Below are 222362 nucleotides of genomic sequence, written 5' to 3' on the forward strand. Positions count from 1 at the left end.
CAAGGGAGGTTTAGATGAGATATGTGGAAAAATATCTTAGCCAAAAGGTTTGACCAGCCCTATGATGGAGTCCCCATCCCCAGAGGGATTAAAAAGCTGTGTGGATGTGGCACTTGGGTACAACAGTTAGGGTGGCCTTGGCAGTGCTGGGGGAATCATTGGACTCAATGGTCCCAGAGGGCTTTAATAAACTGATTCCATACCTCTATGATAATCTGAAACAATCGAGACACACCAAGGTTTAGACAGACACATGGAAATGATAGGTGTTGTCATATGAAAGACAAAATACTACATGGAGCCAAGGTCCTCCAATAGTTGTAAGGAGCCAAAGTCCTCTAATAGCTATATAATGCCTATATCCATAAGACATTTCAGCTTTATAACTAATAATTGGTTAGGTTCAAATACAATCCTGACAATAAATTAGAATAAACACATCTATCTAAAGTACACAAACCCAGACTAACACCGCCTGTTACTTACACACATGGTAATTTCTACGTCTGCATAAGTAATCACTGTGCTCATGGATTTTCTTTGGTTCCTTTTATAAAGCTGTGATTATGCAAAGCATTAAGATGATTTTTAGCTGCAAGATCTTACTAAGCATGGACCTTATTGAATTTAACCTGACTGCAAACCCCATCAGCCTCCAATATTTCATTTCTGCCCTTCAAACACACGAATGAAACAAAAGCCTTAAACAGAAAGATGACTGCTAGCCAGCTAGCTGGGAAGCAGAATGGCATGGTGGGTGTTTGGAGAGCATCACTGTAAGGTCCTCCTTCCATGCTCTGCTCCACACTCACTGGTACAGCTCCTGCCATGCCAGGCTCTCAGCTGGGCACAGAAACTCTGCCACAGAAAGCAGAGGAGCCCTTGGGAGAGCTGCAGTCCTCTGTGTTTGAAGACAGCCTCCCTCTCCCCTTCACCCAAGGAAGAAAGGTTGGCTGGGATGCTGCTGGTACTGCATGTGCTGCCCCATGTGACAGAGATCAGCTCTGAACAAAACACGTGCCAGGAGGTACCAGCACCTGAAGATGCAGAGACTTAATAGCTCCAAGCTGTGCCGCAGCATTCATTGGCTTCTCTGATCACGATGACTGAGATCTAAGGTTGAAACCAATTCTTTTTCATTTTTACTATCCTCTGACTCTCCAGGCAAAAATTTTTATGCTACTGTTCAGCAAGAGGAAAATATTAAGCCATTACACAGTTATTTTTTTTAATTGAACACTTTCCAACTTTTGCTTAAAATTAAAGATATCACTGCATCTCTTCCCTTTCTTTACTTTTTAGCTGATTTACAATCCACAGATTACTTGTTTCTAATAGGTCTTTACTGCTTTACTACTTTAACAATAGTTATTTTCTTTTTTCTAACCACTTTTATTTTTTTAACTAGCACATGGACTAATGTTATAAAAATCCCAGGACTAATGTTATAAAAATGGACAACTTTTTTAGCCAAATTATTTAACAGCGACATACTTCAAATACTTGTGAGGGAAGTCTGATAACCATCATTTGCACAAATATGGTTAGAGTCCCCAGTGACAGATTTCCTCCTCATAGCACAGAGTATGCAAGAGAGGAGAAAAATATCTCTAAAAGTTAATCAGCTGAGAGCACCCCTTAGCATCAGATGTTTTTCTAGGTACCTTGTCTGTCAGCACAGACTGAGTGAAGTGAAGCTGAGTCCCACAGCCTCAGCACCTGAAAACAGCATCAGCAAAGCTACAATTGCAATAGATTTACACATTTACATGTTACACATTGCGACATGGCCCATGTTACTGCACTGCCATGTAAAGAGCAGTAAAAAGCACTGTGTATCCAGGCATTATTCACGTAGCTCAAGGTACTAATTTCATCATATTGCTCACAGCATTGTGCAGTAGTTAGCAATGAGAAATTCTGAAAAGATATAAAGTTCTTTATAAAAATTGGTTAAATCATAATGGAAATTTTCTTCAAAATTTATTTTGTAGCTTGCAAAACATAATATTTTCAACAGAATTCAAAATGGTCTCATACTAAGAACATCTCTCCAATAAAATCATACTTCGATTAGAAGTAGAAAACTGGAGACTTGCCTTTTACCTGTGTCAAGGAATATGTCTTGAACTGCAAGTGGCTGAAAATTTTTATGGATTCATTCCTCTGTGTCTGAATCACACTTTCAGAGTTGATCAGACTTGAAAAACAAATACATGCCTCTGAAATTTCTTACTGGATATAAAAGACATACCTTTAACATTAGAACTCTTCAAAATGTTTCGAGTCAAAGCTATGATTCTTTCTCTATTTGGAGGAATTTCCCAAACATTCACATGCTGCGGGGAGGAAAAAAAGCTTTTTCTTCCTGCTTTAAACAAAACCAAAAAAAAAGTGTTATTAGAAATTTGTATTAAAACCAGCAGAGTGAATGTATTCCTTCATAATACAAACTCCCAAAAGCAAGGTAGTCTTTCCCCACTTCTCTAAATCAATCTTTTAGAATAAGATACAAGTATTATGAATTAGCACAGTGTTCTGCAATAGCAACCCAATTTGCCCAATCCAATGTAAGAAAGTTCTAATGCTGTCATTATTGCTACATGAGGGGAAATCTTGTTCATTCACACAGAATAGATTTCACTTGCAGATGAGTTACAGAGGGCTGATTTTCATAATGCACTTGAAATTTGCTTATATGTAACAGTCAAAACAGTTTATAAGAAATATGTAAAGTTATGAAAAACCCTTTTTTTACCTTCAGCATATGATCTCTAAACAAAATAAAAAGCCTGGAGTGCCAGTCTGCTTGCTCACAAGAGGACATCAGTGGAAGCAAGGTGCCCTGTAAATCCTGCCAAATATACTCACACCTGAACCTCTACTTTTTGGGGAAAACTGTTCCTGTAGTCCTGAGCTGCGGGACACAGCTCCCTGGGCTGCTGCTGCTCTGCTGTACTGGGCGCCTCTCAAAACCTTTTTCTTCTTGAGATGGCACACAAGAAGGCAGCACAGCCGGCACGACCTGCCTACCGATAAGGCGTTTGACAAAAAGATGTGGTCTAGTAAGCCCTCAGGCTGAGGAAGGCCTGTGACTTTCCTCATGTTGAGGAGGTTTTTTAATGATCTATTGTCAAGAAGTGGGCATCCCAACTTTTCCTACATCTGTACTCTAAAAGTAGTGATGTTGACTCCACTTTTAAAATGTGCCTCTGCACACACTGATTTGCTCCAACCTCCAAAATCTACCTCTTTTCCTTGACAGGATCAAGGCATGACTCACTCCTCCTAGCCAACAACAAACTCAAGTAGCCAGCTAAATCCATCCCAATGGAAGGAATTCCCTCTACCTGTGCAAGGCTCTGATACAGTTATCCCCATACCTGCTGGGCATTAGTGTCAGTTCTGAGGTGCCTTTGCAGGTGTCACTACAAACCATGTCATGACAGATCAAGCACTTCCATTCCTCTTCCAGCATACATCATCCTGACCTCAAGCTAACCCAAATTATCTTGCTAAGTCTACAAAAATCTTGTGAAGTTTTATGTCTGCTTTCCAAGATGCTATGTGCCTGGATGTTTTGGTTTTAGTACTGCTCAGCACACAAATGTTCCCTCTTTGAAAATAGTTGATTCACTTGCCCAACAGGCAGCCCATTATGTTGCTCAACAGGGACACAACTATCATGGATGGAATTAAAAAGTTTCCTCAAGTAAAGGCTACAAGCATGGGTGTGGATGTAGCCAGGTATTTCAAAATAGTCTCTGTGAGCCATGTTGTGGGCTTCTGCTTCTTTCTAAAAATACCTCTTAATAGGCAATGTGTGCCACTGAATGAATGACTAAGAACTTTTTCCTATGAGCCCTGGATTAGAGGGAATGTTTGCCCTTGGTGTTACAGGGTACTGCGTCTAAGAGGCAGGTCTGCAGATCATGCTGACCTGCCTACTGAGAAAATGCAGCTCATAACTTCTAATAAAAGCCTTCCCTTTTCCTACACATTTTGCAACCCAACTATCATTATATAGCCTCACTATAAAACAGAAATGCACAAGTTTTCAGAAGTATGAGGAATATTAGGAAGAAAGAGTAGGCAAAACCAAAATATCTAATAAGAAATAAATATCTAATATATAAAATTTAAAAATGCAACTCTGCTTTTCGAAGTATAGTACTTAAAAGGCATACCTAGACATTCAATCACCTACACCTTTTGGGTAAAAGTATTCCAACTGAAAAATAACTTGGGAAGAAACTCTCTGTGTATCAAATGCCCTAGAATATGATATAGAACTAAACATATTGGTCTCTTTTTTTGGTGTTTTTTTCCCTAAATTTCTGTAACACCCACTATGCATTTAGCAGAAATGCCTGTTATCAGGGATAATGATTGTGACAGTAAAGAAAACAGAGATCACTTTTTTAAAAGCCTTTGTCTTAAAATTCCCATATTTGTTACTTTTTAAAGACTAACAGAAGTTCTGAAAACACCTGTTTCCACATCATTACAGATATGACCTTCCTTCACTAAGGAAGTATCACTTCTACTGTCTACCAGCATTATTCAGAAGATTTCCTGTTTTCAAGTGGAACGGGGGAAAATACCCACTCAGTACACACCATCAAGTTCAGTGGCAGATTTCTCACCATTTAAATCTGAAAAGCACAGTGCATTCTTAGTGACTGCTTCCAGCATAACACGGCTGAACAGGCAAGGGAATTCCTTGGCGATTTCCACAGGCTTCACAAGGGAGAAGGCAGGGCAGATACGTCTGCTGTCTATCAAGTCAAAGATAGACAGATAGAAAGCTTCAGATAGAAAATCAGCACCTGAGCTTGTCCCAGAGAGGATCAGGCAAAAAGGGCATTGTTTTCAGGGAGGAAATGGAATGTTCTTGTGTGAGCAGCACAGCATAGGACTGCACAGAAACAGTGAAGGAACACAGAGCCAGGCTAAACACCAAATTACTAACACCACTAACTGCAGAGGAAGATCTCTGCACGAGGACAACGTGTGTTTCCTGGAAAGGCATACAACTTGTACATTGCTGCTGAATTGTTGTTCATGCTGGAAATTGGTTGCTGTTTACACACCAAATCCCAAGGGGATTTCAACATCTTCAAATTCAGGTCACTTACTCTGTTGCCTAAATAGAAATCAGAAATAGAACAGCCCATGTCCCTCAGTGACTTTCATTTAAAGACAGACGAAAACTAAGAAAAGCCAGGAGTTTTGGCAAAATCGAAGTGCATATCTGCTGTGTTTGCAAGAAACTGGTTCTACCTGTGAGCGTAAACATGGCTCTGAAACAGCTGTTCAGCTAGAGCTTCTTCTGCTCTTCAATGCTAGAGAAACGGCAATTTCATCCCATGAAAAAGAACACATAAAAGGGCTTAGCACTTTCAAAGCTGTTGTCAGATTCAGAGGATGAGCTCTACATTGTAATTAAAGAGACTAATAAGTCAGTAAAAACAGCAAAATACAAAGATGAAGATGAGAATAAAGACCTCATTGTATTAAGATGACAACTCATGTAGAAAGTCAGGTACTTTTGAGCTAGTATTGATATGTATATTTCAAGAGTATACAATAGCTTTGCTCAAAAAAGGCTAGGGTGTGACAAGAGCTGAAGCCCTTGCACAAGATCATGCAGCAACAACCATCAGAGGAGCCAAGGCGAATCCTGACAGGCCACTTAAGTGCAACCTGGAGTAGGTGCTATGACACATAGTGGTGATGATCTAAAACAACCTATTTTGCTACAACTGGGCTGTAAAGGTATGTTAAGATTTTGAAACATATTCACCAGCTAAAAAATAATTTTAGTCCCCATTCTAGAAAGGTAGTGTTATTCCCAGCCCCTCTAAATGGTGTGACAATTGGCTACCAAGAAGTTGACAAACATATAGAAATATCCTACACATTGAACTTGAAAAGAAATGTTATAAAAACAGACCCTTAGTACCACACACGTAAGTTCATTCTGGAGTCTTAAAATCACTCCAGACCACTAGAAGTCCAAGAGGAACAACTGAAACACAGAGACACCTCAAAAAGAGTTTAATAAAACTATTTGCACTTAATCTAACCAGGGACTTCTCTTGTCAATTAAAGCTGGATGCAACCCAGCCCACCAGTGCAGCCCCCAACAGTAAAATCCCTGGATTCTTCTGAGATCCTGTTCACACTCATTTCCTGATATTTGTCCTAGCATTCCTGTGGTCTTACTTGGACTGGATCAGAGAACTAATGAGGATCAAAACCAGTCCAGTGGTGGAAATTACAAATTACAAATTTTCAAACCTCGTGTGTTCAGCCCATCTGCAAAGGGCAGCGGCAAATGCCAGCTCCTCTGGGTGCTGGTGGAAGCTCAGGTGGGCACTGCTGTGCCCCCAGCCACAGGCAGGCCAGCTCTGCTGCCTGGGCCACGGACAGGAGCCCTGCAGTCTGGAGCAGCCAAGGCACTCCTCGCTACCAAAAATGTGCTTTCTGTCCTCTTGGCGAAGCACCAAAGGCGCAAAAAAGGGAGCAGGGGAAGAAATTGGAGAGTCTTAACAAAGTGCCAGAGAGGATGAGTCTGTATATTGTCGTGGTGTCTTTTCAGATCCCTGTTTCTGTAGAACAGAGACACCTGCTGCAGTATTCTTTGCATCAGTGTCCCACTTGCAGAGGTGATGGTGCTGTGCATGGGGATGTGGGGGACGACCAGGAGACAGCTGAGGAGGCAGAGCCATGGCCAGGGGAAATGGCAGCAAAGGCAGCACATCTCAGGGGTGCAGCTGATCTCTGGCCTTGGCGACAGGAGGAGATGGTAGAAAAGACAGCTTAAGGGACAGACAGGAAAACAGAAATGTGAACTCTAAGGTCTGCCACTGTCCCTCGACCTCAGGCCAGCTTCAAATGCTCAGCATACTTTTCACAATGAAACACAGATAACTAACTAGAATGATCTCAAAAAAAAAATTATTTCTAATTTCTTGCTAATCATGTAAGAGCAGGATTAGGCTCTTGGAATCTGAATGTTTGCACTGTTAGGATCCATGGCAGTCCTTACATAAACACAGCAGAAACACTGCACCTTTGAGATCATACAGCACACTTCATCCCAGATCCCTGGTAAAAATGCAGGAGATCCATTATCTGTCAGAACAATATGGGAGTGTTATGAAAGGAACAGGGTACAGCCTGGTACCGTACCATTAAATATTAACACAAGTGATAACTAATCTACTCAAGGTGAGTCAACTCTGACCACAGTTTTAACCATTTACCGAAAAAAAAAAAAAAAGTTTAATAAATCAAGACTAAGCACATAAATTGTCATAAAACATGCTACATTATAGTTTTGTGGGAAAACATATATGTGAAAAAGATCCAAATTTTATTTTGCTGTTTGAAAAAAAGTGAAAAGAAAAAAACTCTTGTAACCAACCCTGAGCTTGCAGTTCTAACAATTTCACAAAATCCAGTGTTTTGCATTCAAACCGGATTACTTCCATGCCTTTAGAAAACAAAATAAACCACTAATCCCTACATGATAAATCTCAAAAATAAGCTGCATTCTGGTAAATGTCTTTGTGGGTTTTCCAACTACTTGGTAGCCAACATCTAATTTGATGCAGAAGCATCAAACTGAAACAGAAGCAAGAGGTTATTTTTCCGAATAGACTAATAGTTACCTGGTTCTATCACATTCCTAAACAAAACAAAAATTCAAGAGAAAAAAAGAGAGAGAGAGAGAGATCACTGCATTATGTTTCCGGCAGCTGAGATCCTGTATGAGCTTTTAGCCTGGATGGACCTGCATTATCAACAGGCTCATTCTCGATTGCCTGTTTATTTTTTGCTGACATTTGGTTTTCAGCAATCTGTAACTGTACATTTCCTACACAACAATCTGTTCGTGATATGGAAATTTATTGTAGTTGCCCACTTACAGCTGCACAGAAAGGCCTGTCTTCCTCTCTGTTCAGCCTTACTGACACAAAGGTGCCCATGAAGCAGAAAGAGTTGCCATGGAAATAAAACCAATTTAACAAAAGCTGCTGAAAGACCCCCATTAATTAACCTATTATGGTACAGCAGTTTTTCCTCTCAATAAATGTAGCTGGTATTATTTCAGTGATGCAACAAGAAAAACCTGTTGTTCTCTTCTGTAGATTTCCTGCTTAAGGGAGAAAGGTAGACAGTCTTGCACCACTTTTTTATAGTTCATGGTAGAGTTTAAACTGAAGAGGTGAAAAGGAATTCATTATTTGTGTAAACTTTGAGAACCCAAGTGAAAGTCACTGAATATAACTTGTTCCTGACAATAAAGGTTTTTACTTGTTTTGAAACAAAAAGATCTGATTTAAAATACAGGTTTAAAGTTTGTTTTCACTTTTGAAATCAAGACTGTCAAATTCTTTTGGAAACACATATCATGCCTGTCTTCACTGTGTTGACAAAATGAAACGGTCCATGTAAATCTCAGAAAATAAAAGCAACTTCAAACTATAGAGTAAAATAAAAGATATCTGAGAAGTAGTTAACACATTCCAACTCTGTGTATGACATACTACACCTAAAAACCATATGAGGGAGTAACAGCTAATTTGGTTTCAAGCTGGGACAAACTTGGTCTGCAAAAAAAATAGGAAGGTGTAATCAAATGAAGGGAGAGCTAGAATGCCCTTTTGTTTACTGACAGTAACAGAACCCGAAAGAGATACTGCATAGTGACAATGACAAGAATTATACTGCAAGAAGGGACAGGGCATGCCCAGAGGCAAGATTTCCATTGCTAAGGTTCATTTGAAGCTTAATGTGGATACTGTAACTAGCAGTATAATTCTACTCCTAGCCTAGCAAATTTAATAGCAACTAATCCATAATCACCAGGCACAAGCGGTGTCTAATACAAAACAGTTGCCTTGGACCATCTGGATATCTATTTACAGAGCAAGCACTTTGTTGCTGTACCTAATGTAGATTTCATGATTGCAAAGGGGTGTAGTGGAGGGTGAGGGAGCAGCACGGAACATGCACCCCCACTCGTGTGAATTCTCCAGACACAGGGTCAGGACAAGCTGCTCAAAGCTGCAACAGCACAGAAAGAACTGAAAAGATGCTGGGAGAAGGTGTAGAGGTTGTTCCATCTTCCCTCTGAAACTCTGACTAAGAAATACAAGCAAAAAAAGCACTAATGGTCTGATAAGAGGAATAGCATGGCGTGTCTTTGCTCTGTGGGCTTTTCTTTGGAGAGTTGTCTTTGGGGCTGTCAGTAGACAGCATACAATTCACAAAACCCCCAAGTTTTCACATATTTTCAACCAGTTCATAAAAAGAACACAAACTTCCACAAAATTTGCTGGAAATTAGACTTAACATTGCATGGTCTGTCCCAGTTTTAAAATTTATTTGTTAACTGAGAAATCAATGAATTACTACAATGGTGCAAAAGCAGGTGCTCAGCCTCAGATCTCCACTACTGCAGTGACTAGTGAACAAATCCACTGCAGGCAAGGCCACAAACATGAAGTCTCACATTGCCCTGTGGAGCCTGTTGCTGACAATAGGAATACCAGAACTCCAAGGTCAAGCCACCAGCAACTTGAGCATTTTGGGTAAATTAATAACATTTAAGTTGTGGATGAAGAAGGATTTGGGTAAGACGATTCCTCATTTCTTCTACAGCAAGGCTTCCCACAGAACTTTGAGAGAGCCATGGATACATCCAAGGTATGCAACTAGGTTCTTAATGTATTAACTAAAAACTAAATGTTTTATTTATTTTGGAAAAATGAAGAAAAAAAATCACAGCTGTGAGTTCTAGGCATTCCACAAATAAAAACCCAACCAGCTGCTTCCTTTAGAATTTCTTGATTCTTGCTGTCAGAGGAGAGCAGCATAGAAAAATATACTGTTCAGTCTTGAAAATCTTTCTGTAATACAATTACAGCATGAGGATAACAAAGAAAACAACTGAAGAGGAAATAAGTTGTAAACCTGGACTATGACCCCACTCTTAGCAAATGTCCGGGTGAAATCAGCACAGGAGGTGGACTAGCCAGCTGGAGGCATGTTTGTAGTTATGAGTAAGATAAATATGAGGCATTATGCATCCCAGTCTCTCATCAGATGGATTAAAGGGAATGGTGTATATAACATTCTTACTGTCAATCAAAATCTGTACAGAATTGCATCTAAGTACATGAGACATACAGCTTGGAATGACCCACAGCCATCCTTAAATTCAAACACACTCAAAACTGTAACAGTCTTTCAGGTTTGACCCAAAATGGAAACAGTTCTACTTCCAAAAGATAGCCTTCCTTCCTTTAGTTCTTCATTCTGCCTCCTGCACAAGCCTTAAGGCAGACATATCCTTACAGAATTCTGGAGAAGCAAGAGAGCAAAGAGCCAATTAGCCACAATCATGTCATTTTCATGGAGCACATGAACAGCTCAGCTGGACAACACAAGTGGAGAATATGAAACAGAGCAGCAGGGATGAAACTGGGCAGAGAGACTGGGTTTGATGGATGTGGAACTCTCATCTCCTCATTAGCACAGGAACCAGCATATGGGGAAAGCTGTTCATCAGCAACACAAACAAGCTGTAGAAAGAAAGAGCTGGATCTCTTCTACTCCCATCTCCTCCAAGACTAGAAAGAAAGATGAGAGGTAAGTATTCTCTTCCAGGGTGAAAGCAATGCAACCCCATGAAAGTTTGCAGCATTATTCCTGTTTTGCATTTGGGGCCACGTAAGGTTCCTAGCTATGGTGAGTTAATGAATTCACAAAAGGATTTTCATCTCAATTATACTGGTATCTAACAAGGGGTAAGAAAGCACAGGCTTTATCTCTGGCACCTACCTTCCCTTAAGGCTATGTGTACCCTTGATATTTGCACCCCAGGACAGACAGAAGCAGTCTCCACCTGCACCAGCACTAATGGTTTGGAAACAGGGAAGGCAGCAACCACAGCCACAGCAGCCACTGCAGCACCCCTGGCATTCCATCAGGTATTTGCACCAGAAAGGCTGGTAAAACCTGGGCTGTCTGTAAGAGTCCTTGAAAGGAGAGTGGGAGAGAAAAAAGCCAGCTGAATGGCCTGACACACACTATAAGAATCTGAGTACTTACAAAAGCAAAGAAGGAAATTCCATGTCCAGGATGTGATGTGAAAACAAAGATGTTTGTTGTTGCAAAAGACACAGAGATAGGATAATTTCAAAATACAGATATAAAAAGCCTGTCAAAACCAACAATACAAGAATTAAAACCTGCCCTCCCTGAACATGATGGGAACTATGTATTTCAAGTTGTAGCCAAGATTTCATCAAGCAACAGTAATTTCAATTTATCATATTTTCAAAGATTTAGAGTCCTTGTACAAATATTACTTACAACTGAAATTTTCTTGTGAAAAAACAGGTATGCTGACTGTTATAAAATGAAACCAAAAGCAGACCAAAGCATGAAAAGCACTGTGCTTTTGTGAGGATAATACACATGGAGACACACTGAATATTGCTGCACTCTTCAGAAACACACTGAACCAGATGAACACTGGGCTCTCAAGACATGTAAGTAACTAATGGTCACATTGAGAAAGAAGTTACAGGAAACCAAGCCCAGTCATAGCATCCTGTGACACTTCCCTGCAAAGCAGGGAAAGAATAAATGCATCTGGTAAAAATAGGAGGCAGATTCATCTGTTTCTAAAATCTGAAGCAACTGGTCTAGTTTCCCAGGTATCTCCTGCTTGTTTGCTTGCTTTTGTAAAGTCAAGAGGAAGAAGAAAAACTAAATTACAGCAAGAGGATATGGTACCCAATGGACAGTTGTGCACTTCAGCATGCATAGTGACAAGAAGAATATAGAATTGCAAATGCTGTATAACCACTGTAAATAATAATTTGTGTGACTTGGCAAAAACTTGTAACAAGACAATAAAGAGCACACAGCCCCACAGAGAAATAAATAACACGTAACCCTAAAGGAAACAATTCCTTTGTTCTCTCATTTTTGAAAATACCTTAGGTGCAATTTTTGTCCTCATTATTAAAAGTACTTCAGTGGTGCTTAGATGGTCCACTGCAATCCTGAAGTTCTTTGTTTTCTCTTACAGACATTGTGGATTACAAAAAAGGCAATTTCATTAATACATAACAACACACTTTTCATACAAATGAACAAAAATAAATATCACAAGATTCAAGAAATATAACAGCAGAAAAAGAGAGATATTACGTACTTATAGGTATGTAATTTTTGCTTACTTTAAAGTAATATAAATTAGAGAAGCATCAGAGATTTCTTAGAGCCCTCATGCCCATTTGCTACTGGTTGACAGTTACTTCTGGACTGTTCAGAGTACGCCTTCAGGAGAATGAAGGAATGGAATTTTATTAAAACCCTTACAAACCACACTCTGTGTTGAAAAGGGCATTTGTGGGAAAATTGGCAAATGGGCAGCGGGGACATGTAAAACAGAGACATGTAAAACAGAACATGGCTGCAGAACAGCAAAATATAAAGCTGAGTTACAGTACAGCTGAATACAGTAGTTGTAATGTGCCTTCCAGCCCACTTCTCCTAGTCACTCACCATCAGGATACTTGGCTTTTCTGTATTCATGGTGATGTGATGCCCATGTGTCACTGAGGACACCACCCAGTCCAAGCTACATTTGGCATAGGCTCTTATCTGAGCTTTGACAAAGGTCAAAAAGATATGAGGGAAATACTGTGTACATCAACAGTCTGTCCTCAGAGCTTGGGAGAGTCCAGCAGCTGGGGCTGGGACAGGAAAACCTGTCGTGAGGAAACCCATGAGACCTAGCTTTTCCTCAGGCGCCTTCCCCTCTGCTCTCAGGTGTCTCACATGCAGCCAGCCCCCACGTCTGACAGAGGAGCCTGGGAACAGGAAAGGGAATGGATTTCTCTCATGCCAAAGCTGTGGGTATGGACGCAATGACGGCTTTTACTCTTGTACATACACAGCCCCAGTCTCAGTTTCTCACTGACATGCATTCACATCCATGCATTTCACGGGGAAGAAGTGGCTGACTTTCCAGCAAGAGGAGCAGGGTCTGCCCCCGCAGTACACCCCACTGGAGGTACCCCTTTACTACACAGCTGTCAGAGCTGGAGGGCTTTTTGGAGCCCTCCAAAGAAGAGCTTGTGCTAATGTGATCCTTCACTGCAATGAAGATTTGGGTCACATGAAGGGACACATTTTTCAGCTCATTCTCCTTTGCACTCTCTTGAAAGAAACTTGGTGCACAGTTTACCAGCCTCTCTCCAGCCCTGAATGGAACTGCACAACACCAAGCGTGCATTGTGTTAGATGCTGAGGGCAATTTGTGTTAAGAGCAATTTGATGCAGGAATATCCTTCAGTATTTCTTGCTTGACATCAATGTGTTATCGTATACATTTTATAAATTATTATATAGGCATATATGTAAATGCATACACACAAGTTTACTATAAACAGCAGAGGCTTGAGCAGACCTGTTTTCTACTAGGCTAGTGTAATTCACATCCTACCTATAAATTTGTACATCCCACTCCTTCCTGGCTCAATTTGAGGGAGGGTCAGTACTTGTCACAAGCTTATCAAGCTCCAGGCATCCAAACTACATTTAGACTATGGAAGCAGCCACACAAATCACAAGAGCAAGGACTCATGACCTCAGGTCATAACTGTCTAATGAGTTCAGTAATTGACACAAAAAAACGGATCAAGACAAACCTATCTACAATTCCAAATTACTAGATACATCAAAATACAACATTTGAAAGGTATCAGCACTGCTTACATCCTCCTGAAACTACTAAAACTGAGTGGCCTGATATTCCTGTAATTTTCCACAGGAGAATACGTCATTTCACCTTTCTGCACAGCATGGACTTTGTATGACTCAGGAGATGAGGAGTGAAGGAAACACCTTCCCAAAGTACGCCAAAAGGAGTGCCTTCCATTATGATACTACAGTTTCTAGAAACATGCTGCTCAAGAGTACAGGATGACACAACATTCAAAGACTGGTTCCACCCCAGTTACCAGAGTCTTCAAGATGAAGCACTTATTTCAGGACTAGAATTGTAGCTAATGTCTGACAATGGGTCTGGCCATCTATTTGGGAGAGACCCTCCCAAATAGATGGCGAGAGCTGGAAAACATGGGTAGGAATGGAAGGGAAGAACCTCTTTCAGAGCAGCTGAGTGTGCAAGCCACTCCATTTTTCCCTGGGGAAAATACTTGACTCAGTCTGAATGCTGCTTTCCAGCTCAGGTTGGATGCCACTTCCCTGCTGAAAATGACCTGTAGCTTAACCCCTCACATAAAAGCTGGCAATAGTTTAAAAGCTCCATGCATAAACGAGTATAGTTGAACAGAGGGGTCTGGCTAGACTTCAATGGCACTGGCAATTTTAGTGAGTGGAGGAAGGGAAAGTGCAGGAGTGCTGTGAACACCTGGCAACAACCTGATGGAAGCATCTGTCTTTGAACCACTTGCTGTGAATCAGGATGGCAGGGTGCTGGATGCAAAGTAACTTAAAACTTTTCCTCTTTACTGCAAGCCGCAATTCACAACTGCAAAAAAAAAAAAAAAAAAAGCCACATTGTAGTCAGAGAAGATGAAGAAAGCCAACTAAGACTTATATTCCAGCTACAGCAAGCATTTTCCCTGTGCCTGTTACCAAGCCACTGTAAGGAGGAACCTAATTACAGATGTTCTCTACCAAATGGGAATGTCACGAAAACCTATTTAATTTATCAGGTGACATATGGAGAGTTTTCAGGTTCTGAATCTCTTACACAGAATCAATAAATGGCTGTTGAAAGCCACGAAAACTGCTCACACTGGCCCAATCCTATTCAATACCACACGTAGGCTGTGCTCTCAGGACTTTTTTTCTTGGCTTACTCTTTGATTGCATAATAGCTTACTTCTTGAGATGAAAAGTTGAATTTATGAGCATGTGCCTTTCAAAATGCTATCCTCAGGGGCCATGTGTATGCTGCTGTTACACAGACAGGACCAGAGGCTCCTCTCTCCTTCAGGGAGCAACCAACAACAGTGGCAACACTTTGGGCACTGTCTGCTCTGTGCAGAGGAACAGCAGGGTCAGACGCGCCAACACCCCGACACGGCTGGCAACACTGGCAGCTGCCAGGGCCTGGCAGAGACCGCTGCTCTGGCTGAGCAGCGTGGCTGCAAAGGGCCGTGCTCTCCAAACCGTACCAAGCGGCATCTGTTGCTCTAGCAAAAACACCCTTCTAGCAAAAACTTTAAGGGGAATCACGATGACACATGAAAAATGAAAATAGCACAACCTCCAGAAACTGTTTGGTAAATCATCAGCTGCAGGCTCCTGTGCCAACAGCATGGAATGCGCTGTGATTCATGGGGATCTTCCAGTCCACCAGGAACAACCACTGTCACTGCCCAGGCTGTCCTGCTAGGTCTGCGCTTCATACCAAGGACCTGTTACTTAATCCGTGTTGCATTACGTGCCAGCTTGAGAAGCCACTCAAAAATTTGTCTTAATAAATATCTGAATAAAACCTTTTACAAAGCAAACTAGTGTCATTTCCTCAGAAATCATGAGTCTGCGCAGCACTACAGTCACTTCAATTCCTAGGACTGGTCTTCACAAAAAAATCATCCTCTGGTCTTCCTAATATAATAACAAATGCATATGATTGGCAGGAGAGACAATAACTTTTTGCCATCCTGAATAAGCTTAAATTTATGCGATATGAAATATTCTCCTATGAAAGTAAAAAAAATGTGTGAGTTATCGTAAAACATGGCATATGCCATAATTTCAAAATATAATCTATGGAAAATACTGTCAGGTTTTGATTCATCTTAATCATATAACTTAATATTTGGTGAAGAGGGCTATTAAATATTAGAGTATTTCTAATTTAGTCTTTCTTGCAGTCTTCCATCATGTAGAGCAAGAAATTACAAAATAAATATAAAATCAACCTTTTAATCCCAAAGAAAGAGAAGAAACACATGGCCTGAGGCACAGTCCAACTACCTAACACTAATAAATGTTTCTCATCTTGCTACAAGCCAAGAACTTTCTCGGGTTTGTGGATGTGTATCTTTCTTGGTCTAAAATGGGTCATCTTTGTATCAGCTAGTTTCTCAACTATTTCAGTTACAGAACTGTCTCACGACATGTAAAAACTTGGACTATTAATATGTTATTCATATCAGCTGATTTTTATGCATTTTTATGTCAGTCCTTACAAAAGAAGGGTTTTCTAGTATGAAGAAAGATCATGTGTTGTAAAACTGATGATCCAGAGCTGAGACAGGTATCAACCCATGACCTGAGCCCAGATTATGAAGTGTGTCCGCCACCTTAGTAAAATATTAACAGATTTTGTGGGTTGTCATAGTAAAATGAGAGGCTGCCCTGAACGTAACTTCATTTACGGACGTTCAGAAAATTGACATCACGGTTTCAAGGACATATAAAAAAAACAGCACAGTGCATTTTCGATTGACTGCAGGAACACTGACAGGAGCATTCCACAGGCTCAACTCCTCTAACAGCACAACAGAAACTGGATTTTGCAAAGCACACTGAGAAGCTTCTTTTTATGAATCAGTTCTGAGAACATCTGAAAGATTTTATTTTATCTTCAATTGTGTTTGCAATTCCTTTAAAGAAGCATGTGCACGGGAGGCTGTGCCAAGTGCCTGGGAGGTACTCTCATCCCCCTGGCTGTGCTCTGCACCCTTGCTAACATTTTGTTGTTTTTCCCTGGAGGAAAAGTGGCTGAGTACAGTACACACATTACAGATGAAGTCTGGTACTTTGGAGGGATCTTGGGATCGGGTGTATTGGTAAGTGTCTAAATTCAGACATTTCTACCTTCCCCCCACCCGCAGCCATGATTTGCATTGTTGAATTTTCTCAGGACTGCAAATTCCTCTTTGATAAACAAATAAGTTATAAACCATCCAAAGGTTTGGCAATAAGTAACTTAAACTAATGATAAGAATAGAACCCCCCACAGAATTATTATATTTAAAAGAAGATGTAATTTGAATTCATCCCAATTCAAACTATATTTCTATTATTTGTAGATGATCTTCCCTGCCTTGGTATTCTTGGGCCTTCAGAATAATGATTGCTGTGGATGCTGTGGGAATCGGAGCTGTGGAAAGAGGTTTGCGGTAAGTGAAAGGAAACATGGCAAAAAAAGTAAAAGCTAAATTGTTACTGATATATGTATTTTCCTCTCACAGTCATTGTGAGTCTAGACAGAGGCTGTCTTGAGTGTGGGACAAAGAGCCCTGCCATTTGTTTGAGTGCTGGGAAGTAGAAACAGCAGGCTGTAAAAAGTGTATTATGCCTCTGATGTTTTACCACAGGTACCACAGCAGTATAGCCTCACTGGTTTTTGCTATCAGGATAGCAGAAGGATATCAAGATACTTATAGCTACTATCACAATTAAAATCTATTGCTGAAAGATCTACATTTTGTTTTGCAGAGTACAACAGTCCTCTCCTTAGCCATTTTTTGTTGGCAGTTTTTTAGACACTACATTCCCAACCCACTGCAGGCCCACAAAATGAGCTGTAGCTCATTAGATTCACAGGAAGATTTTCAGGAAGGTATAGACCTTGAGAGATCACCTAATCCAGCCTCCTACTTTAAAGCAGACCAGCCTGCCTTCTCTGCTGCAGCGTGTTGGAGTGCAGCTGGCTGGGAGTGTCAGTACACTCAAGAGTACCAAGTACACTGTACTACAAGGGTCCTATGGGCCTTATCACCACCAGCATGTCTGAGGAACAAATTTGGTATTTTAGCTGAAATCCATTGTTAGGGTGTCTACTACAAAAGCATAGTTTTTAATTTAGCTCTGATAGATATATTAACATAAAAATGCATGCCAGGACTCAAGACAAGAGTCTTGTAATGAGGTCTGAACAAAAAAAAAAAAATCACATCGGACTTGATAATATTAGAGGTCATTTCCAACCCAAATAATTATATGACATGAAAGTATTGGGTTTTTTTCTTCACCTGTATCACTTTATTCCAATAAAGGACATAACCTTAACCTACAAACTGTTATGGCTACAAATATTTCAGAATTCAAGCAGAGCATTAGTTCTTGCATTATTTACTTACGTATTAGTATATATGGAAAATTCTGTAACAGAAAACCAGAAAAATAAAGACATAATTTCCCATCCATTCCAATTGTACTACTAGAGCTCACACTGACAACTACTTGTGAACAGATAAAGTATACTAATATGAAACCTAAAGGGAGACTTGGGAAGGAAAAATATAATTATTTAGTCCAAATATAACCAAGATACCAAAGCTAACTTGTAAAGGATACTGTAGATTTTTTTTTAATGCCTTAAGTGGTCCAAGACTTCAGTCTTCCTTGCAGTCTCCTGAGAAGAACGTCTGGCCACAGGGGAGCAGGAGGCCCCAGAGGAGAGCAGTGCCATCTGCTGCCAGCCCCTGCCTTCTCCTCCTCAGGAACACAGGGTCAGTGCAGCCACAGCTTTAAAATACCAATACAAGTATGCATTACACATTTACTATGCAATGAAAACTAATAGACTTCAGCTGTTCAGGTGTTGATTATTTGACTACCAACAGCTGAATTTAGGGACCATTTCAGGGAACAGCTGAATTCAGGGAACACAAATAACATTATTTTTTTCTTCATCAGATGTTTTCTTCTATAATATTTGCTGCCATTGGAGTCCTGGGAGCTGGATACTGCTTTATTTTGTCAGCAGTAGCCCTAAACAAGGGCCCTAAATGTCAAAGTGGAGGAGACTGGACCTACCCTTTCCAGGCTGGGTAAGACAAGGCAATCAGAAAAAATAACAAAACATGTTTTAAGTTTGTGAGATGATTCAAATTCCAAATCCATTGTATAAAAATGGGAATGATACTGCTTGTCTAAATTAGACAAGCTCTTAGAAGTGCTTGCAGCACACAGCAAGACTTCATAAGGTTCAAGAGCATGGATATAACAAATAGCAAGTAAAAACTACTGAGTTTCAAAGGGGCCAATAAAGAGAAATGCACAGCATCTTCCTAGGTTATTCTTGGGATGATAAGCAACATACAGGCATAAATTCCACTTCAATGAATAGAAATGACACATTGAGACACCTCTCAGAGTCTTGAAGGAATTGGCTGATGTAATTGCTAAGCCACTCTCCATATCTGAAAAGTCCTGGCAGTCAGGTGGAGTCCCAGGTGTCTGGAAAAGAGGAAACAATACACCCATCCTTAAAAAGGGTTGAAAGGAGGACCCTGGGAGCTATCAACCTGTCAGTCTCACCTCTGTGCCTGGGAAGATCATGGAGCATTCCTCCTAGAAGGTCTGATGATGCACATGGAGGACAGGGAAGTGATTTGTGCCAACCAGAATGTGTTCACCAAGGGAAAGCCCTGCCTGATCAACCCAGGGGCCTTCTGTGATGGGGTGACTCCATCAGTGGACAATGGAAGGACTACAGAAGTCATTTATCTGGACACAATCCCCCACAATATCCTGCTATCTAAATTAGAGAGAGATGGATTTGATGGGTGAACTGTTAAATGGAGAAGAAAGTGTTTGGATGGTTGCATCCAGAGGGTGGTGGTCACTGGCTCAAGATCCTTGAACATCAGTGACAAGAGGTGTTCCTAAGGGATCCCTGCTGGGACTGGTGTTATTTCATATTTTCATTAATGACTCAGATGGAGGAGGCTACCAAGATGATCAGAGGGATGGAACACCTCATCTACGAAGAAAGGCTGTGAGAATTGGGATTTTTCATCCTGGGGAAGAGAAGCTTCAGGGTGACCTGACTGTGGCTTTCCAGTACCTGATGAAAGCCTACAAGAAAGAAGGAGAGGGACTTTTTATAAGAGCATGTAATGACAGGACAAGATAATGGCTTTAAACTAAGAGTAGGTTTAGATCAATTGTTAGGAAAAAAAGTCTTCCATGTGGGAATGGTGAGGCACTGGCACAGGCTGCCCAGAGAAGTTGTGAATGGCCCATCCCTGGAAGTGTTCAAGGCCAGGTCAGACAGGGTGTGGAACAACCTAGGACAGAGGAATGGGTCCCTGACCATGGCAGGGGGATTGGAATGAGATGATCTTTCAGGCCCCTTCCAACCCAAACCATTCTGTGATTCTATGATTATATTGAAATTTAATGGTATTCAAAGAATTACTACCAATAATATAATATATATAATATTAATAAATATAATCTATGTATAATTTTATTTTGGCTATGGCATTTGCAAGCTGCTTTTTCCTCATGCTCTGCAACTCAAACATGTTCACTGTCATGTATATTTATCACTTAACCCCACCTATCCCACTGCTCAGACTAAAGTCAATTTCAACAAACAACAGGGCACAACGTGCTACTGAGGAGAGCAGATGTGATCAGAACAGAATGGCAAGGGCTGCAGTAAACTCTTCATTACCTCAGAACCTTTAATGCAGTCTGACTCAGTCAAGAGTTACCTGGCAGCATTTCTTACATAATATACAAAAATATTTTACTTCAGGTTGAAAAGAAAAAAAAAAAAAAAAAAAAAAAGAGAAAGAAAACAAGAAGTGTACAGGTAGAGGATTATTTGCTCATGGGCCAGTGAGGGCCAGAAATTCCCTTAGTCTCATTCTGAGTCTTTGGAAATATGCTGTTTCAAACATAGTTTTGATTGCAGTCCAGAAATCACTTGACAAGAACACAAACAAGTCAGCACTAAGAATATGCAGATGAAATATAGCCAGTGGTTAAGCAGTTTACAATTAAATCAAAATGTAAAGGTAAAAATTATGGAGGTTATTACCTTTAGTTTAGATGAGGCATCTAGAACAGCAAAAGGTGTTATTTTCAGCTTAGTGGGCAAGAGGTGACATGCATAATTTCATTATTTGTTTTGATAATTCAGTTGTTTTGATTACAATGTACTCCCTTGTTCTCAACTGTACTCTGAGATACTGGATTACATGCCCTGATCACAGTCCCCCACCCACCCCCACACACAAAAAATGGTGTAATCAAGTGAAAGCAGGAAAAATGCCTCTAACTAAACACTGGAACAGATAAAACCCATTTGGCACCTGCTTGGCTAAGATCTTTTCTTCCCAAAACACTAAAAACGGTTCAATTGTATCAAACACACACTCCTCCAATTGCTCCGTTCTGATGTCTTGTTTTTCCCAATCACTTGCTTCACCTTATCTAGAAGCTGAAGTCAATTTCTAGCCAAGCAGCGCTGGTGTGGCAGCGGAAGTCACCGAAGGGAACGGGAGCTCGGCCGTGTGGCAGCAGTGACAACCTCTGAGCAGCGAGACTCCTCTGTGAGCTAACACGCTTTTCCTAACTGCTGTGTTCTCGTGCAGGGATTACCTTGCTGACCACACGTTGTGGGAACGCTGCACATCACCTGACAACATTGTCCCCTGGCACCTGACCCTCTTCTCCTTGCTGCTGGTCATGAGTGGGATCCAGGCAGTGCTGTGCGGCATCCAGGTGGTGAACGGCCTCTTCGGGACCATCTGCGGGGACTGCAAATGCTGCGGATGCTGTGGGGTGAGCAACTGCTGCCCCTCCTCTGTTATGCTGTGTACTGGTGGGCTACATACAACCTCTAGCTGACAATCAGAAAAACTAAACTGGCCTTCCCCCAGCTCCACGGTCATGTTTTCTAACACACTGCCAAAACCACGCACTGTTGCCATTAGGAAATAATACAAGCCTTTGAAGGTCACAGCAAGAGCAGCCAGGAAATTACCTCCATGTTTTTGTTCTTCCAGGGAGACGGAACTGTCTAACAAATAGGAATATTGCAGACAACGCTCCTCATCCTGGGAGAATCCCTTCTGCAGCTGCTCCACAAAGCAGCCCTCAGATGCACTGGCTCTGGCTAAGAAGATGAGACTGAAGGGCTCCTCCTCCCACCAGTGTTATGAAGCCCTGACTCCTTTTTCAGCCTTCCTGAAATCCCTCATCATGGAATAAAATAAGTGAAACACAACTCTCACATTCATGTTTATTTTTGTAAAACAGCTTCCATTTAAAAAGAGGGTATTCTCAGGCAAGATACAAATTTGGGTTCCAATTTTTATTCAGGTCAGTTAAGTAGCTTGTAAATCCTCAAAGCTTCCAATCTATACATAAGCACAAATACTGTTTATTCATCTTTTTGTAGAAGTTCAATTTAGCTGTATTTGGCACAGTACTATGAAAGAGAGAGGAAAGACAATAGAGAGCTAGCTCAAAGGCAAAAGTACCTTTTGGAAAGACCTTTTAAAACTTTAAAAGAAAAAGCTACTTCCCAGAGAAATCAAGGAGAAAATAGGAGGGATTGGAGACATTTGAGGGATTCAAATAAACTATTTTGCTTCTTTAAAAAAAATCTGAAACAAATTTTCACATACCAGCTTGCCAGGCTGGATGTCTCAACGCTTCTCAATATTGGCCACATCTATTCCCTAAAATTTTGCTGCTGAAAAAATGATTCTGTGGCCTGTGCTTTCAGAAAATGCATGTCATGTATTGTGTATTTACACTAGGAGATATCTGAAGAATCTAGAAGTACTTGAAAGCACTGGAAGCTCTTGAGCAATATGCAGAAATGTTAAACAGTTCGATATAGGTACTGAGAATTATGTTGTACAAGATGATAAATTACACAAAAAACATTTTCGGAAACAGCTGTCTGTCCCACCTGTTCTACTGCACTGCCCAGGAAACTTGAGAGCACCCCTTATTTCAACACACACTGTGCAACCATCTCACATCTATTCTTTCATCTGTGGTGACAGCTGTCCTGCACCTCATCTCACATTTGTCCTGTTTGATTTTTATCAGGCCTCTGGGAACAAGGAATGTTTCCCATCAGCATTCAACAAAGGGATGGGTAGCTGCATAGCATACAGCTTTGATATATTTATCAATAAACAGAGTACATAAATCTTTGTGGGAGATGGGATAGAAATATCAGGCAGCAAGCTATGATACCTAAAACCATAATCAATGAGCTACTGCTTCTAAGAGACACCCAGCTACATGATGGTTTTCTAAAGGAGCTAATATATAACTGATACTGACACAAGGCCCACACATTTCATCTTGTGATCCAGACTGCATTCACACCTTGGCCTTCAGGTGTACTGAAAAGGGTAAATGAGCCACAACCAGCAGCCCAGCTGAACTCACACTTTGGAGTGCCAACAATGCTGTTCCAAAAATCTATTCAGTTAACCTAACAACTGAGGCTCTCCGCTAGCACTTAAATTCAAGCAAATCACACATCTGTAGTGTCAATTCTGCAGTAACTGGAGATTGTTCTGTGTTTTTACTCAGCAGATCATCCAGTAAAATGAAGGAGAGGGATTAATCCTAGAACCTCATAACAGAGAATGATGTAAAAAGCCAGTGTTAATTCTTGAAAAGAAGGCACAGATAAAGAGAGTGCAGTGCTAGGAAGGGACAGAAAGATGATGGTAAGAAAGAAGCCACAAGCAAAGATAACTGAAAGTGTTAACAGACCACAGGAACCCTGACCAACTTAAAGACCACACTGTGCTACACTGTGTAGAAATATGAACATACACTAAGACAGAAGTAAAAATAGTAGCCTACAGAAAGAATATTAGCATTCTTTGTAAAATCTCAGAAATACCCATGCTGGCTGAAGCTTCATTTTTCACCCATTAAAAGTGCCTGCTGGGTGAGCAGGGTGCTGAGAGCACAGCAACTTCAACACTGCATGGCACTGTTTTAGCTGAGAGCTATCACCAAAGAATACACATTGGTTATCTCACAACTCAGATTACAACATGTGGAGCATGGCATGTGATTTTGAGCCCATGCACTTCAGTGGGACAAAACTGATTAAGCCCCTGCACAAGTGAACTACATACAGTTAGCTCTCTTTTCGGGTTGTCTTCAATAAATAGACTGCAGACATATGATACATTGGCCACAGGACAGTGTCACCTTTGGGGAATGATGCATTAACCGGAGACTCTGCAAAAGGTTCAGCTCTAAAGGAGGGAAGTAACATACACAATGCTGAAAAATTATTTGCTCAGCCCAGAACACAGGATGTTTCCTCACATCATTCCAGTCTTGAATGTCCATCACCTGTCTCCAACTTCAGCTCCCTCTTCATGGACTGCTTCTTCCATTACCCTGACATGGGTGGGGTCTTTGGCCCCATATTTTAATTCAAATGTATATTGAATATACATATTGAATATGTATATACATATATGAATAATTGACTATACAATATAAAATTGAATATTCTAATTCAAAATGCATGCCTTTTCCACAGAATAGTATGTCTGCACTGTTATTCTAAGCAGTGTTTTACTGTTCCCTGGGAAGCCCATATTAAAACCCTCAAACCCACCCCCTCCCCTAAACAAATTATTTTAAATAACCAATATGCATCCAAAATCTTTTAAGTTCATTTGTATTTTTTCATGTAAAAGATCAAAGAAATAATTAAATAAAGAAAAAAACAAAACAGAATCAAACCCAGGATACAACAGTTTGATCTGATTGCCTCTAGTACAATGTATTGCAAGGTACTAAAAATTAAAAATAAATGCTCACACAAGTCATATAAAAATGAAAAAAGTAAATAAAATAGTTAAAGAACTAGCATGTACATGGATGTATGTATTAGGAAACAATTTTATTTGGACAATCACCCACATTTTCCTGTAACTAAAATAGAGATTTAAATCCTTCCCTTCCCCCAAACAGCATTTGTTGACAAAAAGTCAAACCCAATCCCTCCCCAAGTTACAATCTAACAGTATTACCAGAATACAAACTGTAATTAACCATGTCACATTACTTCTGTATCACCAAGACTTACATATTCCCCCTCAGGGATGGTCACAGCAAAATTGTCCAGCTGGCACATTGGTTGTATTTATACTACAAGTAGACAGTGTACAATTTATTACAGTAAATGCTCAAAACCTGAAATAGTACAGTAAAATATTGTCAACAATAAATTTATTTTCATATTACATATGCTTTGAATACTGAAAAATTCTGTCATGAGCCTGTTTAAAGCCAGAAACTCTTTTAAAAGATAACTTTGAGAAATAGATTTTATTGTCATTGCACTTCATCAGATACATTATCTCCGTAACAAAAATTAAAAGCTGACAGTGTGAAGAACCACTTTTAATTTAACCAAGATTTGTTTCATGACTGAGTAAAGATCTAACCTAAGATTCTGGCAGTTGTTTCAGCCTGAAGTGCTGCTCCACACAGTACCTGCCTGTTTCAGATCTGGCTGACTATGGAAGTAACACAGAAACACAGTTTATGATTGCTTTATCCTTTTAAGGTCTTTGCACCAAGACACTCAAGCACCAGAAATACAAATAGAAAAGGAATCAGCCTTGCAGCTCCACAATTCTGGTAAATACCTGATGTGATTTCACTAGAAAGTGGCATTAGTTTTTGCCATACAAAGAAGAGCCTCTGGCTGACAACAATGCACGTGGCTGGGCAGGAATCAGCAGCAGCTATCTCACAGAGCTGCCAGCCAACCTGCTCAGAGCATCTTCTGTTACGGCAAACTTGGGTGTTCGCTGGTGCAGAGCTGCTAGCAAATGGACAAACTGCATTCCCCAGACATCAGCTGCTGGCAGGCTCTGCCAGCTGGCCCAGAGCAGCACGCAGGCCCACGGCTGCTGTGGGTCACCCAGCACCAGTGCCTTATGCCCAACCAGTACTGCTGGTGACATGGCCCTGAAAGTTGGCCACAAAATCTCCAGTTCTTTACCAACATCAGTCATGGTACTAAACAACAAAGCCTCAGGACCATCTGTTTTTCATTTAGGCTGACAACCTGAAGAAATCCTTAAAAGAGAGTTTAAAACTAATTACAGTAATATTGGTCAGCCCTGCCCGGTCCCCTGTTTATTGAAAAGAAGTTTATGCTATCTCAACAGTTAGCAAAACTAGCAAGAATATAAAAACCCCCCACCTAATAACCCCCCCCAAAAGAATAAAAGAAACACAATGCCCATTCAGCAATTAAATTCTGTGCAGACATGACTCTGCTGTTACATCTCTTTTTCTATTAAAAAAAAAAAAAAACAAAAACCAAAAACATTTTAAAAAGCTACTTTTTACTATGTCATAAAATGTCACAACTGTAGGTCTTTGCCTAATATCTCTTTTTTCAACATTTCAGTGTGTGTGCTTTTTATTTTCCATCCTGTAACATCATGTACACTTAGAAGTTCATCACAGATATGGTCATTTACTTTATTGAGTGCTTCTCTTAAGTTCTTCACTGAACACTGGAGATTCATTTGCTATGTACCCCTGTCTGTAGCCATTCTTCCCAGCACGGATCTACATTTATTACCTCATCATTCGTCTTCCAAATCTGCTCTGTATTCCCACCACTTCATCGCTGACCTTTTCACCTACCTTCACCCAACCAGATGGAAAAAAGTCTTTAAGGGTCAATATTCTGATGCATCAGTAAGATCTTGCTAAGTGTAATCCGACCTGGCAAACGCACATTTACACTTAGTGCTACATCTCTTCTTCTCTTTACATAGCCTGGATTAAGCTTAGAGAAAAATTATAATGCCTTTCATAAAATTACCTATTCTTCAATACAAAATGCTTATATCCATTAATTATAAATAAGATAATTTCAAAACACTTAAGAATATTCAGGACTTCATCTGCATTTCAGGGGAACTGCAGGTTTAATGTTCTTGATGTCTTCTCAGTCCCAAACCTCTGATGGGGAAGTTTTGTAGGATATATAACAGGCAAAACCACACAGCACATGCCTCATGTCCTGTGCACCAGTTATGGTAAGTGAAAGACATGAAAACTAAGCAGCCTTACCAGGTGAGTCCCAGTGCTGCTTTAGCAGTGCCCTGATGAAGTTCCTGGTTCTTTTTCATGTATAGAACTACATGTATTTTTACACTGTCAGTTAAAAACATCACTGAAAACAGTATGAGGAAGGTTTTCCTCCCCCTATGTATGACATCAAAAAGTTGTGCCACATTTTCCAGAACTGATTTTAAAAGAATATTTTTGCACTTAAGATACTTGCCACAGATTTTATATATATAAAAAATTGCTTGTTCATGTGTTAAGTTACAAAACTGTAGTGTTTAATATAATAAACTAAAAAAATCTAAGAATTTTTAAAAAATGCTTGTTTATAATACATTTCTTTGTTTTTAAAAGGCAACAGTCAGTACCAGCCTGGTTTATTTTGTAACAATACTGTAGTGTAAAAATGTTGCTAAACAATTCTGGTACTTTGAGACTAGAAGTAATCATTTTCTGAAAACTATACAGTAATTTACTGAAAAAAAGAAACTACTATAGTATTGTTTGTGCCTTCACAAATTATTATGTTTGATATGGAACATATTTGAACTGCATGCTATACAGAACAGTTAGTCACTAAGAAATAAAAAAGCTTTTTAAGGCTTAAGTAAGTTGATTTAAAAAAAGCTTCTGATAATATTGTCATAAACAGAATAATAAAACTCTCTCTCTCCTGAGAGTTTTATTATTAAAACTCAGGCTCTCATGCCCTGATGATTTGCACTTTTTTGAACCAAGTGACCGAGGAGTTAGCTTTTCTGATTCACAAAGGGTCTGTGATGTCAACCAGTACCCAGGAGATGAGTCAGGGATATGCACAAACATTAGCCCCTTTCTGTCCTAAAAGTGACAAGTTTCTGCCTGGTTTGAGAAGGTCAAAAAGTACACAGATGTGTAAAGTGGTATGGGTTTTTTTTAAGAAATATATATCCATGTATGTATTATATATATATATGTATTTCATACTTAAATTAGTATCAATCAAATTCAGACAGATATGAAACTGACCATAAAGATGATGTAAAAAAAGCCAATAAGGCAGTATGTTGCATCTCCTGAGGATATTCAGATATTCTATGCCTACCTCAAGAGGAAAAAGAAATCTGAATTGCACTGCAGGCCCAACAAGCATTGCTTGGTTACAGCCAGGTAAGGAAGGGCTCGTTTTTGTTAAGCACTGACTCCACGTCGTTGAGAATAGGGATCAAGTCTTCTGACTCCAGAGTCCCAAGGTCAACGTTTGTCCCGGGGAGACAGTCGAGGAAATCAGGGAAACGTGTTTGTTGTGGATTTATGTTCATTGCTGTCTGCGCTACAGTTTCTCCTGGGAAAAGTAAAGAAGAACTTTTGAAGTACCAAAGTCTTACTATGAGTAATTTAAAACAACAGAATTGACATAAAAATGTATTCCCCCTTTCCCACGGGCACTTGAGAGCATTCCTACCCAACACAAATGTCATGTCAAAACTGCATTTAGGTATAAAGCACATATTCTCCTAAGAATGCATTTCACATTCTTGCTTTGACCTCAAAAGCACAAAAGGTCCAAAGGCCCTTTCCAGCAGTGCTCAAAGCATCCAGCTCTGGTCTTCCACTTGGGAAGCATGACAGTTTCAGGTTCGTTTCCTGGTCTGCCCAGGAAGCAGCAAAGGACCCTCATGTACACTTCCATCCTGATCCCTGCACCAGGGGCAATGCTGTCTGGAGGAAAGAACTGAAAAAAGTGCTTTGCAGCAATTCAGGTCTGTAATATTACTCTTTTTTTTTTCATAAATTAATAAGAACAAGCATGAAAAACATTAATAGATAAATCTTCCAACCTCTGCATAATACTGAATTTCTAATGACTTCAAAAGGAAGTTTAGGTGAGGAAGTGCTGAGAATTTCACTCTCAGATAAAACCCTTGATTTCCTAGTAAATTATTTCAGTATTTTAAACACCATGAGGACACTAACATCAAATAAATATGTATCAAAATGTAAGCTAGCTAAATACATTCAGTTTGAAGGCAAATGCAACTTTGCCAATGTAAGAGACTTACAAGCAAGACTTATTTCCCAGTCAGAAAATGTACTGATTTGTACATGAAACCCATAACAAGCTTTTTAGTCCCCCTACCATGGACAATAGTATGAAAACAGAAATTAAGGCTTGCATTTTCCAGGTTTTATTTATTCTGTTTAATATCAGTCTGAGGTAAAAGGGCAGAATCTGGATCTAAGTTAAAGCTGAGAACCTCCTGGGCACTAAGCACCTTCCAGGCATTTTCTCCCACAGCGCTGGTCTGTTCTCTTGATTAGGAAAGCTGGAGATTACTGTTCAGCGATGCAATTATAAAACATTACTACTCATAACACATGGATTATACTTTAAGATAAATCTGAGTATTCTACCTGTATCCATCTCATCTACGTTGCTGAGGAAATCTTCAGGTGTTGTTGGTATGCTGTAGCATCCCAATCCCAAGCCACTGTCTGTGCTCTGTTCCCTGGAGTGGTACGGCCCACTACAAATTGAAACAGGAGAACACTCAGTAAAGATGCTCTGCTAGACACAGCTCCTGAGCACAGCCTTAGAAGAGAGCACAGGAGGTTACATATCAGAAACAGACACTGAGTCATTAAGCCTCATCCTGTAACTGTGGGCCACTGATCAGCCAACAAAATATTTGGGTCACATCAGCCCAAACAACAGAGAGATTTAAGCGAGGTCACTCTTAAATTTTGAAATACACACATGCATAAATAATTCTGTAGCTGAAATCAGTTCTGACAGCCTAAAAAGTTGTGTGTATTTACACTTAAGTAACATACCTATTCTACCTAGTCTTCTACATACACTAACAATAGAATTAAAACCACCTGTTACAATTTATTGCTTTTTTTTAAAGATTCCTTCTTGAAGCATAAACTGAAAGATTTCAGGCCAGCCACTCAGCCATACCCTCTGTTTACAGTAAATAAAAAAGGAAGATGATATAGGGACTATTTTAGAGAGACACCTGTAATAGCCTAGAGAAGGCAACAGAAGCAATTGCCTAATGAAGAATGAACTTGCCTGTTCAAGAAAGGATCAGATCCATTATTTGTAATAGGCCTCATGTCCTGTGTCATGGCAGGGGTGTTCACAGCTGTCTGAACTGGGACCATGCTTTCTGAGTCCATAGGAAGTTGTCTGCAAAGAGCAGCCTCCTGAAAAGACAAATAAACATAAGTGAAACACCATGGTAATGTAACAAGCGAACACATAAATAGACACTGAAGGAAAGTAATCCTGAGTGATGTCACTGACGAGTATTTGTTTACACTGATATGAAGAAAAACATGATATAGACAGTGTCTTTCATGCCCACCTGTGCTGCTTAAAGCAGCACAGAATCCAGCTATCAGTCCTACCGTGTCTGGAAGGCAGTCCTGTAATTCAGCTACCAAAAAGTACTTAACATGCTACAAGAAAACCACTGGAACCAAGACTGTGATTCAATAATCTTTAGAATGAAAACTCTGCCTAATAATAAGCATTTGCTTAATGACCTGTCTCATATCTACTATCTGCAGGATGACAAACAAGCAATCAGAGCCAAAGGAAACTTATTTTGCAACTCTTCCTGAAAGATAAATTCTTCCAGCATAATCTCTGTGAAACACATGACATCTAGTGGTACAGAGCTCTACATAGAAGTTGTCTGACTCCAACTGGGTGTTCCACACAAAAATCCTAAGACCTTAAAATAATAAAGCTGTACTTATTTTTACCATAATTAACTCAAGTTACTTTTTTAATGAAACAAGCAAAGTAAATATTTAATTTAAATCCTAGTAGAAAATTTCTCTTCTCTGACTCAATCATTTGGTCTCCCCAGCACAGAAAGGATTAACAGGGCTTCAAAGCTAGCATATGATGTTATACTATGTTTTCAATTATTTGTTTCATTGAGGAGGAATGGTCTGGTCTCTTTGTGAATAATGTAACACATATTGGTGCCCATAAAAGCAATGTTTCCTTTATAACAAAATTATCAATATATTCATTAATAAATTACAGTTTACATTAGATGGTGTCAGTATTTAGCAAGTGTTAAGAACAAACATTCTTAAGATTCTTAAAAACTTATGTATGATAGGTTTATGATTAAATTTGTGAAGTGACAATTTTAATGGTGACATTTCTACTTAGAATTTAATCAGCTGGAGTCTGTGAAAATGTACAAACCTCAGAGAAGGGGAAGGTGTTTTTTTTATTTGTCTAAAAGCAGATATTTTCAGTACTTTTTTTAAAATATAAGAATGACATCTACAGCCACACGAGATTTAGACAGCCCATCCAAAGCAAAACATCTGTAAGCTCAAAAGCCTGCAGCACCATAAAGAAAAACTCCCACTATCAGTTACATAATCTAACTTCCTGTCTCTTCTTTGTTGCAAAACCCACCACATTTATTATAAAGTTACTTGACTGATTCTCCCTTGGGGAATGGCTCACCTCCCATGTCTTTATTTCAACATATTGCCTGTTGCTTGTAGTATTAACTGCAAGTGTACTTTAAAATGTGGAACAACAGACTCCTGCACACTGGAGTCAGATTTGGCTGGGGAAGCAGACAGAGCACTGGCTCCACCATATGTGACATATGTTCTTCTGCTGTAGGTCATTTGTTCAGAAGTCACATTGCAATTTTAGTACTGCTACAGATGTCAGATTCCTTTGCTCCTTTGACATTATTACAGCAGTGGTAATGGAGAAACTACATAATACCCAGAGCTTTATGATACCTTATTATGATACCTGTTCTCTATTCTGACTACAAGCTTTTTGAGAAGAGTATTTGTAAATATCCTATCCTAGTCTGGCAAAAAACGACAGAGATGTCCCACAGCCCTGTGAGCAGCAATATCAGCCTCAGCCATGCCAGTGAGCTCTCAGTCTTTGAGTGCAGGAGGGTGCCTCCACTTTGGCCAGAAGAGACCATCTGGCATTCAGCTAAGAAAGGACCAAGTGCCTTTAATTATCTGCTTGATACTATGATACACATAAGCCCAAAGAAGACTTTGGAAATAAATAACAACAAAATAAAATAAAATAAAATAAAATAAATAAAATAAAATAAAATAAAATAAAATAAAATAAAATAAAATAAAATAAAATAAAATAAAATACCCCACAGTATTCTGATATCAAAAAGTCATGTCAAAAACTTCATGAGTGGTTATCTTCAAAACACTTTTAAAGCTTCACAGCATTACAGTGAGTTGAATGATTCACTGCCTCAGAACACAGTTCTGATGGAAACCTTTTTAGCTGTATGCCAGACAAGCACAGAAATTTCTTGTCAAATTTCCTGGAACTCCTCTCAGCAGAACTGACCTGAGCTCCATCCTTAGTTGCCAAACCCCCATTTCCAGCTGAGGGAGATGAGTGAGAGCATTTTTATAGTGCATTTACTGGTAGGTGCAATTCCTCTTCTGCCAGTCTTCATACTTAGGGTGGAAAGCAAGAGATGCAGACATTGCCTGTGCCACCAGTAAATCACACCCTTGGCCAGTCTGTGCAGTGGAAGGAGCACAGCAGGTCATTTTTCTCTTCAGGTTGCAGCAGGCCAGTAAAGGTCTACTCTGCGAGGACAAACAGTAATAAATGTTCCTCTGCGTGTTCCTCCACTGCTTCTTCAGCCTCTTCTAAGCCCCTGTAACCTTCTGTGGACAATTTATGCAATAGGAGCCCTGGACCAGAAAGAAGCCTCTGAGAAGTGTTGCCTTTTTGGGACTATTTGTACACTTCAAATGTATGCACAAATACAGTTCATAACGGCCCTGGAGCACACAGAGAAGTGCTGGGGCACCTTCTCTGCAGGACCTTTCAGAGATTTCTGACTGACATTGCCTCTACCAACTTCCATTTCCAAGAAGCTCTTAAGTAGCAAGCAGATTCTCTCTTTTCCTTTGGAAAGCTGGCAAAAGCAAATTAGTATAAAAGAACATTAACTCCTTATAGAATAATAAAACTGAGTAAGGAAACCTTTAAATAGATGCTATCATACTGGTTTTCTGAAATGCTGCCCTTCTGGCATGTACTGAATCTAGAGTTCTAGGGTTTTAGCAACTACATGAAGAGGTGGACAAAGAAGGAAAGAAATTCCCTAAGCCAAGAGTTTCAGAGCTGTGACCTCTTCCTGGCTGGGCATGCTGCTCCACCCCAGCAGCTGCTGCCAGGAATGGCTGTGGGGAGCCAGCAGCTGCTACTGGGCTGGAAGGTTTGTGACTGTCCAAAGAATCCTTCCCCTCTCACTGAAATGCTCTGCTCCTCCTTGCAGCTGCTAGCAGCAGCATACACCCTTACTCAGCATTCTTCCCTTAGATAGGTTACACCAGAAAAGCAAAAACAGCAAGGGAGGGTCAGGACAGGAGTAACTGCACTTGGACAGTGATGACCCAAGAGCATAATTGCACCCTCAGCTGCCAGGGTTCAGGATTCTGAGGTTACTGGAAGGAAGTTCACAACATTCTGTGAGGAAGAAGAGATTTTGCATCCTGCTTCCCTCTCTAAGAGTCACACCAGTTGCAAAACTTCAGTAATGCAAAGTGACGCTGTACTGCCTCATGCAAGGTGGAGCTCCAACAAACACAGCAAGGGCAGGGTGGTTCTGGGCAAGTGAGTGGAAGTCTTGACTGAGCATGGCACAGCTGCTGAGTGCTGTGAATGTACTGGTTTCAAAGTCAGCAAAGCAGCAAAACCCTCCCTTGTGTCAATGGCACAACTGTTTTGAAGCCTAATTTGCTTCATCTTGAATCAAGAAAAGAGCCAAAGAAAGTAAAAATAACTAAGCATGTTGTTAGCATGAAGACAATCATCAGTAAGCTCCTGCCAAATACCCTCACTCTCTTCTCACGTCCATCTCTGTCATGAGCTCCTCATGGGAAAGGAGAAGCCACACAAAAGACTTGAGACACTGCCCATGTCAGAGACTGCCACCTTAATCTTGTGAAAGTTGATGGTTTTAAAGGTACTTAGAACTGGTAATTGCAGCATTTACAAGGCTACAAATAATGATGTGTTTCTTGATAAAGTGTACTTCTTTCATGCTGTTTCTGAGAGAAACAGATTATTTTTCTTTTCCACTAAGGAATCCAATTAATACTCCATACAAAGACAACACCACTAGTGGACTTGTCTGTAACAGATGAAAGACAATTCTTAAAACTTTGTTTTCTTAAGGCAGTATAAAGGTAATTACATATGTAATTTCCTTTGTAATATGTACAGTATGAGTCATTATATAGAACTGAAACTTAAGAAATAGAACTATAAGCAAAACATCCACAAATAACCAAATCTGAAAAGTCTTCAGATCAGAAGTATTCATGTCAGATGTGAATGTGATTTTATTTTAACTAAAAGGCAAAGGGTGCAAATTAAGAGAGTACAGAGTGGAGTCAAGAACAATTCCATATGCTCTTCCTTTATCTTGAGTGAAGTATGAACATGATCTCCTATGCAAACCAAGTTAAACTGCACATGAATCAGTGTCAGTTGCCCTAGTTGCTTACACAGACACAGAACAGAATTTGGCCCTTACATGACTATTGAGAAAGACTGGTAAGAAAGATGCCAGGTCAGTTAACTTCTGACTGATGGCCATCCCATGCTCTGTTCAGTTTTGAGAAAAAAAAAAAAAATTATCTGTTTATATTAGCTTTTTGGTTACCCTTCTGTAAAACCGTAGTGTCGCCCTGATTTTTTAAGACTTTGTTAAGTTTTTTGATGTTTGTATTTTTTCAACAAACTTTTTCATACACAATTCTGTAAATAACCTATGTTTTGCATTCTTTCATGGAGGTGGAGAGAATTGATGGACTTTTAGTCTGTCCAGTGGCGTTGGAGAGGTGGCACTGTCACCCTCCAATCCACTGTCACCTTTGGAAAACTATAAATGTTGGAGTCAGAAAATAAAGCTCTTCTTCTTCTTCCTTTTTGTTCCCCTCGAGAGCAGCAGTGTCTGTGTCATCATTTCGTGCCGTATCACAACAACCGTAGTTAGTCTTGACATAAAGTAACAGAACTACTAAGCATACTTGTTAAAAATTTGAATGCATTGAACTAAAAGCTCTTAACAAACAGAGAGTATCTTTGGTGTTACCTGTCGCAGTAACTCCTCCTGACGCATCCGAATTCGCTCCCTCTCCATCTGGATTCTCTGGAGCCTCAGCTTCTGCTGCTGCGTGGCCAGCAGGGTCGGGGGCTGCGGGGGGCGGCTCTGCTGCGGCAGGGCTGCGCTGGGGGGCTGCGGCTGCATCACTGCGGGAACACAACAACGCAGGGCACCTCGCGCGCTGCGCTCCCACAGGAACGATCGCTGGAATCGCCGCGCTTCAAACGACCGCGAGAGCTACTGCGCCCGGCAAGGCCTGCGCCAGCAACTGCTTAATAAACGACCTTTAATGCTCTGAGTGTAGCAAACAGGAGCGCCTGCAATACGACAAGTATTTGTATTTGTCCTGGTATGTTCAAATATTTACCTAATGAACCAGTAAATAACATTTTTTTAATTGAAAATTCCTAAAAATGTGTGCCTATAATAGGCAGTAAGCTAGTGAAAATATTTCAACTTAACGTTTTCTTTACTGACGAATTTAAATCTATTATTATTACCAGAAGTAATGTCCAATTAACAACTGAAACCTTTTCTGTCAGGATATGACCCATCAGTCCCCCACCTTTGGTAGGATATTCTCAAGGCTGACAGGGGAAGAACATCTCAGATGGCAGGGTTAGAAACAGAGCCTTGACTAAGCAAACCTGAGTTATACCCCGGTAAACCACATCATTTGCTGACAGAAGGCTGCTGCTGAGCAAGTTAATGCTGCTTAGATTGTTAATGTTTTTAAAATCAGCATCATCTTTTCTGATCAAATTCAGAAACTATAAATCAGAGCAGAATTCTCTGTGAGATGGACATTTTTATTCACAGAACTGCTATGAAAGAAACTTTGAGTTTGTGTAGCTCTCTGTGTGCCTGTCACCTCAGACAGCAGGTATCACTCCTGATTCACCAAGACAAATTTCTTCCCATTTATGGTGCTAAGAATAGCATCCAGCATTGAAATCCTCCAGACAAGCCAGGAGTGAAACACAGTGAATTTTCATCATTTTAACTCTATGGTTTGTTCAGGACCCAGGTTAGATTTATTACTGATGCAGATCAGGCCTAGCTGCATGGACCAAGTGAGAATTAGTCCTGGGCTACCTCCAGGGCCAGTGTGGATCTAAGGGCAGCTTTACTACCTGTAGGTGGTGCAAAGCCCACACTAATAAATCCTTCTGGACCTTGTGGAAAGCATGCAAGCAGACCCAAACCATCTTTGCAACTTGCTTCCAGAAGCAGGTGTTCTGGAGAGTACAGCAGAGATTGGTGCCAGTGTCTCATCCCATGGCAGGTTTAGATTGGAGATTAGGAAAAATTTCTTTGCCAAAAGGTTTGTCCAGCTCTGGCACAGGCTGATCAGGACAGTGACCCATCCCTTGAGGACTTTAAAAGCTGTGTGGTTGTAGCACTTGAGGACTTGGGTCAGTGGTGGCCTCAGTGGTGCTGGGTTAATGGTTAGACTTGATCATCTTTGAGGGCTTTTCCAACCCAAATGATTCACTGACTCCAATTCTATCAGATCTGGACTAGATCTTAACACAATTTCATATGCAACACTATAGGTAATGTCAGGTGGGTTTTCTCCTGCAACCCCACCTACCTGGGCAAACCCAGCACCCAGGCAGAACACCAGCCTCTTCAAAAGCAGTGTGGCAAAGTGTGATGATACAGTTATTACAGGGCTAAGACTTTTTACTGCTTTACCAATTTTCACTGTGTCAGTTTCTCAAACAACAAGGAAAAAAATTGAATAAACTAAGTTGCTTTTCTTAATGGCAGAGTTGTAATGATATGCATTGGGGAAATGGAAAAATATTGTATCTGGAATACTTTAAAGCATGCTTGATAGGTCTGATACCATCTAGACTTCAAACTAATAGTGAATCTTTAAATATACTGGTTGAATAAAAAGAATCCCAACACTGGACGAATTACCCTTGTGGTATATACTTGAGCTTGGTTTGTGAAAAATATTTTACCTAGGTGCTTTTCCTGGGACTGCTCAACTGAAGCAGAACTGAATGCAGGCAGTAAAAGTGGGTTGGTATACAGCTGGTAACTTCTTGTCACTAACTAATGGTCTGAACATGCCCAGTGAAAGGAAAGTCTTGTGTCAGCTCCAGTGAGCAACTTGACAAACAATGACATTCTACAAATCTCCGTTCCTTGTGATATAATCACATGGCACATCTGTTGTGCTATTTATGAGGTTTTAGTAACTCCTGCTTTAATTTTTCAATATTTCAGCTCTGAACTTGTATTTGAATGGTAAGAGGAACATAATGGAGTTTGGATTAAAAAAGAAAAACCTGCAGTTCACATTCCAACTAGACTGCCCCACACAGACCCCACTCTGACAGCACCAGACACACCAGGGACCGTGACAGCTCCTCTCAGCCAGAGCTCCGCGCAGCCTTTGGACCATCAGGCTGGTTTTGAGAGGTTAAAGAGTTACTAAAGCAAAAAACAATTGGTCTTCCGTAAGCTTCAATTCACTAGGCAGGCTCTGTGACTCCAGTGTAACATTTCTAAAGTTCTGCAACGAAAAAAAAATATTCAAAAGCTCAAATCTACCACTCTGTGGTAAAGGAGACTGGGTCTGACATAAGAGGAGAAAAGTATCATCATTACAGCAGACAGATTCAGGGTGGCCTTAAATTCAGTTCTCTTGGGGAAAATCTAATTTATTTGCAAAATGAAGTAAGTCTTTCAATAAACAGCCATTATGCAATTATCCAGTCCAAATGAAAGCAAGTAAAAACATGGAGCTAAGTTCTAAACCTGAACTATGTCCCATTGCAGACTGAACACAGTCCCATTGCAGTCCATGAAATTGCAATTATTTAGTTTACATCAAGTTAGACCTATGTGGTTTTCTTTTTCCAGTTAGAAGAAAAATAAAAGAATTATTTTATTGCTTTTGTTTGCCTTTAAATAAATAATAATATCCTAGTGAATTAGGTTTTCTGACACTCTAGGAGACCTTTCTGTTGATGACTTTGCTGGATATATACTAGGCAAGGATTATTTTGTGGACAAGAGACATGCAAGTTGCAGAAGCCAAAACATGCAAGTGTCAATCATTTTTGACATATGCATTGAACTGATTGCACCTACTTTTATTATTTAAGCGTCAGAAGCGCAACTGTGGGTCTTTCTGCTCTGTTTATAGGCAGCCCAGACCCAAATTCAGATGAACTAGCCAAAGCCAGGTCTCATGCAACACAGTCTGATGAAAAACAAATGTCTACAAAGGCTAAAAAAACCCCCAAAAACTGAAAAACCAGCCATACTAAAGTTCTGCCTTAGTCATGACACTGTAAAGAAAAAAAAAAGACTGGGCTCCCCTCCTTTTCTCACTCCACTCCAGCCAACAAAGAACTGCTTGTTTCATTTACTTCCCAGAAAGAAGCATTAGCCTTCTAACAAGGTCAGCAAAAAATGTTGCTTTTCAGTTCTGGTGCATTTTGTTCCAAAAATCTGTAAAGTATTAAAGCAAAAAGTTGCACTATCCCAGTGCACAGAGACTCCTTTATTCAGATTTCTGAACTGAAATTAGCTATACAGAAGTTTCTCAACCTTTTCAACTATTAAGCCTGTGATATCCACATTTAACTAATCTTTCCTGTATTTAATGATTTAAGACTAAAAAAACCAATACAAACAACGTGCAGGTGCAACATCAAAGCTACGATTTAGCAGGAAGTTATTTAGAAGATTGTAGATTTACTCTGCAAGCACTTTATTTATTTAACAATAAATAAATACATTTATTTATTTAACAATAAATCAGTAACAAAAAGTGATGATGGGAGCTGCTTGAGTAGACAGACAGCTTTAATGCTAATGATTGATTACTGATGACTGTTAGATTTAAAATATTTAATAAATTATTTTTACTTTTGCTTCATGCAGTCTTCAGCTTTTACATTTCCTTCACTTTGAAACTATGGAAATGACCCTCCACACTTGCACTGGCACATGTCTGGATTACTAACCTTGAAGGGAAATGCTTACACCAACAGGAACTTCTTTGTGTCAAAATTAAAAATTACTAGAGTTTGAAAAAATGCCAGCATCTCTCTTGAACACCTCAGCCTTTAGCATTTCAGATTTACTAGATGGTCAGTTGCTGATTTAAAGGTGTATGTCCTTTGATTTAATTTACCTGATACTGAAGTTACTTCCTATTAGACTCTGGACCTATTAACCACTGTCCTTAAATATAAATAAATTACTCTATTTGAAATCTGACTGATAAATCACTTGTTAGAGGTTTTAATTGCAAACTACCAAAATCCCCTCATTCTTTTGAGAGCTGCATCACAAAAGACTCATTCCCACAAATGAACATGCAAGTCCTCTACAATGCTTTCAGGTCTCAGAAAGTAATCATCAGAAGCAGGTGCCAAGATTATTCACATTGACCACAAATGAATTGTGTTTGCTTCTTTCAGGATATCCAGTAATTAAAAATGATCTGGAACAGGAAGCCTTTCCACCACGCAGGTGGAATGAGGGTACAGACTACAGAGAGGGAAAAACATACTCCTCTCAGTGTCACACATTTCTACCCAGGCCAACCAAGACTTGAAAAATCCTGGACATTAGTGAACACTCTTCATGGACATCAGTGAACACTAAAATACACATCATCTGGTTTTGAACACTTTGGGAGTTTCTGTGTTCTTATCTCCAGAGACTGCTTTGACATAGTTACCAAAACTGCCTTTTATCATCCTTAAACAATAGTAGCTACACCTCTTTTATCATGGCAGGATATGGAAACTTTGGTTCATGTGTTTATTGTTCCTAGACAGGATTTTGGCATTGTTTTATTGATTGGATTTCCTGGCTGGTTAAAAAAACTGAAAGCAGAGATAAAGTGCTATAACTCCCAGTTGTCCAGACCCATTTGAAATACCACTACCAATACAGTTGAAAGCTAAACTTCTTAGACTCATGGATGATTTTCTAATAAACAACAAGCATCAGAGGCTCTTCACAATAAAAAATTCTAATCTGTAATACGCAATGTCCTACATCTTAGAGAACCAGTGAATTAGTAGTGAAAGTCATCCTGCTTGTATCACTTGGGTCATGCCAGCTTCTGGGTCTTGACAGAATAACTTCTGAGCTAAGGTTCTCTTCTTCAGAAGGGAAAACCAAAAATTAAATATTTCTTCACCTGGAGTTTGACACAAGAAGTAAATGTGGTTGAGTTCTCAGGATCAGTGCATACAGTGATCCTAAACAAATTAACATCAGGTTTTCCACTGTCTTCTGCCTGAACTGGTTGATTTATAAAATGAAGATAGATATTACCAGCTTCTGCCAGAGATGAGCCATGTTATTTTTCTTACAGTCAGTATTTACACATAATCTGATCAAGTGAAAAGTGGAGATGTCAAGAACAAACTAATGTACATGTGGCACCCTTTTCCCTCTGACAGAAATTCTTCTCCATTCTTAAGTGTTTGCTTGTGTGCATGGATGTGGATGTGGGACATGTTCTGAAACTGCTCCACTCAGTGCTGATGACAGAACATCCATTTTCTTCATGGTGCCAGTCTCCTTCCTGATGAACACATGGGAACTGCACCAGGACCTTCTCCTCTGTCACAAAGGATTGCTACACCTGCGTGCACAAAGCTTCTGCTCTGGTCCCACCACTGACCCTGCTTTCAGCAGAGGCTGGGTTGGAGCCCTTGCAAGGGGCACTTAAGCTATTCTGTGATGGACACAGCCATAACCTGTGCAAGCCTTCAGCTGTGTGTGGAAACTTATCCAGGGAAGAAGTCCTTACCTCAGAACAGGCATCTCCACCTCTGAGAGCTCACAACATCAATACTGATCTCCCAGCAACTGTCCCTCCATGCAGTACACCTGAATGAGTCCACTAATGAGCTTCTTATCAAACTTTCTTGAGGATGTGACTAGCAGACAGCTGATAAACCAGTAGCACAGAGATAAAGTACCACAATCTGCTCCAGATATAGAGAGAGTACAGGAACACTGAAAATCTCAGGAACTGTAACACTTATTTTGATTTTTTTTTCCCTACAAATGTGCGTATTAATGAATTCATTTTGGCAGAACCTAAGAGACTATATATTTACAAGTTACTACATCAGTGTACAGAATTTAAAGTGATCCAGATACATTTTCTAAAGGCAGCCTTATCTGGGCCAACACATACTATATATCAACCATCATTGCAGAACAGCCCCAGTCAGCAGAGACCTTGAAAGACCATCTTGTACAAACTTACCTGGAAAATAACACATTGCAAGGGAGAACACAGAGAGGGTAATAGAAGATGGCTCAGCTCTAAGTAGAAGATCCACATGAACAGAGTTGCTCCTGAGCTCCAGACCTTGTCACTCCCTGCCTGACAGCCAGGTCATAAGCAACTACAGCATTTAAAACCCTCTCTGCCCATCAATCCCATCTCTGTGCACAGTCTGATGAATCACACAAGTTCTCTTTTGTAGCAGGAGGAGTAAAACCAGGCACACCTTGCTGTAATTGCTGCTGCTGGAATGTCCACTGTGGAGAAAGGCAAAGGGGACAGTGGTGGCTGGGCAGCAGGGAGCATCAGGGACACCACATCTGGCTGGGCTTTGGCAGCTTGAGTTAGACCAAACACCAATTTTAACCACAGGTAGATAAATTGAAAGCCCCTATCCACACTCAAACAGACTCAGAGGCCTTTCACAGAGTGGCAATGTCCAAAACTCTCAAACCAGCAAACCCTGGGCACTGCTTAACACACATTTCTGTCACTCACACGGGACGTAGAGTAACTGTGCCTTGCAGCCTGCAACTGCCATTTGCTCCAAGGCCCAAATCCCACATCCAGCTGCGCCGCAGGGTGGGCAAGAAGTCTTCTGAGTTTTTTTGCAGATAGTATGTTCTTTTTGCATGAGCTTTTTAAGGAACTCACATATAAATTCAAGCTAACTTATACAGAAAACATAAATGCTGTTAGAGGGGTTCATTATTTTATGGCAAAGTAAGTTGCAAATTATTAAATTTGGAAAATATTTAAATGAAGACCAGATTGTGTTTACCCACTGGATGAAGAGTACAATCACAAAAGAAATCTGTTTAAAACACTTTGAAGGGACAAGGATGGAAACAACAATGGTTTTGAATGTTGCTTAATGTAAAATAGAGAAAGACTACAAAACAAGAAGCATTTAATTTAAAAAATCTTGCAAAAGAAACTCCGGTAAGGAGCTAGATTTTCCCCTAAATCTTGCTCCATGCAGTCCAGAATCGCCCCCCACCACCTTCTGTCAGCAGGGAATGCCACGGGGGCAGCTCGGGCTGAGGCAGCAGTGTGGCCCTCATCCCGGGGCACAGCATCCCTGCGGATCGCTCTCCTGGCTCGGGGACCTCGGCCTCACAGCTCAACAGGGGCTTGAGAAACCCCTCCTTCCACAAACGGCCCTCATTCCACTGCAATACCCGACTGGCAGGAGGGAGGCAATACCTTATCCATCAGCTGGAAAAGACTGTTTCAGAATGGGCGGGAAGTGAGGATCGCTGCAGAATCAGCACCACGGTAAAGGAAGTGTCTGAATGTGCAAGAAATACACTGTTTCTGCTTGTCTCTAGTCTGATGCTGACCACCTTCCCTTTGCTTCCAACATCAAAATATACATGAAACATTCCTATTAATGCTGGGCTTTCCTTAGTGTATACATCTACAAACCATCTTAGAAGAACAATAATGGTAAAATGTTAAGAAAAAAACAAATTGAACAAGTCTAAATATATGCTAACCTGCAAGAACATGTTTCCTTTTCATTCATGAAATGTCACTGAATTTAGTTGTGGTGTATAAAGCACAAAGAACCCTGCTTAGCATATATTACTTTCCTGCAAATTCAACAAGATGCATCAAAGGAAAAAACACCTGATGCCTTTGTTCTAACATTTAAAAGGCACTGCTTTAAATGTTAGTGTGAAAACTAACAATAATAAAGTGTTCACTTATAGCTCATAAATAGGCAACATAATACCATAGTAAGAGAAGAGCTAGAAAAATACAGCAGATTTTTTTCCAGTATGACTACTAACTTCAACCAACTTTCACTATATGCTTTTGTATGCCTCCAACACAAGCATACTATGATTTGGTATCACTTAGTGCCACTCTGTGCTTTGATAAAATGTTTTTCAGTGCCTTTGTAGAATTCCCAGAAAATATTGCCGAAAGAAGTTTATAAAACAAGCTGTACAAAACATATTTTCCTCCTCTTCTTAAGAAATACAAGAAAAACACATGTGTTAGTAATTGGAAGTGCAGACCAGTGCGCAGACCTGAAATACTTCAATCCTTTTAAGTGGCACATCTTCAAAAGAAAAACTTCTTTTAGTTCCTACAGTAGAAAAAAACCCCAAAAGTACTAAGGCAAAAGACAGATGCACAGACTTCATTTGCAGCAAGGTCACAAAATGAGGGCCAGAAGAGGGGTACGGATGCAGCTCCCACTGCTCCTGCCACGTCTGTGAGCTGTGCCCTGGCTGGGGCAGCAGAGCCAGACCTGGGGCTGAGCAGCTGCTCTGCTGCCAGCACAGGGCAGCACAAAGGCCCTTCCTTTGGCCAGGCCATTTAAAAATAGAGGCATTCTGCTTCAGCACTGGAAACGACAGGCACATGCATTTTAAACTGCCACGTGAAGTACTCAGAGGCTGCAGCGCTCTCTGCAGATTACTGCAACCTTTCTGTGTAATTCCTCTGTGTGCATTTGCAGGCATATACACACAGTTTCTAGATTAAATCTTACAAGATATATTTTTTAATAAAATAATGTCACATTTAGTGTGCCTTTGAAAGCCATCAAAATGAGAAAAAGCTCACCAAGACATATTGATGGAATGTTTTCTGGATTAAATAAATATGGACACTTTGCAGGTTTTTACATACTATTTCTAGTGGGAAATTCAATCACACATCTGAACCACTATGCCAAAAACTGCATAGAAACCTACACAAAAAGTAGAACCTCATATTATATGTATATGTATAAGTATAAGTATAAGTATAAGTATAAGTATATGTATATGTATATGTATATGTATATGTATGGTACTGAATGAAATACAGGCTGTATTTCATGGGACAGATTTTGAAGTCTGTGGAAATACCCTTATTGGGCACATGAAATACCTTCAAGAACAGACTTTTCATTAGGTATAGACTTTTATTTCTAATCCTTTGAATCTCAAGAAGGACCCTCCTCTAAAATTCAGTATACGTGTGTTTTAGTCCAGGATTTGGCTTTCATTCACTTCCACTAATAAACTGAGGGGGAAAATGTTCTGTACACTGTCCTGATTTATGGCCCTGCTGTTTTTTAACTAGGGACAATGCAACAGATGTTAACATAAGTGGAGGAGTTGGTATGAACAAAAACCCTGCTGTCCTATTCTTACCTCTCAGCCATTCCAGCACTGCTATAAACAGACTGACCCACACGCAGCTGTGGTTTGAAGCCACAGCAGAGCAATTGTTAGTTTCACCATGTGCTATGACACTCTGCAGATACCCTAACCTTTCAGATTTTATTCAGGTTTCTTCTGCAGATATCCACTCTCACGTTATGGTTTGCTACTGCCCACTAGATCTTATCTTACATCTTACTAAAGTAACCAACACTCTTACTGCATATATGCAAGCAAAGCAGTTGATGAGGCAAAGGTAGAAAAAAGAACTGAAGCTAATTACCTCAGAGGTCCTAGGTGTTTCTTATAAATTAAAGACCAAAGTAAATATTGCACTACTTCTATTGGTGATCATTAGCAGACATATGTTCAGCGTTTTCTTGGCATGTGAAGAGACAGCACTCATGAACCACACTGCAAGTGGACAATCAAGAAATCATGAGATCAACTTACCAAAAATTAACCAGAACAAGAAACTGCTATGTGTTTTAAAGTCTCCCTTTCTGGATCTTGAAGCTCATCTTCTTGAGTAGTAGAAAAGTTAAAGCTCCAGAAGTGAAATATTAGGGATTATTTGTAATTCTCAATTATACGTGAAAATGTTTTCTTCCAGTTACAATTTTTCTTTAAAATGTTCTAGTTTTAATGGCTTTACTTTCACTAAGGCTTAAGTCTGGCAATATCAGATTTATGTAAATTGACGATTGAATTTACACTTGAAGTGCTAAACAAAAACAGCAAGGGAACCACACCAGTTATAAGAATTTTGTGGGTAATTCATACTGCAAAGACTTTTAAGTGGTTTGCAAATTGCTTCCAGTGCAGAACCTCACTATGCAAAAGCCCCATGACCATAAACAAACTAACAAGCAAACCAGCTACACCTTCTGACCTGAAGAAACATAGGACTAACTGTGGACAAGTTATCCAACATGATATGGGGTTTTATACACCTCAGAACAGAAAAGCACAGACAGAATTTATTCTTCTATGTCTAACACTATGCCAAAAAGTCATGGAGGCTCTAAAATAGATCACAAGGTGTTAGAACTTCACCTCAAATAGTACAAATTCACTTGCTGCCAAGTCTACAGAGGTGAAAACTAAGTAAGTGAAGGGGAGAACGCACTGATACTGTTAGGTCTGATAGCAGAACCAGAGCTACCTTCTTGAACCAAAAATTACTTTGACAAACAAATCAGGAGGTGTATCTCCTATCTCTTCTGTGTTTTCACCAGAGAGATGGCATCCACTACTCACTGAGATTTGGCTGAGACATTGCCATGGTCCTCTGTGGTGCTGGTGTGGACGTGGCTGCAGGATGGTGGCTAACGTGATTCAGCAGCTGGTTCATTGGTTTTCGAGGATCTTGCCATGTTGTAATTTTTTCTATATGACTGAGAAAAAAAAATAGATGCAAGCTTAAAAAAGAAGATACAAGCTTAACATACAATACCTGGTATATTATATAGACAGTTAAGCATAATGTCATGAAAGTCCTATTTGGTTTTCTTATTCCATATCTGCCCTTGTCATATCACCCTCACCCACCTGAAATTATCTATCATCTGGTTACTCACTTTTTCTTCTGATCTTCTGCCCCTGCTGTTCTAATTTCTTTTTGCTCTACTGCTGAATAATTACTTTTCCTTGAGCAATTGGAAAATTCTATTGTCGTACTGAAAATCTGTAATACACACTCATCTTCAGATTATTTAATTGTCTGAAAGTTGTTTACTTTTGTCCTACCAGTCTTTTTCTACATACTCAATATATGGCCACTCCTCACTCACCAATGGTAATTTTCCTGAGTATTGAAAAGACAAGTATTTGTCCTGCCAAATCCAACCACTTTCTTGCTTTCCACATGATGAAAACTAGCCTTTCTATATGTCTCCAAGAACACCAGCATATGTTCCCACTACCAAACCAGGCAGATTACAGCTTTATGACTCATGTGTAATCACCAATTTCTCTGTAAAGGCACCAAGAGTTTTTATTGCAATGCAGTTAACAATATACCTGCCATTTCAGTATGCAAACTCTCACATACATGTATTCTCCTGAAAACAGTGGAGTCATGCACAAACCCACATAAATTTTACAGTAAAGTAACAATAACAACGATCACTGTAAAATATTTTTGGCCACAGAATTCAGCAGTGAAAGAACTATGGTTTTGTTGCAACTGAAAACTTACATGGAAATGTATCTGTTTTGTAAGAAATTTAACAGGAGAAGCATTTTAAGGATGAGCATGTAATTCTATTTGAAACAAGGAAAGAAAAAGGAAGTATGTTGAAGCAATCAATAGTCTAGTGTCTATCAAGGGATTGCCTGGCTCCAAGCCCAACCAGCTAACCAGGTTACTGTCTGTACTTGAGTCGGTTCTCATTTTTTAGCTTTTTTGTCACAAAGAGGTAAGTCTTTAAGAAGAACAGTCAAGGGGCATAAAAATTTAAACATTCTCTGTCTGCAAAACCATTTTGATCCAACTTTCATAAAAGAATAGCCTAAAATTTTTACTGAGCTCCATCTTAAACTTGCCATGGCTTTTGCAGACCCCAGTGGCACAGCCACCACTGCTGTCACCACTCCACACACAGCTGATCACCAGACCAATTTCACAACCAAGTTTCAGCCTATATTGTGATGTACATCTCAGGTATTACCAAAAATAGTGTGAATTACAAGAAGAGAAAAAAGAAAATAACCTAGACCATTTTTTAAAGAACAGGAAAATGTGACATCTTTATGCAGTCTGCAGCCATTTTCTTCTCCTAATATTTTGCATTTCATGTGCAGTTCTCAAACGGAAGATCACACTTTTACATGATTGTTATTCAGCCTCAGACTGCTGAGTCACTTCCTTTCTTCACAGCTTCTAGAGTATTTGTTGTTATTCACAATGAAACCACTCACCACTGCTTCTCTCTAGGACTGAAACACTTTTTTCTGCTGCCACTGTAATTACATTTTAGCTTTTATTCTCTTTACTCTTACATTTCAAGTATAAGAATTCTTGCATACGGTGCATGAAGTCACAGAGCCTCAAACTTTAACATCTTGCCTCATCTATTACATTGAAATAGAACTACATAGATAAGTAAAGAACTTCTATGACTTACTTCTATAACTTTTATAAGATTATTTGAGGTATATTCAAACATATGACAAGGCTGCCCCAAAATCCATACTAGAATTCTCACTTTCAAGTTTTTCATAAGCAATTTTTGCATCTCTTATTATTATAAATCCTAATATGAGAGCTGGCCATTTTTCAACAAGGTCTTCATTCATAAACAAGCAGAACAGAAAAGCAGAGATGTCCATTTTAGCTTCTGTTTCTGCATCACGAGTGAGACTGATGGGGTTCTCCATATGCAAACAAGAATTTTACATGTTCCAAAAAAATCAGGGAAAGTTAAATACTTACAAACTCAACGATAAAAAAATTCAAATGAGACACACAAGAATCTCACAAATGGGACAGAGAACATGCTCCCATAACTGCTTCTGCAACCTGCTCAGATCATGGCACTCCCACCCATGAACTCCTGCAGTGCTCCAATTCAGCAAGCGGCAAATTGTATCCCAACAGCGGACCCTCATTAAAGAAAACTTAAACCAAAGCTCAGATATAAACAGCTGAGTATTTCACTCAGACTTCAGGATTCTGTTCCACCTGTGGCACCTTAGGCTTCTGTTAAATGCCTCCTGTTTGGGTGTCAGCCTCCTCCTGAATGTGTGCTGCTGCATTTTGTAACTGCAAGGCTCCAATCCCTGACTTCCACTGCAGCCTTGCCAAGACATCTCAGTCAGTTTAAATCAGCAAGCAGCAGCGTGAGGGACACCAATTCTCCTTCTGCCTGCATGCACTCCAACAACCCATGTATCTCAGTGGGATCTATTTTCAGACCTTTTTTTCTCGTAGTTTTTTGTTTTGTTTTTTTTTCTGGTATTAGGAAATTCAGCAACTAATTCAGCAACTAATCTAAAAAGGTTGTAGGGGAACTGAGAAAGACAAATTGATTATTCTGTAAGTGTACTATCACCTGAAATAACACAAACATGGAATTTGACCAACAGCGTCGAGCTTTTTTGGGGTATTTTATCAGGGCTTAAACAGAGGGACTGAGTGTGGGTTTTGTGACTGAGCCACATCACAGTGGAGCTGCTGCTGAGTGGGAAGCTGGTGACTCACCCTCCGCTCTGACTCAGAGCCCTCCGAGGGAGCCACACTCACACTGCCTTGGAGCACCTCCAGCCAAAGCCAAACATTGGGAAATCTGTTTGCATCTCCTGGAGCAGAGCCAAGGCATTGCCCAACCTCCTCTTTGTCCCTCTGCTCCCTGTAAACAAAAACAGCACAGAAAGAAAGTGTACTGGAAGTCAGAGGCCATTCACGCTGCTCTGACACTGTGTGATGTGGCAGATACGCCTTTGTCCAGATGGGAAGTTTTTTAGCTTTAAGAAAATTACCTCAGGGACACAACATTTGAGTCTGTTGTCTGAACTTGCTCAGGGTACTGCAGTGCAATTTCTGGTAAAACTACAACCAGAGCCAGGCCCCACACTATTCCAGCAACCACCACCATGCAGGATGCAGCAGCAAAAGGGGAACTGTGTACAAACTCACAGAATATTGGGCATCTGCAAAAGTCTAGTGTCATATACTTCTTTAAAACCTTACCTCTAGTATTCTTTTTTACGTGATCCTTTATTTCTTACAGTCACAGGTGAGGAAAGTGCAAGATGTGAATGAGAATGATTTTTAGCTTTAGAAACAATTACCCTATGTGCACACATCCAGTTCTCCCAGAAACTAATGGAATTTGTGTGTATATATGACACTGCACTATGACACTGGCCTAAATGCTTGCCAGAAGTTGTTACACTTATTGTGACATTTAGAAACCTCCAAGCCCACTCCTCCCCATGGAACCACCTCCTCCCAAGGATGGCAGCAGCAGTGGTGCCACTGTCCATGGCACCTCCATGAGTGCCTTGCCTTTAGGTGGTGAGTTTGGCCAAGGGTAGGGCCAGGAATCTCTGACATGGATCAAGAGGATCAAGAAAATGCTATAATTAGGTGGTACTTCACAGCAGCTTATGGCAGCTGTTGGAACTGGTGGGAGGACTGGCTGGGGGTGCCACAACAACTGCTGCCAGAGTGAACACAGCCTGTCACCCTCAGCACTGCCCTGCCTGTCCCACCAAGGTCACCTTGTGCCAGCACCTGCTGCCTCTGCAGACCGGGGGATGCACTTCTGTTACTGACATCCTTCTAACCCAAAAGCAGAAGGAATTTATTGTTCACTAGAAATCAGTAGGTGAGAAACATTTTAGATTACCTCTTATAAAACACCTGCACATATGCTGTGTGTTTTCCTGGGTATTGAAAGAGAATTTGTGAATGCCTCGTGCTGGGAAAGGCAGGACATGGTCTAACATCTGCATGATTCTGTCCTTAGATGCAGCTGGATGTCTTCCTTTGCCATGCTGCTTTTCCCCTTCTCTCACCATAGGCTGGAAAATTTAAAGAGCCAAGTTCTGTTCTGCTCTCATTACAACATGAAAAGACTTCACAGCAAGTACAGCACCATGTCCTAATGTTACACATTCACCTGTACATTTGATAACTCTAAGCAGACTGCAGCAGTCCCTGCGGTGTAGGAGCTACCTTCAAACACATTAGAGACAGTCACTTCTACAAAATCCTGCCATTTCAGTAGGTCAGCCCAATTTTTATGGCTTGTAACTTGTTTACAGCTCTGTTAAGTTCAAACTTAAGTGGAAATGGGACTGAGTTAAATTATGATCTGAATCACGTCCTGCTAAAGACAATGAGCTTCACGCTGGCATGAACCCACACAGAAAATGTTTGGAGAAAATTCTTGATTGGCATCAACAGTTTACATGCCAGACTGTGCAGACAAAGCACCAATGCCATTAGGCTGGCAGTTGTCTCAGACTTTTTTTCAGTTTATATTCATGTTACCCCCAAAAAAAGTAACATGGAAAGTTTAACACAATGAACACAGCTAACTCAGTGCTAGCTTCTCCTCATTCCCCTGAGGTCATGCACTGTAATACCACAGTTAATTATCTATCACACACTTTTTCCAGAGAGTATCTGTCTTACTCACTAAGTGCATTTCACTATTCAAAGGCTCTGTTTCTGATGTGCTAAGAAGTATTTTCTTAAACTAACATGCAGCTTCATCCCATACCTACTGCAAAATTTTCAAACTCCATTCCAGTGACAAGTGTCATAAACTATCTTTAAAAGATAATGAGAAAATCATCACAGTGAAACTACAGACATCTCCATTTGGTTTTGCAAGGCTATCCCCATTCTACAGATCGGGAAAAGGAAGAATTTTGTCTATTCTTCAGGCACTTCCAAAGCACTTGCTGGCACTTCAGAGTAACCTGGGGCAGCCACTGGAGTCCACAGCTGTTGCAAAGCACACAAGTTGCCCCCACAGACACCTCAAAACAACCAGCAGCTCAGCCCAAACAGCTGCCTCAGCAATTTAATTATATGCCAATATTACTCACTATTCATAAGGAATGGACAAAATTTTGCCTTATTCAAAGCAAAAATGTTAATAATATTTTGCAAAACTCATGTGCCCAGTATATACACTTGAAACTAAGATAGCTATTAGGTGGAAGAGCTTAGAGATGCATGCTCCTGATTCCATTTCTGCTGTTCAACAGTTGGAAAGAATGAGAATATATCATTCCTTACATCACTAAAAGCACACAAATATAAAATCCAGTATTTCTCAATCACTTTCCTTTAGAGTGTAGAAATTAATAACACTCAGTAGTTCAGCCACTTGTTGCTGTGGGAGTTCAAGTGATGCTCTGCAGTACTCCAGCTCACAAGTTTGAGCTAATCAAATTCATGGCACTTGCTTTTTAGACACCAATAATGTTTCATGAAAATTACATGAAGCTTTAACAAGAAGCCACAATGTAATTATTAAACTGGCTGAACCATGGACTTTGTTCTCCTGCTGCGTATTCATCATCATCTCTGATCTTGAAGCTGGAACATTACATCTGTATTTGAATATTTATTACACTGTGCTAAGTAACTCCTTCAGTGAAGAGAGTTGCTCTTTTCCTGAATTAGTTTCAGCATAATTTGCTGTGAAGAGAACTTTGAGAATGTCCTGCTAAGCTCCCCTGTAACTGACTGATTCCATTGTTGGTGTACATGGAGGCCTTAAAAAACATTAAACTAGTTATACAAATGGAAACAAAACACCCTTTGAGTTCTATTGACAACTTAACCTTTAGAATTTGGATGAAATCCCAGTTCTTGAGAGAAAGAAAAAAAATGAATTAAGCTATTATATAGAACATTCTTAGGGTTTTTTAAAGTATACAGTATATAATAGCATTAATGAATTTGTTTTCTTGAGTGCCTGTAGCACTCATATTTAAAGAGACATATAGTGATTTTATTAAAACCATGTTTGTTTTGTTTAGGGGAATATGTAGCAATTTGAAGACAAAGCATTCTTGTGTGAGCAATACATGACATTTTCAGATGTGTGCAGTTTCTGGAATTGTTGAACAGGTTATAGAATGAAAGGTTCTCTCTGTCCTCTGCTTGAGCAAGGGGCTATCACCAGGTCTTGCTGTGAATGTCTCCCTTTACCAGTATAAAAGCCATGGCAAAAGGGACCGTATTTATGAACAATCAGGGTCTGCATACATAAAATATAAATTGGTGCTGTCTTGTCACAAGAATGGGAGAAGTGGCCCAACCTAATAAACACTCTTTGACTACCAAGGTGGCATTTCTAGACAAGCTGTTATTACTGTAACATGTTCTGCATTCTAGTAGAAATGAATGCATAAACAAGAACTCCCCCCTCAACTACGCAGAGTGCCCTTAGAAGGACACGTTGAAAATCTTCCCCAGGCAAGCACAGATGGTAGGATAGAAAAACAGAGCAAAACAGGGCACAAAATACCTCGGAAGTTATAGAAAAAATACCTAATATATTCTACTGCACTGCCCAGAGGCAGAGAAATGTATGACTCCACAGAATTTAGTCTCAGAATTCTCCTCTGTAATCAAAATTTTTGTTTCATGTTTTGGTTTCTGAGTCTGTCAGAAAACGACTGTTAATGTTTCCAGGGCATTGTGCATTTTGGCATGTTCATTAACATCAAAAAATTAAATTCACTAAAAAATAAAGAAAAAATTTAAAGAGGTTTTTTTTTTCTAGCACTGGTGCCTTTTTAATCAGAGAATTTACAGGGTTGAATTAATTGTCATAATACCAAGAACACTCTATTTTGCTACTTAACTAACAATTATGCACTGTTTTTCCTTTGTAATTTGAAGAATTACTTGTCAAGAGCTTCAGATCATTGCAATATATTCAAGCACACATCTGTAAAAGGAATAAAGCTATTTTCTACTCCATAAGCAGGCCCATCTGCAATCCTGCCTACCTTCTGATTTTGAAATCATACAGAGAACAGCATTTCTTCAAAAGACGACAAAATATTGTTACCACAGTCTCTAGAATTTCTTTCCACAAATGCACAGCAGTTGTTCTTACTTTTTTCTATGACAAGCTTTTGAACTGCTTGGTCAGGATTTCCAAACAATACCACAGATTGGTTTGAGGAATACCTTTCCCAAACAGACAATCCTCCATCACCAGAAACTGAGCACTGGCTCAAAACACACACATTTGTGCAAAGCAGTTCCTGGTACTGCAGCTCTCAGTCAGAGAGCATTCTCACAACCTCAGCTTTCAGGTCAGTACATTGATTAAGCTCCAAAAAGGCCAAAATAACTTCTGTTCACTGAACTTCACAGACAGCAATATTTATATTTTAATATGAATGCCAGTAGCCACAGCACAACAGACATGCAGAGCCAAACTAGATACTAATTTTTTTTTCCCATCCATGACCCAAATCCCTAATTCTTCAAACCAAGATTTACATCTTGTAAATAAGACTTTGGTCTGCCAAAGAGCAAATGCAAAAGAACTTTCTCCTGTGATTTAGTTACAACATAACCAACTAAAAATATTGTTTAGGCAACAAATTTAGTTCATATATCACTGACATAACTATTTAGATTAATAAAATTATTTTGGCTCTATTTTTATCTACCTCAATAATGGTTATGAGGTAGATAGAATTATTTAAAATATCAAGCCACTCAATCTCAGTATTATAAAAAATAATTTGTTATTGAAATATCATCAGGAACAACTTTGTGACTGGTACCTGTAAGCACTGAAGTTTTATTCACTTGCTCATGATTCATAACACTTCTATTTTTATCCAACCACAAATTCTGGTTCTTGGTCCCTGCTATCCTTTCAAGTGTTATATAATGCAGATTAATCACAGAATTGTAAGAACCATTGCTTCAAACCTATGTGTTTAAAGTCAAATAAACACTACAAATTTCTTTTCCATGTGCAGTATGTACATAAGGACATGAACATATAATTACTTGATGTAGTTGTTCTGCCCAAGCACTTCTGCAAGGTCTGAAGAACCTTGCACTCGGGTCTCTACTGACCCACCCATGAGCCAGTGGCTCTGGTGACAATTCCTGCAGGCACCAGAGGGGGTGAGCATCACACCTATGTAAATAAAAAACAACCAACACAGCTGCTTGTTGTTCCCCTCCAAATCCAAAACTTTCAGGTCTCATTCTTACAGCAGAAAAAAGGCTCCAGACACCAGGGGCAGAGAAAGCAGCTATCAGGATGCCTTTGGCATTTCCTCTGCAAAATAAATTCAATAGGAAAAAATCTGCTTCACTTAAATGAATGCTGAGACAACCATGACCTTGAATGCATCAGGACTTATCTTACTTCCTCCATTTGGGCCATTTAATCACTACTGAGAACACAGTAAGGAAAACAGACAACTCAGGAGATACATAATTCTTAAACACACAAAAGGTAGAAAGGAATGTTGCCCTCTTTGTAAGTCCTCAGAAGGTGAGGAAAAGGAAAGCAATAAACCAAACTCAACTGCTGGAGCTGAGGGATGTGGAGCATGGCTCTTTCCTCTTTCCTATAAGATTAAGAAATCCATTAGGACTTCTGATACTCAAACACACCCCTCACTTTCAGGGCCTGAAGAAATGTCTGATGGCTTCTATGCAAATAATGACAAAACCCTGTCTTTTATCAACATCAGCATCTTTTCTACTATTCCCTACTGCCCATTCAGAGGGTTCCCCCACAACATGGAAAAATTTCCATGGTTTCAATCTCTTACATAGCATGTGCACATAAGAAAAATCCCATCACTTCTTTCAGTGGAGTCACAAGAAACAAATTAAAACTGGTCACATTTCTATAAACATCTGTTGGTTTACCTGTTTTTATTACCCTCTTAATTTTGAAGATCAGCTTAGAATATAAAAAGAAGATCTTGAAGACATGTCTCTTTTCACAGTCAGCACTAGTTATCCACTTCCCTCTGTTCACACAACTTAGAGTTATGTGCTGCAAGGGCCTCAGTACCCCACTCCAAGAGACAAAAATGGGATCAGGTTATGAATAACTTTTTCAGAATAAACTCTTGACTCCAAACATATTGGTTCCAGCTGTTCAGAAAGTTTTAGTATACGAAGGTCAGGAGATGTCCTACTTGGATTATCTTTTTCATTATGATTCATGGTGGAGGTGATTAGCTAGCAGATGAATTTTTCTTGGACACTATTTCTACCTTCCATATGAGCTGATTAGTTCCCATGGAAGAAAAGGCAGGACAAATAACCACACTAATCACCAGAGTTCAGAAAGTTGACCTTTTACTCAAATCTCAAAACTAATGTGTATCCAGGAAATCCTGCCAGACAGTCACTGTTTGCAAATGGTTGGGAAATGTGATCATTTGCCATGAAAAACAGATGAAAAGCAGGAGCTGCTTAAAAGACCAAGTCTTTTCTCAAACAAAACATTTCCAAAATAAAGAAATGATGTCTCAAAACTGATGGTTGACCTGAGTTTAGGAAGGGTGACAGTTCTGCACTGATGTCCTCTGTACATGAGAATTTAAAAGTAAGACCAGAATTTCAAATAAGATTTATCTGAACATAAGGAATTTCGGTCATTTCTGACACTGCAGTAATATTCAAATCAAACACAGTCTATTGGAAAAGAAATATTTTTAAGGCTTAAGTACAAATGTTGACAAGCAAGGCTTCCCTTAAGCTCAGAATAATGTACAAACATATCAGAAGTTTACCAGTGTAGGTGCATCTTACTGATTTCTGACGGGGTGCAAGGAACAGGTGCCTGAGGATTACTGGGATGAGGAGATGGGCACATGTCACAGGAATGCACCGTGCTGTATTCAAAAGCAATAATGCTGTGAAATGGAGGCAGCACAAACCATACACGTTACTAGCTAGGCAGATACAATCCCTAAATCCATTTATTTAGGAATGCAAGGGAATGCCTGATCAGGCAATGTTTAGCCCAGACATTTAACTGGGCTAACAAATACAATTTGGACTGGGGGTAGTGTAGGGGTGTGTGTGTATATGGAGTGGTTGGAGAAAAACATTAGCTACCCTCAGAAAAGGTGTGATTTATTTTTAATACTAAAATGTTGTATCATAGCTACAAAAAAATGCTGACACTGACTGAAAAATATAATTTAAAAGGCAGTGTCCTAAGTGCTGTAAAATTTCCTAATAGACCATTTAAAATCTGGTACCTGACATCTGGTTTTTAAAATCTAGTAGGAATGAAATATTTCAGGCCAGCTTCTTATCTGAAAAGGTCTCCCTGTATTTCAACTGGACTTCTTATTAAATAAATGTATAATTATTTAATAGAAACATATAATATCCTGAGCTGGAAAGAACCCATGAGTATTTTATTATTATTCCAAGACTTAAAATCCTTTACGGTTTTTCAAAAGAGGCCAAAGACTTGGTAATATCCAAAGTCAAACAGCAAGTGAAAATGAACCTCTGACCAAAAATAAACAGCTAGGAGGCAAAAGAAACTTCATGAGAATGCAAATTAAGATATGACCTGCAGGGTGTTCTCTCATCTTAATGAAAGATGTTTTATCATCTTAAATGAGAGATGTTTGGTATTTAGTATCTCAATGAGAGATGTTTGGTATTATTATAATCTGTGATGTTTTATTGGTATACTGAATTCAGGGGAGAGTAATAAAACAATCCTATTTAAAAATTTAGCTTGTAAAATTTAACTACATGTCGACAGTTTCATAATTCACAGTAATGAAAATAATCACCTGAGTAGTAAGTAGTATTTTAATTTTCAGTTCAGCTTACATCAGCCAGAACAAAATCACAGAGTCTTTTTTCTTGGACACAGCTGAAGTGGGACTGAAGCTGCCCATCAGACTCAGGGCCCCAAAGGCACAGCCCCAGCCCAGCCGAGGCCAGAGGCTCCTGCCCGGCGCTGGGCCAGGGCTGCTGCAGCTGCCTGCTCTGGCACAGGAATGGAGCCAGCACAGGGGAGCCAGCACAGGAATGGAGCCAGCACAGGGGAGGCAGCACAGGAATGGAGCCAGCACAGGGGAGCCAGCACAGGAATGGAGCCAGCACAGGGGAGGCAGCACAGGGGAGGAGAAGCAGGCATGGAGATCAGGCAGGGCCAGCCCTGCTCCTCCCGAGGCCCAGCTCAGCAAGAGCCAAGCGAGAGCCAGAGCATCAGGAGCCCGAGCGCAGCCTGTGGGCCCTGCCTCGTGACCCCCAAGAGGAGGGGGAAATTATCTTCCACATCTCCCTTAAAATCTGCTCTCGTCTTACTCATCCCCTGGGTTCAACCACCATACCTGGTTTGGTATTATTTATTTCCAATGTCACTGTGTTTCCCCATACCTGAGATATTGTTTACCTGTTATTTTCATGGAAGTCTCTGTCTGTCAGTGCTTACACTGAGTCCTGTCAAAATAGGGGTCAAAATAAAGATTGCACAGGGAACTAAAAACTGCACCAAAAGAAGCAGCAGGAGATATATCATTATCAGCCCTGGATTTAAATTTGTAGCCCTTTTCACAGGGCTCATCAGTTAACCCAGATATCTGAGGTTTGACCTCGTACAGAAAAGCCATGTGAACTGAAGGACAATTATGTATGCCTCATCTATGTTTAAAGTGATCATTCTCTTGCTTTAGATTACTTTAAATAATAAGCATGAAGTGAAAGTACAATTCAATATTTTCAAGATTTATTTAGGCTCAGCAGAGATGATCTGGCAGGTCAAGACTCTTGCATATGCCATTTAGAATTACACTACCAAAGGAATAGTTATTCAAATGTCTCAAAGAAATAATTCAATTGCAAACCGCAAACTCTCAGGAGCCGACATTAAATAAATTTTTTTAAAAGCTGTGGTTTATGTAAAATGTCACATATAAATTAAATTTTAAAAACTGACATAGCTTTGTCTCAAAGACCCTATGGTGAAACACCTTTGCAACTTTTCTTTTTGATAAAAAAAAAATGGAAACTGAATGACTACAAAACATTTCCCTTCTGCCAGTACCTAAAACACAAGCCACAACAAGGGCCTGACCCACAGAGTGAGGAAAAATCCAGGTCTGTATCAGATGGAATTCTTGCAGTGATATGTTTTTTCCATATGGCCCCAAGAGGAATTTTAGTTCAGAGTTTTCTTCTTCTCTGCTGTTCCTAGTACAGTCATCAAGAAAAAAAACACCACTTCTAATAAGACAGACGTATTGCTGATGGTTCTGCACTTTGCAGGTGCTTTATAAATAAAAGATAATCTTTCCACACAGTATTTTACTTATCTGCAGAAGCCAAAACTGAACTTCACATATTTTCAACAGAGCTGTTTCATTACAGTTCTGAGGAAGTTAATCTCCTATCTGTCAGTGTACAAAAGTGTGAGAAAAACAGAAGTCTTTTAGCTTGACTTTTCCTTAGGATGCATCCCTCTGTCAAAGGAATTAAACCATGAAGGACAAATATTTAAATTTTCACAATGCTTGTGCTAAGAGAATGATTTTTCAATAATTTCTAGTTTTTGTATTTATAGCAACAGTAAAGACTACAGCCCCCAGAGAGGAAAGAACAGTAACAAAGGTACAGGGATGGAGGACCAGATTATTCACAGCAAGGTCAAGACTAGAAGCAGCGATACAGCACAGCATCAACACCTCATCACTGAGTTAATACTCGGGATTGCAGGTACTTAGAACCATAATCCTACTGCAGAGATTACTGTGGTATGGGATTTGTAATGCTCCACTTCCCTTTCAACACCTAGTCATTTTGCTTTTTACAGGTGCAAAATGTCTGTGGATATTTCCAGCACCCAAGAAGGTCACAATAACAGATCTGCATGCAAATCTGAGAATAATCTGCCTCTAGGGTCAATCATTTCTATAGGGAAAAAAAAAAAAAGAGCCATGCTTAGTAATCTGATTATGAATATGCAGGACTTTTCAGACTATTAAAATTAATTGGTGCATTTTATCCATTAATCGTGTCATTCCATTAAGAAAAGATCTCAACCTCATAAAGAACTCCCCACTTCAATCTCCCCATTTGGTCTTTTCTCTTACTTTGAAAAGTAGTTAGTTGTGGTAAAAATCTGTCAGACCCAGTGCAGCAATACTGAACAAGGGCACAGAAAACATCTCTCACAAAAGTGCAGAGGCTGCATGCTTTCAAAATACATGCTGCTGTGCTGAAACTGCTTTCATCTGAAGTTTTCATAGGAGTAGGTGTTTTTTGGGGTTTGGGGTTTATTTTTTTAACAAGATCATCTGAAATTGTTGTTCACGTGAGGTTCAGATAATAGGAGAAAAAACAGTGAAGCTGTAATATCCCCTTAGAATCTAACAAAGAGTTACTTCCAGTTTGCCTTATACCTTTAGAAATTACATTTTAGGTAACAGCAAGCATTTCTTTTCCAGTCTGCCTACTTCACAGCTTCCTGTTTTTTCTAGAAAAATGAATCAGACATTTGTTTCTCTAAGATAAAAAAAGACCACTGAAAACATTGTTCTAGTAGAAACCATCCTGACAGAAAAAGGAAATGTTCATGAGACAATATCCTCAGCAGAAGGCATGCTTTTAGTAAAGCAAACCAGGCAGCACCACAAAATGACTCAAATAAATGCAAACATATGTCTGTATCTGCAGGAAAAGTAGCACAAAATGGAAACTGACAGTGCTCCTGTGTCTAAACTGTATCCCAGTTTATTTCGTCTGCAAACTTATGCTCTTTCGCCCTTTATTGTCCAACTTTTTGTTACAAGCAAGATCTGTTATGACTGTTAAAAACACCATGTAAAACCCTCAACATTTAATGAATGTTTTGAGCAGTATTTGACCATAAATACACAGCATAAACAGCAGGATCATTCCAGTGCCTAAGTTTTGGCAATTATTTGACAAGAGAATCAGCACAGGAGCTGCTTTCTGGGATGTGAAACCACTTGTGTTGCACCAGACTGCTCACTCATTCCACACTGCAACACAAAACAGGGACCTGCCCTGGCAGCACGACACTTCATGGCAAATCTGCCAAATAATTCACCAGATATATATGTATATCTAAACAGTTTATGGAATCAAACTTAGATCTTCCCTCTGTCCTCAAAGAAAGACTACCACAGAAAGGAAATAAACGTAATAATGTGAGTTGTCCAGTCACTGCAGATGACTGCTTAAAATAATATTCTTCACAGATTTGGGTGAGCATTAGCATGGTTAACACCAAGAGCTACTTTTTTATTTACGACTTATGGACTAAAATTGCTAAGGTCTTTATAAAGTTACAAATCTCAAACCAGGACCTCTCCTAGCTTTGAAAAAGTATGTTTTACAAATACATACCTTTACTGACTAGTCTCACTGCTGAATCTTTAACAAAACCTTAATTTCTTTTATATATCAGTGATTCACTATTGCACTTTCAGTAAGTTGTATATAGTCTCACTAGAAATCTCATTTAGTTATTAAGTTTTACAGTGTCTGCTCTTTTGCAGTAGCATAATTTCATTGATTTTCCATTTCCACAAAGTCTTCCAGTAACAGATAAAAATCAAAATGCTAACTATAGAACACGAACAAAGAAGTAGAGCCCCTCACCACTTCTAATAAAAATTAAGCTTTATCTAATATCATAACCTACTCTTGGTAATTTCAGGGCTGAGACAGTGATGGCAGCACATGTGAAAATACCATCCCATGGCTGGAAAAGTCCTCATCAGAGGAACGGCTGCCAAAGCAGGACAGCAGGTACAGCCTCTGCAGTGTGGAGCGACAGCCAGGATCACTGGCACCCCTGCACCCCTGCTGGCCAGGCTGCCATCTCAGTTAGAGCTGCAGGGTGCAGAGACACACATTTATTCAAAATGAAAACGCGATCCACGATTTTCACATTAACGTCACTCACATCAAACCCTCAGTTTTGAGGTGCTGATACAATTCAGCCTACTTTATACCTTTGGAAATTACATTTTAGGTAACAGTAGGCATTTCTTTTCATCATTCATTTTGCTTCATTTGCAAAAAATATTTTTTCCCAATCTCTGAAGGAAAAGCACTTATATTTCTGTTTAAACATCTACAATAGCATGAGCAAAACCTGAAATGGGAAATGCACTATCAAAACCAAATGTGGAAAAAAAAAAAAAAAAACCAAACCTTCTGCAATGAATTCCCACACAAAATTCTGGTTTTCAGCTCCAAAAGGCTGACCTTTTCTACATTCCCCAGAGAGCTGCAGATGATGCCCACACAGCACAGGCTGCACTGATTTACTGATGCAAAGCCTGCTTGGTTTGAGCCCAGAGACACCTAATGCAGGTGAGGGCACTGGCAGGAGGCTGCAAAGATGGGCAGCCACACCACGGAACTGCCTGTGAGAAACCATATGGAGCACATGTCACAATTAGAAAAGCTGCTTTTGTCCAAACAGTCTGACAAAGCAGACAATCCAAAGCCTTTCTCATATGGCAGTCACTTCTATTCCTGAAGCATTTAAAAATACAGGATTTTAAGAAACTTCTGAAAACCACTTTGGTATTTCTACCATAAGATTACACAAGGCTGCCTAGGCAAACAACAACACCCAACAATTCCATTTTGTTCTTTTTTCTTTCATTATTTTTAAAAAAAGGTGACTTACAACCCACATTGTTCAGATGATTTTATCACTTGAAGAGACCTTTGGAAACATGTCTGCAAATCTATCAAACTCCAGCTGGGTAAGGTGCCTTCCATGTGCACACCTCTGTGTGTTCTACCTCCAAAAGCCTTTGGGGAGTTGCTGTAGTTTGTACAAACTATAGCTAGCTTTTGTACAGCAGAAGTGTGTTCAAAGAGCAATCTGTATTCTTTTCAGGGATTTTGAACTCCTGTTGCTGGCAGCAATCAATCAGGAATCACCTGCAACTGCCTGTGATATTTTGGTGATAAAGTCTGAGCTGATCCATGAGAACGGAACAGAGAAGGCTCTTGCAGAGTAAGAAACAACTTCCATGAAGCAATATTAAAGTTTTCTTGCTGTACACTGCCTGTTTCAATACACAGGAGTCCTTCATGGACAAGAACAGAGCTGAAATGAAGCCCAGAGAAGGCGGCGCAGAGAAGCGAGGTGATTTCCGAAGGGACGCGCTCGGCAGCGCAGCAGGAACCGCGCTGCCGCTTCCTTCAGCCGGGTCAGCTTCCCGACCGCTCCTGCTTCCTCCTGCTCGCAGGCTGCTGTACCAGGCCGTCACAGTGACAGTGCAGAATAAGAAAATACATCAGTCAAGAAGTCCTGAAAACTTCTTTAAAAGCCCACACAAAATTTAAGGCTCACAGCTCAAACACTACCTTTGGTTTCGGAAACAAGGTGCCTTAGTACAACTTCAATAATTGTTTGATCGAGGACTGTTTACTGCTTTTTGTAATGCCTACACCTTTGCTCACCAATCCATCATCGAAAAACAGGAATGTAGAACATTTAATTTAAAAAACAGTAGACAGACAAGGCAAATTGATCACAGGTAGGAAAAAATTATTACTTGTGGTACAAGAAAAAACTCAAAAGTACCATGGAGGCATCCTGCTATTCTCAAACTTGGAAGACTGTCAGAATAATACATCGAAAAATTATCAGGGACAGATCAATACCTAATAAACAAAAAGGAACACTTTGATCATACGGAGAGGGGTCAGCAGACATGATGAGAGAAACAAGTCACTGCAGGAAAAGCTGTGTCTGAACTCGCAGCTCTGCTGCTGCTGTGCTTGTGCTGTGACTGCTGATGCACATGCTGAGAACTACGAGGACAGGCGAGCAGCCAGCTCCTCTTTCACATCTCCCTTTATACTGCATTATTTTCTGGTGACACTCTAAGCAATTATTTCAGTTTTAACACAATACATTCGGTTCAATCCTCTTAGCAAGCCTGTGTCTGTCTCTGCAGTGCAGCTTCCATCACATTTGCCCTTAAAATAGTCATAGGCAGGGGAAACTGCAGGTCAGTGCAGTGTTCCCAAGTTTTCCATTCTTGAAGAATTCTCTAGGTCTGGACTTTGAGTTAAAGAAAACAAAAATATTCACAAAAAAAAACAAACAAAGAAACAACCCCCAAATACCTCCACCCTCCATCATGCTGACCTCTCTCTCCCTAAATGAAGGGGGAAAATGCCACGAGTCTCTGTGTTGAAATTCAGCCCATATAACATTTCCTTTGGATTTAATTGCTTTGATACAATTTGTATCTGCCAGTCAAGCAAAGCCCTGAGCACCAAACACTCTTACAAAGAAGCTCTTGTCCTGTAACAGGCCCCGACATCAAAAATACAGAATTTTCAACTTCAGCCAAGGCATCCAAAAAGAAACAAGCCAAAGCCCAACCACTGACTCTTCCAACACTATTTGAAGAATGAACAGCAAAAAGCTTGAAAGTAAGACTTTACAGATTCTATATTGTCAAACCTGTTCAAAATTGGACACATCCATAACCTTCAGAAGCAGACAGCTCTCCACACTGTCACTTTCTAATTATGGAGTAAAGGTGGTCAGGCAGACCAGCTTTTAGATGTCGACTACAGCAGCTCACAAACATGACAGAAATAAACCTACTATTCATTTTCTTTCTTTGCGCAACCCAAACCATTTGTAAAGACAAAACCCTTTTAGATGGTTCAGATAAAACATCTAGTTTTCATGGCAGCATTCTTAATTAACCCCTGTATCAATTCTATAGATATCTTTCTAAGAATATGCTGTTACTATTTCCTAATCATTAATACATAAAGCATTGTATTTCCACCTCATCTAATGAGATGAATGCACGACAGTTATTATCCATTAATGCACAAGTACTCCAGGACTTGGGTTTAACACTATAACTTAAGGACTAACTTAAGACAAATTTCATTAAACCATAATTCCATGCCCACATTATTAATTTATTATCTTAAAATTGTACATAAGTCCAATATATCAAATTCTACATTAACACAGTAGTTTGTACAGGAAACTACCACTGATTCCTTAAATAATTTAGAAATGCATACAGCAAAGTTCAAATTCTGCTTCTAGATAGCCCTTTACAAAAAGTTTCTTAAATATTTCCTCAAAGGAAACCCTTCTTGTAAATACTTCTCGGGCCAGTGCAGTCTTGCTTAAAGCTTTCTTCACTGATACTTTAGGATTCAAAACGTAGCTTGTATCCTAACTCAGAAAACCCAATAGGAGAGGGAACTGGATCAAATCAAATGTGTCCCTGAAGCAATTTTATTCCATATCTGCTTAAGCGCCACATTAACCACCAAATCCTTTAAAGCAGCATTGATGACATTTTTAGATTCTGAAAAAACCAGTCTGTTCATCATGGAAAGACACCATCTTGGACCAGAAAATGAATAAATACCAGCCTTCATCAGAAACTCTGTAGCTGGTTCCACTGCCAAATTCAGAGAAGAGCAGGTCATGGGCCCTTGGAAGATTTAAGTGGAACTCCAACACCATCATCATTAAATCAGCACTTGAGGAGCAATCAGACAGATCCCGAATGCTGTCAATTACAGGTTGAAAATTTAGTTTTGATGTGTGCATTCCAATCTCAGAACTTCCTAAGTATCTCTAAAATGAGTTATAAATGTGAGCTACAGTTGAATTTTTGACAATTAAACTTCAGTGGTGCATCACAGTTTTCTTGCCTGGTAAGAACTCTTTAATGCACTCAACAATTCTGGATAAAAGCTATTGGCAGTAACACATCCTGGTACTGTCCAGCACATTACAATTTATTTTTAATAAAGGGATGCTGGCAGGGGGAACAGTTCAGGTTCTAAGCCCCTCAGGAATAACCACTGGAAACAGCGTTTAAAAAAAATCACTTAAGGTGTGGAATAAATGCTCCAAAAGCCGCATGAATCTGCGAAATGCCTCTCTCTACTGCCCAACACCAAAGCCAGCAGGGACGCGTGGCCCCGTGCCTTGCAGCACCTCACAAGGACCAGGAAAGCCGAAGCCATCCGAGCCCCCCATCGCAGCCTCGTGTGACTGAGGGCACTCCTGAGGCACAGCAGTAATACATAAAATAAACATAAAATAAAAAACACAGCAGAGGGTTAGGGCCTTCCACATTGTCACCAGAACTGAGCTACAGGGACAAGGACCAGGAAAGCCGAAGCCATCCGAGCCCCCTGGCAGGACAGCCACCCCAGCCTCGTGTGACTGAGGCCGCTCCTGAGGCAGTGCAGTAATACATACAATAGTAAAACACAGCAGGGGGGCTAGTGCCTTCCACATTGTCACCAGAACTGAGCTACAGGGACAAGGACCAGGAAAGCCGAAGCCATCCGAGCCCCCTGGCAGGACAGCCACCCCAGCCTCGTGTGACTGAGGCCGCTCCTGAGGCAGTGCAGTAATACATACAATAGTAAAACACAGCAGGGGGGCTAGTGCCTTCCACATTGTCACCAGAACTGAGCTACAGGGACAAGGACCAGGAAAGCCGAAGCCATCCGAGCCCCCTGGCAGGACAGCCACCCCAGCCTCGTGTGACTGAGGCCGCTCCTGAGGCAGTGCAGTAATATATAAAATAGTAAAACACAGCAGAGGGTTAGTGCCTTCCACATTGTCACCAGAACTGAGCCACCTCCTCACGCACTGCCCACCTCCTCCCACTGCCAGCTGTGTAACGACATTCCCAAGATGGGAAACCTTCTCTGTGATGAGTGCAGTACAAGACCAAGCACAATGTAAATACTGATGTAAAATAACAACAGGCTCTACAGAATTAACACACATGCTTTTCAAGGAAAGACTGCATTAGAAAACACTTCAGCAGTTCAGCAATCTTAGTACTATTTGTTTTGTCATTCTCAGGAAAAAAGTTTTTCATTGTATTAGTATTACTTTTTATAGTATTTATATTATTTATATTACTCTTCTGCTGTCCTGCTGAACTTAGTTATATAAAACTGATCACGTGTTAAATCAAGCTCTATTCCAACAGAAACCAGTAAGAAAAAATCTGAACATTTTGAGTAAATTAAATATTGTAAATAATTAGCCTCCTTATCCCTGAGCAGAACTTACTGGCAAATATGTCCTGGTATGGCAAATGTTTACTGTAGCATTTTAAAAATAACAGTGATAAAGATAACAGTGGCAAAAGTTTCACAAATCTGTTTATGAGAGCTTGACCAAGAAAATCTCTACACACACTGAGAAAATATTAAACCCTCAGTCTTCATTTGAAATATGAGGCTGTACCACCTAAACCCAAACTAGTATAAAGTAATACTTGAAACATTCTTTTTACAGAATATGTATCCATAGCCCAGCATGTATTTCAATGCAACTGACATTCCCTGCTCACAGCACAAGAGCAGGCAGTAGGCCTGTCTCTACAGAAATGCTTTTTATCAGAAATAAATCACACTTACATTTTTTTCCACACATGCTCACACAGAAAAATGCTTTAGATAACATTGCTGCAAGTGTGTGTTCATTAGCCTGCTTTCCAGCCCCCACTTTTGCGGTTTGGTATTTAATTACAGGGTGGAGTGGTCCCCAGGCTACTTATGTTTCTTCCAGTCATAGCCAGAAAATTTCTGCAGGAACTGACATGCAGGACTGCAACTGCTTCAAGTTGTAGCTGGTTCCCCATCAGCAAGGTTAGCTCACTGTTCATTGAAACTCACACTAGTACTTCTGTTAAATAATTATTTAAAATATGTTTTAATACAACAAATTGCATTCTAAACTTCAATAGATGATAAAGGGTTTAATATTACCTAATTTGGCTATCTACTTTTAATTGGTTTCTCTTATTTTTTTTTTTTTTTTTGCTAATGTCAAGAAACAAATCTTTATCATTATTCTGGAAAGCACTGGCTTTTTTTTCCCCTTGAGTATAGGGAAAAACAATCTTGTATGCCTAGTTTAATCAAATATGATTTTTAGCACATCACCTGACTCAAATCCTCTATTATTTGGGTTTAATATTACCTAATTTGGCTATTTACTTTTAATTGGTTTCTCTTTTTTTTTTTTTTTTTTGCTAATTTCAAGAAACAAATCTTTATCATTATTCTGGAAAGCACTGGCTTTTTTTTCCCCTTGAGTATAGGGAAAAACAATCTTGTATGCCTAGTTTAATCAAATATGATTTTTAGCACATCACCTGACTCAAATCCTCTATTATTCTATTGCACACAGCTTTATATGCTGCTTTCCATAATCAATCTTAAATTGTATTTTCACCTGTTTGTAAAATACTGTAATTCACATGTGAGCATTTTATAGCTAAATATTACTCCCCAAAGCCTTGGGGTATAACAAAATGCATTACATGTATAAAGAATGCATGATTCCAATTAATTTTTATATAAACAAGAGAAGTTCTATTGGACAGATAAAACTGGGGAAACAAAACAAATATTAACTTCGGTAACAAATTACATGCACAATGCATATTGTATTTTATATCTAAAAGGATGCTGTTAATCAGAGTATTACTGTTGAAAGGATTTGGAAAAAAAATTAAAACCACTTGGAGCTTTTACCTATGCTTTTCATTTACTAAAGGCCTTTTATTTTTGGCCTAAGCAACAAGAATCCACTGACTTTGAAAACTCTGTCTCTAGAACAGAAATGCATGACAGGAAGGTGAAACCACATAAACTCATTTTGATATTAGTCAAAAAAGAGAGAGCATACAAAGATTATATGATGCAGTTTTTAGCCAGAGGTATCTGAAAACACTCCCTAGCCAAACCCTAGCAAGAATTTATATTGAATAACTATTTATGAATGGTCTCACAGTGTTCCTGTCAGCTACTTCTCTGTAGCTTGTTCTATTGAGAAAAATACATGCCAAGTGCAGAGACACAAGATCTTCTCATTTAGGTGATGAACCAGATTAATAACAAACTTCTACGTTTGGACCCTGGGGCATATGCACACAGTATCATAAACAACATACAGAAAGGTATTTACATGCTTTCCTGGTAGCTCAGAGTGTGACAAAAGTCAAAAAATCTAAACTCTGCAAAGTTATTCAGAGACTGGGCTCTTGAGTAATCCATTAGAGATTCCAAACCCACAAGGCAAAGAAATCATTATACAATCAAGTAATTTTTTTTCACTTTTCTAAACAGTTTTGTCTCTTTTTTTTCCCTCACACATTATTTATATGGCATTTATGATGGCTGAATACCCACACATGGGTGAACGTATGTGAACTCAGGATTTTACTCTCCTGACCAAGAAGGCTGTAGTGAGCCTACAAGTAAATGGCGTTCTGGAGCCCTGGCAGTTTAACTCCCTCAATATCCTCAGCAGATGCTTCATCAGTAAATGTCTTATTTCGTCAGCACACATTTTATCTTACTTACCAAGTTAATGCAGTACAACTTAGCTTGCAATGAATCTGTAGCTGACTTACAGAATCTGCCAAAATGAGGCACTGTTGCCTTACCACTTATTACAGCTATTACGTATTTTCAGGCCTATTAAACGGCTTTGAATCAAATGTATCAAATGTCAATTGTCATAAATAAAATACTGTGGCGAAGATGACTGGCCAGAAGAGACACCGGCAGTTGTGTCACCACACTTCTCAAAACCTGTCTCTGGAGCAAGGCGGCCGGGGATGCTGCAGACCCCGCGGCCGGAGCCGGCCGGGCAGCTCCCAGCCACAGCCCCTTCCACCTCCGCCAGGTCACGCACAGGCGGAGCTCTGCTCCCGCCTTCCAGAAACTCCCTGGAATAACTGGTTGTGAACTTTTTCTCAAAAATACATTAAGTTTCAGAATCTCGGACGTGTGGCCAAGCAGGAAAGAAATTCGTTGTCAATAAACACGGCAGGACTTCTCCCTCGCCTCTCTCCTCCCGCCGGGAAGGGATTTTCCCCCGGAATGTGGCATACCCCACGGACCCGGAGCCACCCCGCCGCCCCACGGGCAGCTCCTCCCGGCGAGCGCCGCAAACCCCCGCGGGGCCCCGGCCGCTCCCCCGCCGCACTCACTTGAGGAAGTAGCGCTGCCCGGTCTGTGTGAGCGCCATCTCCCAGCCCGGCGGCAGCGGCCGCTCGTCCGTGACATCGCAGGAGCGCTGCCGGAGGTGCCCGTGCTGCGGCGCCGCGCCCGCGCCGGGCAGCGAGGCGGGCGAGGAGTGCGAGCGGACGTGCACGGGCGGCAGGCGCGGCGGGGGCCCGCCCGAGTCCGTGCTCGACTGCCGCGAGTGCGAGCCCGAGTCGGGCTCCCTGAAGAAGGACTCGGGCAGGATCTTCTTCCGCCAGGAGCTGGGCCTGGGGTTCATCACCGCGTTGAAAAGCGCCTCCAGCTCCGTGTCCAGGTCCTGCGTGACATGGATTACCTGCTGCCCCGGCGGCGGGGCCGCGGCCGCGGGGTTCATTGTCCGCCCCTCTGGCCCGGCGGCGGGCGCAGCCGTCCCGGGACGGGCGGTGGCCGGGGCCAGCCCCGGGACGGGCAGCGCCGGGACGGGGCAGTGCCGGCGGCTCCAGCCCGGCCCCCGCGCCGCCCCGCCCGCAGTTATGCAACTGCCGCGGAAACTTTGGGCACGGGCCGGCCCTGGAGGCCGCGGAGCCCGCCCCGCCCTCGCCCCCTCTCGCGTCGCGCTCGCCGCGCCGCTCCCGGCCTCGCCGCCTGGGAGCCCGGGCCGAGCGGCTGCTCCCGTCCAGCCCCAGCTCCTGCCCCCGGGAACCTCCGCAGCGCTCTGCCAAGCTAAAGGAGCTTTGCTCCAAAACCGTTGTTCGCAAAGTTAATGGGCGATGCTGATTTCTGGAAGCAAAATCATGCTTAAATTAGTTCACGTACAAGTTTTATGGCGTGATTTAGTGGTGCTATGGCGATGGGGAGGAACGAAGCGGTCGTGGTGACATGGACAGCCACCACTTGGCTGTGATTTGGAGAAGGTTTGGCCTTTTGCTGGCAAGCAGGAGTCCCGTGCAGAGCTGCATGTTAAGTCCTTCCAGCTCACTGTCCATAGGGGTAGTTTCAAATGCAGGTGTGATGCTCTGTGGATCTCTGCTGACTGCCCATTCACTTGCCTTTGATTTAGCCTAGAAACAAGAGCTGTCATCAAAATGCATACCTAAGGTTTTCTATAATTAATAAATGCAATTGTTGTTTTAATCTTGTCTCATTTTTTGGTGCACTTGGAATAACTTTTGAGTAGCGATGTGACCAAAAATTGTTTAAATTCAGAAGCTGTGTCTATAAAGAATAATATTGTTCACTTTCCAACTTAAATGTTGTTTTTTACAGTGGGAAGCATCCCAGGTTTTTATGACTGTACACATAAAGATATCACACAGTGGCTAAACAAACATGACTTTATTTTAGTAATGTATTTTGTTATTTTATTTCTGGTTTTTGGACAGACTCCAGGCTATGCTGATTGATAAGACTATCCTCCTAAGTAATCAGAATCAGAATAAGATTACCCTGCTCAGTAATCAGAACCTACGCTAGAAAAGTCGTAGTAATTTTTTTTTTTCTGAACTTTATTCCTTATTTCCTTAAAAGAAGCATGAACTTCTCTAAACTGCATTTGGCTTCTCTAGTGGAAGCCGTGGGCCTGACTGAACCATCCTTGTCCCTCAAATCAGTGTTACATGTAATGTTGGTTGTGTAGATTATCAGAGTTGGGAGTTCAAACCTGTACACAAACTACAGCTAGCTCTGTGAAACAGATCCTGTGCATTTCCTGATGGCTTTGCTACAATAAATATTCCTTGTCAGTTATGTTTCATCACATTTCCTGTTCGTATTTCCATTGGCTTGGCAGATCTCCTCGAGACTTGTTTTATTGTTGTTTTTGTGAGGGTCTGAGGGGTTTTGTTTTTGGGGTTTTGTTTTTTCAGTTTTTTTTTTTTTAATTTTTCCTGACATCTGCTGTTTCTGGTCAGGAAAACCAGTACTCCTGAGACTTGTTTATGTTTCCCTTCCCAAAGAATTTTTATACCATTCTTCTACTACTTCATACTGGGCTCCTTGCTGCAACAAGCTCACAGAGCAGTGCTAATCACAGTACCTGCTCCAGGGCTATGCAGACATCACATATCTTTTTTTCTTTCCTGCAATATCCTTACTTAAATCCTTTGCAAATGAGATTCTGGGTACGTGTGCATGTGGTTATTGCACAGATAATGATCTGAACATGAGTGATTTTTCATACACCCTTTAAAAGGGCTTTTTTTTTGCTTCCAGGGCTCTATCTTTGACAAACCACACATTTCCACACTGTTCCATTCCTTTCCAGGTGATATGTCCATTCAAGAGAAGGCTTTGACAGTCTCATGCATGAGGCCATCTCAGCTATGTCAATTAGACCACTTTCATAAGCATGGCATCTTATGGGTAAGTACACACACATCTGTCCTAAACCTAAGCCACATTTATTACAGTTAGAACTGTCTTCTTCAACAATATGTATTTCAGCTGCACTTTTTACTGAATAATACAATTATCTGCTATTGTACCACTTGGTATAGGCTAAAGGATTTTTCTCCAGTAATTTGGAAGTGATTAGAACTGTAAGAATAAATTTTCATAGTATTGTTGTCATTAGTATTTAGTATTTAAAAATACTAACTTCCTTCTTTGGACAAAAAAAAATATGACCACCAGCTTGACGGGCAAGTGACTCAACCTGCTCAAGTCTGTGGAAGACAAGGACACTTCCATCACAATGGGGCTGGATTAAGTGATAAAGGAACCAAATCACAAGTCTGACATAGAGAGCTCCTTATTATTTCTTTGTTCTCATTGCAAGATTTTACATTGTAAAAAAATAAGTCAATAACATCATTTTATCTCGATTTCACATGGTGTTCAAATGTTTTTGAACAGTACAGAGATTTTGTGTTCATACGAAGGATTTATAAAACCCAGTACTATGAATATACCCTATTTGTTGTGGATTTTCTAGCTGCAAGTTCAATCTCTTCAACGAAAACCCAAGCAAACAGCTTACAACTAAGTGCACTTTTTAAAGTACCCCTATATGATGAGCATCTAATGAGTTAAACAAATATCACATGTAGTTTTTAATCTAGGTCTATTGCTGCTCTACATCAAAGCTCTTCATAGATTAACATTTTTCTGAGAAAACCTCATAGGTGAAGCAAGACCTGTGATGTCTGTCATAAAATAGAACATTCAGGGTGGGTCCCTGGGCATGCCTTGTCCTTTCTCAGTAGCCAAGTGACCAGCACACAGCGCAGCCTGGCACGGTTCTGCCTCTGCTTTGGGTTTGCTCTGTGCAAGGAGACTCATGCAGGCAGTAACTACAGCTGGGTGCCCATCTGTCAGCAGCCACACAGGAACAGAAAACTTGTGTTCCTCTGAACTAAATGGCAATGGACAACAATGAACACAATGGAACAGTAGTAAATTTTAAAAACCCTCTTAAAAATAAAATGGGTTAAAAGTACCATCATAACTTTTTTTTTAGTAGCTTGTGAAAAATGCTTTGTAGTCTTGTTATGTTCAAGGGTTTCTACAAAGCAAGTGCAAATTAATTAGAGAAGATGCATTAAATGTAGCCTTATATGGCACCTTTAATTTGGGAGCTTAGAAGAAGTCCAAGTCGGTAGTATCTAAGGCTGAATTCCTATTTTACCAGTATCTCTGGGTTACTGACACACGTGCCTTTTCACTCCCAGCTGCACAGAGGCATGGGCAGCCAGTGCTGCTTGCCATGCAGCCACACTCACCAGCGGGCTGCAAGTGCCAAGCCCTCAGCAGCCACCCTGGATGCTGTGAAGACAGAGAAGCAAGAACTTGCAGAGGTGTAGACCAGTTCCAACCTCGCCTAAAGGCAAATCTGCTTTTCCAATAATTAAGCCCAAATCCTGCTGCCAAGCAGCTGCTTTTCCAGACTTAGTACCTCCCCCAGAACAAACTGAAAGGAACAATTTAAAAGTAAGATGCTTGGGGTAAAGGATCTTTCTCCTCCTCTCTCTCCTTGAGTCTATTTGTGGATCACTGCTAGAGTTTGAGCTTCTTTCAGTATCACCCAGCTTCAAAGTTTATCTTTGACCATTCTTAGTTGAGGTAATTTTTTGTAAAAGGAAACAAAACCATTCAGTGTTGCAGCTTTTCCTTCTTCAATATTGCAACACACTGCACAAAGGAACATGCAGGCTCTCCAGTGACATTCTGCATTCTCAACATCTGCTTTCAACTGACCATTTTACTCAGAATCCCCAAGCAAAACCCTCCCTCTTCTCAGTTAGCACATGCTTCAGGATATGACCCATGTGTAGACTGCCAGCACTTACTGTGATACCAATCAGCTCTACAGCAGCTGGATTTTTTAAAATGTTTACTAGAGAAAAAGACAAATATGTTCAGATTCATCAGGCAGGAGTGAGATGACACAGAAAGTTTCTAAGATCTCTATCTAAAATTTCTGCTTTGCTGCCCTGAGTTCCAAACTATGGCTGTAGTGAAGAGAGGTGGAATGAGAGAAACCACTCACCTATGTATCAGCTAATCTGGTGTTCCAGCTGAAAACAGAGATCAATTATATAAAAAATACCAGTGGAAAATCCCAAGTAGTAATATTTGATCACATTTAATTACCATGTACTATATATGAAGATGATTGTGTGAAAAAGGTCACCACAGATAGATGTGCAAAGCTGGCAGCCAAGGATATCTGGCCAAGTATATAGTGGCTCAAGATCCTGGCACAGGGAAACAGTTCATCTGATCCAGATGTTTGTTTTTCCCCAAAATGTATTTGTGAGCAGTGTTTTGAGTTGTTTAACAAACTGCTTAGTAAGAGAGCAGAGGAGAACCAAGGTTATTTCATGTTGCGCACTATTCTTCTGCAGTGGTTCATCTTCATCTCCCCCAGCGCCTGCTCCAGCTGCTGGATAAGGTGGAGAAGGGTAGCAGGGTCAGTTTGCAACACCTGGGCAGTTTGATCTTCATTTTGATTAAGATGTAGCTTCATAGTCACAGCAGGCTTGATCTGTTGTCTCAAACTTCTGCTTGCAAGCTGCAGGAGAGGTTCAGTGGAACAGGAAAATGATCATTGGTTATCAATGCTCTTTACAGTTCTCAACAGCTTTGTAGAACCTGTTCAGATGACAGAAACCTGACAGATGTTCAGAAACCCTTTTCATCCGCATTAAAGATACACACAAACTACTGCTGTGTTTTATAATTAAGTAATACTAACCCACTTTAATCAATGCTTTCATAATATCTCTGAAAATAAGGTGATAATCAGAACCAAATATGTTTAGTGTATGTTAATATTTTGAAAACATCAATAGAACCATGAGTTCAAGTTTCATCAGGCAACAAGTGCTTTGCATCATTGCATATCCTGTTCATTTCACAATTGGCTGTCTGTGGGACACTAACAAAGTCAGGTCACTTTTAAATACATGAAGTACTGCTGCCTCAATTGTTTTTACATTGTTTAGCAGGTTTTTATTATGCAAAAGAAAAAGTGAAGGAAAGGATGGAATACTAAAAACATAAGGGAAGTCACCTGTACATCCAGTCTCCACTCCAGACTGTGGTAGCTGGGAAGCCTTGGTGCCAGCTCGCCAAGAATGCTCCTGATCTCTTTCCTGTTGTCAAGGTACAGCTGGAGCAAGGATTTGTTCAATTCATCTGAGAATCCCAAAACATGAATGGAATCTTGGAAGTCAACCTCAGAAATCTAGAAATAGCAATTTAGGCCAGGTAATCATAATTATTTCCTGAAAACCAAGTAAAACTTAACTAAACATCACATATGCTACGTTGCAGTTATTTCCCTGCAGGAATGTCAAAGTACAATTCTACACCTCGGACAAAACAAACATCCAGGTTTTAAAGGATCTACAGATGTTGATGTATTACTGCAGATTTGTATGAGATTCAGGAAAGTTTTTTTAAAGAACATTCTACCCCCTCACATGTAAGCCTTCACAGCAAAGACCAAAACAGCATGAGGGAGCACCTCAGTTGTGCCACGACATGCTGTGTGCCTGCATTTGCCAGGTGCTACTGTGGCACTGATAAGCAGACTACAAACAGCCAGCAGGGATCTGCACGTGAGCAGCACACAGCACAGTGCTCAGGCTGCTGCTCCAGGGGCAGGAGAAGCTTCACAGGCCTTTGTGCTTACTGCAGCAGCCTGGCTGGCCCAGCACTGGGGAAGCTGTTAGTGACTCCACAGAAAATACCACTGTACCTCTCCAATGCACCACCCTGCAATAACAGTCTGTAACCAACCACATTCTACCACTGTACACTGTAACCTGTCAGTCAAGACCCCTTGTTTCAACAAAAGGCTCTGCACCATTTCCATCCCCTCCCCACCTACTCTTGGGAGCAACACTTGCCCGAGTTTAATCTGGCATTCCTTGTCTCTGTATCCCTTCTCCATGTACTCATTGCTCAAATATTCTACTATATCAACAGTAGAATACTATCACTAGTTTTTCTGATGGAAACAGTAATTGTCCAACTATTAATCTTTTAGTATCTCCTTATACCACTCAGACTTTTGATGCCAAAAGCTGAAAAAGCTCTCCAACCCACCACACTGGACAAAGACAAGGAATGCTGAACAGGGGGCTAGTCCAGCCCACATCCTGTGCAGTAGCTAAACAACAGACTCTTCATTTGAGTTTTATTATTTAGAGTTCATCCTGAAGCAAGCTTCTCTATATGTAATAAACTACACTATTAAAACATTGTCAAGTTTTCATTCAAATTCTAGAGTCACACGTGTAGACACAATGTTTCAATAAGACAACACCATGAGACACCTTTTTCTGAAACCAAAATAATACACATCATTAAATTTTGAGCAATGTTTTCCCCATTCACCAGTATTTTTAGAGGTCTAAGTGTCCAGAAGACGTCTCTTGAGTATCCCCAAATTGCTCATGAAAAAGTATACTTACCATAAGCTTGGAACTCTCAGTAAGAAGATACGCTAGTCCTTCTACCCCGTGCTGGATGATGTCAACGCTAATGTTCAGCTTTCCTTTAAAGAAAGCACAAAGTGCTTTTTACTTGTTAATTGCCACAGCAGTGAGACTCAAAGCTGCAAATTTATCCAATGCTTAATGTTCAAAATATGCTTAGGAAAAAAAAAAAAAGAGGGTTTAACACCCTTCAGATAATAATGTACAGCATATTAGCACAAAAAACTAAGAAAAACATTTCTTATGGCATGGTACAGAGAAGGGTTTGTGTCGGAAAAGGGATGTCTGTAGCGCGGGCACGAAGCACCGACCCCCGCGGTGCTGGAGCTCCATGCCGCCAGCCCGTTCCCTCGGTGCCCCGGGGACTTGGGGGTCCCTCGTGGCCGGCGCAGAGCCCACCGCGTTCCCGCCCTCCCGCCGCGAAACCACCACGGCCCGGCCGATCCCCACGGCCCGGCCGATCCCCACGGCCCGGCCGATCCCCCCGATCCCCACGGCCCGGCCGATCCCCCCGCTCCCCACGGCCCGGCCCGCTGCCCTCGCTCCCCAGCCCGCTCCCCCGGCCCGGCCCGCTCCCCCGCTCTCCCCGGCCCGGCCCAGCCCGATCCTCCCGCTCCCCGGCCCGGTCCCCCCGCTCCCCCGGCTGCCCCCGGCCCGGTCCCCCCGCTCCCCCGGCTGCCCCCGGCCCGGCTCTCACTGGCGGCGGACTCGCAGGCCCGCGGTGCCGCTCCCCGCCGCAGCTGCTCCAGCGCCAGGCGCCCCAGCTCGCCCACGGCTGCAAGGACAGAGAGAGAGCAGACCCCGCTGCAGCCCCGGCCCGGCTCGGCTCGGTTCCCCCCGCCCGCGGACCCGTCGCGGCCCTGACCTGCGCCGCCGGCCCGCGGCAAACAGCCCAGGTGAGCCCGGTGCTCCGCCGACAGCACCAGCAGCATCGCCGCGCCTCCGACACAACTACCGGGAAGGGGCGGCGCCCGCCGGCGCCTGCGCGGGGCCGGGGCCGCGGGGACAGCCCGGGACAGGCGGGGACAGCCCGGGACACGCTGGGATACCCCGGGACAGGCGGGGACACCCCGGGACACCCCGGGACAGACTGGGACAGAGTGGGACAGACTGGGACACCCCGGGACACCCCGGGACAGACTGGGACAGAGTGGGACAGACTGGGACACCCCGGGACACCCCGGGACAGACTGGGACAGAGTGGGACAGACTGGGACACCCCGGGACACCCCGGGACAGACTGGGACAGAGTGGGACAGACTGGGACACCCCGGGACACCCCGGGACAGACTGGGACAGAGTGGGACAGACTGGGACACCCCGGGACACCCCGGGACAGGCGGGGACAGCCCGGAACAGGCTGGGACAGCCCGGGACAGGCAGGGACACCCTGGGATACCCCGGGACAGACTGGGACATCCTGGCTCAGGCTGGGACACGCTGGGACACCCCGGGACAGACTGGGACAGAGTGGGACAGACTGGGACACGCTGGGACAGGTTGGGACACGATGGGACACCCTAAGACAGGCTAGGACAGGCAGGGACACCCTGGGATACCCTGGGACAGACTGGGACACCCCGGGACAGGGTGGGACAGGCAGGGACACCCTGGGACACCCTGGGGTGCGGCAGCTCCCAACGGGTGTCCCGGGGCAGCGGGGCTGGGACCCGCCGGGCAGCTGCGGGACGGGGCCCGAGGGGCTGCACCGGGGACGGACGCAGTGCCGGGTGTCCCCGGGTGCGAGTCGCTGCCACGAAACCATTCTGTCTTGCAGACCTGTGCTGGAGTGAGGCAACAGATTAACTCTGTGTTTCCTTTCCTTCCTGATGATTCTGTTGTTCCACCTTCAAGCAGCAGTTCAAGCCCGTTTCCACGTGGTAACGTGGAGATCTCGCCGTGCTGTGGCACCCAGGCGCTGATGCTGCTGCCCCGCACAGAAAAATGTGTGTTCCTTGTTAGATAAAGTCAATAACAAACAAACAAACAAAACCCCCCATGGTTCTGAGTTATTTAAATTATGTATAACAACTTCTCATAACTGTTTTTCCTTTAAGAGATCGTTCCTTTTGTTAAACACAAAGGCTGGATAATCTTGAAGGTTTTTTTTAGTAACAGAATGTCTGGAAACTGTGTGTGGAAAAAAACATTACTGCATTTTGTCACCACCTGGAAGCACTAGCTTTTGCTCAGACCATGCTGCACTTCTCTGCAAGACTGGCAGTCACAGACACAGGCCATCCCCGTGACTGAAGTAAGCTTCATTATATGGAGCAAATTTAAATGATGTCAAGTTGAAGCTTCAGACTCTGAATACAAATTCCAGAATCGCACATGCAGATGAAGTGTTTCAATAAGATTCCCAGGTGAAATGCTCTGCATTTCAGCATAATTTTTTTTTCAATTTATAAATTGTCATAGATATATTTACATGGAAATATTTGCAGTGTTATGGCTGGGAAACATGCACAAGTTCCTGTGAAGCCGTGGGAGTCCTTACCCTCAGGTTAATCCGAGAGTTTGGCTTTGCTGTTTAAGACAAGACATCCTCCAGCCACAGGATCTCCACATACACATCCATACATCTGTGGAATTACAGACACGCACTGCCTCTGGCCCTGAAGGACCTGTGCCCCAGCTCTACCCCAGCTGTGCCCCAGCTGTGCCCCAGATGTGCCCCAGCTCTGCCCCAGCTCTACCCCAGCCTGTGCCCCAGCCGTGCCCCAGCTGTGCCCCAGCCGTGCCCCAGCTGTGCCCCAGCCCATGCCCCAGATATGCCCCAGCCGTGCCCCAGATGTGCCCCAGTGTGCCCCAGATATGCCCCAGCTGTGCCCCAGATATGCCCCAGCTGTGCCCCAGCCCGTGCCCCAGCTGTGCCCCAGCCGTGCCCCAGCTGTGCCCCAGCTGTGCCCCAGATGTGCGAGGCCCTCCCGCAGGCTCCGCTTTGGTCCCGAAGGCGCCGCGCGCCCCCTGGCGGCGGGGCGGGAGCCGCTGCGGACCCGCCCCGCCGCAGCTGAGTGACAGCCCGTGTGGCCAATGGGCTATCCCGGGCCACCGCCCGCGACCGCGCGGCGGCAGGCGGGACTTCCGGCGCGGGCGCCGATCGCACGGAACGCGCCATGGCGTCGGCCTAGGCCGCCCGGGGACCGCGGGCCGCAGGTGAGCGCGGGGCGGGTCCCCCGGGCCGCAGGTGAGCATTGGGGCGCGGCCGCTGGGCTCCCTGGGCGCTGCGACCGTGCGGCGGCTGAGCGCTGACGGGTCTGGTGCTCCGTTGCGCAGTGCTTATTCGCCTCCCCTTCGGAGTGGCGAGGCGGGGCCCGGTTCCGTGGCGGCGTAGGCCCAGCCGGGGCTGAGCCCGGCTGCAGCGGCCGCGGTGCCGGGACTGCTGGGAGCCGCGGGGGGCGATGAGCAAAGCGGAGCGGAGGCCTCGGGAGCGCTCCCCGAGCGTGGCTCTTGGCGCGGTGGAAGCTCGACCCCTGGTCGCGCATTCCGGCTCTGCCGGCTGTTCGGTTCTTGGGGCGGGCTGGAGCTGCTGGGTGGGCTTGCGGCATGATGGGGAGCGTGGGGTCTGACTGGCTCAAAGACACGTTCTTGGTAAAAACATTGAAATTGGGAGGAGTTGTTCTTGCATCTTAACAGGTGTGCTTGCTGCTCTTACTTGGCGTGCGTCAGTGTCCAGTTTTGTGATAGGTCTGAGATGGAAATGTGTGTCAGTAACGATACGATGGCATCAAAATGCAAGAATTCAGACATGGGTAGATTAGGGAACGTGAGTGAGAATTACTGTTATTAGCTGCCTAGTTTTTGTTAATCCTCTGCTTATGAAATTTTGGAAGGTGCAGCCCAATCTACCAAAATATTTGGAATTTGTCACAAAGTTTCTGTATGTTAGTATGTTTTTTTTCAGAGTGCTGTAAGATTTCCAATCACATTTGGCTTTAAAAGAATAGAATTTAAGTTTGTTTCATACAGATTATTTACAAGTTATTTTTGCTTCAGAAGTGGGAGGGAAAAGCTGTTTTGTCGAGCGAGTTAAAATGTAAACATAACCATGTGAACATGGAATTGCTTTGTGTTGTATGATGCTCTGAAACGCGTTTTGAGTTGAGATACAAATATCTGAAAATGTCATTTCTAGGTATAGTTTGTGAAGCCTGACCTGTGAATATCTGCCAAAAGCTATGAAAGCTCTTGTCTGTGTGTGGAGTTGTGTAATGCCTCTGTGGCCTCTGCCTTACATGTGCTCAGTGTGTTTGCTCCAGGGCTGTGTTGCTGCTCGTAGCTGTGCTGGTCCAGCACACCCCACATTTTTCCCTCCTCATTTCAGACCCATGGCAGGGGGATGCAGCACCTCAGGCACAGTTCGGTTTTTTAGCATGGAGAGTGGAAAGAAATACTCCAAGCTGTTTAAGGACAACTTTGTCCATACACACTGGTAGATCAGGTGTGAAGTGTGGAAGGTTACTGCAGAGTCAGGTTTAACTTGTTTTGTTTGGTTTACAGTACAGCCCTTTTCCCCACACCTGCATTTCTGTGTGCTGTGAGCTGCCTCCCTCAGCTGAGAGGGGCATGCTTTCCAAAGAGCCATGGGATTTCAGGAGTTGTAAGGCTTTCTGGCTTGCATCTGAGGCGACTGATCCTGAGCACAGAAGAATTTGTGTGCATGTAACTTTGACAGGGAAGAGTGCACTGCATATGCATTTTGTGTGCAAGGACCACTTTAATTCTTGTGTTTTCTAACCTTGGTTAATACTCTTTTAGTGCTTTTCTCTGTGCTGGATTTACTGTGTTGGTTAAAGTGCTCTAGTAGCTTCAAGTGTATTGTTGTTTCTGTCATAGTAAAAATAGCTGTATTTTTGAAACAATGGTTCTTTTATCCTTCCAGTTTCACTGATGTCCTCTTTTTTAGGGCAGGCTGATGAGAGAAGGTGATGAATCTTAATTTAGTAATTAAAGTTCATTAGTTTTGTAACTCACTGCTATTTCTTTCCTGTGAGCGTAACTTAATTTCTGTGAACCAGTTGAAAATTTCACAAAGCTTTATATGTCTGATTCTGACCAAGTTGGAATCATGTTGTTTAATTAACAACATTAACAATTGTTAATGTCATATCAGTTTTGGAGAACAGAGTGACAAAACTTTCAATACTACAATTGAAAGTATCAGTATCAGCTGTTTCCTCCAAATACTACTAATAAATTCTAATTATCTTCATGTTAGCTTAAGTCTATCTCTCTGGTATTTGCTTTAATTAATGTTGAGAGCCTCACGTCATGGGACAGTGCTTTTTGCTTGAAAAACCCAAGAAGGGTAGGTCAGAATGACAGGAATTCTTAGTTTTTTCTTGATTCTGAAAAAGAAAGTAGTGATGTTGGCTGTAATTTCTCAGTTAAGTCAACAGACAGTTTTGAGAAGAAGTATCTACAGTCAAATGAAAACAAATTCACATGAAACCATTTGTATGACAAGCCACAGTCTGGAGGGTTTTGACAAAAAATTGTTTCAACTAGCATTATGGATGACCTAATTGAGTTTTTTGTGAAGTACTTTATTAATTACTCCAGTAAAAGAAGTTAGAGGAGATCCAGATGTTCGAATAATTACATTAAGTGCATACTGTCCACTTTTGGAACTTGTCTGTTAATTATTTTAATTGTTATAGCTATGTTGGACCCAGAAATGGACCCATTGTTTTGTGTTGTGACTATTTTATTTCCAGCAGTTTTTTATGTTGAGACAGGAAGAATCTCTAGAGAGATTTAGTCATCTGTGGACCCTGCAATTCTCTCACATTCAGGAGTGAAAGTGGTTACATTTCCTGCTGAATGTAGCACTTCGTTGGTGCTTGTTTTGAGTATGAGGTGTACTGGATCATGTATATATAAATTCTGAATGTTGGGTTTTCTGACTTGGTCATGTTCAGGTGTGAGCTTTTATAAAGGGAATAAGATATTTTGCTTTTTTAGCTTTTTGTTTAGCTTTTATAAAAGGAATAAGCTTTGTGCTTTCTGCATTCTTAAGAGGTTGCTTGCCCACAGTGATGTTGTAGCTAAGCCTGAGAGAAATCTCAAGTTCCTTCAAGTTGGTATCGCATTGCTTTTGCAAGTGTGTTTTTGGAATCTGTACTTTTAGTGGAATTATTTGAGATACATCAGGAATTTTGCTGATTTGGGTTTGTGCTAGAAGAAGGGAAGTCTAAAATGAAGTGTCTAATGATGATTAATGTAATGTGAATGATCATCCCTTTGTACCCCTTGCGTTGCTTTGTGGTGCCTAAAGGCTTTTGAAGTCTTGCTCTTACCATTTTTGTTGTTTATGCATGCTGTCACTCCCATGGAGGGACATACTTCTAGCAAAAGGAGCTTCTAAAATCATCATATAACTTCTAAAATAATCCTGTAACTTTAAGATTACTTGTTTCTCAAAGGTATACATTGAAGAACATTTTGCATACTTCCTTAGCAGAATAGTTTTAAGTGACCAAGAGTTCTGTGAAATGACACAGGAAAGTATTTGCTATGTGCCTTGACTCTGATTCTTTTCTTGCAGGTATTGAATAAAATATGCTGTTATCAATAGGAATGCTGATGTTGTCTGCCACTCAGATATACACTATTGTGACTGTGCAGTTGTTTGCCTTCCTGAATCTTTTACCTGTGGAGGCAGATATTTTAGCAGTAAGTATAATATTTTTCTACATGGATGAAATGTATATGAAATTGAATAATCTGTTCAACTATTCTGTTAATAAATAAGTTAATACTATAAATACTATAGCAGATTGCTTGGAATAGAACTGCCTTAACAGTTTACTTCAATAAACAATACATTTTACATTTTCAAATGATTTTACAGATGGTAGGTGCTCAGGTACCATGACAGTGACAACACCTAATTCCGTTGGTCATTTACAAAGTTCCACTCTGACCAGATGTCCTGGAGCATGTTATAACCCTATTAATTCCATTCTTCAGTTTAAACAGTAGTTTAAATTTTGGTGATGGGTGCCATTTTGTAGGGCTACTGGATTTAAATAATATTCTATGGCTAGTATAATGTATTTGTGTGGGTTGGGGGCCTTGTCAGTAAGGGGTTTTGTGTATCTTACACCAGATAAAATTTCTAAATAGCTGAAAATGTCTGCTGTCATTAAGGAAAATAATAAACAGTATAATGAACATAGATCAGTGGTAAAAGCTGTTGCTCTGCTGTTTATTATCACTTTGATATATTGTGGCATTTTAAGGAGGAAATTATAAATGTCTTTGTAGGATCGAGCTTAAGCAAGTGAAATAATGAAACCTAATTACTGTAGCCTCTTGCTTGTTCCAGTGATATGGAGAAGAGTTGTTAATGTCATATCAGTTTTGAAGAACAGAGTGACGAACTCTTGGAGACCAGTTTTAAAATAATACTTTAAAGTTTGTGATAAAGTGGGGTTGATGAATACTAAATATGGTATTTGGATTTTCAGGTTGTTACTATTCTATAAACACTTTTTGAAAAAAAAATAAAGAAACAATGCAGATACATAATTGCTTTATTATGACACTGACATCACCATTTTATTGTGAAATTTTAAACTTTTTACTGTAAACACAATTTCCATTTCCCCTCTTTTCTGTGTCACCAAGCCTGAGCTTCCTCTTTTCATAAAAACCTAACTCATTCTCGCTTCTTCCTCTCTTAGAAAAGTTAATTAAAAGGAAACAAACAACCCACCCCAATCTCAAAAAAAAAATAAAAATAGGGCACTTTGGGAATTTAGTTGTTTTTTTTTCCTGTTTAAGCTTTGTGTGTAGTATTCTAAAACAATACCGTATAAAAATGAAGTGTCTTTTATTCTTGGATATTTGGAAGTTGCAGATTTATTCTGAGAATATCTTGAAGTAAGAAATGAGATGAGCTAGATACCAAAGTGCTATACAAAGGAGCCAGTGGAATGCTTAAAAGATGCTCAGAAGAGGAATGTTTGCATTGTGTCACGTGGGATTGCTGGTATACTGATCACTTACAGTCTTGAGAGATTTCACCATTTAATGATTAACCATTTGTTAGCAAAACTCTGGCCAAAGTTTTGGGTTCCTGCCAAGGAAAGAAGTTCTTCTTTTCCCTTTAATTTTAGCGGTGGTTTAGGTCTGTGTTCTCATACAGTTGTAGCCTCAAAGGATCATTTCTGTGTAAAGTGCTGTTATGTGCATGTCAGACAGGATTGGTTATTTTTTTAAAAAGGGGTAAAAAGAAATAGGCTTGTGTCAAACTCCTGGCTTAAGCTGGGGCTTGTCAAGTGATTCAAGGGCAAACTGACATTAGCCCAAGCTCAGGCTGTTTTGAAGAAGGTGAATGGAAGGTGGTGCACTGGTGCTCTCTGTGATGGAAGGTCAGGAGGAGAGATTGTGTGGCTCACGTTGGTTACATAGAATAAAGAAGCTTCCTTGAAATTTGGCTCCATTCCTACCTCTTTCCCCTCAAAGTCTATGGGAAGAAAGCTCTTTCCAAATGTTGCCCCTTTGGAAGACTTCAGATAAATCATGGCTGTGCTTTTCTCTGAACTGTAGTTTAAGCTGCCCTGTCCAAGGCTGGCAGGTAGGAAATATTCCTCTGAAGCAAACACGATCCTTACTTGGCTGTTCTATGTGACAGTTGGATGATATGATGAATAGACAAATATTTCTGACTCACTAAACCATTTAATAAAACAACTGATGCATGTTCAAGTCTGTTAATTGTGGAGTTCACAACTTTTGCAGGAAACTTTTTTAAGTTAAAAAATATGACATATATATACAGCACTTTTTTCTGTTTGAATTCTGTGTTGGTCAGGCATGTTATGCAGCCAGAGATGAACTAAGAAAGGGGAAACAAGGCTTGCACATATTTAGGGTCTTTTACAGTATTCCTCTATCTTAAAATTAAAACTCATAGTTATTATAAAACAAAACTGTAGAGATACTTTTCAGCTACTAATCTGAATGTATAGCAGGGAATTGGGAAGGGATGGCATACGGAGGCTATTCTTTGTCTACAGTAAAGAAACTCTTAAAAGCTTTCTTTCCCTGTACACAGATGAATGCAGGGCAAAACACCCACCACTACCATCCAAAGAAAACTCCACATCCAAATGTCCCAACTCCAGATTTTTGCTTGCTTGGTTTGTTTGTAGTTTCTGTTGTGCACATATGATAGTATTTGAATTTAAAGATTTACCATATAAGTAGTTCAACAAAATATCTATTACTTGCTTTCTTGTTTTGACAGCTAGATAAGAAAAGAATAATGGTAACATGTGAGTAGAAGACAGGTGGAATAAGCAGTTTTGTGATTTCATTGACATGGTCACAAGATGTCCTATCTCTGATAAATATTATAATCTAAAAAAATAGACAGTGATGTTTGGTTTTGTTTATACTTGTTAACTATTTGTCTTGTTGCAAACCTAATTTTTTTAAAACATTATTTTTCTTAGTATAACCTTGAAAATGGAACCCAGACATTTGATGATCTACCTGCTAGATTTGGCTACAGACTGCCAGCAGAAGGCTTGAAGGTAAAAAAATAATATGTATAGATCATGATGGTTTAAGCTGGGCTAGTGTTTCTTTTCCTCCAGTGTCTGTACGGAGCTGTGTTTTGGATTTGTGCTGAACACAGGGCTGGTTATACAGAGGTCATTTTGGTATTGCTGGGCAGTGCCAGCATAGCCAAGGCCTTTTTGCTTCCTCCTGCTGCCACGCTGGTGAGAAGCTGGGAGTGCATGGCAGGCTGGGAGAAGACACAGCCAGGACAAGGGCCCAGAATGATCCAAGGGGCACTCCAGACGTGTCACACCATGCTCAGTGTATGAAGTGGGGGCAAGGAAGAGAAAAGACTTTTGAGTGTGGTGTTTGTCTTCCCAAGGCACTGCTGTGTGTGTTGGGGCCCTGCAACTCCTGCCTGCCTCTGGAGGAAGTGAATTCATTCTTTATTTCCCTTGGCTTGTGTATGTGTGGCTTTTGCTTTTCTTGTTACACTGTCTATCTCAACCCACAAGTTCTTTAGGTCCTACCCTTCCAATTCCTCCCTGATCCTGCGGGTGGGGCAGAGAGGGAGCAGCTGGGAGGGGCTTGAGGGCTGGGAGGGGTAAAACCCCCACAATCCTTTTTGGCACTCAATGTGAGGCACAAAGGATTCGAGATAATGGCAGATTTGATTGGGAAGTGCTAGATTGAATTTGAATGTTGAGTATATTTAAAGAGAACTGTATCTGCTGGGCATTTCCTCTGTAAGCTGAAAAAGATAAAAATTAAAGGAATGTAGTGCCAAGGAAAAATAAAGACAGAAATTATTAATCAACTGCTCAAACAAAACAAATGTGCAAAGGATCTGATGTTGCCTGTGAAAAGGCAGATTCTTTTGCAGAGAAGAGAATTTTTGTAATGTTTGTCTACTTAAGGAGATTTTGCTGGAATTTTTATCAAATATATTAAAAATAGGTAAAGAATGGAAATCTAAGACGTTAGATAGATCACTGTTTTCTGTGTTTTGATGGCAATACTGATACATGATGTCAGTTACCTTGCACTGGAATCAGCAGAAGACAGACTTAATTTTGTGCTGCTACAATTTTTTGGAAAACCTATTTGGAAGAGTCCTTGTCTCCCTACAGTCCTCCGTTGGGAAGCCCCTTGGCACTGTGAAGGTTCCTTGCATGTGGCCCAGATTAATTACGCTGTATAAGGCAACTGTAGCTGGGTTTTTTGGGAGGGTGCAGCTGCTCTCTGTTTGCTGCTCTTGTTGCGTCGCTCAACCCGAAGGGGCTCAGGGCCTGCAGCTCTGCTGTGGTGCCTGTGTGCTGTGCCCAGGGCAGGGATGTGACTGATCCTGCACCCTCTCCTTCCATGCTTCCATTTCAATTGCAATCCACACCCCGTTGCAGGTGAGAAGGTCCCCCCATTCTTCCAGTGCCCCTTAAGGCATAGGTTAGGCTCATGCTCTTTTATTTTACTTTGTATCAATAATTGGGAAAAATGAAGATACACATATACATTTTTGTTACTTATCTGTTAGAGTGTCTTACTTCTTGAAATAGCGTCCTGTTGGGTAGGGATGCTGGGCCATGACTTGAAAACTGGTCATAATAATATCAAGAGAAGGCAAATCTATTGAATTAGCAGAAAATATGCAGGTGGCTTTTAATTTTTTTTAAATTTTCTTAATCCCATTTTCATTGACATGGAAAAACATATAACTATTACTCCATATGGAATTGTAAAAGTCACCTAGTATTACACAAGACAGAAATAAGATGTGAAGGTTTGCAATTGTTAGTGGAGCAGGAAAGGGAAAAACTGTATTGATTTAATGCAAAATGATTAATATGCAAAAACTGTCCAAGATGGGTATGGTCATGGGAGTACTGGTTAGGCTTTATCATTATTTTGTGCTGGATTAGAAATTCTGAAGATCCAATGTCTTCTGAAATACAGCAGCAAGAATGTTTTGTACAGCAGGATAATTACTTTTCATGTCTTTCATGTGGTCAGTACACTCACTTGGAGCACAGGAAGATGTGTAGGTGAAATTAACAGAAGAGAGATGAAGTTGAAAGTAAAATGTGAAGGAATTGTGAGAGGTTAAATAAGTACATCTTTCTTAGACAGCAGTGATAAGGCACATTCTGCTCTTTCTGGCTTCTGCTGTGATAGTAGCTGTCCAGACATACTGGTGACAGTAGTAAGTGGTGTGAAGGCTTTCATTCATAACCTTTATCTCTGTAATATGAGATAGAGGAGGTAGAAACAAAATTATTTTAAAATAAATTTTCTATGGTGATGTTAATGCTGTGAACTGGTGTCATAGTCCTGTTGCTTAGAAAAGTACTTAAAAGGCAGATGAATATCCAGTTCAGTTCTAGTGTTCACATTCTCTCAGTAGTTTGTTGCTGAGATTATGCATTTTGGTGTGCTGTATTGAGTTCGGCGTCAAGGGGCAGCTCCCTCTCTCTGGCTGCCTGACCTGAGGTGCTCTGCAGTGACAGGAACCATTTGTTTCCTTTAGAGTCATGTTTGTACAAGTCAGTGTCAGTAAGTTTGTTCATTTTGGAGAAAATGTATTTTCTGAGGGGTTGTGCCTGGCCATCCAGGCAGTTTAGGGCTTGTGGGAAGCTCAGGCTTCCTTACTTTTTTTTTGCTGTGGAAGCGGCTACATGGAATCAGTCATGTGGCAGTGATTTGTCTTGCTGTCCCCTTTGAACAATGTATGAGGGTTTATGACTGAGATGTGTATGCTTTTACAGCTTAGAATTCTTAAACAAAAATTTAGGCAGACCGCCTTCCAAATTCTGGAGAAGGGGAGTTTGCATGATGTACACCGCATGGAGACCGTGAATAGTCCATGTGGGCAGGGAGTTGTTTTTGTTTCTTCTGTCTGTAAGCCTGTATGACCCCAAAAACCAGCTCTGCAGCATTGTTAATGTTGCAGAGCTGAGAGTAACCCCTATGCAAAAAAAAAAAAAAGAAAAAAAAAAGCTGGTGATAAGGTGAAAGGGTAGATCACTCTTTAGTTCCGTGTTGCCCTTTTACCAAAGGGTAATAATGAAGTATTGCAAGAATTCCTGTAACTCAGGAATTTCTCTGCAATTTCCCTCAAGCAGGCTTCATTTCCATGTCCAGTGAGTGTTATCATGGGGAGAAGGTATGTTAAAGCTGTGTCGTTGTTTACTGACTATATTGGGAGTCAGAGGGTGATTAAGTAACCCAAGTAGTGAGCCAATTTAATACACCAGAAATAGATATAAGGAGCTTTGATTCTGACCTTTTTAACTGTTAGACAGCTCTGTGTCTTAATTAAGGTAGATGTCATCACACGTGTAGAAATGATGGAGTTTTAGAACTGAACATTATACTAAAACTTTCTCTTTGCATTAAGATTTTAATTACTTTTTTAAAATGCTATGCTATTTGTTACAATAGGATGAAAATGGTATACTCTTTCAGAGCTTGTGATTAAGATATATTAGTAATGCAAGTTGTAAAAAACTATCAGATTCTATAGTAAGTAAGGCTATAGACAGCTGACAGAAGGCCACCATCTCAGCCACATAAAAACAATCAAAGATTGCTTCAATAAAGTTGATATTACCAGAGTTTCCTACTTGAAGCTTTCAGCTGTAGCTTATTGAGCGATCATTGCTTACCATAGCACACCACCTGTTTTGTATGCTAGGTCAGTGCTGGGGTCATGTAGATGGAACTTTGCTTATGTTCTTGTTAGTTGCTGAGTGCTGAGTTTGTGTTGGTGCTTCTTGGGCTGTTGTGTTTGTGGTTTCCTGGTTAGTCTTCTTTTTTCTTGAATTACACTGCAGAGTCTGAGTATGATGGGACTAGAAAAACTGCATTTTCTTCTAAACTTTCTGATTCTATCCAGTCATAAAAATTCTGACGAATCAAAATATGTAGTCAGGGCATATATATGTATAATATGTAGCAGAAATCTTACTATGATATAGGACTGAGCTGATAATAAGAATTTTTTTTTAGCTATTGTATGAAAATGTGCCGTTTGCTTTCCATATACTTCACTACTGACCCTTTTCTTAAAAAGAAATTAAACTTCTTTTTCTGCTGCTGTTTTCTAGGGATTTCTAATAAATTCCAAACCGGAGAATGCATGTGAGCCTATAGCCCCCCCTCCACTGAGGGACAACTCCTCTGGTGCTTTTATTGTGTTAATCCGAAGGCTGGAGTGCAACTTTGATGTCAAGGTAAGATTTTATTTCCCCCCGCCCTCTGTTTCAAAGAGTTTATTGGTGCTTCAGGAAAATTTCTATAGGTAACATGGAATAGATATGGATATGAAGGGGAGAGAGAATTTTATTGTCTCCAGACAGATAAACCAGAGCTCACCAATGTGAGTCCAACCAATGACTTACCTGTGACTAAACACCATTATGTCAACTACCCCACAGCACTGAGTGCCATGCCCAGTCTTTTGTTAAACTCCTCCAGGGATGGAGACTCCACCACCAATGTTTTATTACCTTTCTGTGAAGAAATTCTTCCTGATGTCCAACCTGAACTTCCCTGGCACAGCTGTAGACTATGTGCCTTTGTCTTGCTGATGGTTGCCTGGGACAAGAGCCCTACCCCCACCTGGCTGACCTCTCCTGTCGGAGTTACAGAGAGTGAGAAGGTCAGCTGTGAACCTCCTTTTCTCCAGGCTGAGCCCCCAAGCTCCCTCTGCCACTCCTTGTGCTTTAGACCCTTCCCCAGCTCTATTCTCTTTTCTGGACATGCTCCAGCCACTTGATTTTTCAGGTCCCTTCCAACCCTTAATGTTCTATGATTTTAAAAATGCAAAATTAGAATGATTTGTGTTTGACTATGGTTTTCTTGAAAATTAATCTGATACAGTGAGGCAGCTAAGGATGTCTTAAGGGAAACAGGGCTCTTCAGTTTGTTGTTGAGTTTTGTAAACTGAAAGGAGATTGAGCTGTGTTTGTTTTTGCTGCTGCGTGGTAGGTTCATTTATGTGGTGATTGAACCATATAAATTCTGCCTATACTGTGGATTCCACCTGCAGAGGCAGGTTCACTGCATATAACCTGCCTTCACTTCAGACTTGGGAATGGCAGGTAGTCTGTCCTGGGAATCCTGCCACTGTGCATATGGCTCAGTGGGAAAAGAAAGTGGGGCAAATGGCTACTGGCCTTTTTTTTCGTGTCCGCTTTGTCATCTAATGGTTGTCCATACACTGACAGGACAGTATTGCTTCTGGAGACCTGGTTAAAGGAACGGGTCTGAATTTGAGAGATTCCTGCATTGCCATTGAGGAATTTCCATAGTCAGTCCTTTAAGCTTTATGTTGCGTTAGGTCTGTATGTAAGAATTTTTGGTTACGTTTTGTATTTCGTGTAATATTAATAGAAAAGGAGGTTTCCACTCATTTCTTGTTAGACAAAGAGCAAAGTAACAAGTGAACCAGCATTTCCAAGGTGAGCAGAGGTATCTGCATAGCCTGCGCCCAGCAAATCCACGTCTTTAGTATGTTGTCAATACCCTTGCAATATTGCATTATATATTGGATGTGTAGTGCAGCATTTTGTCTTAAAGTTTCTGCTAGAAAGTGGCATGTGTGCTGAGATGTGAGTTAGATTACCCATCAGCTGCTTGACTGACAGAATGCATATTTTAACAAAAATTAAAAGTCCCCTCTCTACTTTTGATTACCAAAGTAAGCATTTTGTGTGGCTTACAGGTCTTAAATGCCCAGAGAGCTGGATACAAGGCAGCTATAGTTCACAATGTTGATTCTGATGACCTCATAAGCATGGGATCCAACGACAGTAAGTACAGGTATCACTTCTTCTCTCTTGTTTGAATATCATTTCACCCACTGGAAACAGCACCACCACCAAAAACACCACAAAAACATCAACAACAAAACCACCACCACAAACAAGCAAAAATCAAAACCTAACTAAACAAAAAACCCAGATAAATCCTCCTGCTTTTAAGATATAATAACAGGAGATTTTTGCGTAAGAACTAATACATTGACTTGTGCCTTCTCTGAATGTTTCTTTTGGTTTTCCTTCAAATTTTAGTTCAAGTGTTCTGGGCTAGATTTATGTTGCCTGTGTGGAAAATAGCTGGTGAGTTGTTAGTTAAGTGGAAAAGTAGAAACCGCACCTTTGGAAGGAAATCAAATTTTATAATAGGACATTTTAGTATTTAGAATCATTTAGTTGGAAAGGACTTCAGATCATGAACTTCATCTGTGACAGTCGTTCCAGTTTGTTGTTGCACTGTTGGGTGCATCTTCCTGTTCCTCTGGGCAAATGGATTCTAGCATATCACATGCACTAATTTTCAGTTGGAAAGAGTGTTTAGAGACCAGTGAACCATTTACTATTTGTTTCTTGTGTTAGCTGTTCCATTTTTAACCTTCATGAAGTGGATATGTTTAGATCATCTTGAAACCTAGTCAGAATGCTAGGTTTGTTCTGTGGTATGTGCTTTGTGTTTCTAGTGCTGTTACTGCTTTCTTTGTGGCATTTCTTTATTTTGTTTAGTTTTCAACCTGTTCAATATGGAACAAGAAAAGAAATAAGAGGAAAATGTATTCTTTTCCAGTGGAAATGCCATTGAGTAAACTAGGAGTGAACTTTGACAAGCTACATGGGAGCTGAGTAGCCTGGGCAGTTATGTGAAAGTGGGTTTAATGAATTCTCAACCCATGTGAATCTTATTTTTAGGTTTCACTGAATAACCAAAATGTAGAACAAGTCCACAACAAACACAGACCTCATAGAGTGAGCTGACATTCAGCCACATGTGCTTTTGCCTTGGGGAACCTGACTGCTTTGAGATGGTCTAAACTCAGGTTACTTTGAGCCTTAAATGTGAAGTATTAGGGGGAAAATCAATATAATGTGAAGCTGAGGAGAAGGTTTTCTAGAATATGTGATTTATCTTTCAATGAGTTTTCATTTATTACTGCCTTCACTGGTAGACAGAGAAGACAACAGTTCACCCAGTTTCTTGAGACTGAAATACTTGTTAATTTTCTTCTTTCTTCTTTTTGACCTTATCTAGCCACAGTTGTTTCCAGTAAGTTTATTTATGTTTGGGGTGAAAAGGAGGGAAGACAGATTAATTAAAACTTATAGAACCTGTTCACAAAATCATGTAAGTTGCCAGAAATTGTGGAAATCAATGGAGCTATGTGACTTGCTTGAATCACTGAGTGAAGAATGGTATTCTAGTTAAAATTATGATCCTGTTTTGTCAACATATTTTGGTTTTAGGCTCCCCTTATTCTATTAGGAATTTCAATTTCTCTACCTGCAATAAATTCCCTAGAAATTGTGTAGGAAAAGTAACAGTGCTTATATGAAGTAAAGCTGTAACATGCATGTGGGTTGCTCTGGATGTCACTGTGTTAAAATGTCTTCCTGTTGTGATAGTCTCATAATGTCCAGGTCTTGTGTCTTGAGTACCCATAGATTGTCCACGTAATAATAGTTTTATTTTCCACCTTTTTTTCATACAGTTGAGGTTTTAAAGAAGATTGACATTCCTTCTGTCTTTATTGGTGAGACATCAGCTAATTCTCTTAAAGAGGAGTTCACTTACGAAAAAGGGTAGGTTAACTCACGTGCGGCCGTGTTAGTCCTTGCATTAGATCGTTGTCTCTTTTGAGTATTTATGGCTTTAAAGTAGGATGCTGTGATGACAGAGGTTATAGGTGTTTCAGGTGAAGTCTTGTGGCTGAGAGCAACCTGTAATGTTTCAGTAAATAAGAATAATTTCACTGTATCTTTTGATAGTCATGTTGTATTTTTTTTCATTCTGCTGTCAAAACAGCTATGAGGTGGTTTTCCTGGTTTCTCTAGGTTTGGTCGAGGTCAGTTAATAGTTTTAACGCAAAAAATGTTCTAAGAAACAGTGTTTTATCATTTTATTTAGTTATCTTTACATTGTGTATGGACTGAATTTTCTATGTTTTTGTGCACAGGTAGAGTTCCTGTAGTGTGTCTTGTGTGACAATATTTTGTTTTATTTTTTTTTATTGTATTTGTTCCTCAACTTGTTCATTAAGTTCTCATTAATTTAGACGGTGTTATCTCTTCCTCCCTACAGTGGCCATGTTGTGTTAATCCCAGAGTTCAGTCTTCCTTTGGAGTACTACTTAATCCCTTTCCTAATAATAGTAGGGATCTGTCTTATTCTCATCGTCATATTTATGGTAAGTATGGGATGGTAAGGAAGGTATACAGTAAAGGAAGAGTGAAGCTGTGTGTACTGCACATATCTGTACCATGCTTACATGTAATTGTTTAGTTTATCAATAAAACGGACAGGTGCAGGATTTTGCCAAAGGGATATCAGGATCCTTTTGGATCTTCTCCCTAGTGTGTAACTGCTTGTAGGAATTGTCCTCACTGCCACTCTTAACTCCACAGGCACTTGTGTTTTGGCCCCATACAGCCTGTCCTTGTGCTCTTGTACACTCAGAGCATATCCTGCCTTACCAAACTTAATAATCATTAGTCTCACTGCTCCAGGGTGCAGGGCTCACTGTTTTGTACTGCACTTAGGTGTAGCTGTGAGTGTGTGAGCACAGAGCACTGATCTCAGCACATCCATTGCCTGTAGGGGTTCTCAGCTGGGACATCTCTCCTTGAAGTGGGAAAGTAGCATAGCTACATATTTTGGGATACTCAACATCCCATTTTTTGTAATTGTGCCAAATTTATTATTTTACCTTCTAATAAAAAGTAATGCATCAACTGTTGTATAAACACTTAAAATATTTTTCTGCATTAGTATTTTTTGCACTGGAAGTTACATATTTCATTGACAGTCCTGGGCATGTTCGGCACAATTGCAATTGCAGCAGCTCTCTGAAAACAAAGCAGAATGATCACCTAAAGATGAATTTTTTTTTAGCAGAGTTTTTGCTGCTGTCTTTTACAGTGTCCTTCTGTACAAAAGCACCCCATGAAAGCTAAGTGTGTACACAGGACAGTGAGTGAGCTGTGGGAAGGGTCAGGCTCGGGGAGCTGCAGCGAAGGGGTGACACCGGGCTGGTGGCTGGGCTGCAGTGGCGCTCGTCAGGGCTCAGCTTCATGGCCACTTCTCTGCTGTGTTGCTGTCAGCAGCCCGGACACAGGAGTTGAATACACAGTGAGTCAATTTGCCAAGGATTCTAAAGTAGGAGATACTGATTTCCTTGCATATAGAGAGGTCTTCACAGAGACAGCTCAACAGACTAGAGCGCTAGACAATTAATTGGTGCGGTAAAATTGATCCCAGGCAGGTTCCAGGTTGGATTTGATCCTCTTTCATTTCTGATTCTGTCCCTGCTTCTTTGAGACAATCTTGTTTTCAGCTAGAAGATTTACATGAGACTCTGATTGTCACTAAGGTTCTGGATTACAGAAGAAAAACTGCAGTTTGTGCATAAAGCTTATTGTTTAGCTGTGGTGAAAAAGCCGGAATGAACAGTTTAGATTCAAATATCCTTTGTTCATTATTTTGCTTGTCATCATATTTGAAAAAATGCCATATCACAGGTGCTAAATTTAGAAATTGAACAGAAATAGCTTGCAGGACTACTAAGAAAATGGAAACAGAATATTTATTATAGTTATTTGGGGAGCTTTGTATTACTAGTTATTTAGTTATTTTTTTTTACTGCGTTATCTTAGTATGGCATAGTATAACATGTAACAATCATTCAAAGTAAACCCTTTACTCCTCAACCTACTCTTTTAGCTAATATGGAAACAGTTCTGATGAAAGTGGGAATAATCCTATAGAAGAGCTGTAGTAATCTGAATCTTTAAGGAAAACTGTTCAAACTTACTGAATTGTTTTGCTCTGCAGTATGCTTCCTGCTTTTCACAGGCCTCAGTAGAGGATTGCAGCAATGGCCATTATTTTATGTAGGGTACATACCTTTTTGTTTCTCTTTGCTCTCAAAAAAACCCTTGTGTACTCTCAGTTCCAGGTGCCATGTTCATGGAGAACATCCTTTAGGCTTGTTTGGCTTCATCCTTGTGTTCAGGCAAGGGAAGAAGTTATTCTCTGTTAGCTGGGATTCCCTTTCGATCAACTCACTGCAAAGCTTTATAAATCAAAACTTTTATTGTTCTGTTATTGGTGTAACTTACTGTTCATGTTATCTTGTCTGTTTCCAGATAACAAAATTTGTTCAGGACAGACACAGAGCAAGAAGGAATCGGCTTAGGAAGGATCAGCTTAAGAAACTTCCTGTACATAAGTTTAAGAAAGGCAAGTGGATCATTCTTTGTCTAACTCATTGGACCGTATTGTTTTTACTTCCAAAAACCTTGTAAATCAGAGGGGTATTAAGTTTCAGAGACAATTTTGAGTACATTTGAAATAGATAGAGTTTTGAGTAAAAGCATAAAAAAATGTTTGGCTGGACCCTGTTCTCACTGAAATTGAGGAGTTCTAACACTTCTTTAATGGGAGCAGAGCAGGCTGTGGCTGAGCATTAAAACATTGCTTAAAAAAAATCGGTGCAGAAGTTGCATGAAAGTTCCCAAGCCATGTGTGTGTCAGGAGGGTCTGCTGCAAGTCCTTTAAAGTCAAACTGATTCTCAGTTACGTGTTGTAGGAGATGAATATGATGTGTGTGCCATCTGTCTGGACGAATACGAGGATGGAGACAAGCTCAGGATTCTTCCGTGCTCTCATGGTGAGCAACTGTATTTTAGGTTTGAATTTAGATTGAAACAGCTTTCCAAAACACTGCCCAAAACCTACAGCGCATGTGTTTAGTAAGTGATTTATAAAATTCCATTTTGCTAATATGCAAGAATGAATGTACAAAGTGGCAGAAGTGAAAGCTCGCTTTCTCGTTTTAAAAGCTAAAAAGCTAGCATTCCCACTTTGCATTTTCCTTGGATATACACAGGAAAGAAAATCGGGGCTTGATGCTGTCCCCTGAATACCCATATTTATTGTAATACTTTTACATTTAAATAAATAGGCTTTCACTTTCCCCAGGTCAAATAAACCACAAAACTTAATTGAGCTCTTGGTGCCTTAGAGGTGCAGCTGAAGGGATGGGTTTGTCCTGAGTCTGCAGCCAGGCACTCCACTGCCTGACTGCACTTGGAAGTCAGTTAGACTGTCACAGGGAAAATATTTTGCTTTCTCGAGTCCAGCCCACTGCAGACATGTTACAGCTTTCTATACACAGCCAGCACAGCAGGTGACAGGCTGAGCTTTTTAGAACCTCAGTCATAAAACTGAGGTTTCAAACTAGACTGATACGAGGTCCAAGGCATCTGTCCAAGTGGGGGACTGCAGAGGTGACTTAACTTGAACACCACCAACCCCCACCATCAGTTCATCTGTAGAATGTGTTTCCAGTGTGCTTGACCAGGTACTAAACATGGCATTGCTGGCTCATTTAAATACAAGCTCTTTGCCAAGTAGAAGTCTCTCTTACCAAGAGGAGCTGAATTTTTAATACTAAGACAAATACTTTTTTTTTTTTAAACACGGCCAGCCTAGTTGCAGTGCCAATTGCAGACCTAATTTAAGATCCACAATTTAATGTCATGTAATAATGAGGTGCTTTGATACATATTGATGTGGGGGTGAGGGGATGATGTGGGGATGATGATGGTGGACATGCCTGCTGCAAAGTGGATGGAATTGCTCAAAAGGCTTTAAGGTTTGTCATCAGATGTGGCCTGTTGTACTACTGCTCTCATTCACTCAGTAGAAAACACAGGTATTCATTGCATATACCCATGTGACTCAGATCCTAAGCCATCAGGTGTTTTGTACAGACTATATGCCAGCAAATTTGGCACTAAAATTCTCTGAGTTACATTGTAAAATTCTCCTGTGTCGCTGAACAGAAATGGTTTACCAGGTTTCCCTGTCCTTTTCACTATTATAACGATGTCCTTGTACTTTGTTTTCTAACAGCATATCACTGCAAGTGTGTGGACCCGTGGCTGACAAAAACAAAAAAAACCTGTCCTGTGTGTAAGCAGAAAGTGGTCCCTTCCCAGGGGGACTCTGACTCGGAGACAGACAGCAGCCAGGAGGAGAATGAAGTGTCTGAGAACACTCCTCTGCTCAGGCCTCTGGCCTCGGTCAGCACGCAGTCCTTCGGGGCTCTGTCCGAGTCCCACTCCCATCAGAACATGACCGAGTCCTCGGAGTACGAGGAGGATGACAATGACAATGGTGATAGCAGTGATGGGGAAAATGGCATGAATGAAGAAAGTGTAGTGGTTCAGCTGCAGCCCAGTGAGGACAGGGAGTACAGAGTGGCAAACACTGTCTGAGACTACTAATGACCCGTAGGTGTATGAACAAAAGGGTTCTTAAGGCTATTTACAAACCTTTGCATAGGGAATCTCTTTTAATCTGTAATCCATTTGGTTTCTTTGATAGGAGCAGCAGTTCATGTAGTAGTACTCTGGTTAAATCATTACAGGTAGATTTACTTTTGATTCAGGTATTCAGTCACACATTCTGTCTTCTCAAAACCAACAGTTAAACTGGACTTCACAATGCTAATGAATAATGTTAATAGTTTATATCAATTGAAATATCACAAAGACTCTAAATGTCTCCTGTTGAAATGGGATTTCTCTGGAAGTACTTTTATTTCCATTTTGTAGCTACAACTGGGTCATCCTGAGAGCAATATTTATTATATGTAGATATGTGTTACCCCTTAGGCCCAACAAAAACTGTATTTGCATGTTTGTATAGTTTCCCTAAAAACTGTCACCACTGCTGAAAGGAAGAAGTAGAACAGATCAATATTCTATGTGCTGGTATGTTAAAACAAAGCAGAAGAAATTCCACTTTTATCTCAACGCAGTGATTCCAAATAGTCCTTTGGAGTTTGCCATGGTAGCTGAGTTTAAGCAGTTCCATTGAGCAATTCCCAGGATGAGGAAACTTAGAATATATGTTTAGTTTTGAGCAATTCACAAGGTCAGGTCTACCATAAGCACATTATTATCCCTCCTTGCTACTACTTCGTTGTCTGGTTTCCAGTGAGGAGGTGGGAGTTGGGAGATAACAGAGACAGAGGTTTTGTTCCACATAGAAAAAGAAATTTAGGGTAAGTATTATATTGATCCTTGGCTCATATACCTCTTACTAAGAGCATTTTATGCTGCATTAGTCTGCTAAACTGTATATAAAAAATTGTTCTTTTCAAATACCTGATTTGAAAACAAGTGCTTACACCAGTCTCACAGAACTCAGTACTTACCAGTGTATCACAAAAAAGGTAGATTCTATATAATACCTCTGTAACTATGTAGAAAGTAAAACCATGCATATACTCAAATGGAGATTTTTTTATATGGCCTTGACTAAGGAAAGCTTGAAAGAATGTTAATAAACATGTTTTCCACTTTAAATATCAAAAGGACTTTATTGAACTTCTGCATCACTTGAGATCTTGAGTACTCGCCTCCATTACTGAGGGTGAAGTGCTTTTGAAGATGTGTAATGTGGAACTGTGGGGAGCCCGAGCAGATGTTCCCTGCATCACACCGTGAGTCACAGAACCAGGGCTTGCACTGACCAGTGCTGTGTGCAAGGGTCTGAGCAGAAAACCTTCATTTTTGTTCACTTGTAGCTTGAGGAGGAGTTTGGGCTGGCCCCAGAGTCTGTCGTTTTCCTGGGGGAGTGTGGAGGAGGACCAGGGTGCTCTGAGCAATTCCTCCCCAGCTGGCAGTGGCTGCAGAACCACAGCCCAGTGCTAGAACCCTGGACAGGTGATGGCAGGTGAGGTGGGCCCAGGTGTGGTTTCTGGCCTTGCACTCTATGCAGCCACATACCCTGCAGTGCAGATCTGTTTTCTGGGCCTGGCTGAGAGCAGGGAAAGTTTATTTTGCACAATGAGGCACAGCAAAAGGATAACAAAGAAAGGATGATTCATCTCCAAACCACTGCTGCCACAGCCATGGGCTAATGACAGTCAGTGTAATGGTATATTTTCACAAGGCAAAATTCCCCTTCAGCATGCATATGTCTAGGTGAGTCCAAATGGGAAAATGGTTTCTGAAAATGCAATTACTACACTGAAAGGTTTTTCTTAAAATAGGTCCCTGCTGTTGCTGTGACTGCATGTGAATATTCATTATTGTATTCCAGGAGCGGTCCCCAAAAGCTGAAGTTCCAGAACCACGAACTGACCTAAACTTTGTAATATGCTCTTATGTAATTCTAGTGCCTGCAGTCAGTTGCAGACAGTTATGCTAGGAAAATTCACCAACAAATGCATTTGAAAAAGGAAAATGCACACCTGATTCTTAACCAAGCAGAAGTATACAGGTAACGTACACCTCAAGAGAGGAGAACTGATCAGAAAGGAGCAAGGTCACACTAAGGCATGTGATGAAAAGTACCTGGTGTGTGCTGCCAGCAGCTGCTCTGCCTTGAGGGTGCTGCTGTAGTCAGTTCCATCCGCTCTGGCCTTCCCAGCAGGTCTGGGAATATCCTCATTCCTCCTAACTAGGGAGAAACAAGGTGAGTACAACTTTGTGTTCAGAAACTGAGCACAGCTTCACACGTGTTGTATGAGGAAAGCAGATTGGCATCCTCTGTACCAGTTGCTACTGAACGGGAATTTGCTCTGTGTATGTTGGTCTGCCCTGGGAGATCCAGTTCAGACACAGAGCCACTTGGCAGTGGAGAATATCAACACTATATATAGGAAGGTTGTAGTTAGACCCAGGTCTAGTGCCAGGCAGAGGAGCAGGTGCAGCTGACACCGGTGATGAAGGCGTGGGGGAAGGAGGGGAGAACAAAGGTGTTTCCAGGTCCTGTCCAGAAGCACCTGACTAGTCTGAGTGCCCAGAAAGGCAGATTCACCTCCCACGATCTGGATTCAGCCATCCTCCTGTGCCACAAGCTCCAGGGTTCACCATCACAGCCCCGTGGGCCTGTGTTCTTAGGAGTTCTCAGTAGAAGTAACAAATGCAGGTGCAATCCTTTAAGGTAATGGAGACCTTAAATCTGCCCCTTCTCTGGCTGAGGGGAGCACGTTCCCACCCTGGCTGCACTGACCTGGGCAGGCCACCACAGACTCCTCTGCCAGGCCGATGCAAAGCTGCCTTCAGCTTGTTTAGGAATGGTGAACTGGGCATTCAGAGGGCAGGGGAGCCCCACACCAGAGAGCTGGATAAATGTGGAGTTAAGAGATGAGAAATCATCTCCTAATTTAAGATCTGCCCCAAACACTGCCTGGTTTTTGACTGAAATCATATTATCACACTACTTATTATCATATCACATTACTTATATTATCATACTACTGCTGTCCTGCCAAACCTAAAACTGTACTTAGACCTCCTGCTAGTGTGGGCAGCCATGCACTGAAGGGCCTCAGAGGATTTCCTGGGTGTGAGGCAGAAAAATTACCAACAGTCTGATTTTGTTTGGTTGGAATAAATTTATTTCATCTGTCTGTAAACAAGGTGTTTTTAATAGTTATGGCATTTTTTGAAATGCATATTAAATCAGATGAGTTAGACTGTATCCCAGATGTAACAAAAGTGCAGGGAAAGAAATGGACAAATCAGCAACAAGAATTTGTTTAAATCTGTACATTATCCACAAGGCCCAACAATAGAAGCAAATACTAGAATGTCCCTAAGGTAGTGCCAGTCAAAAGAAACCCTCAGAGTCAGTTAAAATCCATCTCACAATAGCAACAGTTCAATTTTTTTTTTTTTTTAACAATAGTATGGCACAGAATACATATTAAAAAATTCATCACAAGACAGCCAAGTCAGTTATTCCAACCACTACCATCTCCCATTTATTCTTTAGTATACAGAGTTCTGCAGTTCTTGCAATGGACATACAGGTCAGAACCATGCCTGAACTGAGTTTGGTTACAGACATTTTCAGATGACTCGTGCACAAGGCAGCTCACTCCATCATTTCTGCAGCAAGGGTGTGACAGGCCAGATGAAGATTTTTAAATTTGAAATGGTATTTTGACAGTTTAGCTTACAAACTACCGACCTTCATCCAAACAGTGGCTTCAGGGCAGCCAAACTCTGCACCACTGAGTGACCTGGCAGAAAGACTGAAGTCAGTCAGAGCTCCCAGGGTAGGTGAAGGTGGCAGTTTTCCACAATGACATTGCAGTTTCATATTAAAAAACAAAAACACCACCCCCCACCCCCTGACCCCCAAGCTGCAAATTAAAATTGGTCCTATGAGAAACTGAAACCAGACACACTCCAGCTGGTTATACCAGGCTAGCTAATGGCCACAGTGGCAGCCTTGCACAAGTCAACTACAGAACAGGAGCTGGCAAAAAAAAAAAAAAAAAAAAAAAGGCCTGGGGTGCCTGAGCTATTGTAGTGATGGAATGTCTGGGGAGTCCTTAGGATGGTGGTTTAAGGTCATGGGGTCATGGGAGGAAGTACATCTTTTTTCTTTCATAGTTTTGTGATTGCACTTGTTAAGCAGTACAACCTTCAGACAACATCAAGAAAAAGCAAGAGACTTAAGCCTACAGTGAAGTGCAATGACAAAACTAATGTGACATTAATAGCTTTTGAGTGGCAAATTGGTTAAACAAACCAGGCACTATAAAAACGGGTGTAAGCAAACACATGGGTTTAAAAAACAGAAACAAAGAGAGGGACAGAAATGAAGATATGCACACACTTTTTTCCTCCCAACCGTGCTCTGTGAAAGGAAGACTAGTGAGCTGTGACTTGCTCAAAGTGCTGAAGAGGCATTGATCAAATTAGATTGTACAATCGGCACCTTGTTTAGTATCTCAGTTGGTTTAGCTGTCAATATCAACTAATTGCTAAGACGAAGCAGAGCCTACACTTGGCATGTTCCCCTCCCAAGTTATCATGCATATCTCATCATGGTGGTGCCAGATGGGCTCGGTTACCTACAGTGGTTACGGAGATGAACAAGGGGGAACTGGAGCTATGACAGTAGGAAATGGGTAAATAAAAAACACAAACTACCATCTACGGTCTGGCAGCACTGAGCACAAGCGGGTGGTGGCGCAGGCAGCTGCTAGGTGGATGGGGAGAGGCTGCTCAGACATCAGACCTCCTCAGGTATAGAGCCAGTTCATATGCTTTCTTGTTGAGTGTCCCTCCATGGACACCTTCCTTTCCCATGACTATAACCAATGCTGGAGTACACAAGGAAACAAAACAGAAATGAAAAGAATTAAAGGGAAAAAAAAAAAAATAACACCTTTCCCCACCAACAAAGGGATACAAAGGAGACACAGGTTCATACCCCATCACCCTGCATTGCTAGTAAAGTTTCCAGAATGTAAGGTTTAAAGCTCACCGCCAGGAAAGTTTAATAGCAATCTTCCCCTAATACTTAACAGTCTGCCTAACAACTAGAACCCAGAGTCTCTCAAGTATTTTGCCATTGAGTATGCCTTCTTATTCAATCCGCCTCCATGGACCCCTTCTTTGCCCATTACAAAGACCAAGACTGAAAGAGAAAAGAAAAAACAGTTTTAAAAAGTGTGTTAGACATGGAAATAATGCAAGTTTTAGGCAGTGCAATAAACACCCTCAAATTCAAGATTTACTATTTGGGTATTAAGCTAATTTAACAGTTTTGTTAAAACAGAGATGTAGACAGGGCTGGGAGAAAGTACAACCTATCCTCAGGGTTTTTTATCTAACTGTGGAAGTTTCAAGAGTTCACTGCTAAGAAAAATGCCACCAGCTATCAAAAAAGCACTACAGTGCCTCTCACCATCAGTCATTACCCAGCAAGGAAATCCTGGCGGCTGCCTGTGGGACCAGGGGTGCAGTGTGTGCAAGCATGACTGGAGAGTGGCAAAAGAAAATTCCCATGATCTGGAACCAGAGTAACTACCCTGATGCCAGTAAAAAACCCCAAAGGGTGAGTTGGGCTGAGACTTTCCATGCAATAACAACTACAAACTACACTTTTTACATAAGACAAAACACAGGGACAATTGTCATACTGAGGCTCTCCCCACTCCCCCAGTTCCAGCAAGGTGTCCCAGATGATGGTGAAAGGAACACTGGAGGCTCACTAGCAACAGCCACTGTGAGCTGCCATGAGACATCCCCCAACAGGGAGGGGACACAGAGAGCACGGGGCTGCCACAGGCCAGGGACTGCTCACCAAGCTGGGAACGCTGCTGCCAGGCTGCCCACAGGGGATCATACACTGGGGCCTCAGCTTGCACCGTGGAAGGTTTAGCTTGGATATCAGGAGAACTTCTTCACCAAAAGGGTTGTGCAGCCCTGGCACAGCTGCCTGGGCAGTGGCTGAGTCCTCGCCCCAGGAGGGATTTAAAAGCCATGTGGTTGTGGCACTTGAGGACATGGCTCAGTGCTGGCCTTGGCAGCACCGGGAGAAGGGTTGGACTCTATGATCTTGGAGGGCTTTTCCAACCTTAAAGACTCTATGATTCTATCTCCATAGCCATTTGCTCATAAAAGCTTAAGACAGTTCTCACTGTCATTTCACAAGTCAGAACTCTGCTTGTTTCACTTCAGTGCTGCCAACCCTCCTCCTGCATGCCTGCCCTGGGCTTTAGCCTACAGACATCTGCTCTGCCTTTGGTTCTACACCTATTAGTGAAAGTCTTGTCACTCATGGACCTTTCCACAGCCAGACCAAAAATGCTAGCCCAGGTGTTCCCAACAGAAGGCACACCACTCCCAGACAGTATTTCATATCCCAGATGAGTGGCTGCCCCATAACAGATTTTACTGGAAGTGAAATGAAGAGCACAAGGAGCGGGTGTCTGAGAATGAAGTACATTTCTCAGTGGTACCAAACTGGACAGGCTTTTTCTGCTTGGACAGACTTTAGCAGGCTCAATAGGAAGTGCAAGAGGAGTTAATGTAGAACTTTTTAAGCAGGAGCAGCTCATACATGAGATTCACAACTTTGCAGAATAAACTTTCCATCAAGCAATTTACAATGAGAAAGGTTGCAGTCACTGCCTGTTATTAACAGACACCTCCTGAGCTTCAGGTAAGAAGTGATGGAACACCAGCTAAGCCTGCTTGGGGCTGCAGCCTGCTTTTTCCTGCTTGTCACTGACCTGTTAACTACTGCACAGTCTGGGGCTGGGCTGGGATGCAGGTGGGAACGGGGATGAGTGTAATTCTCAGTCAGAACTCAGCTAGAGCACTGCCATCCACTCCCTTGCATCACTTCCCAAAATTAGCCATTAAATACAGGAGTTTGGTTTTCCCAATAGCCGGAGTCTATGCTTAGGGTCACATTCCTAATTTAACTATCTGAAGGTAGAGAGAAGAGCGCTTACCTCGTCCAGCTCTGCCTACAGCAACATTATATGTTGGCTCACCACCTTGACTCTTTGTCCTGATGTCCATTGTGCAGTCACCATCGACATACAGGCTATCTCTGATCACAGAGCACTTCTTTGCACCAAGGGTCAGACCATTGGTGAAGAAACCCTCTCGGTCTTTTCCTACAATCATATCTATTTCTCCTGGCTGTCAAAGGAAAGAGTTCAGAGTTAGCACGGAAGGGTACATTGCTGTAATTTCTATTTAGAACCGCTCCTGTCTGGTGTGGAGAGGCCGAGGCCGTGATTTCCCCTCGCTACCCGCAGGAAGTGCTCCAGAACACAGGGCTTTGTTAGGCGCAGTCCGCGCTGCTCCGCGGTGGCTGCGCGCGGGGGAGCCTCTGCCTCGGCGATTCCGGGCCCGAGCCCGTTAAACGGCGCCGGGCGTCTGCCGGAGCCTGACCCCGGGCTGGCGCGGACTCTGTCCGCACCTGTCCCGGGAGATCAGCCCGGGGCCTGCCCGCACCCGCGGCATCAGCCCGGCTCTGGCCCGCCCGCGGGGCCCGGGCTGCTCCCGCCGCCGCGGCCGCTCGCCGCTCCCGGCCCCGCTCCTGCCGGCCGCGCTCCCGCCGGCCCCGCTCACCGTGATGCTCTGGAAGATGCCGCCGGCCGTGGCTGCCCAGACGTACTTGGCGTCGCAGTAGCCCACAATGGCGGCCTCCTGGCAGCAGCCATCGCACATCAGGTTGTCCACGTAGCTCTGCCAGCCGGCCATGATCGCGGGGCGGCGGGCGAGGGCGAGCGGGCAGCGGGCGGGGGGGAAGGCCAGAAAGGAAGCTGGGACGGGCCCGGGGGCCGGGGCGGGGCTGCGGCCGGCCCCGGGACCAATGCCCGGTGCTCGCTGCCCGGGCCCGGGGCGCTCGGCCGTCGGAGAGCGGTGCGGGCAGTCCCGGGACTGCTGCGGGGACCGGCCCGGCCCGGCCCGGCCCGGTGGAATTGCGGAGTGGGCGGTGCGGGACCCTGCCCGCGCCCGGCTCGGACCGCACGGGGCCGGACATCCGTGCGGCCCCCCCGATGCCCCCACCGGAGGCCGGGAGCGGCCGGGATCGGTGAGTACCGGCGGTGGCGCCTTCCAGCCCGGCCCGGGGCTAGCCGGCCGCGGCTCCCGGGCTGAGGGAGAGGCGCTGCGCTGCCTGCCCGGCGGGCGGCCCCGGGGAGCCCTGAGGGGTCACGGCTGTGGGGCAGAGCGGTGCCCGCTCCGTGCCCAGAGGGGCTGGCGGCCCATGCTTGCCGTGCTGTGCCGACACGGCCCCGGGCAGTCGCTGCACTCGTTGTTTCTGTAATCGCACGTCTGCCTTATGGCCCCTCGGAGAGGGGTTGAGCCCCTGCCTGCCTCGCCCGTGCCCTTCATCCTCCCGCCCCTCACGGCTGCATCCCGTCTCACACACCAGCATCTGCTACATTTCTTTCTACAAGGGGTAGTAAGTGGTGATTTTGGGGTTTATTGTTCCAGGGGTTTATTCCAGGTTCCACCAAGTCTCTGTTGCAATAATTTAGTTCCACATTCCTTTACAACACCCGAGGCTGGTGCCATTGGTTTGCTGCACTGATACTGGGCCCTGGGCAGGGTGCCTGGGCTGCTCCAAGGCTGTCCTGGGTCGCAGGAGTGTTCACCAGCACCTAAAGGGTGTGTTTCGAGGCAATTGTTCTGTTTTCCATAACATTGAAATTGGTGGGAGATCATCTTGCTTTTGAGCAGGGTGGGTTTGCTTTATTGATGACTGTTGTGATTCTTGGGGCAGTGCAGACTGGTGGGATGTGGCCTGGCCATCCATGTCTGTAGCTTTGTGGCTAATAATTCAAGAAGTTAGATCTCATACCTGAATATGCCAAGGCATAGTATACAGTAAATGAATCTGCCTTTCCTGACCTTTCCTTTGCCTTTCCCTTTAGCCTTCTTTTCCTTTACCTTAAGTCCCCAGGTATTTATAATGGATACCCCTACAGCACACTTCAGGGTTTCATAGTCCTTTAACAACCTAGTTCCACTGTCATCAGAGTGAGTGTTGTTTAGTACTAATTGCTTGGATTACTAGGTACTTGGAAAAGAGCTCATTTGTATCTTTTACTGTAACTCCATAAGGGTTTTTTTTCTCTATTTTGTTTTCACAGTGCCTTTACCCCTCTGAATTTGGACAGCATCATCCATGTATCCCAGAAATATTCTCATGTCACTGTATCTACCAATGAGTTACAGTCTTTAAAGTTGCTTTTAGCTTTTAAAATAGCTAAAGCTTTATGAGAAGTTTGGCTTCCTTTCATCATCCTGCCTCCAGAGATTCCTTCCATGGGAAAGAGAAAAGGTTCTCTTCTGTCTGGAAGTGTCATTGAGGGTCACATCTCTATTTATTCCTGGTCTGTAGGAGGTCCCAGTTAAACATTCTTACTGACACAAAATTAAATGCATCCATCTGAAATGAATGGGGGGCTGATGAGCCCATTAGTTTTAGAGTCCAACCAAAATATATTTGATTTTTTTGTTGATTGTCTTCAAGTTGCAATAAGGATTCCAATTTGTGTTACTTTAATAAGTTGATTTAATGGATATAGAGACAGACATCTCGTGACCCAGGAGCAGGCCTTGAGGGTTTTGGAGCTGCTTATTTGCTATGCTAGCATCTTTATCCTTTGATTAATAAGAGGTGGGCTTGTCTTGGACAGCAGGCTGCTTGGTGCAGGCATGCAGGTATCTCACACGAGAAGCTGTGGGTTTCCAGGACTTTAGCAAAGGCTGTGCCCCTCTTGCCTAAGGGATCTCACCCTCCCACACATTTGTCCATCCCTTCTGCCCAGTGAGCACCTGTGCTCTCCTGAGCCCTTGCAGCCCAGCACCCAGTCCTGTTTGAGGGACCTCCCAGGGTCACTCCAGCCCAGGCTGGGCCCGGCTGTGCTGCTGCTCCCACGCCGTGCAGGGCCACGCTGGGCTGATGTGACAAGTGTTCCACCTGTGTGTCAGAGTGCACAGTGGGCCAGGTAATGTTGCTCCTGCCTCACAGGGAATATTACCTTTTGTAATAGCTGCACAGACCAGGTGATCAGTGGCTTGTGTTAGCCATACAGGGAATACAGACATCTGCTTTGAATGATTTAAATTGGAAATACCTGCGTGGAAGTCTGGGATCTCCTTAGCATAAATGGTTGGATCAGAGTAGAGGATTTCACACCTGCCTGGTAACTCAGCTTCTAGTCATGTTATTTGTGAACTAACTCTAGTAATATATTTAGAAAGTGAAGTCTAAATTGGGTTGCTATTATTTAATGTTTCAAAGCTACGAGGTAGCTTGTATAATGTGCAGATTCAGCAGTCACCACTCGTGTTTCTGAAAATCATGAATCTTTAATTTTATTTTCACTCTTAGGTGCCTCATTTGGTTGTGTGCTATGTTGTACAATTCTTACAATACTGTTTGTGTTGTAAGAATTGTACAACATAGCACACAACCAAATGAGGCACCTAATGTTGTACAATTGTTACAATACTGTTTGTGTAGGCACTACTGCAGCAGCACCTTTGAGACTGCTGGATTTAAGAAAAGGAGGGTATGCTTGGTATGTTAAAGATGGTAAGAGCAGAGGTCTCCAGGGCTGTTGGGTTTTTTTTTTTTTTTTTTTTTTTTTTTTTTTGCTATAAGAGTTAAGTGGAATTTGAGACATTTCTGAAGCAAAATATTTATATATGTATAAAATATCCTTGTTAAATTGATAGATGTAGTAGGTCATTTTAACATCAGTGCTAGACTCACATAGCAAATGGACTGCCTGTGAGCTATAGCCATATAGTAAATAGTTGTGAAATCATTATTTCTTGCATTTTAGTCTCTTCCTACATTTCACAACAATTTAGTAGTTGTTCTTTCTGGAATTTAATTGCACCCTCCAGCCACAGTTTGATAGGACTTTGTGCAGCTAGTAACAATTTCTGGTCTTTTGCTTCTGTTCAGAACGTTGTCTAAAATTGATGTTGGATCACATCTAAGAAAAAGAATAATATGGAAGAATTCTGAAGTACTGGCTGTGCTTAACCAGAGTGTACTCACTATCTACAGCTTTGTGAGAAACTGAGTGTTAGCTGGAAACAAATTACGAAAGTGACATATTAATATGTGGAAAACGTAAAACTAGGTTTAAAAAATATGGTAATTCAAAATGCAACAATCATGAAACCACAATACAGAGTTTTATTGCACAGCTACTAGTGCTGTGCAAGGTCCTGTCCCATGCCAGCACAGCTGTGGCTGCACTGCCTTGTACAATGGCACTTAAACCATCCAGAAAGTTCTGAAAAAAAGGTGCTTTTCTGGTGTATCTTGCATTGTTTGGAACAATGGTTTAACTCCATGTTAACTCTCCATTATGAGAGTTTCATCTCCTTAGAGGATTTTGGCCTGGTATAGTTTTACCAATAAGATAGCTCAGCAAAACCTTTGTCTTCCTATGTAAGACAGTTATGTAAGCAGTTCTGAGGGGGTTCCCTTGCTTATTCTTCATTTAACTATCAAATTCAAACAGAACAAACCCACAATGTAACTCTGAAAATCAGACGCAGGGGTAGGGATATGGCTGTGTCATATAAGAGCATGAAATTGCCTCTGTTGCAGTGGCTTCCAGAAGTATTTAAAATAAGAGGAAGGACAGTTCTTTGGGGATGTGATTTACAGAGCAGCCAAAGCACTAAAAAAGATGTCTAAAGTCATGGAACTTTGCTCAGCTTTAGGATTTTTAAGGTGAATTTTTTATCTTGCTGGTGGCCAACAGAAAATAAACCTTATTCCTAGAAATTAAAGTACATTGTATGTAAATTGGAGAGGTGGTCTGTGGTTCATAATGGTGTCTCTGATGAGTCCCTACGGGAGCAACAAGTACAGAATTAGGCCCATATGAAACAGCTTTCTGTGCCTCACAGTTACCAAGCAGTCGGACTCCTCTGTGCTTAGGTCCTGTAGTATTTTGTGTTACTTAGAGTCAAGCAAACAGAACCCAAATAGGTGACTGTTAACTGTTCAGTTATGAAATAAAGGGTATGAAACTGTGAAATTCATTAAGTTTGTAGATAGCTTGACACAGTATTGGGAAGGTGGAAACATACTCAGTCTAAGGTCTTTATGTTATTTTGCCCAAACTTGTGGTGACTCATCACATGCCTCTGTTGCACTGGGTGAAAGGCTGTGGGGAAGTTAATCTTAAAAGCCAAAACTGAGGCTAAGAAATGCAATAAAAGGGTTGGAGAAGCACAAAGTTAGAGGGAGAGAAAGCAGAAAAGTGGAAAATGAAGCACAGCAAGCGCAGGCTCTTGACACAGTCATTTTTTTAATGGATATTTGTGCAGTGTGGTTTAACAGGGACAGTTAACAATCTTACTGTGGTGTAAAGTCTGAACCTGTGCCCCCTGTGCACGCTTCACTGACCACAACAAAATGTGATAGGAGATGAAAGAGAACATTTAACTTTTCACAGGCTTCATCTGCTTGGTTTTTTCTCTGTCACAGTTGACTGGTAGAACAAATTTATCATTTTCATAGCCGGTGTGCATGTTTTCACCATGCTGGCATGCATTAAGAAGAAAGCCCAGCTCTGACTGTGGTGTTGGGTTATGGTGCCTGGCAGCAGCATGGGGACCCTGTCCCGTGGGACACATCCCAGGCAGCAGCTTTGTCCCGCCTGTGTCTTGGTGACAGGCCTGACAGACGGTTCTGTTTTGCTAGCTCAGTTACTGTAGCTGATTGTTTCTGCACCGCTTTCTGCTGCACGTTCAGTCACCCCCAGGATGCAGCTGGGGAGCTCTGCACCTTTGTTCAGGGCATTATTTTCTTCATTCAGCTTCCTTTTCCTGGTAGGATCTGTAAATATGTTTGTGCTGTTTCCACCTGTGATCACAAATGATTTTGCTGTTAATGCTTGTTACTTGTTAAAAATCCAAAGGATTTTTGAATCACAGATACATAAATTTATTGATCCTGGCTATAAGCAGCAGTCAATTTGCCTGATGTTAGCTGGTCAAAGAAGAGTCAGTGTATATTTAATATTTAGAATATTTTGGTATGAATTTTTGGTAGTTGAAGTACTACTTAGTTTCATCATGGAGAGAATTATTTCTGCCATATGTGTTGTGCTTTTCTCTCATTTGCATCCACTCAAATGTCACATTTTTGAGGAACAAAGTATATGAAAATTGTTCTGCTCAAAGTTGTCTATGTAGTCTTAGAAGAGGTGTATTCAGTCTGAAAGCCTAATACTGTGCAATTGTAGAGCAGCCACTGTGGTACGAGAGAAAGGAAACATTACAAATATAAAAATGGGAGGAATGGGGGAAAGTAGAAATGAGTAAAGGGGAAAATAGCCTAAGAATGATGCCACTTCATTTAGAAGGTTTTATCTTCTTTCCAAATACCTCTCAAAAGACAATAAATGGTTCTGTCTCTCAGCCAAGCTGTTCGTTGTGGAAGGTGAGCGTGCGGCAGCTTGACAAGCAGAGTCACCAGCAGGCTGGTGGAGCTGGGCCGGCTCGTGTGGCATCCCCAGAGACCTGCTGGTGCTTCAGGAGGTTGTGATCTTACCTGTACCCCCATGCCGTGGGTGGGCAGTCCCCCAGCACCTCTGCTGTGGCCACAGTGAGTGCCTGTGGAGGAAATGTGGGTTCTCAGGCAGGGAGCTGCTTTGGAGCAGACAGAGGAGTTTTTGCTGCCAGCCTTTACACAGCTGCGAGCAGAGTCATGGTGGTTCCATGAAGAAGAAGAGTCGGCTCATGTGCTGTGTGGCTCGGCATCCTCACCTGTCTGTGTTGCTGACATCCTGGCGCAGCAGTGGTGCTGGCAGGGCACCAGCCGTTGGTGCTGCCGTGCCTCCCACGGCTGCGTCCCGCCTCTTGAATGGTGCCATTCCCAGTCTGTGCTCAGGTTATGTGAAGACAAATGTGGGACAGATGCATCCAATACAGTTTGTCTGTTCTCTGTGTCCAGTTGGCATAGTGCTTTTTAAAGCTTTATGACTCAGGTGGGTTACATTTCACTAGAACAGTGAAAGGATTCCTCCCATTACAGTCTTTAAAAGTCAAATCTAAAATGCACAATGAAGGCCACTTTTCTTAAATGAAGAAACATTACTTCCACATGTAAAAAAACTTCCAACGTTGCTGCTTTGACTGAACCATCTGAACAGCTGTCCTCTGCTACACAAACCTCCTCCTTGTTTTGGGTAAGAATAGTGTGTGCTTATAGGAGTTGGGACATGCAGCATGGCTTTGTTACAGAGCTAGAAACAGGTGCAGTTCTAGCACTTGCCATTGGAAAAAAAAAAAAAAAAAACAACAGAAAAAGAGAGGAAGGGAACATTAGCACCAGCTAGACTATTTTGTGTTGGTAATAGACACCCATTTTCTGTGCTACCATTAGTAGGTGTTTGGGGAGGAAATGGTGACTTGCTAACAAGTGCTCAAGCCACGTATTAAACAGCAAGGGCATTTCAGAACCATTGATGGCCTGGTTATAGATAAAAGTTAGCAGGGTGAATTGGGATGCACCAGCAGCATCCTGGTTCCCTGGATCCAAAGAGAGGAGAGCGTGTTGGTGATGGAGCAGGGACCCCTCTCACTGTGGTGGGCTCATGTTTCAGGTGCTGTGCCGTGCTCTGCTTGGCCTAAGGTACTGCAGCTTTTAAATGAAGCCTTTCTACACCGTAAGAGCAATCTGCAGTGTTTCCACCGGCGTGTGGCAGCTCTGGGATGCCAGGCTGGCTGCTGCTCCTCGGTAGTTCTCTGAGAATGGTTGCTGGTTTTGGAATGAAAATCTCCCAGTAACTTCCCGGCCCCTGGCACTAGATGGAGCTTCAATCTACTTGCACTTGGAAGTCTGTTAAGTTCAACGACAAGATGAAAATACATGGGAAGAATACATGAAGATATGCATGCCTGCTGCTACACTTACAGCACCTCTTTCCATGTTTTTTAGCAGAGTGGTGTAAACCACAATTTAATCTAAATGAAAATTAAAATATTGCCGCAGAATCTGCTTGTTTTAGTGCATGCGTTGCAATCATAGCACCCTTTAACGTACTCGCAGGTTCATGGTGGAAGTTGCTGTAAGTTAAGTGTACTGGAGCTGTGCTGCAGAACTAAGGTAATGCCTCAGCTGTGCAGAATAAAGGTAATGCCTTTTCTGAACAAAGTACCTGGTTATATTTCAGGATGTGGTCGGGATGACCACCCTTTCTCTTTGTTGTGCTCATGCAAAAATACATTTGTATTTTCACTTTGTGCTACCAAAACTAACATTTCAGAGTCATCTAAGTCACTTCATTTTTCCTCCATGTATTACCCTTGAAAATATTGAACAAGTAGAAACAAACAAAAATGAGCTTTGAAAATGTAATGTTCATACTTCTCATTTAGCAAGCACCATGTCTCACAGGCCACACACACAGCAGAAATTCAGACCATCTTTTCCTTCCATAGAAGTAACTGGAAGTAGATTTAGTTTTGTTCTTGGGTGCCCGTGATCTTATGAGCAAGAGTCTGGTTTACTCAAAACTCTTGTCCAAGCACTGAAGTTGTCATAAAAGAAACTGAAGTTGGGAAACGAAATGGTGGCACTCATAATAGATTTTGTCATTAAAGCACTGAAATATTGTTTTATTGCTTCACTACAAAATCTGACTTTGAATTTCAGTCTTCATCAGAACTTTGTGCCAACCAGCAGGAGGATAGGGACAGGTGGGGTGCCCAGAAGGCCTCAGGAGGGCAGGGAGCATTTGTGGGGTGCCTGGGGTGTCCTGCAGAGATTGCACAGAAATTGTCATTGTGTTCTCTTAAAGAAACCTTTGCTTGTTTTTTTTAAATAAATCTATTACTTGCCTCAGGAATGCCTGTTATGCTTGGTCTGGGACATTAGAGGAAGGTCTTTTGAAATCTTACACCTCAGCTTTAAAGTGTTATTCTATCATTTGCCATTGCACTACGTCTGTCACTCTGTAGCCTTCCAGAGAAGGGGAACTTCAATACTTACTAATTTACGAAATATTCAACCATTTTGGTTCATTTTGATTTCTCTTCAGTGAACAAATGAGGTTGTGAGCCAAAATCTTTCAGCTCTATCACAGCTGAATGTTAGTCGGTGAGCAGGCAGTCATTTTGTCATGTTGTGCCCCTCTGGCAGGGACAGAACCACTCATTGAATAGGAGAGGCTTGAGCAGGACATGGGCACTGGACTGCCCTGCAGCAACAGGATAGATCTGCTTCCCAGGCTGTTCAGAAAATCTTTTTCTGGATCTCTTGAGACTGTAGTTGCAGAAACATGGGCACTTGGGAGTTCAGGACTGCTGGAGCTCCAAGTCCCTGAAGTGACCAGACCCTTCTGAAGGCTGTTGTGAGGAAGAGGACATTTGCCAGAGCAGGAACTGGACTCGAGTCTGGTCCTGCAGCCTCTGATAGCTGCTCTCTTTGTCTTCCCGGATCATGAAACACCTGTGTCTGAGCTGGTTTCAGAATGACTGGCATGAGAACAGGTGCCAGGAGCGTGGAAGTGCTGTGCTGTGGGTAACTTCCAAACCAGCGTTTGCAGGGAGCTGCCACAGGAGCTGTGTGTTGGGCCATGGCATTGCTGTTAGACACAGGTGATGGGTGGGGAGCACAGCAGGTCTGCTCCACACCCAGGGATGTGCTCCCTTGGGAAGAGACTGCTGCTGGGCCTGGGGGGGCCGTGCTTTGGGAAAAGGCTGGAGCCAGAAGTCTGGCTCTGTGCACGGCTGGTTCCTGTTCCTAGCCTGGGCAGAGCTTGGGTTAGTGACCAGGGCAGGAACCTGAGGGGACACCATGCCCAGTGCTGTGGCAGTGCCCTTGGAGTGCAGCAGCTCTCAGAATGACAGGGACAGCCACGGTTCCATGAATAGCAAACCAAGTGACCTAATTCAGCTCTCATGGGCAGCCCTCAGCTGCTCCATGGCTGCTGCACTGGAGCTGACTCATCACTTCCAGAGTGGCCGAGATTGGAGCTTTCAGGCCCTAAGGATTTTGCTGGTTTGTTATTAATTTTAAATTGATTAAAATGAATTTTTAAAATACCAGGAGACACTTGCCTAAAGAAATGGTTATTAAAAAAACAGAAGGAAATAGTTGGTCTGTGGGAGTTAACTGTGTGCTTAACAACTGCTGGCTTCTGCAGCTGAGGACACCCGTTGCAGCTTGGAGGAGTCTTATGTCAGCTGTTCTGTCCTGGCAGATTAGCAAGAACAGGATTAATCCATCATTATTATAAAAAACTGAGAACTAGAAACTGTCCTTGCTTATACCCAGCACAACCCCCTGGTGTCCTTGTCCACGGCAGAGTGGTATTACAATCTCACCTATGCAGCTTTGTCCAGAACTCAAGATCTCCTGGGGACGTGCATCCCTGCAGGAGCATCCCATTCTCTCCAGCATCTCCCAGTGCAGACAAAGCTCCTCACATGGTCCTGAGACTCTGTGGGGTGGCCTGTGGGCTGTCTGTACTAGGAACAGGCTGTGTCTAGGAACAGGCTGTGTGTCCCCTGCTCAACCTCCTGGGGAGGGTGCCATAGCCAGGGTGGGCAGGACAGATGGGTGGAGGATCCTTTTTACCATTGTCAGAGGGCAGTTCTAAATAAGCTTCCCCCCCAGGATGTTCTCAGTGCTGTGCCCGCCTCTGCTGTGCCAGGGGGAGCTGCCTTACCCTGTGGAGCAGGGAGATTGTTCTCTCCAAAGACTTCCATCTGCTGCAGTGTTAACTGCACAAGTCAGGCTTATGCAGAGAGATGAAGCTTTTCCCTTCTGCCTCTCCCCTTTCCCTCTGGTGGGGCAATGGGTGCAGCCCAGCAGCCCAGGGTTGCCCACGGACAAGCCCAAGCCACTGCCACTAAGGATCCTTCTGTGCCATGGTGGGCTCCAGAGATGCAGGAACCCCTTTCTTGGAGGCTACAGAAACAAGGTCAGAGCTCAAACTCGATAGGGGTTTCTCCCTGAGAGTTCATCCTGGGGCCACCACCCCTCAGTGTTCTTCCCACTGCTCTGGAGGTCTGTGGGCTGCATGGTCAGGATGCCATGCAAGGTCTGGCCCTGGTGTGTTGGTAGGGATGGTGCTCTGGTCCAGTGGAAGTCAGGGTGAGCTCAGGCAGCATAAACAGATTAATTGATGCAGTTTTTTGTCCAGTAAATAAACACCAACAAATTAAAAAAAAAAAAATGGGTAGGTGGAAAGTTCCATGGTACTTCAGAGAACACAGAGCAGGAAGGTGAGAGGTGTGAAGGAGCAGAATATGGAATCCACCTGAAGACAATGAAGCAGCAGACATTGTCTGTCAGCCTCTTTTATGTCTGTCTTAAAAAAGAGACCTGTTCTTTCAGTGAAACCAAAGAATGAAAATTAAAAAGCAAAGCAATACAGAACAATAGACTTCTGCAAAAACAAATTGACACTTCCTACTGATTGAAGTAATGGAGCAGCAAGTTTTACCAACTTGCATAAAAGCACCTTTGGTCTGCTTTAAAAATCCCTGTAAAAGACACAGTGATGCCATTCCTGTGCTGTTCACCTGTCTGTTCTCACCTCTAGATGTCAAAAGCTGAAGTGGTCTACCTTCATGTGCCAAAGCAGAGCCAGTTTCTGCTGCCCCTGCCCTGCTCTCAGCGTCCTTGCCCATGGTGCTGTACAGCAGCTGTTGCTGTGGGAGAGCCTGGCTCGTGGAACACACAGAGGTGCTGCTCACTCACCTTGTGTCACATGGGGTGGCTGGAGAAGCCCATCTCTTTCCTGCATGCTCTGAGACCAGGTGAGGTGGGTTCCTCCTTAAGACTTGATGTGCCACTGTTGGCAGCAGAGGTCTGTCCTGGCTGGTTCTCACTTGCTGTGAGGGGCTTCCTTTGGCTGCACTTTGGGACCCAGGAATGATGACAAAAAGAGCAGTTTGTGTTGTGTGGCATGGAGACAGATGTTCTATCATAGAATGGCTTATATGAAGGCTTTCACGTTTCAATTTCTTTCCAACCAAACTACTTTCCAAATTAGTAAATTATATGAACAAATTCCTTTTTGTGCTCAGACAGAATCAGATTTGGTGTTTAACTCAAATTAGAAAATTATGAAGTCAAGTAGGAAGAACACTGAGTTACAAAATGTTCTTGCTTCATTCATTTTGCCAGTTATAATTTTAGTTTTAATTATTTATGGCACTAGTTAATTTACAGTAGCATATTTTGGTACAGTATTAAAATTAGTGACAGGAGAGTGATTGCAACACTTGCTGTTTACCATTTGCTGAGTAATATACACATTAATTATGCATATATTAGAATGGCTTTAAAGTACATGTAGCTTCAGTTGGAGGCTTAAGGTGTTTTAGACATGTTTGTTCTTCATATAGTTAAAAATAGTGTCCTCTAAGACCTTATCCTAAAGTAGTACATGAAATCAGTGTCTATTCATGGAAGGAAGGTTCTGGCAATGTGAAAATTCTTTCAGTCTTTGTAGGGCCAGGCCTCATCAAGCAGACATTAAAGAGCACTTCACTGTTTTAAGGGCAATATTCTTATATAAAGTTATTTTATTCCTACTTCTTTTTAGATGAAAGGGTCCAACAAGCCTGCCTTCTCAGTCCTGTACAAGCTGCTCTGTTTAAGCACTGCTGTTGTTTATGAGAATACAGGTGTAGGGGTGGAAAAGTACAGTCCTTGGGCACATGAAACATGATTTTGAGAAAACAAAATGTTGTCAGGTTCACAAGGAAAACAAACATGAAAATAAAGCAAATATTTTTTCACACTTGTTTAAGTTTTATCACTCAACTGTGCTATTTCTAGTAGTTGTAGACATAACATTTTGCAGAAACACATTTGAGAGATCAATTCAGCTGGCAGTACTAAGTTTCCTGTACTGATACCACATCTTGCCAACAATCCTATCCTGTGGTGGGAATTGTGTTCAGTTACCTACAAGACAACTGGCTGCCCTCATTATGCATTTCCATTTTTTTGAGCCAGAGATAAGATATTCCCAACTAGACCAGGAATTAAAACAACCCAACACGTCCATTCTTGTTTGGTGAAAACGCGGCTCATGTTCTTAGAGCAAAGCAATTAAATTCTCTGTATTTTCACAGGTTCTGCTATTTAGTGGTAATAGCTGTCGAGCATCAAAAAACCCACAAGAAACCAAACCAAACCAAAGATACTCTGCATAGCAACTGTCCTACCTTACTCCCTATTTTGCTTCTTTTAGCCCCAAGCTAAGGGTACTGCTCCTGAAACAAGAGTGATTCAGCCCCTTGAACCCTAGCCACAGCCAGACTGAGGGTTTGGTTTTCCTGCTCACCCATAATCTGTGCCTCCTTTCTGTCCCCCTGCCTCAGAATCAAGCCCCCTACCCCAAAAGCTCAGTGCCATCATGGGCATGGCGCTTCCCCAAGGAAGCTTGAGAGGACACAATATGCAATTCCTTACGTTTCCACAGAATCTTGTCTCGGGTAACATTTGGCCCATGGTGTGGTGTGACACCAACTTGCAAATAATATTGCTTCTAAGCACAAGGGCTTGGGGAAATCAAACATTTTCCTGTTAAAGAGAAATCTGCAACATTTATTTGAGCAAACCCTTCAACATAAACTTAGGCAGGACTTGGTCAATCCATTTGGGAGGTGCAGAGTCCTTCAGTGGCTGTTGTTTTGTACATTTCCTTAAGAATTTTATGTGTGTGTATATTGCAGAAAGGCAGAAAAATCACTGAAGGAATGACTCTTTTTTTTTTCTTTTAATTTGCTCATAATGAAATTGAAAGTAAGGAAATCTCACCAGGAGGAACACCCACATGCAGGTACCACATGCCTGCATGCACCTACATTCAATTGATGCAAAGAAGCTGAATTTAAAATGTTCTACAGAACAAAGTAGGGCCAGCTGGAGGATTTCCTGCTGGAGAAAGGAAAAGCCTGCGGAGGCAGTGGGTCGGAATGCTGAGCAGTGACACATTCCTGATGGCTGTAAATAGTGTATGGGAGGAGGGGAATGGGAATATCTTTATTTGGTTATTTGGATTAATGAACTCTTCCAGTTAATGATTTTCTTCATTTAGCATTCAAAATGCTTGTGGGGTTTATATTTCTTTACGTCTATTTAAAAAATATACATATACACATACATATACATATATTTGGGGTGAGGTTTTGCAATTATTCATTATAAGAGGCTCCAGAAGTACGTGTGTCTGTCTCTTGGGCACAATGAAGCAACAGAAGGTACAGAAAGCGGTGTCAGGGTGGCTCTGAGCCAGGTGCCTCATGGCTGGGCAGGTGTCAGTGTCTGACCTGAGCCAGGCCGTGGTTGCTGAGCCCCAGGGCTGCTGCAGGGATGGGAGATGGGGCCGTGGCTGCCCAGGGCCTCTCCCCACTAAGCTGGGAGTGGCAGCTGGGAGGGGGGAAGCCTTGGGGAAGCCACGGTGACCACTGCAGTGAACGGGCTGGGGGAGGCAAAGGCGGCTGCAGAGGCTTCAGACAGGAGCCCCGGGTGCCACAGCTGGCAGGCTGTGTGTGTGAGTGTGTGTGGCACTTCTCTTGTTATCCCAGCTTGCCTTGTCCTCCCATGCCAGCACTGGAGGCAGGGGATGAGTGACCACAGAGTCACGGGGAGCCAGAGCCATGGCATCTGTCACCGCTGCCTTTCCTGCAGTGGTGACGATGGCAGGTGGCATTTGCTCCATGAAACAACGTGTGGATTTGACTGTTTCACAGACTTTTCAAGTTGCTAGTATTTCATTTACCAGGGGCTAACAAAAAAAAGCTTGTTGGAGTCAAGTAAAAACACATTTAATTCAGTATTTCTCTTGCACTCTAAATCTCACCATATCTCTAATTTTAACTGTAGGCTGAATAATTTTCATCCTACTGCTTTAAAATCAGGGTTGTTCTGCTATGTTTGGGAAGTACAATGCTTTTTCTCTCTCTTAGTCAGATCTGTCCTGCCAAGCTTCTATCACTCGGTGCTCTTGGATGTAAAAATAACATACAGCCAAGGATGATTTGCAGTTAGTTTTATTACTGTAAGCAAAATTGAAACATAAAGGATGCCAGCATACATTATGCAGATTAATTTATTAAAAAATATTAAATGCAAAGTATTAGTCCCAGTGAAATGTTTAACCTTGTTCTGACATAATTCCTCAGGGCAGAGTTTGCATTGTGTGTGCAGTACAATCATTCCTCAATACTTCTCTCTGGGTTTTGTTCCTCTTTGCCTTGCTGGTTCCTCATCTGCCAAGCCTTCTGCTGAAGCTGCAGTGGCCAATGTTTGTCTAATTAAAGCACTGTCTTATTCCCTGTTCTTAAAACTACCTGATTTGTTTTACACAAGTCCAAGTACTTCCATTTGAAATAGACTCTTGGCATGACAAATACAGGTGGAATAGTTGTAGCCTGGCAGTGCTATAAACCATGGAGAGAGCTGTGAGGTGAAGCCCTGAAGCAGGTAGGGCTATTCCAAACACTGCATCTGCAACACCCTTGTACCTGTGGGGAGAGAGAGCAGAAATACAGAGGAAACACCATTGTGTGTGTGTGTGATTGTAGCACGTGAGAAACATTGCTCCCCTGGGTCCCTGGCTTAGGATGAGCATGGCAAGACTAGAAAAACACTGAAAGTGGCACGAATCCAAGATTGAGCAAACTTGGTCTGTTTATGTACAAGATCTGGGTTGATCTAATTTTGCATCTAGAGTTTGGCTTCTTCACATGAATTTGAATTGTAAAGCAGTGACTGATACTTATTTATTTTTACTTTGAGTTAATTTGAATCTGCATCTCGGCAACAACTTTTGTCTTTGGACTGCACAGGAGACACTGTACTGTAGACTTCTGTAACAGAAGTGTATAGAAATGCATTACACCTACTGATGTAGAGCTGTTTCACCTCTCAGTATGGAGAAAGTCTCAGTGCTGCTGTTCCACCTGGAAGCAGAGCCATGCTGCCCTGCCATGGGGCCGTGCTGCCAGAGAGAGGGCGCTGGGAGCAGTGACAGGAGCCCTGGGTCTCTGCTGGGCAGCAGCAATGTTCCTCCCAGGCTGGCACATGTTCCACTTGCTAATGTCATGTGTGGACTTTGGCCCATAACATCTTTCCTTGTGAAGCTTTGCTTTATTTCCACTATCAAAAAGGCAGAACAGAACTCTGCTCGCTCTCAAGTGTGAGTCAGTTTGCACAACCCCAAACCTCCAGTTTGGCAGGCTAGTTCTGGAGAGCCTCAGCAATAGTCCCTGCTTATGGAGACAGGCCAGCAGCTGTCAGCCATGTGAGTGGGAACAACTGATGTTTTACATAAGATAACTTGGTTTTAGTTGGCTTTGTCTATCTATTTTCTACTTTTGAGTAGTTTCAACCCCAGTTTACTAGTCTGCTAGGTCAAATAAAGCACCTTTCAGTCAGGTGTTTGCCCTGATCAGTCTGGCATCAGCAGGACCAGCAGTGGTGATCTGTGGTGATTATTTGTGCTTCCAGAGGCTGTGGGATCTCCCCAAAGATCAGCCCTGTGGGATGGAGCACTGGACGAACGCAAAGCAGGCATGTGGGCAACAGGAGGTGTCTGTGCATGGGTGGTTTGTTCACTGACTGAGTGCGGGGCTGTGCTGATCAGACTTGTCCTGCAGCAGCTGCATCATCTGGTTGTGCCTTTCTGCCATCAACAGAAACAGGCTGTGCTTCATTGCCAGCTCCCTAAAAGCTGCCACCTGAAAAGCTAGTTGTGTCTTCGTAGCCATAGACTTATCTGCTGTTGAAAAAAAACACGTGTGCACCTGTATCCCCAGCCAGCTAGGCAGACACAAGGGTCCATGTTCGTTTATTTTCTGCCCTAGTGACTGCTGCCTGTTGCATCCCATATTGCCCACAGAGCATTTCCAGCTCTTGCAAACGGATGGTGGTGGAGCATAGAGCAGCACTGACTAATGTCACTTGCCAGGTGCTTCTGAAGGACAAGATGGGGCTCAGTGTTTGGAATACACTTAGAAGGACATCTTCGCCTGAATTCCTCCATGGCTTCAGCACAACAGTAGAAACACCTTAGTAGAAGCACCTCTTCCTATATTGAAGATAAATTTATTAAGAAAAATGTAGACTACAATGAAGGAACACTTAAAAATATTAAAAAGAAAACAAAGATGGATTCAGTGAATATTCTGTGTCAGAGCAGGGCTCTGACACAGAAGTTCCCTTTGTGCACCACCTCAGTCTGGGCGAGGTACAGAGTTTATTCAAATTGAGTTAATCGGGTAACTGATTTGTCAGAGGGGTTGTCCAATAACGGAGTTTGGTGACTGATCGAGGGGTGAGATGAGAAGAGGTGTGGCTGTTCAGGGGCAGAGGGAGAGTGAGTCACTGACACGTGCTCCGTGGTAAAAGGAGAGCAAACGCAAGTGATTATTGGCATTCAAAAACAGTTAATCTGGTCACTTGGAAAGTGCCAGTTTGCATCCTTGCCTTCTGAAGTGGTTGTTCTCCTATGTGTACAATGGTTATGACGGTCCCTGCTCAGCAGCCTTGCTGTGCCATGTGTTAGCAGTCATGGCTAATGTCACTGAAGTGACTCGTCGCTGTGCTTGCCTTGGAATTGCAGTACTTCTGCTCAGCAAAGGTACAGCTAACCTAGAAGAAAAGGAGTGAAAACAGCAAGCGTGAGATTAAGTGGAGCACAGGAAGAGGAGGCAGTCATTCCAATAAAGCATGCAGTGGCATGTTGAGGTGGAGCTGTGAATCCAGGCTGCAGGATGCAATCTAGGATCTGCCCGGGCTTTGAAACTGGATGTGGCAATCGGACGGCAGTCGTGTTCTCTGCTGCTGGGGCTGGCAGTATTTTGAAAAACAGCTTTGACACAGACATGCATAACTGATGACAACGGCCTTGTGAACATAGATACAAAACAACCAAGCCCGAGCCCAGAATGCAGCAGGTGGTGACTGGTTTCTCCTTTATTGCAGTGGAGGCCGAGGCCTTTGTTCCAGGCAGAGCAGTCTTACAGACTCATAGAATTGTTTGGGTTGGAAGAAATCTCCAGAATTAAATAGGCAGTTTCCAGGTGTGATCTGTGGTGCGTTCTGATCCTGGACGTGGGGGTAAGATGTGCAAATTGGAGCCTTTTGTTACAGAGCAGTGAAATCCTGCTGTGGTGCAGCAGCAGAGCTGATGGCTTCCTGAAGTCACCCGGAGCTGGCTCTTGGCTTTGGACAGCAGCCGGAGCACTCCTGTGCAACCGGACAGGAACAGTGAGCGGGGCAGTGGGTGCTGCAGGGTGGGGAGCAGCGGGCTGGCCGGTGCAGCAGCCCTGTGCTCCGTCACGGAGCCAAGGCAGCCCGGCCGCAGCTGGAGCACGGCCCGGGCCCCGCCGGGCCCAGCGCTGCCGGGGGCCGCACGGTGACTGCTGTCTGGCACGGCTGGGGTGCTTTCAGTGAAACTCCCGGTGACTCGGCAGCCCAGCTGGCATCCCGCCGGGCCCTGCGCTCCCGGAGGGCCGGGCGGGGATTGTCGGCAGTGCCGCGCTCCCGGCGGGAGCCTTCGGAGCTGTCGGTGGGATTTCTCTGGCACGGGTGGGCTGCATCCTGTGCTGTTACCAGGCGGAGCTGCGGTAAAACATCGCTGTGCACATCGCACGTACTGCGACAGGGGCTGTCTTTAACTGTGGGAGTGTTCTTCTGTACACCAGCTCCAGACCAAACAGGGCTCAGCCTCCTCCTCCGCTCATGCGGGGATGTTGGGAGGATGAATCTCATCAGGTGTAGCAGCATCCAGACACCTCACAGGCGTTCGATTACAGTAATATCTGCCTCCTTCAATGCCCAAAGGGATAAAATAACCGAGGAGATGCTGCTCTTTTTCTAACACTATTTCTCTTTTATTACGTGGGTTAGAGTCTTTGTTCCAAACACAGTCCAAGCTGCCTTTGAAATCAGCAGTGTAACTACATCCTCATGCACTGCATCATTTCCTTTCTTTTTCGTGCAGGCTCGCTGTGTTTCTCCCTTGCCGAGAGCGAGGCTGCGGGCAGCGCTGCGGTCTGGCGCGGGCAGCGGAGCCGTGCAGTGATTCAGTCTCTCACAAGGTCACGCGGTGAATCGCTGCTGCTGCTGCCAAGAATAGCACCCCGAGTCTCTTGGCTCTCTCAAGCCCACCCTCGACACTCCAGCCTCCTTCCCTCGGTGAGCATGATCTGATTCATAATGCAGCAGCTCTGCTGTGAGGCTGGCTACCTCTGTGATCCTGCTGCGGCTACAGAGGAAAACAGCCAGGCTCAGGCAGCAACAGAGATTGCACATGCCTGTAGCAAAAAGTCTAAACCCCAGAAATGGTATTTAGCAGCTTATCTTATCTACAGATAAGCTCATAAAATGTACTGACTGGTTAAAAATAGGTTTTAAAGTTCTTGGCAAACATCTCGGGCTTATTATTCTTTGTGTTTTTCTGCAGTACAAAAATACCATTTCAATTATTCTTATTAGCTTTTTCTGGTCTTTTTGGAAAAGGACCAAATTATTGATGGGTGTTTTTAGCTTTTAATTGTGCCTCAAGTGCTAAACTTATTCCTGCTATTTGTTTGCAATATGTTTAGGCTATGTTTAGGCAAATGTGAATGTAAGTGGTTATTCAGCGCCTTTGGCACTCTGAACAGAATGTACTGAACTCCTGGGGCTTGGTACAAAGCCTCAGCCTCCAGCCCTTACAAAGCCTGTGCAGGCAGCAGCTAAAATAGGAGAACTACCTAGGCTTGACAGAGGGGGTTCAGATGATCTGGGAAGACCATGAATCATGCGCCTAGCTTTTGTTCTCTGGGCTGGGTAAATGAAATAAGGGCATTTCTGTTAGCTGAGGGCGCTCTGGAGGTCTGGGCATGCTCCGCCTGTACTGCTGGGGCCTGTGGAGCCTTTGCAATGTGTGGTTCAGCAGCAAGGTTCCTCTGGGTGTGCTGGCAGTCAGAGTGCTCCTGAAGCATAATGGAGGCTTTCCTTGGCCAAGAGCCACAGTGCTGGAAGCAAGCAAGCCAGCACGGTGCCGCTGCCTGCTGCGTGGTCACTGGCAGCAGCTTGGGATTGTTACAGTTGTTTGCCTGTTACCCAATCTATTTCAAGCTGTGATGGAATAAGGATGGCATTCGATTGCAGTTCTGCGCACAACTGCTTGGCTTTTATAACCCATGTTTTAAATGGGAGGTTTTTCGATGTGTGCTTTTGTCTCCAAATAACTTCAGACTCATAGGTTTAGGCTTGGTGCTCTCTGCTGGCCTTTGCTGTGGCCTGATGAGACAACTCACAACTCTTGCTCCAGAGGGTGCTGGGTTACTGAGGTGAGAAGCCCTCAAAGGAAGAGGGTAGTGATGACTGTGGGGCACATAGAACAGAGCCTCCATCCTGGTCTAGGTCTCATGATGGAAATAAGGATGTCTTTGTAACTCGATTTTTTTGTTGGATTTTATTTATCATCTCTACAGTGTGTCTGTGTCTCCTGATCTTATGATCCAGAGGTGGCATGCTCTGTAAAGACTTAATTATTTATATTTATCTGTTGCTACAGGATAAATCTCTCCTGACATGGCATTGATCAGCTGCTAATGCTGGGTCTGTTTGTCTGTGTTCATGTGCCTCTAACAGTGGAATGAGTGGTCTCCATCTACCATATAACATACACCTGAATCTGGTGCTCTGTTGTAACCCAAGTCTGAGACTTCTGCAAGCAGCCTGTCATGCAAGCTTGACCCCACAGTTTTCAGTGGATTAGGTAATTTGGTGGTTATAGTGAGGCTTAGTTTGTCTCTTGTTTCAGTGCTGTGGGGAGTGAGGCAGCAGGCTTGCTGCTTCCTGCAAGTGAGTGCAGCCAGGATGTTTGCCATCTGTGAGGAAAACCAGGACTGGCAGAGCAGGTAGTCAGTCAGTTATGAGAAAAGGTAAAAAAAGCACTTAGTGGAGAGAGGGATGAAGTACAGAGAGGCAGAGAGGCAGGGATCAGTAACAGATATCTTTTGTGTCCTTACATCATAACCTGAGAAACTCTGGAAAGCAAATTACCAAAGCTGCTGCTTTAGGCTGTCTTTGGGGGGAAATGAAGACTGTGGGACATCCCTGCTTTATTCTGAGTGTTTTCAAGGCCTATGTTGATCACTGATATCCATAAAACAAACATGCATTGATTGTCATTTGAAATTAGATTTCTGCCCATATATTCTTTTGCTTTCCTGTTTTGATGGCCACATTTTTTACAAAAATCTTTTGATTTTATATTTCCAAGCTTCACGTACAAATATCAGATTTGGGGCTACTGTGTGCCTCATTCATGCAAATGTCTGATATCTGTAGCACCCCAGGACTGGAGCCCTCTCCCAGCCTTGGAAGCCCAGGGGCTGCTGAGCCATTGTGCAGGCTGGTGCTGCATGCATGACAGACAATCACCTTCTGCACGAAGTGACATTTCAGCTGATGAAACCTCCACCTGTGTATAATGTAGGTTAAGGGAAATCTGGAATGGCTGGTGTGTTAGAGTGAACTACAGTTTGTGCTGCTGGGGCCCCAGGGATGCTCGTTACTGCAACTGCTATTTCCCCAGAAAAGCTTCACTTGAAGTAAAGAGGCAAACTATAGCAATTTGGCCCAATGCAAGTACATGACGCCCCAAAATCTAACTGCAGTCACTAAAGAGAAGGCTGCTTGAGTCAGCTTTCAGTGAGAAGTATACAAAGAATTTGATCCTTAAAAAAATCTAACTAATTCATTGTCTACTTTTAGAGTACAGCTCCTCTACAACAGGTACTGTCTGAGGGACAGCTCAGAACCATTGATGCCAAGGCTAGCATCCTATCTTATCCTGGTTTTACTAAATCAGATTTAGGGCCAATAAGACCCAATGGGTCTTATTCTTACATGTACTTTATTAATGTGTCCTTTCTGTTCATTTCAGGGTTATGAAGCTTTCTGCAGCAAGACTTGAAGCAGCCAGACTCCAGCTTACATCAAAGCCCCTGGGATTCACTTGTGATTTCTGGTAAGGCTTCTTTATGGTATTCCTCATTCACATTTTGAAGTCATAAGGTTTTATTGTGTATGAAATGCCATAGGAATCTTCTGCTTTCAAAAACTTGTCACACTTCAGTGTCTTTTGCTTGTGATTTCCAAAACAACCTGTGTTCTGTAAAAGCAGGTCTTCACAAAGCTTTGGATGTGTTTTCCAGCACTTCCTGAGGGTGTCCCTGATCCAAGCTCTGCTTTGGTGTGAATGCATGAGAAGCTGGGAGACTGATTGCTTTCTTTTTCTCACCTTCATTTTTCCTCTTGTGTTAAGGGCCATAAAGCAGAAAAGTAATTGAAAAATGGGAGCTGAAGTGCTGTGTATGTTCTTGTGAGAGCTGGTTGCCCTTCTTATTCCTTGCCTCTTTACTCAGTTGTTATGTATTTGGATTGAAAACGGAGGATTTTTATCTGGCTGAGGCAGGCTGGCAGCCAGCTGGTGGCCACCAGTGGCCCAAGGGCTCCTGACCCTGGACAGGCCACTTGTCCTGCGTACTTGCAGCAGCTGGCTCTGGATGACCAGCTTGCTTTACTTAGAAGGCTGATACATCCACGGGCTGTGACACCCTAAACTGAGCAGCTGATTGCTTTGGAGCCTGCAAAGCACAAGAGAGGGTTGAGTTTTGTTGCATTTTGAGAAAAGTAACACTCTGGACACTCTTTATCTGTGTGGTCCAGGATGGAGTATGGCGAGTTGCAAAGCGTGGTGGGAGCAGACAATGCTTGTGCTGACAGCAGAGGTTGAAGTGTTTCCCGTCATGGAAAAGATGAGCAAGCCAGTTCCACATCAGCTTTCTTTTCTGAGACCTGTGAGTACTGTCAGTGCTGCTGCTATTTCAATAGATGAGCTGCTGCCCTGGGTGGGATTCACACCATTGCTGTGCATGTCCAGTGTCACCTTCCCAGAAATGGATGAAGGGAGAAGAGTGGATGAACCTCCCAGTGCTCCCTCCTCCTGTCTCCTGCCCTTCACAATTTTGCTGTGTTGGGAACTGCTTGAGATACAGTAGGGGCAGGAGAGACCAAGGTGGCAGCAGAAGAGGAGAGCATAAAGGAACCAAAGAGAGAGGAAATGCATGAGCCACAGGTAGAGAAGGCCAGGATGCCATCCTTTATTTTGGCCATGGTCAGCCTGTGCTGAGGAAAGAGCAGGCCTCCAGAGGTGTTCCCTGTTGTGCCTGGCTACAGTAATCGTAGCTTGAGCAAGGAAAAAGCCATTCCTTCCTCCTGACGGGTGGAAGTACCTGTCCAGTCATGAAGATATCCATCCCAGGTGTGTCCCTGTAGTCAGTGCTGCAGGAATCAAACTCCTGCTCTGGCCAGCTCAAAGGAATGTTATCAAAAGGCCAACAAGAAACTCACCTGATGCAGCTCTGGGCCTTTGGAAACTCATGTTTCCAATCAGACATGGTGTAAAAGCCTTATTCTTTGATGGGCAGATGATGCAGTACCAGTAAGTGAAGTTTCTGAAGGGATGAAATTGTCAGCTAAATTCTACTGCTGGAGTGTTGCGGTGTGATGTCATGATTTGCCTCAGTTTCCCCTAGGTTCTTCCTGAAATCTCCTTCCCCAGGTGGGTTGTCAGTCACCCTTCCTTTCCCCACCCTTGACCCACCTGGGCACTGTCTATCAACCCAGAGATTCCAAGGAAAGTGTCCAGCAATTGGCAGGTTCAAAGGATGCTCTCCACCCCCTGGGGGGCCACTGGCCCACCCAGGTGTCCCTCTCACCTGAGACCCCCTCCCCCTGTGCCTGGCTGGTGCTCCCTGGGTCCCCTCCCCTGCCCCTCTGCCCAGGTAAAAGGGCGAGCAGACCATGTGGCTGGGGTTCTGGTGGGGAGTTCTGTTGGAGAGGTCATGGGAGTTATTGCAAGATTCAGAGACTGTGCCATCAAAATAAAAACTCTCCATCGGGACCCACTCCTTTCTTCACCTTGCCTTAAAGGAACCTCCAGCTCAGGAAGGCCTGAGGAGTGACCCCCTCACAGCAAGCTCCAGCCACAAGCACTGGAGCTCGGGGCATGCCTGGACTTGTCCCCACATGCCCAGCTGTGACCACAGGTACTGAACAGCGTCTCTGGGGGAAAACACCACAGGTGCAGCTATTTATTTATTTGGTCAGCAGCTGAGACCAGACAGACCAAGGCAGTCCTGTCTGTAATACTGGTACACTCCAATACTGGGGTCCTTGCACAAATGGAAGACAGCAGCTATATTTGCTGGCAAAACCAATAGATGCAGGACCATCCCTCTGACCAGGAAGCACTGAACATTAAATAGAAGAACATGCAGATTCTTTTTGAGTTTTTATTTTCTTGCTACAATTGCAGGCAAAGAGGACTAGATTTTTCTGGAGAATACACCTACAGTGTGCATATACTACAGTGCATTTGTCATTGCTATGAGCAGTTAGTATCAGGGCTGACTGAACAGCAGCTTGTGTGGATGCACCAGGTGTTTTATGCACAAACTTGGAGAACGAGATATTGATTGATCCTAAGGCCTTTTTTTCACCTGTGTTCTGAAAGGGACAGCTGGGACAGAAATCTAATTTGGTGAATCTGAGACACTTGGGTCTCTTTTATTGCAAAAGAGAGAAGATGGCCTAATTAACCAAGCTGTAGTCATTGTTAACACCCATGGTACATCTTCTGAGCCAACAAATACCCCTTGCAGTGGATGTCAGTGGGTACAGAACTGGACTGCCAAGAAACTTCGTGGAATTTCCTTTCCTTTTGCTTCCTTGGGAGCAGGATCTTGTCACACCTAAGTCACCCTTAGCCAGCATGAACTGCTCTTCTATAGAGTGGTGGATCCTTAACAGGCATGGTTGGTCTGTTTCCACTTGGTTTCACCTGTGCTATTCAGCTTGCTCAGCAGTGATACAGCTTTCTGCAGCTTGGCACTTTGAAAGTCTTTTCAAGTACAAGGCAGGTACTTCAGGAAGAGAAGCAGTGGTTCAGTGTTAAAGCTGCCCATTCTTTATACTCAAGCTTGTTGCTGCGTGTGTTTAGACACTGATTTCTATCTCCTGTCCAGCATTTTGTATCCCTCTTCTCTTTAGTGCTTTATCTCCCTTCTGCTCTTTAGTGCTCGTTGTCAGCTCTGTGCTACTGAGGGGAGTGCTGTGGATCAGCCTCATCTGGCATGTGGTGATGGATGCTTCACAAGAGCCTGCTTCTCTAGTGCTCGTTGTCAGGTCTCTGCTGCAGAGGGGAGGACACTGAGGGGAGTGCTGTGGATCAGCCTCATCTGGCATGTGGTGATGGATGCTTCACAAGAGCCTGCTTCTCCTCCCACAGAGCATACATCCATGTTCTTGCTGCTGCTTCCTGTAGCACATTCCATGCTTTGGTCTTCCCATCCCTGCCTGGGCTCTCTTCTGCAGGCAGCTGCTGGTGAGTAGCCTGTTTGCTGTCTGGCTGCATCCACTGTCCTGATTTAGTTTCTCTGCTCTGCTTGTGAGTGAGATCTGCATGTTTGGTTCATCTTCCACTTCCTGGCTCTGATTCTCCTCCATTCCTGAGCAGTGTGGCTCTGCTGCACATGAAAATTGTGCAGGGGCCAGGCTGGGATGAGCCAGGAACATTCATCCCCCAGCACTTTACATTCCTCACAGGTACCTGAAAGAACCAGTGAAAGTGGCTGGTGTCCTGAATGTGCAAATGCAGGTGTGTGACAGATGAGCCAGTTGCCCATTTTTTGGTGAAATGAGTAAAGCAGGTGTATGCAGACAGGCAGGGTTCTACTCAGGGGCCCTCCTTTGTGCATGTGGCTGCTGCAGTTTGTCCCCAGTGCCACATTTCTGCTTGTGGGCCTCTGCCCTCAGCCTGTGGTGAGAGAAGGTGAGCAGCTGGCAAGCAGGCAGCAAGAATGTGCTACTTAAACATAGGTTGCTGATGGCTGTGTTCCCTGTCTCCAGATGTGTGGCTGCTCTGGGATGCAGGGACCTCCCTCTGTGCTGTGGCAGACAATTCCATTATTAGCTTAGTGGCAGCTTTCCATATGCCAACACTTGTGACTGCAGGACTGTTTAATTTTCACTGCTCCAAAGTATTTAATTTGTCAGTTGTTAGCTTCTGCTTTGTAAAGATCAAATGCCAAAGTCCTTACCTAGATTTTTACTCAGTTAGGGGTAGGACATGGATTCTGTATGAACAGACCATTAGACCTAGTCAGGATCTGGGGCAGGATCAGAGGCAGCATAAGGTCTTGAATTCAGAAAGTCAGTCACTTCTAGGCTAATCAGTAGAAACCCCTTGTCTTCAGGGATGGGTGTCTAATCTCCCTTCTTCTGTTAATTTCTATTTGATGAAATGAAAAATCAGTACTGCTAAAAACACTGCCCACTCACATTTTGAAGATGGACTGTGCAGATGAGGCGTGCAGTTGTGAGTGCCTGACTGAAGGTTCTGGCTCCTCTCTGGTGTGGAGAGCTGCTGCTGTGAGCAGATCACCCTGCAATTCACTGTGGGGGGCCTCTCTTTAATTATTGAGTGCCAGAATAGATGTATATTGAGTTACCTTGCTGGCAAATATCATCTCCAGCATCTTGTGTAACTGCAATATTCTCAGTTTTCCTACCTGCATAACATGGTCTTCTTCAAAGAATCTAAAACAAGACAAAATACAGTTTTATATATTGCTTGTCTAGCAGTACATGTTTCCAGAGAGCAACAGGTTGTACACTGGCTTTGAGGATAGCCTTCCCTGGCAGCATGGATTGCTCTCATATGCAGTCAAGCCTGCACTTGGATGAGCAGCAGAATGAAGCAGGATGTGCATGGTGCACTTTCAAACCAACCAACCAAACCAAAAAACCAACCTCCAAAAATTCAGAAAAAAGGGAGAGCAATCTAAGCCAGCACAGCTTCATGAGAGGAAAGTCCTGCTTATCAAACCTGATTTCTTTTTATGACAAAGTAACCCACCTAGCTGATCAAGGAAAGTCACTTAATGTAATCTTTTGAGATTTCAGTAAAGCTGTCAATACTGTCTCTCATAATATCCTTCTGGAGAAACTGTCCATCTCACAGCTGCATAAACATGTCATGGGATGGGTGAGCAACTGGCAGGACCTGAAGGAATGGCCTGAAGTTGTCAGAGGAGGTTTAGGCTAGATATTAAAAGAAGTGTGTGGTCGGGCATTGGAACAGGGTTCCCAGAGAAGTGGTCACATCATCAGGCCTGACAAAGTTTGAGGAGCATTTGGACAATACCTTCAGGAACACTGTGTGGTGCTGCAAGACCAGGAGTTGGACTCCATGGTCCTTGTGGGTCCCTTCCAACTCAGCATATTCTGTGATGCTGTGGATTTTGCTCTCACTGCTCTGAAATGTTCCATTTGGAGCTGTTGCTGTAGAAGACCTGGCTGACATGTCTTGATGGAACTGCAGTGGAATTCTGGCCAAGTAGTGCATGACTTCAGAGGCTGCCTGCATCCGTGCAGGCTGTACTGGTGTCACTTGCAGGAGCACATGGAGATGGAGGTGGGGAGAGAAAATCGACATACATGTTTATAATTGTTCCCATCTTGCAGAGATGTAAGTGGCAGCCGGTGTTCCCTTGTCCCTTCTCTGTCCTGCTGTCACACACAAGCTGCAGGCATCAGAGCTGCGAGCCCTGGGTGAGAAATTAGCCGTGGGTCCCTTGACCTTTGGTTCCTGTGAAATCCTCTGGATAAGAAGTCTCCAGTGCTCACAGCCATGATACAGATATTACATATGTTCTTTCTAAGTATGGCAAGCAAACCTTGTCGTTCCTTATTTTGCAAAAGAAATAAAACTGGTGAATTCCATGTAATCCTGATGGCAGTTAACAAAAGAAAGAAACCTTACCCAATGCTTAAATGGAAGAAAAGGCAGTATTGTGGTTAGTCGAATGCTTTTGTTAGTCACAAGTTTCAGAGAATTTGATGAGTGAGGCAGGCGCAGTGAGCCCGAGCTCCCTGCTCTGTGAGCGCCCCGGTTTGTCCCTGCAGCAGCGCTGGCAGGTCCTGGCAGAGTGGGTGCCGCTGGGATCTGCTGCTGCATCCTGGCGAGAGCAGGGGAGCAGGGCTCCATCTACCGCTGTGTGGGGAGAAGGCAAAACCAGCCGGGATGGCCTTCCTCCGCACGGGAAAGCTACCGGGCACGGTGAGCTGCGTCCGCTTTTCTTTTTTTCTTCTTTCTCTTCTTCTTTTCTTCTCCCCTGTGGCTTCCAGAGCCCTTCACTTCCAGTCCAGTTCCCTGACTGGGACATTGTGCAGGTCTGTAGCTGGGGACAGTCCCCACTTGTTCATCATGTCAGGTGAGGCTGGAGAAAACAGCATGGAAACAAAGTGACTTGTATGCACACACGCAGAATTGGAAACAGAATCTGAGATGAACCCTGATTTCCAGTCTATCTGACAGGATGGGTTCATGCTCCAAAACATGTTGAATACAGAGTTCTTGGAGGGCTGCAAGAACAGGGTCAGGATAGTGCACAGTTGTTTATCTGACAGGATGGAGTTCCTGCTCCAAAACATGTTGAAAACAGAGTTCTTGGAGGGCTGCAAGAACAGGGTCAGGATAGTGCACATTTCTGGGGCTTCTTTCTTGATCTGCCAGTGCTCTGCTTCTGAATCTCCTGCACTTGTACAGCCAGAGACGTGTTTCTTCTATACTTACCTATACCCAGGCATTTGTATGAGAATGGAACTCTGCATGAGCCATAGGTCCTGTTCTGCCAAGCTTGGGGATGCAGTGAGGGGTGTGAGCCCTGGACCCAGCCCTGTATGCAAGTCCTGCAAGCAAATTTGTTTCTCAATGCTTTCAGCTAAAAGCCTGCTCTTTGCCTTGCAGATTGCAGCTGAATGGTGGACCAGGTTGTCCAGGGCAGCTGTGGCTGCCCATCCCTGGAAGCGTTCAAGGCCAGGCTGGACAGGGCTTGGCAGCCTGGGACAGGGGAATGTGACCCTGCTGATGGTGGGGTTGGGGGACAAGATGGTTTTTAAAGGTGTCTTCCAACACAAACCAGTCTGTGATTCTATATTGAAAACTAAATATTTTCCCCTGTCCTTGATATTTGCAATTACCTGAGTTAACCCCACTGTGCTGGGTGAGATACTGTTTTATATAGCTGGTACTGCCCAGTTTGAATAACTCCTGAAGGGTAATGTGTGCAGTGTCATTCTAGAAAAAAAGCCAGATTTTAGGATTTAGAATACTAGGAAAAGGTGCTAATTTCTCTTTGCAAGTGATTTGCTGGTAGTGAGAACCCATGGTTATTCAGTGCTTTCAGGGAACATGAGAAGTGTCTGGATTCTTAGGCTTCCACAAAAAGCTTAACTGATAGTTCTGCACTGATGGCAGGAAGAGTTTGAGCTTACATTATTTGACTGGGAGAGCTTGTCTCAAGTTATGTGAACAGATGTTTCAGATTTGAGTTCAGCCTGGCAGAAAAGGGAGATCAATCTAGTCCCCTGCATTTCCCATCTTTTGCTTGGGGAAAAAAATCATAAGTGAGGTTCTTTTTTTCCTTTTAACTGGATTTTTCTTTACTGTGAAACCAAAATGCAAACTCCTGGAAAGGAGGAGAAATTCACTTTTATCCAGCCCAGTACTTAAAGCTTTTCACCTGTTTGCTCAGCTGCCTTTTATTTGTCAGCATTTTCATGTGTGGAGCTGCAATTATCTCTGAAAAACATCACAAACAGTTAAACACCCCAAAACCTCCTCTCAGAAGACATGGTCTGCTTTCCACATTTTGGTGCATGACACAGCCAGGCAGTCCTTTGTGTAGTGGCTCGTGTGCTGCAGCAAGAGAGGAATGTAAAAAAAAACCCAAAAAACTTCTTTTGACACAGCTGTCAACAATTAAACTCTGTGAGGCTTTGCTCACAGAGGTTAGGGAGAAGCCCAGGGAAATATGAAAAAGCTTTCAAGAGGAAGCACTGAAAATACGTGGCAGAAATTAAGGGATAGATTGCGGATGACAAATACACATCTCCACAGACTATCAGGGAAGGATTTGGTTTGACAGTGGCTGTGGAGCCATGGAGCTGTGCTGGATGAGGCTGAATGTGGCAGTGAATGGAAATAATTAAGCCAGATAAGCATGCTCAGTACTGACTTTTATGGGAGAATTCATCCATATATTCAGTGGACAGATCCCACAGACGGCTGGAAGGTGGAGGACCCTCCACTCCTGCTGATACTGCTGTGCAGTTTTTGTACCATGCCTCTGTCTGTAAACCCCGAGGACCTGTTTTAAGGCAGAAGATGGTGTTGTCACCCCCAGCTGGGGACAGGGCAGCAAAATGATCAGTTGGAGTTGGAGAGCAGCAGGTGGTGACACTGGAATGACATGTAACATGCCAGGCCTTGGCATATCCCTGTAGGCCTGGAGGAGAGCAGGTGTGCCATGAGCAGGGGGTAAAGAGATAAAAAGTGAGAGGAGCACTTGCACACATCACCCTGGAGCACAGGGGAGGCCACGCTGCCAGGTCCCGTGGGCACAGGCTGTCCCACCTCCTCTCTTGGGCAGAATGTGTTTGCGTTTAGCCAGTGACCCTGGGCGTGGAGCTGCTCTCTAAGCGTGGCCTGGAAGCACCTCGGAGGCCATGAGACCTTTGGGACTGGAGGAAGTGGAGCTGAGCACCTGTACGTTCTCCTTGGGGCCAGCACAGCCAGTGCAGCACTCAGGACAGCCCGGCCTCGGGTGGGAGCTCTCGTGGCAGCAGGGGAGCACAGAAGGAGTTGGTTGATTGTAGTCCCGTGTTTACATGGCAGCAGAGGCAGGCTGTAGGCACGGTGCAGACCCTGGAAGTTTGCTGCTGCTGCTTCAGCAGTGTTTGTAGCTTAGGCCCTCAGCTTCCCAGGGATTTCAGTGCTGTGTGATGTGGGAAGTAGCTCACCCTTTACCCACCTTGGGTAGCTCACCCTTTCCTTGGTCACCCCTTCTTCCCACAGATTGTCTGCTGAATTCTGCCAAATTAATAATTTATTCAGCTCTCTCACACTGCAGCCCATGGTGACGCATCCCATTAACAGCAGGAGGTTTGAGTGAGACTGGGAGTTCCCCAGATCCCCAGAGAAGGCTGGAATTGTCCCGGTGGCCCAGGGAGAGCATGAGCTGTGGGAGATGGGGATCTGCAGGCCCAGTGAGCCGTCTGAAGTCACATCTAAAATAGCTGAACCATGACATTTTCTCTTGACAGAAGTGGTGAAAGGCCACAGACGCTTCCTTTCTGTGACTCAGAAACTTGCAAATCTTCTTTGATTCACACCTTATAAGTAAAATTAGCCTGTGCCTCACTGCTGCCAAACTCTTTCAAAGCAAAGATACTTGTAAAAGGAATTCAGCAACAGAAATGCAATTCACTTGTGGATCAGATTACTGTTATTTCTGACTGGAAGCGGTACCAGAAATGCTTGCAGGGATTTCCACTTTGCCTTTGAAAAGATGTGCATATTGTTGGTAGAAAAATAGCTACTTGGGAGGATAATTCACATATGTTAGGGGACAGGGAGGGGAATGAACCCCATGAGGCTGCTACAGTGATGAGTACAAGAGTTCACTTTGGCTGTAATGTTCAGTCACTTTGAAACAGGGATCTTCAGCTGTTGTTATTGGGAATGTTGTGACATGAGCTGCAATTGCTGCTGCTCAGCAGGACATTTCCAGCTCTGGGTCTGAGCTTTCACCCAGCACATGAGTCTTTATGCTGCTTATGCCTTGGCATCCCAGAGAGCTGTCAGACATATTCCTTGCATGTGGGGAGTCTTCAGGTGAGACCTAATGGAGAGAAGGATTTTGTTGATTCTTAAGGCAGCGATTGTTTGTGACACTGATGAATGTGATGTTACCTTGAAATATGAACTCACCATCAGCTGGGAGCATCAGTCAAGAAAAGATCTGGCACTTAAAATCCATGCTCTTCACAGTCTGTATTCTTGTATTCTGTATTCTATCATCATCCCATGATGATGCTCTTGGAGGCAGAGCCCGGTGCCCTCTGCAGAGTGGGGCATGGAGGCCAATGGACCCAGAGCCACAGGGAGGGACTCCAGCCCCTGTGCCCCTCTGGCCATGGACAGCAGAACGTCATGGTGCCCTCAAAGCCAGCACAGAGCAGACATCTCCAGCAGGGTTAACTGCCTGGGATAGCCAGGGACAGCCAGGGACAGTGTGAGCTGTGGACTTGTAATGCAGAAACTCGTTTGCTCATAATCTGTGGGGGTGAGTTTAGAACAAAGCCAAGAGTGCTCTGATCATAGTCTGAAATACTGATACAAATAGTGGAAGGAATGGATGTCTGTAGTATAAGATATATAATACACACGCAGACATTTTTCTTCCTGGCACACCAAGACTTTTAAGCCAAATGAGTGCAAAAGCAATTTACTTAAGAAAAGTAACGCACGTTGCACTGGAAATAGAACTGGTTATACTACTTTACTCCAAAATAATAGACTTGATATCTTTGGGTGTCAAGTGAAGCCTTTCTAAACAATGACATAGTTTTGTGGCCATCTTGGCCATGTTTGTTCTTTCTGCTTGATGAGCTGTGCACAGAGAAGGGGATCTCCAAGGAGTGAATTTTTTGCCCTTTGGAAATGTGTGTGAAAGGGACAGCAACATATGGACTTGGCATGCCCCAGGCATGGCTGTGGGAGCCTGGGAACATTTAGTGCCTGCAGCAAGTGTAGGAGAAGGGAGCAGGAGAGTGGAGCAAGTGACTGCAGTGAGTTACCCTCTGAGAGCAGGAGCAGCAGGGGGCCCAGCCCTGGCCTTGTCTTCATCACAGCTGAGGTGAGGAACAGGCCTTGTACCATGCCCCTTCCTTGCCTCACGGGTCACTGCAGAACTGGGAGGTTCTCATGAAGAGCCACAGGACATCTGCACCAGAGAGTGCAGATAAAATTGCTGGTCACAGCAAAATCAAGCTGAAGGAAGGGACAGAAGGTGGGCTGGCTTTGGAAGCACAGCTCTGTCAGCAGTCAGAGCCTTCAGCTGTGAGTGGAGGCAGAAGCATGCTGTGGCTTTTCCGAATGTACCACCATAAGATGCTTTTATGGATCAGAGACTCCAAATGTTGTACAGAACAATGAACTGAAAATGAGGCCACAGAAATCTTGCACAAATTGCAGATGAGCACAGGGCAGGGGAGCATAGCACAGCCAGATGGGCACACACAGCACACGTGCACAGAAAGCCTGGAAGAGGCTGCACGTGGCTGTATCCTGCACAGCAAGTCTTCAGCACATTGTCTAAGGCAGAGCAATTGCTGCTTGCAGCTGTAATGGCAGTGCCTTTGGTCTCTCATTATGGATCTTGAACAACAACCCACTCAACTTGAAAATAACATGTACAGTTAAATAGGGTGTGTTTTTCTGTGCTCCAAATGTGTGATGCACCCCAGGGAGGTGCAGTGAAAGGTTCATGTGCCTTTTGGTAGGTGTTATTGCCCACCTTAATAGAAGATGTTCTCATTCACTTAGAAGAAGTACTGATAGAGGCTGGGCCTGTGTCCCACTGACATCCTGAGCAGATGCTTTTAGTCCCTCACTTTTTAATGCTGGTATCTCTCTCTTTTGCTTGGAGCAGCAGCAGCAGCACTGGTCGTGCATCACTGCCAGACGTACCTGCGCGAAGGTCACACCTTTAGCCACTGCCTCTCACAGGTTCTGTGGGTGGTGTCTTGTGTGTGTTTTGCACTGGTGATGGTTCCCATGCCCTGGCACTGAATAGCACATCCCATTTTTGTGAAATGATGCTGATTTACATACACAGGCTCTTCCCAGAGCTATGCCTGCCCCAGTAACTGCTGGGAACCCCACAAGCCGTGGCAGAAGTGCCAGAACTCCCCTGTGTGCCAAGCACGCCAGGCTACCACAGTGCTTGCTCATGGAGCAGGGAGAAGCATGAATGGGAGCAGATTTTAGGTTTATTTTACTCAAGAAAATTCAGGGATGTTAATTACTGAGCTGTCATCAATTTCAGTGACTGCAGAACCCAATTAGCCTCTAATTTTAGTTTCATGCTAATGCCATTGTCAGCTCTTTCTGTACCACAGGTGAGGCAGTTTTAGATGTGGTTCCACAGCTGCTTTGTGTGGGTGGCTGCTTCCTAGAACCTGACACCCAGCAGGGAAATTGGGGCAGCATTTGGAAATGCTTTGAAAGGCCCTGGGGTTTTTATACAATTTTTTATTATTGCTGTCCCACTGCTGCCACGCACAGAGCTCACGTGGGCACCAGCCCTCATGAGGCACAATTTCCCCTTGGCTGACACCTCACCTGGCAAAATATAAGGCTCAGCACATCCTTTTGGGGGTCTGAAGGGGAGAGGCTGCTAATTGCAGGATGCCAAGACATGCACCCTGTTACCTGTAAGGCAAGGAAGGACTGGAGGGTTCTTTAGGCAGTGGCCACCCGTGGCTTCCTGAGAGACACTAGGAAGGATGGCCAGCTCTGTCCCTCTTGTGCTGGCGTGGTCTGAGTGCAGCCAGGTGCTCTTCTGGACATGTGTGCTGTGCTCCGTGCTCTGGGCTGCAGCAGCACTGAGCTCAGCCTGCCCAGGATTCCTCAGCCTGCACATGAATTTCCACCCCTGCACCCCTGCTCTGGGCTGCAGCAGCACTGAGCTCAGCCTGCCCAGGATTCCTCAGCACTGGCAGGGGTGGAAATTCCAGCTGTGGCTGCACTTTGTGGCATTCTTCTGCTTGCAGGTATTTCTGCACAGCTCTGGTCTCCCCATGTTATTCCTCATGGATCTGGTACTGCTCGAAAAGTGGTGCCTGGCAGAGTAGCCTGGGCTGTCTGGAAACACCTGGGCACAGTTGGGTTTGGAGCACAGTGGGGAGGTTGTTTCCTTTCTGCAAAATACCAAACACATAGATGGGAACAAATGAGAGATGAGTGCCACCATCTGTACCGGGAGCTCAGCACTGTTATCCAATGGAGCCACGGCATGGGAAAAATGTCCATAGGATGTAGAATTTTATTTAAACATGTATTTAATGTTAATGAGTGGACCCACAGCACAGGCTTTCTGACTTGGAAGGCAGTTGCTGACATAGAGCAGCTGGGTTTGATTTGCAGAGAATTGCTGTTCTCCAGTGGATTTGCATGTGCAACACAGTGACATGTTAACTGTTTGGGCTTCCCTGTTGTGCTCTCAGCCATCCTGGAGGATACACAAAGGCTGGAGGATGACTGGAATGCCATAACAAGTTTTCCACAAAGAAACTCAGTGAAGCTTCAGAAATCTCCACTGGCTCATGCTGGTTCTGAGACATGTCCAAGCTGATGGTCACATATAGGTCCTTACAGCTCCTTTTGAAGGTTTGAAGGCTTTGTTTTCCAGCAGAAGAGCTTTTCTGGGCGTTATTTGTGCTGGACTGACCTTCAAATAAAACTGTTACCAAGACCTGACAACAGAGTAGGTATGACAGCCGTGTCAAGGAATGGATAATCTCTTGTCTTTGAATACACTTTCTATTTAGGTTGGCAGTGTACAGGCATCTCAGGATTTTACCTGCTATCCCAGACTTACACTTCAAAAGTGCCACCAAGGAAACTTTTCTGCATATCTCTTTCTATTTCAAAACTTTGTAACTGAATAATGTGAGTTGGCAGATCCATCACTGCCTGTTGAAGCTCACAGCTGAAAAATGTTCAAAAGGAAAATATTTGGAAAGTATTTTTTTACTATTAAACAAACCTGGAAATTGTATCAACTGAGGGAATATACGAATTGTTCCTGCAGCTTAATTTTTCATGGTTAGTTTATTTTTCATGTTTATCAGAATGTTTCAGTTCATACCTCAGCCACTTCAATCTCTGCGAGTGTCAGGGTCCCCTGGAGGGGACAGCAGCTCTGTGTGCCCCCAGATCAGCTGGCAGGCATCTGCCTTGTGTTAGGAGAAACATGATCTTCCCACTGGCTTGGACCCATGGAAGGGGGTGGGAACACTGAAACTACTGCTTAAACCAACACATAAGCCAGCATTTCAGAATAAATAAGCAAAACTAGTTGCCTGCATTTTCTCAGGAAAAAAAAAAAAAAAAGATGAGCATTTTCAGGAAAAAATTATGCTTTTCCACACTCTTTTGTAGAAGCTGCTGTGGATGCCAGGTTGGTTGTTACCCCTGGGATTGGCTGCTGGGGACTGGGCTACAGAGGGGTGGTGGAGACTGCCTTGGTTTTACCATCTGACTCCAGATCTGCCTTCTGGCTTTCTCTGGCACTGCCAGTGCAATCAACAGGACTTGGCTGGAGTTAATTGAATTAAATGGGACATTTGCCAGGGACACCAGTTATCTCCTGCAGTCATTAGCACAAGGAGGGTGTAAGGATTAGCTCTTGTTTGCTGTCTCAGGTGTTAGTGGTGATACCAGCTGACATGTTAAGGTCTTGTGGCAGCAGCATGTTCTGGAAGAGACAGCAGCCTCTTTAGCTGATAATATCTGTATCATTTCTTTTAAATGCAGGTATTCTTCATTGGAGCAATTTTTCTGGTCCTTGCTTGGAATAGTTTAATGAGTTTCATTTAATCTCTCATTTCAGGGGGTCAGCAAATGTATGAGACAGGTAGACTCACTTCTGGCTGACAGCACTTCTCAAAGACTCAGTCTCCAGTCCTGGGAGCATGGCCATGGTGTGGGGTGAGTGCTGTACAGGAGTCACTGGTTCTGAGTGTTGCTGGTACCACATTAATTCTGCACTGGGGGAGGAAGGACCTGAGCTTTTGATTTCTGAAGGATATTGCTTTGATAAATAAAGAAAATATTTAACTACTGCAGGAAAGTGTGGAGATTTGCTCTTTGGCATTCTGGAGAACTTCTGGTCCTGAAGTCTGTACAATTACTGAGGAAGCAATGGGCACATGGCCATGGTTCCCCTGCAGTGGTGCCCATGTCCCACGTGCCCATCCCAGCTGAAGCAGTGCCTGTGTCCCACGTGGCAGTGCCCACTTCCCATGGGCCCACATTGCCCATGTCCCACCCACAGGGGTGCATCCTCTGGTGGCTCAGCTGGAAGTGAAGCACTGCTGCTTCCTGGGGCTGGGGAGCAATAATTAACACTAATTAACAAGGAAAACTGGTGATGAAGTGCTTCAAGCCCTGCTGAGCTCAGACATCTCTCCCATCCACAGTGTAGCCTCTCACAGGGGCTTTGGGGGGTGCCTGGGCAGCAGAGCAAGCAGCCATCCCTGGGCAGTCTCCAGTCCTTCTGGATGTTGCCACATGAGCCTCTGGGTGAGTCTTGCCCTGTGCATGGCTGGCACGAGCTTCTGCCAGAGCCACAGGAGCTGTGGCTGCTCTGTGCTGGGCTGGGCCCTGGGTGGGTGACAACAGCCAGTGCAGCAAGCCTGGATTGGTTTGCTGGTGGATTCATCCTCCTGTAGCCCCCTTGCCACAGGCAGGCTCTGTGGTGATGCTGCCACAGTGTCACTGCAGCCCCTCTGCACGCTCTGGCTGCTGAGAAAGGCCCCACTTTAAACTCTCTTTTGGCAGTCTTAAAAACGCTGAATGTTCAAACTAAGTTCTTGTGATTGAATATTTATTGTTGAACTCAGCATGAAATGTAAAACAAAGCCTAAAACTAAGGATGCTTTTGATTTTAGTGTAAATGCTGACAGTATTTTTAATTTATACAGTATTTTAGTAGTGAATGCTTAAAATTATTCTAGTGTTTTGTGTCCTCAGCTGTTCTTCTCTCTAGTGTGGTTAGCCCTAGAGTCTGCGTTGGAATGAGTAAGATGCAGAGATCAGTGACTTATGACAAGCTCAGCCTGGAGAGGTTTAAGACACGTTAGTTTAGGATGTTCTGGCAGTGTCAGGGGTCAGAGCCGCTTTATGGCCCCGTTACACGTCAAAACAATGGCTGAGGCGTTCCTTGGTGCTCACAAGACTGTAAAGGAGTCAACTTTCACCTGGCTGGAGCCTGCCAAGATCCCCCATTTGAGTCCATTCTGCCATTGGAAAATCGTTCATTCTCATGGATAAGTCAGAATTAATGTTGTGTGGCAGTGAGAGTGCGGCTCAGTGCAGGGTCAGTGAGGTGCTGGCTGGGGCTGCTGGCCATGACCTTGGCACAGACTGCCAGGGCCAGTGCTGCTGCCAAGGCTCAGCTGTCAATATCTCCTGTGCTCTGCAGCAGTATCAAGAAATACAAATATACAGGACTTGGGCAAACTCAAAAATCCACAAAATCCCTTTTGGTCTCTTTAACAGAGTCACATTGACGTTTCTTTAATGTAAAATGTCCATGGGGCTTTGCTGCCTGCACAGTGAAGTGCATTCCAAACAGTAACTGCAATAACTAGTAAAAAGAATTATAAGGCATGGGGGCAGAGCTGGGCTCCTGCTCTGCTGCAGCAAAGGCACTGCTGGCTGCAGCTCTGGAGGTTGGCACTGATGCACTTGCACTGCGCAACCATCACTTTCTCAAATAGATATGTCACTTAAATTTTCCTTAATTAAAATTTCAGCCATTCCTGCCTCTTCACATGCCCCTCTGCACATGTGTCTGACCGTGAGCGCTGCCATGTTTGGAGCTGTGTGGTGGCTGCTGTCAGAACCCAGGAATGCAGCCTCAGGAGCAGAACCCTGCACAGGCAAACTTGGCAGAACCTGGGCAGTGTCTGGAGCAGGAATCTGGGACTGGGAGCTGACTGTACTTGTCTTCCCAGGAGGACAAATCAGGGCCTTGATTGCCCGGTTTGCAATTTTAGAAAAGCCTTTAATAAATGTACAGCCTAAGTGTCATTGTTCTTTTCTCCATTCTGGATTGTTTTTCAGAAAACGAGATCAGTTTAGGAAATTTAAATCTCTGCTAAAACAGAAATTTTATCTAGAGAAGTCCCTCTGTGCTTCCATTCTTAGTATAAACCAAATTTTTTTACTTCTGTTGTTGAAATTGCATTACTAAAGAACATAAAGTTTCTTTAGTGTCGCTTGATGTTTTTTGTCTGGTTTTGAATGGAAATTGAGATTATGTGACCATCTGGTGGCTGTAACACTTATCAGTTCATTTAAATTAATGTTTTAGTTTCTTATTTATTATTGCAAAGCTTATTGCTTTGTTAGGAATAATACCCAAATTTGTGATGCTGAGAAGGTAAAGCTGCAGCATGAGCCCACCTGGAATCCTTGTTGTGGGAAAAATGCACCAGGAGCAACCACGGACGGGCAGGTTCACCAGCACTCCAGTGCTCTGTCTGCTTGTGTGTCTATTTGTGTGTCTCATGATTTTCAGGTCGTTTTTCGTATCCTGACGCAACTGAAAAGTCAGCCTTTTTCAGAAAAGTGTAGAGTCTGATGAGCACAGTGTGTTTGAAAACCTCAGCTGTTCCCAGGACACAGGTGAGTGATGCAAACATGGCACAAGCAGGTGACACGTGGAGATGGGCATCTTGGAAAGAAAACATCAGAGGACTCACACAGTGGTTGGGGTGGGCAATTCACAGGGCCAGGGAGCTGGAGATGTGTGCAAAGCACCCTGTTCTTCACTTGGTGCCACTGAGCTTCAGTTCACTAAGAAAGTACCTGGAAAAATTACCCAGAAATAGATGACCTTTCAAAAGGCCTCTAATATACAATTACCTGGTGTTCACTGAAGTGGTTCACGTGCTTCCCACTCTAAATGATTTTCTAGGTTCACCCATGTGTGAAAAGGGGTCTGATTTTATGGAGGAGGGCAGTGGAGGAAAGAAACTTCAGAAAGGAGAAAAACATGCCAGGGAATGTTACTGGTTGTTTGCTTCAAGGCAAGAAAAGGGCAAATAGATGCAGCCACCTGAAAGTCACCTTTTGACTTTGAACTTTAAAAGAAAGGAGCATGGGAGAACTGTGAGATATTGACAGCACTTGACAGAAGCTGTTCCATGGAGATAGGTAGGAAATTTAGGATCCAGTGGAATTTGCTTTCTTAGCCAGATGACAAGTTTTTTTTTCCCCCACGGTACAACAAAATTATTACAACCCCTGTTCTCCTTACTGCCTTTTCTTTCCTTCTGCCCTGGGTCACCTGGCACAGGAGATCCCTTGCCTGTTGGCCACCAGTGCTCACACCAGGGCTGCCCATGCCCCCTCTGCAGAATTTCAGCTCTGATCCTGGACCAAAGCAAGCAACTTATCTGGGGCTGCAATCTATAGTGGGCTTTAGGCAAAATGCTTTTCTAAGGAAGTTATTTCTATGGTTGGAACAAAAGTGCCTCTCCCCTGCACCTTTCTAGTGGCAGCTGTGCCCAGGTGCACACAGCAGCCTGGCTTCAGCAGTTCAGTGTTCTCTTCACTGCCCTGTCCCCCAGCAACACAGGGGGAAGGGGGCAGAGACCACCCCCACGTGGGAAAGGATCAGCACTCAAAAACCCAAAGACTTCTTGAAACCAGGGAATGGCATTCCCACATATGATGAGAGAGGACACTGGGCAATAGAAACTATGTTTTTATGGAAGACAATTATTTTAAATAACCTTGGAATGTAAAGATTTTCATGAACAAAAGCATATGTCAGTCCCCTCTCCCATCTGCATTGTCTGACAAAACAAAGAGAGTCCCTGAGACAGGTCAGACAGATCACGAGCATCAACCTGGCACTTGTAGCACTGAAGCACTTTTCATTTGGTCAAGTATCAAAGCATCTTTGTGGGAGAAAAAATCCAAAGTTGAGCTTTGGATCCAAAGCATCAGACTTGCAATTCCACAGAATTTTGTGACTTTGGAAATGTTCTATTGTTTTTCAGTATGAGTTTATGAACCTGGAATGAAATTGTCCTTTGGGGACAAAACAAAATAGATGAAAAATAAAGGCTCATGTCAGGTCTGGAGACCAAGGGGGTCCTGAGCCATGGTTTCTTTTCCATCAAGTTCAGGAGCAACTTTGAGAAGGATTTGCTGCAGTTGAGGGAGACAGAAAAAAAATCATATTAAAAATAAAAGAAGAACCCTGAATAAGATTTTTCAAAAAGCCATTTATGTCTTCTATAAGGCATCCAGATGCAAAAGTGAATGGTGAGTCAGGAGTGCACTCAGGCACATGGTTCCAGCAGCAGCCCCCAGGCTCCTCTGACTGTGGCTCTGCTGGAAGGCAGACCAACTTGAGCTCACAGCAGCATAATTGTGGGATGATGTGGAGCTCCTTGTGCTTCTGCCTCCTCCTTTTGGAGGCCACACAAAGTGCACATGTTGTGTTCCTGAATTCATGCCTCTTCTGGCGATCTGTTTGCCTGATCCATAAATTTCTGTGTCCATCTCCAGGGCCCAGAGCTCTGCCAAGCTGCAGCAGCTTGCTGAGACCGTGGGCAGGTGCCTCAGCTCCCCGCAGCGACTGCGCCGCTGCAGATCCCGAGGGTCAGGAGTGCAGCCACACACAGCTGCACTCCCCGTGCTCTAAGGGCACTGTGCTGAGGAGCTGACCATGGCAGCGAGACTGAAAGATGTGACAGCTTCTCCTGCAGCCTGCTTTTAACTCTCTGTGGCCCTGTTTGAGAACGAGCTGTAGTCACTACATGCCTTTAGCTTGAACTTGTACTTCATCAGTCTGGGAGGAAGAATGGAAGAAATGTTCTGAGAGAAAATTCCATTTATGTCTTCTACCACCTGCTAATGGCATATGTGAGCTGCTGCATGCCAGTAGCTGATGGCAAAGATAACATCAGTGTGGAGAAAATTGTGCAGTGCTGAAAATGAGCCTCATGTTCCAGATGCCCCGATAGTTCAGCGCCTGCTGGGGCCAGGTGCGGGGCTGAGCTCTGCTCAACAACACTCACACAGACACACAGTGTGATGGCCTTGCTGGAATCCCAGAAATCAAATTTTTTAGGGCAGGCAAAAGGACAAAAGCTGAAAAGCTTCTCTTCACATCCAGCCCCAAATCAGGCTTTGCTGCATATACCTCCAGCCTAGTTAGTATGAGCCAGGGTGAGGGAGGCTGACAGGTGGGAGCAGCTGCCAAAGTGCCCGGTGAAGCTGCTGCTCTGAAAACCGACTTAATGGCAGAGTAGACATAGTGGGCAGCTCTTCAGAAGCAAACAGCCATTGACAGTACAATCATAGAAATATTTGAGGCACTCAACAGCAAAATCCTTGTTGCTTTTCACCCTCGTGCCACCTGGAGTTTTGCTCAGTGAGGGAATTCATGGTGTTTTATGTGGACCGAGAGGTAATCTACTTAAATAGCCCTAATTATGTTTAGAGAAGGCTGGTCCCTGAGCTAGGATCTGTGAATAAACATATTGACACAGGTGACCACCTGATCTGTGCATATGGATCTAAAAAAAGCCACTTTGCTGAGTTTAAATACCTCAAAGTGAAGCTGAGCAGACACCAGACGCCAGCAGCCGTGCCTGCCCAAAGCAGCAGGGCAAGGGGCTCAGCAGGGCAGTGTGGCCACAGCACGTCCTGCCTGCCTCAGGTGTCCTCCTGAGGGACCAGGGCCTTTAAATACCAGTCTTTAAATACCCTGTGGACAGACAAAGGTAAAGGGACTGGGCCCCCTGAATGGGGGATGGACAAGCCCGGAGGCTTACCTTGCTTAATCCTTGGGCAAACATGCTCAGTGTCTGCTGAGTCCAGCAGCTGATCCCACCTGTGCCAGCACTGCCCTGCACAGCTGGCCCGGGGCTCCCAGGGGACAGAGAGCACCTGCCCCCAGCCTGGAGTTCCCTGGGAATGGAGAGAGCCCCCTCCCCACCTGGAGTTCCCAGGGGACAGTGGGCTTCCAGCTTGGCGGTGGCCCTTAGCAGTCAGAAATTTTGGAAGAGAAAGTCTGTGAGAGAGAAGACAAATGTGAAGCTGTTGTATGTGTTCAGCCCTTCGGCGCAGGGCTTGAAGAGTTCCCAGTGACAGCTGAGATAAGGCCAGCCTGCTGGTGAGCCCCAAGCTGCCCGTGCCCCAGCAGCCTCCTCCTCCTCCTGCAGTGAGCACCCAGCTGCACCCCACTGTTAACCATGTCTAGAGTCAGCACAGCTTAACAGCACAGAATTATAACACCCTATGACACGGAAATGGGTCAGAAACACACTCTGTGTCTTTCTGTATTAACACAGGTGCCACTCCTGGCTTGGAGGGTTTCACAGCCCTGAGATTTTGCTGCTTATGACTTGAAGCAACCAGCATCACCTCGGGTTATAGGCAGAAAAATTGCATTGAACCACATTGCCTCTCTGCTAGACAAACTGCAGAAAGATAACTCACTCCCAGAACGTCAGGGTTTTCTGGCCACCTTCCAAACAATCGCTGCATTTCATGCTTCAATGCCTGTCAGTGAATTTCCAGTACAAAATGTGAACAGAGACAACCAGAAATCAACGTCTGGTGTTCCCTTTGCACCTCCCCAGAAGGGAGGGCTGTTGGCATCATATCTTTAATCCCACAGCCCCAGAAGACACAGGTCAGTGACAAGACAGGTGAAAGAATAAGGCCTGAGGTCAGTAGATGCCTGGGACAGCCACTGAAGCTGCCTGCTTCCAGGAGCTGAGGCTGCTGCTCTTAGGGAAACAAAACTCCTGCCTGGTAGTAAACATCTTCAGTTACCACACAGAAAAATTTAAAAAGCCAACGAACAATCACCTGGCCAAGTGTTTAGGGTGGAAAAATATAAAAAATGAAGATGAGATGGACATGGCATGTCTCCTGCCTGGAATTCCTGTGAATGTTTGTGGGTGGCATCCCTGGTCGTGCCGTGCTGGCTGGACACAGGGCCAGGACTGTGCTGTTCACCCAGCAGCCTGATCCCCATCCTTCCTTTGCTGAAGGGGATGCAGCTGAGGCCTGGGTGGGACAACTGCCAGCTGTTAGGAAAGATCACTTATGCCCACAGGTCACTTCCCCAGCAAGGTGTACATCGTTCCAGGGGTGCTAGAGCACTCCCCTGTGGCATGGCACCTCAAGGGGGTTAAGAAAGCCCTTGGAGCAGATAAGGTGAATGGCACCAAACTTTCTGGGGAAATCCATGTTGGTGAATGTTGCCCACCCATAATTCAGAGCCACTCTTTGCAGTGAGGCAGTGCGGGCAGGCAGAGCAGTGTTCCTGCCAGGATGGTGCAGGTCCCTTTGCTCTGCTACAGCTAAAGCCCATAACATGGAGAAGAGAACCTCAGCTGCAGGGCTGAGCAGGCAGCGTCAGATCCTGCCACAATTTTGACTCACAGCGAGACAGACTCCGTACTTTCCAAGTTGCAGAACTTAAGCTTTTTGCATTTCAGCTCTGCAAATGCTAGTCAGTGGTTTTGCCACTTTTCATCTTTTAAACCTCCTGGGTTTATCCATGCTCCATCCAGAGTTCCGCCCATTAAACTCTAATTTTTCTGTCTTTCCTCACTTGTAAGTGGAGGAGGTCACCTTCAGAGAGGCTGGTTCAGAGAACAATGGTAGTAGCCATGGAGTGCCCTATTCAGTGAAGTCTCAAATGAAAGATTGAATGGCTCTGAAAAGCATGACAAAGTCTTTGAAAATTAAGATAATACCAGTGCAGGCCCATACCTGCTGCTAGAGTGAGATGAAAAGTGCTGCTGCTGCTGAAGAGCATTTCCATGCCAGGAAGCTGCAGCAGCTGCTGTGGATGCAGATCCATCCTTCAGCTGATCCTACAGCATGGGTTCTGGACTCCTCCAGTTCTTGGACTCCTTCACCTCTGCATCACCAGGGTTTCTTCAGCATGGTCATTAACAGCTCACACATACCTGCCACACCTTCCAGCACACGCCTCTGCATTCCTCACCCTGCTCCAAGACATGCTTTGTTCATGGACTGAGCTCTGGGAGCTCCCACTCACCGTGTGATTCACATGGCATCAGCTTATATGAAGAGCTGGCAAGCTGTGGTCATGATGGGTTTAGCCCTAGCCCTGTCCTTGAAAGAACAGATCCTGTCACCTAACCAGTACTTTTTGGAGGTATTTTACAATTTGTATAAAGACAAAATCTGCTGGAAAAATCTGTTGTGACAATCTCTGGACCTCAGTACACACAGAAATCCAGCAATGTCCCTTGTTTGACATGCTTTTGTCTGTTCTATAACCTGTGAGCAGAGTTCACAAGCTTTCTCCCAGCCTGTGCTCAGCTAATAAAGCTTTTCCTGCCATCTATCACATTTGCCAAGTCTCCAGTCCCTGGGTGCTGCCGGTGTGTGCAGCTCTCGGAGCTGTTGGGATGGACAGCTCTGTGAGCAGGGATGGATGCAGTGCCTGGGAGCTCTGATGGAACAGGCTGAGGGCCCCAGCACCTGATCCAGCAGGGTGCCTGGGCTCTGAGCTGGCACAGGCCGGATGGAAAATGATCCCATCTCCCCCTTTCTCATCGTTGTTGTTACACAGCACAGCAAATCAAGACCTCAGACCAGCACAACTCCTATTGTTGCTTGTTCTGCAGTCTAGGGGAAAAACAGGAGCCCCAGCTCCTCATTTCCACCCGAGTGGGAACCAGTCGTGTTTGGCAGACCAGTGGCTGGTTTCTAGACTTGGCCAAGGGAAAGATCTGAGTCCTTGCTTAATACTAAAAACCTCAGCTTAGGCTGATTTCATTTTCCATTTTTTATTCTACTCTCAAATCTTATGTCTTTGTTTTCAGTTTAACAGTTTATTTTTAAGGTTTACATAGCATCATCTGCTTCTCAAATAGCTCTGTCCTTTAGCTAGACTTATGAGCTGCACTTTAAAAGTGGACACTCTGTGATCATCACAAAAATCTCTCCTTCTGGTATTTTTGCTAGCATCAGTCCCCAGAACATGGGCCTTAATGAAGGGAACGTATTCCCTACTGATGTGCCAGACAAAAGTTCATGGCTTTGTCTTGCTGAAAATGAAGTCTTGATTATTCATGCAGTTCCCAATTAGTCATTCCACACCCTTGAATTATTTCTGACAGATGTGAAATGCCTTCTGCTGAATTCCTACTCCAAGGAACCTTCTGCATGACTGGTTTATCAGTGTATGCAAGCAGACTCATGATTTACAATGCTTCATCATCATGGCATGTGTAACACTGAACACCATGACTAGGGAAACCAGACCCACCTATTTTTGGTCATAGGTTCAGAACCTCCAAAATCTGCCAGCAGCTGCACAAGAGGTGCTCACACAGGGCTGGTGTGTGCACAGGGAAATCCAGTTTACATTGAGGATCTCAACAATGGGTCTGAGGGCATATGAATTCGCTCTCAGGGGTGATATGGCCTGAAGGTGTCTCCTGAAGGCCCATTTCTGTCACTTTTCACTTTCTTGCTTTCTCTTTGCTGCCAGGAGTGCTTTTCCCACTGGCTGCATGCTCAGCTGAGGTGCAAGTCACGCCTGGTTCCTGTTCCTGAGCAAGCCATGGAGATCAGAGCTGCCCAGCAGGGAGGGAAAGCCCAGCTTGGTGCCCCTGCCTTCTGCTGGAAGTGCTCTCTGCTGTGTTTCCCTGCGAGGGAGTTAGTGCACATCTCTCCACACATCGTCAGAGGCACACAGAAACTCTCATCCCCCGCCTGCAGAACACAGGTGAAGGCTGTTTCCCAAAGGCTCTAAGGCTTCTCCTAAAATCAGGGGTCCCCAGAATATGTTGATTTTCTCCTACAAAGAAAAGGTCTTTCAGGGAACCTTCTCTGAACAAGAGCCTCCTCCAAAGCAGGAGGGCAGCTGCAGAAGGGTGCCGTGGGGTACAGACAGCTCAGAGCTGCTGCTCTCAGCTGCACCCACAGCACCCCACGGGCAGGAGCACAGCTCCCCTGCTGCTCTGGGACAGCCTAACAGCTCGGGCTTAGTCTGCTGCGACAGAATCGCTGCCCTGCGCGTGCCCTGCGTGTACCTCGCAGGAAACAGAGAGGCTCCTTGCCAAAGGGAGCTCTGAGCTCCCCGTGCAAAGCCCCAGCAGCCATCCCTGCTGGCACACCTGCAGTGGAAGGGCTGACTTGCTCTCACTGCTGCATTTCAGCAGCATTCCTGAGCAGGGGGCCAGGCCTGGCGCCATGTGAGGTTAAAGACATTACCTCTGCAAGGGGAGATTTTAGGCTGGGATTCCACATTTTTCTCCTGCAGAGGTCCCTGTCACTGCAAAACAAAATAATAGCACCCAAAGGCATGTTAAGTCATTGTAGTGATTCCAAAATCCATTATTCCCCTGGCTAATTAAAAAAGCTTCAAGCTCGATTCCAGGTCTTACAACTGTGAATTTTGTATTTGCAGTGGTGAAATTCCCCTCTTCTTTTTATCCACAGATGGTCATGATTATATGCTTTTGTTCAATAATTAATCATTCTTGTGTCATGTTGACTTGGTTTGGGGATTTAAATTGCATGCCTCACTGAAGGGAATCTGTAATTGAGATACAAATCTGAGCACCTGTGAAAGACTTCAAGTTTTGTGTTCATGCCTAAGTATAGATTCTTAAATGTATGTTTTACTACTTTAAAAGCATCTGCACAGGATGTCAGTGGAGGTTGATCTGTCATCACTCTGTTGTCAGCAGACCCACTGGGTTCTGACAGCTGAACAGAGGCCATTAATTGAAACTGCCGGGTTTTGTCAGACCCTTGACATGCTCCCTAGATAATTCAGTCTTATGCATTTCAAGCGTTTGCAGCAGGAGCAAGACTAAATCTTTCAATTTCCCTGCTCCATTCTATGCCTCTCTTTCTAAGAAAAAAGGATTTATTCCTGCAGCAATAACCCTTGCATTTTGAAGTGAGGGTGTTGGTGTAACTTGGTTCTGCATTGAGAAGTGCCAGGGTTTGTGATGACTCCTCAGAGGGAAGCTGTGCAAAGGTTCTGGCAGTGACTCCCCACCCTCAGGAAGGTTACAGGGGATAATGCCACAAGCTTTGCAGGAATAAAGAGCTTTTTCTGACTGTTCTAAGAAGGTTCTTTGCTAGAATAAGCAAACAAGAAGTGGACCTGACTTCAGGTCCCTCTGCTCCCACAGCTATCCTCACTGGAGTTAGCAACTGCTCCTGGGGAGATATGGCTCTCAGCCAGTCTTCCTTAAAGGAGAAGTGTTAGTTTTGCATGTAACTATGACCTATTTTAAAATTTTTGCTCTATATACAATCTCACTCTTTATAACACATCCATGGAATGCATATGATGGAGAGCCAGCGGTCAACCCTTAGACTCATGTTTAGAAAACACCACCTTTGTTTGTTTTACATGTTTATAATTGTCTCTGGCTATATCATCGTTTGTGAATTTCCACTGTAGCTTTCAAAGTGATGTTGGTTTGTCTGGATAGTAACATTGCTAAAAGGCACTTAAAATGTCAAATCCAAGAACAGTTGTTTGCTTCTTCTTGCTACTACAACCTACCACAGATGTAAATCATGACCCATATTGCTACAGCTTCTGGAATCAAAGTAAAGCCAAATAATATATAGCCCAGCACAGATATATTCCCTAATGACACACTAGTGTGGTGCTCCAGCCCCCCATTTTATAGGAGAAAAGGAGGATATATGATGAGAGGTTAGTGCCAACTTCTCACTTCCTCGGTGGTGACTGCAGTTTTGTATGGGACAATCTGCTCCTTCCATGCATTGCTCAGAGGTGGATCCTGTTCAGAAACCCCTTCTCTGCCCCCTGCAACAGAGGGCTATGCCACCTTCACGTGGAACCATGTTCAACTGGAATGCCACAGATTTGCCTCTGGGGCCAGCCTGAGCTGCAACGGAGCATGGAGAAGACAGGTTTCAGGTAAGACAGCTGATGCAGTTTGCACACTGGTGAGCTTTGCTGACAGCAGGCTTGCATGTGGAAGTCACACCAGTAATGAATATGTTCCAAAGGGAATTAATGAGGCACCTTGCATGTGGGCTCCCACGCCTGCAGGGAGGTATGCAGCTGTGGAGGTGGGTATCTGGTGTCTCAATGGCCAAGAGGATTTCCCCACAGCTCACCTGGACTCAGGTGGTGGGCTTAGAGACTGTTGCCCATCACCCTGTAGCCTCTGAGGCACTGTCTGCACAAACTAGCACAGTAGCCAGGTCCCTTCTCATGGGCCTGCCCAGGGAATGAGGACTCTGGGCCTCCCTGGGGCCATCTCTCACCTCAGTCAGCCTACCTGAGGAGGTTGCTTTTGTGCTTCCTGGAGTGGTGGCATCTCACAGGAGCACTTGTTGACTTGCCTTTGGCTCATGCACGGCACAGTGCAGTGTGAGGAATAAGCATAATGCTGAATTACAAGGTGGAGGAGCACCTGCCAACGTCAGCAGATCTGTGAGGTCAGCAAGTTTACATTCCTGCAGGTCAGAGAGCAGAACAAGCACGATCTTATCCCAGTGCCAGTTCCTGCACATTGCAGAGTCACCGCCAGGCATGGCCCTGCTCTGGGAAGGGACGGAGAGCAAACTGCAGGGAACAAACAGGCACAGGCAACTCCAGGTAAGAATGCAGACAGCAAGCACACTGGTTTTCCCACAGCATGAAACAGCCAGGCTCGCAGCATGTACTGCCAAAAACATAACTGTTCCCTAGGGAAACAAGACTGTATTTATGGGGGACTGCAAGATCTCAGTGCCCATCCTCACTGGTGTCTGCTCCCCTGGGGAGCAGAAGAGGAATTCTGTTTAAAGTCATGGATCCAGTCTGGTGTCCAACCCTGTCAGGCCATGAGAGAGAGGACAGCATAACAGAGGAATTGCATTTTCCTTCTCCTTACTTGTTATTCTTTGTGGTCATGTATTAATTCTTAATCTCAACTCTTAATTATTTTTATAACCCTTACTAATATCACTCTGAATATTACTGTTATCCTTATAAATACACAACCCCCTTTCTCTAGAAATTTTAGCCATCCAGCTAACATGCCCTATGACTTTGAAATCAGTACAGAAAATTTATCAACAGAACTGAAAATTAAATTAAATTTAGGATAAAAGCCATATCTTACACCCTCAAGGCTTATAAATTTAGTCTTGTCCAAGATATAAATGCATGTCCCCAAAATGAATACAATTCTGAAAATTTCTTATGTTTGTTAGACAGAACCAGACAGTTTTAGAGGCACACATATGTGTGCAAAAACAGTTATAGTTACAAAGGTACATCCTGGATTACAGAAAGCAAATGTCATGTCATAGGGATTTCTGGGAATTGCTCAGGATTGGCATGGGTCAAGCATAACTTTAAATGCTATTCCTTAGGCAATATCCAAAGGATCAGACTCCACATTGAACACCTTTGCTCACTGTAAATGACGCAGTATCTAGATAAGTTCTGAATACATAATAGCCAGATGTTTATAGCCATGGCCAAACCCAGACACCTACAGGTGACTGCAGCTATTGGGTATCAAAGATAGAAGTCAGTTTCTGAAGACCTAGTTGGATAACACAATTAACCATTTTGATGCATAAAACTTGAGTAGGGCTCTGGGAATTGCAACATAAAAATAATGTCAGTGATGAATTTAAAATGTTCCCCAAACAAGGAATTATAAGGAAGCCTTGGGAGAGGTCTTGCAGTGAACTTGGATCTTTCCACAGTTTTTAATTCTGAGTATTAGATTTTTCATAATCTCCAGTGGTTACTTGGCAACTGCTGTGGGCTAATGGATAACCCATGTGGGCAGCACACAGCTCCTGCCACAGGGCAGGACCCCACAGCTGCATGTGGGGCATCTGTCATCCTGACTGCCCATGCTGCTCCTATTTTATAACTGCAGATCTCAAACAATGAACAATGCTTGATAGTCATCAACCTGATTTCAAAAATGGAGTAACTGTGATGCAATGAGATGAAGAAACTCACTCGATACCATTGAATCAATCGATGTCCATGCAAGGATTAGACACATTTCCTCATTCTTGCTGCCATTTGTAACTTACCACAAAAGAACACTAAACCCACTTCTTAAGGCCGTTCTCCATGCTTCAGCAGACCATGGCATCAAAGGACTAGGCAATAAATCTTCACTTCTCTCAGTTCATTTTTTTTTTAAAGAATGACTGTTATGAGATAAAAGAGGGCTTCAGCAGCTGCAGGAAAGAGCCCTCCCTGTGCATTCTTTCACCATGTAGTTCCTCTCACATTCTGCCTTTCTGTTCCCTCACTGTCCTCCTGAAGAGCCCTGAGTCCAGTCAAGCATTAAGGCGTGCAGTGACATTGCTATGGATCAGATCCTGATCACTTTCATCATTAAACCCTTCTGTTCGTGTGTGAACCAGCATTCTGCCCAGTGAGATTGCTTGTGGGCCAGAACGTCACTGCTGTGCAGTACCCAGCTTTGGATTTGCAGATCTCCAAATGTCTTAATTTACCATGTGCTACTCCCTATAAACATGACTTCAAAAAAGAGGGATTGTCCTGAATCATGATCCTACCAGAAGCACCCTGTGAGAAAGCTTTTTCTTCTACAGCTGAGTGGGCCAGTGCCAGTAACCCTGCAGCAGAGCGTGCCCAGGTGGAACAAGGGCCAGCAGACATTACCAGGCAGTGGGTTTCATTTTAGTATTTCAGCAAGAGGAGTCTGAAAAGTGTTAAGTCTAATGATTTACAAGGTGAAATCAGGGGCACAGGGATCCTACTTTGTACAGCTGTCTATGAGTCATAGGAGGAAGCAATCCACAGTCCATATTCCACAGGAAAAAGTCATATGGACTCGTCACTTGGGGTTCTTTGTACAGAATGCAGGTCCCTGTCAGGTTCCTGTCACTGGCTCTATTTCACATCCCACAGCTTGTCTTTGGGAGAAAAATTCCAGATCTCCCCAGTTCTACCTAAACTGATTTTAGTTGATGTGCCTTCAGTGCACGCAGATGTCAAACCCCTGGCAGAGTGTGGCTCTGAGGAGCCATGGCAGCCAGCAGCACTGGCCATCCACAGAGGACCTTACTCTGAACCAGCACATTCCTTCTGCTGGCACACACGCAAATGGGAAGCAGAAATGAGAAAGCAATTCTGATAGGGAAAGATATAAACAGAAAATGTGGGAGGGAACTGAAAGCATCTCTCTTCTCCTTGCACAACTTGCTCCAGCTTTCCAAGTTTCTGCTGTGCATCACCTCTTCTACATGCAGAACAGAACCTTGTTTCCCTTGTCTGAGAAATGCCATGAAGAAGTACAGGCTTGAAAATCCTTTAGTCATTTAACACTCAAAACCACTTTTTCACCCCATATCCTACATGGTACCAATTTGTCCGCAAAAACACAGATGCAGAAACAACAGACTAGTGCAACATGCACCATACACTGCAAAATATGCTCAAGAGAGCTTACACAGGCACTGCTCAGTGTTCACAGGAGTAGGCAGGAGATAAGAAACCTTAGATTTTACTTTGGACACTGACTTGGTCTGAAGTTTTGAGTAAAGGGGAATAATTTCCAATTCAGGTTTCAGTTTTACTGTCTGAAAAAAAACCCAAGGGGTATTATTTATAAAGCTTGGAGAACTTCCACAAAATTTGCCTAAAATCTACCTGTTAATTACATTTCAACAGAAGCTGAGATGTGTCTTTGTACCCTTCACAGAAGCAGCACTCCAGAAACAGTTCATGGTATGGAAGAGATGGCATATTTCTTTTTACAATGGGGTGAAAAATGGTGTTTAAGGCCTGGTTCTGCAAAGTACACTGGAAGAAAACAGGTATTTCATTATGCATCGTGCCCTAGGAAAAAATATTTAAATATGTCTGTGTTCTTGAAAAGAGAAATTTCAAGTAAATTCTGTATGTACTGCCATGCTAATCTGAACAGCATGCCTGCATGCAGAAATTTAATTTTTAAAAAACTACCCCCTTTCTGCTGCTTGTGTACACATTGGTATTACTCAACCTTCACGTTCTTACAAAGCTCACTGTGAGTCTTCCCACATGCTAAATCTATCCTTCTAGGTATTTACTTACCATTATAAAAGTCTTTTACCACATGAGTAAACACAGAAATATTTGCCCAGGTTAACTGTGATATTGGGCTACGCAGAATAAAACCACACTGTTGTGTATTTCAGCAGCCTGCTTCCACAGCATTTTTCTTCCTCTGGCTTGTTGTGACCCATGTGCACTCCCAAGGCCTGGCTGATGTGACTGTGCCAGCCAGGGTGGGCTGTGCCCGGGCAGGCTCCCCCTGGGTGTCACCCCCAGACCCCAAAGCAGCCCTGGCTGCCTGGCTTGCCACAGTGCCCCTCAGCCAGGCAGAGAACAGGAACGTGCACCACCCCAGCGTCCCCCTCTGACAGGGGTGTTTTCTCAGAGCCCACATCCTTTCTTCCAGCAAACTTGCACACAGCTCTCACCTTGTGCCCAGCTGGTTTTGCACTGGCTCCCCGCACCAGCATCGCCGACAAGGAGGGCTGCAGGGCATGGCCACACAGGTGCCAGGCAAACAGCCCACGGCAGAACGTCAGCTGCTGCCAGAGCTGTGTGCCCTCCTGAGCAGCACCGTGCCACCTCCCGTGGCACCGCTGCTGACTCTGCCCTTGACATGGGCACCAGATGAGACTGAAAAATCAGCTCCGAGTTAATTAGGTGAAGAAATGTCCCGAAACTTAAAAACCCAGGACATCTTTGATCTAGACAGTGTTCAGTTCATAGTAAGATTTGTAATCTTCTGAGTGTCTCACTGAGGGGGAAAGGTGAGGAACTGAGTGGCTTTTGTATGGCAGCATAACACAACCAAAAGATCAAGAAAATCACAAAGAACTCTCTTCCCTGTTTCTTCAGCTGATCTTTTCTTTGTATGACTGCATCATTTAAAATATGTTTATGACTTAATACTGAATAAATGCCAAAACCTCCTGTACTGGAGAGACCAAAGGTGAAATATTGGGGGTTTATGGGATAAACCCATAAACACTGTGCCAGACAGTGCATTTGTGCTCACCTTTTGATTGGGCTCTGGATAAAAGCCTGTTGTGAGTTCTCCAACAGGAGACCATCTAACTGAGATGGTCTGAGACCCACAGCCACTGTGCTGGGAGTACCGGTAGCTAACAGAAACAGGCTTTTTACTGCATCAGAGACAAAAGGAGCAGCAGCAGTGGTAGTAACAGCAGGGCAGGTATGTCAAGGAAGGACAGACTCCCCCAGGTGCAACCTACCAGGACCTGGGTGCTGGAGAAGCCTTGATGCTGCGTGAGCAGTGCGGCCTTGTGCCACGGGCAGGGCAGCCACAGCCACAGCCACTGATCCTGGCACCGCTGCCTGTGTGTGCTCCCGCTGGGCAGGACAGGCGTGTCTGTGTGTCTGTGTGTCTGTGTGTCTGTGTCTGTGTGTGTGTGTGTGTCTGTGTCTGTGTGTCTGTGTGTCTGTGTCTGTGTGTGTGTGTGTGTCTGTGTCTGTGTGTCTGTGTGTCTGTGTCTGTGTGTGTGTGTGTGTCTGTGTCTGTGTGTCTGTGTGTCTGTGTCTGTGTGTGTGTGTGTGTCTGTGTCTGTGTGTCTGTGTGTCTGTGTCTGTGTGTGTGTGTGTGTCTGTGTCTGTGTGTCTGTGTGTCTGTGTCTGTGTGTGTGTGTGTGTCTGTGTCTGTGTGTCTGTGTGTCTGTGTCTGTGTGTGTGTGTGTGTCTGTGTCTGTGTGTCTGTGTGTCTGTGTCTGTGTGTGTGTGTGTGTCTGTGTCTGTGTGTCTGTGTGTCTGTGTCTGTGTGTGTGTGTGTGTCTGTGTCTGTGTGTCTGTGTGTCTGTGTCTGTGTGTGTGTGTGTGTCTGTGTCTGTGTGTCTGTGTGTCTGTGTCTGTGTGTGTGTGTGTGTCTGTGTCTGTGTGTCTGTGTGTCTGTGTCTGTGTGTGTGTGTGTGTCTGTGTCTGTGTGTCTGTGTGTCTGTGTCTGTGTGTGTGTGTGTGTCTGTGTCTGTGTGTCTGTGTGTCTGTGTCTGTGTGTGTGTGTGTGTCTGTGTGTCTGTGTGTGTGTGTCCATGTGTGTGTCTGTGTGTCTGGGTGACCAGCTGTGCCCTGCACAGGTCAGTGCCACTGACAGGGCTACCAGCACAGGATTTCCCCTGAGATAAGGCAGGGCCCAGTTCTGCTGCTCCTGCTCTGGTTGTATGTGCTGCATTTTGTGCAGATCCTTCCCCACCTGACCTGGCAGCTGCCACGCCACACTTGCTGCAGAGCAACACCTGAACATCCACGAGTTCCCTTCAGGTGCTGTCAGGTTCCTGCAAACAACAGCAAGTGGGACTGTGGTTGGAAAAACACCCAACAATCCCCCTCTCCTTCTTTTGGGGGGAGTTGCTATGTCCTGATTAGTCCCCACAGAGACCACTGCTCCTCTTCTTGGAGACAATTCCATGTCGAGAGCTTTTAATGACTTTCAGATGTCTCAACAGAATACAAGCCCCTGAAGAGGAAATTCCTAGTCTTAACTTGCAGAATTTGTGAGCTAATTTTTATCCATATGGAATTATTTATAGTGCAACTGAGGGAAAAAGTCCTCCGAATGACGATGCTGAGTGTATCACCTCTTTGCAATGCATTACTAAAGAGTTCCCACACCTTTTAACACCTACAGGACAATTCCACTCATCAAAATTCTCATGGAGAATCTGTTAGGGCTTGCCATGAAGCAGGTAATTACTTTGGGAATCCTAGTAGTGTAATTTAATTGTTGTGGTATTTTTCATTTAACCCAGTAGTTTGTCTCATTCCATCAGTTTACTCTGACAAATGTCAGAACATTCACTTCCCCACATGTTCTCTTTTCTCTTTCTTCTCAGGCTCCAAAACCAGAGCTCTGAAAATGGTTTGAATTTGCAAACCTGATACACACTGAGATCACTTCTTCAGCATTAATGAAGGACAAGTTGTGCCTTTTAATCATGTTTATAATGGAAGTGCTCAATTATAAAATAATAACAATACAAAATGCAGGTCCTCATAAACAACTATTATTTGTCTACCCCAAACACTTTCAGTTTTGCTTAGCAAGCTCTCAATTTCTGATGATTCTATTTTAGTGGATTTCAGCAGAACTACTTATATAAGTTTTAAAACAAAATTAACAGCAGAAAAGCAGAGATTTACATGAAGAGAATTTAGGCTTATATTCACCACATCATTTTAGTGTCTGGCAGCAGGAGTATTTCAGTAGATGCACTCACAGATGTTGATAGTAGCTGTACAGTTGGATGAGAAAAGCAAGAATTAGCCACAGAAGTAGTGTTTTTTTGGTATATACTTTGCATACATAGATTCCATGTGGAGACAGGGAATCCATCAATCCACTACCTGCTACAAACCCCACATTTGTGCTTTTGTAGGAAAGTTACAGCTCATCCAGACTGTAAGTTTTCTGAAGCATGTTTAGGCAAAAAAGGCCAGGGAACCAGTTTGGGCTGACTGCTGTCTCATGTGCTACATGATGTGGTAGCAATAGAGCTGTCAAAAATTGCTCAGAACTTAAATATGTACATGTTTCCCCACACCTTTATTTATCCAGCTCTGGTCTCTGCTTTTGAATTCCTGCTTCGCAGTAAAAGGGGAAGAAAGGGCATTGCACTTCTGGAAGTGCAAGGTGAGGGGTGCAGGCACACATTCCCTTGGAACCTGAGCATCCCACACTCCTGAACCAAGCAGATGGCTCCTCAGCACAGGTACCATCACTCCAAACAATCAGGACTCCCTGGGAAGTCTATTTAAATGGGCCACCTAAACATTATTATTATGGATTTGCAATGGCTTTAATGTCTACTCTGTAACTGCCCCCTCATCTTAAAAACAGACCATCTTTCCTCTCCACACTTCCTCTTAGTCTTCTACCCCAAGTATTACAAAAGTCCTTTAGGAACTCAGTCCTGTAAATGGATTTATAACTACAAATCAAATTGTGCCCCACAGTACTTATTTAAAATATCTGACAAGCTCTCTGAAGTTTGTCTATGTTTCCTTTTTTGCTTAGACAACATATTAAAAACAAATGCCCTGCCACTATTCATGCTTTTTACACTGAGATGTAATTGATAAAGCTGGTGGGAAGTCTGAAGAATGGTTTATACACAAAGTGATTACTTACTGTTCAAAGCAGAAGTTTTCAAGAAAATGAGCAACCTAGATTCTAGAAAATCTAGCAATGAATTATTGAAAAGTCCATTAAAATAAAACCATGCCAAACAGAAATATTTCAGACACACCAAGTCTATCAAAGAGATGTGGATTTTCTCCAATATTGATATCACACTTTACTTAATTTGAGTTTGAAATATGTGAGAGAATATGCTGCTGAACGCCACATGAGCTATCTGAAACTGTTCACATTTCTCTCTTTACTAGGTTAAATGAAACCTGATCTGGATTCCACTTGATCATAAGACTGGAATGCTGAAAATGCTGTAATCTATTTATACATCAAATTGAAGAAACATTGCATGTCTTTAAATTTCACTGCATTCCACTGTATTAGCTAAATAGCAACAGTTTACAAACTGTTTCACATTCAAACTGAGAAAGAAAAGACAGACCAACCTGACTTATTTATCCTAAAGCCAGGATTGATTTCCTGGCTTTAAAACTATGGCCCAAACCCAGGTCTGCTCTGTGCCTTCCCTAAAAGCCTTGTTCTTGCAGCAGTAATTCATCATTAGTGCCAAAACATGGTAGTTGCCTTATGATGACTTCCAAATCCACAGTTCTTTTTTAGCATCAAGAACAATCCCAAACTAGATTTGCAGCTCAGATTTTGTCCATGCTTCTCTTCCCTCTGCCTCTAAACCACAAATGGTTCAAAATACAGCAGGCAGCAAGGCTGAGAACAACGGTGGTAAATAAGAACAGCCAAATCCCACAGATGAAAACCATACAGGGGCTTATTGCCAGGAAAAACCAGGAGGTTTTGGCAGTAACCCATCCACCAAGAGACCACCTCAGACCCCCCAGTGCATCAGCAGTCTCCACAGAATGCTGCCATTTCCCTCAGTTATTTACAGAATAATTTACAGAATATTTACAGAACAGTGCTGTTTGACACATCATTCTGACTAGAGGAGCTGCTCCTGTTCAAACACCACAGCTGTGAGCAGCACAAGATCTACAGAAAAAGGTGCCCATGATGAAGAACAGCCTAGTGTGCTAAAGGCCTGTCTGTTGATCTGCACAAATGTACATCCTGGATTTTAACATCTCTCAGTAAAGAAAGACACACCTGCCACTGACATTTGATGGCTTTTGCATTGACTTGAAAGGGGTCAGGATCAGGCTAACAACAGCTGATGGTGTTTCATAACATTTATTCATTTCTGCTTGCATTTTCAGTGTGTTTCAATGGGTGAAACAGTGTCCGTTTTTCTCACTTGTCATTCCTGTGATTTCTTTCATTAGTTGTTGGATTTAGTGCCTATTATTGCCCATGTAGAAGACTATGAACACTACAAAGACAAAAAGAGCCATATTTTAGAGTCAGGGGAGAGGAAAATTCTGTGCTCTTTGTCACATGAAACTTTAAGAAGAGCCTGAAGCTAAATACTGCAGTACTATTCATGGTTCTCTGGATAGTTAGTGGCCTTTATAAATGCAAAAATCCCACTTAGACATTCACATAACTAATTTGCCATTTTCTGTGCCTTTTTTCCCTCCAGCAGTCTGTAACCTGGTATTTCTCTTCCAGGTCTTGTGTCTTACAGCTTGAAATTCAAAAGAACTTGAAATTCAAATTACAATTGCATCTCAGTTGGGTTTGAGACAATTTGTGGTAATTTAGAGGAGTCTTAAAAACAAGAATAATTTGAGTCAGTGTCTTACTGTCTAGAACCACGAGTTTCATAAAAAGGAAAATGTACAGTTTACAGTAAGGAATTTCTGACACTACTGTTTATTTTAAAATTTATAATGTTAATGCAGGATTTGATATAACAGTCATCAGAAACAGAGTGCACTCTCAGTATACCCAGTTTTTAGTAACTCCTAAATTTCTCTTCAAATTTGAAAAGACCCTAGGGATAAATAAACTGCTTGTCACTTGTTCATTACTGTGCCAGTATGTTACTATTGCTAAGACATATCACATGGCCTGACCAAAATGTAGGTCTCAGTACTTGACACACAGAAGAATGGTAAGTAGAGCCCTCAACAGTTCTCTGTATCTGCAGATAAGGCAGATGATAGATGGGAGAGAAAAAAAATGAAGATCAAAGAATGAAAAATAACTTGTACAAGGCTGTACTGCAGATCAATACCAACTGAGGGGTGAGACTAAGCTAAAAAAAGCTAAAAAACCAATCCCCTGAACGTTTCCTACTGACTGCCCCTCAAACAGTCTCAGCCTGGACTCCTGACACTTGAGAGGATGCCCTATTTGTGAGATCAATGCCATCCCCAGGCTAGATTTTCGTCTCCAACAGTAATCACCTAATGTTATTAAAGGCTGAGATATCTGAACCCATGCACTTTAGATACTAATAAACTGACTCCATTTAATATTCCTACATCTTTCTTTTGAAAAACATTGTAATTTTAAAGCTATATCAGGGCTTTTCAAAAGCTTAAATGCACACATACACCTAGCAATACACGACTATTAATGTACAATAATTTATAATATATGTATTAATATAGATCTTTATCCAGCCACGCATTCATTGCTGGGTGTGAGCACGTGTGTGGCTGTGTGCACTCCATAAGCATTCAGGGGTTTAGTGCATGCTAGTGACACACAGATTTCAGCCACTATCAGTGGAAAGCACCACCTTTTGACCATTTAAAATTCTAGAAACAAACAAATAGAACATTGTAGTGCCATTTTCACTGGATACCTACAACTGCCACACTCCAGAAGAGCTTCTTTTTTAGTCTTCTATTACTTGCGGGAGCATTTCAGTCCGGAGGCTGTGTGAGAGATACTTCTTTCACATGACTGGTGCGTGATCTTTAAATGGCAAAATATGTAAACTGTGTAAAATCACCCGCAGTGAGAACAGGAGAACCACAAGGAAAGCCGCTAAGGATCTCACTGCCACTGAAACCTGTGGGGATGCTCCCAGCGAAGTGTGTAATGTGAAGGTGACAGAGCGTTACCCAGACCTCTGTCGGGTGAGCCAGCAGCAGTGAGAAGGAGCCTGCTGCCCTTCCCCTGCCTGCTCCATCTGTCCTGTCCAGGTCTAAAATCCAGGCACACGGACACCAGGAGCGTGCCACAGCGCTGGCGCTCGCACACACCGACAGAAGGCGTGTGGGAATTCCTTTTAACTACCTGTGGCCAATGTTTTTCGTGAAGGAAAAAAAGGAATATGTACATGCTTGACACTTAATAAAAATATCAGTGTATTTGTGCCCAACATACTGGAATATTGTTCAGCACTAATTCAACGTCGCAAAAATATTATCAGTGTAACACTGACAAGGCCATTGTGTGGTTTACTGTGTGGATCCTGGCTGTGGACTGTAGCCATTTTCATACTTGACTTTTCAGAAACCTTTCTGCTTTGTTAGTGAATCAGTTCACCTTATTCATTCTTGTTCCTTGTCCTTGAGCTGTTTTACCTTTTATTAATTTCCCTTTCTTCTTTGCCAGACCACAGTACATGTCACAGTCCCCATTCCTCGCTGCAGCGCTGTCAGGCCGGGGTCAGGAGCGGCGCGGCCGCAGCAGCAGGCGGGGACTGTGCCCCGAGCTGTGGGACTGTGCCCGAGCTGTGGCACTGTCCCCGAGCTGTGGCACTGTGCCCCGAGCTGTGGGACTGTCCCCTGCTCTGTGGGACTGTGCCCGCGCTGTGGGACTGTCCCCCACGCTGTGGGTCTGTCCCCTGCTCTGTGGGACTGTGCCCCGAGCTGTGGGACTGTGCCCTGAGCTGTGGCACTGTGCCCCGAGCTGTGGGACTGTCCCCCGAGCTGTGGGACTGTGCCCCGCGCTGTGGGACTGTCCCCTGCTCTGTGGGACTGTCCCCGAGCTGTGGGACTGTCCCCTGCTCTGTGGGACTGTGCCCGCGCTGTGGGACTGTCCCCCACGCTGTGGGTCTGTCCCCTGCGCTGTGGGACTGTGCCCCGAGCTGTGGGACTGTCCCCGCGCTGTGGGACTGTCCCCGAGCTGGCCCTGCTGGGGCACTGCCAGCGCCCAGCACGGACCCTCGCTCCAGGAAGGCCATGGAGGGGCTGGAGCGCATCCAGGGCAGGGAACGGAGCTGGGAAGGGAATGGGGCCCCAGGAGAGGCTGAGGGAGCTGGGAAGGGGCTCAGCCTGGAGCACAGGAGGCTCAGGGGGCCCTTGTGGCTCTGCACAGGAGGGGACAGCCGGGGGGTCGGGCTCTGCTCCTGGGAACAGGGACAGGAGCAGAGGGAACGGCCTCTGGCTGGGCCAGGGAGCTCAGGGTGGGCACAGCAGGAATTTGCCCATGGAAAGGGGGTCAGGCCTTGGCACTGCCCAGGGAGGGTTGGAGTGCCCATCCCTGCAGGCGTCCCAGGGAGGCCTGGACGTGGCACCCAGTGCTCGGGGTTGGGTGACAAGGTGGGCATGGTGCACAGTTCGGTCTCAGCGGTCCGTTCCAGCCGGAATGACGCCGTGGTGCCCCGGCTCGGTGCCCCCGCTCGGTGTCCCGGCTGAGGGCCCCGGCTCAGCTCCCGGCCCCGGCGCTGCTCCAACCGCAGCGGGAGCACTGCCCGGCCCCGCCCGACGAGGGCGCTCTCTCGGGTTCGCCAGCGCTCCGGCGGGGCCGCGCACTCGCCGCCGGCCGGGGCTGCGTGCGGCCGGGCGCGACCAACCCCCGGAGGGGAGGGGGGGATCTCGGCGTGCGCCGCCATATCCCAACTGTCCCCCGCAGAGCCGCGCTCCCCCTCCACCCCCGCGCCGCGCCGCGCTGCTTTGCGCCGGGCCGTGACGTCACCCGCCGGGGGCGTGGCCACGTCGCTCCCAGGGTGCAGCGCACAAGTTGAGCCCCATCTTGGGCGAGAGGAGCCGCGGCCCTACCGCGCTCCGGGAGCTCCGGGGCCGGTGCAGCGCAGCGGGTCCGCCCGCCCGCGGCCGCCGAGCGCCGCTCCCCGGGCCGCCGCGGCGCCCGCACCCCGCCCGCGGCGGGGGTTTGCCCGTGGGGCGAGCCCGCGGGCCGGTTGCGAGCAGGATGCGCCTGGCGCTGGTCTCCAGGTAGAGCGCGGAGACAGCGGGGGGGGTGGGACACGGGGCCGCCCGGGCCTCGCCCGGCCAGCGCGGGGCCCCTCGCGCGGGGCGGGCCGCGGGCCCGCCGCTGCGGCCCGCAGGAAGCCGCGGGGCGCTCGGAGCGGCGGCAGGGAGGAGAAGGAGGCCCGGCCGCGGGAAGAGGGCTGCGGATAGGGAGGAAGAGGAGGAGCCCCGCCGCCCCCCGCCCGCCGCAGGAAGCCGCCGGAGGATGTACGGCAGCGCCCGGGGCCCGGCCGGCACGCCGTGACAGCCCGCCCCAGCACCCCGCTCGCCTCGCCGCGGCCGGCCGAACCCCTTCCTGCGGAGGAAACATGTCCAAGATGCCGGCCAAGAAGAAGAGCTGCTTCCAGATCACCAGCGTGACCACGGCGCAGGTGGCCAGCAGCATTACCGAGGACACCGAGAGCCTGGATGACCCGGATGAGTCCCGCACCGAGGACGTGTCTTCTGAGATCTTTGATGTTTCCCGAGCCACCGACTACGGCCCCGAGGACGTCTGTGAGCGGAGCTCCTCCGAAGAGACTCTCAACAACGTGGGCGAGGCCGAAACTCCCAGCAGCGTCTCTCCCAATCTCCTTTTGGACGGGCAGCTGGCTGTGGCCGCTCCTGGGATGGCTGCAGGCCCCAACGGGGGGGCTGTGCCCAAAAGTTCGGCTGTGCCCCTGCCAGCTGTTGCTCCTGGCACAGCTGTGGGGGGGGGCAGCAGTGCTCAGGCTGCCCTGCCCTCCACAGGGCCTTCGGCACCCAGTGCCCCCGGGGCCATGTCTCAGACGGCGGCTGCTGCGTGCAGCTCACGCTTCAGGGTGATCAAGCTGGACCACGGTACTGGGGAGCCCTACAGGCGAGGCCGATGGACGTGTATGGAGTACTATGACCGGGACTCAGACGGTGGTGGTGTTCTGGGCAGGACTGGAGATTGCATTAGGCACAGCAGCACCTTCGAACAGGCTGCTCAGGAGAGGGACAGTGGCCTCGGTGCCACAGGAGGTTCTGTTGTGATCTCGGCTGTGCCAGCGTCAGCCCATGGCCCCGATTCTATAGCTGACAGCTCCCTGGCTGCTGTGTCACAGCTGCTTCAGACAGAGAAAATGAACCAGTCCTCTCTACAGCAACCTAATTTTGTCATTGGGCAACAGCAACAGCCCGTAGGTGGGGCCGTGCCTCAGAGTACTGCTCAGCCTGTGTTTTCTGGGGCTTCGGGAGCAAGTCAGCAAATGATAGTGCCGCAGCAACCACAGGTAAATCCACAGGGTGTTTCACAGGCTGGACCCAACGGGAAAGGCATGGCACCTCCAAATGTGACAGCAGGGCAGTCAGGCATTCCTGTGGCCCAGCAGCAGGTGCAGCAGGCAAACATACCAGTGACTCAACCTCAACAATTTGCTTATTCTCAGTCCCAGATTCCACCAGTGCATCTACTGCCGACGCAGCCTCCTGGGCAGGCTGAATACATGCAGCACATGACAATAATGCAGTCTCAAGGAGCTATTCAGCAGGCTGCTACAAGCTCTGCTCCAAGTACTGTGGCCTCCAGCCTTCCTGTGGGGCAGGTGACGGGCCAGAACCCCTCACCTGTGGGAGCGCCAGTGATGGGGGTGTCAGCGCAGCCCAGCGAAGCAGTCGGACAGGGGTCGGGGTTGTTGCAGAGTGGCCAGGCACAAGCGAGTCAGCCTGCCCTCCCGCAGCCGGGAGGTGTGGTGCAGCCAGGCCTTGGACATACGGGGGTTGTGCAACAGAAATCTGTGACTCAGCATCCAATGGGGGGAAGCAGTCAAGTGTCGGCAATGCCCGGCGCTCCCCACGCTGTGGTCCCTGGAGTTCAGAGCGTGCCTGCGGTTGTGCCCGGTACAAGTGTGCCTAGCGTGTCCACCACCGCTTCTGCTGCTATGCCAAACGTCCCTGTTACGCTGGCCCAGTCCCAGCTGACGAGCCACCCTTCTGTCAGCAGAAGCACTGGCACGGTCCAGTCCCAGCACGTCGGACACTCGATGATGCAAGGTGCACCCGCCAGCCTGCCTCAGGCGAGCCTCGGACAGTTTCAGACCCAGGCCCAGTCCTTAGTAGGCCAGATTGATGATACTAGAAGAAAATCGGAGCCCCTACCTCAGCCACCACTTTCTCTTATAGCTGAAAATAAACCTCTTGTGAAGCCTCCCATTCCAGACACTCTAGCAAATCCTCTTCAGTTACCTGCAAGTACTCCAATGAACAGTCTTGCCAGCTCTGTTTTTGGCATATCCATTCCTGTTGATGGTGATGAAGACAGGTATGAATCATTTTATAATGCCATAAAAAAAGAACTGTATTTTTAGGGGGAAAAAAGTCAACTTTCAAGTTATTGCCAAGTGTTTTTTGTAAATTCGTATTTTCAGAAAGTCATGCTGAGGTTCACCTGGACTATATTTTTATTTTAAGAGCGCAAACCATAGCAAAGTATTTAGGCCAGTAGTGAATTCTACTTGTTTTTTGCAGGGTGTGAGTGCCATTACTTTTCTCACAAAATGGGGTACAAAGTATCCTGAAAGCTGCTTAATGCATGAATAACATTGCCTCTTCAAAATCAGAAGACTGGAAGCTGTCTTTCTGTAGCGCTCAGGATGTGAGAAGGGCTGTTCTCTCATTTTTCCAGAATGCAATATAAAGCACTTCATTGACAGCTGGGTAAAATAACGCTGTATTGCAGTGTTAAATCTGTGTGGTGGTATCTCAGGGATATTGACACAGACTCTTGGTTTGTACCCTGCCGTGGAGTTAACACGTCATAATATCAGTTAGTAAGGAAAGTACTTGCACTTGGATGTGGATTTGTGTGCAAATCCGTATGCAGGGAAAGCTCTGCAGAGAATGGTCCTTTGTGCTGAGAAAACAGACACTACTTGGGCAAAGATGCGGACACGGTGGGAAGTACAACCTTACAGTGAGTTTTTTTTAATTGGAAAGTAATTTGGAACTATGACTGTGACAGAGGAGTGTGGTGTGAGCAGACTCCTGAGAGGGCCTGAGCGAGGCAGTGGGTGTGTGGCTGCTGTTCCCATGGACACGTCAGACTGCTCTGAAGGCCAAACCACTTGGTTGACTTGTGAGGGAAAGAAGAATCAAGCAGTGTTTGAGCACTGAATTTAAGTCCCAACATCTACTGTCAGAATTGCTGGAGTTTGGAGGAAGGGAATACATGTGTGTGACTTGTTTTTAAAAACAGGCATTAGGCCATTATGAGCGGATCTTGTGGTGAATGTCTCTGTAAGGCTTCCCTCACCTTGAGACAGCACCAGACATTAAGATAATGTAGTCAGTGTTGATTGGAGCATGTTTTAGTGAAGCAGCTGTGTCTGTGGAGCTGGGGTGCAGTGGATGGAGAGGGCACCTCAAAGTGGGTGTCTGGAGAGTTCAGGCTGCAGGTTTAATGCAGGCCTGTGCTCGCTGGAGCGTTGGCTGACACTGTCTGAGAAAGTAACTGCTGTGCTGTTCTGCAAGGAAAAGCTGTGGTTTGGAGACCTGTGCTGGTTTTGAAAAAAGTGGTAAAGGACTGACTAGAAGTTTAAAATTTACTACACAGTTTGCCTACCTTAAGAGGACTGCTGAAAAACTGCCTTGTGCAAATAAGGTTCGATTTCAAGCTGGTGGGTTCTTTTCATAGCTCAGTGTTTTTTGAGAAGATGATTTGTCTGGTGTTTAATCATTCTGTTGATTCAGGAATCAGAAAGAAAGGAATGCATTTTGCATTTGTTTTCCATAGCTTGTAATACTTAATATAAATTGTGGTAATGAACATGATTATCTGTGACAACTGAATAACTTCTGTGTAAAGATAGAGAAAAACTTATCCTGCTTTTTCAAATTAGGGGCATCTAACTTTGTGTGACACTCCAGTGGGCCAGTTCTTGGTGCTCTTAACAGAACAGTGATTCTTAATTTTCTAGTTTAGTCTTTGTACTTGCCACCTTGCAGTGGTGCTTTACATGGTGTTCATGTCTAAAGAGACTCTTTCAGACACTTTGAACTATGAGTAAGAAATGGCAATGGGGTCTGAAAGCAGTGTGCTCTTTTTGGCAGGCCATGCTGTGGTGTTCAGTAGAGAAGCGAGTGTCTGGTTATCAGGGAAGGAGGGCCTGTGTGTCGTTTGTCAGCTTCTGCACTGGGTGATAAAACTGTGCCCTGTGCTGGTTGTCAGAAAGCCAGGAGCACGCGTCTGGTGTGAGTCTTTCCCAGAGGGAAGGTGATTCTGGTAAGCCATGAAAGCTCACCTTAAACCGACCTAGACCTCGTACATAACGTAGGATCAAAGTTTATTCTTTGCTCCCCTCAAACAGTAGCCTGACTTCCACCAGCTTGAGACAGAGAAAGGTGAGAATGAAAACCTAGCAGCTTGTTAAGGCTCTTTTACCTCTTGGTTTTTATTTGCTTTACTCTCTGAGAAGGCTTTATTGTACAATAGTCTCCTGCTTGTCTGCTGTTCTATTCTTGCTCCTGCTTTTTTCCTCTTTCCAGCCATTTAAATTGTGCTGCCACTCCCATGGGCTTTGCCCAGCTGCCTTATCTACTGGAATCGGTGGTGAAATAGTTAATGAAGACCTTCAAGTGTCATTAATAGGCTGGGGGTTGACACTGATAAAGCTATTAAAGCACAAAGGGAGCTGATACATCATGAGTCATGGTTTGTGCTGGCAGGTCCAGGAAGTTAGCTCACAGCTCAGTTCAGAGAGGTTACTTGGTGGTCATTGAAGCTATAAATCTGTGGAAAGCATTTTTCTCTTTGTCTTTCATACTATTAATGTGTAACATTTCCAGAAAGGGGGCTCAATGTGGAGGCAGGTATCTATGTTTCTTCTGGCACCTTCAGTTACACTTCAATATTTGCACGTACTTGAAGCTTCACAGACTTGTGTAGATCATTCTCCTGTAGTCATCTTCTAAAACAGTGACTCATCAAGGAGTACTGTATAGCTCTCAATACCCTGGATTTACCTGGAAAGTCACCATTCTGAATATGAAGAGGAACTCTTTTAAAGGTAAAATAGTTAAGATGGAAATTCTTTGAAAGCAGCATGTCATTAATGCAGTAAACATGATGTAAAAAGTTGATCAGTTCATGTATTTCTGAAAAAAATTTTTGTGTATTACTCCTATGTTATAGTCTGCTGTTTTAAATCAAACAGCATCTAAGGTTATTAGGGGTGGAGGTGATCTAGCCTGATATATAAAGAGAACTATGTTTATAGATTGCTTTCTTCCAAGCCATTGCCCAAAGACTTTTAATTTCCTGTTCCCATAGCCGAGTACACTTTGACAGTAGTCTATGAAAACCTGTGATTTCTTGCATTGATCTGATGAATAGTGAAGAATCAATTAATTGGAAAATCTTGTCTGGGGGCGAAGAAAGGGTGGATAGGTGGTCCAAAAGAATGAAAAAGAAAAAAGCCTTCAGTGTGTCACTTCTTCCTTGAAAAGCAAAGCCAGTATTTCAGTTGATGTGTCCAAATTGCTAAGCTCTTAAAAAGAAAAAAATTGTGTGAAAGTTATGAAATATTTACAGCATAACACCTTTTTAAATGTGGCTGCAAATAAAATAAACTGCAGCAGTATTAAAGGATGGAGGAACTAGTACTGTTACTGAGGCAGATGTGGGTACTGCTGTCTCAAACAGGGAGCCTGGAAAATACCAATTGTGTAAAAACATTATTAGAACTAGTCTCAAAATTGCTCTGACTCTTCTTTTGTTGGACCTCAGCACTAGTACTAATTATTTTGAAGGGAGGGCAGTTAGAGCACCTGAGAGGATTTTGTTATCAGTGTGTGTCAGGTTCTCTGCTTGCCCTTATGCCCATGTATACACAAATTTGTAATTGACAAGCAGAATATTTCATCTGGCTTAATAACTTTATTTTGGCTCTTGGGGGAAAAGAAATATGTGGCTTCTGTTAAAAGAATGTTACTGAGAAAGCTTGTTCAAACCTCCTACATGTTTGGCAGACTTTTGGGGCAAAATATTACTAGGGCTGTTGGAAAAGGAGCAGAGTATAGATCATTTTCCAGAGATAACTGACCGGCTTGAGCTGCTCCGGCTGTATTCCAGGAACACTAATGAATGGCTGCAATTGTGAGCTGTCAGCTATGGCAGCTGAGCTGTTGAGAACCCGATTGTGCAGGGCTCTCTGCAGCATGCTGCGAGCTCAGCTAAATCACCTATGTGTATGGAGCACTGACTGCTGGGAGACCTGTGCTGCTGAGACCATGTTCATCATGTAAGGACAAAACTGGGCATGGGGTCACTTAGCTATTGCCCTAGATGCATATTTTATTGTGCTCCTAAAGAAAAAGTAAGTTTTCTGCAAGTACCTACCAGTACATGATACTTGAGTTGCATTAGTTCGCAGTGTTAGCCCTTTCTTCACCTTGCTCATGAGCTTTGTAGAGGTTTGAGCTCTCCTGCAGCTGCAGACTTGAGCTCTCCTGCTGAAGGCCTGTGTTTGTTAGTGTGTGTGGAAGCAGGTGGGAATGAAGCCTGGACAGTCCAGAGCCTGGAGAGCCTTTGGTTTAACAGACAGCTTGAAAACTGAGCTGGGACTTCTGGGGTGGCCTCTGCAGCTCATGGCAGCAAACGATGGTTGATGCAAAGAAACTCCAGTTGGTTGTGGTCACTGCTTGCTATACTTTCTGTAACAAAAATTACCAAAGGTAACTGCAGCACTGCATGGGTTTCTGCATGGTAGAAAGCCTATTGTGCTGTGCAGTTAGAGTGGTGCAAGATAGCTAAACAAAACTGTGGCTGCTTGTTTGACAGTACTGTTTCCCTGTTTAAACATTCAAATGCCTTTGTTAAGGAGGAGTCAATATATTCTTAAAATTAACGAGGTACAAGTGTTTCACATGAGAGAGTTCTTAAAAGGAGGAAATGGGGAAAGTAGCTGAAATAAATTCACAGTGATACTGTTCAGGTTGTTTCAAAGACTGAAGTGACCAGCCCTGACAGGAGAGGTTCCCTGTACCTCAGACTCCTGAGTGTTCTGATCAGCTGCTGGGGGTTAGTTTTTTCCTCATCTCCTATAGAAAATGTTCCATAGCTGATTTCTGAGTGCTGTCTGTATGACAGAAATAACAGCATATGTTTTATGGAAGCTATTTTAAACTTCTTGTTAAAAGCTGAATATTGAAGTATTTGGATGTTTTGAAAAGGCAGGACTACCAAACTGCTCTCAGACATCAGAAGGGCTGAAAGTTCTCCGAGGCTGCATTTTTACAGGAGCTGCTGATAATTTTTATGACTTCAGGTGACACTATAGTAAAAAGGAGTTGCTCCCTGTTACTCTACTAGATATTTGAGTTATACACCTCTTGCATGTTGAGGCTGTATATTAATTTTCCTGCTTAAAAGCTAGCAATTAGCAGTTTCTGTTGCTCAGGAGAAGTGCAAACCTTGTTTGTGCTTTAGGTGTCAGCAACGATTCCTTAAGAAACTTCTGTGAGACAACTCCTGCTAAAGTAGATCTGGATGGTTCTGTTCAGTAAATCTAGATTGTCAGGCACAGGTGTCTGCTTTTATTCCTATATTTGACAAAGTATAAAGATAGAAGTATTTATAGTAACTGCTAAAGCCACTGTCTTCTGAGAAGATTCTCCAGACATAGGAGGTCACTTGAAGTGCAGAGTGAGGTTGTACTTTGATTCCTCTTGAAAATTACTCAGTCTTTAAACTTCACACTTCATAAACATGAACGTTGTATTAAGTGCCAGGAAATCTTTGCCTTATGGGACAGTCGATTTTCATTCAGGCAGGGCAGGTGAATTACTTGGCCACATGAAGGACAGCTATATGCTTGTCTTAATTTCCTTTGTCAAGCAAAGCAAAATTTGTCCAAGATGTGTCTATCTGTTCTCCCTTAGAAGCTTTGAAGGATGCATTTGGATTGTGACAGCCTGCTTGAGTAGTTTTGTCAGTGCAGAGGGAAGGTAGAAATATTAATTGGTGCCCTGGAGAGGTGTCAGCCGTCAGTGGCACTGGCAGCTGGCGCGTTTGTGTGGTGCAGCCTGGAGTGGGGGTCTGGGCACAGCAGGTGTGGCCTCAGCGTGCCGAGGGAGGGATCCCCTCCCTGCACCCTCTGGGCTTTGCCCTGTGCAGCCCAGGGTAGCGTTCACCCCCTCTGCAGGGAGGGCAGAGTCCTGACCCGTTTGTCTGGGAGGGGATGAGCGTGGCACGGGTGTGGGCTTGCAGGGGAGGAGTACAGATTAGATAGGAGACAGATACTGCTTTCAGTGAGGTATCTGAAGCTTTTGCGCCCGTCTCAAGCAGATTTAATATCCAGTAGAGGATGGGGTGGTCAGAAATGAGGGTTAAAAAATGCTGCTTGCTTCTCCACCAAGTTACTTTGGCTATTTTTGTAGGGGTGTGGATGAGAGCTCCTGGGAATGTCTCTTACGTAGAACACTCTTTGGTGGGTGCAAGGCCTGTAAATACCTTGACCAACCCTACAAATGCATTTTTAAAAATACTTTTTCTGTAAAGCAAGTGGCGAGCACTCACTGGCAGTACAGGCTGGCCTGAAACTTGAGTGGTAGAGACTTTGTAAATGGTGTGGGAAGGCAGACAGATTTATAATATACTGTGTAAAAAAAACGTGCCATACATGGCCTAGGATCTAATATCTTTTTTTAAAGTTGAATGTGTAATTTGAAACGTTTGCTCATACATGCATTCCTGACCATTATCACATGGGTAGGACAGGTGGGATTTGTCTGAGTCTTCTTGAAGCTGTTTTATCCACTCATTATTTTCTCCCCACATATACTGGAATATTTTGTTGTCAAAAAAAAAAAGAGCCATTTGTATTTATAGATGACTGAAGTAGCTGAAAGTGTTGTCACTGCAACTTAGTGGGAGAAAAAAAATCTCATTTTAGTGTAGTTTTATTTGAGGATGAGTATTCAAGCCCTGTTCCACTATGCAGGGCCACTTTCACCAGAAATCACAGGCAGCTTTCCCTTGGTCACTGTGTTTGAGAAAATCAGATTTGGTGGGCATCACAGGCAGCAGGAGCCTGATCATCTTCAATAACATGTTCATACGTACAAATACATGCCTTTTCTTTACCAGCCATGCTGTATAAAAGTCAACACTTTTGAGGGGTTTTGCAGATTTTTGGATCTATAACGCAGTACTAGCAAATGTGGATCTTTATATTTCAGAAATGCTGAATTTATTGTTTTGCTCCCTCCTGTATACCAGTGTATTCGGGTGTGCTGGGTAGGAGCACCCAGAGCTTGCTCTCTCGGATGAGGTAATTTGCAGGAGAGTATGATGGCATAATGATATTCTTTGGCAGGTATCAGTAGATTCTGAAGGGTTCCACTCCATGTGGCGTTCACGGTGTTTGTTGAGACCATGGGTGTTATTTTCAATAAGACTTTGTTTGGTTTTGGTTTTTTTTTTAACTTTTCTCAGTTCATTCAAATGTGGGTAATACTGGTGAGTTTTTCCTATGGCTTTTCTTGAAAGCTACTTGGTAGAGGCAAGAATCCCTGACTAGATCAAGCAGACTTTCTGCATTGCTGTTATCAGCTTGTAATCCATAAGTTTCTCTCTGAAAATGTGATCTGCTGTTGACTTTTTGCCTGGAAGCCAAGCTGTGCATCATGTGAACTACTTTGTTCTGTATCCTCCCTCCAGGAACTGAAGGTTGATTATATCCAGTGAGAAGACAAGTCATTAGTACAAAAAAATCTTACACTTGTTATACATGTTTTGATTTAAGAACAGAAGGTCTCAGATTAGTCTTCACACAGTTTGTATGATGTGATTGAAGTTCAGCCTGACTGACAGCCTTCGCAGAAGAGCCGCGCTTCATTAGCAGGTGGTGTGTTAATTACCGTGCCTGTGGCCGTGCTGTCTGGGACAGCAGGAGAGCCTTGGGTGGGACAGCAGTGCTCCGAGCCTGGATTCGGGAAGTGGGAAGGCAGCGTGCTGAGGATGGAAAGGGTCATCACTGGGTCCTAGAAATCATAAAGCTGTAGTGATTACAGCTGTATGCAGCACTCCTGAGCCTTGGGGACCAATCTGTGGCACCCAAGAGAACTGGACTCCAGAGTTTTGAGCTGCAGCTTTTGAAATCAGGAATAAGATGATGCTTAGAAGGTTGTTGTGTTCTTTCTGTGATTAGTATTAAATGGTCATACTGGAAATTGTGCTTAGAAGGTTGTGTTCTTTCTGTGATTAGTATTAAATAGTCATACTGGAAATTCACTGTTTGAACTCTTAAGCAAAGCTCCTTCAGAATTAGTGTATGGTTATGACCCAGTACAGCTAATAATGAAACATTTATTATTTTTGTATTATTTATTAAAATCACATAATTTTATAAAACAAGTGATAACCTTGGTAGGGTTTGGAAAATATTCCTCGTGTTGTTTTTAAATACTCAAGCTCACCCAGAGCAGGGGAAGGTTGATGCCAGTGTTTCAACAGAGCAGGCAAGGGATCAGTGAAACGCCTCTGCCAGACTTCATACTCTGTGTATTTGAGACAGTTGTCTGCAGTTCCTTCTCCTTAGAGACTTCTATTCACTGCAGGAAATTATTTGCCAAAATCTTCTTTTGAGAGCAAGGTGAAGAAGTTCGGGCTACTGCTCTTGGTTTATCCAGTGAAGCAGTGTGCTTTCTCTATGCTATTACAATATTTTTGTTTTGTAGTAGTATGTGAAACCCCTTTAAGTCCATTGTGACATTTGAGAGCCACTGTCCCAAAAACTGTCATGTGGGTTGGTCATTGAGTCAGCCTTTCCTCTTTTCTGTAGCTAGAATGCACCTAAAACTGAATGTTAAAGCTCCGAATTCTAGCTGGTCTTCTAGAGTGTGTATAGCAAGTATAATGGCTTTAAGGAACTGCGTGAACAGAATATGCAATTAAACATACCACTTCAGAGCTTGAGATGTTATTTTTCTTAATTTTGCATTGACTCCCCCACATTTAGTCCCTGTTAGTTTTCTCCTGCAGAGCTTTGTGCTCCAGTTACTGTTTTGTAGATTGAGTTCTTATGAAAGAAAGCTAATTCAAAGCTGCATCTGCTTTAAATGGAAGGTGCTAAAAATAAAGTAAAACATCTTTTAAAAGAAGAAGGATAGAGAAGGAATTCTGTTACTAGTGTAAACATAATCTCAAATGCCATAAACTATGCTGTGAGTTTCTCGATAAACTGTGATCAAGTGATCATCAAATCCCTCATCAGGTCTCAGATGAAGCCTGCCAAATGTAATTTTGAGAGCTGCTGTAATCAGTGCCCGTTGCAGTGCCCCAGTAAACAGCCTTTTGTTACCAACAATAATGTCACACAAGGTGGCATTAAAAGCTCAACTCATTTTATGACATGGTCACATCTCCTGTGGCCTTCTGTACGAGATCTGTTAATTGTTCTCAGAAGGAATTATGGCTGAAGTGAGCTTCTGTAGAGGTCACCCATGTGTGCTTGCTTCTGTCTGGGTTGTGAATATGTGCTTCTGTTCTTTGGTTTTCCTTAGAGGTGTTGAGCATGGATTGTCTGACCTGCTGTTCTCATGTTCTTCAAAGGCAGGTTGTTAGGCCTTTTGAATGTTTTGCATCATTCCTATTCTCAAATGTAAAGAAAATAACTCAGTGAGGTTGAGAGAGAAATGTCTGAGGTGGTGTTAATTTTTTATTGGGGGAAAAAAGTATTATTTTATGTATGTTCTTGTTGTTGCCCTCAATTTCTGAGGCTGGTCAGTAGTTTGGAGGCTGACGCTTGTTCATGAACAGTGATGTTAGTATTTCTTTCCAAGGAGGTAGCTGGTAAAGAGGCATCTGTGCGGCAGCCGCTGTACGTCGGGCTGATACCCAGTCCATTACTCGAACCAAAAGGCATTTATCTGTGTACTTGATGATGTGCCAGCTTTCCCAGGCATGGTTTCTAGCAAACAGAGGCTTCAGGGATGAAGTTTGTATTTGGCATATTGTCCTGATGAATGGCAGTGGGAGGATACACTTCCAGCTGTGATGTGAGACATGGCATGAGGTCTAGGCTTCCCTTTCGAAGGAACAGCTTGATGTCCTGGGCATTCAGAGGACTGAGTAAGTTCTTCTTTAAACTTGGACCAAATTTTCTGTTGCATGAAAACTCTTGTTCTTAAAAATAAGAGCGTGGGAGTGAGTTGTGAATATTGGCATTCATGAGCTTTTAAAGGACATAAATGCAGTATGTGTTGTAGGATTTGTTTAGAGAGACATAGAGGCATTTTTGGCCACTTGAGATACACTTTGCATGTTTAAGTGTACTAAGGTGGGAATGAAATTCATCCCATGTACCCTTGGGGATACCTGGTCTCTCACCAGAGATGGAGGAAGAGAAGTTCTGGAGTACCTTCTGTGGAAGGTGCTTGCTGTTTCTCTGGGTCAGCATCTGGGACATTTTTGTCCTGTGTGGCTCTCAGTTCCTCTGTATCAGTCTGCCAAGGACTCGGTCTGAGTCCTGACCTCAGACCTGGCAGTCTGCCAGGGAGGAGACACAGGCAATCTGCTTTTCTGCTCCAGGCTGTCCCTGCATTCACTTGGGGCAGCGTCAGGAGGATTTGTGGGGCTCCAGCTGTGGTACAGCAGCAGCAGCTTGGGTTTAGTGCTCCTGTAAGCTGTTTTCTCAGTTGTTTCTGCAAACAGAAAGGCATTTTAGTCGTTCTCTAACCTTTCACTGTTTCTTATGGTTAAACTAGATGCTTCAGCAGTCTGAAACTCAGTCATATTAGTTCAGATCTGCGTGTGAGGCATCATTCATGATGCCTCTGTGGATTTGCTTTTCCTGTTTAGGTACACACACCCCCATTAATTATTTTAAAAATATATAGCTGTGGAGTAGAAAAGATTCTCTTACTTGTCTGAAGTAATGCAAAAGCAATTTCTCATCAAGGAGTTACAAATGAGAATCTAATAAGGAAAATTTTTCCGTATCTTTTCAGACGCTTGCTTAATACACAACTACAGTACACAAATACAGAGCATAGAGAGTATCAGTATAAAAACAGACTATATGGAATACATGCTGTGTGGTTATAGACCACTTTTTACACCTAACAGTAGCAACACAAGTAAATTTATCTTGGAAGTTAAATGGCTTTCTATTAACAGCCTCATTCCGAGGAAGGGCCTGTACATGCTCCTGACAGCTGCGTTAGAAAGAAGAGCCTGGACCATGCTTTCAGCAAAGGAGTGCTCTCTTGATCTGCAGATGCCAATTGTTTTCCACATGTGAAGTCCTGTTACACAAATGTCCTTTAGCTATTGTGTTGCTCTTCCTGTAATTATTTGTTGAGTTGTGTGCAGTGCTTCTTAGGAAAATGTGGATGTTACCTACATAGGAGGATGGTGTTTATCAGTTTTGATCAAGCAACTTCTGTAACAGGTTTTAAGCTAAATTCCAGACTTGCATGAATTTATTTTTTTTTTAAGAGTACAGTGCTGAAGGTGGGAAAAGGAATGACAGACACTTTAAACTCAGACACTTGTGATCGCTGCTGATACACAAATACCACTATCCTACCAAGATTTTTTTGTATACACCTGCCACGAGAATTGAATTACTTCTGATAGTGTTTTCCTATGGTGCTACTTCTGTGATGTTTTTATTTTACTTTATGTAATTTTTATTATGCAGTAATTGTATTTCAGTTGAAATAATTAAGTAACTTGAAGACAGTTGTTTTTAGAAATATTCTTGCCATAAACTTAGACAAGGGATTGATACCTGTGCTTCCAATGTGATATAAACTTCTTGTTTTAAAACAGATTCTAAAAGGCATTTGAACTCTTGCTTGCATTTCTGAAGGTCTTTCAGCAAGACTGTTGCATTTGTCTCTAGGGCTGGCATAGCTCTGCCCACATGAGGATGAGAAGGGAGTTTCTCAGTTTCAGTATAACACTGCTGCAGCCAGCGGCAGCAGAGAACTGTGTGCTTCCAGTATCTAGTTTACAACGAACGTTCAGATGAGACTTTGGAGAAGTAAAATTTTCTAATTGCACTGTCAGTGTAGTCGCCATGGTGGGGCTGAGGCTGGAGGCTCAGGCTGCCCCAGGGCTCTGGCACTGGAATGTGGGCGCAGTGTACGGTTTTCAGCAAGGGACTGCTGAAACCCTACACGAGGCTTGTGGCTGGGAGAGCTCTCTGGGAGAGCATGGCCAGGGGCCTCCACCAGCCCTTGCCCTCTTGCACCTCGGAAAAGGGGAACGTGGCTGAGAGGTTCCATTTTCCATTTCTAGCTGGATCTGGTTTTCACTTGTAACTTGATCTGTCGCAGTTTGAATGTGGCATATTGAGCTCTGACTTCCCTTGGAGGAATCATCTGTTTTGAGCATAAGGCAGGGGGTTAAGTAGGGTGGAAACACTGGGTACTGTGTGCAGAGGTAGTCTGGGACATACCAAAAATGGGAAAGGTGTCTCTTGGGTTTAGGTATGTTTGGCATTAGGGTGGTGGTCAGCTAAACTATACAGTGTTGACAGCAGGATGGGAGATGTCTTATTGTTGGCCTTACAGTCTCATCTTTGTACAGGAGCAGCTTGATGTAGCCTGAAAATCCATAGGGCTGGAGAATTACTCTTTTGTTTTGGATTCTTGTGTCCTTAATGCAAACCCATAGAAACAGTAGGGCCTTTCAAACGTTAGTTTAACCTGTCTGGACAGCTAATTCACTTAGTAATGCAGGTTGAATTAAGAGAGTTGGTATTTTTATTACGTACCCATTTTCAATGTGTCTGTCTGATTCTTGGATCTCATAGGAATCCGTCAACTGCATTCTACCAAGCGTTCCATTTCAACAAGTTACACGAGTCAAAGACCACCTGGGATAGGTATGGATGCTTGAGTATGGAATGCATACATGCTGAGGTATGCATGAACTGCTTTGCTCTATGCAAGTTTCTCATTGTATTTGTTTGCACACAACTGCTGCCTGTGTTCAGAACTCCATACTGGGATTCTGCAGTTTGAAGAGGTGAAAGCGGTCATGGAAGTGAAGTGTTTGTTCTGAAACATGGAACTAAACTCTTAAAATATGACATGACTTTTTTTCTTCCTCCTTCCATTATGCATGTATCATACATGATGTGTAAGCTCAGAGTTTAATGCTAGTCAGCTCCTAGGCGACCTTCGCCTAAATATTCACAGTTTCCTTTTCCAAAAGAGGAAACTTTTTTGGCATTGAGTCCAGTATCAGAAAACACATCGTGAAAATATTATGTTTAAACGCAATTTTGGCTAAGTTAAGATATTTGTATCTTTAAACCAGGAAAAAAAAAGCTTTCTGGCTTACTTTCATTCTGCTCAAGTAAAGCTGGATGGGGAACATAGGTGAACTGTGACAAGGACAAAGCAAATCTCCAAAGTTAGCATTGAACTCATGGTGAGAAACTGCAGTGAAGTGCCACAGAGTCTTATCTGGCATGGATAGGACTTGAGAGAGGTGCATTACTAATTCATCAGTAGCTGCAAACTGTTTCTCTCCTGTGCTTTAATGATTTTGAGGGATTTTTTTTTGTCAGCATTAAGTCAAAGTCCTGGTGATGATGTGATTTAATGCCTTGTGCTGCTCTGGCTTGTCAAAACTTCTGCTTAACAAGCTGTGTAGAATGCAAATTTTGTTTGGCTGTTGAAGTATTGATAACCATTTCGTCACTGTCCTGGCTGTATTTGACTTGAAAGGCTTCTCAACTTGCACAGCTCAGCTGAATCCTTTAAAGTTTGCTTGGCAACAGTTTGTATAATGCACAGTGATGAAGGTTATAAGTAATGCTAAGTGTTCTGCTCTTTCTTTAAAAATTTTTTTGTGTTGCTGGGGTACTGGCATTAAGCTCAGCTTCAAAGCACATCTTCCTTTTTCAGCAGTAAGTTGGACGAATTTGTGTTTTTGCTTTAAGCTCTGGATTATGCCACTTCCCTGTATTTATGGAACAGAGTTGGTATTTAGGTTTGAAGGACTTTGTTATTTCACTGGAGCGAACTTCAGGGCTTAGAATACACATTTGGTTTGTAGACCAAAAGGTCACTTTGTGGTCTAGCCTTTAGCTGTTTCTCTATTTTCATGCCTCAAAATAAGTCTTAAGATGAGGAAGCTCATTCAAAAAACCCTAAAATCAAATAATGAATTAAGATGGAAGCTTCACAAATCTGATATTTATGTACAATGCCTGAAGCAAATGCTGGAAATGTGGGATATAAAATATTAAATTCAGATAGAAGAATGTAAATGGTTGCCTTTAAAATAACCTTGCATCTTTGCCAGTGAACTCTTTGTGGTAAAAACAAGCATTTGTGACAACATAGAATGCAATTCATCAGGATTGATGCATGTTTTAAACTTATAATCCATTCAAATTCCAAAGTCTTTGACAGGATTTTGCAGGTTTTGCATTTATACCCCAGTTATTGGATTTTAAGTTCCTTCACTGGGTGACTGAAACTGAGAAGCTGTCAGCTGTAAACTTGCAGTGAAAGCTGGTGGAGGGAGGGCCAGGGCCATCAGCGAGCAGTGCAGCTTCTGGTGGGAGCCCTCGCAGGATGGAGCTGGGCAGGACACAGCAGGGGCTGTAACAAGAACATGGTGTGGGGCTTCTTTCTGGCATCTCTGGTTGGGGAAAGAAAATGTGCTGCTGTGAAAACAATAAGCTTGTGTGACTTCCTTAGAATGCCTTTGTTTGCCCATCACAGAATGTGGGGGTTGGCGCACTGCAGAGCACCAGGACCATGAGTCTTCTGGCAGCGAGCTCTTAATTACGTTTTGCAGTTCTTTCAGAAGTACTTGGTGAACCTGAGGGGCTTGACTTAGGAGACTTTGGGATAAACAGAAAATCTTTCTGTGTCATTCTAGTATTTTTTCTAACAAATATGGGTTATTCCCCTGTGAGTAGCTGTCTCTGGGGACCCGCTGAAGTCAGCGGAGGGAGACACATGATGCTGCAGTAGAGAACAAGAGATTGCTGAATTGCTCCAGTGAACAGAGGGGTGTTTTCATGCACAGTGCTCGCATGGCTGTTGCTGAAGGCACAAGTCTCACCTGTTGGTCTTTTCAACTGGTGTGATTTAAGAAGGGGAATAAGAAGTGGCTTCTTGGCATATTCACATGAGGCTGGGTGATTGCTCTTCTGGGCCTGGCTTGTCTTTGCACAGTAAAGATGCCATACCAGCTCTAGGTGGGTCTGCCTGAAGCACAGACATTATTGGTAATCTTGAATTTAAAGTAGTAGGATTTCTGTTTCCATTGCATTTATGTGTGAAGCATTAAACCTTCACAACATAAATTAACTCATGAAGTGTGTGTGGGAACTCCTGAGGTGGTGAATTCACTGCCTCAGGTTGTCACACATTCTCACATGGCTTTGACAAAGAGCAATAATGGAAGTCTGCAGTACTCACACAGATCCTCTTTCCAGGCTGGATAGGTGATTGGATTGCTTGGGGTGCTATCATTATAAAATATCTTTATGGGATGGAGGCTAATTAAATAGACCTTAACTCTTTGAAGACTAGAAAAGATTTCTCTGGATAGGCTGACTAGCTCAACCAGTGGTAAGACAGTAGCTCATAAATGAGTAAACAATGAGGGGAAGGAATAAATGACCACAGGGCTGGAGCTCTGGCCTGCCTGGTGTGGCAGCACTGCCCGGGGTAGTTAGTGGCTGTTATCAAGTGTTCCAGGCACAGCAGTGAGGTGATAAGAGCAGTGTGGCAGCACTGAGAGCACGGTGTGGCAGCACTGCCCTGGGCACCTGCCAGCCCAGGCACATGGCAGTTAGTGGCTGTTATCAAGTGTTCCAGGCACAGCAGTGAGGTGATAAGAGCAGTGTGGCAGCACTGAGAGCAAAGAGTGGCCACTAGCAAGCAATGGGCTCTAGCAGACTCAGGCAGGCGAGCCCTGGCAAGCAATAGCTGCACAGAAGGAACAGCTGTCCATTCAATCTAGAACATCCCAGTCAAATGTGTCCTTACCTCAAACCCTTCCAAGCCCATGTTGGGTGCCAAAAAAGGGCCCCATGCAGCCACTCGCTCAGCTCCCCCTCCTCCCAGAATGGGAAAAGTGAGAGAACTTGTCAGTTGAGATAAAGACAATTTAATAGGTAAAGCAAAAGCCACTGAGATTTTTTTAAACCATCGAAATGAGATTTCTCTGACAGGAGGGGGTTTTGTCTACCTGGTGTTTAAGGTAGGAAAACACTGGGTTTACTGTCTGTGTCTGGGAATGACAAACTGTGCTTAGGGCATCTTTGATGTTTTTGCTGACTGTAAATTTTGCAGTGTACCTTGTGGCCTTCAGTGTGAACTGGATGTACCAATATAACATCTTTTTGGGTAGAGCCTTCATGGGCATGACCTTAACTGGGAGCTCCAAGTCAAGATGAAGTGTGCTGTGTTCAGTGTATCTGCTTGACACTTCATGGGCTGCAGAAGCTCAGTGTGGGATGGGGGTTTAACTGTTAAAACAAGTATTACATGCCAAATGCACCCCTTCATCTGCCCTATACTTGATGTGGATTTTTTTGCAGTTTTGACAATAACTGTCAGACTTCTGTAACTCTTGGAGCAATCAGCAATTGGTCTTTTTTACAAGAGCTAAATGGTGCCTTTCCTCTTCTAATTCCAGGATTTGCCAGTTGAGGCATTGGCTCTACAGTGGATGGTGCACTCACAGAATGTGTCAGACTCTCTCCATTCAGTCATCCAAAAAGACTTGTTTAAGGGATATTTTGGGTTTCTTCCTGGCCTTTTCATAAGGACTGGAATGTATTTATAAATGTCATTCTGCAGCCATGGGATAAAATATTTTTGTGCAAACTGGAATTTGATGTCAAGCATTTAGGATTTGAGAAAAATATACAAAATTTTAAGATTTGGCAGCACATTTGGAGTTTCCCATGAGAGCAGCTGTCACTGGAGGGCTCTGCTCATGAATGTCCCACAGGAGCTGCTTGGTGTTGGGAGCACTGTCAGATGAATAAAGAACAAAATCATGTGGGAATTGTGCTACCGTAACATCTAATTCCCATCTGCTTTTAGAAAGTGACATGAACTATAGTCAGCTGATTTTATCCTGATGGCAAACGGGGGCACCCTGTGTCAGTGTGGAGCTTCTCCTGGGTGGGTGGGTGAGTAGGGGTCTGCGTGGTGCCAGCCTCTGCCTGCTGAAGCTGGGACCCAGGATGTGTACAGGGAGCAGGGCTGGAATCCAGACTCAGCATCTTAGTCTTAGCACAGCTGCTCTGGGGCTGAGGGCAGCAAGAACGTTACGAAGTGTATAAAGCTGCCTAGAGCCTTCAGCACTGTTGGTGTCATGTCAGGTGAGGGGTGTGTGGTAAAGCAGTGGCTCCTTCCAGTCACTCTGCAGGGAGGGACAGCTCCTACACCCAACAGGCAGAGGGGAGCTCAGAGCACAAGGTACTCACAGGAAAGGTGCCTCTGCAGCACGTCACGCAGGTCAGCTCTTTGGGAGGCTGAGGGAAGGCTTGAATGCCTTAGAGTCATGTAGTGGGATTTGTTGTTTTAAATAATCACACTACAAAGTAGCTGAAACAGGACTAGAAGAACTAATTTCTGATCTCAAGTTTGACTAGATGGGTATTGACGGAAGTTGTACACTTGTGGTGCAGAGATGGGGAAGTAGATCCCACTGCCAAGTGTGCTGTTTGCTTTAATTGTCCTCTTGTTGTTACTTCTTCAGAGCTGCCTCATCTGACTTGTAGAGTGGTATCCATGAAGGACTGTGAGAGGACATGGATCTTGGGGATTTTGTGGTTCATGAACACGGATACTTCTGGCAGAGTCAGATGAGTCTGATATATGTTAACTCGACATAGAAAGGCATACTTCCCTTGGCATGAGTTATAAATAGCTTTTATTCTGAGGAGTTTACCATAGATAGGTAGAAAAAGAGGCTTAGAAGACAGTAAGAGATTGGAACAATTTCCTTCTGAAATGCATATTCAGTGTTTTCGATTTGGGTTTCAAGATTGGTTCGGTAGAAATAGAGGCTGTTACTCCCCCGGTCTGCAAACCTGGTGCCCTTAGTGCTGACAGTTCTGTGGGAGCCCTTAAAAAACTTCTCTGGCCAGTATCGCTCTTCAGGAGCTAAGCCATGTTTCACATCTGTGACAAGTACTGCACATTGCCGTCCTCTTTGTAAAAAGCCTTAAGTGATTTTTTTCTTAACACTTGGATTTGGTGAGTTGCACAATTCCAGAGAGGCGAGTTTTCCAGCATGACTGCAACCCTTGCATTTTCCCCATGCTAGCTCTACTAGACGTGGCTGCACACTGCTGATAGCCATGTCCGTGGCTGGGAGTGTTATCAGCAGCACTCACTGGTGGGCTGGCACAGCCCAGGAGCTACTGTGTGTGTCAGAGCGGGCTGGGTGGGAAATGGGACCCCTGAGACCCGGGGTGGGAGCTGGCTGCAGCCCTGTGTGCCCTGGGGAGAGCCACGCTCCTCTCTGAACGGAGAAACCAGAGTCTGGGGGGCAACAGGACACCCCCGGCCTGCCAAAATCCCAACTCCAGAGCTGCGAGGGACTGGCTGGTGGGACTTGGAAACAGACCCTGGCTATTAAATTGGAAACAGACCCTGACGGCTGCATTTCCGTCACGCAGGATCCAGAGATCCCAGTTGGGGATCCCGTTGGCACAGTAAGTAACATCCTCACAGTGCACCCAGGTGTGCTGGTGGATGTCCTGCACCAGTGTGCCTGTGGAACAAGCCTGGCCCTGGCTGTGACCCCCGGCTGTGTGTTGATCAGCTGTCAGACAGACCCAGGGAGAGCTGACTGGGAGCCAGTGGCCGCAGGCTCAGGGCTCTGGTCATGCCTCGCCCTCCTGCTGGGTGCTGCCACAGGCTGCAGGGGCTGTGCTGCACCAGGAGCTCCTTACCTGGAGCCTGGACTCAAGTGAGTCCAGAGAACAGGTATTAAAACAGGATTTCTTCTTCATTGCTTTATAAAAACAGTTTGGGAGAAATAATGCTAGTGGTAAGAATCCGATTAATATGCCATGAATTCTTGTTTCCCTCAGTGAAGCAAGCTGGTAAATGAGGCCAGGAATCAAAGCAGTTGATTCAGTGTTTATTCTAATGCATTTTTATGGTTATGGGTGTCATAAGCCCAGTATGAGAAGGTATAAACTGAAGGAGCAGTGTTTCTTGTGGGTCACTGGGCATCTGGGTGGGGTGGGGGGGTGGGGGGGGCATGGGACAGCCCCCTGTCAGTGTATACTGGATTCTTGACTCTAAGAATCCAGTGATGCTTCAGTCTTCCAGTGACAGCATGATCCAGGAGTCCTGCGGGTGCAGCTTTTACCTGAGTGATACAATAACACTCACAGAGTTTTCTCATTGTATTTACAGTGCGTCTGGTGCAAGTGTTGTTGCCATTGACAACAAAATAGAACAGGCAATGGTAAGTAAAATATAAGTTATTTCTAATAGGATTAATGTGGTTCATTACTGAACATAAGTTTCCTGCTGTATTTTGTTTCTGTGAGTCTGTGATATCCCTACAGGTGGGTCAGACTGAGAGCATCAATTGAAAAAAAGATTTTCTGTATCATCTATGAATGGCCACACACCATTATTGCTTTTAGTGTTGGCCCAGAAGTGTTTTTCAGTTAATTTTCTTACAAATTGCTGGGAACAAGATGAGTGAACTTGAAGGAGTGCTGAAAATAGAGCACATATTTCAGTCTGTTACTCCAGCCAAGTTCATTACTAGTTTTTCTAAGGGTCAGGTATGCCATTCTTAACATGCTGCTCAGCCTCAGTTAGAGCTGTTGGATTTTTCTTCTGATGATGTAAAAGCTTTCTTGTTGATTTGATTCTCACACACCTCAGTGACTGTGTACCACGGATCCACACCAGGTCACAGCATCAGAACTGGTGCTTTCCTTCTGGGCAGCTGGGGCGTCATTCTTCTCCTTGGCTTCCACCTAACTGAAGTGGCTGGAGTGCTGGAGACAAAGCTTTTCATATCAGGCCCTCTGCACATAAGGGCTGGGCTGTTTGTGCTCAAGGGCTGATTTATTCATAAATTCTTGGTGATGAGTGCTTTTTTTCCCAGGCTTACTGCAGTGCAAGCAGTAACAGCAAGTTCTGGGGCTGGGGTGAAGGAAGCTTGTTCTTTCCCGTGGTGCAACTGTCCACTTGTTCTTTGCAGGATCTAGTGAAAAGCCATTTGATGTACGCAGTGAGAGAAGAAGTGGAAGTTCTGAAGGAACAAATAAAAGAATTAGTTGAAAGAAACTCTTTACTTGAACGAGAAAATGCACTGTTGAAATCCCTTTCCAACAGCGATCAGCTGTCGCAGCTCTCAAGCCAGCAGGCCGCCAGCAGCGGCTCGCAGGCGCAGCCGCCGCAGCCCAACGTCTCCTCGGCGTGAGCCGGCCCGTCCTGTGCCGCTGGCTCCCGGCCCAGGGCCAGCAGCCTGCTTCTCCTGTGTGTTTGGCCTTTTCAGTATTAGACAATCACCCCTGCAGCCCGGGTCCTGCCCCGGCGCCGCGAGCCAGCTCGCTCACAGCTTGGGTGGCTCTCCGAGGTTCCCACGGCTCCGGCTTGCTTTGAGCCTTGCTGTCTGCTAAGGAGCAGCAATTCCTCTTCAGAGCCACTGTTCTTTCCATATAAGTAACATTTGCCTATGTTAGTTTCATTTATTTGTTTTATTTATTACAGGGCTGCTATTTTCATAATGTACATGAACAATGTCACAGAACTTTTGAATTTTTTTTTTTTTAAATAAACGTCTGTATGGGTAAAATGATAGATGGGATTGCGTTAATAGATACAATGTCTAGGCAATAATTGAACAAAGAATCCTGGCGTATTTCTAACACTAATGGCAATTGACCTTTGGTATTTATTTACGGTAGTAAAGATCCAGCTTGAATGTAAATTTTGTATAGAGTGTAAGTATGAAGACCATAGTGCATCTGTACAGGTAGTCACCAGTCCTTGTGATATAATAAATAAGTGATGGGCTATTTTGATGAAGAAAACTTTGCTCATTTCTGTTTCTACTTTTTAATAGAGAGAAGGGGGCCATGATTCCTCTGCTTTTTGACATTTCGTTTTTGGTTTGGTTTTTTGGGTGGGAATAAAAAGCTGTGAAATTGTTCAACCTACTTTGTAACCAAAGAAGCAAAGCTGTATAATTGAGTTGGTTGTTGGTTTTTTGTTTTGTTGTTTTGTTTGTTTTTTTTTTTTTATTTTATAATGCACATTCTTTATGTATTTTTTATTTAGTGTTTTCTCATTCACAACTTTCTTTGCTGTCTCGCATGATCTGCATGACCTGTAATCTTTGAACCACTTCCGTACCTCATGTTTTTATCCAGCACTCTTAGTGTAATATGTACTAGTCTGTGAACAATGTCAATAAAGAGAAAGAACAGCTGGTGTTGGTGGAGCTAAGCTAGTGTGCTAGGCACTAGTTGTTAAAACAAATAAATGAAGTGAGCCATCTTTTGTTCATTTAAAATGGTGTTTTGAATTTCGTATGCAGAAAACGTTTTGTTACATTGCAGATTTAATGTATTTAATAAATGCAACATGCAGATTAAATGCAGTGTATACTGAGTATTTAAATTAAAAATGTACATTTCATAAATACAGTTTCAAAAAAGACCATCATTTGTGTAAACTAATGCAGTGTGTCAAATTGATGTACAAATATATATATATATTTTAACACATTTTCTGAAATTAAACCAGTTTTGTTGAATTTTTTGGCTGTAGGTGTTGTTGCAGTATAATTAAATTCCGTAGCTCTTTTCTGAACAAAATGAAGAAATGCAGTGTCAGCGAGGCAGTAACACACCAGTGCCAGGGTTACCACTTCTCCTGCAGCAGGCTGGTTTCTTCTCTTCTAGGAGAAGCATCTTCTGATGCTGTCGGTGGCTGCCTTAGGGGTTTGGGTTTGCACTGATCGCTCTAAATAAACACCTGGGCCTGCTGAGTCACTGCTGTGAATGTCTGCTTCAGTAGCAGCTCTAACTCTGCTCAGGTTTATGTCTAAGGTACAACACAACAAACAGTGGAAACTGCAGGTTTTGGTGGGTGCAGGTCTCAAAGAAGTGTCCATGCCCTGGAAACCGAGAGGCATCTCCTCCTCCTGGTAAGCATCAGTTCAGCACAGTTCAAACAAACCCTGTGTGGTGTGCTTGTTAAAAATTCTTGCTAAAGTAACACCAAAATGATCTTTCCTTTAGGTGTGGATTGGTGTTTTCTGCCTGCTGCACGCCTGTGCTGAGAGCATTGCTTGGGAGACTTGAGTGCACACAGATTAGAAAGCAAAGTATTCCAGCAGCTATGTGTGTTTCCTCTGCAGTGTGATCAGTGGTTCACTCCAGCTGCACACTGAGGATGATGCTGGTGAAGTAAGAAAAAAAGGATAAATTGGGGATTCCTGGGAACAAGAGTCCCTCAGGTGAGTAGTTGATTAAAACTTCTCGGAGGATACTCTGTACCCGTCAGTTCACTTTTGAGTGGAACAGAACAGAGACAACTTTGTGAACCTGAACTTTGTGAACCTGACTCGGGGTCACTGTTTTTGTGCTGGGAGCACAGGGAGCAGCTCTGCTCCCCTCGGAATGCCTGTTCCCCTGTGCGTGAGCTGTGGGGCCGTGGTGGGCACATCCCTCACACCGGGGAGCTGCGGAGGCGCTTCCTCCGAAACCAAGAGGCATTTAGGAAATCTGAAAAAGGGGATGAAACAAAGATTGAACTGCTCCTCTTAGAAAGCCTTTGCTGTGCTCTGCTCCTGTCAGGTTTGCTCCGGGGCTTTGTGTTTCGTTTTTGCGCAGAGATAAGCTGTATTCAGCCCTGGACAGCATCTCGGCTTGGGAGAGCCCTGTGAACTGGCAGAGAGAGTGTGGGAATGCTGCGGGCTCTTCTCCAGGGGCTGCCTGAGGAAAAGGAGCAGCAGTTCTCCCAGTGAGACCGCTGTGGTGTCAGTGGGGCGCGGCTGCCCACGGCAGAGCCTCGGCGGCGGGTGCTGGCAGCCCGGCTGGGCAGCGCTGCCGTGCCCCGGCCTTGTCCCGCCTGGCGCGGCCCCTGCCGCCGTCCCGGCACGCTGGGTCTGCCGTGGCAGCTCTAACGCGTGTCCGTGACATGGCTCCATTGTTCCATATAGCTCTGGTATACAGAGAAAGGATGCAGCTGCTGCGTTCAGGGCAGCGTGTGCTTTACAGCACGGCCCGGGAGCGCTGCAGCCGCGGTGTCACGGAACCGCCTGAACGCAGTGAAGCCGGGCAGAGGTGGCTCCGAGTTGGGCCCGGCCTCAGACCGGACGTGGCAGAAGATGCGGGGAAAAGCCACGGAAACAGTGGAGGATGCGGAGGAAATGCTTACTGAGGAGAGCTTCAAGGCCGGGCCCTGGCTCAGAGGGGAGCGCGGGCAAGAGGCTGCACAGCCGTGAGGCGGCTCTGGAGCAGGTGCCAGGTGAGGTGAGCACGGAGCGGCACCGACCCTTCCCCGGACCTTCCCCGGACCTTCCCCCGGCGCGGCGGGCCCGCCCGTGCCGCACCGGGACCTGCGGGGGCCGCGGGGCGGCGCTGTGGAGCGGGGCGGGGCTGTCCCGCACCGCCCCCGCCCGGTCCCGTTCCCATTCCTGTTCCCGTTCTCATTCCCATTCCTGTTCCCGTTCCCATTCGTGTTCCCGTTCCCATTCCCGTTCTCGTTCCCGCTCCCGGGCCGTCTCCGCAGCCCAGGATCCGCTGCCTCGGACCGGGTCCCGTCGCTCGGGCCCTCGCCGCCCCGTGTCCCGGCTGCCGCCGGGGTTGTTCCCGCTTCCAGCGCCGGTTCCTGGAGAAGGCGGCTGCTGCGGCTGCCGGTTCCGCTCGGTGCCGTGCGCGGGTGGGCGGGACGCGGGGCCCCTTGTGCGGCTCCGGAGCCGTGAGCGGCCTGGCGGGGCTGCAGGCGCCTTGGGAGGGAAACCGTGTGCCCCGCCGGGTGCGCAGTCCTGCAGCCAGCCTTGGGAGGGCTTCGCAGGAGGAAAAAAATAAATAAAAATTGAGATCCAAGCGTTGCGGGTGGTTAATGACGTCACCTGAGGAAGCCGACACGCGCGGCTGTGGCACGGGTGCGTCAGAACGTGTCAGGGCCAGGGCCTGGAAATGCTGCATCGCGAGGGGAAATAAACGGGTATTGCTCCGATGGGTTTCGAAAAGAAACGAGTGCGGTGTTCTGCAGCTTTTGTTCTTGGATGCGTGGAGCCAGAGCACGGCTGGGGCCAGAGAGCCCCTCCGGAGATGCCCCCGCCAGCCCAGCTGTGACACTGAGGGCACAGCGCTGCGCACCTCTGTGGCACCAAAACAAGAATTTACCGAACTTCAAAGAACCAACTTGAACAAACCACGCTGACCATTCCCACAGCCCGTGACTCCTGCAGCCAGCTGGAGCTGGCCAGACCCCTGGGGCCGCTGTGGCATTCCCGGGGAGCAGAGGCAGCAGGTGATGGGAAGGCACCTGCTGAGCCCTCGGGGGGTGGCCGGGCCCCAGAGGGAAGGGAGCGGTCGCTGGGTGCAGCCAGAGCCTTGGCAGCCCAGCTCAGGCCCCGTGGCCCAGCCTGGCCCAGCACCCGGCCGGGCACGGAGGCTCCTGTCAGGGAAAAGCCAATTAATCCCTGCCTGTGTGAATGGCTGAGTTTCAAGAGCCAGCAGAGCCCTGCTTTGCCCACATCACAGTGAACACAGCTTGCATTTGAAAAGACCTTTATTTAAAATCAGCGATGATACAGGCTTCCCCTGCCACAGCACAGTGTCCCAGCACAAGGTCCCCGTGCCCTGGGCAGCCCCAGCTCACACCAGTCCCAGGGATTCCATATGGAAATACAACATGTACAGAAGATCTGCTCCTTCACAGCTAACAGGCAATGCATTAACCTCAACCCATTTCATTTTGTTTTATTTCTAATGTAACCAGACTTAAAATTTGTCTTCTAAGAAACCCGGAGAAAAGAAATCTTCCTTTAGCAACTGTGTGCACCAGCAGAGCAATTCCCACCACCTTTGTCAGCACGCAGACAGCAGAGCCAGGAGCCAGGGCCATCAGCAGGGAAATATGATCAATAGCAGCATTTTCCACGTGATCTCAAGGTACGGTCGTCTACAGAAGAAGGAACTGTGATCACCAGTAGGGAAGCAGTTAAGTACTGAATCCATCGTTAAAAGAAATCGAGTTGAAGGCAGGTTTTACTTTAAATAGGATTAAATATATATTGCAAGACACACCACACTCTGCAGGGGCTGCACATACAGAAGCAGAACTGTGGGCAGGGAGGCGGCGCGTCCCCCCCCACCCCGCACCCAATATTCCCACACAACATTGTCAAATTTAAAACCAATCACCACTGGTTGAAAGTCGTCCAAGAAGTATTTACAGCGCGGGCACGGCCAGGAGAGCCGCGGAGCTGCAGCACGGCTCCCGCCGGAGCAGCTCCGCACGCCCCCGGCACAGACAAGCGTTTGGCGTGGATCAGGACAAAGGCAGAGGCGGCGCGGGCACTGCCACATGCTGCACAGGCGGGCTCCAGCCTCTACAGGAATGCTGGCTTCCAGCGTCAGATGCAGCCATTCCCAGCTGTACAGGAGGGTGACGCCGGTCGGGGAGCGGTGCTTACAAGAGATGCCAGTTCCTACGGACCTACGTCGCGTTACAGCTCCACGTATTACAGAGAGCAGGCCGGATCTTCAGCGAATAAGTAGGTCCACGATTGTAGATCAACAACAGACTTTTATTGCTTTATACATGTGGTGCTGTTCAAGGCACTGTGGCACGGGCTAGAAAACTCGGAATGACTCGTGAAGGGACCTGGAATGCGAGACGGCCGGTGCCGCTCCTCGGCAGCAGCCGCGGCGGCCGGGGCCGGCGGGCATGGCCCACCCCGGCCCCTCACATGCCCATCCGGATGCTCTGGATGATCTGGAAGATGGCTGCAAGAGAGCGAGAGGGGAGCGCTCGCCGGGCAGCGCCGGCAGCGAGATCGGGGGCCCCGAGCGCCGCCGGAGCCCGGAGGGACAGCGCCGGGCCGGGGACAGCGGGGGGACCCGGGGGGACAACGAGGGGACCCGGGGGGACAGTGTGACAGCCCCGAGGGACAGCGCCGGGCCGGGGACAGCGGGGGGACCCGGAGGGGCAGTGCCCGGCCCGGGGGGACAGTGTGACAGCCCCGAGGGACAGTGCCCGGCCCTGAGGGGCAGTGCCCGGTCCGGAGGGACAGTGTGACAGCCCAGAAGGGCAGTGCTCGGTCCGGAGGGGCAGTGCCCGGCCCCGGGGTTCAGTGCCCGGCCCCGGGGTACAGTGCCCGGCCCGGAGGGGCAGTGCCCGGCCCGGAGCCACCGCCGGGGCCGGCCGCCCGCGCGCGGCCGCTCACCTGATCCGCAGACCACGAAAATGAAGAGAGCCAACAGCCAGGGCCCGACCGACGCCTTCTCCTCCGGGGCCGTTCTCTGCGAGCACAGCACGGCCGTCAGCGCAGCGCGGCCCGGCCCCGCCACCCCCGCCCGTGCCCGCCCGGCCCGGCCCGGCCCCGCGCACCGAGGTCTTGGCGACGTTGCCTCGCTGGGTGATGTTCTTGCTGTGCTTCTCGTTGGCCATGCGGATGCGCTGCTTGGCCACCATGTCCGCGCTCGGCCCGGTCCGGTCCGGCCCGGCCGCTGCCGCGTCAGCACCGCCGCCAACCCGCGCGCGCGCCCCGGGCCCCGCCCCGCCCGGTAACGTGGCGCGCGCTGCGGCCGCTGCGCCGCCGCCGCCCCGGAACCGGAAACACCGCTCCGCCCGCGCCCCAAGATGGCGCCGCCCACGCCGCTGCTCGCAGGTGCGTCGAGCCCGGGGCTGGAGCGCGGCAGATGGCTGCGAAGTTGGGGTGGGGTGGCCCGGGGCCCCTCCGCTGCTCCTCCGGCGTCCGCCGCGCGTCCCGTCCCCAGCGTGCGCTGCCGCGGCGTGGCCAAGTCCGGCCCCGGTCGTGGAGTTCCTGACGGTGCCGGCCCCGGCGCTGCTCAGGGCTCGCTCGGCCCGGGGCCGGGGCGAGCAGCGGCACCCCGGAGGAGGCCCCGGTGGCGCCTCCGCCCGAGCAGCCGCCCCGCCGCCGGCCTCCCCCGCGGGGCCCCGTGCCGCGGATTCGTTCTTCTGCCGCGGATGATTCACTCGCGGGGACCCGCGGCCGTGGGCAGCTGCCCTGTCCCGGCCCTGTCCCTGCCCTGTCCCTTGCCGTGTCCCTTCCCTGTCCCTGCCGTGCCCCTGGCCCTGTCCCTGCCGTGTCCCTGCCGTGTCCCTTCCCGATCCCTGCCCTGTCCCTTCCCGATCCCTGCCCTATCCCTTCCCTGTCCCTTCCCGGTCCCTGCCCTGTCCCTGTCGTGTCCCTGCCCGGTCCCTTCCCTGTCCCTGCCCTGTCCCTTCCCGGTCCCTTCCCGGTCCCTGCCGTGCCTGCTGCGCTCCGCGGGCTTTGCGCCGCAGCTCGGGAAGCTCTTCTCGAAAGTCCTGTTCCTTTCGGTGTCTCGTTGTTTAAACTGCCCCTAGCATAAGGGATGCGTGTTTTCCCTTTCTGTATTTGTGATCTTCAAACCCGAGCCTGTTTCCTTCCCCTCACTCGGGTCTGGGGGGGGCTGCAGTTGTTCAGGTGGGTTTTGGGCTGCCCACTCTGCTGTAAGTCTGGATCTTGGTGGGGAGTGTGGCAAGAGAGCTGTGCAGCTCCTGGGTTAAGGTGTGTTAAAGGCTCCCTCAGGGCCTCTGGGGGCTGTGGTGTGCATGAACCCTGTGAAATTGCGTTTAGGCCCGAGAGGAGCTGTTGTGCTGTGAGGCTGTGGCTGCCCACCCTGGGCACGGTCCTGCAGAGCCATGGCAGCTCCAGGGGCGCGTGCCCTTGTGCCTTGGAATTTCCTTACAGCAGTTTGGGGGGGACTGGGCGTGTCTCGGGGCTCACACGTGAGAGGATCCTCAGCTTTGCTGCGTGTGAAACGAGCTGTTTGTTTCCTGTTGCAGTCAGAGGCTCCGAGGGGCTGTACATGGTGAATGGGCCCCCCAGCTTCACCGAGAGCGCGGCGTTCCAAAGGTACTGCTGTCCCTGGCTCCAAGGAAACTGCTTCCTGAAAACCGAGCCTAGGCTCTGGGCTTGAAAGCTGTGTGCAGATCAGTGAGTTCTGAACACTGACGGCTTTGCACTTGCCTGAGCTCCCCTGCCAGGTGGCAGTCCCTGGGCAGGGGTAGCAGGGACTCTGTGGTGACACTGGGCTCCTAGCACAGCAGGAAAGGCCTTGTGTTCATTTTTGTTGAGAAAACCTTGACTCTGGTGCTGCTGGGTACTCATGTACATTTCTTGTTTCTTTAGGGATTCTGGAAAAAATTGCAAAGCTGTTGCATTTAGCAAGGATGGCTCCCTCTTTGCCTGGTGCAATGGACAGAAGTGGGTGCATTTTATTATCTTAATGTTTAGCTTGTATGAAATAAATGGAATCAGTTATGCCTCATTTACTCTTGTCTGTGTAAAGCTGATTGCTGTTAATGCAGGTGTTTGCATGTACACTTGAAATGGAGTTTATCAGATGAAGTGTTTTGTGTTCTTGATGCACCCATGATGCATCCACTCCCATGTAGTCTGGATATGCTTTCTTTGGTTGTTTTTTTATTCATGGCTCCTGGTACCTGGTTTCTGGGATTCTGGGATTAATCTATTAGCAGAGTCCATAGAAAATAATGAGTCTATACACCTTGTGAATGTTACAAGGTTCCTTTTTTATAGATCAGGTGCATTGTGGAGCTCACTCTCACTTTTAGAGCTTATGTGTTGCAGACAAAAATATGTGTTGTGTTTTGACCAGTGGTTTCTGTCATGCTTGGGTGTCTGGTTTTAAAATGTGCTCTTGGAAAAATTTAGTAAAAACGAAAGGGGGGAGAAAGCTCTTCCAATTTTGTTACATTGGCCAAATTTGGAGTAGATCTAGAAGAGTCAAATGCTTGAACAATTCTCTCAGTGTCAATTAACTATTGTAAGCATGTTTTATTGAAATAGCATCTTTTGGTTCCAGGGTCAATGTGGTTAATGTCACCAGAGCTGAGTTACTGCATTCCTTTGATCTCCCAAAGACAGTTTGTCTTGAATTCTCGCCAAAGAATAATGTTCTGGCAACGTGGCAGGCCTATGCAAGTGAGTATTGTGCCAGCTGGGGAAGCTTTGTGCCAGCTGGGAGGCTTTGTGCAGCTCTTTGCCCACGGCTGTGGCCTCTGCAGTGCATGTATTGGCTAAAAGAGCAGTGGAGAAGGGTGCAGTCAGTCAGTCAGTCAGTGTTTCCTGAGCTTTGGGAAGGGGTGCTGTGTGCCCTGCAGGCAGCTTGTGTTCTTGGGTATGCTGTCCTGGAGGAGTTGTGTCCTGCCCAGGGGCCCATGGCTGGAGTGTTCTCCATGTCCAAAGCTTTATTTCCTCCCCTGGGGTTTTGGAGTTCCTGGTTCTGGGAGCCACAGACAGTGCAAATGCTGCCTCGGGAGGGGAGAGCTGGGCAAGCTGGGCCTTGGGAGCTGGCCAGGCTCTGGGGAGGCTGGGAACTGGGACAGGCTGTAGGATAAGAGAAGGCAGCACTAGCTGTGAGCTGTTCTGGGGTGCTGTAAATCACTGACAGCAGCAGGCAGGCTGTGCTAGCCAGGGTAAGGAGGAGAGCACACACAGCTTAGAAGCAGCAGAACCATTTTGCATGGCTTGCAGAGAGAGCTGTGACTGTGCTGGAATGGGCAAAATCACCTCATTCCTGTGAGAGCAAAACACTGGAGTGGAGAGCATGCCTCCATTGTTTGCTGTGAGGGGGTTTTGGTTTGGAATAAAAAGCTGTGCAGGTGTTGGTTGCAGCCTTGCAGTGGGGAGCAGAAACCCTACAGCTCTGAATGTGAGTTCTTCCTGCAGACAGACTGAGGCTGATAGGTGCAGCAATCAGCATTCCTGGGTTTGCTCCCTCAGGGGAAGAAGTTGCATGTCCATGCAGAACCATGAGTGGGATGTTGGGCTGAAGCAGATTTGAGCCTCACATACCACTGTGTTTTTTTGCAGCTGCTAAGGATGGCACAGCAGGGGTGCCCAACCTGCAGCTCCATGATCTGAAAACTGGAAAATGCTTGAAGTCTTTTGTGCAGAAGAAGATGCAGAACTGGTAAATAAGCCTTCCAGATGCTAATTGTTTACAAAGAAATAGAATTTTCAAAATCTGATCCAGGTAAATGGAGCTGTTAGTGTGGTGTTGGCTTTCAAAGCAGTGCCTGCTGCTAACTGAAGGCAGAGTCTGTGCCTGTGAGTGTCTGTGTAGTTCACTGTAAATTCACTCTCACTTTGCACCACAGAGGAAAGCTGAGCTGACAATAACTAAGTCCACTTGTATATTTTTGCTATGCAGATGTCATTTTCCACATTAAATGTATCATGTTTGAACTTACTGGGCTCACAATAGAGGGGGAAAACAATCCTGGAGTGCTAATGATGAGCATCATTTCATGTTTCTGCCTTTTCCCTTAATGTGCAGGTGTCCTTGCTGGGCAGATGATGAAAGCATTTGTGCCAGAAATGTGAACAATGAAGTGCACTTCTTTGAAAACAACAACTTCAGTATGCGAGTATTTCTCTACATTTCATTCCTTCTATAAAGGCTGCTTCTTTTGAGGGGTGGTTTTTCTTTTGTTTCTTCATTTGCTTTCCTTTTATTTTAAATACTGCCTGCCTACATTCTATTTCAGTTTGGAATTCAGAATCATTATTCTTTAATGAAGTGTGTTTTCACTTTCTTATTTATCTTTTCACTGACTGATGTGATATGAAATGCATCTGATCCTCAGTTTAACAGGCCTGTTACTCATTTAATGAGATCCAGGAAATTGTTTTGTAGAAAACATGATCTGCAATTAGTTCCTTGGGTTGTGCATATTCTGTCAATAGACTGCTAAAAATGGCTCATTAGAAAATAGATGGCAAAAATGAAATAGTGAAGCCTGAAGATTTTTACTGTTGGTGGTAGAATATTTGGAGTCAGTAGATGTTGAAAAGGGAAAGGGGAAGAAAAAAGCAGAAAGATAAAAATTATTTAGAACAAAAATGTAAAGGAATGAAGGCAAACTGAGGGTAGAACAGCAGCATGTGGTTTTAGTTTTGCATTCTTTGTTTTGTTTTAAATATAAAGTTGATAGAAGAGTTAGGGCTATGAGAGATTGAGTTGCCTGAGAATTAGCCCTGCTGGTGTTAACCAAGCTGTGGGAAGCATGGAATGTCAGCCTGGGCAGGAGGGCTGCTGGCAGTGCACATTCCTGGCTGCAGTGCAGCCCTGGGGTGGTGCTGTTCCCATCAGCTGTTTGGGAAGGGGCAGTGCTGAGCTGAGCAGGCCTGTTGGGAAGAGTTATCCCACGGAGGTGTGAGGGGAGAGCCCCTGCCTCTGTGTGCCACCTGAATGTGGCTGAAGCCAGCACAGATAAGGTGAAGAATATCAGCTTCAAACACAGGCTGCCTTCACCTTGGGTTCAGAGGCTTCCTTTGCTTTTTGAACTTCCAAATACTAAGTGCTGGGTTTCAGGCATAGGCTTGATTCAAGTTGGTTTTGCAGGAGAAATGCTGTGGTGAAATGGGAAAATAATGGTTGTTTGCCTAGACAAAGAGATCCTTTGTGATTGTCTCTGCTGGTCTGTGCTATCCAGGATACAGCCCCACAGAAGGATGTGGTTAGGACATCCAGGTAACGTGGTGTGTCATTAACATCAGACACCTGTGGCCTTTTCCTTGGCAGATACCATTGCAAACAAGCTGCATTTGCAGAAGGTCAGTGACTTCGTGTTGTCCCCAGGAGCGCAGCCAACCAAGGTACTTCTGATCCATCTTCCATTCTTTTTTTTGGTTTTCTTAAAAAAAAACCAAAACGCTGTTATTTTAGTACAATGTAACTATTTTAGTAACTATGCCCTGTGCCACCAAGGCTTTAACCTGCAGTGAAATCTCTGGCTGTTCCAGGTTGCTGTTTATGTCCCAGGCAGCAAAGGTGCTCCGTCCTTTGTCAGGCTCTACCAGTACCCCAATTTTGGGGGCCCACAGTCAGCACTGGCCAACAAAAGCTTCTTTAAGGCTGACAAGGTGACAATGCTGTGGAACAAAAAAGGTACAGCAGCTGTGTACTGAGACGTTTATATTGTGCTCATTTTGGATTGACTTACTGTGTTTACTGTGTGGGGTTTGTGTTTAATTTGCATATGTTGATAAATCCTGAGGGCAGCCATTAATGCTTTGCTGAGGTGCATTTCTGCACACTTCTGCTCAGCACTTATCCTGTGACTTTCATCATTTTTTGTGCTGTACTTGAAAATATTCTATACATGCTGGTAAATTTTTCAGTTGAATGACAAATTCCTATATAATTTTGCATTCTGTGTTAGTAATATAATTGGATTGTAAACATAACAACAGTTCATGTGAGGATATGATCTTAATCTGTAGAATTATCTGTATGCATACATATGATAACTGGGCTGAGCTGAGAGGCCTCTGTGCTTTGTTGCTGTTAGCAATGAGCTGTTTCAGAATGATTTTGTACAAATCATGTTACTTCAACACACATCGTTTGGGATGTAAGGAAGGTGTTTCACACGTAGAGAAACCATGCTTGGGGACTGAGAGACAGCAAAGACTGTTGTCTGAAGACATTTTGGGGTGCATGTGTCTGGGAGAAGGGGCAGGTTGGGCATTGCCCTGATGGAACAGTACCCTGCTCTGCAGCCCCACAGCTTTGGATAACAGATGTGCATGCAGAAGATGCTGAAGAAATGTTTCAGTCAAGAATGGACCAGGATGTTTTGTTTCTGCCATAGTTTAATTTTTGTTTTATAACTGCAAAGGATGTTCACTTGCTTGTGATCTAACAGTAAATGAATAGACTGAGCTGATGTTTTCCACCTGAGAAAGGAAGGTATTCAGCGCTTTTGTGTTAGCATTTAGGAAAAACACAGTTCAGAAGAGAACAACAGCAGCCCTACTGCACAAGCAACCAGCAGAGCTCACAGCAGAGCTGATTTTGCTTTGGCTGCTGTGGTTCTCAGAAGCTGTGCTGCACTGACTGTGTGTGTTCACAGCCACGGCCGTGCTGGTGGTTGCCAGCACCGAGGTGGACAAGAGCGGGGCCTCGTACTACGGCGAGCAGACGCTGCACTACCTGGCAGCCAGCGGGGAGAGCGCCGTGGTGCAGCTGCGTGAGTACCTCCCGTGCTGCCCTGCAGCTCCTGCAGCTCCTGCAGTTCCTGCAGCCCCTGCAGCCCCTGCAGCCTGCCGGGCGTCTCAGTCTCCTGAACTGACCTTTGGAGCAAAATCCTCTATGCAAAACACCCTTCACCTTTTTTTTTGGTTTTGTTCTTTACCTCTGCTTTTTGCTGGGTTGGTGTGGGTTTTTTTCAGTAGCTGAATTTTCTTACCTTTGATAGACTTACCATCTTAATGTCAGTGGCAGAGAGCAAACGCTTCCAGTTATTACATGCTGATAGTTTGATTGGGAAGGTGTTCAGGTGCACAGGGAGGGAACTGTACTCTCTGAGAAAACACCTGGGCAATGGAGCCAGGTTGGTGTCTGAGAATCCATAATGGGCAGGAATGTGTGTCACCAAACAGAATAGTCCTGCCTACACTTTAACACATGCAGGGTACTGCCCTCAGTGAGCCAGGGCAGAGTGAGAACAATGTTTTGAAGTCTGATGGAAAATAGAACTCCTTTGTTTTGTATTGTAATATTGAAAGCGTTTTAAAACATAAAAATGACATTGGGGAGCAGCAGATGAATGTGCTTAATTCCAGTGTCTAGCTTGAACTGGAAGTCCATGTCTTAACTTCCCCTGTGGAGATCTTTTTTCCTTCTCTCAAGCTCCTGCTATTGTGTGCAAACATCTGGCCTGTTTGGGATTGTAGAGGATTTGTTTGATTTGTTGGGAGTGCTTGGGGGCACTGGGGATGGGGTGACGTGGACTACCTTTGCTGGAGGTACTGTGAATGTAACTTCCATAACAGTGCTGACTGGGAACGTTTCCAGTTTGCCTTCTGCTGCAAAACTTGTGGAAGAGTGCTGTGCCCCACTTCCCCTTGATGGTAACTGCACTGGGGAAGGACAATTGGGCTTATGACTCACTATGTAGAATCTCTTTGGGAGCAGTTTCCCAGCTTACGAGCACTGCTTGTTTAACTACATCCTTACTAAAATGTTCTTTATTTCTGCTGCATCTGTATTTAACAGGAAGTCTTTTCATTTAATTTAGCTATTCCTTTTCAAGGAAAAGCCCAGACTGATAAAAGCAAGTGGTGGGCACTTGGGCTGAGAGGTGCCTCATTCCCTGAGGAGTTGGATCTTTTTTGAAGTGCAGTTTTGAAGCTTTTTTCCACTCTGGCATTTGCAGAGGGCTTTTCATTTTCCACTAAGGTGTGGTGCTGCTGCAGGCTCTGGCAGAGCTCTGAAGCCTGCATGGAGGTGCCCTCATCTCTCCAGCTGCTGCTGTCACCAAATGTCATTTTGTGTCACCTCTGTAGCTGAGCTGCACTGGGTTAATGTCACTGAGAAGGCTTCAGAGGGGAGCACACACTGTGATTATACATCCTTGTTTCTAAAGATAATGAGACTTCAGAGTGACAACAGGCATAAACCATTTAACTCAGTTTGAACATTTTGGGTCACCTCTGGATTTAAGGATTCAGTAATGCACTTGGCATTTATCTGAACTATGGGTAAATATACCCAGATGCTGAAAAGTTATAATGGCCTGTGGTTTGTTTTTACCTCTGGGTATTTTACCTGAGTTTTCATCACTAATTCATTATTCTTCAGTATCTCCTAATGTTCCACCCCCCAGAATAACTTCTAACAGTGCTGAGTTTTGATCATTACATGTAAAGCCATTTTTGTGTGCTCACTCACATTAAAATCTGACTTCTATTGTGCATGGGCATGGTGCAAAGGTGACTCAGGTCACTATTGCTTACCTCTACAAAGCTGAACTACACAATATTTCTTAGATTAAAAGAAGAGAACTATTATCCAGCTGGTATAAAACTCCTGTTTTCGCAGGTTTCCAGTGGGACAATTTGAGAAGGTCCTGAGGTCATACTTGAGGAAAAAAAAAAGGAATTTTTTTACATGTCAAGCTATGCTTACTGTTAAAGTGTTGGTGCTGGCCCTACAGAGGTAATTTGGAATGACTGCAGTTATTGTTGCAAACTGTAACTAAAGTTATCAGAAGATACAAGGTTGTTTTCCCTCTGTTGTTAGCAGATTAATTTTCACTGTCAATAATTAGAATGCAGCATTTTAGCAAAGCATGAAGAGTCACTATGGATTTTATTTTGGCTTGCTCTGAAAAGACTCAGTCTCCCAGCAGCTGCATGTTTTTCCTTTTCCTTTAGCAAAAAATGGCCCTATTTACGACGTTGCCTGGAGCCCCAATTCTGTCGAGTTCTGCGCCGTGTATGGTTTCATGCCTGCCAAAGCCACGGTTTTTAACCTGAAATGCGACCCCGTGTTTGATTTTGGCACCGGGCCTCGCAACGCTGCCTACTACAGCCCCCACGGACACATCCTGGTGCTGGCAGGGTTTGGAAACCTCAGGGGACAGATGGAAGTGTGGGACGTTAAGAGCTACAAGCTGATTTCCAAGCCAGTGGCCTCGGACTCCACGTACTTCGCCTGGTGTCCCGACGGGGAGCACATCGTGACGGCCACGTGCGCTCCCCGCCTGCGCGTCGGCAACGGCTTCAAGATCTGGCACTACACGGGCTCCGTGCTGCACCGCCACGAGGTGCCGGCCGACGAGGAGATGTGGCAGGTGTTCTGGCAGCCCTTCCTGGACGGGGTGTTCCCCGAGAGGGCCGTGAGGTACCAGGCCGTTCCCGGCGAGCTGCCCCGGGCCGAGCCCGGGCCGGCGCAGGCCTACCGCCCGCCCGCCCTGAGGAACAGGCCCGTGACGAGCTCCAAGCTGGTGAGCAGCCGTGTCCTCAGGGAACTGGCCCCTTGGCTCCCGTCCCTTTGGAGCTTGGCCTCGCCTGTGTGCGTGCTTTTGAGGAGAGTGACCGGGTTGACAGCACTGTGGGGGTTTGGAGGGGTTTTGGTGACCTTCTTTGGCACTGTGCTGACAGTTTGCAAGAACGTATGCTAGAAAGCTCTCATCCCAAATACCTTTCACAAAGCATTTCCAGACTTTTGTTGTACTCTTTGCAACATGCACTGAAACACTAAACTCCAAGCTTGTGGTGAAACTGAGTTAGGACAGAAGCCTCTGATCTGACTTGCCAGTTCTGAACCCAGCCAGCCTGGGGCTTGAGTGGTCTCCCAACAGCCATTTTTTTTGTTGTTTTTTTTTTTTATAAGGTAAATGTACTTATTAGAAAGAGATTGGATCATTAGCAAGTCAGCTGCAGCTTAAACACATTTCAGTACAGTGATCTGCTTGTATAATTAGTTTCTTTCTGCAAGTTTCCAAAGTAGGCTGAGGAGCAGCTAATTCCATGTAACAGCTGCACCCTTGGTGTTTGGGTCCCGGAGAGCTTTGATTTTGAGCCTGGTGCTTTTGCAGGAGGCTCAGCCTGTGAGCAGTGTTAGCCATGCCGAGGGGCTGCTCCCACAAACCATCCCTGAGCAGAGGGAGGAGGGAGAAGATACAGTCAGTAAAATAATTCTGCTTACTTATATGAGCAAAAAGTCTTGTCATATGCATTAAAAAAATACAGTGCCACAGTTGAGAGTTATCTTAAAAACACCAGAAACCCCCTTTCTGTCCCCAGTGCCTCCCAAGAGCCCCCCATCTCCCCTGCAGAGAGCCTTCCTCTCTGGTCATCAGGAGTTTGAGTTACAGAGCTGTCAGCAGCAAAATGCCAGGCTTCAGTCATTTTGAGCTAGGTTATTCCTCTTGGATTTCATTTCCTTACATAATGATTTTGTTTTCTTGCTGGAAATCTGTGAAATCATTAGGACACCCAGGGTAGTCCCGTGCAAACTCGAGTGGATGAGTTTGAAACCCTTTTCACACTTCTTTGGCTGTTCCAAGGAGTGCATACCTTTTCCCCCACTTCCTTTCTTTCTTTTTTCTTTCTGGTTCATCTTTGCATATGATGTTGTCTTAGGTAGATTTTAGGATTTCTGTGCCAACATGGAATATGGTGTTTTAACCATTTTGTGTGTCCTGCAGCATGAGGATGAGCCACCCCAGAACATGAAACCCCAGCTGGGAGGCAGTGATAAGCCAATGTCCAAAATAGCTCTCAAAAATCAGAGGAAACATGAAGCAAAGAAAGCTGCTAAACAGGTACTGCAAAAATCATTGTTACAGGGATCACGTTAATTAGATAATTAATTAATTAGCTTCCCCAAAGGGCAGCGGTCAGTCAGAGCAGTGGCTGGTGCAGCAGTGTGGGAAGGGCAGCAGAGTTTAACCAGAGAATAACAGCTACAGAAGGGTGATTCAAAAGGAACAGCTTTGCTGAGTGGCTGCAAATGTTAGCTGAAATCAGTGTGGAGACAAGGAGATTCTGACTTCTCCTTTCTGCAGGATGTGTTTGGGTTTCAGGTGGGAGGGAAGAGCAGGTGGGTGCTTTCTGCTCCCTGCAGCACAAGGCTGAGGTGTGCTTTTAGGGCAGACCAGAGGCAGCCTGTCTGTCACTTCTGGACTGACTGTTCATTGACTGGGTAGATAAAAGTCAGCTTTTGGTATTAGCCTTCCAACTTCTACAAACCTCTGAAGCAATAATTTCTTTCAATGCTATTGAAAAAAAATTTCTAGCTCTGGTTTTGAGCCCTTTCTTTGCTTCAGAGACAATGACCCAGTCTGTTTTGTAAAATATTTGTGTGTGTGTTTGTCATGTCACCCTTAAACTGTTGCTTCCCTGTGCTGTGTGTGGTTGGGATCTTGAGGAAGTAGAAATTAAACAAGAAACAGCATGTGAGCTGTTCCAGATAAGCCTTTGTCCATGGAAGGCAGGTCAGTAGATAATGCAGTATCTCAGAGCAAGTCGTGCCTGGATTTTGGAATACACCAGCAAAATGGGGAAAGAAGGAATTTTAAATGGATCCTCTAAAGTGATTAAAGACGTTTTTCATTCTCTTTGCAATCAAAGGTTTTTTTCTGGATTGTGTTTCTGTGTCTGCAGGAGGCCAAAGCTGAGGCACACCAAGTCCCTGCCCAGGTCAAAACCCCACAGAATGCCCTGCAGAGCACCGTGCCAGCCATGACCACGGGAGATCCTGAGGTGGACAAGAAGATCAAGAATTTGAAGAAGGTGTGAGGGGATTGTTAGGTTTCTAACAGAGTATTCCTCCAAGGGCTGGTCTAGACCTAGCGTGGGGTGAGCTGAGTTCAGGAGCATGCAGCTACCTTCAGGGGAATGCCCCAGGTTTGTGCCCACCTCCCTTTGCCCTGCAGCAGTGGGGGCCATCGAGTGCCAGGGCTCCTGGAGGTGCCATCGGGGTGGGTACAGGGAGGGGCTGTTGAACCTGCCCCTGGGGCTCTGGCAGGAGTGCTGTGGAGGTGCAGCCAGTCCCAGCTGGGCGTGCTGGTGCTCACACAGGAGCTCTGTGCCTCCTGTGGCTGCTGGGACCTGCATCTGCCAGGGGAGCAGTGCCCTGTGCTTTGCCTTGTGCTCTGCGTGCAAAGTTTACTGCCAGTCTTGAGAATTCTTGCGTTAAATAATTCCAGAATAGGAATTGCTAAGTTCTGGCTAGAGAATCTTACCTGTTTCTCTTGGCTGCCTCCTGCTGCTCGTAGTCTCTGGATTAGCTTTCCAGGCTTTTTGAGGAAACTGTGTGGTGAAGAGGGATGGTGGTGCAGTAATTTCCAATTTTGGATCTAGCCCTTCAGTGAGACAATGCCTAGTGTTTGTTTCTGAGATTAAATACTGCTATTCCTAGGTTCTGTTCTTGAAAGAAATGTCTGTTATGGGTGGGAAATTCTGGGTGAAGCATCTGGAGATGCTTAAGGGATTGTGCCTTCCATGGACACCTGCCTCCAGACACATCAGCAACTTCTAAGACTTTTTTTCTGTTCTTGCTTCCCCAATAAGTTTTGATTGGTTGTTTTTGTTTTTTTTTTTTTCAGAAACTAAAGGCAATTGAGCAGCTGAAAGAACAGGCAGCTGCTGGCAAACAGCTGGAGAAGAATCAGGTACAGTTGAGATCTGTACAGTTTATTCCAGGTTCATTTTATAATAACTTACATCTATGACATTTTCTGCTCTAGGTGGAGAAGATTCAGAAAGAAGCTGCTCTCCTTAAGGAACTGGAAGACCTGGAACTGGGTGTTTAAATCTTCCTCGAGCTCCAGTGTGGTGCTAACACAAAGTTCATGCAAAATGTAGTTTGTTAAACATTTCAGCAAATGACCAAGGGTTCGACATCCACAGATTTGCTGCTCATTTGCCTTTAAAGAAGAGTTTTCCTAAAGATTGGTGCACACGAAGCCGTAAAGCAAGCGATGAGCATCGGCCAATTCCGCTGATCCAATGAGAAATGCGCTCCTTTTCTGAGAACATACTGCCTGAACCAGATTGTTTTTCCTCATTGGGGTGGGAGAGGGGAAGGCGACGAAGACCTTTGATAGCTGTATAACATTTAAAAAGCTGCGATCTTTATGCACCGAGGGGCTGTCGATAAAAATAAAGAGCGTTTAATAGCAGCGGGCTGTGCGAGCGGAGTGTGACCGCCAGGGGGCGCGCCGGGGGCGGGGCTCCGCGCCTGGCCCCGCCCCCGCCGCGCGCGTGACCTTGGCGAGGCGGCGGGCGGCACCGGGCGGCGGCGGCGCCGCGGCGGCGGAGCAGGGCGGGCTGCCGGCGAAGAAGCTGCGCATGGCCTACGCCACCGGGCCGCTGCTCAAGTTTCAGATCTGGTGAGGGGCGCCCGCCAAGATGGCGGCGGCCAAAATGGCGGCGTCCGGCGGGCCGTCGCTTCTCCCTCCCTCGTTCGTTTTTCTTCCCTTCCTTTCCCTCAGCGCTGCGGCGGCCTCGCTCGCTCTTGGGCGTGGAGGGGCCTCCCCCAGTGGCGGGGGCCGCCCCGCCCCAGGCGACCTGTCGGGGCGCCCGGCCCTGTTGGAGCGTGGGAGGCGGCACCGGGCCGCGGGCGGCGGCTCTTTCAGTGGGTCCCTCTCTACGGCCACCCGCCATAAAATAGCGCTTTTCGGGCCCCTTAGTGCCGTGTATGGCGTTGTGCTGCTGCGGGTCTGACGTTTGGGAGGAACCGATGTCTTAGCCGTGGCTGTAATTCTGTGTTTTGGTGCAGTGCCCGTGTTGCAGTCGGTGCGCTCCGGCACCTTGCACCATTCCGGCGGCGTTGCCGATGGTGTCAGCAGCTCCGAGCAGGCTTGAGGCAGCCCGGAGCCTGTTGGCGGGCAGTAAAGAACGCAGCAGGCCCGGAGCACTCGCCAGTACGGTTCCCGGCCCTCGGGGCGGCCGGAGCAGAGCCTGGGCGAGCCCTGCGGGCCCCTGAGGCGCCGCAGAAGCGCTCCGGGGAAAGCGCTGGGTTCGGGGTGTTTGGTGCTTCACCGCGGCTTTATAGAGGCGGCTGCTGAAAGGCAGGCAGAGGACAGCTCGGGGATATTTAACCCCTGCAGTTCCCGTGTCGTGCTGACATAGAGGTGGCTGGGAGAGCCGTTGCCTATCTGGATAGTCCCAGAGAGGGATTCAGACGCCTCTGCGTGAAGATTTTTTTTTTTTTTTTTTTGGCACAGAGCAAGGGGTTGCTTATATCGATTTCATAAATTAATCATAACAGATTTTTGCAGGGAAAGCGAGTGATTTGATGCTTAGTGGGTATTTCCAGAACTCCGTGTCTGTGCTGGGATGTGGAGCAAATCATGTCACACCCAGGGCTTGCCTGCTGGGATTCGCGGTGTGTAATTTCACTGCGGATCAGGTTTTCTCTGTGCCGTAAAAGACGCGAGTCGGAAGAGGGTGAGTGCTGCTGGGCTGTGGTGACAGTGCTGTCTGTGCTCAGTGTCTCCTGAGGCTACAGGCGGGTGTTTGAGGAGTACATGCGGGTGATCAGCCAGCGGTACCCAGACATCCGGATCGAAGGGGAGAACTACCTTCCTCAACCCATCTATAGGTGAGCCTGCCACTTCGTGCTGTGTGCTCTCTGCCTGTCTGCTCTCCAGTGGTAAACACGTGCATTTACACTGAAATAATGCTGAAAATGTAAACTTGAGGGGATTTTATATTGCAGTTGCATACAAGGACACTTGTATGATTTCCTTGTGTGTGATTTTCTTGCCTTCCAGGTAGCTGCCTTAATTTTCCATACAAGTATCACTGTCTGGATATCTGTATGATGAGGCCTGTCATATCCAGTGTAAAATAAATTACATAACTTTTTTTTTGAAACAGTGAATTTTCCTAGCTTTTCTTCATGCTGTATCTGGACATAAATTCAGTTTGTTGCTCAGGTTTATGCACTTAGTGATAAACCCCTGTAATGGGTTAAGGACTCAGAGGAAGGGAAAGTTCAGTGTTAACATCTGAATCAGGGAGAGCTCAGCTCAGGCTGGGGGCTGCCAGAGTGCCTTTGCTGCAGCTGTGGGGGGAAGGCCCAAAGATTCAGAAAAAGGCAAATTAGTGTTACTGCTGTTACTTAAAGCAGCGTGCCCACGCTGGGGAGTGATGCCATAGTTACTGGGTGGCTCCTGAACACTCGTTGGCCCGATTTCTGGCAGGGTTGTGGTGGTGGGAGGCTGCAGTGCCTCGGTGTGGGCTGGCTCTGGGGAGTTGTACATCACTGGGAACTGCTCCACAGGAAGTGGTGCCTGTCAGTCAGACATGTCTGTGATAGGAACAGCTTTAGAAACTGAATCTGTTACCCAGGTCAGGCATATATAAGTTAAAAGCAAAGTCCTGTTTGAAGTCTGCTGAGGAGCAAAAGACTCTGTCTGTGGTTTACAGGAAGGTGTTATTGTGGGGTGCTGTGCAAAAGCAGGGCCTTATTGGGGGTGTTATGTGTGTTGCTTTTTTTTTGCCTTTTTTTTTTTTTTTTTGTGGGTTTGATTTGGTTTGGGGTTTTTTTGCAGCGAGATAAATCTTGGAAAGTTTCATACTTCCCCTGAAACATTTGACTGTACACTGTCAAAGTTCTCCTAGTGATGTGAATTACAGTTATGTATGGTGAAGCAGAAGCTGAACCTTTCAGTCACTGGTGTGTGTTGTCTCCAACAGGCACATAGCATCCTTTCTGTCTGTCTTCAAACTAGTATTAATTGGCTTAATCATCGTTGGCAAGGACCCGTTTGCTTTCTTTGGCATGCAAGCTCCAAGCATCTGGCAGTGGGGCCAGGAAAACAAGGTAAAGGACATACTTCTTCTAGTCTGAAAAAGCAGCTTCAGAGTTACTTCATGAGGGTGCTCTGTGAGTCCCTCGGTTATGACTGATTCACCTTTCATATGCTGCAGCCTTATGGTAGAATAATTCTTACCAGTTGTGCTTTATGCTTGTGACAAACCCAGGTGCACTTCTGTGATCTCTTTCCAAGCTGCTGCTACTGCAGAGGGGCAGCTGAGGTTAATGTGCTGGCAAAGATGATTAAAGAGTTCTCTATTTTTTAGGGCTCAAGAAGAGCATTTCAAGCCAGTATTGTTGATGTTAAAATTGCAGTTTCCCTTCTCTGTTGTCTCATAACAGTTTTGCAGTTGATGCTTCCATCAGACTCCTGATAGATTAGGCAGCAATTAGAAGGGTGTTAGAAAAATGAAGTTGAAATGTTGTGGGTGTTTTTGGAGAGCAGACTGGCATGACATTGTGGGAAAATATCCCCATGAGTCAGTAGTGATGATGCCAGTAGATTCAGGGTGTTGTACTCTGATTTAGAGTAACCTTGTTCCAGATATATTCCACTAAACTAATTTACAGACCTTCATGCTGAGCTGCCCAGGGCCCTGGGTCTTTCACTGGCCAGTTTGCGTGCCCAGAAGCTGTAATATTTCCAGCTGAATTAAATGGGCCAACTCAGTGCCTGGCTGGCTGGCTGCGGTGCGTGGCTGCTGTCCCTGTGCCAGCTTCTGTGGTGTTGCAGTGACTTGTGTGAGTGTGCCTGTGAACAGGAAATTGGAGAGGTGCTGGCGGTGAGGGAGGAGCTTCACTGCTGAAGATGCAGCAGAGAAAATTGGGGTGTAGAGCTGGGAGGTGTGCAGGAGGGTCGGTGGTTCCTGTGCACGCGCCTTGCCTTGCTCTGCCGTTTGTGGCTGGGCCCTTGGCTCTGCAGGTTGCTGTGGCAGTGACAGGCTGTGCCTGGAAGGGTTGAGTTCCCGTGTCACGCTGCCAGCCCCCTGCAGCTGGCTGTGCTGGCCCAGAGGTGTGCGGAGGGCTGTGGGGTGGGTGGGCTTGGCACTGCTGAAGATGCTGTCTGGGGAAGGCAAGGTGCACAGTCCGTGTCAGAGGAGGAAGGGGAGGTGTCTGCGGATGGGAACATTCCTTGGGCAATCACAGAGGGAGTTCAGGGGCACCTGTGAACAGCAGCAGGTGTGCCTGACATGCCTGAGGTCTGTGTGGATCTTTGTTCCCTTCCAGGTGTACGCCTGCATGATGGTCTTCTTCCTGAGCAACATGATTGAAAACCAGTGTATGTCCACTGGGGCTTTTGAAATCACTTTGAATGGTGAGCTGAGACTTTGTTTGAGGGGTGTCACATATACACATGTGAGAGCTGTGGGGTGGGGACAGTGAAGGATGGTGTCAGGAAATTTATGTCCCAAATGTGATATGTGGAAATTGCCATCCAGTTGGATCTTTAGATGTTGCCTACCAGAATAAATAATGAAAATCATAGAAGTCTTATAAAGCAATTTATGCAGATGTCAGATACTCTAGAACAGCTCTGTAAAAACTTACTCAGAGGGATATTTGGTGCCTTGGAATAACTGTGTTATATTCTTTCTTTGTGTGTGATGTGCATTAAATAAGAAGCCATCAGCTAGAGGCATGTACTCTCCAATTAGATGCTTTCCCTGTCTGTTCTGCAGCATGCTTTAGCTTTGGAATCCTAAAGAATCCATTTCTCTTACCAGATTATCAGTACTGATGGACAGCAGTACTGATTTTTCAGGTAGAGAGGAATGTCAGTGGATATTTTGCAGCTCTCCATCAGTATGATACACTCCTAAATGGAAGCGTTAGACACTCTGCTCTCCTAGTTGGGCTGGGGTTCAGCATAGCCAGAGGTGGGAGGCATTGTTGATTCAGATATTTTCCTCAACACCAACTCAGTTTCCTAGAGCTTCTCAGTTCCATGTTTCCAGCAGCTCTGCCTGTTTCTGATGCTCCCAGTGTAACAGTGCTTCTCTCCCTAGATGTCCCAGTGTGGTCTAAGCTGGAGTCTGGCCACCTCCCTTCCATGCAGCAGCTTGTACAGATCCTTGATAACGAGATGAAGCTCAATGTGCACATGGAGTCAATGCCCCATCATCGATCATAGCCCCATCGATCAGCACTGAAACTTCTCGTAAGTCTCCTCCAGTCACCAGTGTGTTTGCCCAGGTAAGATGGGCACACTGGAGACTGGATTTTAGGAGTGTGTGTTTGTTCAGTTAAATGTTTTTTCTGGAGAACAGCTCCCATGATGTTAAACTGCGACATGTGGTGTCACAGAGGCTGTTGGGTGGGAGGTTTTGGGATGTGGCTCATTCTGCCTGTCTCAGAGCAGGAAGCTGGCATTCCATGAGGCAGGAGAATGTGTGTTACAGCAGGCAGAAGGCCTAATGTCAGTGAAGTGTGTGTGCAGAGATCAGAAACACTGCTTTTGTGTGTTAGAATAGCATCTGTCCAGGGGCTTAAGGTCTCCCTGGCTTTTAACCCAGTTGAATTCCAGAGCCTTGGGGAACAGGATGCTGTCTATTCCTTGCTTAATCCTGGAGAGCAGAGCACTGTCATGCTCTGGTGTACTGCCCTGCTCCTCTGCAAAAGCCCCACAGTTCTGGTAGCATGGAGTTCACATGTGTAGGTATTGTGTGACAAAGCACTTCCACGTCCCCGTGTCACCTGTGGCTCAGCATAGCTGACGGGTCCCATCTTGGCTGGCTGTGTGCAGGGTGCTGCTGTGCTGCAGGGCTGTGCTGGCTGTAACCCAGCTGTCTCTCCACAGGCGTTGGGTGGTGGTTCCCGGGCCGCGTGGCGCAGACCCATGAAGGCCTGCACTGAAGACAGCTGCTGTTGGTGCAGGCTGGATGCCTCTCCTGCAGCCACGTTGTGCCTCCTGGACAAACACTCAATGAGCCCTGTTTCAGTGCTGGCCGGTCCACACTGCACAGCCACGAGTGCAATAATACTGTATAGTTTTTTTAAGACTTCATTCGACCAGTTCATAGATCAGCAATGCAGGCATTACTAATGGTAACTTATTTTATATTCATGTTTCACACTATGGCAGATTGAGTTGATACCTAATTTTTCCTTGAAAAAAGAGAAGTTTGTTTAATCTGTTGTATTTTATATGAATTTATGTTCTTTTTGTAGTTTAAAATGAAGTTATAGGAGTGTCTGATATTGTCCTAAACTGTTGAGTAATTGATAGCTGTCTATCAAATCTCTTTAATGTGGTTAAAACAGGTTTGTATATTTTTCAAAATCTATGGCAGAGTCGAACAGTGCATTATATACTGAATTATATAAGCAAAATTGTATGCGGAATTGTTACATCACTTGGTGACTTCAGTGAAAATTAAGATCAGCTGCTCTTTAATCATGTGGACCAGCTCCAGCAGTTCTTCCTTGGCCATTTGAGAGATGAGCTGGGCCTTCCTGCTGTCCTGAATAGAACCCAAGAACATTAATTGAAATAAAGAGTTCCCATTTCCTGTGTGAAGTACCTTGTTTGTCACCGATGGACATTCTTGGAACTGCAATTGAAAAACTGCATAAAAAACCAACTTTCCAAAGTTACTGACCTTGTATTTGTCATGTGTAAGCCCCTAAGAACCCCGAGTGTGAGGAAAGGCACATGGGGCTTGGTCTGATCCTTCAGGCACCTGCTGCAGTTCAGGTGTGGCCTCCCTGGGGGAAGCTGGCCAGGTGCATCCCTAGTTTCAAAGGCAGCTCTGCGAGGCTGGGAGGTTCCTCACTGCTGACTGCAGCACCACGGGCTGAACACGCACTGACAGCTCTGCAGTGCTTGAACCAGAGCCCAGCCCAGGCTGCAGCTGGTGCTCCCTGGAGCCAAGCACCGGTGATTGCTTTGGGCACTCTGAGGGCATTTGTTGCTCTCTGTGCAGGGAACCACCTTGTCTTGTACCTGCAACTGGCTGAGCTGCCCTGGGGCTTCCTGCTGATGCCACCTTCCTGTCAGGAGTGGCAGGGCAGTACACCTGCAGTTTGTACCTGCCCGTGGGGTACAAACCTGTACACCGGGTCTGAGCAAACGCCTGCCTGTGCAGCTGTCCCAGGCCTGGCTCGGGTGTGCCCTAATGCCTTACCCGAGGGCTGAAGGCAGAGGGGAGCCTGCTCAGGAGCGCTGCACTGCTGCGGAGCAGGGCACACGGCACTGCTGTGCCCGAGCAAAGCCCCCTCGTGCCTCCGTGACCAAGGTGTCACTGCGGGCCGGTAGCGCCTGCCCCGATCCCATCTGGGGCTGTGCAGATCGGCCCTGCACTGCCCTTTCCTCTGCACCGGGGCAGGCAGGGCCGCAGGAGAAGCCTTGCTGAGCACATGCAGGTGCCACAGCACCGGGGACTGTCTCTGGCTCATTTTACACCACACACACACTGGTCAGAGTTCCTGGGCGTTTACTATTGCCTTGATGGAGCTGCGCAGCTCGTCACTTATGTCAGCAGCCATGCAGAGCTCCAGGATCTTCACAGCCTGGGTGATGAGGTACATGGGAGGCTGCATTTTGTTCCACTGCTCATTGGAAGGGAAGTTGAGGCATCCCCGCATCCTTTCGAAGAGCTGCAGGATCCTCACGCGGAAGGCAAGCAGCAGGAGCTCATCCTCACCCAGCCGGGCTGGAGGAGGCAGCTGGCTGCTGGTGCTGACCTGCAAAACAGAGGACACGTGTCAGCAGAGCCAGCCGAGCTGGGGACGGGGCTTCTGTCTCCAGCAGACAAACCTGCCCCTGTGACAGGAGCCTGCAGGGGAAAGGAGCTGCCCTGCACCCTGCCCACATGGCTCACAGCTCTTCTCCCTGTGGCAGAGCCAGGTGACCTTGGGGATGTTGCCAGGGAGTGGAGTCCCACACTGTGGCTCCTTGCAGCGAGCTGGGGCTGGCAAGTGCCCCATCTCCATAGGAGTGGCAGGAATACAGGCATCTCCACAGCTTTCTTTTTGGGGATGGAGCATGGGACAACATAGGGCACATCCACCACAGGATAAGCACAGAGGAGAGCTCCCCTGGCTGCCCCACTCCCGCCGTGGGGAGTGGCTCAGCACAGGAACAATTACCTGCACTTTGGTTCCCATGTTGAGTTTTGCTTGTCGCCCCATGGCAAGGAAGGAGATGAAGATCTTGTCCTGGGCCAGGATCCTGACCCCCACGTGGCGGTTCAGGGAGATGAAAATGGGGCTCAGTGGCACCTGAGGTCCTGGTGACAAGTTCGGCCACATCCACCTTCTCACCCTGTTGCCTGCTTGGTCCAAATACTGCCCACCCTGGATACTCATATTTATCCTAAAGAAGGGGAAACGGAAGCTCTGAACCCTGTCAGCTCCTGTGGCAGAAGCTCTCTTATCCCCCTGAGGGATGGACAGAGGCACGGCAGGGACAGGGTCTGTCCCCACCTCTCAAGGCACAGCTGGGTTGCCTTGCTGCTCTGGAGGCACCCAAAGCAGGGCCTACGAGCTGCTGAATTTGTCTATTTTTGGACACTATTAACAACAGCCTTTATGGCCTTTGAAATGTCAGTGCACAGAGGAGACAGCAAAGCTGCTGAACGCACCACTCATCTCCGGTCGGGTAATAGCATGTGCTCCTGCCATCAGACTGAAACAGTGCTCGGATTTTGAGTGTCCTCCGCTCGTCCTCCTGTACTATGCACATCAGCTGGTCTCTGGCTTGTGTAATGATGATGGCCAGGTTTCCAGATGGATAGCTGCTGCTAGGTAAGGTGTTTGTAACCCCCTGCTGTGCTTGGTTGATCTGTTATTACACACTAAATACTTCTGGGTACTACTCTGGGGTGTAAAATATATATAATCTTATTTTTTATATATATGTATTTTATATATATATATATATAAAATCTGATATATTACCCAGAGCACTGTGTTAAAGGTGTGCTTCCTTGGGCTGGGTCTGGAAGCTAGAGCTCATTGGAGCTGCTGGCTGTTCTTGGAAACCTGAGCCCAGGAGCTGTGTCAAGATTCACTTCCGCTGCTCCTCAGAGCGAGTGGGAGCGATGAGCTGGGTTGTAATAAAGTGGACCCCGACACACTTAAAATTAGTAACAGCCCTGGACTAAGGCAGGCAAGTGAACCCTGTAAAGGATACAATAACTGCAAGGTTCCGTCTGGGAGCATGGTAAGGAATTTCTTTCCATTTTTGTAGTACTTCTGCACCAATTTACCCTTCCCCACCTAAGAATGGAAGGACAAAACGGATGAGAGCAGTCTGGCACGGCTGCCCTGTGAAAATGGGCCGCAGGTACCTGCCTTTTTCCCCAGATAACTGAAGTCGTAGCCGAGGACGCTGCGGGACATGGGCTTCTTGTCCCACTTGAGCTTTTTCTCAGGCTCGGGCTCCTCTTCAGGCTGGGACTCGGGCTCAGACCCAGGCTCCTTCTCCAGCTCGGGCTCTTCCTCGGGCCGAAGCTCCGGCTCGGGCTCCTCGGGCCGGGGCTCCGGCTCGGGCTCCTCCTTGGGCTGGGGTTCCAGTTCAGGCTGCTCCTCGGGCCAGGACTCGGGCGTGGGCTTCTCCTTGGGCCGGAGCTCGGGCTCAGAAAGGTACTCAGGCTCGGCTGCACTTGCAACAGGCACTGGTGACCCGGCTTTGGGAGATGGGAGTTCCTGGGAAGGCTCGTAGGAAATGGGTCCAGCTTGCTGTGACCCTGCAGAGCACAGGGAGGACTTCTGTGCAGCAGCGAGGGTTGGCAGTGCCCACCGTGGGGCTGCCAATACCTCTGCTGTAACTGGGGGAGTTCCTGGCTCAAACACTCCATCCTGACAGTCTGTCTCGGGGTGTTTTCTAACAAGGGCAGTCCAAAGCGCTCAGCTATTTCAGAGCACAGGATTATGATAAAATATAGCATTTTTTTCAATTACGTATATACACACATCTGTGTAAAGAACAACTTTTTGGGATAACATTTGACTCCACGCACTGGAACCGACCATTTGAGATCCCAGTGCTGCAGAAGCCTCACTGCCCTGCCACTCTCTGTGAAAACATGCCCATATTGTAAATCTGGTTCACCTGTCAAAACTCCTCCTCTATCTAAAGGCTGCTCAGTCATTCACAGCCTGGGCTAGGAATTGGTGGAATATCCACCTGATCAGACAAAATATGGGCAAGCCTCATTTTGGCAGTTCCTACTTCCTAAGGGCTTGGCTTTGCCATCTTATCCTCACAGGTCAGGTTCTGTGCATCTCAGCTGACATCACAGATACATACTGAAAATCATGACAAACTGTGCCAAGGGATGTGCCTGCTCTTGTGCTCATGTGTGAGAGATGATTTAATATGGCTGTATCTATATCTAATTTAATGAGATTGCATATCTGACAATGCACTAACATGTTGCTGTATAAAATCCTCCAGTCAGAAACCAGCAATTCCACTGAATACACTGCTGAGATAAATGGACAAATCCATAAGGAAATACCAGCTCACCTTTAGTGGCACTCTGCCTTAAAGACTGGTCAGCCAACTCTCTAGCCAGGTGTCTCTTCTGCTGCCTGGAAAATAGAAGTGTTGTTGACACCTCATGTACCATGTTTAGAAAGCTGCAAGTAGTGGATACCCCTGGTGTACGAACACAATTTCTGAATCTGTTTTTCTCTCTGCTCCCAATTCCAAGTAACAGGCAGCAGAGTGTCACCAAAACACTCACACCTCAGCAGAAAGGAATTGCACCCACACAGATTCCAGTGAACAGACTGCCACTGCAGTGGCATCTCTGCTGGCAGGAGAGCTGGATATTGTAATGTGCTTTGGATCAGGATTTTATGTGAAAGAGGAGGACAGATGCCCACAAGATCAAGAAAACAGCTCATATTCAAGAATATTTTCACTATTCTTGAGTAGCTTCCTATGAATCTGACAGTGGTTTGGTGTGTGCTCTGTACATAGTAGGAGGCACTTGCACCCTCAGATTGTGAAGGATTTTTGAGGAGAACAACAGTTTACTTCCAGCTGTACTGGTTTAGTTTTCCTTTTCCCTGTGGCTTAGACTTTCCCTGGAGGATCAAACTCTTGCACAAGCTTTGGGTCTCCTGCTAAACAGCCTAAAAACTTGCAGAGTTCTTGTGTGTGACTCTGGAAACTGTAATCCAAACAGTTTATGGATCAAAATGGAAATACAAACACCAGCTTTGTTTCAGTGCCAGAGGTAGAAGCTACACCCAAATACTGTCCCTTCCCACAGCTGTGGGGTTTTTTTGGCTCTACCTGTCTCTAGATAGTTCGTCTGTCAGCACTGGAATTAACATTTCACTCAGCACATGCCTTGCCACCTCCTTGTGCAGCCTGGCAATACAGGAGCCGGGAGGGACCAGAGAGAATCAGAAATTCTTCTTTCATCCCTCTCCCTGCGGTTTCTTAATGCTCCTTTCCCCCTCAAAGCTTCCTGTTCATTACACAGACCTGATCCCCAGTTCTCCCAGTACCTCCCAGTTTGCTCCTTTGACAGCAGCATGTTGGCTTCAGAGCCGGGGGATTCCTGGGTGCTGACAGCTCTGGGAAGGCTGCTGGCATCCTCGAGCCTCTTCCTCTCCTTCAAGATGAACTCATAGAGCTCTCGGCTGCGCCGGCAGCAGAATCTCTGCAAGGCGAGAGGGCAGAGCCGTGAGCGCGGCTGCCCCGCAGCGCAGCCCCGCTCGCCCTCCCCGCCGGCTTACGCCTTCCTGGTCCTCGGAGAGAGCCCCGTCCTCGGGCAAGGGGAACGGCCTCAGCAGGCTGCCGCAGTACTCGCACCTTGGCTCAGCATCCTCCTCTGCCTGCAGCGGTGGCGGGGAGAGCGGGGAGGGGGCCCCCAGATCCCCCGTGAGCGGTGAAAATGCGACAGATGTGACAAAGCACCTAAGGGCACTCAGACAGACCCATGTCTGGGGTACCTTGGAATGATTTAACTCACAACATTAGGCTCAGGAAACCACCAAAAAGAATAGCAATGTGTTGTGAATAAATCAATAAATGCCCCCAAAACTGGTATTTGTGAGTTCTGCACCTTCCCAGGGAAGCTGCGAGCACAGAACACTGCAGCTGAGGATTTGAATGCATTACAGAGAGAAAAACTCCATTTGTGGGAGTTTCTGAGGAAGCACCAGCAGGCTTGGTGATACAGAGCTGGTCACATCTGAGCAGATGCAAACCAGGTTGGCAGCATGGTGTGTTTTGAGGATGGGTACTGGATATCCTGAAACAAAATTCCCTTGCTCCCCACCTCGTGCCTCGAATTAACTCTTTGGTGACTTTGCTAAGGGTTACCGGGAACTCTGTGCCCTGCTTGTATTCGGTGTCTGTACCTATTTATATACATTTAGACAAAATATTCTGCTGGGATTCAGCAGTGGGGAGAGGCTGCACAGCCTCTTGCTGTCCAGGCTGTTTCAACAGCCTCGCAGCAGAAAAACCTGTCACGAAGGGGCTGCTTTGCGGGCTCGGCAGAGGGCGTTGGTTCCACGTTTTCCACACGGAACCGTGTGAATGAAGCCTCGGGGAGCGGCCCCCCAACTGACCTCGTGGTGTACGTTTGCCTGTGATGACTCGGGTCTGTAGGCCAGGAGGGTGGGCAGGCCCGTGGGGGCGGGCTGCGGGCTGGCCGGTGGTGTCCCGCACGGCGGCTGTGCCGGGTGGTTCGTGCCCTTCCCGGGGGGCGGGAGCGAGCGGGGCTCGCCCGCCTCATGGTGCGCCCCATCGTCCGCCCCTCCGCCGGGCGCCGCGGCGAGGCCCAGCCCGTCCATGCCCGGCCGCCACGGGCGGCGCCCGGGCTGCGCGGGGCTGGGGGACCCGAGCCCCCGCGCTCGGTCCTGGTCCCGCCGTCCCGGCGCTCCGCGCCTGCCGAGCCCCGGAGCGGCTGGGAGCTGCAGCGGGGGTGACACGCGTTACCAAACCCGACGTGGCTGCCGTTCGGACACGAGCTGTCTGCAGCTGGACACTGCCCCGGTGGACTCCTTACACCTGTGTCACACGCCTGTCACACATCTTCCTGATCTCTCCCGTAGGACTTGGCGCTGCCGAACTTCTCCAAGGGATCTGCACATACCGCTCGGAGAATAAACCCAGGCAGGTTCGGATTCCTCGGGAGAGCAGGTGTGTGCTACTTTACCTGTGCTGTCGGTCAGAGTTCGCAGTGAGTTCCACAACAGAGAAGTCAGTTTCACTTATTTTCCAGACGGAAAGAGCATGCTGAGGTGCGGCCAGTGCATCGGCGGCTCCCCGGTGTCGGTGCCGAGCTCCCGGTGGCTGTGCGAGATCGCTCCCACGCCTTCCTGGGCTCTGGCCGCGGCGCGACGGAGCCGAGCGCCTGGCCCGACCGCACAGGGCCGGCTCGAGGTGCGCTGTGCTCGCTCCAAACTCGCCAGTCCCTGGACAGGTGCGCTTCAATTTGCGTCTGAAGCGGGAATAGTTTTTAGGGAGAACTCTAGAACCGCAGCAGGTGCTCCTGCTGGGCTGAAGGGCATCCAGGGGGCTGCAGGGCAGTGCCAGGTGCTGCAGCCCGGCTGGGGCTCTGCCTGGCATGCAGGTCTGTCTGCTGCGAGCTCTGCCCGATGTGCTTCGTCCTCCCTTTCAAGGCTGGGGGCTTGAGAGGGGTCAGTTCTGTTCAGAGAACCGGGCAGGCCTCAATAACCTCTTCTGAATGTCCTGAGGAACTGTCACACTTTTACTTGGCCAGTCGTATCAGCTGCCTTGGGAAGATTCCCTGAAACCTGAGGGAATCCTCAGTGAAATGAGTCACCTGTCTACTCAATGACCTGAATTGGAAACACCTCCCTTCTTGGCAGTGCCAGCTCAGGTACTCCTTATTCTAAACTGTTTCAGTCAGAAAAGACACAAGGTGATGGGTTCATTTTGTTTGGGTTTTTTTGAAGTGAAATCTAACAAGAATTTGCCACTCCTTCATAACTGAGTGGTCTGGACAGACCTAATGATAACGTGTGTTACCTATAATCCACATTAGATAAGTTAACACTGGATTAATTAATTAATACTGCTATATTCAAAGACACACTTTGGAGTTTTGCTTTATGCAAAAATCCTCTTATGCCCCAACTGTCAGTAAGAAAACTACAAGTTTTGCTGAATTACAGAAAAATTAATCAAATCCTTAGGAATTCTTGCTTGCTGAAAGCACGGGTGGTAACAGGTGTTGGGACCATGGCTTGACTTTGATCCTGCTTATGCAGGAGGCAATTAGTTCACCAGGCTGATGCTGCCAGAGTTC

The 222362-nt window shown here is 44.9% G+C and overlaps 11 protein-coding genes and 2 long non-coding RNA genes across 22 annotated transcripts; 8 read left to right on the forward strand and 5 right to left on the reverse strand.

The window, feature by feature from the left end:
• The first annotated feature begins 16691 nt into the window (after positions 1-16691).
• Positions 16692-21845, forward strand: TM4SF4 (transmembrane 4 L six family member 4). The gene is made up of 5 exons (XM_041405943.1): positions 16692-16865; positions 17109-17198; positions 18721-18854; positions 21414-21603; positions 21828-21845. Exons 1-5 carry the CDS (start codon positions 16692-16694, stop codon positions 21843-21845), a joined length of 606 nt encoding a protein of 201 aa, XP_041261877.1.
• Positions 21846-24480: 2635 nt separating this feature from the next.
• On the reverse strand, positions 24481-69503 carry WWTR1 (WW domain containing transcription regulator 1). The gene is made up of 6 exons (XM_041405705.1): positions 69033-69503; positions 45774-45910; positions 35052-35209; positions 29975-30108; positions 29311-29423; positions 24481-28240 (listed from the first exon to the last, which is right to left on the reverse strand). The coding sequence occupies exons 1-6, from the start codon at positions 69419-69421 to the stop codon at positions 28056-28058; spliced, it is 1116 nt and encodes a 371-aa protein (XP_041261639.1). The 5' UTR covers positions 69422-69503; the 3' UTR covers positions 24481-28055.
• A 4087-nt stretch (positions 69504-73590) lies between these two features.
• On the reverse strand, positions 73591-76973 carry COMMD2 (COMM domain containing 2). The gene is made up of 5 exons (XM_041405812.1): positions 76837-76973; positions 76669-76746; positions 75948-76030; positions 74540-74713; positions 73591-74038 (listed from the first exon to the last, which is right to left on the reverse strand). The coding sequence occupies exons 1-5, from the start codon at positions 76901-76903 to the stop codon at positions 73841-73843; spliced, it is 600 nt and encodes a 199-aa protein (XP_041261746.1). The 5' UTR covers positions 76904-76973; the 3' UTR covers positions 73591-73840.
• A 2048-nt stretch (positions 76974-79021) lies between these two features.
• Positions 79022-98887, forward strand: RNF13 (ring finger protein 13). Of its 3 annotated transcripts, none has more exons than XM_041405862.1 (10): positions 79022-79130; positions 82522-82649; positions 85439-85519; positions 89588-89713; positions 91207-91294; positions 93004-93094; positions 93594-93699; positions 95657-95750; positions 96100-96180; positions 97428-98887. In XM_041405862.1, exons 2-10 carry the CDS (start codon positions 82536-82538, stop codon positions 97790-97792), a joined length of 1146 nt encoding a protein of 381 aa, XP_041261796.1. In that variant the 5' UTR covers positions 79022-79130; positions 82522-82535; the 3' UTR covers positions 97793-98887. The 3 variants fall into 3 exon arrangements, with proteins under 3 accessions (XP_041261796.1, XP_041261797.1, XP_041261795.1); XM_041405863.1 differs by having other exon boundaries at positions 79041-79161; XM_041405861.1 differs by lacking the exon at positions 79022-79130 and adding an exon at positions 79604-79740.
• A 2024-nt stretch (positions 98888-100911) lies between these two features.
• PFN2 (profilin 2) lies at positions 100912-105590 on the reverse strand. Of its 2 annotated transcripts, none has more exons than XM_041406030.1 (3): positions 105419-105590; positions 104791-104983; positions 100912-102965 (listed from the first exon to the last, which is right to left on the reverse strand). In XM_041406030.1, the coding sequence occupies exons 1-3, from the start codon at positions 105548-105550 to the stop codon at positions 102868-102870; spliced, it is 423 nt and encodes a 140-aa protein (XP_041261964.1). In that variant the 5' UTR covers positions 105551-105590; the 3' UTR covers positions 100912-102867. The 2 variants fall into 2 exon arrangements, with proteins under 2 accessions (XP_041261964.1, XP_041261965.1); XM_041406031.1 differs by having other exon boundaries at positions 102403-102648.
• On the forward strand, positions 105549-141630 carry LOC121336690 (probable cysteine desulfurase). Its single transcript, XM_041406061.1, has 5 exons — positions 105549-105566; positions 105613-105884; positions 126754-126837; positions 127539-127669; positions 141395-141630. The coding sequence occupies exons 1-4, from the start codon at positions 105549-105551 to the stop codon at positions 127603-127605; spliced, it is 441 nt and encodes a 146-aa protein (XP_041261995.1). The 3' UTR covers positions 127606-127669; positions 141395-141630.
• LOC121336676 lies at positions 109383-112834 on the forward strand. Its single transcript, XR_005952802.1, has 2 exons — positions 109383-112026; positions 112444-112834. It is a non-coding gene; the product is annotated as an uncharacterized LOC121336676 (long non-coding RNA).
• Positions 141631-144103: 2473 nt separating the features above from the next.
• LOC121336675 lies at positions 144104-164980 on the forward strand. Of its 2 annotated transcripts, XR_005952801.1 has the most exons (5): positions 144104-144195; positions 151073-153493; positions 154045-154180; positions 157269-157383; positions 160444-164980. It is a non-coding gene; the product is annotated as an uncharacterized LOC121336675 (long non-coding RNA). The 2 variants fall into 2 exon arrangements; XR_005952800.1 differs by lacking the exon at positions 144104-144195 and having other exon boundaries at positions 150996-153493.
• Positions 164981-166598: 1618 nt separating this feature from the next.
• Positions 166599-190542, forward strand: TSC22D2 (TSC22 domain family member 2). 5 transcript variants are annotated; one of them, XR_005952787.1, is made up of 5 exons: positions 166599-169088; positions 181588-181696; positions 185445-187479; positions 188192-188243; positions 188997-189085. XR_005952787.1 is itself a non-coding variant. In XM_041405747.1 (4 exons), exons 1-4 carry the CDS (start codon positions 167134-167136, stop codon positions 189216-189218), a joined length of 2301 nt encoding a protein of 766 aa, XP_041261681.1. In that variant the 5' UTR covers positions 166600-167133; the 3' UTR covers positions 189219-190542. The 5 variants fall into 5 exon arrangements, 4 of the variants coding, with proteins under 4 accessions (XP_041261681.1, XP_041261683.1, XP_041261682.1 ...); XM_041405747.1 differs by lacking the exon at positions 185445-187479 and having other exon boundaries at positions 166600-169088; positions 181588-181659; positions 188997-190542; XM_041405749.1 differs by lacking the exon at positions 185445-187479 and having other exon boundaries at positions 166600-169088; positions 188997-189134.
• A 2986-nt stretch (positions 190543-193528) lies between these two features.
• On the reverse strand, positions 193529-195591 carry SERP1 (stress associated endoplasmic reticulum protein 1). The gene is made up of 3 exons (XM_041405753.1): positions 195371-195591; positions 195207-195282; positions 193529-194766 (listed from the first exon to the last, which is right to left on the reverse strand). Exons 1-3 carry the CDS (start codon positions 195452-195454, stop codon positions 194726-194728), a joined length of 201 nt encoding a protein of 66 aa, XP_041261687.1. The 5' UTR covers positions 195455-195591; the 3' UTR covers positions 193529-194725.
• Positions 195592-195605: 14 nt separating this feature from the next.
• EIF2A (eukaryotic translation initiation factor 2A) lies at positions 195606-208474 on the forward strand. Of its 2 annotated transcripts, XM_041405752.1 has the most exons (14): positions 195606-195650; positions 196814-196883; positions 197160-197234; positions 197857-197975; positions 198867-198966; positions 199333-199415; positions 200581-200654; positions 200802-200946; positions 201914-202030; positions 204219-204790; positions 205997-206113; positions 206955-207083; positions 207899-207964; positions 208040-208474. In XM_041405752.1, the coding sequence occupies exons 1-14, from the start codon at positions 195623-195625 to the stop codon at positions 208103-208105; spliced, it is 1761 nt and encodes a 586-aa protein (XP_041261686.1). In that variant the 5' UTR covers positions 195606-195622; the 3' UTR covers positions 208106-208474. The 2 variants fall into 2 exon arrangements, with proteins under 2 accessions (XP_041261686.1, XP_041261685.1); XM_041405751.1 differs by lacking the exon at positions 195606-195650 and having other exon boundaries at positions 196267-196883.
• A 15-nt stretch (positions 208475-208489) lies between these two features.
• SELENOT (selenoprotein T) lies at positions 208490-214713 on the forward strand. Its single transcript, XM_041405755.1, has 6 exons — positions 208490-208684; positions 209788-209898; positions 210999-211125; positions 212347-212434; positions 213126-213277; positions 213917-214713. Exons 1-5 carry the CDS (start codon positions 208644-208646, stop codon positions 213248-213250), a joined length of 492 nt encoding a protein of 163 aa, XP_041261689.1. The 5' UTR covers positions 208490-208643; the 3' UTR covers positions 213251-213277; positions 213917-214713.
• A 119-nt stretch (positions 214714-214832) lies between these two features.
• On the reverse strand, positions 214833-220881 carry ERICH6 (glutamate rich 6). The gene is made up of 9 exons (XM_041406062.1): positions 220657-220881; positions 219817-219915; positions 219586-219740; positions 218591-218655; positions 217414-217808; positions 217253-217338; positions 216702-216854; positions 216208-216433; positions 214833-215802 (listed from the first exon to the last, which is right to left on the reverse strand). The coding sequence occupies exons 1-9, from the start codon at positions 220879-220881 to the stop codon at positions 215536-215538; spliced, it is 1671 nt and encodes a 556-aa protein (XP_041261996.1). The 3' UTR covers positions 214833-215535.
• Between the last annotated feature and the right edge of the window lie 1481 nt (positions 220882-222362).

This window comes from Onychostruthus taczanowskii, unplaced genomic scaffold, assembly GCF_017590055.1.
Source record: "Onychostruthus taczanowskii isolate IOZ18803 unplaced genomic scaffold, ASM1759005v1 scaffold24, whole genome shotgun sequence".
NCBI classification, from domain to species: domain Eukaryota; kingdom Metazoa; phylum Chordata; class Aves; order Passeriformes; family Passeridae; genus Onychostruthus; species Onychostruthus taczanowskii.

Coding starts and splice junctions, on each gene's coding strand:
- COMMD2 (XM_041405812.1), bottom strand. CDS start 76,903: ATGCTGCTGGTGCTGTCGGCGGAGCACCGGGCTCACCTGGGCTGTTTG. Junction 76,031..76,668: donor GGCCTGCGAGTCCGCCGCCA/GTGAGAGCCGGG, acceptor CTTTCTTTAAAG/GAAAGCTGAACATTAGCGTT. Junction 74,039..74,539: donor AGTGGAGACTGGATGTACAG/GTGACTTCCCTT, acceptor CCTCTCCTGCAG/CTTGCAAGCAGAAGTTTGAG.
- TSC22D2 (XM_041405747.1), top strand. CDS start 167,134: ATGTCCAAGATGCCGGCCAAGAAGAAGAGCTGCTTCCAGATCACCAGC. Junction 169,089..181,587: donor GTTGATGGTGATGAAGACAG/GTATGAATCATT, acceptor TGGATCTCATAG/GAATCCGTCAACTGCATTCT. Junction 181,660..188,191: donor TCAAAGACCACCTGGGATAG/GTATGGATGCTT, acceptor TTGTATTTACAG/TGCGTCTGGTGCAAGTGTTG.
- RNF13 (XM_041405862.1), top strand. CDS start 82,536: ATGCTGTTATCAATAGGAATGCTGATGTTGTCTGCCACTCAGATATAC. Junction 93,095..93,593: donor GAGTTCACTTACGAAAAAGG/GTAGGTTAACTC, acceptor TCCTCCCTACAG/TGGCCATGTTGTGTTAATCC. Junction 93,700..95,656: donor TTCTCATCGTCATATTTATG/GTAAGTATGGGA, acceptor GTCTGTTTCCAG/ATAACAAAATTTGTTCAGGA.
- PFN2 (XM_041406030.1), bottom strand. CDS start 105,550: ATGGCCGGCTGGCAGAGCTACGTGGACAACCTGATGTGCGATGGCTGC. Junction 104,984..105,418: donor GCATCTTCCAGAGCATCACG/GTGAGCGGGGCC, acceptor TTCCTTTGACAG/CCAGGAGAAATAGATATGAT. Junction 102,966..104,790: donor TGTAGGCAGAGCTGGACGAG/GTAAGCGCTCTT, acceptor TTTCTCTTTCAG/TCTTGGTCTTTGTAATGGGC.
- EIF2A (XM_041405751.1), top strand. CDS start 196,360: ATGCGTGTTTTCCCTTTCTGTATTTGTGATCTTCAAACCCGAGCCTGT. Junction 197,235..197,856: donor GCCTGGTGCAATGGACAGAA/GTGGGTGCATTT, acceptor TTTTGGTTCCAG/GGTCAATGTGGTTAATGTCA. Junction 197,976..198,866: donor AACGTGGCAGGCCTATGCAA/GTGAGTATTGTG, acceptor GTTTTTTTGCAG/CTGCTAAGGATGGCACAGCA.
- LOC121336690 (XM_041406061.1), top strand. Junction 105,885..126,753: donor GCCGGGAGCGGCCGGGATCG/GTGAGTACCGGC, acceptor TGTTCATTTCAG/GGTTATGAAGCTTTCTGCAG. Junction 126,838..127,538: donor GGATTCACTTGTGATTTCTG/GTAAGGCTTCTT, acceptor TGTGTGGTCCAG/GATGGAGTATGGCGAGTTGC.
- SERP1 (XM_041405753.1), bottom strand. CDS start 195,454: ATGGTGGCCAAGCAGCGCATCCGCATGGCCAACGAGAAGCACAGCAAG. Junction 195,283..195,370: donor GCAACGTCGCCAAGACCTCG/GTGCGCGGGGCC, acceptor CTGTGCTCGCAG/AGAACGGCCCCGGAGGAGAA. Junction 194,767..195,206: donor TTTCGTGGTCTGCGGATCAG/GTGAGCGGCCGC, acceptor GCTCTCTTGCAG/CCATCTTCCAGATCATCCAG.
- WWTR1 (XM_041405705.1), bottom strand. CDS start 69,421: ATGAACCCCGCGGCCGCGGCCCCGCCGCCGGGGCAGCAGGTAATCCAT. Junction 45,911..69,032: donor GGGCAGCGCTACTTCCTCAA/GTGAGTGCGGCG, acceptor TTTTTTTCTCAG/TCATATAGAAAAAATTACAA. Junction 30,109..35,051: donor AGGAGGAGTTACTGCGACAG/GTAACACCAAAG, acceptor TTGTCTTTTCAG/GAGGCTGCTCTTTGCAGACA.
- TM4SF4 (XM_041405943.1), top strand. CDS start 16,692: ATGTGCACGGGAGGCTGTGCCAAGTGCCTGGGAGGTACTCTCATCCCC. Junction 16,866..17,108: donor TCTTGGGATCGGGTGTATTG/GTAAGTGTCTAA, acceptor TATTATTTGTAG/ATGATCTTCCCTGCCTTGGT. Junction 18,855..21,413: donor ACCTACCCTTTCCAGGCTGG/GTAAGACAAGGC, acceptor GTTCTCGTGCAG/GGATTACCTTGCTGACCACA.
- ERICH6 (XM_041406062.1), bottom strand. CDS start 220,881: ATGGACGGGCTGGGCCTCGCCGCGGCGCCCGGCGGAGGGGCGGACGAT. Junction 217,809..218,590: donor AAGGCAGAGTGCCACTAAAG/GTGAGCTGGTAT, acceptor TGTGCTCTGCAG/GGTCACAGCAAGCTGGACCC. Junction 215,803..216,207: donor ACATGGGAACCAAAGTGCAG/GTAATTGTTCCT, acceptor TCTGTTTTGCAG/GTCAGCACCAGCAGCCAGCT.